A 208,318-nucleotide genomic window follows, 5' to 3' on the forward strand; every position below is an offset into this window, starting at 1 on the left:
TTTTGGAAAAGAATTACTTTTATTTTTAAAAATATTTATGTTAACAAGTAATGGTTTATTAATGTTATCTTTAAGTGAATTAATAATTTTAAATAACTGTTTTAATATCTTATATGGTACATATTGATCTTTATAGCTCATGCAGATCATATCTCTTTGGGGTCCTCAATTATTTTTAAGACTGTAAAGGGGTTCTGAGATGAAAAAGTTCAAGCACTGCTGAACTATGTTATTAGTGTTAATGATATAACTGCTCAACTTTGTTTCATTCTTGTTTTTGACCTATACCCATCACTAGATAAGAAAGAATGTTCCCAGGCCAGGCTCCCCTATTGTTTCCAGCTTATCTGTGGCAGCAGTAAGGAGGAAATCATCTTGAATCCCTTGTAGAATGAAACTGACATGAACAGAACAAGGGCTCTGTTGTCATGCTTGTAGATTAGCAAAATGAATACCTTTCAAAGCAGCTGAGCAGCAGGCAATGAGAACGAATCACAGAAATGTCCCTCTTACCCCCTTGCCCTTCTGTCACCTAACCTGACCCTGCTCTCCTGACTTAAGAAGGAGCTGAAGAAAAGTCCAAAGCCGAGGGGTGGGGGTGGGGGGGGGCAAACCCATGGTTTGTGATGCAAAGGGAACTCTGGGTAAGCAAGGTTCTCATTTGACAGTTGCTGCTAATAAGATTGGTATTAAAATAAACTATTAAGAAAGAAATTAAGGAATGGGAAAATGTGCACTTGTACATTTTAGGGGTCAATTCTTTTTCTTAAAAAATAGAAAGATGTATCTGCTTCATGTTGTTTAAGATTCGTGAGATTTAATTTTTTGCTAGCAAGTCAAAATCATTGAAGAGGAAATCATGTGTAAAACATTCTAAACTGCTCTGTTCTGCGCAGAGAACCTTTTTTTATGGGGAGACTATCCCCAACCTCCCAGCTTCCTTCAGGAATCAGGAATAGAAAAGAGGTAAAGTCTCCTTCAGAAAAATAGTTGGTATCTAAACAGATAATAAAACTGAAGTAAATAACTAAGTTATGAATATTAATGACATAGAAAAGACAAACCTAAGGCCTGGGCTCTAGAATGCTTATCTGAAGGAAATTTTCCAAAGTTTGGGTAGAGTTATATTCTTTTCTGTTTGTTTTTATATTTTGAGTGGAAGAAAAGGAACAAAGGAAGCTGGGAGGTTGGGGATAGTCTCCCCATAAAAAAAGGTTCTCTGAAGTCCTAAGCTATGATTCTCCTTCCTCTTCCTTCCTCTGTTCACCTACTCTCACCCCCTCAAATAATAACAACAATAATAGCTACCATGTATTGAGACCTTGAATGTGCAAGGTACTATTCTAAACATTTTTAATGTAGCAACTCGTTTAGTCACCACAACATATGAGGTGTGTACTCATTAATCCTCACTTTATAGATGAGTCAACTGAGGCACACAGGGGTAAAATTTTCCAAGGTCTTTTCACTTCTGAGCTTAAGAGTTCTAAATGGGGGTGGTTGGGAAGCATAGGCTTTGGTGGGGTGGATAATGGTTGCAGTTTACTATAAGAAAAATGTGCTATTTGAACCTTAGATTTTGTCCTTTTATGATAACTCTTTAGTACATTTTTTAAAATAACTATTGGAAAATTATTTAATGTTTATACTACTTAATGTTATACTACTTTTTGTTTAATCCTAAATAAAAAGGAAAGGAAATAACATCTCTATTTCCCTTTAGTGTACACATTTAAGAAGAACATAACTACTGATACTCAGCTGCCTCTTCTGTAAAATAGGGATAAAATACAACTACTTATTTTTTGGATTTTTTAAATTTTTCAATTATAGTTTACATTCAATATTATTTTGTATTAGTTTCAGGAGTGATTAGACAATCATATACTTTACAAAGTGTTCCTACCCATATTTTCAATACCCACCTGGCACTGTACATATTTATTACATTACTAGTGGCCCAGTGCATGAATTAGTGCACATTGAAAGGAAATTAATTAGAAAAAATATTTTAATATCACTATTCACCCTTTCTCTATAATAGAAGTGTCAACCAAATTCAAGATCGACAATGACAGATCAAAACACATATGTGTGATTGGCACCAGCGAGAGCTATGTATGATGTATATCATGCATGCGCAAGTCAAGTTAGCCTTTTATATATATAGAATAAACTTGCTTTCTGATGTAGCTAAACTTTTTCCAGCCCAGTGAAGCACCCCAACTTCTCTTTTAGGTAATTGTAAGCAACAAGACAGTAAATATCATCACAAAGCACATTATTATTGTAGATTATGCAGGGAAAACAAAGGGTAAAATGCTGAACTGCAGCAATGTTTGACTATACTCTGTGCAGTGAGAAAATCTAAGTCATTTTCAAGGTCCACCATTTCTTATTTCTTCTCATCAGGTCAAGTTTCTTTGTTTACTAAATCTCCATTTTTCCAGCTAATGAAAAGAAAATAAGATTTGACTGAGTCTCCTATCTACCTACTCCAGGATTTCTGAGAGGATCAAATGAGATGAGGCATAGGGAAACGCTTCGCAGACATTTGGTTAAAGTGTAAAATGTTTGCACCTGGCTATAAAGCAAGTTGTGTTCTTGGGCTGGAAAAAACTCTGAGGAGGCTAGTTGCTAGGGAGAGAGGAAGCTAGGTGTCACTACGTGATGTCATTACCCGATGCCCACAGCTACCATTTCGGGCTGGGCTGGGCTGTGGGCTGCATTTTGCGCCATGGGGTCTCGGCATAGTTGGCTATGATTTGGTGGGGTGTCACTCTGGTGTTTCACTTGAAGGAAGTCGAGTGTTACTTTGTTGGCACCCGGTCCACGGTGCTGTTTCTTTGTAAATGGCCAGTGTGTATCACGGAAGCTCCTGCATTGTGCACTATCATAGTGACTGTTCAGTGCACATGTGGTCAGTGCACATCATAGTGACTGTTCATGATTGGAGGGACGCTTAGAATATTATCCTTTCATATAAATATATGTTACTTTATCCTCCACTGAAGACCTAATATAAATGTGACAAATGCTTTTGACATTTTTATATAATTAAAAGACAATGTGAATAGCACTAAATTTCTCCCAGTAGATCACACGATTCTTTAAAAAATTACTGAAATTTTAGTTCAGCTCCAATTTCTTTTGCTATAAAAGAGCATTTAGGGTTTCAAGATGTCTAACTAAATGTGTCAAAATTAAACATGATTATTAGGACCAAGAGAGACAAAGTAAAAACTATCTGAACAGTGGCATTTTCTTCAGGCTAAAATACACTTTTTACATACTATACAGTCACAGAACTAGTATTTAAGTCAAAGTAGGATTAGTATTATCATATTGCATATACATCATTGTGCTTTTAGCAATTTTGAAAAGCATTTTTATATTCCCAGCTGAAATAGAGCACCTGAGAAATCATACCCATCTTGCTAAAACCAATGTAATTATGAGAGAAAAAACAAAATACAGCCCTTTGGCTGTCTTGTAATACTGAGATATTAAGCTGATGCAGTCTGCTGCTCTTAAGAAATATAGATTCTGCCCTTCCATTCTAGTCTGAAACAAAAATTGGTAGCATAAAATTGAGAAGTAAATGAACCAAGAAAGATTTCCATATTTTTTGCAATAGCCTTGCCCTGGAGAATAGTAGTTAGCTATAGAAAATGAGCAAATAAATAAAAAAAAGAAAATGAGCAAATCATAGGCTCTTAAAGACCATCTAGTATTACGTAGACCAAGTTGTGCAATTTATTTTTTGGAAAGCTGTAAGTTTGGCGATGGGGAAAAAAAGATACCTCAAAGTGGATAACGTCTTATCTTTTTTTTTCAATTTTACTTATTTTTTTAAATATATTTTATTGATTTTTTACAGAGAAGAAGAGAGAGGGATAGAGAGTTATAAACATCGATGAGAGAGAAACACCAATCAGCTGCCTCTTGCACACCCCCTACTGGGGACGTGCCTGCAACCAAGGTACATGTCCTTGACCGGAATCGAACCTGCGACCTTTCAGTCTGCAGGCCGATACTCTATCCACTGAGCCAAACCAATTTTACTTATTGATTGGTTTGAGAGAGAGGAAACAGATTTTTTTCCCTTCCACTTTTTTGTGTATTCATTGCTTTATTCTTATATGTGCCCTGGCCAGGGATGGAACCCACAAACTTGGGATATCAGGAGGATACGCTAACCAACTGAGCTACCTGGCCAAGTCCAGATAATGTCTTATTACACTTATTATGTCCCATTCCTCACCAGTCTGAGACTGCTCCAACAATGTCACACACTCTTTCCAGACTTGGAGATGGAAGCTAGCAAAACAAAGAAGCAGAGATAGTGGAGAATCCATTTTGGTGGTGGTGGCAACAGAGGTGGCAGCAATGGCAGTCATATCCGAATTCCAGGGCAGAGGTGCATGCATCCAGTGACCAGTGTCGCTGGTGTGATGACACAAGCCATGGCATTGAGTGTTCATTAGAAACAGCAGGAGTGTCACATTGTGGTGTGACTTTGGGCAGTTTGGGCTGTACAAGCGAATGTTTGAGCCAGGTTCAGCTTTCATGGATACACTTTGTAAGCTACCCAAAATCTTTTCATGAAACCTTTTTCCGCGTAAGTCATCCGGAGTTTGATTTATTCCTCCAAAGAAAGAGTCTTTCTTTGTATAGGTGGTCTCATCAAGGTGTGCTAGTCTGATGTATTCATGGCTGGCATTTCTTGACACCAGCCTTACAATCCAATTTCAGTAGCACCCTTTTCTTTCTTGTTTGCTATATAAATATCACCAAATTCTAAAAGTGCCATGCTGTGTCTTCATATACTGACCACCGAAAAGAAGGGTAGAAAAGTACGTGGGACCGGGCCTGAGAGGACTAGGAATATTAGGCATGGGTCTTGAATGGCCACTTGTAAGGCCACCTGAGATTCAAGAACAGCCACTATGGCGCTCAGGAGAGTGATCTATAGATTCCTATTGTGTTAAGCCACAGAGATGTTAGAGTTTATTGTTTATAGCAGCTAGCATTACCTTGATGCAAGTAGATTATGTTGTCTGCGATAGAACTGAAACAGAAACTATGGCAAATTTAGGATACTGGAGATAGTCCAGTAAGCTGGAGAACGGAAAGTAAGGGAACTCTGGCAATGGATCAGACTGGAGAGGGAGGCAAAGGTCAGATGAAGGGACAAAGGCTCACAGAGTTTGCTTTAGTAACTGCAAACTCCACCAACGTCAACCTCCAGAGAATCCAGTAAGAGAGGCACATAATATGTTCATTGTACCCACGGTGATTGTTTTCTCCTACACTACCAATTATACTTCTTGGCCAAAAAAAGTTAATAAAGGAGTCTTGGAAAAGTTGTTATAACTTCAGAGGAAAGCTCCAGAAACAAATGAGTAGGTGCTAGGTTCTTTGGAGTAAGGATGTATTATTTAATGTGAAGAAAAATACTAGTAAACCTTCAAGGAAACTTCTATGGTCTTGTGAGGCAATGGCTAAGCTAACACATATAAAAGGGTGCCATAGGGTTCCTTCCACATATTTATGGAAGGGCTATGAGAGGCAATAACGGGGTTTGCTAAACCCAGGCACTCCTGTGGGTACTCAACTGTGAAACTAGAAAAGGAAAGGGCTTAAAATAAGCTAGAGTTGGTTGTCAGGAACTTGGGAAATCTGCATAAATCAACACAGACTTATTTCTTTGTACTCTGAGAGGCATATAGGCATGGCTAATGAACAGGGGGGAAAAGCTAGTATACAGACAAATAAAAATTGTGTTGTTTGGAAGCTGTTACTTCTCATGGGTTCAACACAGATGCCTGGAGTTCTGACTTCCGATTACAATGAGTTATTGCATCATCATTTGGCAAACTCCAGGATCTTGTCCTTGTCTGTTTGAAAATAAGCCAGATGTCAACAGTAATTTACCAGTCAGGAATGAAGTGGGAGAAAACTAGTAAATGATGTCAAAATAACGGGAAAATTGAAAGAGAAATATAAAAAACGTTTTGCATAAGCTGAGAGAGGAATCTGCTGAAGTGGTGAAAATTCTATTTAAAGAGATCATTTGTAAAATACTAGCTATGTCTTTCCTGTTCCCAGAATTAGGTGCTTCCCAGATAGATCCACTAAGATATTTTTATCTTACTTTATTCCAATAAAACTGTATTATTGCATTCTCTCTGTTATCACAAGCAACATCCCACCACCATCAGTTCATTCACTGGTTTCCTTAATAGTATTCTGGCAAATCTCAGTGTATGGGCTGAACCATCAAGTCAAGCCTTTACATTCTATGAAATCCTCCCAAAATGTGTTCCATTGAACAGCATTCACTGAAAACTTATCAAGAGCCCTTGAGGAAAAAGACATTAGACATCCTGACGAAAATGGCAGCCACCCTCAAGATGCTAAGACCACCCTCTTAGTTTCCCTTTATGGCAGTTCACACTTGCATCAGGAGCAATTACACTCAGCAAAAGCCACTGTAAGGATTATCTCAGCAGACTCCATTTTATGTAGAAGTGTGATTGATCATCCCTACCTTCATATCTCCTGTGGCAACAAAAAATCTGGTCTCAACTTCAGGGAAAGGTTCAAATCTAGTCGATGCCTTTTTCAGAAGTGTAATTGGAATGATTGCTTGGGAAATTTTAAGTGAAAAGTGTTAGTGTTTGGATCACACTCACCCCTTTTAAGGCTTCTGAGGCAACCCAAAGTAGTAACACAACATGTATGTGTTGTCCCTTCATCCCCATCTTAACTTCCTGGTTGGGGTTCCCAAACTTCAGTACGAAGGAGCAGTTCTACTCAAAAGTATTCATTTGGCCCAAACAGCTGCTTCCCTCTTGACTACCAACTTTCAGATTGATCCTAAGTCAAACCATTTCTGTGCCTTCTTCATATCCTGTATACAGATGCTCTTAACACATCTCCTGTCCCTATATCCTCAGCCAATAGTGCCTCACACCTCTGTCACCAATACAATAGTCTGACACATTAGTTGGAGTTTGAGTGAATGCATGGATGTCGTGGTCTAAATAGATGAGGCTATAGACAGAGGGGACAGGATGAACAGAAGGCAAAGGTGCATGCGTGAATGTGGGATTAGCAGGGGCTTCTGTATGTCTAAGGAGAAGAGAGGGCAGGCGATGACAATGAGGGGTGCTGAGATTATGTCTAGAAGGCCTGAGCATGCTCTGTGAAGAATAAATATTATCTTGAAGTCAGTCAGTCATCCCTAAAAGATGTCAAGCAGGCAAGTGCCAAGTGTAGATTCATATTAAGAAAAATTACTCTGAAGGCTCTGTGGAGTAAAATCTTATCTTAAACCAAATAATAAATGTGAAAGCATTTGCAAGTGAAATATTTTGAGTCCTGGGATAAATTACCCTCAGAGTCTCTATTTATATAATTTAGTACCCTCCTCTCTTCCCTCCTCCAACTCAGTCTGGGGTCCCTGATGGCAGGAGGCAGCAGTGGATTTATTCCAGCAACATTTATTCAGTGCCTGCTATGTTCCAGGCACCAGGATGTTGTTGGAATGAATAATATACAACCCCTTCCCAGGTGAAACTTACTATGCAGTTTATAGAACTCAGCCCCCAGAACCATCCCCATGTTCCACCACAGGCCTAATTGCAGGATTTTGTAGGCTCTGATTATACTGACGAAAACAGGTGTGAGACCAGGAGGAAAGAGAAGATGAGGCCAATACCAGCTGGGGAGAATGTACATGACTGTGACAAATGAGGAAAAATGGAGAAAAGAAACAGAGGAAATGATGTGGCTGAATGTGCATACCGCACAAACCCACGAGCACTCTACATACCTGGTCTCATTTGGTTCCCCTCCACCATGCTGACAATGAGGCATTGTTATTCCAAGTGTAGCGCACACATTTGGGAAGTGGCAGAGCTGGAATTTGAACCCAGCGTAGTCCACCACAAAAGCACTTCCTGGTAACCACTATGGCTACTTTGAGATTCAAGCAGGCCTCTGTACCTGCATGGGAAAGCACCAGATGGGAATGTATGAAGAATGTGCTGACTGGAAAAGCTGAGGCAGGATTGAGGCAGTCAACTCCAGGAAAGAAGCATGGGGTGGGGATGGGTATGTTTTGCCACAGACTACCTTTTGCATTAAGATGACAACATATTCAAGTATGAATTATGCAACTGTCGTCCTGTAAGATATCAAAATTCCCAAGACAACACACAACACTGGAACCTAGTAGTCCTTACTAAAATCATGATTATTCCTTTTAATTTTGGTGTGCATTCTAGATTATTAATTCTATATTTCCTAACAAATTGTTGAAAAGTGGACATATGTAAATAATTTTGCATGGTTTTACATGAACAACACTTAAGGGTTTTGTTATCAAAAACAAAATATTTACTGCATTTGTGTCTCTTTTTCTTCTAAAATAAAACATAATAAAACTGGAGATATATTTATGATATGTTTTTTAAAAATTCAGTGACAGTTTAACCAATAGTATAAATAACTAAATGGTGCATCACCTTGAATGAAACAAGTGCATTTACTAGCTTTAACAATATAAAAATGATTTTTTTTCATAGATGATGCTAATTCTCTAAATGTAACACAGTGGTTTTGAGTTGTAATATTTTGTGTAACAGCTATGTTATAGCTAATATTAATTCTCTAAATATGACTCAACACACAATAGCTTTGAGTTTCAATATTCTTGGTAATGGTTGGTTTATGCCAAGAGAAGAAAGGTTATTATTTGATATAATCTCTGCATTATTTTTTACATACCATTTTTGATTAAATGTTCCTTTCCAATATCAGAACTGACCTTTTATAGAAATCTCTGCACCAGAGTACAAATTGATCTCATAAGGCAAAAGGATATTAAATAACATGGCCTGTCGGGAATGTACTATTATATTCAAGTCTAGCATTCTGCTGCTTGTGGATATTGCTACCTTCCTAAAGTTAAAATTAACATTCAGATATGAATCACTAAGCCCACTGACAGGAATCACGGATGGGTCAATGAAAACCTAGACATGTATCAATACTTATCTTGGCACACTACACATAAGTTGTGTCCCAAAAGAAGGTGAAAAAAATCAACCAGAGAACTTCAAACTTAATCTTTGGTTATACAATACATTCTTCTTTCTTATTAAAAAAAAATCATTTACTGATTTTTAGAGAGACAAGAAGGGAGAAGAGAGAAACATTGGTGTGAGAGCATAACATTGATCAGCTGCCTCCCACATGCCCCCTCTCAGAGATGAAGCCCACAACCCAGGCATGCGCCTTGACCAGGAACTGAACCAACAACCTTTCAGTGCAGTGCATGATGCCCAACCAACTGAGCCACATCAGCCAGGGCTAGCTATACATTTTTAATCCCTCCCTCCTACTCTCACCCTAAAGTAAATTTGCTTAAAAAACAGTCTCGGAACTGTGACTCAGTGGTTGAGCATCAACCTATAAACCAGGAGGTCATGGATCAATTCCTGATCAGGGCACATGCGTGGGTTATGGGCTCCAGCCCCTGGTGGGGTAGGGTGGAGTGTGTGGGAGGCAGCTGATCAGTGATTCTCATCACTGATGTTTCTATCACTCCTTTTCCCTTCCTCTCTGAAATCAATAAAAATATATTGTCTCTGTTCTTTTCTCCTGTCAGTATTTTCAGGCATTCATTTCTGATGTATTTCCCCAAGCTTTAGAATGTTTATAAGGCCCATTCCATTTTCTTTTTGCTCTAGGACGATAGAGAGGTATACTGACTAATAAAATCTGAGAAGCTCTGATATGAAAGATTGAGGAAAAATAATTCCCACATGGGCACCAAGGTGATAGGACCTTTCTGGAGGAAATATGGGAGGGGGGCCTTAGAGGTAGACCCCAAGGGATAAGAATACTGCAAAACATAGAAAATGAGAATATCTATAACTTTCCTGAAGAAAAAAATCTGAAAAGCCAAATTTAGATCTTATATTATAAATGTTTTTAGCTAAAAAGCAAGAATATTTTCTAGTTCTTTCTATTTCCTCCAGAGTGCCAAAGAGTAAAGGACAATATTGATAAAATATTTTTTAAAAGATAGTTCTGGGGACAAAGAAACTATAGATTCTTTAATAAATACAGATTGAGAAGAGCTGATGATGTCATGCTCATGGCTTTGCCTCGCCACTGACTCATCATGTAAATAGAGAATTTCTGTCATGCCTGTCCTTCCATCTTCGTGATGAAAAGTAAGCCCGGCGTGGCCTTTTATGTGATGGGGATGTTTTGATTCTGCAAATGAGCCCAGTCATCTTTGGACCTTCAAATGACTTTAGTCAGAAGGTCAGTCAGAGCTTGCTCTGAATTGCAAATATAAAGTATCCTTTCCTAGCCCACCCTTATCCACATTGACCTTCTATGTTACAGTGCTTTCTCTAGCCTGGTAAGTAGCAACTAATGTTCTTCAGAGGCATAGCTGGATCAATTTACAGGTTACTAAGCATTTTTGAGCTACGAATAGACTCAGAGTTCTGAAGGGCCATTGGCAATCTCTCTGTTCAAAGTGGGTCCACTGGTCAGAGGTACCGGCATCCACTTGGTGCTTGTTACACATGCAGTCTTGGCCCCTCCCCAGACCTAGTGGGTCAGAATCTGCATTTTGAGAAGATCCCCAGTGAATTCCCACACACATTAAAGTCTGAGACGCTCGGATGTGAAAGACAGGAAAAATAGTTCCCATTCGGGCACCACTGTGATGGAGCCCTTCTAGAGGGAATTTATGGGGCTCAGAGAGACCCCAAAATTCCTCATTTGCAGAAAAATTAAATAGGGGTCATGGCATTGAATTTTAAGAAAAAGCGGCCAGCCCTAGCCAGTTTAGGTCAGTGGATAGAGCATTGGTCCGCTGGAGGGTCCCAGCTTTGATTCTGGTCAAGGGGCACATATCTTGGTTGCTATTTCGATCCCCCATCCTGGTGGGGGTGCATGTGGGAGGCAACCAATAGGTGTGAGATGTTTATCTATCTGTGTCTCTCTCCCTCTCTCCAGCCTCTCTAAAAATCAATGGGGAAAATATCCCCAGTTGAGGATTAACAAAAATAAAAATAAAAAATAATTTAAAAGAAAAAGACGGCCCAGCCAGTGTGGCTTGGCGGTTGAGCATTGACCCAGGAACCAAGAGGTCACTGGTTCAATTCCTGGTTGTGGCATATGCCCAAGTTGTGGGCTCAATCCCCAGGAGGCAGCCAATTGATGTTTCTCTCTTGTCATTGTTTCTATCTCTCTATCCCTCTACCTTCCTCTGTTTCTAAAAATCAATAAAAACAATCCTGAATTGGCTCAGTGGAAAGAGCTGTTGGCCTGAGAACTAAAGGGTTCCGGGTTCGATTCCAGTCAAGGACACATGCCCTGGTTTTGGGCTCAATCCCCAGTGGAGGGTGTGTGAGAGGCACCCAATTGATGATTCTCCCTTATCATTGATGTTACTCTCTCCTTCTCCCTTCCTCTCTCTGTAAAAATCAATAGTAATAATAAAATAAAATAAAATAAAATAAAATAAAATAAAATAAAATAAAATAAAATAAAATAAAAAACACAAGGACAGAACTGGAGAACATTATGCTAAGCGAAATAAGCCAGTCGGAGAAAGAGAAATATCACATGATCTCACTCATATGTGGAATATAATGACCAACATGATTTGATGAACAAGAATAGATCCAGAGACAAATGGCAGGGAAGGGGAGTTAGAGAACAACCAAAGGACTTATATGCATGCATATTAGCATAACCAATGGACCCAGACACTGGGGCGGTAGGTGCTTGCCCAGGGTGGGAATGGCTGCAGGGGAGGAGGGGTCAAGCAGGGGAAAAGGAGACATATGTAAAACTTTAGACAATTAACTAATTAAAACATACCAACAAACAAAAAGAAAAGATAGTTACTGTGAAAGGGAGGGAACTGACTACACTTACACATGAACCTGCTTTTTCTCACTCCACAGCTCATGTTTTCCCCACCACCTTGGTTTGCCTTTCTGTGAAAGACAAGGAAGGCAGACCTATGCTGGGCAAATAGAGATGAACTGTGGTACCTAAGCATTAGGTTAGGGGTGTCGAACTCAATCAGAGAAGGGGCCAAAATCTAAAATCCAGCCTAAATCGTGGGCCGAATGGTTTACTGAACAGTCATAAACTGACAATGTCATAAACTGTCAGCGGAGTGCAGTGATGACAGCGCGGTGCGGGCCACATTGCAAGGCCTGGCGGGCTGGATTTGGCCCGCGGGCCTTGTGTTTGACACATGTGCATTAGGTCCCAGGGGTTGGAGCTGAGATGGCTACATCATCTACCTGCCAGATCACACCCTAATCCATTTGAATCACATACCCCAAAATAGCAGCCTAATATGAAAAACAATAAATAAAGTACTACTTTCTGGAACCAGGGTTTCTATAGCTGAATCCTTCTTCTTTCCTCCAGTATATACACGCTTCCTCACCAGGATCGAGCATCCTTGCCAAGAGGATAGCAGGGTCTGGGCTCAAGTGCCAGCTTCATCACTTATTGTGTGGCCATAGGCAAATGCTTTAGTCTAAGCCTCATTTTTCACATCTGTAAACCCACCCATAATCATAGCTCCTATCTCATGGAGTTATTGTGAGTGTTACATAGGTTAATACAAGTAAAGTTTTTCTAGCAATGCCTAGCACATAGTATAACAACTCAATAAGGAGCAGCTACTATTACTAGCATCATTATTATAATTGCTATTATTATTACTAGAGATCTGCTTCTGATTTAACATTAATTAGCACTCCCTAGGTAGAGTTGTTCAACCAGTTCCACATTCAAAGCATCACCAACTGTGTTTCCTCCAGTCTATAATTCTCCACCTCATCAGGAAATGGATTTTTATAAATCACTGTGACACACAGGACAAAAATCGACCTGTAGAGTGTCTATGCCAGAATACTTCCCTAACCTGCCAAAGCACTAAAGATCAGGGGACTCAAAGGGCTACACTTTTCTAGATAACCCCTCTCCTGTCTAAGTGTCCATAAACCACTCATTTTAATAACTAATTCTAAAATTTTGAGTCAATTCAAATTGCAGTTTGAGGTTAGAGTTTTGAGAAATTCAGACATCTTCTCTTATTTATCCAGTCTTTGAGCTTTCCTTTTCCCCACAGTTCCTCAGAATTACCAGCAGAGGCTTAACAATTTCATCTGCATTTGTCTGAATTCTTTCCAATTGTCATTTTCTGTGTCAGAAGGCCATTTGTATTAGCTGGTAGCTCTCTTATGATCTCTTCGCTTATCTCTGTCTTCAATTCCTCTTAACCAAATGTATTCTGACCTTTCTGCATTGCCAATCAACATAACCCACACAATCAAGCTATCCTGCCTGTATTCTTTGTGAGCCAAGGATAAATTGAAAAACCAGCCTCTAAAAGGGTCATCTTCTTTGGTCTAACCTCCATTCATTCAGGATTAAAATAATTCTGATAATAGTTTTACAGGCTTGTGTTTCTTCTTTTATAAAGAATATTGGATGGGAGTTTGGGCCTAAAGCTGAGGACAGAGAAGTGATACGTAGCCTCACATTCTAAAGAGAACCAACAATGATTGGGATCAATCACCCTACAGAATGGGCCCTACTGTCAACCATTATGCCTTGGAGGTAGGGGAAAGCACAATTCCCTCTGATCTCTATCATTTGAATGCTGGGGAAGGAATCACAGCAACCATGCATAGAAGAGCACAGCGTGATAAATGGGGTGCTCCATCACTTCCCTGTGGAGAACGGATGAGGCTGCCTTCTGTTCTATACCCCCCGAGTGCTAGTGAAGTGAGAGGGTGCCTGCAAGAACTGTGAGCTACAAAATCACAAAGACACACCAGTTCCCACAACATAGCTTTCAAAAAAAGGCGAACAATAGCAAGTGTTGGCAAGGATTGGACAAATTGGAACACTCATACACTGGTAAGGGAATGTAAAATGACACAGCCACTTTGGAAAACAGTCTGATAGGTTGTATTTTTGTTGTTGTTATTGTTTTTAATATATTTTATTGATTTTTTACAGAGAGGAAGAGAGAGGGACAGAGAGTTAGAAACATCGATGAGAGAGAATCATCGATCAGCTGCCTCCTGCACACCCCCCACTGGGGATGTGCCCGTAACCAAGGCACATACCCTGACCAGAATCGAACCCGGGACCTTTCAGTCTGCAGACTGACGCTCTATCCATTGAGCCAAACCGGTTTCGGCCAGTCTGACAGTTTAACCATACTTTTACCATATGACCCAGCCAGTTAACTCCTAGTATATACCCAAGAGAATTGAAGATATATGTCCACACAAAAGTTTTCTAGGGCTGGGAGGAGGGAGAGTAAGAGATTTAGGGGACATGATGGCTAAACAGTACAGGGTACCTTTCTAGGGTGATGAAAACATTATGGATTGATTGTGGTGATGGTTGCACAACTCTGGAGTTGTTTAAAGCCATTGAATTGTGCGCTTTCAATGGCTGAAATGTATCATATCTCAATGAAGCTGTTACTAAAGGAGGGGGAAGGTGAGAAGGGGTAGCATGGTCTGCTCCCCGCCCCCCCTCCCCCCCGTTTCCAGCTGGATTTTTGCTGAGGGGAGACATCTGTAGGCCTATCCCAGTGCACATATTAGAGCATTGTGAGGGAGTACTGGGGAATTTGGAGGCTTATGTGAACACAGAAACTGGTGCCTGCTTCTAGCCTGGAGATACAGAATGGGGTAGGACAAGGGGGATGCTGGAACAGTTGACCCTACAATGGCAGTGAAGAGGGCCAGCAGTGGCTATGCCTGGCCAGCACAGTTTGGCAAGGGAAGAGTGAGTATATTTTGACAGGTCAAGGTGACAATGAGGAAGAAGATATCTGGGCTTAAGCAACCATGCCAGCATCTGACTCAAGGAGGTGGCCCAGTAAACAAAGGGACTCTCAACAGAGAGATTTGGGGCATGCAAGCAAGTAGCTGAGGGAGAGGGAGGAAAAAAATGCTGAGCCATATCTTCTCTATCAGGAACCTATATAGTGGGAAGGCCCTCCAGCGTCCTCTAAGACAGCACTTCTCATCCTTTACCACACCCCCATGGATCACCTGGGAATGTTATTAAAATGCAGGTTCTGATTCAGTGAGTCTACATTTCTGCCTTCTGCTGGTATGTGGACCAACTTTGAGAGGCAAAGCTCCAAATCACTAGTTCTCAAACTCTTTGGTCTCCGGATTGTTCTGTACTCTCAAAGATTATTGAGATCTCAAATAGCTTTTGTATATGTGAGTTACAGCTATTGATATTTACTGTGTTCAAAATTACAATAAGAATTTTTATATTTATTGATTCATTAATAAAGCCCATTATATATTAGCATAAATAACTATACTTTCAAAATAAATATATGTAGTGAGTGACATTATTTTACATTTCTGCAAAAACTGACTTAACAGAAGACAACTGATGTATTCAATTTGTTGCAGTAGATTGGTTTTGTTGAAGAACATAAAGAATATCTGGATAAGGACACATATGTAACACCTTAATCAACAAAGAAATTAAAAAAAAAAAAGAATATCTGGCCCTGACCAGTTTGGCTCAGTGGATAGAGCGTCAGCCTATGGTTTGATTCTGTTCAAAAGCATGTACCTTGGTTGTAGGCACATCCCCAGTAGAAGGTGTGCAGCAGGCAGCTGATCTATGTTTCTCTCTCATTGATGTTTCTAACTTTATCCCTTTCCCTTTCTCTCTGTAATAAATCAATAAAATATATTTTTTAAAAGAATATGTGGCCTCATGCAGATAATAGTTGGAAAAATGAGGAATATTTTAATGACCTTTTTAGGTAATTATACTTTTCTTTGATACTATTCTAAAACTCCATGAGATAGTTTCTTAAAGGTTACTAGTTACAACATGAAATCTGAAACAATAACAGTGAACTTTTCATACTCTGTTAAACTAAAATTCATTGGTCTATTTTGTACTTTGAATGGATCTTTTACTCATACATGATTTTATAAAATTGTGCATCGATAATTTGGAAATGATTGTTCACTGCAAATGCTCTAAATGTTGACACATTACATTATACAACTTCAAAAAATCACATTTGTTAATACCACCACTGATTTTTACCACTCAGCTCACAAGAAAAGTTTATAAACACTGGGAAGCTTTCACGTGCTCAATGGTGGATACAAGTTTTCAAATATTTAATTTTTGCTTGAAAGCTCAAATTTTATCATTTGATAACAATTGCTGTCCATTGTTTTCCTTGAAGTGGGAGGCTTACTTCTGTAATTTGCAAGAAAAAGGCTGCCAGTACCTAAGTCTAGTAACCAGTTTGTAAGGAACTCTTTCAAATGAAAATGATGTCCCATGAAAATAAGTGGTAGTTCATCTTGCAACTCTAGAGTATTCAGCAGAAGTGCTTTAAGCATACTTCCCACTTATCACAGAATATTAATAAGACATGTACTCATAGGTCAAGACTTAATACAATTAGTCATTTTTACTGCTTTATTTACAACGTTCTTAATTAAAAATGGGTTTTCTTCTGTTTTGATTTGTCTTGTTACCAAAAGTGACAGCAATGATGAATACCATAACTATTAGTACAGTTTGGGGGCACTGCTTTGATTTTGCTAAGGTGCAGACAGTTTTATCCACCATTGATTTGCACTGTCATTGAAAATACCAATGCAGTGAAAAAGACAAATAATATCTCAGTATGAACATGAAAAGTTTTGATCTTGCATACCAAAGAAAGGGTCTCTGAGAACCAATGCCATAAGGAACTCACCATGTGCCTCATGAGAAAGTCAGCATTTGAAAGGCTGCTATTCCAGGGTGCAGAGCCTTGGCAGAGCACACCAAAGAAACCACAACAACCAAGAGAGAGCAACAATAGGTGCCCAGTCAGTAAAAAGGGACTTATCCCTTTTCCCCTTATCACCTCCCTCTAGCCAACATGCTTGGAGAACTAGGCCCTGGGACAGGGGAGGATATATGCTAGAGCTAAATCAGGCCACTCCAACACAGCTCACCCTTAGGCTTGGGCAAAGAGAAGAAATGAGGTTGAGATTGAAAATTTAAGTTGGGCCGAAACCAGTTTGGCTCAGTGGATAGAGCATCAGCCTATCGACTGAAAGGTCCCGGGTTCGATTCTGGTCAAGGGCATGTACCTTGGTTGCGGGTACATCCCCAGTGGAGGGTGTGCAAGAGGCAGCTGATCAATGATTCTCTCTCATCGATGTTTCTAACTCTCTATCCCTCTCTCTTTCTCTCTGTAAAAAATCAATAATATATATATATATATATATATATATATATATATATATATATATATATATTAAAGAAAATTTAAGCTGGATTGGACTTCTAAAAATCAAAAGTGACCAGAAAGTTTATAGAATCTGCCCAAGCTATTATTAAGAAAACTGGAAGGGCAATAAGACAGAGCACAGTTGGAAGCAGAGATTAGAGCTAAATAATACACTTTTATGTTTCTATCCCCACTGAGTTGAAACTCCTCATTAAACAGTTATGTCTAGTCCGCCTTCCATTTATAATGCATACATATTTGTGCTAATTGAAAAACTCCCTATGGTAATAGGCCATATTCCACTTTTTCCTTGTCAATATTGTATCATTCGTCGATTCAGCCAAGTTTGATTGAATGCCTACTGTGCCAGGCACTGTTCAAAGGCTTAGAAAAAATGCTTGGGAAACACCAATGAAAAAAAGAAGATGGATATTGTTGGTGGCGATTACATTTGTAATCGTTACTTTTTAAGGCTGGGATCTTGGAGCAACATATTAATAATAGGGTTTGGGACAGAGTGGGTAAATATGCTGAGTGGTCCATAAGACTGGTCCCAAGGAACATGGCCAGAAATCTATATCACAGTGTTCCAGGGGCTGTAGAGGTGGCTCCAACAATCAAGGTTATCTGATATGTAGTGGGCAGAAGCCCAATAGCAGAAGGCTCTGGGAAAAATTAATAAGAGTGGCATCATCTCAATTTCAGTGGCACCTATTGTAGAAGGACAACTGAAGTCCAACGAAGTCCAACTCCTTCAAAGAAGAGGGCCTAGTGATGAGTTGGAAGGGATAGAGTCTGAGTCAGATGAGCTGGGGTTCACTTGGGAACTTTTGCAGTACTAACAAAAACTAACTCACAACCCTGGCTGGAGTGGGTCCGTTGTTTGGATGTTGTTCATGCACCAAAAGGTTGCCAGTTCGATTCCTGGCCAAGACCCATGCTCAGGTTGTGGGCTCAATCTTTGGCAAGGAGCGTACAGATAAACCTTCCCTCTCCTTTTCTCTCTCACTCCCCAAGCAATAGTCATAAGTTTTGAGGGAAATACAAACACCCTAGAAAATGGTAGACAATAAAAAAAAGAATGCTAATAACCTTATGTTTAATTACCATAAAAGTCTCCAAGCAGAGCTTCTCAAAATGTTGTATGTTATGCCAGGTGCATTGAATCATTCTAGGGTACTTGTTAAAAAATGCAGATTACTGGGCTCAAGTCCAAACCAACTGTTCTAGTTTTAGTTCCCCTAGAAGCAGACCCAGAGACAAGGATTCAATTGCAGGAAGTTGATTTGGTTGGTGGTCCCAAACACTCTAGTAGGGGAGAGTGGGGTGGTGAGACAGGGAAGGAAAGGCAGCCAATAAAAGATGCACCCTTACACCAGTTACCATTGTGGGCAACTGGAGCTTAGTCCCACCAGGGAAATTTGGAAATAATATAGTACATGCATCTCAGAATGATGCTACTGAAGAGGAGAGGGAATTGAGGTCTGTGAACACCAACTCCCCTCAGTCATTAATTGATGCTGCACTTGTGTGGGATTCATTCCCTGACACTTCCAGCCTATGAAATCATAGCCCCTGGCAAAAAGGAGGAAGTGGTAGGAGTTGGGGGTTTGGTTTGGATATACCAAAATGATGAGAATTGGAGAAATATGGGCAGGGACTCACCATTATCTGCTATACCAACTACATTAACATGCCTGTGTGTGCAGCTGTAATCTGCATTTGGAGCAAGCTCCTCGCATTACAGTTGAAGAACATAGAGTATGAAGAAAATGTCGTACAAGTGGGATTCACCTTCTAACTTCCAAATGGTTTCTATGAATAAGAAGACATTTCTATCCCACCATCCCTTCCCCACTCCCCCCAAATTCCAGTTTTGGTAAGCCCTCCTTTTCTTATGATGAAATCATAAAACTTAAATCTGCCACTCGCCATTATAATAACTGGGCTGAATTTCCATTTTGTACCAGGAGAGCTATTTTAGACAAACCCTGTGAACTTAAATAGGGAAAGTGATTCATTGGCATGGAAGGTCTGTTTCATGTGGATGTCAGGATAGAGAAATCAGATGGTGCTAAATGTTCTCTTGGGTCAATACTTGATGACTTCATAGCTTTCACTAGCATCTTAATGGTTCAACATTTAACATGCAAGCCCAGGAACTTTTTGCCAGCTCTTTGTGAAGCGGGAGGCAGAGGGAGATGCTATTGAAAGGTTTTTTTCAGAAGGTTAGTTAATGCACTAGGGCATGGATTTCATTACATGGTCACATAACACTGAGTGGCAGAATATATAGCGGGCAATCTAAAAATAATTACTGCTCAGATGTCGGTTAAACAAGGGTTGGCCATGAGCCGGACTTTGGAAATATGAAGCCGGCGGCTGAGAAAGCAGGTTCTTGGGATCCCAAGCTTTGATAGGGCTGCAGATTGCGAAGAAATAAAGTCAAATACCTGCTACTGGAGTTCTTGCTCACTTTGCCTTTTCTTCATAATCAAAAGTTACCCCATGTCCATTGGAGTTGCAAAGTGCAAATAGAAGGATATCAGTCTTAGTTGCTACAGTCAGGAGCCTTCTCATGTATATAGATATCAATGTATCATTAATGTTCATCTTTGGTGGATGCCATGCTCTTTCTACAATACTGCCCTGCCTAGGAAAGTATAGGAATTGAACAGAGACCAAGGTGGGGGGGGGTGGGAAGAGAAATTAGCACAGGATATGGAGCTGAAGGTTCTCCTAAGAGAATCAGTAAGAAATGCTTGGGAAGGGCAGGGAAGTGAATACATGTAACTGAGGCAGGCATCCTGAGCTCCCACCCTTTGCCAAAGCACTCACCACACTGTCTCATCTTTGTCTCTTTTCTTACCTATTTCTTCTCCTTTCTGTCCCCATTGAGAGTTCCGTGAAGGCAGGGATAAGTTCTGCTCATTCTTGAATTCTCTCTGCCTAATATACAGGAAGCTCACACTGCATCTTGGTGAAGTATATAAATGAATAAAAAATGTTTTTTTAAAAAAAAAAACTTGTCATGCCAGAAAGTAAGGAAGTGCCAAAGGGAAGGAAGGAAGAAAGGAAGGAAGGAAGGAAGAAAGGAAGGAAAAATAAGAGCCAACTGAAAGAATTTCCAATGGACAAAGCTGGAACAGTTTGAACAAAAAAATAATGTTGGATTATAACTCAAAGTATAAAATAAATATTCATGAGTCATAATAACATAAGTGATTGAATAAATTAATAAATGAGGATGAAGAAGCAGATCTTCCATGTAGAAGAACTTAGAATAGAATCTAAATTTTATAGAAACTCCACCCTAAAGAAAGTAGATCATAACTTACCCACTCCTTAACTACGGGCAGTGCAGAGTGACTTCCTTCCAAAGAGGACACTGTGGAAAGAGGGAAAAAGAAGAGTAACCTTGGCATAGAAAGACCTGACAAACTCTACTTTATCCTGATGACCAAAGGTAACATCAAAAGTCAGCAACCACATTGATAGTACACTCCCTTAATGTTATGTGATGAAAATGGCACCAAATCTCTGTGGTGTTCCTCCCCAAAACTCAGAACCCCAGTCTAATCATGATAAAACATCAGACGAACCCCAGTAGAGGGGCAACCCACAAAATACCTGACCAGTTCTCCTCAAATCTGTCAGGGTCATCAAAAGCAAGTAAAGTCTGAGAAATTGTCACATCCACGAGGAGCCTAAGGAGATGTGACAACTAAATGTCTTGTGATACCCTGATGTGACCCTGGAAAGAAGGACATCAGGGGAAAACTAAGGACATATGAATAAATAATTGGCTTTAGTTAATAATAATGTATCCGCTTTGGTTCATGAATTATAACAAATTTATCTTGCTAAGGTCATAAGTTAATAATAGGGGAAATGTGTGCAAGGCAGTGGGGGAGGGGAGCTTTATGAGAACTATCTGCGCTGTCTGAACACTTTTTGTATCAATACAAAACTTCTAAAAAATAAAATCTATTGTGCACCTGAAACCTATATCAGTGTCACTCCAACAGATTCAATAAAAGGAGAGAGAGAAAAAAAGAAGAGAAAGATAATAGGATTTAACTCTGTGCTATAGGCCATGGGCAGACCTGCTACAGAAAACCTGTAGTAACCAGAAATGGAAAACGCCTGGGGCTCACAGCACAGGCACAGATAAGAGGCAGTGCCCCTGTGATGCTCCAGCAAGAATTTCAGGGACTGAACCTTGACTTTGGGCCTGAATGAGGGGGCTTGCTGAGTGTACTAGTAAGACTACTGCTTTTTTTGGTTGTAAAAGTTGTTTCTAAATGCAGACATAGCTAGCTTTTAAAAGGCAATGGAAGTGCTGAAACTGGTTTGGCTCAGTGGATAGAGCGTCAGCCTGCAGACTGAAAGGTCCCAGGTTCGAGTCTGGTCAAGGGCATGTACCTTGGTTGTGGGCACATCCCCAGTAGGGGGGTGTGCAGGAGGCAGCTGATTGGTGTTTCTCTCTCATTGATGTTTCTAACTCTTTATCCCTCTACCTTCCTCTCTGTAAAAAATCAATAAAAATATAAAAATAAAAAAAAATAAATGGCAATGGGGCTCTAGCTGGTTTGGCTCAGTGGATAGAGCATTGTCCTAAGGACTGAAGGTTCCCAGGTTTGATTCGGTCAAGGGCACATGCCGGGTTGTGGGCTCAACCCCCAGTGGGGGCTGTGCAAGAGGCAGCCGATCAATGATTCTCTCTCATCATTGATGTTTCTCTCTCTCTCTCCCTCTCCCTTTCTCTCTGAAATCAATAAAAAAATATATTTTTAAAAGAAAATGTTATATAAAAGGCAGTGGGCCCACAATTCTGGGCTCCTCTGGACTAGGGGACATCTCACTGTTTCCAGGCTGCCAAGATCACTAAGAAAAGCAAGCGAAGTGAAGGGGCATTGCATCTATTATACATCCCTGTATTCTTATCTCCTAAATATCATTTGCATGCTTTGGGAGAAACGGAAGTAAAAGTAGCCTTGAACTCAAGTTGTGGATCTTGCTCTTTTTTGCCACCCATCCCAGAATCTGGCCATGTCTCTGTGATCATGGATTAGTTTGGACCTGGGGTTTCCTCACCCAGTGACCATGGCTGTCTTCTTCCATTTTGAATATCTGGCCTGCCCAGTGTACCACCATCTATTGAGGGCTTTCTAGGTGCAGACATACTTTGCGTGTCGTTGCATTAATGCTACTGTTTATGTAGTCAGGGTTATCTTTGCCCACCTGGAGGCTAGAATTTGATGTTCTAGGAGTTAAGGACAGAGTTCATCTTTACACCTCTCCATTGGGTGGACAACAGGGTAGACAAGTAGTGATCACGAGAAACCCGAAGCCCCTGCTGTCCTCACAAAATTCCCAATCTAGCCCTAACTGGTTTGGCTCAATGGATAGAACATTGGCCTGTGGACTCAAGGGTCCCAGGTTCGATTCTGGTCAAGGGCATGTACCTTGGTTGTGGGCACATCCCCAATATGGGGTGTGCAGGGGGCAGCTGATCGATGATTCTCTCTCATCAATGTTTCTAACTATCCCTCTCCCTTCTTCTCTTTAAAAAAAAAAAATAATATATATATAGATTTTAATTTTTCCAATCTCTAGTTCTACTTCATTCTGCCCCACAACCCTAGGTAATTCCCAAATCAGTAAGATAGCCTCATGCAGTGATTAGCCTAACTATGGCCAAGAGTCAGACACTTCTTAAAACAGTTCAGTGTTGATGCTGACAGACACGCTCCACAGTGGGAACAGCACAGAAAACGCTGACGAATTGGTCATATCTCTTTGTTCCATTTGTTTTGATAGCAACTAACATTTCTGTCACAGGTTGCAGTGTTCAGACAAACCTGACCTCCCTTGCTTTTCAAGAAAATTGTCTGAGATAACCAGAAGTGCTGTTACTGTTTCCATCTTACTGAGAGGACATCTAGTCTCAGAGATACTAAGCAAGGACGTCTAGGCTCAGAGATATCAAGCAACTTGTAACAAATTGATGTGGTGAGAAAGGCAGTAAGGGTGCAGGGAACCTAGCAAATGGCTGCTCCCGGCACTAGGATGCCCTTCCTGATCCCCTTATAAGTTCTATCTATTGGATTTTTTTAAAACTCAAACTCTCAAAAGTCTACAAATTTGGGTTGTTGTTAAACATGAGACATTCAGAATTACTTGCACACTATCATATAGCTAAGAAGATCTCAGTAAATAAGAGTAAAGACCTAATAAGACAACAAAACTCCTGTTATTCACTGTCACAGTACATTCCTGAAGTGATACTCTCCCTGAGTGGCATCCTTCACACCTATAGCCATCTGATCTGTCTCCAACCCAGACTTCTCCTGAGCTCTAGATTCGTTTCTATAGCTGCTTGCTGGAAATGTCCACTTGGGTGCCCAGTAGACACCTCCAGGCCAACATATCCTAAGGTGAACTCAGTGTACATCACCCAACCGGCTTCTCAATATTTCCTCCCATTCAGGGGACTTGTGAATGCATTTAATAGCATGACAGTCCAGTCCACTGCACAAATGAGAAACGTCAGAGTGTTGTGACAGTCCTCCCCTTTCTCACCCTCACATGGCAAGTTTTCCCAATTATTTCTCCTAAATATGTCTCCAACCACTCTTTATCTCCTTATGTCTCTTAACCCTTTATGTTCTGCAATAGATTCCCCCATGATCTCCTCGCCTTAAGTCTCACCCTACCCCCTTAAACTCCTATCTGTCTGGCCAAGAAGCACCCCAAGATCTGGCCCTGCCTAGCTACCTACCATTTCAGCCTCATTACCCTCACTTTACCTCAAACAAATGTGTTTCAGCAAACTCGTGGTACATCCAGTCCACAAACAGGAATGCACCTTCTGCCTAGAATGCCTTGTCCCCACATTCAAGACTTAGTTCAACAACCATTGTCACTTCCTCTATGAAACATTCCACTCCCCAGTGAAAGTTGCTTACTGTCTCCTTTGTAACACTGTTGTAAACTTGAACTTGTTAATACTGTGGTCCTTCTCACAATTCTTTGCTTACATGCCTTCCCTCTACCACTTCTACCACCATGTTGGGAGAACAAAAACAAGGCCCTACTCATCCGTGCCCAGTGCCCAACACATACTGGACACTCCATAGATGTGCATTGAATGTATGATGAAATTCATGATCATGAATTTTAGAATCACTGAAGGAAACTTAGAGGGAATCTAGTCTATTCTAAACACTCATTTTACAGATAATATTATCAAGGCTCAGAAAGCATGTGACTTGCTGAGCTACATAACTACTTGGCAGCAGTGGTAATAAATAAAGTAAAATCTCTCCTCTCTTTCTATAATTCCTCAGTCTCTCAGACTCAAAGTAGAAAGGACACTGTGCCTGTCAGTATCTTTGTTTCCTTTCATAGGTAGTGGAAATTACTAATGCCTTCCTTCTCTATAGCACAGAAATTTTATTTAACTGTGGTTGAATGCTATCTCTAAAAATGCTTTGACTTCACAGAAGAAATACACCACAGCCAAGACTCAGCAGCCCACCACTTTGATTTCAACTTCTCAGTTTACTCTCACTTCCTCTATTGACTTTTCCTCCCATGCAGCCTGCAGGCCAGCAGAGGCTGGAGGAGAAAGAAATTTGCAATTTCCTTTTCCACTCCAACTCCACTTAAATGAGGAGAAAGATGTTGTAAATAAAGTAAGACAAATAGTCCTATGAGCAACGTTAATAATATTGCCATTGGGTCCTAGCTGGTTTGGCTCAGTGGATAGAGCGTTGGCCTATGGACCAAAGGGTCCCTAGTTTGATCCCTGGTTGGATTCCTGGTTCGATTCTGGCCAAGAGAACATGCTGGGGTTGCAGGCCCGATCCCCCAAAGGGGGTGTGCAGGAGGCAGCTAAATAATAATTCTCTCTCATCATTGATGTTTCCAACTCTCCATCTCCCTTCCTCTCTAAAATCAATAAAAATATATTTTTTAAAAATAATATTGCCATTGGTCAGAAATTTAGAATGAGAATAAAAGGGCTTCAAATCAGAAGTCTTGTACTGGGAATGCTTATGACACTACTCAGACACTCAACATCCATCCATATGTCTGTATATAAAATACCTAGGAGATATACTTTTTAAATCTTTATTGTTTAAAGTATTACATAGATCCTCCTTTCTGCCCCCCTGCCTTCCATTAACCTCTTCCAGCCTACTCCCATCCTCCCCTACCCCCCAGGCTCTCACCTCCCCATTGTCTGTGTCCACGACACAGTTCATTGGTTGATCTCTTCTCATGCACCCTCCCCTGCCTTTCCCCTGAAGTTCAGCAACTTGTTTATGCTTCTCTACCTAGGAGATATTTTTGCAACTTTGACATTCTTTTAAAAGGGGGAAGAAAGTTAATTTGAAAAATAGTATCATAGAAGACAAAGAACGACTGTGGAAGTGTTCCATATTAAAAGAGACTAAAGAGATATAACAATGAAGTGCAATGTCTGACCCTGTACTGGATTCTGTACTGGAGGGGGGAAATGCCATAAAGAGCATTATTGAATCAACTGAAAAAATTAGAATGAGAAAAAAATATTGATACAAATGTGTTGTATCAGTACGAAATTGACATTATATTGTGATTAGGTAAGAGATTATTTCTTTTCTTTAGGAAATACACACTAAAGTATTAAAAAGTAAAGGCTCAAGATGTAAGTTACTCTCAAATGCTTCAGAAAAACTGTGTGCATGTGTAGAAAGGATAATATAGATAGATACATAGGTAGGTAGATAATGGATGATAAAGAGCTAGATATGGAAATATAAAAGAAATGGGGTAAAATGTTTATAGTAAGTGAATCTCAATAAATCATTTACAGATGTTGTTTATAGTATTTTTATTTCTGCAACTTTTTCGTAAGTTTGAAATAATTTCCAAATAATAGTTATTTTAAATCATGTGAATAAGACTTTGCATATTTAAGTTCCATTTGTGATATCCCTAGCTACCTACCTATCTATCATCTATCTATTTTCAGTAACCATGCCCCTGACAGTATGTGAAAAGCAAATTAAAACTAGGAATAGGCATTATATTTTTCTTTAAATAGTTCATTTCTAGTTCAGAACGGAGAAGCCTAAACAATGAGAAGATGGAAATAATAACAAGCAGCAAGTGCTGGAGGCCAAAGGAGTAGCAGCAACAAAAGGAAAGGCAAACTGGGATTCCAGTTTTAGAGAGGAGACAGAATTTGAGTCAGGTCTCTGAGTGGGGGCCACTTCTGGAAAGGAAAACAAGAGAGGAAATGATACCCTAAGTGGAGGGTACAGGAGAGCCAAGGAGCAGAAGTGGGGAAATACACCCTATCATGGGTAGTATGATTTGAAAAGTTTCATGGGAGTGGGAGTGGCAAAGATCAGTAGGCTGGGGCTAACTGAGGATACCTGAAAATGCCAGATTAAGGAGTTTGGGCTTTATTCTAGAAGTCAGCAACCCTTTAGAAGTGGCTAACCTCTCTTCTGGACAATGCAGATAAAGCTGGGAGTGGGCGATGCCAACAATTACACAAAGATACCAAGAAGGTCTCCCTCATAGATCCCACCAATCAGAAATCTATTTGAAAACATAACTAATTTTGGGGAGCTAATTTGGTACTTATTGTTCACAATTGAGTGCACTTTAATCAAATAATTATATCTCTTGCCTTTAACACATGGCCATTTTGAGCTATGTTGTTAGCCACACTGAGGGAATGGAAATTTTTTAAGGAGGGTGGAGAGCAGTAATTTTGGAGATGTGAATGAGGGGAGACTGAGATGGCAGGTATATTAGTCAGAACAATTAATGCTTGCTGCTATAACAAAAATATCAGTGATTTAACATAGTAAAGTTCTATTTCTCATTCATATATTCAATCATGTTGAAGACATGAATGGTATAAATAGAATAGCTCTCCTTAATAGGTCCCCCCTAATTGGTGACTCAGGAATCCAGGCACCTCTATCTTGTGATGCTGCCATCTTAAACACATGGCCTCTGAAGTCACTATGGAAAGGAAAGATCAAAAGGATGATCACATCAGGAGTTTTGTGGCCAGATCTGGAGGTAATGTAGTAACTTCTGCCCATGGCTCAGAGCCTAATCACATGGGCCCAACCAGACTGTAAGAGCCACTGGAATATGTATTTGTTCCGTGTGCCCAGGAAGAGGAAATGAGATTGTAAGTTTTGGGTTTCCCTAAGAGCCAACTCTGAGACAAGGATATGAGACAAAGATAATAGTGTAGGTGAGAGGTGATCTCAGAACACCTAGGGAAAAGAGTAGGGAAGTGAGACAGAAAGAAGGAAGTCAATACAGAGTATATTAATGAGCATACTCTGGTACCTCAGGCTCAATCCAGCTGGGACCACTGGGAAACTATAAAACAAGCCCAGAGTATTCCATGTGAGAGATAAGAAAGCTGAGATAACCACCAACTTCCATCCTTTCTTGGTTGAGAGTGCTCTCTGGGAAGTTAATCTCTGGCATTTCTGACAAGCAGACAAACATGCTCCAGTAGCCAGAGAAAATCCTCAGGCAAAGAGTCCATGTGCTTGTGGATGAGCAGTGTGTACTAAGCAATGAGTGCTAAATGCATTTGAAAGGGATATCAAGAGCGTCTGCTACAGTGAGTACCCATCTGTAGCTTCTAGGCTCTCTGTGCTCCACACTTAACCCTGATCAAAACACTTCTGGGAGGTCCAAGGACGGCCTTTGGCCGTGGCTGTGGAGTGAGTCCTAGAAATTCATTTTCCACAAGCTCCTCCCCTGGGTCAAGGCAGACCATTTGGAAATACCTCTCATTCTCTACTCAAACTTCCTTCATCTCACTTCTCTTGCAACCTTCTAAGGAAACCACTCTCCAAAAGATCACCACTGGCCTCCCACTTCAAATCTCTTTTTCTTTTCAAGTCCTCTAAGTAGATTTATTGATAATGGCTTCCTGAAGGCATGTTTTGAGAAGGAGTCTATAGCTATATGTTCAATTAGCTATGTCTGCCATGTGTGTTGGCATGGAGAATGACGGCCTGAGTTTGGACATTAGTCAGCTCTGCTGTAGATCTGTTCCACATGTCCAGCTTATATGATCTTGGATAATCTCATCTATACCCAAGGCGTTAACTATCATTTCTCTATAGAGGCCACCTAAATATATATTTCTATTCATGACCTTCCTAAGAATTTCAAAACCCATATTTTCAACTCTTTGTAGGATATATTAACCTTGATATTTTTTATTACAATCTCATCAGCATTCCCCATGTCATATGATGGCCTCACCATCTTTCAAGACACCTTGGCTTAGAATCTCGGCAGCATCTTCATTTCCTTCATCTTTCCTCACCACCTTTCCCTATAATTTACCATTCTGTGCAACACATTGTATTGGAATTAGCTGTTTTACCTTCTGTCTGCCCCCAAAACACTGTGGATTCAGTGAACAAAATAACCAGATCTAACTCATCTTGCACCTTCAGCTTTCAGAGCTGTTTGTGGTAAAAATTACACACTAAGTGTCTGAGAGTTTACTATGATTTACATATATAAACAATGCGTGTAGTTTGTATGTATAAATTGAATGTATAAATTACATATACATACATATGTTTGTTTTCTTCCTTCTCTTTAACACTCCACACTTCCCACCCCACATCTCCAATTAATCGCCATGCTCTGTCCATACAGTTGTTCCATAAAGACATCTACCTATGCCAGCTCCATTTTTATCCTCGTTATTTGCTACAGGTTGAGTGCCCTGGAAAACAGACTTAGAGGTAAATATATGGGTCCAGGAAGTTTATTAGGAACAACATCTGTGGAGCAGGAAGGGCAGCAGTGTTGGACAGAGGGAGGAGCTGGGCTACAATACAGTCACAAGAAAATCCTCAGCTTTTAGGGAGCTCTAGAGCTGGGATGGCCATTCAGATAGTCTCCAAATCGGGGAAGGTGGGGCCTTTATAAACCACCCCCCCACCAATGACCAAGTATTGGGTGCAGTGGAAAGTATGCTTTGGGGCTAGCTAGCAAACTCTCTTCAAGTAAGGGCAAGGCCCAAAAGGAGACTCAGATAGATCCATCAGCCGCAAGCATTTCCTGCAACTGGGCTGATGAATACCTCAGTTCTGAAATGGGGATCTTGGAAGCATACCACAGCATCCGCTAGACTGCTGGCATCCTAGATGATACTCCCAGGACTTCTTGTTTCCCCTACTGCAGGCATTGCTAAATAGTCTCACTGCCCCCAACCTCTTTTTTCCAATACACCACCCAGACTAATTTTTCACAAACAAATATGTTCAAGATTTAACAACTTATTTCACAGCATGTACAAATCCATTTGGAGATGGGAGGAGGAATAATAGATATAGATGACATACATATAGATATAGATATAGATGATATAGATATAGATATAGATATAGATATAGATATAGATATAGATATAGATATAGATATAGATATAGATATAGATATAGATATAGATATAGATATAGATATAGATATAGATATAGATATAGATAGACTGAGTGGGCAGATTATTATGACTTCATTTTTTAAATATATTTTATTGATTTTTTACAGAGAGGAGAAGAGAGGGATAGAGAGCTAGAAACGTCGATGAGAGAGAAACATCGGCCAGCTGCCTCCTGCACACCCCCCCACCGGGGATGTGCCCGCAACCAATGTACATGCCCTTGACCGGAATCGAACCTGGGACCCTTCAGTCCGCAGACCGATGCTCTACCACTGAGCCAAACCGGCTTCGGCTATTATGACTTCTGAAAGTATGTACACTGAGTGGCCAGATTATTATTCGTTCAGAGATCTTAATAATCTGGCCACTCAGTGTATATCATATCTATAGGTAGAGATAGAGATAGAGATAGTGATAGAGATAGAGATAGAGATAGAGATAGAGATAGAGATAGAGATAGAGATAGAGACAGAGATAGAATATATATATATATATTAGAGGCCTGGTGCATAAATTCATGCATGGGTGGGGTCCAGCCAGCCTGGCCAGGGGGAGGGGACATGGGCTGTTGGACGGCCTGCCTGCTGGTTGAACTCCTGGTCGAGGGGACAATTTGCATATTAACCTTTTATTATATAGGATATACACTTAGTGGCCAGATTATTATGCATTCAGATATCATAATAATCTGGCCACTCAGTGTATATTTTCACATATATGCATAGAAAAGTATCTCTGGGAGAATCTATAGAGACAAAAAGTAGATTAGTAGTAGTCAGAGATTGGCAGGTAACTGCTAATGGATATGGGGGTTTATTTTTGAGGTAATGAAAATGTTCTGGAATTGGACAGTGGTGATGGTTGCAAAACCTTGTGAATATACTAAAACTCAATTAATTGTATGCTTTAAAATGGCGAGTTTCATGGTATGAGAATTATATTGATTTTTTAAATATCTTAGAGTTGACATATGAAAGTGATAGCAGTGATTATATCGGGTTTCTGTTCTTTGTGTTAAATTTGCTTTTTTATTTTTCTGTAAGTGAACACATTTTTTAATATTAATTTAAGAAAGATAACAATTCTACCTTCAAAATGACTCTTCTGCTTTACCACCTTTGAAACTTCATCCCTACAGGTAAAATAAAGGCCAAACTCCTTGAAAAATAGCCCAGGCCCTCTATGAGCAGGTCCCAGCTGCTTTGACAGATTCTATTTGTCACCCTCCCCCCATGACTGTCCACCCCTTATTTCAGGCACTTCAGGTTTCTCCATTTCATGAATGTGCCCTGGACTTTCTGCCTCAGAGGCCTTGTTCCCGACCACTCACACACATGCCCTTCTTTATCTCCTCTCCCACCCAGCCCTACCTGCAGAAATTTTTCCAGGGCCAGATCAAATATCACTTTCTCAAAGCTGTAATTAAAACATCTCTCGCTAGCTCTGCTAACACTTTGTTTGGAATTTGTTTTTATAGCATTTATTACATGCTGCCATTTTATATAATCAGTTCTGTGTTTCTCATTAGGAAAGTTCACCTTTGATTCCTCTACTGTTTACAACACATGGAATAGTCAGTAAAACTTGATCTTTGAATTTAAAATATTTTAAATGAAAATTTACATTTACTCACTTGCTCAGTATGGGTTGATATCAGATAGCATGATACGGCCAACATTTTTAAAAAATATTTTTATTGATTTCAGGGAGAAAGGGAGAGGGAGAGATAGAAACATCAATGATGAGAGAGAATCATTGATTGAGTGCCTCGTGCATACCACACACTGGGGATCAAGCCCGCATATGTCCTGACCTCCTGGTTCATAGGTTAAGGATCTACCATTGAGCCATGCCAGCCAGCCAATACCTCCACCTTTGTTCTATCTGCAGATTACTGTGGCTATTCCGGGTCTTTCGTGATTTCATATAAATGTTTGGACTATTTGTTCTAGTTTTGTGAGATATGCCATTGGCATTTTGATAGGAATTGCATTGAATCTGTAGATTGCTTTGGGTAGTATGGACATTTTAATGGTGTTAATTTTTCCTATCCATGAACACGGCATATGCTTCCACTTATTTGTATCTTCTTTAATAACTTCCTTTGGTGTCTTATAATTTTATGAGTATAGGTCTTTTACCTCCTTGGTTAAATTTATTTCTAGGTATTTTATTTTTTTAATCAATTGTAAATAGGATTGTTTTCTTAGTTTCCCTTTCTGATAGTTCATTATCTGTGTATAAAAATGCAGCAGGTTGAGTGTATTTTCCCCTCCCTTTTCAGCTCAAAGTTTATGTCATAAAACATCCAACTAAATAGAGGCAGCAGTGCTTTTTTGGTTTGAATTATTAGATATTGCTTCAGGTTCCCTTTCCTGTATATATAGACATCAAAGAAAGAATTATGGAGCGTGTGATTTCAGTCATAAATATCCCAACAGACTCTCAAAACAGGATTGTCAGTAACCAACTGAAAATTGATCTTGGACAGAAATTAGATGAAATCACCCACAATCTTAGGGTTTATTTATTTTATTTTGTATTAGAGAGAGAAGGATGCTCTTTCTACATCTGAAGTCTTTCCTGAAAGAGTGGCAATGCAAGAGATGTGTAAATTGTGAGTCATTAATGAAAAGGAACAGAGGAGCTGCCACTATTACCACGGTTGCCATGGCCATATCATATTAAATCAGGATAGAGGAGGTTACTGCATCAGCTTTTCAAACAGGGTGTCTCCTCATGAGACATCTCTGCCAGTGACATCAGCAGGAGCACCAAGTACAGAGTGTCCACTGGAGAGAACGTACAAAATATTCAAGATGATGATGGTTCTGTAAATCAAATAGCTCTGCTGTGCCCCACTCAATGCTATTTCTGTCCTGGGTGAAATGTGTGTGTTCTGAATTTGATTACTATCCTTCACGTCATTCACTCACACTGCAGTGTATGGATTCAGTGAGGAATTCCAATTAGGACCTGAAAATCCACTGCAGTGCTATTGAAGCATAATGCTTTCAAACAGATACAAAGCTATGGAGAGGAAGTGGGATGTGACAGCAACTCATTCCTAATTTTCTGTTTAGGGCGAAGGCACCGCGCAAAATGGTGATTCGGAAGCCAGGTTTCTGAGACAGTTCCAGATTGGAGTTCAGGCTCTGCCATTGCTCACTACAGGACTTCAGGTAAGTCTCTTATCCTCTTTAAGATTCGGTTTCTTTACCTGCAAAATGGGACTACTGTTGAAACACCCTCAAAGGTTTAACAGAGGGCGGGAGGCAATTCCTTTGTAAAACACTTTGCAAGATGCCTGGCGCAAAGTAAGTGCTCAATAAATGTGAGCTGTATACATTTTTAAACCTGAGGGGACTTAGGAAGTCATCCAATCCAAGCTCCTCATTCAGAAAATGAAAACTAGAGCCACAGAGTAGCTGTCACAGCTAGTGAGATATTCAGGGCTGATTGCTGTGCCTTTACAATATCCTCCTCTAACTTACCCTCTTCCATAAAGTGGAGCTTCCGTAAATAGTTGGGCGGGGGGGGGGGAGGGGGGAGGCAGGCTCTGGATAGCCACATCTCAGGCACAGGAAACTCTGAATGGTATGGGATTTTCTAATGTGGCACTCACTGCCTGCTCACTTAAATCTGCTGCAAGTGTCTCTGGGAAATAAAATATTGGCAGGTTCGTCCAACAGCTGCTCAGGCTAGAGACCACAGGCTTATTTTGGTCCATTTATGTTAACTCATCTGTCTTAAGCTCTTTGTTAGTGACTCACCACATACTGCTACCAAAAATATACACCAAAATCCAAGAATCATTCACATGAAGGGCAAACCTCTTCCTTAAAATACCACATTTCTGCCGTCTTGTTTTTATGAAGTTTTTGCTTCCTCCTACCTCCACATCACATTTTCTCCTCTCCTCCCTTCCTTCTTTATCTCTGATGGCCTGCAGTGGCATGGAAGCCTCATGGGGAGGCCAAGAGATTTCTAAAATGAACATCAGAAGACCTGGTTCTGGTAATTCTTTAGTTCTAAGAACCTAGCAAGTCACAACTGGTATGTGACTCAGTTTCCTTATCTGTGATATGGGAAGGTGGTATTGGCCCTATAGTTCTCATCAGCTCGAGTGTTAAGAACTTCCTCATTACTTTCTTTTTTTCAAGGATGCCATGCTTTGAAGGATTTTCATCTGCCATGTAAACTGCCTTTTAAAATAAAATAAATATTTCTATTAACTGTAGGTATGATCAACCTAATTAATATTAATATTAATAAACAACAATAAATAGAAAATTACAAATATTTTAAGGATCAAGTTGACTTACTTACTAAGATGTTGCTGTTCTAATTTGACCCCTTCCACCTCTCTTTTGTTTTTTTCTTCTCTTCCTCTTCTCCTGCTGGTCCTTGACCCTCACTAATTCCAGCTTCTTGTTTGGGTGAATTTTCTACTGTAAGTTTTGCAAACTCATTTGGAAAATTCTTCTCTAACCACTGTCTACATTTAGCAACATCAGGCATATATTCACAGTACTCTGTTGGTAATGAACACAGTAAAGGACCCGGAGTGGGTAATCTGCATCTAACTTGATATTGCTCCTGGAGTCTCCTTTGCAATCATGCCCCCCGGATTCAGAAATGTCAGCAGCCATCTCACAAACCCGGGCGGTCGTACTGCCGCCAACGCCTCCGCTCCCGCCACTACCGCCTTCTGAACCAACACATGTGACTCCTCTTCCCGGGCCAGGGCCACCCGAGAGCCAGTCTGCCCAGATGTTGCTGTTTTAAATATTTTGCCCAAGATTCTCACAGGAAAATATGCCATCTTTGTTAGACTTGGTGAAATATTAAAAATGGTTCATATACTATGTCATGTATCTAAGAATAGACAGACATAGGAAGGTACACACAAACTTCAAGATGATGCTAATTTCCAGGGAGGAGGAAGAGGAAAGAGATGGGAATAGAGTCTTCAAGTACATCTGTACTACTTCATTTATTAAGATCTTAAGCAAACACAGGGAATTGTTAATGTGTTAAATATGAGTGATAGAATAAAGGCTGTCTGTTATTAATATAATTCTTTATTTTATGTTTGAAACATTTCAAAATTAAATATGTTGAATTAAAAATAATATCATCAACTGAAACTCTTATGTATTACTGGTGGCAGTGTGAAATTATATAACCACCTTGAAATCTACACCTTCCATATAACCCAGCAATCTCCCTCCTAGGTATAGACCTAAGATAAATGAATACACATATTCACAAAAAGACATGTGCAAGAATGTTTATAAAAGCTTTATTCATAATAGCCAAAAATAGGAAGCAGCCCAATGCCTATCAAGAAGTAAACAGGTAAACAAATGGTGGTATAGGCATACAATGGAATACTTAACAATAAAAAGGAGATAATTACTTTTATCCCATTGTATGGATAAATCTCAAAAATCATACAGAGCAAAAGAAACCAGATAAAAAGAATACATACTATGGGGGGTAATAGGAGGATAAGGACACATATGTAATATTTTAATCAATAAAGAAATTTTTAAAAATATTACATACTGCATGCTTCTATTTACATGAAATAATAAATCAGGCAAAAATGAATCCATAGTGATAGAAATCAGAACAGTTATCTATCAGAAATTAAGTAGTTGCCTGTTGTGGGAGGAGATTGCCAGAAAAGAGATACAGAGAAAATTCTGGAATGAGTGTCATATTTGGAAGAAATACCTTCATTGGAGTAGTGACTACATGAGTGTTTGTACTTGCAACACCAAACTCTTAAAATTGTATATATAAGATCTGTGTATTTTTCTATACATACATTTTACCTAAAGTAAAAGAAAAATACCTGAAAACTTTAAACTCACATATTATCCTCATATAAACTCACATGGACTCCCAGGAGCTCTAGGGATTTGAGGGCAAGAATCAGCTCTGGATTAAGGATCTCTGCGTTCATTTTCCTCTATGCACAGTATAGGATTTTACTTTATTTATTGTTCTTCGCCTGTGTTACAAAAGAAGTCTCTCTTTGAGCATATCTTTCCAAGGCAATGTGTTGTAGTTAGAAAGAACACAGGCTTTAGAATTAGCTGGAGCCCTAGAATTGAGCCTCTGCTCTGAGGCTCACTAGCTATATGACTCTAGACAAGGCAGTGACCTCCCTGGGTAATTTTTTTTGTTTTTTACCTGTCTGCAGGAGAGTATGAAACCTACTTCCCAGGATTATTTGGAAGATTAAATTACATCACACGAGCAAAAGCATATTGCACATAACCAGGCTTGGCACAGATGCTCCATACATTCTGGTTTCCTTTTCTTCCTTCCTTTACTTTTTATACACCCTCCAGAGAACGGAAGTCTCATATCTACTTTATCATCACAGTTCAAATCCTGAGGATATAAGGAATATCCTTCTTGTCCCTTCTCAAGTGTGACAAGCAACTGTGTCACCCTTAGACCCTGGCTAACGGAGCCACGGTCTCAAGCCTCATGACTTCAGGGTTCCTGCTCAGTCCCTCCCTCAGCCACTCCCTTCCCTACAGGGCAGAATCAGTGAGGTCAAGGGGCTATGCCCATCAAGAGCCTATACCCCATCAAGACCACATCCTGGGAATCAGGACCCATGAATGTGCTGCCCAAATGGCCAATAGTGAATTCCAGGGCCAGCATGGGTCACTTCCCTGGTTCATTCATCTCTCTGAGAACAGACTCTGTCATGAGCGTGCACATCCCTGGTTGCAAGGAGCAATCAGAGGGCAGCTAATCGGGCTTGTGCAAGTTCCCTTGTGGTGATGGGAGAATCCTGGCATGGGAAGAGAACGGGGGTTTGACCTTTGCCTGAGATCAGAAGCCAGAAGCTTCTGTCTACCGCCAGGTTATGGTGCAGAACCCTGAGGAGTCCAAGAATTTTAAATCTGAATCTGACCTTCCAAGCCAACATTGAGGCATATTAGTCAAGTTTGGATGACAGGATATGTTTTATAACCTTTAACTTCTAGACATTAGAGCTCATGGACCTCCATTTGTTCTCTTGCCCTGGGCTTCACCAATGTTCGGGACAAGCCTGCCAAGCATATTCCTCTCTCTAGGCTTTCACACTTGCTTTTTTTAATGCCGAGGACATCCTTCCCCCAGATGTCTGCTTGGCTTCCTCCCTCATTTCCTTCATGTTCCCCCGCCCATCTCCCCTCTTCACTTCTCTAATCATCATGTTTAAAATAGCTCCTCAGCCCTCCTGCCTCTATGCCCTTGCTCTAATTTATTTTTATTACAATTTGATATTTTATTTGTTAAGGTTCTGACTCCTCCATTAGAGTATAAATTTCAAACCATCAAAATTGTTTCTGCCTTATTCCATACTGTATTCCTAAATGTAGTGCCAGGCACATAGGGAGGGCTTTGCAAGGTATTTGTCAAATTAATGCATAAATGAATTAATGACTGGATTTCAATTCCCATACCTTGTTCTCTGCTCTGGTTCAAATTATTTACATTAAGCCACGACCATACAAAAGAAAAAATTTTAATAGGCCAGCTCATTTGCATTTCAGATTTATTTCAGTTTTAATAAGCCATCTGAATACAACCTTCCAATCTTCCAATTTTCTTGCTCTATTTTTACCATTACGTCTGTTTTTACAAAGTCCTCTGGCCCCTTACCATCTTTTGCTTTGTCTTCATCTATCATCCTTCCCCTGTCTTCATCTCTTTTCCATTTTCTATCTAGAATTCATAACATTCATTTCAACCATTTATTTGCCAATAGCCTCAAGTTCCTTACCCTTTCCCCTGACCAAACCCTAACTCTGGAGAAATGAAGGAACTTTCCCATTTTCTACACGTTAGCTGAATCGAAGTATGATAAATTAACAGAGGTGGCAAAATGATCTAAAAATATAGTCATTTATTTCCTGGCCAAAACCCTTGCCTACCAGCTATTACACATTCTTTACATGGCTAAAATTAAATAAGCAAGTCTTCCATGGCATTTAATTAGCGATTTGGCAGAAAGCAAATGCTGCTCTACTTTCATTCGCAAATTTTAGTTTAGTTTAATTACATTCCGTACCCTTTTCCAACCCAAGATGGTTGGGTTCAAATCTCTGCCTAAGAAAATCTAAGGTAAATTTTACATCATTTCTGAAAAGCTTGAAACACACAATCAACACGTGTTCCCTCTTTTTTCCCCCCAGTTAGTGTGACATAACTTCCTTAGTACTATTTCGCAATCTCTTTGTAGAAATTCCAGATCTCTTTTCAAAAGAGAGTTAACAAAAAGAGCAGAATACAATATTGTATATCTACTGTGATTGCCACTATGTTTAAAGATATAAATGTGTATGGGCAAAGAATAGAAACGATACTAGTATCAGGAATTTTCTTTCTTTTCTCTGAACACTCGTAGATTTTATAAAATTGTTTTTACAGTCAAAAGTGAGGACTAGGTAGGGAAGAGGGAAAGAAAGACAATTTTACTGCAGAGAGAATATCATTGCAATATTCAAATTTATTTTGAGTTTCAAATCATCATTTGGTTCCATTAATACCTAGAAATGGCTATTTCTCTGACCTTTAAAAACTGTCCTAAGTAAATCAAAGCAGTCACAGCAGAACAATTATAACCCTCTGTTTTTAATGTCACATGCATCCTACTTATTACAAATGCCTTACCAGCCTTTTTTAATCCCAGAATTCAGAGAATTTGAGCTATTTTGCATGATCCCAGAGTCTGGATCAAGTTGCAAGAAAAAAAAATCAATATAAACCCTCAGGAAAAGACAACTATATTTTAAAGATTATAAATAATAAATGTATTGCTAAAATTACCTCATAATATATACATACTGTTTTTACAAGGACCAAAAACAAAAACAAAAAACAAACAAAAAAAACAGAAGCCCAGAGACTCTATTCTTACAGGGGGGAAAATGTCTCTAAAACTGGAGTAAATCTCTAAACTTAGAAAAATGAAGAAGGGCCCTACCATTCCCTTTAAGTCCTGGTTCACAAAAAAAAACACAACTTAGTGTTTCAGTAAACAAATGAGGTGAATAATCCATTTATGATAGGACTAATTCCATGCGGTTACTTTCTAATCAAGACAAAAGTAAACCCTAGACATAATCTTGCCAGTGGCTTCTCCATACATAACATTGTAAATCAATAATTGTGTTCATTTTCTTAGGAATACCTTAATTATCCCGCATTCTTGCATAGAAATGTGAGTAAAAACAAACAAAATTAAATAGAGAATATTCTAGCATTCCAGTAGATTTACTTTGGATATACTTTTTTTTTTTTTCCTTTTTTTTTTTTTAGCAATTCTAGTATTGTCATTTAAATGTTTTCAAATATACCTGCTTGTTTATCTTAAGTAATCCTTTTTGGGGATGGGAAGACTAAATTGGTACAGCTCATTATTACTGTGCTTTTTTCCCCCCACTGTGCTTTTTAATAAAGAATGATGGTAAACTATAAAGATTTTAGTTAAATAATCAATAGGCATATGCCTCTGCTAGCATTCAATTTGCTCCAAGAGCAAATGGTTTCTTGTTTCATTTATTTATTTTATTTGCTACCAAAATTTGTTTACAGGAATAATAAAAGAAGATTGAAATCAAAATTAAATGCATAGATCATAGAGCAACATTCTCAGAAGCAGGGGCAGCAATGTGCCTCCTCTTTAGCATGATGCTGCAATCGTTTATTACATGGGCCGTTTACACTGCATGTAAAGCGATGTTATTAAGCAATAAAGCATGAGCAGGGTAAAGGATGGTGGAATAATTCGCGCTTACATTTTGCATTGTTTGAGCTCAACACTAGGGACACCTCTGCTACTAAATGCGTGTTATTAAGCAACAATAAAGAGTCCTGGGAGATTTTTTTTGTGACTCTCGTTTTTAAATAACAGCCAAAGTAAAATGATCATTTCTAACAACTCAGAAATCCACTATCAATTTTTTATATGCATATCTTTCAAATAAAAAGGAAATGGCACTCGAGGGAAGGAAGCTAGTGCAGGGGGAATCCTGATGGTCATTCCTCAATGACGGGTGGCGTATCCCTAGGGCAGTGGGGTTGCATGTGGGCGAGCGCATTGCTTTTGGCTTCTTGCTACTTTTCGATTTCTATTTGTGGTGGTAATAAAAGGAGAATAAGCTAAAGTACTTCTGTCAGAATTCAGTTAAATTATTGAAAATAATATGTGGAACCTCACAGATGAGTTAGGGTAGAAAATAGGTCAAAGGCCAGTGTTTCAAGTGCAATATGATTAAGTTTCTTAAGCCATTGCTTCTTAATTTACCAGCAAGTCTCTTGAAAGGCACAGGGATATAAACTCTTTTGTCCCATTTTTTTATTAAGGTATTATACGTGTACATATCTTACTACTGCCCCCCTCATCCCGCTCCCATACAGACCCCCACCCTCCAGTGCTTTATAAACTCTTAAAACCCCCACCCACCATAGTCTGTGGGCTTGGTTCAGATCAGACTCCGTGTCTTCTGGGAAGGTTACTCCAGAAGCAGACCTGGAGACTAGGATTTGAGTGGTAATAAAAGGAGAATAAGGTTTATTCAGGAGGGTGATACTGAGAAGCAACAATGGGAATGTGTGAAAAGTAAGCCAGGAAGGGAAGGAAGTCATTCCAGGGTGAATTAATGAGTTCTTTACCCCTCTGGGCATGGGGCGCAATCCTACTGGGAAACTTTGCAAGATAGTGTAGAACATAAATCAGTTTCCTTTCCCTCCCCACTCCTTCAACCTTGCCCAAAGTAAAATAAATTGTAGTATTTAAATTCCAACCTCCATTCATCATTGGCTAATGGCTATTCCCAGGATTAACTGCCTGCTATTCTGACCAAGAGAAAGCCTTCAGGAGGAGAGTTACAGGTGTTTGCAGTAAGACACCAATAGGCTTGTACAAGAATGATGACATGGATAGTACCAGGACAGTCAGCTGCACTCTGCAAGCATGAAATTTCTCTCAAGGCTCATAATGTAATAGAAAAATTCACACTAACTTTACATTTAATTCCCTTATAATCTCCGAGTTAGAGTGATGCTATAGGAATATTAGCCATATTTATCCTGTGCCTTTAAGTATGGTGTTCCTAACATGCCTCTGAGAACCTAAAGCAAGCACATTCCAGTTTTGAGGAAATCAAGAGCAGAGAGAATCAGCTTCTGGCTACACCCATTTGGGTATTGAGGAGGAGCGGACAATCTCCACAAACTTCTCTGTACATGTTTCACTAGCGAGTATACTGAGCCAATGTCTCCCACTTTATTTCCCATTTCCCATGAAATTTTCTAATGCTTCATGGATCCCCATGGTGTCAGTTTAGCAAGCTTCCTTCTTAGTTGGTAACTCCTCATGAGAGCAATAACATGGATGGAGATGGAGAGCATTATGCTTAGTGAAATAAGCCAGGCAGAGAAAGATAAAAATATTGACAAATTATAAGTTGCTTCCTTTTGGGAGTATCTTCTCCTTTTTTATTATTTATATGAGTTAACCAAGTAGACCTAAATCAATGTTGCTCTAAAATTAAGAGACATTCTTGGTAGCAAGTATAACACCAATATCTCTAATCTTTCTCTCTCTCTCTCTCTCTCTCTCTCTCTCTCTCTCTCTCTCTCTCTCTCTCTCTCTTCTCTCTCTCTCTCTCTCTCTCTCTCTCTCTCTCTCTCTCTCTCTCTCTCTCTCACACACACACACACACACACACACACACACACACACACTTTTTCTCCGGTATGAGAGAGAATGCATTTATTAAAATGCTCTAAGAATAGCCTTTCCAGCGTGACTCAGTGGTTGAGTGTCAACCTATGAACCAAGAGGTCATGATTCCATTCCTGGTCAGGTTGCAGGCTCAATCCCCAGTGGGGTTCTTGCAGGAGGCAGATAATTGATGATTCTCTCTAACTAATAATATTTCAATATCTCTCTCCCTCTCCCTTCCTCTCTGAAATGAATAAACACAATTTTAAATGCTTTAAGAACATATCATTTAATACATACATAAAAAATAAAGAAAAAAATCAAACTGTGACTTCAATTGCCACTTTCTTAGCTACCATAGCAATGGAACCATTATTTTTATACCTGATCATGTAATTCTGAGGTAGCCTTGAGATAGACACTTTCTTTGCTAAATAGGAAGGAGTGCAAAAGGCTGTAGTATACTATGGTCCCATCTTTATATGCTGGAAAACAAATCAGTTTCACTAAAAAGAGATGTTGACAGGAAGCCAGGATGGCTGGTCAACAACCTTAATTGCTCTAACCACTCACCCTTTAGTTGAGACATTGTTAGCTGAAGCAGCCTCCACCTTGTTTGTCTGTGTAAGTTTCTGTTATTTCCTGCTTAATGTTTTCCCCAAAGCCTTAATAAAAGGGGATGGCAGGGCCAGAGCAGGAGTAGTTCTCCCACTAGAGTTGGACTACTGCCTGGCTCCCCATATTGCCAAGTTGAATTTCTTCAAGTCTCTTTTCATTTGTGTGCGGCCCTTCTCCAGAACCCGAACCCTGAATTGGAACTCTTTCCACGTTGGTCGTGAAAGAGATTCCTATATGTATATGTTTTCCATTTCTTTTACATTCTTACTAGTATTGTTCTAAGATTTCTGTATGATACTATAGGAAGGAGGGTAGAGAATATTTAATGGTTTTCAGCTGTAATACAATATTCTAAAACCAGATTATCCCCCACTTTTTACTGCCTTTTCCTAGAGTACTCCATTGTATCCACTGATGCTGTTCCCTAAGGATATAATGTTTTGAATTTGTTGTTCATTAAACAGGGAGGTTTATTGTCTCTTAGTAGCCTGCTGAGTTCTGTGGTGAGGTATCCTACGTGGAAAATTATAAGTTGCTTGAAATCATAATTTTAGTTAGACTCTTGTTCTGAATATTCTGAACCATTTTTCTAACTTGGCTTCAAGTCCTTAAAATTTCTGGGTGGGTGAAATAATAGCATCAATGCAACATAGAACCGAATGGAAGCTTAGATCATTAGTCTGACCCTCTTCTGATACAGAGAATGAAATAAGCTCAGAGAAAGGAAACAGTTTACCCAAATTGCCAGAACTAAGTAGATAGTATCATGGCTCCAGAACCCAGTATTCTAATTCCTGAACAAATGATCTTTGCTCTGCATGTAGAGAACATACATCTGAGCATAACCAACTTTAGGCAAAAAATGTTATATTAGTGAGTTTATCTTCTAAACCTCATCCCCTGGGCCTTGGGCTTTTCCATCTCTCTTGAGAAAACTTAAATCTCCCTTTCCCTATTCTCCTTCCTAACTCCTGTCAGAGGTTTCTTGCCCTGGGTTTTAAACTCAGGAGCTTCTCTTATGTGTTTTGGGTGGCATCTAATTAATTTAATCAAGTCGCATTATAGTGACTGTCATAAGACTTCCTGTTAAACTTTCAAATATGGATTCCCATCAGTATAAAGCCAAGTTCATGGGATGATTGAAGCCATAAATTAAATATTATCATTCATCTTTACAAACATTCGATTATATGAAGAAATCAATTGTGAAAAAGAGTGATGACATCTTTCCCCCATTAGATCCACTCTCCAGACTTCTCGACATCTGGAGGCTGACTTGTATAGACTGCATCACTAAGCTCCCTTATCTTCTGGCTTCCAGTTGGGTTTGAAGAATGGGGAGCATCAGAGGGCAGGAGGAACAAGAGGTGGGGGTATTGACTCCCTCAGCTCTGCCTCTACAGAATCTCTACAGGTTGGCTGCATCCCTCCCCTGGAGGCCACAGCTACTTTCAGACAGCCCAGGACATACAACTGAGTCCCAATAGTCACTCCCTCTCCTTGCTCCTCCAGGCCTAGAAGCGGTAACAACTTCTCAACGTTACTACTTCCGGGGAAATGCACTATTCCTTCCTCGTTTCCCTAAACCCTGCGGATGCTTTTGTAAGCAGTCTATATGTCAAACCCTCTTCAATTACCCAGTCTGAATGTGCCATATGTGTCCAGGTAAGACCCTGACAGTTAAACAGGACATTAAATAATTTGACTAATTTAAATATTTTTATACCATCACAAACATGGATGTGTTAAAGACCAGACTGCAGAATATAAATTCATTGTTCTCTGTGAAAAGGCATCTCTGTGGAAATTTTCAGGGAGTGCTGGCAAATATAATTATTCTTCCTTAAGGGAAGTTTTATGATAACCAGAAAGCAATTTGAACTTTTGCATTACCACTTCTTTTCTGGTCTTTGGCTCATAGTGAAAGAGGAAAAGGAAAGGGAAAAAATGGGGAAAAGTTATGGCAGGAATTCACCTTATAAAAATGTTTTCAAATTATGCCTTGGGCTCAGAATACTTACTTTCCTTTTCTAAAAAAAATATCTGCTATAAAAACATTTAAAATGTTTTCCTTTTTGCATTTCTACTCACAAATATAATTTTACAAAAAGGCATGAATGTAATCATATCATACATATTTGGATTTTTGGTGCACTCTTTTCTTCTTTTCCCATTCAGCTTCATTTCCCTCTCTGTATTTCTTGCCCCCATCTCCAGCATATATCCCCTTCCAAATAATCCATGATAGCAACTTAGTCTCAATACATATAACTCACATTTTATACACACACATCTACATATATACATTTAAGGGGTTATTTTGATCATTGTTTTAGAAAAGGGGGTTATTTTATACATACTTTTCTGAGTTTTGCTTTTCTCATTCAGAAATACCATTTGGGAATATCCAAGTAAACTAGAATAACTCATTCATTTTTTTTTAGTTGATTGTACAATATTCCATTGGATGGATATACCATAATTTATTCAACCATTATCTAATGATGAGCAATTACTTTGATAATCATCTTTTGCCACTAGAAGCAATGTGAAGTGTGTGTGTGCATGTGTGTGTGTGTGTGTGTGTGTGTGTGTGTGTGTGTGTGTTCACAATTGATGTTCTTAATTTCTAAGAGTTGGATACCCTGAAAAGGGATGACTAGGTCAAGTGGCATGGATATTTTTATTTTTAATAGGTACTGCCAGAATGTTTTGCAAAAAGCTGTAGTAGGTCAAATTTCATCCAGCAATGAATGAGAGTTCCCCTTTCCCTGTATTCAATCAGCAATGAGTTATAGATACTTTTAAATTTTATACCTGTTTCTTAACCAATATCTTATTGTTACTTCTTTAATTTGCTTTTCCCTTTGCTAAGAGAATCTTTTCAAGTGTTGTTAACCATCTGTATTTGCACTTGGGCCTGTTTTTTTCTATTGACATATATATGATCTATATATATAAAATCCCAGTGACCAGAAGGGCAGAACAACCAGAACAACCAGAACAACTGGTGGCTATAACATGGATTGCAGCAGCCAACCAGTGTGACTGGGGCCCTGATCAGCCCCTCCCCCTAGCCAGCCCTGCCCCCAGTCAGCCCCCAACACCCTTCCAGGTGGGCCGGCCAGACCCCACCCATGAACAAATTAGTGCACTGGGCCTCCAGTATGTGTAAAATAGGAATATAGAAAGCTTGGGACATATAACTACGATTTTTGGATACTTATCTTCAAATTGCCTATTCTTCAAAGAATATTGTTAAAACATATATCGTGTAAGTTGAACTGGATTTTTAAATGTTTTTCAGTTGTTCAATAAGAATATGTTCTCCTTTAAGAATATAGGTCAGTAAATTATTTCCAACAGTGATTTTTGAAATAATTGACTCTTTAAACTTCTTGCCCATTTTTACATTGAGTTTTTAAATTATTTTATAAATTGTGTATGTCTACTGTTGCTGATTTTCCCCAAATATCTTATTTTTCCATTAAAAGTTAGACATTTTTACAATTTTGTAAACTCAAATGTACTGGAACACAATTTTGCTTAAGAAGGTCTAACGCACCCCATCTGCTACATATAGTTTCCTAGATTTTCTAACAGGATGTTTATTATTTTATTTTTAAAGATTTAGTAGTTTAACCTATCTGAAATTTATTTGTTTGTACAATATATAAGGTCCAATTATATTTTCTTCCAGATGTACAGGCCAATTAATTCTACTCCATCTATTAAAAAGTCCATCTTTCTCCCACACTTGTCTCTTCTCTTCTTTCAGTGCTCCATTCTCTCCCACAAATTCTTCTTTCCCACATTTCTCTAGCTCCCATGATTCTCTGGTTTTTTGCACAGTACTTTGTCTCTTCCAAAATTCCTTAGGTTTCCCACAATTTTTTTTGTCACTCCTAAAACTTTCCCCCAATTCTTTGTCTCTCCCACAATTCTATGTCTCTCTCATAATTCTCTATTCTCAAAATTCCCTCTCACGTCATTCCTTGTTTCTCTTGCAATTCTCTATTCTCTCCCACAATTACTTGTAATTACTAAATTCTTATACATGTTGGAATATATTTTTGGTCTCTCTATATATTTCCATTAAACCATTTGTTTATTCTTATTCAATCACCATATTAATTGGGCCTTATAATATTTTCTCTCATCTGGCAAAACATTGCCCCTTCTATTCTGATTTAAAAACAAAACAAAATAATGCCTTGACTCTTCTCAGACATTTAGCCTTCCATCTTAGAAAGAAAGGATATTTTATTCAGTTTTTTAAAAACATACAAAAATTCACTTATTGGCATTCTAACTAGAATTAATTAATTGATATATTAATTTAAATCAAATCAAGTTTTTTATATTGTCTCCTCCAAGATTAGAAGTGTTTTTTCATTTGATCAGATCTTGTTTTATGACATTAAATTCAAATTTATAAGCTTTTTGTGGCAGTTCTGAATCTTTCTCCTTTTTTTAAATAAATTTTTATTCTGATTATTACAGATGTTCCTCTATTTCCCCCCATATCTCCCCTCCACAAGGTTCCCCCCCACACCCCATGTCCTTACACCCTGCCACTGTCCTCATCCATAGGTGTAAGATTTTTGTCCAGTCTCTTCCCGCATCCCTCACAACCCCTTCCCCTGAGATTTGTCAGTCCACTCCCTTTCTATGCTCCTGATTCTATTATATTCACCAGTTTATTCTGTTCATTAGATTTTTTTATTCACTTGATTTTGAGATTCACTTGTTGATAGATATGTATTTGTTGCCACTTTGTTGTTTATAGTTTTTATCTTTACCTTTTTCTTCTTATTCCTCTTCTTAAAGAATACCCTTCAGGATTTCATATAATACTGGTTTGGTGATGATGAACTCCATTAGCTTTTTCTTATCTGTGAAGCTCTTTATCTGACCTTCAATTCTGAATGATAGCTTTGCTGGGTAGAGTAATCTTGGTTGTAGGTTCTTGCTATTCATCACTTTGAATGTTTATTGCCACTCCCTTATGGCCTGCATAGTTTCTGTTGAGAAATCAGCTGACAATTGTATGGGTGCTCCCTTGTAGGTAATTAACCGTTTTTCTCTTCCTGCTTTTAATGTTCTCTCTTTGTCTTTTGCTCTTGGCATTTTAATTATGATGTATCTTGGTGTGGTCCTCTTTGGATTCCTTTTATTTGGGTTCTGTGCACTTCCTGGACTTGTAAGTCTATTTCTTTCACCAGGTGAGGGAAGTTTTCAGTCATTATTTCTTCAAGTAGGTTTTCAGTATCTTGCTCTCTCTCTTCTTCTGGCACCCCCATAATTCTGTTGTTGGTACGCTTGAAGTTGTCCCAGAGGCTTCTTACACTATCTTCAAATTTTGGGATTCCTTATTCTTTTTGCTTTCACCGTTGAGTGTTTTTTGCTTCTTTGTATTTCAAATCTTTGACTTGATTCTTGTGCTCCTTTAGTCTGCTGTTGGGTCTTGTCTTTGAATAATATTGTTTATTTCAGTCAGTGTATGTTTAATTTCTAGTTGGTCTTTTCATATCCTCGAGGGTCTCGCTAAATTTATCAGCCTTTTCTAGGAAATTCTTGAAAAACCTTATAACTTTGGTTTTGAACTCTATATCTAGTCTTTTGTTTTTCTCCATTTCTTTTGTTTGTGATCTGTTTCTTTGTCTCCACATTTTTGCTTCTTCCCTGAGTTGGTAGGGTAGCTTTGTGTGGTAGGTGTTCTATAAGGCCCATTGGCTTAGCCGCCCCAGTTATGTGAAGTGGACACTCTTGGTGCACCCCTTTGTAGACTGTGTGTACAGCCTTGTTGTAGTTAAGTCTTGATTGTTGTTGGTATCACTTGGAGGAATTGACCTCCAGGCCAGTTGGCTGTGAGGATCAGCTGTGTCTACACTGGGAGAACTTCTGTGATGGACACAGCCTTATGGGAAAAGACTTGAAAAATTGCACAACCCTCTGTGCTTAGCGTGGATGGGGTGGAGTCTCGGGGCTGAGCAGACAGTCTTGGCTTCCCGTCAGCCCTGCCCTATTATGCCCCTTATTCTCAGTGTCCCTCAGTAATCGCTGCAAGTACCTCTAAGAGTAAGCCACCCTCAAGTTTCGCCCATGCAAGACAGTCCATTTTCTCCCCCAATGAATCTGGATTCCCAGATTCTCGCCCAGAACTGGAGTTCAGTGTAGTCGGGAGCTTCCATTTTCTATCCACTAAGGAAAGCCAGCGGCACTCAGCAGTCAGTCCTCTCTTCGTGCACTCACATGCACGCCTTCAGACCTCTGCCTTTCAAGGCTCCCCTGAGTTTCTGCCTGACAGTCCAGATTCCCCCCATATAAGTCTGGGTCCCCAGGGTCTCACCCGGAATTGGGGTTCAGTGAAGTCAGGAGCTTTTGTCTCCTTCCTGCTAGAGAAAGCCAGCCAGGCACTTAGCCACCTATGCATGTGTCTCCATACTTCGGCCTTTTGCAGCTCCTCTGATTCTCTGTGTGCTTTCCTCTTTACTTCTAGTTGTAGAATTTCCATTCAGCCAGCTTTCCTGTGGTTCTGGATGATGTTCATTTTGTCTTATAGTTGTAGTTTTGAAATTGTTGTGTGAGGCAGCAGTTTAGGTGTTTACTTATGCCGCCATCTTGGTCTCTCCTCAGTACGTAAACTTTCTTAAAGCTTGTACAAAGTAAACACAATAAAACCCACAAATTCTAGGTTGTTAAAATCAAATTAGCAACTTTATCATGCCAGATAAGCACGTTTTATAGTCAATCTCCTGGCACTGTTTGACTGTTTTTCTAGTTATGTATTACCAGTTTACTCTAATGGGAGGTGCCAATCATGTTATATATGTGATATTTGATTAAGGTCTGGCAATGATAGTTTCAAGATTTATATTAGTAAAAATTGGAGCATGAGCTATTTCAGATTGAGAACCAAAAACTCAGCTAGATAAATATTTGCCTCTGTCCTTGATTATTCTTAATATATGTTATAGTTAAGGATTGTTCCCAATACCTGAGCTTACTTTTGGGAACTTCCACTACTCTCATGACCTCCTTATTCAACTTTTATTATAAAGTCCACAAAAAGTATATCTTGATAAACTTGGCATACACACCTGATAAAATAGGTAGTTTTCTATACTAACCTAGAATCACGTCTAAAGAATATTCAAGTTAGGGCAAAATATGTTGTATATGACTACACCAATTATGAAGCATTTTCTTATAATCCAGCTGCATTGACCCAATTTAGTGTCCTCACAAACAGAGACAAAATTCTGAGATTTTTCAAGCATATAGCTAAGGAATTAATAGATATGGAATATTTAAGTCAAATTGCTAAAAGATTATTTATGAGTGGTAATACCTATAATATTGTAACCAAAGTCAATGGGAAAATAGGAATCAGGTTACAAACTGTTTTGATAAATGTGTATCATTAACTAGAGTAGTAAAGAGATCTGAATTGAACTGGATTTTATACCTGGCTTTACCACCATTCTACTTGTGTGACCTGGTTATATGATTTAACCTCTTTAGTCATGAGCTGTCAAATGAGAGTGGTGACCTCCAACTTAGCCATCTTCCAGTTGTGACTCCTCATATCTTATTTCTATTTATCACTTACATTAGATTTAGGAGCAAATAACAAGGACCCAAAATAATTGCAGCTAAAACAGTGTAAAATTTTATTTCTCTCTAACATAAAAATTCAGAAGTAAGCAATCTAGGACAGTACTGCTTCACAAAGCCCTCAAGAACCCAAGCTCCTTACAACCCTAGGGTGTGGCCCTCATCCTTGTCCTCTAAAATAGTGGCTAGAGATCCAGTCATCATACTTGTGCTTTAGGCATCAAGGTGAAGAAAAGGAAAATAAAATAGGAAACAAAGAGTACACATTGACCATATTTTAAGGAAGATTCTTGGAAACTGCCATGCATCATTTCTGATAATATTCCATTGGCCTTACTGAGTTGCAAGGAAAACTGAGAGATGTATTTTTCATTTTGGGTGGCCATGTTCTCAATTACAGATGGGGAGAATGGTTACTGGGGAGCACCTTGCAGTATCAGTCACATATATCATCTTAAAAAGTCAACACTTTTAAAAGAGTAACAGGAAATCTCATTCAATACTTAGCGGTAGTGTTATCTATTTCCATAGGATTTAAGACCTTTCTATTTTAATTCATTTCAACAAAAATGTCATTGTTTCCTTTTGCCAGTCACTGTGCCAAGCTCTGGGGACACAAAAGTAAATAAGACAGGCTTATTCCCTGTTCTCATGGGGCTTACGTTAGAATGGGGAAGATCATAAATAAGTAATTATAAGTGTGAAAATTATTACATAAGCAAAAGAGCAGGGTGCTTTTATATTTTTGACAATTTACCCACCAATATTTCTAGACTGTGTGGACAAGGGAAGAACATTATATTTGTTACCCATATTTGTCACAAAGGCCAAAAGGGAGTTTTCTAGGACATTAATTAGTTCCTTGCTCCCTTATCCTCTGTCCTGCTCTTTATAGCATTCTATGTTAATTACGTAGACTTTTTTGCATTACTCTAAAAGCTTAACCACGGGGATAAAAAGATAGATAAAATTGAAACTGTGTGAAAGGGGGAAAATTCTCTCACACAATGTAACTTGAAGAGAGAAAAGATTATTCATCAAATGTTTTAGTGCAGATAACAATTACATCAGTGGTCTTGAATTATTTAATACTTTGTTCCACAGTGTCATTTATGAGCAATGTCTTTTGCAATTCAGGATTGGAAGTATCTTAACTTTACATTTCATTTACCCTGGTCACACAGTTTTCAATTACACATTGTCCATGTTGGCTATGCTTCAATTCCTCTTTTCAAGTTATTAAGACTCTTCTTTGTTGAACCTGAGCAAAATACAAAAGTAGAAAGACAGGAAAATAAGTAAACAATCACCCCCAAATAACCCACAATCTGAAACATTGATCTTAGTATACAAAAAGGCAATAAAGCAAGTAATAAGAGCTAAAAATTATCAGCAAACAAAAGTTTGTGAATATTGTGATGAAAAATATATTTAAAATATATTTAAAAGTATTTCTCTCTGAAGTGAAGGTGTTATGACATTAATGGACTTGGTGAATGAGTTCAGATGCTGAGTAGAAGAAGCTTGCAATAGTATCATGGAAAAGCATGTTTCATCAGAAAGGGCTGTGAGACTAAAAAGAGTAAGTAAAAGGGAGCCAATGAGGAAGATGAGATCATAAAAACAGTCTGTTTGAGGTTCAGGTCTGAGATTTGTATAAAGTGAAAACTTTTCCATTTAAGGGACTGGAATTATGCTGAAATGAATTTTGATAAAACTCCCCATTTAAACTTTATGAGTATGAGCCCATAATTGCTACCTATCCATTATATAGAATGTACCCACGAAATTCTGCTGGCTGAATTAGTCATAACCCAAGGGTATATTTTTAGAACATTTAGATATATTGGTTGCCTAAACATTTCAGGCAATGTTATTCACATGTACCACAATCAGAATACTTCAGTAGTTTTCTCCATTCCTAATTAAGCACTAAAACATTACAAACCACTTAAAACGTTTCATAAATAGATTTGGGTGAGTTGTGTTTTATTTATTCTAAAATAATTTGACAATAGCTTAACTAAGACAGTGCTGACACTGTTTTTAATGTTAAAGATACTCCCCTTCAATAGAAATAAATGTTGACTTGATTATTTATTTATTCACTCAACATTTATCAGCATTCCTCTGTGCAAAGCCCTGTAGTAGGACATGTGGGGAATATTCAGATAAATCAGACAAGGATTCTGCCCATTCTAATATCACAGTTAATTTGGGAGGCCAAAACACATACATAAATAGCTATAACATGAAATAGGAAGTGGTAAATGCTAAAAGAGATGTGAGCATAAAGTTCAAGAACAGTGAGAATATATTGCCATCAGAGATACAGGAAAGGCTTTGTGGAGAAAGAACATTGATACTGAATTCATTCTGTCTTTGAAAAAAAAAACCTACTGGAAAGGTCCTAGCCCTCAAAGAAGTTGCAGTGCAACAGGGAAGGCAGACAATGAGCAAGTAAAGATTTGAGAGTATAGTGCTACAGGGAAAGGAAATAGTTTGGTGAAACCAAGAAATAGGAATAGGGCAATGTGGGCAGAGTATAATGAGAAAAGGGGACAGTGATAGGAGATGAAGTCAAGGGGTATACAGGGTTCAAATCATATAAGACCCTGTAGGCCACAGTTTGGATTTTACTTTGGGAAGCCACTAAAGGGTTGAGCGGGAGGGTAGCATAATCTGGATTGCGTTTTTAAAATATCACTGTGGCTTCAGGATGGAGAAGAGATTCTAAAGAGATAAGAGTGGGAGCATACCTCTCACTCTGGAGGCAACTGGAAGATTTCAGGTGAGAGAGCGTGGTGACTAAAATTCTACTGATATCCAGGGGCCTAGAGAGAAGTGGATAGATTTGAAATCTATTGTGAAGAATAGAGCCGAAAGAACTTCCTAATGGGCTGCACATGGAATGTAAGGGGAGTAGAGGAATTAAACATGACCCTTGGCTTTTGACTTATGAATGGCAGTGACATTTAATGAAATTGAGAAGGTGTGCAGAGGAAGTGGGGCTGAGGGGAGAGATAAACAAGAATTCTAATTTGACCCTGTTAAGTTTGAGATATCTGTTGGACATCCAAATAGAGATATCAATAGACAGCTATATATACAAATCTGGAGCTCAGTGGAGACATTAGGGCTAAGGATATAGATTTGTGACTCATTAGCATATAGATATATTTAAAGCTACGGGCCTGGATAAGATCAATAGGGAGAAAGTGTTGATAGAATAAGACAGAGGCTGAGGACCAGATACTGGGGCACTTGAAAGATAGACAACATTTTGATAGGCAGAGATGAGAAGGGCATGTAACAGGAAAGAATAAAGTAAACAAAAGCTCAGAGAAACGAAAGTGTTTAGCAGAAGTGAGGAAGCATGAGTAAGCCATTTAGGGAGAGCCTATAATAGATATCAAGTGCTAGATTTGGTCCACAGACTTCACTGAAGAACTATGGAAGGCTTTTAATTTGTGAATCAGTTCTGCTCCTGGTAATATCAAGTGGCTTTTTTGTGACCATATTTCTCTATATAACAACTATAAACCCTGGATAAGATCTTTTTTTTAATCCTATCTTAAAACACTGGACAACAAACAAAAGCACACAGATACTGGAAGGGATCAACACGTGAAGAACAGTATCATCTCTTTGTGAGTTTCCCATATTTATTTTCCAGTTTTTGCCTGAAGGCAAGTCCCAGTCTTCACCAAATAGAGCAGTTAAACCTTCAGTATTATTAACTTGAAGAACCAGAGGACAAAGTTTAGAGTGAGGTAGGGAGATGGAAATCTCTGAATGAAGACAAACAGAAAGGAAGTACTTTACGTTCTGTATTTAAACGTTGCCTAAATCATGGCTGATCTTAGAAGTACATATGTGTAGGGCAGACTCCGAGAAGGCTAAGCAAGGTTAAAAGAATCTGAACCAAAATTTCAGCTGCTGCCCCCCATAGGGGGGACAGCCTGGAATTTGAGCTCAGCCAAGTTAACTGCCTGCAAAACCAAACATAAAGTTCCTTTGGAGAAACGGAACAGAATCCAGAATCTCCAAAATGTGTCATTTACAATATCCAGGATACAATCCAACACTATTAGTCATGTGAAGAAATAACAAAACATGACCCATACTCAAGAGAAAAAAAAGCAATCAGTTGAGAGAACCAATGGGGATGACCCAGATGTTGAAATAACAGACGTAAGGAAAATATGCTTGTAATGAATAAAGCTGAGGGGTGAGCTCATCATTCTGAATCTTAGGAGAAGGAATCTTAAATCAGTGTATAAGATTAACTTGAGGATGTAGAAGCCAGAGATAGTGGAACAGTGATGAAGTTTGATGAGTGAGTAGTGCTACAGATATAAAGAGATAAAATATGGCAAAAAGTTGCTTTGAAAAATGTCATCTGACTGACTATGGGAAGAACTGAAAGGAATCAGAGATTACATTGAACTTTCAAGTACGGTTTACTGAAAGAATGGTAGTACCACCAAAGTAATAGAAACATCAATAGAGGATATAAGGCTTAGCTATTTGATGACAAATTCAGCTTTCAAAATATTGAGTTTGAAGTGCTAACATGATATCACAATGGAGTATCCAACATGGAGCTCCAAATTCAAGATAGAGCTATGCAAAAAATCAAAGTCAGGGCTAGGGAGAGTGATTTTGAATCATTCGATATAGAAGTGATCATTCAAGTCCCTATGAAATTGGATTCAATTTCCAGGGAAGAATACATATAGTTAAATGAGAAATAATACATTAGTTAGCTATTGCTGCATAGCAAATCCAAAAATGTTTAAAAAACAATCATTTTGTAGCTCATAATTCTGCAGATTAGCAACGAACTGAGCACCTTCTCTCCTCTTTTAGGGACTGGGAAGACACCACACAGACTTACCCCTATTGCCCCCAGTCTCTCTCTCTCCCATCCCCTTCCACCTGGGCTGGGAAGAGAAAGGCAACTCCTAACAAACACTGGTACAACAGCTTCTTGGTGCCTAAGTTTCCCATCTGTAAAATGGGTACCCATAGCCATTGGTGGGATGCTTTAGAATGTCAAGCAGCAGAGGTGCAGAGCACAAGTCACACTAGAAACTGCTTTTTATATATTTTGTGCAAGGACCACTTTAGAAACATGTGTGTTTCCTCTAGTCAGTTTTAATGAGTGATAGTACTGCATCACATGCTACAGATTTCAGGGTGAGAATTTTCTAATAAATCTTTCTGACACTAAAAAAAACATTATATTGGTCTCTGATAGGCTCATTCATGTATCTGCATCAGCTTCCAGGTCAGTTTTGCTGACAATTGGTTGAAATGGATTCTGATAAAATGGGCTGTGTTGAAATGGATTTTGATATAACTTAGCATTCAAACATTATGAGCATGACTCCATAATTGCTATCTATCCATTAGACAGACTACATCTTTCAGGCCTCATCTGAGATGGCTGATTTCTGCTCCATATGCTCTCTCATCCTAATAATCTAACCTGGCTTTGTTCGCATGGGCTCCAAGAGAGCAAGCAGAAGTGTTCATGACCTGTTAAGGCTCAAACTTGGAACTAGTACCATATTGCTTCCATCTCATTCCATTGGCCAAAGCTAGTCACTGGGCTGTCCCAGATTCAAGTAGTAAGGATATACACTCCACACTTTCATGAGAGAAACTGCAAAATCACATCACAAAGGCACATGAATACAGATAGGGGAATAATTTATGGCCATTTTGCAATCTACCACAGAATCAAAGAACTTGGGATTTGCACACCCATGTTTCATAGAGGTATTCTTTACAATAACCAAGAGGTGGAAGCAATCCTAAGTGTCCATTAGCAGATGAATGGATAAACAAATTGTGGTATATACATGTAGTGGAATATTATTCAGCCTTAAAAAGGAAGGAAATCTATATATGCTACATGAGGATGGACCTTGAGGACATTATGCTAAGTGAAATACTAGTAAGTCAGTCACAAAAATATAAGTATGTTTCTGTTTGGATAGGTGTCTGAAATAGTGAAATTCATAGACACAGAAAGTTGAATGGTGGTGGCCGGAGAGGAGAGGGGAAATGTGAGCTGTAGTTTAATGGGTACAGATTTCAGTTTTGCAAGATGAAAAAGTTCTGGAGATCGATGGAACAATACCCTGTTTCCCCGAAAATAAGACAGTGTCTTATATTAATTTTTGCTTCCAAAGATGCGGTAGGTCTTATTTTCAGGGGCTGTTTTATTTTTCCATGAAGAAGAATATGGTACACATTTATTGTTAAATGAAAATAAAGGAAATTTATTACCTGTATACGGTACGGTAGTATGGTAGTTGTCAACACAAACCAGACAAACTGTGAATCCTACAGTATCAAGAATTTACTCATTTATTCAATGACAATCATGTCATCGTCTTCTGGAACATCATCATAACAATCCAATTCCTGAATTTCCTGGTGAATTTCTTGTGACTCCATTTCTTTCAGAATGAGTGGACCAAATCTCATGTTTAGCAATAGCATTCTGAGACAGAGTCTGGGGGGCCTTATTTTTTGGGGATTTCTTATATTTCACTCAGAAGGAAACCTGTAAGTAGGTCTTGTTTTCAGAGAATGTCTTATTTTCAGGGAAACACGGTAGTGTGAATGAATATACTTAACACTACTGACCTATACACTTTAAAATGCATTGTTATATGCTTATTATCACAATTAAAAATAAAAGATTTTTAAAGATAGAACTTTGAACTGTCTCTTTTTAAAAGATAGACCTTCTACCCATCTTTTGGGAAGAGGAGGGGGAAAAAGAACCAAGGGAAACACATTTTGCCCATTCCAGAACTAATGAAAAGCAATCTAGCAAGTGGGGCTTGAAAAATGGTTCTCTACTCTTCTGTCTTTAAGGATCACTGTCAGATAAAGGGTTTTAGAATTTAGCCTTTCTTCAGTAGAGGAAAGAGGAGAGCATCTGCCCACAGGTCTTCTTCTCTCCAGGATTCTAGAGGTCACATGATTTCTCCAATGATCCAAGCTTATAACATTACTAGAGATCCAGTGCATGAATTCATGCACAGTGGGGTCCCTTAGGTTGGCCTGTTGGGATCGGGCCCCAACTTGAGCCCCTAGCCTCGCAGCCCCGCAGCTCCACCTGGCACCCCGCTGTGGCCTGGCACTGCCCCCTCATCTGTTCCACCATCCCACCTGTGGGACGATGGATTGGGGCCATACCCCCTGTGCCTGGCTCCCTCAGTGCCTGGGAGCCAGGCAGCAGTCCCCCACTGCCACTGCTGGCCGCCTTCTGTGGGGCAATCTGCTCTCATTGAGGCCCACCAAGCTGGCAGAATCTCCACTGCCAGCCCACTGCCAACACCGCATCACCAACACCTGCCATGTTCCGTACCAACCCCTGGTGGTCAGTGCACATCATAATGAGTGGTTGAACTCCAGGTGGAACTCCGGATCAAACAGTTTGCACATTAGGCTTTTATTATACAGGATGAAAATTCCAACCCTAATCTTTTCTCATTAATGCCAGCTTCATCTCCTGATTTTGGACCTCAATTGTGGTATCTTGGTTTCACATTAGATTGATTATTTCCTATTAATGATACAGTCTGGCTCCAATCCTTCTCAGAACCACAACTCTATCTTGCTCCCAGAGAGCAGACATCCTTGCAAGAGTGATACATACCTAAAGTGATTTGAAAGTTCTGCTGCCCACAGGGACTTGCTTGCTGTGGGCTGTCCTTTTGCTGCCAGAGTAGGGAGCCTCCTGCCATCCCAGATGTCCACATTTGCCTAAGTTATGCCTTTACTCCTGCTTGCTCACCTCACTCATTACATTCATGTTGTCTTGTAGTCAGACCTAGATTACTTCTTCTCACCTGAAGCTGCTACAGGTGTTAAAGTCAGGGAAATGGACATCCAAGAGCCAAATGGGGTACCAGTATGCAATGAAATTTAACCACTAAATTTTCATTCATAATCAAATTTTCATGATTGTTTCAAAAATATACTTATAAATGGCTTGTTCAAATTGGGATCCAAACAAGGTCCATGCATTGCATCTGATTGTCTCTTTTAGCATTATAACATTATAATACTATAACAGGTTTATAACATTGCTAGAGACCCAGTGCATGAATTCACGCACTTTCCTTTTTATTCATTCCATCTACTCGTTGCAGAAACTGGGTCAACTAAACCTGAAGAACATATCATATTTACTATATTTGTCTATTTGTTTGTTTCTAGTGTCATTTAATCTCTTTCTCTAGCCCCCTTTTTGCCCAAAACAGAAGTTGGCGCTAGAGCAACACTGCTAACTAGAACCCTCTCTCATGGTGGGATGTTCGTAGCATGAAAATTTGAAACTTGAAATATGGTTAGTGGGACAAAATAACTAAATTTTTTATTTTACTTAATTTAAATTTTAATAGTCACATGTGACAAGAGCTATCATATTAATCAGTGTAGTTCTAAATGGCTTAATTGAATTTCACTTCAGGTTTTTGGAAAGAATCCTATATAATAAAAACCCAATATGCTAAGTGTCCAGTCATCCATTCAACCAATCAAAGTGTAATATGCTAATGATATGCTAAGGCTGCTCAACCACTCGCTATGATGTGCACTGACCATCAGGGGGGCAAACAGTCAACCAGTCAACCAGTTGCTATGATGTGCACTGACCACCAGGAGTAAGGTTAGCTTGCTGCTGGGATCCTGCCGATTGGGACTGAATGAAACAGGCCGGACATGCCCTGGAGCCCGACCTGGTCCCTCCCCGGCTGGCCAACCTCCCACATCCCTCCCTGGCCCTGATTGTGCACAGGTGGGGCCCTTTGGCCTGACCTGCACCCTCTCACAATTCAGGACCCCTCAGGGGATGTTGGAGAACTAGTTTTGGCCCAATCCCAGAGGCCAGGCCGAGGGACCCCACTGGTACACGAATTCGTGCACCGGCCTCTAGTATTTCATAAGGTAATACTTTATGCTTCTCATTGCATGACATAAAAGGCTTATAGTGTTTATCTTTTTAAATATATTTTTATTGATTTCAGAGAGAAAGAGAGAGGGGGAGAGAGATAGAAACATCAATGATGAGAATCATTGATTGGCTGCCTCCTGCACGCCCCCTACTGGTGATCAAACCTGCAACCTGGGCATGTGCCCTTGACCAGAATCGAACCCATAACCTTTCAGTTGGCAGGCCAATGCTCTATCCACTGAGCCAAACTGACTAGGGCATAAACGGCTTTTCGTGTTTAATTGTTTCAACCTTTTTTGTGTGTGAGTTCAGGTGGCAATAGACTAATCTCTCCAATTTCAAGTTCCCCATCCACTTTTCATCTAATAGCTTTATTAATATACAATTGTTGCCTGAATCAATTCGTTCATTGTGGTGCTTTTCTAATTATAACATTCCTTCTACATTTATAAGTCAGTATTTTTCTACAAAGAACTTGTATCAACATTTCTCATATGAGATACAGTTTATACAAGAAAGGCATGATAAATTCATAACTACTTATCATTAATTGCCATTAATGGCTGGAGAAAAGGTGGGCCTCTGGCATATATGCAACGGTGCTGGGATTTTATTCTAAGCTATGAAAATCCATTGTGGGTTTTAAGCAGAGGATGAACAACATGACATTTTCATTTTAAGAAGCACCGTTTGGCCATAATGTGGATAACAGGTGAAAGTTAAGAAGGTTCCAGTCAGTGAAAGAGAAATACCACATGATCTCACTCATTTATGGATAATAAAGAACATTATAACCAGAGAAGCATTGAACAGACTGTCAAATTACAGTGGGAAGGCTTGGGTGAGGGGGGGGGGAGGTAAGAGATCAACCAAAGGACTTGTATGCATGCATATAAGCATAAGTAATGGATGCAAGACACTGAGGGGTGAGGGAATGTATGAGAGTGGGGCGGGGGGTGGGGGGTTAATGGCCAGATATGAACACATGTAATACATTAATCAATTTTTAAAAAATTAAAAAAGAAGGTTCCAAATGGATCATAATACAGGCCAGAGATAGTGAGGGCCTGAACTCTAATGGGGTGATCGAGTAGGAGAGTTGACAGTGAAATATGGTAGTAATCATACTTGGGTAAAAACTACTGTTTGAATTTTAACCCTACTATTCTGACTTCAACCTTCACTTACTTGCTTTGTTCATCGCGCAATGGGCTTAGGGAGGATGAGTTCAAGTTCTGGGCAAGGTTACAGGCAGAACTTTCTTTTTCATTAAAGAGCCAGCCCTATGTACACTTAGTGGTTATCTCGATGCTGGCCTCGAAAACAATGCTGTTCTATCCAATTAAAAAAAAATGCACCTGGCATGGTACTGAGATTGTGGGCATATCTGGTCTCTGGCCTGCAAGGTCAGACAGCTAAGTTTCTCTTCGTCATTCTTCAAACGGGCTAAAGCAAACAAGAAAGCAACATTTTATCTAGGAAGAACAGCAAAAAAAATTCCAAACAATAATTTGTAGCAGAATGGGGGTTTTCCTTCTCAGAACCTTTAAAAATAACTACCTGCCCCTAAAGCCTCACAGTCGTTTGGAGTCCGCCTGTGTGCTGTGCTCTTGCGGCTGCCCTGGCCAGTTCAATAAATTCCTTGCCTGCTTTTTATTAATAAATTATCAGCCTCCGGTGGTCTTATTTTGAACCCAGGGTTCGACCCCACAACAACAGAACCTAATTTAGGGAGCAGAATCAACTGTCAAATAATGTAGAGAGTGGGGCAAAAGAGAGTATGGATGACAGGCTGACTCTAGATTTCTAACTTGGGGAACTAAGTAGATAATGCCTCAAACCACCTTGAGAAGTACAGGAAGAAAAGTTACTTTCTAAATGAAAAACTAAATTGGCCCAAACACAGACCTCCCAGACCAAAAAAAAAAAAAAGAAAAAAAGATTTAGGAGGCTATAGCATAATTTTGTTCACTTTAGTCTAATAAATAATGAGACTATACTATACTATACTATTCTGTTCTATTCTATACTGAAATTGCTCATATAGAATTGTTTCGATTCCAGAGATTTATAAGTAAAAAGCAGGGTTTATGTTTATAGCATTAAGACTTTCACCTGAAGATGTTAAATTCTAGGCTCTATTCCTATCCATTTTTAAAGAATTTCTAAATTCCTCTCTATCATTATTTTTCCCTATTGCTTACAGAGATGTATCTATTATTTTAGGAAATCCATAATAGTAGATACAATGGTTTCAGAAGTGAAAAAATGCTATGCAAGTGTATGAGCAAAAATCTTCTCAGTGGTTGTATTTGTTTGCTAGAGCTGCCATAATAAAGTACTACAAAGTTGAAGCTTAAAAAAAACAACAACAGACATTTATTGTTCACAATTCTAGGGAATAAAAGTCAAAAATCAAGGTGGCAGCAGGTCATGCTTCCTCTGAAATCTGTAAGAGAATCCTTCCTCGCCTCTTCCTAGCTCCTCGCCTCTTCCTAGCTTCTGGTGGTTTGCCAGCAATCCTTGGCATTCTTTGGCTTGTAGATCCATCATTCCAATCCTCTGTCTTTACATGGCATTCTCCCAGTGTCTGTCTTCACATGGCCATCTTCTTATAAGGTCACCAGTAGTATTGGATTAGGGGCCCACTCGGTTCAAGTATGACCTCATCTTAACTAATTATATCTCCAATGACCCTGTTTCCAATTAAGGTCACATTCTTAGGTACTGGATGTTAGGACTTCAACAGATTGCTATGGGAGTACATAATTCAACCCATAACAGTGGTCTAAAGACTCATTATGGACTATGGAAAATAAAGTTTTCATTTGAAAATTATCTCTTTTAGCATTCTTTCAAAGTCTTATATTGCTCTTTGGAGAAACTGAAACTCTCTTTTTCAAAATGATATTCACAGAATCTTGTTGTCTCCACAAAGGGGAAATAAAATAAAGAATAAGAAAGTAAAATGAGCCCAACCAGCATGGCTCAGTGGTTGAGCATTGACCTATAAACCAGGAGGTCACAATTAGATTCCTGACCAGGGCACACTCTCGGTTGCCAGCTAGATCTCCAGTGGGAGACCTGCAGGAGGCAGCCAATCAATGATTCTCTCTCACCATTGATGTTTCTCTCTCTGTCTCTCTCTGAAATCAATAAAAATATTTTTAAGGAAAGCGATATGACATGCAAATAAATTTAATAAAGACACTTTTCAGTACTTATTCAACTATATTTTATGATACATTTCCCAAACATTTTCCTGACATTTTTGAAAGAATTAATTATAGGGAAAAACATTCATTCTTTATCAGAATAAAACACAAACATTTGCTAATAAAACCTATTAGGGTGAAGCAAGAAAATGTATGTAAACCATTTAATAGTTTATAAGTACTCAATCGCTGTTAAATGCTATTAATATGTATTTAGTATTCTGAAGAGTACAACAATGATTAAAGAGGTTAACACATGTGAAATGCTTATAATAGAGCCTGACACATAGTATAGACTCAATAAATGACTAGGTGTTACTGTCAACACAGCCATCATTATATAAGAGGATAGTGTCCAAAACTGGCAATGCTCTTTCCATTTGGTTTATCCTTGCTTACATATGGACTCAACATTTGCATATAGATTTATTAGGTGGGGGTTCTTAAAATTTAATTCCATCTATAAAATCCATCCCTTATTTAACAGGCAATTTATAACTTATTTAAATTTGATTTTATTTCTTTTTAATAAAGGAATTCCTTAATGTTTATACCCCCAAAGTATTTATTTTACCTGTTACCATGAACATGACTTGAAAATAAGCCACTGAAATCCTAAGCGATGTGTCGTTTGTTGAAAATGTACTTCATTAACAAATATGCCATTTTAAATCTACAGCTAGTTTTTCTAGCAACAGACCTGATTTGACGCTGCGTCACTCCCACAATTTTTGTGATTATAGCTGCATATTTCCCAAGCATAGAGACTTGGGGTTCAGTTGGTGGTCAAGGAATGGAGTTCCACTTAATTCCATAGTTTTCCCAAAGTCGCTTCTCTAATTGAGGTCTGATTATGGGCTAGTCTTAAATGAAAGTCACTAAAAAGTCAGGATATTTTTTTGAAGTCTCTTTTCTAGTTACAGATTCAAATCTACACTCAAAAGCACAAATATAAACTTAAAAAATAAAGAATGTGACCACAATAACAGCCATGCTCTAAAACAACAGTTTCATAATGTTTGAGTGGTTTCTTTTTCAGAGTGATAAGTAGAAACTGGTGGTCCTTGGTTTTCTGCTTCAAAATGGTTTGTAACTGGAAAAAAAAAATTGAGAACCACTGCTCCAACCAACCAAACTAAATTGATAGTTATAAAATGGGGATGTTTATCCTGTGAAGAAATACTGTATACTGTGATTTTTAGTTAATCTTAAGGCAGCCGTTTTAATATCAGTTTGAAAAGGCAATTGGAATGTATTATCTCTCTCTTATGAATAAGTGTTTATAAACAGGCACATTTAGTGGATCTTTCCTGTTCTAGTAAAATGAAAACTAAAGAGAAACAGTAGCTTATTAAAGCTCTAAGAATGGCTTCTCAGTTCCTTGTCAGATCTCAAAGCCCCATAATTCTTTCCCTTCAAACAGCTCTGAAATAAAATGACACCTCTAAGGATTAAACATTTTGGAAAACAATAAAACATTAAAGCATGGCTGACACACACCTCCCCTCCATACTTCCCTGTTCCTCCCATGTTCTCAACATAGCTATGAGTCAGGTAATGTTAACTTTGAATCATACATTTGTTAGTTTCTCTTGTGTATTACTACACAAACTTTGATCATAGCCTGTGAGACAACTGACCTGTAATCATTTTCCTTTCAACATATGTGGTTTGAAAAACAGTAAGTTACCCTACATGCTCTCTTGTTGAATTCCACCGGAAGTTAGTTACTCAGTATCATTTTTGTGTGTGTGTAATACAAGAGTGCCCTAAATAAATGATTATACCATGAGAAAATGCTCAGACAACAAATGGAAAGAAACAACTTTCAAGAGTGAGGTATTTGAGTTGCATTACGTATGCAGGAATACTCCCTTTCTGAAGCTGATAACAATAGCTCCATTTATTGGGTGCTTCTATGTGGCAGGCACTGTGCTTAATGCTTTACAGACACTATCTCCATTTAATCCTCCCAACAATTCTCTGAGGTGGTTATTATCATCCTTATTTTCAGGAAAGGAAAACAAAGTTTATTCAGCAAATATTTGTTGAGCAACTACTCTGTGCCAGATCCTTCAAGTTAAAGCTTAGAGACCCAAAGGAACCTGGAGTTTGGACATAGGCCTGTCTCTGCTTTTATCATGACCCCATATTGCCTAACTGGGAAGAATGTTGAAGTAAACATGTTAAGTAAACATGTTAAGTATATGTATTGTGGAATGTCTTCCCTCTAGTTACTTATAGATTTTATTGGTATACTTCATCATCTATGACTCTAGAATTATTGAACTTTATATCTGGAGGGGAATCTAGAGTAGATCCTTAGATTTTCCAAAATTTGAATATTCTCAAATACAATAGATGTAGAAATTCGTTCTCGCCGAAACCGGTTTGGCTCAGTGGATAGAGCTTTGGCCTGCGGACTGAAAGGTCCCAGGTTCCATTCTGGTCAAGGGCATGTACCTTGGTTGTGGGTACATCCCCAGTAGGAGGTGTGCAAGAGGCAGCTGATAAATGATTCTCTCTCATCGATGTTTCTAACTCTCTATCCCTCTCTCTTCCTCTCTGTAAAAAATCAATAAAATATATATTTTTAAAGAAATCCCTGTTCTCTCTTCAGATATGTGTCAATCAAGAAAATAGTCTTAATTTTTATTTGGGAAATTTCCAAGAAAAAACAAAATTCAAACCCATGAAAGATACATCACCATGTATTTTGTTTCATTATTGTCTTACCTGAGATGAAATTTGAGCCTAAGCTTTATCTTTCTTTCTCTCTGGGGGGGGGGGGGAAGAGTTAAATAGTTTCCAGTGATTATTTTTTCTTTTTGTGTAAAAAATAACTATGCTTCAGATAGTGTAAAGGAAAGATCTTTTTCAGAGAGTTGATGATTACACTTTATGGGTTTTCTATAGTAGTGACAAGCCCATATGCAAAAGAGCTGTGAATTTTGGATGTATGTGAGGTAGATATTGTGCCATGAGCCATAGTTAGTCATCTTGGAACTTTTCCAGACTGATTTAACTCCATTTTTTGAACAAATGTTATTTTGTTAAGTAAATGTCCATTTAAACTTGTGTACAAAGGTTATAATTATAGCAGGAAATTGTTAGGGACAGAGGAGGTTAAATCAGGTTGTCTTGTCATACATCAGGGATGATTTCCTGGAAACCTAGTCCACATTTTCAAGTGAGGTTTACTGTTTCCTTTGCTGTCGTTTCAAGTAATAACTTTCCAATACTTTAGTTCTGACTGAGAAGTTTATGTGTGTGTTGGGGGGGGAGTGGGCAGAGGGGGGAGGTGGCATAGAATCAGTAGGTAACTGAATCAGCCCTTTCTGGTGGTTTTACACCCAGAAGTTCAAAAGACAGTGTAATGTGAGGATATCACATTATACCACTTGCAGGAATACATAAAAGGTTCAGTGTAAAAGGAGAGTTCTAAAGCAGTACTGTCCTATAGAACTATAACGCCAATCTTTAAAAGTGAGCCACATGTGTAAAGATACATGTTATAGTCGGCACATAAAAAGTTAAAAGAGCCCAGCCAGTGTGGCTCAGTGGTTGAGTATCACTGGTTCCATTCCAGGGTTTGGGGGGGTCCATCCCCAGTAGGGGGTGTGCAGGAATATTGCTCATGGATGTTCTAGCCAACCTTATTTTAAGTACTCAAGAGCCACCTGTGGCTAGTGGCTACCACATTAGCTTGCACAGGAGGATTTCTAGGGGCAACTAGTCATTGACTAACTACACTTCGAGTTTTTCTTTCTTGAACAAGAAAAAAAAAAAAAAGTAATCCTGCTCAGAGCAGTATCAGCTTCCATAGAAGTTCACATAACTCCTTTTGCTGCCACCTACAAGAACAATCCCCCAGCCTGGTTTGATTTCCCCAAACTCTCCCAGCCAGAGAATGGTTTCACCACTCTTGGGTTTAATTAAAAACAAAAACAAAACACACACACACACACACCAGTTAACTGTTTACCAAAAGAAAAAAAATCGCTTTCTTTTCTTCGGGGGCAAAAGGGGGCATAATAGTGTTTTGTTTTGTTTTCTAAATCAATTCACAAATACTTATCAAGTTGATCCTATGTGTAAGACAGCTAACTGTTCAAATGGTACTTTTTAGACCATTCTTTACAGTTTGTTTAATGCTTAATTCCTGCAACACTATTTACATCACTTTTGCAGGACAATTAACTTTGTCTTGAAAGTTATTCCTCCAGTTAAAGTAAAACAGATGAAGCCTCCTCTGAGGGGCCTTTGCCAAGGCGCGTGCCTGTGAAGGCTGCCGCAAGAGTCCAGCACAGACCCAGAGATGAGAAACATCCCGTGCAGATGCTCTAACCTCAGAAGCAAGGTAGAAGAGGGAGGGGGGAAGGGAGAGAGAGCAACCAAAGGACTTGTATGCATGCATATAAGCCTAACCAATGGACACAGACACGGGGGGGGGGGGTGAGGGCATGAACGGGAGCAGGTTGGGGGTGGGGGAAATGGGGGGATAGGGACACATATGTAATACCTTAATCAATAATAATAATAATAATAATAATAATAATAATAATAATAATAGTCTAACACCTGACTGGCCCAGCGCAAAACCTTGCTCTACCCGTAGGCTAGGTGTGGGGCTCTAATCTCATCCCCGCACCTGCGTTCACGAGCTAGGCTAGGGCTCCCCAAGTGTCTGGGACCCGGGACCATGAAAGGGAGCTGTTAAAAAGGCAGCGCAGCAGGGACGCGCTGCAGTCGCTGGGCGTGGGAGGCCCGGACGCCTGGGCGGAGGCCTCCCGGAATGAGGGCACCGGCCAGCCCGGAGAGCTCCCTTTATTTTGTTTCCTTCATTAGCCCGCGGCTGCCCTAGCTTTCCAAACAGCGCAGCGACTTTGATACCTTTCTGCCCCGGAGCTCGCCCTGGCCTCCTGCACAGCACGGGGCACTCAGGGTCGCATCCTTCCCTCCCCCCTCCCCGCTCCCTGCCCCCTTAGAGACCTACTCCCAATGGTCAGGCCTCTCCCCACACTCTCACCCCTCGTCCTCTGGGGCGCCAGCACCGTCTAGGGTTTGGGTTTCCTTCACCCAGGGCTTCCCTAGCTTGGGAAGGAGGAGTTAGGACGCCCCCCCTTCTCCTCCTCCTGCACCCCAAGGCCTGCCTGATTTTTAAACCTAATCTTTTATTTATGTAAAGTCAATAAAAGAGCAGGAACCCCGGGCTCCTGCCAACAAGATGTTTTATTATAATCCCCAATCTCTGCCGAGAGTTGCCGATAGCCTTAAGGAACCTGCTTGTTTTCCCCTTTGTGAAGATTTAGGCAGCAAGGAGTGTGTGTGTATGTGGGGGAGGGGATGGGGGGGATTAAGGGCTCTGCGGACTTGGGGGGTGACTCATGTAAGATGAATGAATTCCAAATATTAAAAATATAACAGAAGAGCGTTAATTTGGAGAGTCTTGGACCAAACTGAGAGCCTATCTCCCAGGGGGCGCCCAGCAAGAAGCCTTCAGATGTCCCCGTGGTGGGAAAAGGTGTGGGGGCCAGGTGAATGGCCAGCTTGTGACTCTGGAGAGGGCGGGTCCTGGCCATCATGGGATGTACCCATAGACTCGGTGTACCCACACGCCCCCACAGAGGAGACAGGCCGGATAGACACATCCACGCCCTTTCCCCTCCCCGGGGTCCTGGGCACCAGGCTGTGGCCCCTGTCCTCTCCCATCTCCCTCCACAGCTGCGCGGGGACCACTGTTCTCTCCATCCCCAAGGAGCCTCCGAACTGCTGGGACCCATGGCAGTGAAAGGCTCCCCGCCTTTTGCCCCTCCTGCCTTTTCACCTCTTCTTTCCTCCCCGCCTCTCGCCAACGCCCCCAGATCTCCGGGGCTCGCCCTTCCTGAAAGTAGGCGAGGCCGGGGAGCTGGGGCTGGGGCGAGGGAGGGGGGCGGAGCCAAGCCCGGCGGCCGTGGGCGTGTCCTCGAAGGCCCCGCCCTCCGCGTGCGCGCGCGGTGGCGGCGCCGGCGGAGCGCGGCTCTGAGAGACAGGTACCGCTTCGGCGCCATGTTGTGAGCGGAAGTGGGGGAGCGCGCGGCGGCGGCTATTCTGCCGGGAGCGGGCGCGGGAACAGGCGCGGGGGGCGGAGCCGCAGTCCCCGCGGCGGAAGGAGGAGAGGAAGAAAGGGGCGAGCCCCGGTGCCGGGCAGCAGCGCGAGGCTCTCGCTTGGCGCGCGGGCGTCTCCAGCCGGGCGCGCGGTGTTCGAGGGTCGGTGCGGACGCCGAGCCCTTTCAGGGGAGCCGCCGCCGCCGCTGCTGCCGTGGGGCTCGGGCGGCGACTGAGTCGGGCCGGCCGCGGGGCGGGTGGGGAGGGAGGAGGCGGTGAAGGCGGTGGGCCGGGGGGGAAGATGCCGCTGGCGCAGCTGGCGGACCCGTGGCAGAAGATGGCTGTGGAGAGCCCGTCCGACAGCGCTGAGGTGAGTGCCGCCGGGCGGCCGGGGCGGCGCGCCCCCTCCCTCCACCCCGCCAGCTGGCTCCCCTCCGGAGCCGGCCGCGCGGCCCCTTCTCCGGCCGCTCGCCGGTCCCCCCCGCTCTGGGATTCCGGTTCGGGGAGTTGGGGTTCGTCTGTTCGCCCTTCTCTGCCACCCGCCCTCGCTCGGGGGGCCGCGGGGTGGCGGCGCGTGGGGTTCGGAGTGGGCGCCGGGGCTTTGCGAGGAGCCGATTGCCAGCAACTTTGCGTGGGGGGAGCGGGAGGCGGAGCGGGGTCTTGCGAAGAGTTGGGAAGTTTGGCCCTGCGTGGTGGGGGGCTTCCGCGGACCCTGATGGCTTTGGGGGATGAATGAGGGGTATGGGCTGTGTTCCCCACGGAGCGGGGACTCTCCGGGTCCGGCCTGGGGACGGGGCTGCTGCGGGGAGACCGGCGCGCGGGGGCAGGAACCGCCCAGGCGCAAGAGACCTGGGGGGGGGGGGGTTCGGAGAAGGGGTGCGGGACAGCCGAGGGTTTTTGCGGGGTCCCCCCTCTGCCGCAGCCCTTTCTGCTGCCGCAAAGGAGAAAGTGGAAGCCTGAGGTCTCCCCCCCACCTCTCCCCAAGCCCCCGTTTCTGAGGTCGCTGAGCCCCGGGATCCCCGCTCCTGCGAGTTTCACTTGAGTTTCCTGCCCGCGGAAGAGAGAGGGTGAGATTCAAGGGGATCGGCGGGCGCCCCAAAAGGCTTTCTGGGTCTCCTCGCCCCTGGATCCGATGACCGTCCCTGACCGAGCCGCCACCCCCCCCCCACCCCCAATGCCAAAAACCAAATATAACCAAACAGGATCTCCCCAGACACACCGGAGCACCCCGCTTTTCGCAGCCGCTCCTGAGATCCCGGAACCAACTCGGGGTCCGCACACAAAAAATAAGCCGAGCGAGCCCCGTTCCAGGGCATCCTCGCTCCTCTCCGGAGCGGAAAATCAATTCCTGATGGTGGCGCTTCTGCGATTCTTCCTTCTTGACTTTTTTGCCGTCTTCTGTCCCCGCAGCGGACTTTGGGGGATCACAGGCTGGTAGGCTGCGGTGTGTGCGTGTGTAATAGTTCCTGTGTGACCCCATTTCTGGAAAGCATGACTGAACGCGGGGGTGGGATGGGGCAGGCTGGGATGAGTGGTGTACTTGGCGGCACTGCCCTGCCAGCCTCCGCAGTGTGAGCGGCGGATAGGGTTACCGGTTACGTCAGTGAGACCCAGGCTCAGTTTGATCTGAGATGCTGGACGCCGTGTTCGAGAATCGCGAAGGGGAAGGGGAAGGGGGATCCGTGCAAAGCGCTTTTCAGTTTGTTCCCTACTCACCTCTGCTGCCGTCTGAAGCGCCCTGCAGGTAGAGTTGTGATCGTGCTTCCGATTTTGCCACTTGGGTCGTATTTTTAAACCCTAAACGAAGCGCTGCTCTTTAACAGAAAAGAGGATATATGTTACCTATTTTTTTTTAAGGAAATCATGCTGTTAGGACTGGCAGAATGACGAGCATTTCATTTGAAATTATGTTAGCCAACTAATACTATAAGGCTTTTGATAAGAAAATCGAATCGAGAATGTTCAATCATCCTGTGAATGGGTAGTGTGAAAAATAAGATTCGGGGGCTCTTTTCCCTCAGAATTTTTTTTTTTTTTTTGTTAAATAAGATAGCTAAAAGGTTAATCAAATATGTTCTCAAAGTGCTGACCTTGTGGAAAGAAATTTAATTTGCTTTGAGCCTGAATTTTAGATGCAAACATTCACATTTGCAACTCATAATCAGTCCACGTTTCTGCTTGGTATGCATCCATGTATAAAAAAAAATCGCTTAAAATTCCACCTTATCCTTTTTCTGTATATCGTACATTTGGATAAGGAAGGCACAGAGCTGATATTTATTTAGGACTTAACTATATATCAGGCACTATGCTGCATACTATTTCATTTTATCCTTCCTATAACCCAGGAGAATGGATTTTATGGTCCCCATTGTTACAGATTAAGAAACTGAATCTCAGAAGTTAAGGGCACAAAGATTATAAATAGTAAATGGTAGAGCCATAATTCAAGGCCAGGTGGATCCAATTCATGTGCTTTGCTTTATATCAGAGCAGTTGCTTCAAATCCTTTGTGGAAAAATTCATGGTATAAATAAATAATCCTGTAGTTAGAGACCATGTATTTTTCAGAAACAATTATGGTATTACAGAGGTCTCATTTGTTAAAGCCTAGTTATTTCAGTTACTGTCATGGTTTCCAGAACCTGGCAGATAGGATCATAAAATTTGCCATTTTAAAAGAATTTTCTTGGTATTATAGCATAAGGTATGTTAAAACAGAGCCAGTGTTGCCTAGATTTATTAAAACTACCTTTTAACAAGTTGCCCTTAAATATGTTGTTGCCTTTGGTTAACACCTTCAAGTAAATTGCTTGTGATACAAATTTGAAAAGATTGAATCCAGTAAGGAAAAAGTTGAGAATTTTCATTCTGAAGTCTTATATTGGGCTCCTATTTTTCCATCTCCTCCCCAGTAAGTTCTTAGCAGAGAATAGTTGTATTTAACCAGACTAGGATAGTTGGTTGTTGTTGTTGTTTTTTAATAGTCATTTAACTTGAGTAAATAAATCAAATTTTTTTTCTCTCCAGGCTAAAAGATTTCAGGGTTGGTCGCTATAAGAATTTACAATTATAGTCTCATCCCTGGTAGAACTCTTGAAAGCAGAAACTTTTTCTCTGTATCCTCAGCACTTAACACAATTCCTGGCACAGACATATTATGAACCCAGTAGATGTCCACTGAATGAATTATGAAGGTCAGGAATAGAGTGGTGACCAATCTGATCTCTGTTATTATCATTTTTAATCTTACATTGAAATATGAACAATCTTCAACACCTGAGTACCTCACCAAAAGTACAGGCAGTTTCTTCTATCCTTTAAGACCTCACATAGGTCTCATGCTTAAAACAAAGCAAAAGCCTTGTAGTTGAACTCAAGCAGGGGCCAGAACATGATAGGCTAGAATAAGGCTGAATTTGTATTATCCTTGCCATTATTACAATAAGCCTGATCTAAAGTGATACTTTTTTTTTGTCAGTTTCAGTCAAGTAAGAATAAATGGTATTAAAGCTAAAGAGGAACAGTTTTCAAAAATAAAATTAAAGATGTTATTTTTCTTTATAGAAATGTGTTATATAAAAAGAGCCACCTTGAGTTCCTTTAAGTAACAAGTACCCATAATGCATAGAAAATTAGTAACTATATATTTTTCCTTATAAAAAATGAGATCCTTGTGTTGAAAACCATCTTCAGTGGTTATGCAGTCATTTTTAACCATAAAGATTATTTCGGATTCTGTAGTGTTTCTACTATATCAATATTCGATTTCTTATATTTCATCTGTACGGAAAAACGTTCTATTAAAGTATGATCATTGATTTTGCAAAAATATGTTTTATTAAGTTTCTTTCCTTTTCCTGTTCATTTTTACCACCTTTCAGGTTTTTTTCTTTCCCCCAAGTGAAGATCTGAGGAGAGGACAGGTATTGTTACATGTCAACTGTCAAGTAACTGTGACACATTACTGAACATGTTGTTTTCAATGATTATAATATAGGATGTCAGTCTTTGTTAAACTAAAATTTAGGAAAATTTGTTTTATTTTGGCAGCTTAATCCTATATGAATAGGTTTGACCCAAAATGTGAAAGTTTGGTGTATTTAAATTTTAAAATAAATAAACTTATCTAATTAAAGAAACAAGTATAGGCAGACTTTACCTTTTCTTTAGTACATTTATGGAAATCACAGCGAGTATTATTCTATTTCATATGAGAAGAGTGGCATAATTGGGACATATACTCTTGACCAAGGATATTGCATTCTAAATTATAGAATGATAAAACATAGCAGGTTAGTTATCAGAAGTCTGAATTGCAGAAAAATTGGTCTAAAGATTTTTTAAAAATTTATCATCCACTTAAAAATTGATACCATTGTGGCCATTGACAAAATTTGTCCTAAAGTTCCATGCTCAGGGACATGTGATCTGCCAGACTGGGAATGATGGGTGACATCAAGTGGCCCAATTTGCCAGTGCAGACTGTATGCTTTAAAAGATCACAGTGCACTACAGTGACATCCTGGTGGTCTCTTCTTGGTAACTCATGAGTGTGATTGTGCCCCGGTGTGCATGTGCTTTGGTAGATAAATTTTAAATCATTGGAATGTAGTTGTGCAAATACATGTTACATATCCTATTCCCCAATTCAGATAATAAAAAGACAAAACAAGCAACTGTATTTTAAATCTTGACATTAGATGCCCCTCCTTTTTGGAGTTGATGCAGTTTCCTGTATCATTTATCTGGAACATTGTCAGATCTCAGATAGACCCGTTTATCAATTTAATACAAAATAGAATAAAAATAAAGCTGAAACAACTGTACATCTCAATTGTTAAGTAAAATGTATCGCGTTAACAAAACCAACACAAATATACTGTATACATTTTATAAAACAGATTCAGGATAAAATGTATGCTTATAGAGCATAACTGTTATTTAATACATTTGGCCTACTTTAAATAAATACAATACATTAGTTCCTAGCAGTTAAGTATTTAAATTTTACTTATCTCCTTATAATTTGGAAGTGATTTTGTGGGATAATTTGGATGTATGGCAAAATGTTAAAGAACATAGTCATAAAGCGCTGGAGTCATAAAGACCTGGGTTTGAGTCCTGGCTCTGCCACTTTATAACTTTTAATCTTATGCAAGTTATTTAATGTCACTATGTTTCAACATCCTAGTCTGTAAAATAGGGATGAAAATATCTACCACATGGAATTGTGGTGAGAATTAAATGAAATTATAATATATGCAAAGCACTTATTTCAGTATGTGGTTTAGGTGTTTAATAAATAATAGCTATAATGAATCATCTCTTAACAGAACTGTCTGAAAAAGTTCTGTGTTCTTTTTTCAGAATCAAGCAGAACAATTAAAAATGATTTCTTTGGTTGATCTATTTAAACAGAGCCTTTATAATATCTGAATGTAATTGTAAGGGTAAGGTGAACAGAAATCTCTTGAATCTTGTTTTTTTGTATTGTTCCCCTCTTCCATATTGTCTTTAAATGGGGAAAACAAATAGACATTTTGAAAAATATGTGTGGAAGAAGGAAGAAAGGGAAATATGTTCACATTTTAATATTTCTCAAATTGGAGGGTGTATTATAATCCCTGTAGTGATACATAAGATAATAGTGTATCTTACACATGATTGTGTCTTATGATCAGTGAAATATGGCATATTCTGTATGTCAACCTCTTGAAGGAAGTGTGTCCCAGAAGAAATGGATAAAGTCAGTATATGGCATCAATAGGTAGGACTTTAACTTACTGTTTAAGACATACCAAAAGAAATGTGCTTTTTAATTTTAGGATCAGTTTTGCTATTTCATTTTTAGGGACAAAAATTGATATGGCACATCTCCCTTCCCATTATTCTAAACACATTTGTTTTGGTTTTTTGAATATGCCATCGGTAACTGGATTTTCCTGCCTAGAAGTATAACCCTTTGGATTTGTTCTGTTAGGTGGCATTGATACTTAAGGGACTTTAAATAGTACATACAATATTTTTAACTGAAAAGTCTCTGGAAATGTTAAAGGTATATCTGTACCCCAATAACCATCTCCCCCCTCCCAAAGAAACAAAGGAGCATGGCATAATGAAATAAATTTGGGGATTGTGGAGTTAAACAAGATTTGACCAATATCTTTACTGCAGAACTTAGAACTTTTAAGATGATAGCGTACCTGATGAATCCACAAAAAGGATACAGCCTCAGCATTTGAGGCTGGGTGTCAGAACCTTTTTTCTGAACCACCTATGAAGTCTCAAAGGACACAAATGCTTTGCAGAACACAGTTTTGGAAAGTCTAATAACTATAGTAACATAATCCAATATTGGCTGGAAATGAGCTGTTATGTTTAATTGACTGTATCAAAGCTTTTTTCTTTAACTGTCAAAAGAGTTTTTATTTTATTTTAAATTGAAATCTTTCCAAATTGTACAATAATTTTTCATCTTAATAGTGAACTAAAAACTTCATAATAATTTAAATAAAAGCTTAAAATAATGTAAACTTTTTTGCAATGTTCTGACAAGTAATGGCCATATTCTACTTTAATGTCAAACTAATTGCCCCTACTAAATGGACCCTACATTGACTTGCTCTGTAACTTACGTGTAATATTCCGTTTTTAAAAACTCTTTTATCATTTGCTACTTTATGCTGCTGTTAGTTTGCCTACTCCCATTTTTAAATTAATTGCTTCTAATTTACTGATAAGGAAGCTAAAGCCTAGAGAAGTTACCTTACTAGAATACAGATAGCTAGGGTTAATGATATTTTGATGCAGCCATTTTTTAAACTTTGGAATGTTATTTTATCTTTTAAAAAGATTTACACTTGCAGCTTACCAAACAATGTAAAATAGTGTCCTCACCCTTTTTCTGATCTCTGCCCATCATATATACATATTTGTGGGGCCAGAAGTAATTTGATGGGCATATTACCTACTAATGAACAGTGATTTTATGCTTCAACATACCATAATGAAATGGCTCCATTACTGATATTACCTACTCTGCATATTTTACCTTCCTATCTTGAAGGTGTCAGCTAGGAAGGAATGTGAATGAACCAAAGAAAAAGGAGCTAGAAGACTGAAAGTTAGCCTACTCCCCCATCTGGAGTCAGGTTTCCACATTGTATTTTAGGTTGTGTTTGTGTATATACCAGTGTGTGGGTGTGGGTGGGGGAGAGGGGTAATCATGAAATAGTGCTAGTTTCCTGAATATTAGATACCTTACACATATACGTAAATCCCAAAGTTCTTTTATATTTCCTGTCATTCTTCTCCTTTGCTAATATAAATAGGATTACAGCAGTACATAATTTAAATCAGATTCCCCATCTTGACAAATATATCTGTGGTCTCTTACATACTTAAAAAACAAATTATGCTTTGTTCACCGTGTAAATTGATTTTTATAATCTGACATATGATGATGATCTCATCTTCAAATTTGACCTGGTCATCTTGATTCCTGAGAGCTTGGCCTCTAATCCTTTGGTCCACAAAGCTTGTTATAGGAAACTTGGTTTAGTCATTTGATATGTGTTAGAAGCAGATGTGAAATGATAGCCTAAGCAAAAGATCATTTTGACATTAATAGACTGAAGTGCATCTCAAGTGCAGTGTTTTAGGAGTGAAGTCTTCACTTTAGAAATCTTGTAGAACCTGTACCTAAAACCACAGTTACCAGAATGTTACTTTGGTCATTCACATTTAGGGGTAGAAGTGTCTTTCTGAAAACCATATAAAATAATAGGAAAGATTCACTTTAAATTATTTTTAAAAACTTGTAAATTGGCATCGCTCAGCAGCCACTAGCTACCTGTGGCTATTGAGCACCAGAAAATGAGTTAGTATGACTAAGGAATAGAATTTTAAATTTAATTTTCATTAATTTACATTTAAATAGTCACCTGTGGCTATTGGCTACTACATTGAACAGCACAGTTCTAGATTATAGGATTAGTACAAATTGAACCCTTTTTTCCTATACTGGTGTTTTCCAACTCTACTTTCTGTTATTTATATAGTGAAATTAATAAGCTAAAATTTTTTCTAAATGAAAAATATATTCAATATACTTATTTAAATTATGTTTAATCAGCTTTGTTTTGTCTCTCCTACCTTGAAGGTTATGATAAACCCTGCTAGGTGGTATATGCCCCTCAAATCACCATTCTGCACTTTCTACAACTTCACTAATTTTATAGTGACATTTCTCATTCAAATGATAATACCAACACATTGGGGAAATTTAGCTATCAAAATTTGTTGCATTGTTCAGTATACTGTGCTGTATTAATACTGGGAAGGGGGACTGATACATCTTGTAGAATAAGAATTACTGAATACCACCTCTGACTAGACAGTTGTACCTATATACCAATTTGAATGAGGTAGACATAATTATCCCCAACTTACTGATGAGGAAACTATAGCCTAGAGAGGTTAAGTAACTTATTTATAGTTGCATAGCTAGTAAGTGGAGCAGACAGGATTCAGACCCAAGTCTCACAGATTGCAAATTCCATTGGCTTTCCTGCTTGAGTTTAGGTGAGTAGTTCAGTCTATGTGAAATCTCCTACAGAAGAGAGAGGTTTCAGGTCACTTGCATGAGTAGATGTTTTATGGGAATGTATCAGTAGAGTAGAAAAATAAAATTGTTATTCTTCAAATATACCATGGGTTAAATAGGCTTTTGTGAGCTGGCCTAAGAAGCGGCCTTTGTGACATTGTATATGGAAAAAATGTTTTGAGATTTCTAAACAGCTGTCTTATGATCATTTGAAACAAAACTATGGTATTTGGTATAAGGGGATTGCCTAGATGTTATTTATCAGCTCCATTCAGAAGTGCCTAGGTATGTGTTGAGTAACTGTGCTCTGTTTTTTCTTTTCTTTTTTCTCTTCTTTTTTTATGTTTTGTTTTCTTGGTGTTTTTTCGTATTTGTGCTCTGTTTTTTAACTACAGCATATTAAATCATTACCTCTCTATATTTGCCTCTTTTTTCAGAAAAATCTGTATGAAACTCCCTCAAAGTACCAGAAAACAGGATCTGGCTCAACCTGGAAAAGTTGCCAATTATCTTGCTACAGTCTAAGAAAAGAAAAGCTAAAGTCATTGGTGGTTTTTTGGGGGTGGGGAGGGAGTTAAACTTAGGTTAAATAACCCTAATCAATCTTTTTAAAAATTGAAATATGGTTTACATACCACAACATTCACCCTTGTAAGGTATACAATTCAGTGGTATTTAGTATATTCAAAAGGTTGGGCAGTCATCACCACTGTCTAATTCCAGAACATTTTTATTACTCCCAAAATAAATAATTAATGGTCATACTATTTCCTTCTTCCTCCAGTTCCTGGAAACCAATAATCTGCTTCTGTCTCTGTAGATTTGCCTATTCTGGACATTTAGTATTACTGGAATAATGTAATATGTGTCTTTTGTATCTGACATTATTCACTTAACATAGTGTTTTAAAAGTTCATTCATGTTATAGCATGTATCGATGATTCATCCCTTTTTATGGTTGAGTAACATTCCATTGTATGGATATACCACCTTTTGTTTATCTATTCATCAGTTGATGGACACATCGGTTTTGCCAAGATGGAGGAGCCCTACTCCTCCTACGTCCTTCCTTTACAGCTAAACACCTTAGATATGACACAACACACAAACACAGAAACAACCTGGAAGGTTAAAACAAGAAGGCAGACTGCCTACAACTTTTGGAACTCAAGGCATGGCACAAATAGTTCCCTGGGTTTTCTTATTTCCTCTCATATATCCTGCATTGGGTGCTGTAAAGGCCTCCAACCTAAAACCACCAAGAACAGACAAAATAGGCCCCAAGAAAAGCCTGTTCTCTAGCTAGATGACTGGGGAAATGGTAGTCTAACAATAGTAAACTTGTTTGTACTGTCCACCCTACATAGCTAAACATCAACAGAAAAACACCCTAGTCCAAGGAGGCAAGTGGCAGTGCTCAGATTCCTGCACACAGTGGTATTGGCTAGGTAGATCAGGAACCTAATCTCCCATTCCCTGCCTAACAAAAGCAGACAGCACTTTGATTCCCTCTGCTGGGTGTATGGCAGGGTGATCAGAGACCTGATCTTTCCTCCTCTCACCTTCTGTAAAGGAAGTGGCGCTTTCACTAAGGAAGTGTCAGCGGGGTTCAGCAGCTAGTTGAGCCTTCACCCCAACCTGGAAGCAGTGAGACTTACTAAGATAGTGTGAGATAGGGCTAGTCTCCACTAAGCCTTCCCCCCTACCCTATGTCCTTGAGAAACTGAGCCTCCATCCTCACCCAGCATCACCAAAGCAGAGCAAGGTGGTTGGAGGTGGACTACTTAACACTGCTTCCCCCCTCCCCTAATGTCAGTGGGGCCCACTGGGGAGCTGAGACTTTGCCCACATCTAGCATCTGCCAAGTGGAACAAAGTAGTGGATGGCAGGGATAGTTGACAGTCCACTTCCCCCTCTCCCCTCCCAAGTTTTCAGCTGGGCCCTTCAGGAAACTCAGCTTTCCACTCTACCTGGCAGCAACAAAGCAATGCCAGTTAGCCCTCTGCTTCCCTACCCCCTATTGTCAGTGTAGTCCATCAGGGAGCTGAGCTCATACCCCTAGACAGAGGCAATGAGGTGGTGCAGGTTGGTGCCCCACTTTCACTGGTACCAAGAGGAGAGCTGAACTTCCACCCATCTGCAAAAATGCAGTGTGACTCATTGCTCCACTTTTGCCAGGGTGAATGTTGGCGGAGCCCAGCAGGAAATTGAACAAACACACCCTGCCCTCACACTACATCTCAACTGATGGACAGCCTTCTAAAAAAGATTAAATAGGATCCAGTGTCTTGTAATCTCCAAAATATCCATTATACAATCGAAGATCACTTATACTAAGAAACTAGAAAATACAACACAAATGAGAAAATAGTCAATAGATACCAACACCAAGATGCTTCAGATGTTGTAATTATCTGACAAGGATTTTAAAGCAGCTATCATAAAAAATGCTTTAGTGAGCAATCACAAACACATTTGAAACAAATGAAGTGTTAGTCTTAGAAAAGAAATAAAAGGCATAAAGCAGAAAATGGAAATTTAGAACTGAAAAATACAGTAACTTAAAATGAATTTACATGAGATCAACAGAAGAATGGAGACGACAGGAATTAGTGAAAAATGAAGATAGAGCAATAGAAATTGCCTGCTCCTAACAACAGGAAAAAAACAGGGAGGGGGGATGAAGAGAGCCTCAGGAGCCTGGGGGACATTAATAAAAGATTTAACATGTCATCAGAGTCTCAAAAAGCAGAGAAAAATATGGACCTTAAGAAATAATGACTGTAATGTCCCAATGGCAAAAGATACAAGCCTACAGATTCAAAAAGCTGACCGAACCCAAACAATAAAAACCCAAAATAATTCACATGCAGACACATCATAATCCAACATTAGGAAATGAGAAGATGTTTAATGGGAATAAAGTTTCAATTTTACAAGATAAAAAAGTTCTGGAGATTGGTTGTATAATGTGAGTATTCTTAACATATTGAACTGTACACTAAAAATGCTTAAGGTAAATTTTATGTGCATTTACCACAATTAAAAAAATTTGCCGAAACCACTTTGGCTCAGTGGATAGAGCGTCGGTCTGCAGACTGAAAGGTCCCAGGTTCAATTCCGGTCAAGGACATGTACTTGGTTGAGGGCACATCCCCAGTAGGGGGTGTGCAGGAGGCAACTGGTCAATGTTTCTCTCTCATCGATGTTTCTAGCTCTCTATCCCTCTCCCTTCCTCTCTGTAAAAAAATCAATAAAATATATTTTTAAAAAATTTTTTTAAGCCAGACTTTAAAGTAAAGAGAAAGAAACTTGAAAGCAGTTAAAGAGAAATGAACTATCCTATATAATAAAAGCCTAATATGCCAAGTGTCTAATCGTCTGGTCAACCAATCAAAGTGTGATATGCTAATGATAAGGCTGCTCAACAGATTGATATGACATGCACTGACCACCAGAGGGTAGATGCTCTGACTGGTGGGTTAGTTTGCTGCTGGGGTCCAGCTGATCGGGACTGAGCGAGATGGGCCAGACATGTCCTGGAGTCTTCCTGCAGTCCCTCCCTGGCCCTGATCATGCACCCGTGGGGTTCCACTGCGTGGACTGCACCCTCTCGCAATCTGGGATTCCTTAGAGGATGTCGGAGAACTGGTTTTATTCTGATCCCACAGGCCAGGCCGAGGGACCCTACTGGTGCACGAATTTGTGCACCAGGCCTCTAGTCACTTATAAGGGAACAATTATTCAAATAACAGCAGGTCCCATGCTAGAAACTATAGAAGCCAGAGGAAATGGCACACTGTTTTTCAAGTACTGGAAGAAAAGAACTGTCAACTCAGAATTCTATCCCCAGTGAAAATATTCTTCAGGAATGAAGGTGCAATCAAAGCAACATCAGATGAAGCAAAGCTTAGAGAATTTGTGCCAGGCCCTGAAATGGCTATAGGTAGTCCAAGCAAAAGTATATGGTAAAAGAAGGATCTGGTAAAAGTATATGGTAAAAGAAGGAACATAAAAATAAAGAGATAAGAATTATATAAGTTCTACACAGTCTTTTCCAGAAAATAGAAGAGGAAAGACTTCATAACTCATTTTATTGCCCTGATCCCAAAACCTTAAGACATTACAGAAAACTACAGACCGGTATTCCTCAAAAAATATAGATCACATACTTATGTACAAAATATTAACAAAACATATCCAGCAACATATAAAAAATTATACACTCTGAACAAGTGGGTTTTATTTCAAGGATGTAAGACTGGTTCAGTATTCAAAAATAAATGTATTTAGTCCACTGTATTAAAAAGTTGAAGAAAAATCATATTGCAGAAATTCATTAAACTAAATTAAACATTTATTCATATTAAAAACTCAGAAAACTAAGAATAAAAGGGGACCTTTCTCAATTTCACAAAGAACATTTACAAAAATAATCTGCAACTAACATTAAACTTGATGGTGAAAGTGCTTAGCCTTTAATAGTGCTTTCTCTTTAATATCAGGAACAAGACAAAGATGTCCACTATCACTACTGCTATTCAACATAGTCCTGAAAATTCTTGCCAGCATAATAGGCAAGAAAATGAAATAATAAAAGACATACAGATTTGAAAGGAAGAAATAAAACTGTCCCTATTTTCTTTTTAAATATATTTTATTGATTTTTTTACAGAGAGGAAGAGAGAGGGATAGAGAGTTAGAAACATTGATGAGAAAGAATTGTTGATTAGCTACCTCTTGCACATCCCCTACTAGGGATGTGCCCGCAACCAAGGTACATGCCCTTGACCGGAATCGAACCTGGGATCCTTGAGTCCGCAGGCCGACACTCTATCCACTGAGCAAAAACAGTTAGGGCAAAGCTGTTCCTATTTTCAAGTGATAAGATGGTCTCCAATGAAAATCTTAAGAAATCTATATAAACCTTATAACTAGTAAGTGAATTCAGGAAAGTTGTAAGATACAAAATCAGCATAAAAGGGTAAATTCAATCTCTATATACTAGCAGTAAATGTGTGAAAACTGAAATGAAAAACAGTACCATTTGAAATTGCTAAAAAAAAAAAAAAAAACACACACACACACAAAAAAAACAGGTATAAATCTAAAAATATATAGAATTTGTATGCTGAAAACTAAAAAATGCTGATGAAAGAAATCAAAGATCTAAATAAATGAAGAGATATCCCATGTCCGTAGATTGGAAGACCCAATACAACATGTCAGTTCTCCTCAATTCCTTCTATAGGTTTAACACAAGCTTACTCTAAAAGTCATATGGAAAGGTAAAGGAACTAAAATATTGAAAAACAAGATCAGAGTAAAGTGGAAAGAATCACTCCACCCAATTTTAAAACTTCATAGCTTCAGAAATCAAAATGCTCTAGTATTGGTGAATGGATAAACACGTAGATCAATGGAACAGAATAGACTAGAGAACCCAGGAATAGACCCGTTACAAGTATAGCCAACTGATTTTTGTCAAAATATACAAAAGCAATTCAATTCAGGAAAGGTAGCTAGCCTTTTTAACTGGTGCTTGGAGCAATTATACGTCCATAGGTCAAACAGTGAACTTTGACCTAAACCTCACAACTTACACAAAAAATGTTTCAAATGGATTGTGGGTTTAAATACGAAATGTAAAACTAAAACTTACAATTTAGACATAGGGGGAAAATATTCAGGACAGTGGGGTAAGTGAAGAGTTCTTAGACCAGATACCAAAAGCACAATCCATAAAATGAAAATAGCTCTAGCCGTTTTTGTTCAGTGGATAGAGTGTCACCCAGTGCACCAAAGGGTACTGGGTTCAATTCTGGTCAGAGGCACGAACCTTGGTTGTAGGATCCTTCCTAGCCTGGGCCCTGGCTGGGGCTTATGCAGGAGGCAACCAATCAATGTGTTTCTCTGACATCGATGTTTCTGTCTTTTCCTCTCTCTTCCATTCCCCCTAAAAATCAATGGGAAAATACCCTCAGGAGAGGATTTAAAATAATAACAATACTAATAATTAATAAAGAAATTCGACTTAATAAAAATTCAAATCTTTATGAAAAATATCCAATTCAGGGGATGAAAACACAAGCTTCAGATTGGGTGAAAAATGTTTCAAACCTGTATCTGAGACAGGACTTGTATCTAGAATATATAAAGAACATTCGAAACTTAAATGGTAACAAAGATGACAGACATTTCACCAAAGGGAATATATGGATAGCAAATAAGCATATGAAAAGATATCAACATGGTTAGCTACCAGGAAATGAAAAAAGACAATGAGATATCATTACTTGCCTATTAGAGCAGCCAGAATAAAAAATAGTGACAATACCAAATGTTGAAGATGTGAGCAAACTGGTGATGGGAATGTAAAATGATACAGCTTTTCTGGAAAATAGTTTGTCCATTTCTTTAGAAAACTAAACATACTCTTATATGACCCAGCAGTCATCCTCCTGGGCATTTATCCCAGAGAAATGAAAATGTATGTCCACACAAAAGTCTGTACACAAATGTTCATAGCAGATCTATTTGTAATATCTAAAAGTTAAAAACCAAATGTCCTTCAATAGGTGAATAGCTAAACAGGCTGTAGTATATCCACACCATCCAACACTACCTAGCAATTAAAATGAAGTATTGATTTAAAAAAAAACTTGGATGAATCTCAAGGGAATTTATGCTGAGTGAAAGTTACATATTGTGATTGCATTAATATAACATTCTTGAGATGACAAAATTGTAGAAATGGAGACTAGGTTAGTGGTTACCAAGGTTAAGAGGGTGGTATAAAGGGATGTGGATCACGTTCTAAAGGGGCAAACATAGGACCTTGGTGGTGATGGATTGTTCAGAATTGTTACTGTGATCATAGATACCGGAACCTATACATATGGTAAAATGTATAGCATGCACACACACACACATGAGAACCTGTAAAACCAATGAAATCCGAATTGAATCTGGGCATTGTACCAGTATACATTTCATGTGTTTGACAGGGATTTATGTAAGATGAAACCACTGAGTTAGGGGTATATAGCATCTGTACTATTTTTGCAACTTCCTGTGAACCTATAATCATTTCTAATTAAAAAGTTTAAAAAGTCATAAAGCATTAGATAAAAGTCAAGGGTTCTCAATTAAAAATGTAGTAAAATAGAAATAAAATTATGTGTTTGTAATATTTAAAAAAAAAAGAGAGCCCATGGACATGGATAACAGTGTGGTGATGGAGGGGGTAGAGAGGGCGGTGAAGTGGAAAAGAACATAGAGGGAATAAATGGTGATGGAAAAAAATCAAATATATATCAGACCAATAGCCAGCATTATGCTTGATGGGGACATCCTATCTAATAAACAGGGAATATGCTAATTGACCATCACTCCATCACAAAGATGGCTCCACCCACAGCTGAGGCCAAGTTCCCTTAAGGAGCCTTAAGCAATCGGCAGGGACCTGATGCTACGCCCTCCCCTGCCCCTGTGGGGCTTGACAGGGGACCTCAGGCCATGTTCTCCACCCAGCAGGGCTTGATGGGACCTCAAGCCATGTTCCCCACCCAGCAGGGCTTGATGGGACCTCAGGCCATGTCCCCCACCCTGGTGTCGGGCTGGGGGACATCTGGCTGCACCCTCCACCCCAGTGCAGGCCAGGGGACATGAGGCTATGCCCTCCCCCGGCCCCATGGGGCTTGACGGGGGACCTCAAGGTGCTCTTCCCATCCTGGTGCTGGGCTAGGGGACCTCAGGCTGCTCCCCCTGCCCCAGTGCCAGGCAGGGGGACCTCAGGCTGTTCCCCCCACAGGTGGGGCTTAACATGGGACCTCAGGCCGCTCCCCCCACCTGAGGATCGTGCCAGGGGACCTGAGGCTGTGCCCCCCCTGCCTGACTGGGCTTGACGGGACCTCAAGGTGCACCCTTTGCCCTGGTCTTGGCCTCAAGGCATGCCCCCTTCCCTGGTCTGGGCTGGGGGACCTCAGGCCACACCACCCATCCTGGCACTGGGCCAGGGGACCTGAGTCTATGCCCCCTGCCTGGCAGGGCTTGACAAGGGTGGGACTGGCCAGGTCTGGATCTAGCCCAATTGGGGGAGGGGGGAGCTGGCCAGGTCTGGGTCTCACTTAATTTTGAGGTGCATGTTTTTGGGCGGGGACTTGACTCTGGGTCCCATGGTGAGCCCCAGACTCTAATAGGAGGAAGGTTTTCATATACATTTTACTAATTTTCTTTCATCTCTGACACTTCTATTATAGAGAAAGGGCAAATAGCAATATTAAATTATTTTCTCTAATTAATCTCCTTTTAATGTGCACGAATTTCGTGCACCAGGTCACTAGTATTATAGGAAGTCTCATTAAAACTATGCCTGCTTTTTTCACTTGGATTTTACATTCTAAAAGTTTGCTAGTGCAATTAGACAAAATCAAAGATAGTCAAAGGAAGGATAAAAGATTACTATTCATATCATCTAAGGAAACCACTAAAAAGGTTTGTTAAAACTAATGATAGTCTAAAGGTGATATTATACAAAATAGGTCCAGAAATCAATAAATAGCTTACCTAATTAGAAATGATAATGGGGGAAAATATCTCATTCAAAATAGTAGTAAAAATATTAAATGTCTGGAAATAAACCTTACAAGCAAAGGGCAGAAACTGAATGAAATTCAGGTGCATTAAAGAATAATTTGAATAAGTCAAGAGAGAAATTATGGTTCTTTAATAGAAAAAAATCAGTAAATAAATTACTTTCAATAGGATTTGAAGTTTTTTTTTCTTATTTTTTAAGAATTGAGGGTAACTTTTCCTTCTGTCTTGAATGTTACCAGATTTTTTGTTTTTTTAAATTTTCTTTTATTAAATTATAGCTTATCTGAACAGTTAATACTAATACTTTTAGTAAAGTGCTCTTACTAATAGTGTATATGCATAATATATGTGCAGCTAGAATTAATCATAGAGCTGTAATTAGAAACTATATTTCTGATTACTTTTTCAGAAATAAGTTTTGTTGCCAGATTGTGTGTTTATGCCTATGATAATTTTTAAACACATGCACTTTTTTTAATGAGTAAGCAGTTTGGATTTCTTTTCCTCAGTCAACTCCAAACTTGTCTAAAACATTTTATGTTAAGATACAGTTGAAGTATGGTGATTAACAAAGGTGAGGGGTGAGGAAGGAGGGATGAAGAGGGTAAAGGGAGGGATGAATGGTGATGGAAGGAGACTAGACATTGGGTGATGAGCATACAATGCCATATACAGATGATGTATTATGGAATTATACACCTGAAACAGTTATTAACCAATGTTACCTTAATACATTTAATTTTTTAAAGAGATACAGTTGGTACTTCATAAGAGTTTTGCTTGAATGTTAATCTCTGATATACTGTATATTTGAGCAAATCCCATACTGTCTCATTTCACTTATAAGCTATTATTGCTATCTTCTTTTTGTTAAAGATGTTTGTAAGACTGTGTTTAAGTTAATTATTTTAAGTGATTGTAAGTTAACAGTTATCAATAATGTATTGTGATTAGTTCAGCAAACATTTAAGCAGCACTTGTTTTACCGAGGAGGAAACAAGAGGTTCAGGTAATCTTGCCACAACCACATAGCTTGAACTTTGAAGCCTAGCATAACGGTTATGTCTGTTTTAGGTAGGAAGGCTTCTTTGAGTCTCTGGAAGCCAGAAGAAATTATTAACCTGTTCCTAAGACTCTTAAATTAGCCAACACAAGTAATGCATTAACCAGTTTTCTAGTACTCTGATTTTTAGTCCTAGAAATGGAAGTGGACCCGTTAGGGTAAGGGACTCATCAGAATCCCCTCAAATATTTGTATTTGTCATTTCCTGTGGCAAGATGAGCAGGAAGAAAGAGAAGCTAACACTTACTGGCATGGCTAAGCATAATGAACTTTACCACAACCTTCAGCATAACTAGCATCTAAATCTTGTGGATTGGAAAACTGAGACTCATGTTAAGTAACTTGCCCACAGTCACACCTATAATGAAGGATAAAGCCAGGTTTTGAAATCATATATCAGGCTCCAAAGCCCATGATCTTTCCAACACTGTGATTTCCCAGACTGTCTAATCACAGGAATCATCTAAGGTGCCTCTTTGAAAAAATGAAATACTGAGCCATGGGGCTTCTGGAACTTCTGATTCATTTTTGGTTTGGGGGTAAGCCAGGTAATGTATCATGAATGGGAATCTTAGGTGATTCTGATCATCAGGCAGGAATGAAAAATACTACAAACTCCACGAGTACTGAGAAATAGGGTCTGAAGATAGTAGGAAGGTAGGAATAAGGCTGTCTGGGAGTTGACAGAGGCATTTAAAAGTTGACATTTTAATAATTTTCGATGTTAGCAAAGTAAAGACAGTAAAATTGTATTGTGGAAATTATAAAATTGCTCTAAGTTCCTTAACCTGCACAGAAAAATTATGTTTTCTTTTTATTAGTATTTCCCTTTCATGTGACAACATTTGTGCAATCCTTTCTTTGGCGTTATTCTTGCTTACATGTGGGTACAAAGGCACCACTGAAGGATATAAGATAAAACTATTTTGGACACAGAAGAGAAAGAAGTAATTAGAAATAACATAAGAGCAGCTTTAAATACAGAATCAGTAATTTCCTCAGGTGTAAAAATATGACAAAATCTTAAATAACTCTAATCCTTAAAATCATAGGATTATAACATTTCCAAGCTGGAAGAGCTCTTAGGCATCTACATATTTTATGCATGAGGAAATCCACAACTCAGAGAGGCTTAAGGGCTTGCCCACAGTTAGGGACAGACTTTCAAATCCATCCTGGCCAAGGTTCAACCAAACTTACGGATTGCATATAAGTACCAGAAAATAGCGACTTTTCCAAGTTCATGCTGCTTTTTAGAAATAAATTTAGTGACACATCATGTTGACCGTATCTTCTCTACTTCATCTAATATTATAGTTTCTTTTTTAATTATCCTATTGAGAATATAAATATATTCAAAGGAATATCTTTTAGGAGATTATGCAGTTTGAAATATAATCATTGATCAATGATGTTAGGCAAATGAACCATTACCTCCTCAGAATAGTGTACTTAACCAATGGCCACTTTCAGAAAATGTGTTAAGGAAGAACTCTGGTCTTTTCCAGTTATTATAAAATTTTCTTTTATAAACAGAGAAAAATGAACATAACTAGATGCCTATATGTGAATTCTAACAGTAATATATGTCAGCATTTCTGTGTAGTAGTATGAGTTTTGGATTCAGACTTGTGTGCAGTTACCTTATCTACAAACTTAATAGTTCTGTGATCTTTAACAAGTTATTAAATCTCAAGCTAACTTTTTCCCTTTACTGTACATAATAACATACCTCTCATGGCTTGCTAATGATTAGTTGAGATTAAATGAGAGAATATGTGTAACATAACTAATACTATACTTTGAACAAAATAAGAATTGAATAAATGATAGATGTTATTAGTATTTCCTTGAGCCAGTATGTCTTTAGAAGAATATTTATTTCTGAATGAGGGCTTTAGTTTATTGCTTTATTCAGTTTTTATCATAACCAGAAGATATGATCTGTGCAATTTCTGCTTCTAAGAATTTTGGGTTTTATGGTCTAGAACACCATTAGTCTTTTTTTTTTTAATTTATCTTTATTGTTGATAGTATTACAGATGTCCCCTATATTTGTATGTTTTTTTGTCAGTGTCCATGAGCTATGCATATATGCATATAAGTTTTCTGGTTAATCTCCACCCACCTCCAAACTCAATTAGTCTTTATAATTTTTCATAGATACTTGAAAGTAACCTATATTTTTTATACATTATAAAATTCATTATCTACTTATTCTCATATAAATTACATCATATGCTTGGTCCTTATTTTGTGCATTATGCTAATTGAAATTAGTGTGCTAAAATTCCTGCTTCTATTTTGTTTCCATTTATTTTATGTTATAGTCCTCAAAATATATTTTATTCTTTGTTGTTAGGTTAGTCTGTGACTAAATGTTCAATACTATTTGCATTTATTATTTTAATGATATATTTGGGGGAAAACAACACATGCTAATTATAGAAAATTTGAAAAATAGAGAAGCAAACACAGAAGGAAATGAACATCTTTATTGTTACTATGAAAGACCATTACTAAAATTTGGGTTTGAATTTAGGCTCTGCTTATTAACCTTAGGCAGGATAGTAGGTTTTTTCATTTATCGTATTATTTATTGAGCACCTACAATCTGTTAGGCATTTTGCTAGGGATTGAGGACACAATGCTTAAAAAGATTAACATACCTATCTTGGCTTCATTTCATCAGTTGTAAATTAGTGATAATGCCTCAGAGTTGTCAGAAGCATCAAAGATGATCTATAGGACTTAGCACTTACCTGGTGCATAGTAATTCCTTAGTAAATGGTAGTGGTTATTATTACTACATACAGTATATTAAGTACTAATTATGAAGTTAGTCCAAATTAAATGACCTTTCTTATTGGCTTAAGGTTTTTGCCTCACAGATTATTTTGGGCCTTAATCTTACAAACACTTGCTTTCTTTTTCTTTGTTTTTCTTTTGTTATCAAGCATTTTAAACACATGCCACAGTATCACCGCCCCCTCTATGCACTCTTTCTTCCCCTCCCCGGCTCCAGTGGATTCTTTTGAGGCTAATCCTAGATACATCGTCAGATGTAAATATTTACATCTATATTTCTGAAAATATAAAGACTTTTAAAAACAACTAAGATATCATCATTCATAAAACATCAGTAATTCTGAATCCCATTAAATTTACAGTAAATTTAAATCCCATTAAATTTACGTTAATTTTAACTAGATACTTCACACTTTACATTTATTACATTATTTTGGAATGATCTCTTCATCTTATTTTAAGTTTTTTATTATGTTTGGGGGTTTTTATTTTTTAAAATATATTTTATTGATTTTTTACAGAGAGAAGAGAGAGGGATAGAGAGTTAGAAACATCGATGAGAGTCATCGATCAGCTGTCTCTTGCACACCCCCTACTGGAGATGTGCCTGCAACCAAGGTACATGCCCCTGACCGGAATCGAACCCGGGACCCTTCAGTCCGCAGGCTGACGCTCTATCCACTGAGCCAAACCGGTTTCAGCGGTTTTTATTTTTTTATATTTTTAAATATATCTTGCTGATTTTTTACAGAGAAGAAGGGAGGGGGATAGAGAGAAACATTGATGAGAGAGAAACATCAATCAACTGTCCCCCCTGCACATCCCCTACTGGGGATGTGCGGACAACCAAGACACATGCCTTTGACCTGAATCGGAATCAATCCGATCCAGGACCCTTCAGTCCCCAGTCCACTGACCAAACCTGTTAGGGCGGGTTTTATTTTTGCCATATGGATTGTTTGTTAAGGAGGTTATGAAATGGTGATGAAGGAGTTATGGAACTGGAAAGACCTGGGTTTGAATTTTGCTTCTGCTATTCACTAATTAACTTTGCTGAGCCTTTGTTTCCTCATCTGTAAAACAGGGATAATTATGCATACCTTGTGATCTCAGGGTTGAATGTAATGCCTGTGTAAAGTACTATTCACAGTCTGCCAGTTACTATCTTACAGTGATTTGGACTGCAATAAGTAAATAAAATTCTTGGTTATTGTATGGTCTTTAAAAACATTGAAAATTTTATATTTACTAGCTAATTACTAAAAATAGTGGTTTTTAAATATTCTTTTAGGACAGAAAATTTAGAATCTTTGTTTGTCCTTTCTTCCACTAACTCTTATTTTGAGTACACATTAATTTAACCTGAGATTATGGATTTTACCTTTAACTTTCTAAAAAGTTTTATGTTGTTTATATTCTTATATCATTTTTTTCCTTCATTTTGATCCTTTTTTTAAGTGGGCTTAACTATTCTATCCATTTATTTCTAGATATTAAGTTGGCACCCATATACATCACCATTTCTTTTTTACTTCAATATTCTTGAATTCTTATTTTGATTCTCTTTCAATAGTCTAGGACACACCTTTGAACAATTTATGAAAAAAGGTACTACCAGGATGGTGATATTTATAAGGCTTTGCAAACCTAAGAATAATTTCCTGTGGCATTTGTACATGAAAAACTAGGACAAGGTATAAAATTCTTAGATCATAATTTTTCCTTTTCAACTCTGTAAGTCATTACTTCATTGTCTTCTGGCATTTTATTGTTGCAGGGGAAAACTCTGAAGTCAATCTGGTTTTAGTTCCTTTGAAAATAACCTATTTTTCTCTGCTTGTATGCTTATAGGATTATATCTTTATCCTTGAAATTTAAAAACATTTGCCAGGACATGTCTTGGTGTTGATGATCTCTGTTGAACCTTCTCAGTCTCCAGTCTCAGGTATTTTTTTTTTTCGGAACTGGAAAGTTTTCTTATACTTTTGATTGATAAACTGCTCTGTTTTTTTCTTTAGGAACATTTGTTATTCATAGATTATTTCTATGTCTGTCCTCCATAGTTTTTAAATATTTTCTTTCATTTTCTTTTTCATGTACACAAGTTTGTCCTTCGTGGCATGGCGATTCTAATACTTGCTATTCACAATGCAGATTTAATTTTGGCTACCGTGTTTTCTTTTCTTCGTATCTCAACATACTCCTGTTTCATAAGCAGAATTCCCCTTAGGGGTACACTCTAAAAAACATGAGGTGGATTCAGGCCTAAAAAGTATCTATTTTCTCAGGCCAAAACCACAGGACCAGAAAGGAAAGAAAAAACTTCTTAAAATGAAGGAATAACCAGAGGTCATTCCTATCCTTGTCTAGAAAATAAAACAGTCTTGACTACTACCAGGTCTTTAGTTGCTGGAGGAATAGCAAAGCAGGTATAAGGGCACCTTATCTAGAATAAATGGATTTTTCTAATTACATTGATTGTTTTTATCTTTAAAAATAATATATATTAAATGCATATAATTTTTAAAATACAGTACAAAGAAGAAAATCCTATGACCCAGGTAACTACTGATAAAATTTTATATATACTTTGCCACTTACATGCACACATATTGGACCTTGAGAGCTTGTTTGGAGGTTCTAGCAGGGGAGCGCAGCTACTCGTATACCCTTGACCGAAGACCGGTCCTCTCCTCTTGGGGGAAAGTCGTCCTCTTCGACCGAGCGCGCAGCTTCGGGAGGGACGCACATGGATCGGTGAGGGAGGAGGGGGACACCCGCCTAGCCAGCCAGATCAGCCGAATCAACCCTGGCGATCAATGGGGTGACAGATGTCGCAGCCAGATCGCCCTCACATCCACATGCACACATATTGGGAGGGGGTGCAAAATTGGGGTCATAGTACATAGTTTTGTATCCCCTTTAATTTAATATATTGCAAACATATCTTTGCATCATTAATTTTTCTTTGAGGCCCTGATTTTAACCATTGCATAGTATTCCTACATATGAGTAGATGTATTATGATTTCTTTTACCAGTCCCCTGTTGGTCATTTAGATTGTTTTCTATTTTTCAGTATAATGAGTATGATGACTATCACTGTACATTAAGTCTTTATGCACATCTCTGATATTTCCTTAGGATAAATGAGGAGCTGATTCTTAATCCTGTCACATTGGTAAGGATTATATACCTTCCTTATTAAGAATATAAATGCTTGTTTCTTGTTGTTTCAATGTGATTGCATAGATTCTTTGGATTCTGAACAATTTGATCATATCTTAACTGAAGTTTGAGAGAGGTTTCTAATGCCTCATCCTCAGCACCTTCATGTATCTCCTGATATATACTTCGGGCAGGAGAACCATCACTGATATCATGAGTTTGGAAGGCAAATATACTTGAAGGTGGTTAAAAAAAAAAAAAGTGTGGTCCATGCTCATTGCTACTACCTGGATCTCCACTAGGTCTCTGGACCCTTTCTTTCCCTCTTCCCTCCATCTTATTTAAGGCTGTTGTTCTCTGTGAGGAATTCTTTTTCCCCAATGTTCATATGTAACATTTCATTTTTAGGTAGGAAAATGTCAGTACATGGTGTATGTCCTACTAAGTTAAAGTTAGCATGTACTGGGACAGATAATTTTTTAGTCCCAGTATATTTGTATATGATGATCTGCTAACTCAAAGCACTTTTTAAAATTTATTTTGTCTTTTCTTCAAAGGTGTCACACAGAAGCCTGGAAATGTACATTATTATAGCATGCCATTACCACAAAACAATCTGTTCAGTGGGGCTACCTAAAATGAATTTTTTAAAATAGTAAAATGTTTTTATTTTAAACATTTCCAAATTTTTCTTTAAATACTTGGGAACATTCTAGAAGTCCTAAAACCTTGATTTAGAATGACTGATTTGAATTGGTCAGCCTCTTTAATTTAAACCAGAAAGATGATCTTAAGTGGTAATTATATACCATAATATTAGAAGATATTTTGAAAATAATTCCTACTAGTGGGGGAAGGCACTGGGGGGATAAAGACACATATGTAATACCTTAATAAATAAAGAAAAAAATTATATAAAAAAGAAAATAATTCCTACTGAAACTCAAGCTGACAGTCTCCCTTATCTGATTTGTTCTGATGAGACCCATAGTGTATGCTATCTAATTTTTTACTTTTACACATTTCAGACTAACAGAGTAAAGCGTGATTAGAATTTTCTAACCATTTCCAGTATTTCACATAATATTTGCATATGTACAATCTGCCAAGCTTTGCAGTTTTTTTTGGCTGGAAGGCATTATGGTGGGATGAGAGAGGATAAATACATTTGCCTCTCTTATAAACTATTTTTTGTCTGCTCTCATTCTTTAGCCACATTGTATAAAAATATACCACGCATATGAAAGATCTCTTCCACCCTGCTTGATAGGAATTTGGCTGTACTAAGTGGTGAAACAGGTATCTTCAACACTCTCCTGTAGTTGTTCACTGAATTGCATTTAGAAGTTACCTATAGAAATGTTAAGTGTTTCACAGTCAATTGAGGCAAAAGGGACAGGAAGTAGCATTTTCTGAGTTTCTACTGTCCCTTGGTGAATCCTTTTAATTACAGCATTACAGTGAGGAAGATATTATATGCATCTTATAGATGAAGAAGCTGAGGCTCAAAATGTAAGTAACTTACCCAAGGTCAGATATCTATAGCAGTAAGTGAGAGGATGGGGTTTAAATATGGTACTAGCCAGATTCAGACAACCTGTTTTCTGTTTCTTTGAATTAGAGGAGTAAGTTTTCGAGCTTAATAGATGCTATTTCTTGAACTTTTGGAACTATAGGAATTGCAATATTGAGTCTGACTGATGGTCCATGTAACCTAATCTTTAACGAAGCCAAGAGTCATTTTTCAAAAAGGAAACTTCTTAGCCGCAGAACTAACTGTGCATTTATAACAGATAACATTTGAATACTTGTTTTGATGAAATGATACCAAACATTTGTTGAAGTAAAAATCCATTTTTGGTAGATCTTTGTAAAGATACTGCACTGCTTTTAGCCTCCATATTTTCTTGCTTAAAAATTAAATTGTTCAAAATTTTAATCTTTGCTGAACTCAGAAAAGAGGTAGATATTTTTTTCAAAAAATAGAGCATAAAATACCTTTAGATCATGTTTTACTCAATGTTTTTTTCTTGGATTGCTTTGTTAATTAGCTGGGTAATGAGTTAAGAAAAGAAAATATATTGTAAAATTTATGGATCACATGAAGCTGAAAATAGTAAAGAGGCTGATAGCCAGATTTGGAATCTAATCTATAGAAGCTAGCCATAGATCAGAACTGGAAAAAGATGAAACAAAAATTTAAAATCTAAGATTTTGTTCATGAGACTATGAGTAACAAGTACAAAATAGAGGTTACAGGACTTAGTTGTAATGTAAATAAAGACAACAAGTGGAGGAGAAAGGGGTCCTCATATAAGGTGACAGGAGAAGATTTATTTGACTTTGGGTAGTGGGCACACTGTGTAATATACAGATCTTGTAACATAGAAACCCACACCTGAAACCTGTATGTTCCATGTTGACCAATGTCACCCCAATCAATTTAATAAATAAAAAAAGATGAGGATTTAATCAACAGATAACTTAGTATGGCTCAGCATTGTGTTGTGCCATTCCCAAAATATTGCATGTATAAATTGCATTAATATTAAAGTTATTTAAGACAGTAGAGGGGATATGCCCTTTACATTGATCATATCAAGGTTGGAATGTTCACTGCATGCAATTCTGTATACCACTCTTTAAGAGGAATTGGTTGCATGCTCAGAAAGAAGATAGTCTGTGTAAAAGGAACTTGAGCTATCTAGAAAAGAACAGCCTTGGTGTGGTTTGTAGTTATAGCTATAGATTTGCTTCCTGTGACTTTGCAGATATAGTGCAAGCAAGTTAGCCATCATATATTAGTAATCCTCTTAAAGGGAATTGGTTGCTGAGGAAAGTTACTATATAATGAATTTTATCTAGCTGCCAAAGCTTTTTCTCAGGTGGTATAGTAGGCTGCCTGGTGAAGTAATACATTCTTGTCTTGATAGTGTTCAAATTTAGATGAGAATGGTATAGAAAGAACCAAAGCATATGATGTATATTTGGAACAGAAGACTTTTAAGATTCCCTACAAATGCTAAACTTCTTTTTATTCTAAGATCAAAGGGACTTTATGGAGTATTATTTTATCCTCAATAATCTACCTCACCTTAATAGTTATTTGCATTGATATATATAGCTCTATAGTTTTCTAAACTGCTTTCTTGTGAGTTAACTCAGTTTTGAGCCTAACAATGACCCATTGGGTAGACAGGGCAAGTATCCTCATTTTGAACAGATAAAGTAACAGGAGAAAATCTCAATTGCCCCCAAAAAAGCTTCTAAGTGGCAGACCTAGGACTCTACCCCTGGTCTACCAATTCCAAGTTTAATGTTTCTTCTGTACCAGTTTGCCTTAAAAGTAAGTTATAAGTTGTGATTCTTGCTTTGCATACATGAAAGTCACAAGGAGCAGATGGTACTCAAATTAAATTTCTGTGGAAAATGTAAGTATAGCTCTAGTTAGACTTGGGATCTAAAAGCCTAATATTAGAAGAGATGTTGAGCAGATTATTATAGAAAGAGAAACCTCTACAATTAATGAGAAAGTGTAGTTTGGGTTACTAGATGAATAATGATAACATTCACTAAGATAACAAACACAGGAGAAATATAATAGATTGGTGGGCCACAGAGGGGGTGATTGAATTGAATTTTGGATATAATTAAAATACTAGGTGCCAGGCACAGTGTTTAGGGTTTTATATCATTTATCTCATTTAGTCTTCAAAACACTCTGAAGATAAGACTTTTTAATCTTTACTTTCCAAATGAAGAAACAAAAGCTTAGATAGTTTAAATCATATCTGATCTAGGTTTCTGACTCCAAAGCCAGTCAGTGTTTTAGAGCTAGTTTTAAGTTTCACCTGGGATGCCCGAATAAAAATAATCAGTGTTCAGTAGAAATAAATGGTCATGGCTTTTAGTAGAAAGATGTCTCTTGGAGTTGAGTCTTTACCATAGAAATGGGCCTCTGAAAATGTCCTAGGAAAATAAAGATCTTATACCCGCCTTCCCTTTTCTGCATTTTGGCACCATTTCTGTGCTTTGTAACATTGTATAGGTATTTCCTAATATAGGAACATACTCTGTGTTTTAAAATGAAAGCTACCCTTTTTTATGGGTTAGTAGAATTGCGAGATCCTCTAGGATGGATCTCTAGGATGGAGGCCATGTTTGTTAACCTTTCTTCCAGCTTGGTGCCTAGAACATAGCAAGAATGAAATGAAATGGATGGATGGATGGATGGATGGATGGATGGATGGATAAATAGGGATGGGGAGAATAGAGAAAGGAGTTCAAATTCAGAGCAGCTGCCTCATGATGGGTATAGAGTAGTGAGTGGGTTACTTTTTATTTTCTAGTTGATAATGCTCCAAAGATGGTTAGCTTAGATTCTTGTCCATTTGCTCAATTAACAAGTGGCCAAGGGAATTTACGCCTTTTTCAGTGAGGGAACTGGAAAAGACACTATATGATCCTGACTCTGGTTTTGTTTTATTTTATTTTAAATTACACAAATTATACATATTCATTGTAGAAACATTAGGAAATTCAAACAAGCAAAAGCAAACAATTTAAATTGTCTAAAATTCTATCACCCAGAGATAGCCATTATTAACATTTTGATGTATATCCTTCCAGAGTTTTTCCCATAGAAATATATACATTGAAACATGTATATATTTATTTAAAATGGGATCATTACAATCATATTGTTTTGTAAACTGCTTTTTCACTTATTACATGTGACTGTCTTTTCATGTCAATAAATTTACATCTTTATCATTTTTAATGACTGCATAGTATGCCATAATGTGGATGTACCAAATATATTTAACTAGTTCTCTATTGTTAGGAATTTAGATTTCCAATTTGGAGTTCTTTTTGGAAAAAGTTATGGTGAGCATTCTTGTATGTACATCTTTGCACACTTGTCCATTGTTTAAAAAAAAAAAAAAGTCGAAATGATGGGCCGTTTTTAATACAGACTTATATTGCCTTCCTGAAAGGTTGAGCTGATTTACACTTTCTCTAGTAGTATATCCTGATTGTTTTTTCCCCCATAGTAGTGCTACCTGTTATTTCTTCTGTAAATCATTATCAATTTGAAAGGCAGAGGTATCTTTTGGTTAAATGCATTTCCTTGATTAGTATTAAGGCTGAACTCTTTTTTTCCCTTATTGCTCTTTTCTGTTGAGGTTCATCATTTTTTCTTACAGGTTTGTAAAACAAAGCTCTTTATGAATTGAGGATACCAAACCTTTGTCATATGTTGCTTTTATTTTTTTGTAATTAATTTGTCTTTTAACTTTTTTGTGTCTAGTAGAATTTTTTATGGACTCAAATGTCAATTTTTTCTTCTTACTTTCACCCTACTTACCACATAAGTATTAATCACCTGTATTTTCTTCTAATTCTCCTATAGTTTTCTTTTTGACATATATTTTTAAAATTTATTTTTATTGTTGAAAGTATTACAGATGTTCCATTTTTCCCCATTGACCCCTTCCACCCTGACCCATCCCCCCCCAGACCTTCACCACACTGTTGTCTGTGTCCATGGGTTAGGCGTTTATGCATATAAGTTCTTTAGTTAATCTCTTCCCACCCAACTAGCCACCCCCACCTTCCCTCAAAGATTTGACAGCACTTTTGAATTTTTTAACATTTAAATGTTTAATCTATTTGGAATCTATTTTGATATAGAGATCTAGCTTAATTTTGCCCTGAAATAATTAATCAGTTGACCTGATTAATTATCAATGGAGATGGAACTTAGAATGTTTTTACCATAGAAAGTGTTGTAAATGAAGTTTGATAAGGTTTGAATAGGATCATTTTTAATGCATTTAACTATTAAAATAAATTCAAGAGCTCACCTAGAAAGGTAATTATCATTTATTATATCATTTCCATTGAAAAATGTTTTCATAGTTTAAAATAAACAATTTACATGTTAACTTTTGAAGCACAGCCCTGTTGCAAATTGGCAACTGCTTACTTATATAATTGTTTTGTACTTTATTAGAACCCTTTAGGGGTAAAAATATTTCTATGTGATTTTGTTATTTCTTCCTTCATTTAATTTTAACTGTTGTAAGATCTGCTTTGGTAACTTTCTACTTGCTGTGCTTTTCACAGAATGGACAGCAAATTATGGATGAACCTATGGGAGAGGAAGAGATTAATCCACAAACTGTAAGTAAAATATTATATAATAAGGGATATAGATAAATCAAGTACATAAATTTTAAGTGTTTATACTTTTAAACTGAGCAAAATAATGGATTTTATAGTATTATAAAATTGTTGATGCTTTCACAAGAATTTAAAAAAAATTCATTCTTGAATATGCCAGTGACATTTAGAAACTGATAAAAACTGATTTTAAAAGAATGAAAAAAAATTGTTTTCATATTGTTCAAAGTTTTCATTAGTACCTTAAAGCTTATTTTTTAATTAAATCATAGATTTATTGGAGAGTAGTAAATAGATTGTCTTTCCATGCAAGATATCCATTGTTAGCAGCTCAATTATTATTTTCTTCTTGTTCTGTACATAAGACAATTATTGCTATTTATAAAATACATATATTCTGTAACTCATTTTCATTTAATAGTAATATCTTAAACATCTTTTATGACAAAAATGTAGATCTGTATATTTTAAATGGTTGCATAACGCTGTTTTATGCATGTCTTATACTAATGTAATTTACTCTATTTATTTTGGGGAACTTGTGTTTCAGTAAAATATCTATAATAATAAAAGGATGATATGCTAAATAGATCGGACATCCTTCCAGATGAAGCCAGGGCTGGGAGGGAAGTCTGGGTCTCAGGTGCCTGCCAGCAGCCCGAGGGAAGCCCAGGTCCCGGGTGCCAGAGGGAAGACAGTGCTGGCAGCCAGGGAAAGGAAGACCTACTCTTGCACAGATTTCGTGCATCAGGCCTCTAGTCTATATATAAAAGGCTAATATGCTAAGTGTCTGTCTGGGTAATGACATCATGTTGCAATGCCCAGCTTCCTCTCCCTAGCGACTAGCCTCCTTAGAGTTAAGTTTATTCAGCCAGGAACATGACTTGCTTTATAGCCCAGTGGAAACATTTTACACTGTAACCAAATGTCTGTGAAGCATTTTCCCATACCTCATCTCACTTGATCCTCACAGAAGTCCTAGAGTAGGTGAATAGGAGACGCTGTGAAATCCTATTTTTTCATTAGTCAAAACGAGATTTTTAGAAAGCTTAGAAACTTGACTTGATGAAAAGAAGTAAGAAATGGTGGACCTTGAAAATGACTTCAGGTTTCTCACTGTGTAGAATATAGTCAAACACTGCAACAGTTAAATATTTTACCCTTTGTTCTTCCTGCATGACTGACAATAATAATCTGCTTCATGTTGATATTTACTGCTGTGTTTCTGACAATTACCTGAAAGAAGTTGGGGTGTTTCACTGGGCTGGAAAAAGTTTAGCTAAATTAGAAAGCAGGTCTAATTAGGCAAATTCATTCTATATCTATAAAAGGCTAACTTGACTTGCACATCCATGATACATATAAAGCTCTCACTGGCACCAGTTGCATACATGTGTTTCAATTTGCCATTGTCGATTGTGAATTTGGTTGACACTTCTATTATAGAGAAAGGTTGAATAGTGATATTAAAATATTTTTTCTAATTTCCTTTCATTGTGCACAAATTCATGCACCAGGCTACTAGTAGTCTTAGAAAAGAATGAGCTGGAACAAAGGGTATGAACATTTAAATCTCAGTAGACACTGCTAAATTGCCCATCAAACAAAAACTTAATTTCATATTGAATAGGGTATGGTCAAGCAGGATATTCAACATTGCATATTATCAGAAGTTATTTTTAATTTGGGCCACTCTAAATTAATAATACTTTCTCATTCAATTTGCATCTCATTTGATTATTAGTGAAGTTGAGTATCCACACATTATTGGCTTTTGTATTTTTATGTTGGTCCAGTTTTCTTTGGGGTTACTTGTCTCCTTATGATCTATATTATTTTTGTATATATTCTGGATATTAATTCCATGTTTATAACATTTCTTACAAATATTTTCTCCCTGTTTTTTAAGATTGATTATGCTGTCCGTTATTGCATATGTACAGAAGTTTTCATTTTTGAGGAATCAGATCTGGCTACTGGGTTTCATTTTTGGTTAGAAAATCCTTTCTTGCACCAAGGTTATAAACATATCCTCTTACATCTTCATCTACCACTTTTATGGTTTTATTTTTTGCATTTAGCTCTGTGATCTACTTGGAATTTTAGTTCCTACTGTGACGTAGAAATTTAACCTTTTTAAATAAATAGCCTATTGTCCTAATCTCTACTTATTGAATACATAAAATACATTCAGCTGGCTGATGTAGCTCAGTGGTTGAGTGTGGACCTATGAACCAGGAGGTCATGGTTCTCTTCCTGGTCAGGGCATATGCCCGGGTTGTGGGCTTGATTCCCAGTTGGGGGAGTGCATGTGGCTACCAGTCGATGATTCTCTCACATCATTGATGATTCTCTCTTTCTCTCTCCCTTCTTCTCTCTGGAATAAAAACATACTTTAAAAAAATATTCATCCCCACTCATTTAAGATCCTCCTTTTATCATGTATAAAATTGCCACATACCCAATTGTATCAGTTTCCTAAGGTTACCCTAATAAAGTACCACAAGCTAAGTGGTGTAGAACACATCACTCCAACCTCTACCTCCATTGTCACATGGCATGCTCCCTGTGTGTTTCTGTATCCAAATTTTACTCTTCTTATAAAGATACCAGTCTATTGGTTTAGGGCTCATCCTACTCCAGTTTGACCTCATCTTAATATTATTATATCTGCAAAGACCCTATTTTCAAGTAAGATTACATTCACAGGTACAGGGTATTAGAACTTGAACATACCTTTTAAACAGTTTTTTAAATTTTATTTTTCTTTTTATAAATATATTTTTATTGATTTCAGAGATGAAGGGAGAGAGAGATAGAAACATTAGTGATGAGATAGAATCGTTGATTGGCTGCCTCATGCACACCCCACACTAGGAATTGAGCCTGCATTCTGGGCATTTGTCCTGACCATAAATCCAACCTTGACTTCCTGGTCCATAGGTCAGTGCTCTACCAGAGAGTCATGTTGGCTAGGCTTCTTTTTCAATTATACTTGACATACGTACTATATTATATTAGTTTCAGTATTCAGCATAGTGATTAGACATTTATATACCCCTTACAAAGTGATAACCCCAATAAGTCTAGTACCCACGTGGCACCATGTAAAGTATAGCATGAGGAATATTGAACATACCTTTTGGAGGACAGAATTCAACCTCTGAAGATTTTGACTTCACATACAGTTTCAGTTACTCTACTGTTATTGTGTGTCTTTTTTAATATGGCAAGGCAAGCCTTCCACCTTCTTACTTTTCAAAGTTGTAATCTTATACATCTTCCAGATGAATTTTACAGTCAATTATCAATTACTCCTGAAAAATTTAGTGGAATTTTTAACAAAATTACACTTAATTTACAGATTAACTTAATGAAAATTATTTTAATAATGAGTCTTCACATCCAAGGACTTTCATTTATTTTGATATTCTTTTATAACCTTTGTCAAAATTTTATGGTTCTTGCATATAGTTTTGCCTATTTCTTATTAAGATAATTCTAGGTATTTTGTAGGTTTTGTTATATTGTAAGAGGGATGTCTTCTCTGCTGTGTCTTTAAATAAAGTCCAAACTCTGCAGTGTGACCTATCAGGTCCTGCATAATAAGGCCTTGCATACTTCTTTATATTCTCCCCAAACACACACTGAAAGTCTACCCTCTACTGAAAGTCTAATTACTCAAATGTATCAGGTTCTCTTTTGCTCCCAGGCCTTCAGATGTGATATTCCCTCTCCCAGAATTTTTTTCCCTTACCGCCCCCTTCCAGTTAATTCCTGATCATCCTTCAGATCCACGTTTAGAGATCTCTTCAACTGAGACATCTTCCTGATACAACTATCACTTCCATTTTCACCCTGAGTTCAGTGTTTTTCCTTTGTGCCTCTACAGCAGTCCACATGTCCTAAATAGCAGCACCAGTGGTTTTATTGCTTATTTGTTTGTTTATATTCCCTACTAAACTGTGAGCTGCATGAGGCAGTTACCATATCTGATATATTCCTTGTTTTATATCCAGCACCCCAATAAGTGTTTTTTAATTAAATGAATGCATGAATTATGCTTTGGCTAGAACAGGACTCTGTCCTGGGGTCTAGTGCCCATGGCTGCCTTCACATTTGGCCACATTTCTATAACTCCCAAAGCATTTGAGGCATTTTACTTCATTAGTCCATAGTATACATTTATTGGCATTTAAGCAAGCGTAAAAACAATCAGTAGATGTTAATATTGATTTTTCTACCACCAGCTACCTTTTTTTCTTTATGTAACAACTAGAGGCACAGTGCATGACATTCGTACACTGTGAGGAGGCAGTCCCTCACCCTGGCCGCCTCTGGGACCAGGCCTAAGCCAGCAGTTGGACATCCCCCAATGGGTCCTTAGCACTGCAAAGGAGGTGGGAGAGGCTTGTGCTTCACATCCATGAGCCCGGCTTGTGGCTGAACAGCACTCCGCCTGTGGGAGTGCACTGACCACCAGGGGGCAGCTCCTGCATTGAGCATCTGCCTCCGTGGTGGTCAGTGTGCGTCATAGTGACCTGTCGTTCTGCTGTTCAGTCTATTTGCATATTAGCCTTTTATTATATAAGATTCTTTTAGAAAGCAAACATTCAAATTTTTTATTCTCTTTAGCCTAAAATCAAAGCAGTTTTCCATTGCAATATTATATGGCTCCTTCTTTCCCTATAAGTACTCACAGTGTTAGTAACACTTACCTGTGGAAGAAACTGCATTCTAGAGATAAGGTGAAAAGGCATAGAACTGAGATATTACCAGCAGTGTGGGTGAACTGCTGGTGATATCTTAGTTGAGCAGATCATTCCAGATTATAGGAATTAAGTTTAAGTTTAACATAAAAGCCTAATATTTAATATTTCTTTAATGGCATGAAATCCAAAATATTGTCAAAATATGTTAGCTTTATACTTTTAAATTATATTTGCCTTTAATGTACAATTTAAAGTTTTTATTTGGCAGTTACTGATAATTTAAATAGTGAAAATTTAGATGTCATATTAGTTATCTATTTCTTGCATAACAAATTACCCCAAATTTCATAGCTTGAAACAACATGCACTTAGTATCTCACAGTTTCTGTGGGCCAGGAATCTGTGTACAGCTTAACTGGGTTCTTTGGGTCAGAGTCTCACAGACTGCAGTCAAGCAGTTGGCCAGGGCTAGAATCTTATCTGAAACTTAATGTGGAGAAGGATGTACTTCCGAGTTAACATGTTTGTTGGCCCAAATCCCTGGTCTATAAGGAATATGAGGTAATAATTGTATGTGTGGAATTTGTCAACTGGTAGGCTTTCTAGTAGGTTGAACGGCTCCTTTTCATGGGCTAGAATGCATAGTGTAATGATTACCCAGTTTTGACCATGACGAGATCATAGAATGGATGGAAGATAACAAGAGAGAAGAAACCTGTGTCTTTAATGACCTAATAATCTAGCAACACCTCTTCACTCTAACCTATCCTGTTACCTATGGAGTGCTCCATGAGAGGAAAATAGGCACTTATCCTGTTTGAATCATTGCATTTGGAGGTTTTTTTGTTACAGCAGCTTAGTCTGTAACTACAGCTAATCGTTCAGTAACCAGGTAGTTAATAAATGTCTATTGGGTGCCAAGAACTCTATTAGGTTGCTGGAGACACAAAAGCATATAAGGGAAACTTTTAGTTTTCAAATGGAAAGATAAAGCTGCTTTAGTCCTCTTCTCCTCTGAGAAATTATCACCCAAAACAATAAGAATAAGAAACAGAAATGTGGTCTTTGAAATTAAAAGACTTTCTTATTGAATCAAGATATGTAATTATGAAAAGAAGATAAAAGAATCCTGACAAGAGGAAGTTATAGGACCTAAATACTTTTAGAGGAGTATATCAGCAGGAAGCAAGCCTTATTCAGGGACCCAAAGCTCCACATGAGCTTAAGAATGAGGTTACCAAGTACTATGGAAAGTGAAGATATAGCACGCAGCTGAAAACAGAGATTGGTTGAATGTCTATATAAAGGGCTTATACTCTCTCCTCTCCCTGGAAAAGACAAAAGGTATTTCATAGGGGAAAAAATGAACCAGAGAGACTCCAGACTTGGGAAACCCCAGGCACAGTAGGAAATGGGGTGAGCCACTGGGCTGGAAATAGGGAGATCAAGTAAAAGTCTACTAAGCTGCCCCTCATGTTATCCCTTGAACATGTCCCCTGGTTTCTGTTTGCAGTTGAGCCATTCTATTTTGGCTGCATTCTCCCCTTCTTTGCCCCTCCTCTCTTCCTCTCTTCCCTTTATTCTTTGCCCTGCAATCTGACTCCTTCCCACATCCTAGATCTACTTCTCTTCTATCTTTGTAATTTTAATTCTGTTTTCCTTCTGGCTTCCTCAAGGCATGATCCTTTCTTGTCTTTAAGCACCTGACATAAAAAAAAAACAAACTTCTATTTCCTCCACGTATCTTATAAAATATAAGAAAATTTGCCATTCAATTGGTTTATATTGGAATATAATGGATAGTCATCACCTTTTCCCATCTCCCTCCCCAGGAATGTTTGCATATTAATCTATATTTATATCTAATTAGTTGAATTTCTCAAGCTCTAGCCATGTCTTGTTCTTTTCCTGCTGGAGAGTTTGTTATTTTTATCTTTTACTTTGGTGGGGCAGAAGGTAGAGTGCTGTATAGCAACTCAAGCCAAGATACCTTCCTGGACTCCAGAATTTTTCATCCTTTATTAGCTGGCCAGAGGACTCCATGCTCTGCATGATCCATGCTGAAGAAATAGGGAATCTTTTTTTTTTTTTTTTTTTAAATATATTTTATTGAATTTTTACAGAGAGAGGAAGGGAGAGGGATAGAGAGCTAGAAACGTCAATGAAGTGAGAATCATTGACCAGTTGCCTCCTGCACACCCTCTACCGGGGATGTGCCCGCAACCAATGTACATGCCCTTGACCGGAATCGAACCCAGGACTTTCAGTCCGCAAGCCGATGCTCTATCCATTGAGCCAAACCGGTTTCGGCAAGAAATAGGGAATCTTGACTGTTTAGGTCTCCAGAGTCATCTAAGAATCATTAAAGCAGTTTCTTGCTTAGTGAGAAATAATTCTCTTAATGGTTCTTCTAGTACCAGGTGAAGATGCTTCTGGGGCTTGAGAGTTAAAGGAGATAAATAAATAGTTGGCACAAAGTAAGAACCCAGCAAGTGTTACTTTTCCTGTCCTCTTCCTTCCAGCTGCTGAGCCTGCTCTCTCAGACTGTCACCCAGGATAAGGTAGAGCCCGTAGGAATAGGGTGGTATCTAGTGATTTTGTGGCTGACAGTAGGCCTAGCTTCAGACAAAATCGTGAAATGATTGGGCTTTCTCTTAATTTGGTCCGTTGATCTTTCTGTTCCCCTTATTATTCTATCTAATGACCATGCATATATTAATTATTCATAATATCAACTTTGTAAATATTTTATTACTGTAGCCCTAAACGCTATACATATCAACTCAGTCTTTGTAGCTCTTATATTAAGTCACATGCATGATTGTCAAAGGGTGGAGAAAGCTTGTTAAAAGTAGTAGTGATAAAAATGGTTTAAAAGGGTAAAGTGAATTCTAGGAATATATCCCAAGAAACTAGAAACACCAATCAGAAAGGATATATGCACCCCTATGTTCATAACAGCACAATCTACAATAGCCAGAATTTGGAAACAGCCTAGGTGCCCGTCAGCAGATGATTGGATCCAAAAACCATGGTACATCTACACAATGGAATACTATGTTGCCATAAAAAAGAAGGAATTCTCATCATTTGCAGCAACCTGGATGGAATTGGAGAACATCATGCTGAGTGAAATAAGCCAATCAATGAAAGAGAAACACCACATGACCTCACTCATTTGTGGATGATAAAAAACATTATAAACTGATGAACCAAGAGACAGATATAGAGACAGTAAAGCAACAGGCAGACTGTCAAATTACAGTGGGGAGGGAAGGAAGATCTGGGGGAGATAATAGATCAACCAAAGGACTTGTGTACATGCATATAAGTACAACCAATGGACATAAAACTCTGGGGAGGGAGGGTATGTATGGGAGGGAGGGAGGGGGGCAAAAAAAATCAATAAAATATATTAAAAAAATAAAAAATAAAAATAAAAGGGTAAAGTGAAGATAGATTAGAGAATACTTTAAATGCCAGATTAAGGAGCAGCACCCGTCTGAAGGACACAGGCAGGAATACACCAGCAGTGCCCTGTTCAAGTCCTCTGAAGTCATGATGGGTCTTTAGCAGTAGTTTCTCCCAACCTCCACGCATGCCGTTTCTCCAGCTACTGTTTATACAATACAGTAACCCTAAGGCTGCAGTGATGTATATGACGGCCTTCACAACATCCAGGGAATTTCACCAGTTCCCAGTTGTTCGCTGGTTTCCTCCATGTCCTTGAAGGTTCCCTCAAGCTGCCTTAAAACTTGCATTTGAAGATCCAAAATAATACTCATAACCATGAGTCCAGTATGTACTTGCATACCTCTTGCAGTCATCATGATGCAAACACAAAATAAACTACAGAAAGCAAGCCCTAGCAGAGCTGACAATAAACCATAAAGAACCCCCTCGACATAGGAAGTACAATAGTGCATTCATTGGCAGGGGACATTTGTGGGGTTGTACATTAATGGCACTTATTGACTAATTATGTACAGTAGTGATTTTCAACCTTTTTCATCTTATGGCACACATAGACTAATTCCTATAATTCTACAGCATGCCACAAAATATATTTTTTGCTCATCTGACAAAAAAGGTACAATTTTGATTCATTCATACTGTGCTGCTATTATTGTGTTGGTGGTTGTCATTTTTTTAATCTGACAATCTAAGGGAAAAGAGGTCAGTACCCCTGACTAAGTAGTCAAGTATTGTGTGTGTTAAAAATTCTTGCAGCATACAAGTGTACCTCTTGCAGCACACCAGTTGAAAATCACTAGTATAAAGTATTGTCTGTTGTTCTAATGCTCATTGTGTGAGAGTATATTTTGGCACTTAAAGCATGGGAAAAATATACTCTAGTTGAATTAAGTATATGCCACTAAGGACAATATTTCTGATATAAGTAGCATTATAATTAGCACTGTATAGTAGCATTAAATGGAGTATGTGTATAATAGGTAGAATTTCCAAGCATGCAAATTTTCCTTTTGCTACATATTTGGCTATCTTTCAGGGTTATTATTTCACTTCCTAGTGAAGGAAAGGGTTCCTTCATACCTAGAAGCTTTTTAAAAAATCTCCCCCCTTTTTTATCATGGCTTGCCTAACTCAGATGGTGCCTCTGATCCAAAATTGCTTCTTTTCTGCTCTAGTCTTTTTTATCACAGTGCCCCCCCCCTTTTTTTTTTCAGTTCGAGTGATCTAATCCATATTGGAAAGGGAGCAAACTTATTTGATTGTTTTGTGCCAGTATGAATGTTTTACTGAGTCAACCTGAAATACTGGCATATTGAAAGTTACAACCCCTTTACCTAAACTTGTCTTCTCATTTAAACCATTTTATACAGACATGACTTAGTAAAAAGAACACCCGGCTAAGCAGAAGAAAAAAAATGTCGTGATAGGGAAATGAGAAATGCCATCTAGGGTGTATTGCTGCTTCCTGCAAGACTTCACCTGGGATGTTGGGCTGTTGCCCCCTTATCCTCTCTCGATGTTCACAGCGAGATTTCCCTTGAGACAGGGCCTTAGAAGCAACCTTTCTCAGTACTGTCAGAAGCCACTGCCAGTTTGTTCAAGTTGATGATCACGAAATGTTTTTCCCATCTCTGATTTAAAACCTTAGAACCTTATCATTTTTTTAACATTATCTACTGATGGCTGTGTGCTAGAGTATTTCTCCTGTACTTAAGTGTATATCCTTTAGTGTCTCAAAAATTGAATGATCCATACAAAAAAAAAAAATCATCCTAAGGAATTCGTTAGTAACATGTTAGTTTTAAGTTTTTATCATAGGTTTTAGTTTTTCTCCAGAAGGGCTCAACTGTCACAGAGACATGAAGATGGTTGATAATTGGGTTTGACAAATGTATGGTGTAGAACAATGTTCAGAAATTTGGCCGTGGACCCTCTACTGACCTGTCTTGCTTCAGGGTCTTATCAAAAAAATTTAGTAGCTGCTGATTTCTGACCCAATTCAGCCACTGGACATACATATATACACGCTCTTTTCCCACATAAAAGTATGTGGCTACACTACCACCAACGTCACAATCCTTCCCACTTCCAAACTGTGTGAACTTGGTAGCAGGCTCCTTAGCTTCTCTCTAAGCCTCAGTTTCTTCATCTGCAGTATGGATAATAGTACTCACCTCATTGTAGTGAGAATTAAATTAACTGAAATAATTTCATATAAAGCATGGTGCTTAGGACATAGTAGTATCTTAAATGATATTGTTAGAATTATACTTGAAAGAATAAATTAATAAATGAGAATTCAAATAAAGGAACTAAGGATTCAGTGAAAGTAGCTAGAGAAAGAACTACAAACCTATAAAAAACAAGAGGAAGGAATTCAATATAAATTCCAAAATCAGTGAATTAAAAAACAGGGGAAAAAAAACACAAATGCACAGCATTAGGAAAGCAAAACAGGGTATAACCACATAAAGAAAGGAGATTAAAACATCACAACAACTAAAATATTTACAGATGAAATAATATAATGTTAGGAATTTGCTTCAAAATAATTAAATATGGGAGTTGGGGGGAAGTATGAAACAGGATTGGACATAATTTTTTCTTTGTTAAAAGCTAAGTGCTGCCCTAACTGGTTTGGCTTAGTGGATAGAGCGTTGGCCTGCAGATTCAAGGGTCCCAGGTTTGATTCCAGTCAAGGGCATGTACCTTGGTTGCATGGACTCAGTAGGGGGTGTGCAGGAGGCAGCTGATCAATGTTTCTCTCTCAACAGTGTTTCCAATTCTCTATCCCTCTCCCTTTCTCTCTATAGAAAATCAATAAAATATATATTTTTTTAAAAAGCTAAGTGCTGGGTACAAAAGAATTTGTTTTACCATTCTGCCTATTTTTAGATACGCTTGAAATTTTCCTTAACTAATTTAAAATAGAATACTATGCATGCCTCTATACTATTATATTAAAGTCTTGCTGAAATATGTGGTTTTAAAGGAAAATCTAAATGATATCATTTAGGAAGGGATAGAAAACCTGAGGATACCAATAGCATGAGAGAAATTTAAGTTATTAAAGAATGAGCCCTCTCTCCACAACTACAAAGCCAGGCCTCAGTGTTTTGGTAGGAGAAATCTTTCAAATTTTCAAGAAATAGATTATTCCTGTTGTCTTTCAATTGTCTCAAAACATAGAGAAATTTTTATTTACCTTCTAGTTTGTTTTATAAAGTTAGCATAGGTCTAAAAATGAAAATTGACACAGAAAACTGCTAATTTATGACTATAGATATAAAAATTACAAATCAAATACAGATCTATATTAAAACAATGGATTTTCCAAGAAATACAAATGTATTAGGACATCTATAGATCTGTTATTAAATCAGTAGATCAAAGGAGAAATACTGACCATATTAATAGATAATAAAAGACATTTTGTAAAAATTGCATACTCATTCCTCTTTTAGTAAAAAGGAAATAGTCTGACTTTAAGATGATAAAACATGTCTGAAATAAAATATTGACAGCATATTTGAATGATTTAGCCAGTATATTCCCAAGGTAGTATGAGACTATAAGAAATTTGGGCTTTGTTCTGTGATGCAAGGCCACTGCAGAATTCGAGTTAAGAGCACGATCTAGTCTGATTTCTGTTTTAAGATTATTCTGGGTGCTGTGAAGAGAAGGGATTGCACAGGGAAATTGGAAAGCAGGAAAACCAGTTAGATGGCACTAGATGATGAAGATTTGTACTGAGAGTAGCAGAGGAACTAGAAATAGATTTGAGGTTAATTTCAAAGATAAAATAAGTAAAATTTGTTGACAGATCAAACATGAAAGGAAGGGAAATAGATAAAGGAGTCAAAAAGATCTTCAGATTTTTTAGATTGGTAATGTTGCCATTGCCTAAAATTGGGAAGATTAGCTTCTCATTACACTTGAAACAAAATCCTAATCCAAACTTTTTGATAGTCTATAAAGCCTTCATATGGTCCCATCCTACCTCCCCGTCTCCTTCTTTTTCTGCGGTGTTCACACTCTAGTCACTGAGGTCTTTTGCATCTGCAGCTTTTTCTGTTTGAGGGCTCTGGACCAAACTTTGTCAGGAAACTTTGTCTAGAAACTAGACAGTAAATATTTTACTGGCTTTGTAGGCCATATGGTCTCTGTAACAACTATTGAAGTCAGCGGTAGGGCAAAAACAGCAGGAGCTCATGTGTAAACAGAGATGGGCATGACCAGGTTTGGTCTCTTCCTGGCCAGGCCTGGCTGTCAGTTTGCCCCTACCTGAGATCTTGGTGTGATTCCCTCATTTTTTTGGTTCTTCCTGCAGAACGACTTGGCAAATAAGTTAGGATAAAAAAATCTTAATGCTGCAAACTCTGCTTGTTAGAAATGCAACTTCACTTTTAGAAATTATTTCTAAATGCCTGTCAATGTGCCCGAAGGATGAGGACATCCCTGTGGTATAGAAGATCAAATACCCAACCACAGGGGATTTGTATAGTAGAATCCTCTGCAGTCATGAATAATGCATTGAAGGTTATTTAATAATAGAGAACAGGGATCAGCAAAGTAAACCTAAAACCTGTCACCTGTTTATATAAATGAAGTTTTATTGGAACACAGCCTCACCCAATCCTTTTACCACTGCAGTGGCAGAGTTGACAGAGACCATATGGCCTGCAAAGCTGCAAACATTTACTGTCTGGCCCTTTACTGAAAAAGAAGTGATAATAGATGTAGTATGGTCTAAATGTGTGCATGTGTGTGTATACAGAAAAAGAAAGGGGAAATGCACCAAAATAGTGATTTTTATTTTCTTGGTTTTTTTCCCCTTTTGTGTATCTTTATTTTTAGTTTTAATAATGGACATGCATAATTTTTGTAATAAAAGTTACTCTTTAAATAAAAAGGTAGAGGAAACCAGTAAGATTTACAAAGGAAGAAAAAACTAGCTGAAATTTTTATTATAATAAGTTAAATGTAAAAGAAAGTTGAGTTAGAGGCAGGAAAGGAATGAATAATAATACATAGTTTCATGCACACAACCCTGCAGGTAATGTCCAATTCAGACTTCAGCATATGCTACTTATTCAGGCAGCCATTATTTGAGTTCCTACTACGTGCTATTTGCTATGGGGATACAAAGGCAAGTATAATGCCTGTTCTGAAGATTAATCGGGTAGGGGCAATAGGATGTGCTTAAATAGTAATAAATGCCTTAAGCAATGTACCAAAGGGCTTTAAGAGCTTTCATTCTTGTTAGGTGATAGTTAACACCCAAATAAAGCAGTTGCTCAGTCTTGAGTTGTAACAGGATTCTAAGGGATTCCAATCATGTGAGCTAATCTTTTAACTTTGTTTATGGTGCCTTTTGTTCTTTGGGTTTTTTTTTAAACTTTATTGTTGAGAGTATTACAATGTCCTCCTTTTTCCCCCCAGTCCCCCCTTCCCCTAGTTCCTGCCCTTCCCCTGGTTCACCACCCTATTGTCTGTGTCCATGGGTAATGCATATATGCATATGTTATTTGATTAATCTCTTCCAAGCCTCCCTCCCCATTTCCTCCTGAGATTCCTCAGTCTGTTTCATGTTTACATGCCTCTGGTTCTATTTTACTCATCAGTTTATTTTGTTAATTAGATTCATTGTTCATTTATTTTGATTTTTAGATTTAATTGTTGCTAGATAAGCATTTATTGCCATTTTATTGTTCATATGTTTTATCTTTTATTTCTTCTTCTTCCTAAAGAAGACCCTTTAATATTACATGTAATACTGGTTTAGTGGTGATGAACTCCTTTAGCTTTTCCTTGTCTGGAAAGCTCTTTATCTGACCTTCAATTCAAAATGATAGCTTTGCTAGGTAGAGTAATCTTGGTTGTAGGTCTTTGCTTTTCATATGGTGCCTTTTGATGTAGAGTGTTTTTTTTAGTTTTATAATCAAATATATATCAATATTTTCCTTTATGGCTTCTGTATTTTCCAAATAGGTAGCCAAATGTCCGAACTTTATCCTCAGATATAGTGTAATATTTATTCTTTTTTGTCACTGTTTATCTTTTATATATATCACCTTTATTTTTTAGACTTGCTTTAAGTTCACAGTAAAATTGGCTCTCTTTCAGTGATTAAAACCAATGAAAAGTAGAGGTCTCTGTTCTCCTTATAATGTCTGTAAATGTCTACTCACACCCAATCTTCTTGGTGAATATACAGCATTTAATTTATTTTTTTCTATCACATTTATCCCCTCTGTGCCCTCTTCCACCTCTACTCCTGCCCCCCACCCCCCAAATCATTGCACTATTGTCCATGTCCATGAGTTTTTTGTTTTGTTTTTTTTTGCTCAATTCCTCCACCCCAAAATCCCCCACTACCACCACCAGAGCTGTCTGCCTCCTCTCTATCTATGAGTCTCTCTCTATTTAATATGCCACATTTTTTTATTTGGCTATCTATGTAGATTGCCCTTGCATTATGCAATAACAGAAACGTCCTTCTTTTTAGTAACAAGTTGTAGCTTTATTAATTTACGTTGGTGGATGAGTACCATCGTTTACTGTCCTGTTGGTTACTTTTGTTTTCCTATGATTTGGTGAGTGGCTTGACATAATATAATATTTAACTTCACACGATCATTTAACCAAAGAATTATTCTTTTTGAAAATAAGTCAGTGAACCCTGGCCCATATGGCTCAATTGGTTGGAGCATCATCCTAAACCTCAAAAGAACATAAACTGTGCACCTATGGATGAGGACAATGGGGGGTGGGGAAAGGGCAGAGGGTGTGGTGGGAACCTGATGGAGGGGAGCAATGGAGGGGGGGGGAAATGAACATTTGTAATAATATGAACAATATAGATTTATTTAAAATAGGGGTGTCGAACTCAATCAGAGAAGGGGCCAAAATCTAAAATCCAGCCTAAATCGCGGGCCGAATGGTTTACTGAACAGTCATAAACTGACAATGTCATAAACTGACAGCGGAGTGCAGTGATGACAGTGCGGTGCGGGCCACATTGCAAGGCCTGGCGGGCTGGATTTGGCCCGCGGGCCTTGTGTTTGACACATGTGATTTAAAATAAAAAAGGTGTCATGGGTTTGATCCCGGTTAGGGCACATCCCTAGGTCTCGGGTTTGGTCCCAATTGGGGCACATATGAGAGACAACCAATGTATCTCTCTCTCCATCTCCCTCTTCCTCTATCTAAAATCAATAAACATTAAAAAAATAAGGCAGTGAATAAAGTCTATTTTTTCTAAAGCATTATATAGCAGCACTATGCTATTTTAATTAAGGTGTCATTTCAATTCAGGGAGACATTTCAGATTTTGGTATCTGAAATATTGCTTCATTTTAAAAAGCACAATGCACAGCAAAATGTAACTAGTTAACTTGGGCATCAAAAATCATTAAAGTCAATTTAGATGAATCCTTTAAATTCCAAAAAGATTATTTGGATGCTTCTGTTCTTAAGTATTACTTGAACAAAGTTGATGACTAATCCATACAGAGGCACTTCTGTTTTGTTTCGTACATCTTCATCTGTTGTACAGTAACCATGATGTTTGCCTCTTCTTGACATTTCTAGCCTCACTGCCCTTTTGCCGCATTGTAAGGAGCCTTAAGTAATTCCTTTTGGAAAAGGGGAGGGTTTGTGTTCTGATGGAAAACTTTCTAAATGCTAAAAAATTTAGGTATGCATTTTTAATCAAGAGGGCGTATAATTTCTCAGGCAGAATTCAAAGTTTTATTTTGGATATTTATTTGATTCTAATGTATTTAGTTACAAAGGATAATTTTTTTTTTTACTTGAGCAAAAATTTTTATTCTTCATCTTACATTAGGTCATTTATAGAACATTTAGAAAATCTGATAGAGCAGGGACATTTATAGAACATTGCCATAAAAATGTGATATAACAGGAAGGGAGCCTTTCGTGTGGTACCTGTAGCACTAAGCTCCATCATCAAATATGTGTCCATCTCGACTATAGTTTCTTCATCCAGAGAGCCAGCTCAATGTTCTTGGGTTTTTTAGAAGCCCTTCAGGTTTTGAAAATTTAGTGATTTTATTAAATTTGTATTGGCAATGTAGATTAATGTTTGAGGGTTTTGTTGGTTACACATAGATTAAATATTTGATCAGTCTTACATTTTATCAAAGCTCTCCATGCTTCTGTCCTTTGGTTTTGTTTAAATGCTGCTATCTTAATACTGTTCTGAATATTGGCATACTTTAAAAACTATTTTCCAAAGCAAAAATATCTTAGATGAACTTCTAGAAGCTGTTAGAGGATGCAGTAAAACCTTGTCTGGTCGCTTCACCCCTCCTTTTTCAGGATGGCTTCTTTAGTAAGTGTTCTGTTTGCTCAGTAATAACCTAGGGAGTTGGACTTTTAATTTTGTTTTTATCAACAGGAATGTGAGTTTTAGCTATGGGCCTTGAAATATTTAACCTGGTTGATAATTGATGTTCATAACCAATGTAAATTTAAATGTAATTTACTTGCACTTAAGACAGGAAGAATTTATCCTTACATCACAAAATTTTTTTTTGTTTTTTGTTTTTGTTTTTTTTGCATGCGGTCATTTTCTTCCCATAGTTATGAAACCCTTCCTCAATGACAGGGAACACCCAAGACCTATTATATATATAACCTTAAAATAGTCTTGAGACTATCCTTTGGATTGTGTCCATGAACATTACAAAGGGTTAAGTTTCACGTATACATCAAAGACATTATTTTAATAGTGCTGACTAGTTTCCGTTGCTTTTAGAGTCCTATACTTAAGAAATACTGGCATTTCTCAGGATTCAGAAATAAAATAATGTTCATTTCACTGGCTGTGAAAATTCACTGGATTGCTGGGAACCAGGTTTAAAAAACTTTTCAACAGGATTTTGCTATCAGCAAATCTGTTTTGGTTTCCTGTTCTGGCCTCTCTACCTATCAGCTATTAGTGCCCTTGCCATTTGTTTCTCCTTTCTTTTACCACAGGAAAATTGTCAGGCCTCTTTTTCTGGCATTTCAGGACCCGCCTGACAGGAAATTTTCTAATTGCCGGAACAGCTAGTAGGAGAAAACTTTGCAGGGGCTTGGCCTTCCCTTTCTAACTTAAGTTTATGGTCAGGAATTCTTGTCTCACCATCATGGTCTCATAGCCATGTTTAAATTTCTGTCTTTTCGTGTTCGCTCCATACAGGTAAGCTTTATTCAACTTCACTAAAGACTAAAATGTTTTAATTGGTGCTAAGTATAATTATACTAATTAAACAATTACTTCATATGTTCTTTTAAGAAGCTTTTCAAAATTCAAAACCACTTCTTATAGAACTTTTAAAGGGTTATATTTCCGTTTATTAAAAGTAAGCCATTTGTGAGTTTTATACATTTCAAATCTGTATGTTTTGTAAACTTATTTTTACATTGGCCTTTTAGAGTTGGAGTAACTTTTATCCTCTAATGTTTGTAATTTGTTATAGTAAAACCGATGACTATAACTCTAAATATTGAATCAGGCATGAACAAAATTACGGACTTACTAAGATTTAAGAGATTATTATAAGCAATATTTTTGGGGTAGGAAAATATACTAAACAGTCAAGAACTTAAAATCAGATTTTTGTTGAAATTGGTTCCTTTTAAAATTTGAGGGGTTTTTTTTATCAACTATGTTGAAGTAACTTTAAGCAAGTAATTTTATCTAACTTAGAATAGGCACTGTTTTCAAAGCGTTACTTTGTTAAAAGGTGCTTAGTGAGTGGTAATTTGCACTATATTTAATCTAAAATCCTGCCAGATATTTTGCTGTGAGAATTGTGCTATCCTGCTGTTCTGTAAAGAGAATTAATTCAATTTGTTGATTGGGATTCTCAATTGGGAGAAAACTGTGCTTTTTGTGGCAGTGATTAAGAATGTTACTCTGGAAAACCAGCAATGCTGTTTTCTCAAACATGGAAACAAGAAGCTGGCTTGGAAGAATCTTTTAAGACTTTGGCTAAATGAAAAATGCTGTGCGTATTTATCATCCATTACAAGTCAATTAAATTGGGTTTAGTTAAATTGTAATCTAGAATAAATTAAAATGTGGTTTATCACCATGGCTTGGATAACCAGCTTAATTATGTGTTACAGCCAACTAATATTTATGTATCTTGATCACCTAGAAAATTAGCATATCTTTTTAAAATGAAGTACTACATTATGATACGATAGGTATTTGTATAGAGAGTTGGTACTTTAATTTTGAATTACTTTTAAGAAGTAAATAAAGTATACATTTTTCATTTTAAAGTGTTTATGTTAAGCCAAAAAATGGTTACATATCCATGGTTAGAAAATATTTATTGGCTTTTACCAAGGACTGTTTAAATATTTTACTTCAAATTTCAACAATATTTTCTGACATTCAAAACAATTTAGAAAATACAAATGCCTTAAGAACACACTTCCTGACTCAAGGGAGGGGAGGAAAAAGGAAATTCTGTATACAAGGCAGGGCATAATGCCAAATGTTGAATCATTCTTTAAAATCAATTAATTTCACCCACTTTGTTTTCTTCATATTAGCATGTTCCATCATTAGATTTTCTATAATTTGAATAGCATTGATTTGTTTCTTTTCTTTAATCTTTTTTTATATTTTAAGAACAAAATTGTTTTTTTCTCTCTCAACATGAAAAAAATTTTTAAGTTAATTGTTTTTCCATTAAAGGGTGGACCTTAAAGATCATTTAAAAGGGAACTTACAGACCTTTTATTGGTCCTAGGAAACAAACGAGGTGGCTTTCTGTGTAACTAGAAGAATACCAAAAGATTTGCCTGTCCGTGAATTTTATTCTGCCATTTTTCTGTGATGTCTAAAATTACATTCTTCACAGAATTCCTAAAATTATGTATTTTTAACTGAGTTGATTGTTATCTGTTAGGGGCCATGTCTCAGCAGGTATCTATGCAGTAATAAATCTTTGAAACCCTAGGTAAATTTCTAAAGGGCAGATACTCTTCTTTATTTTAGTATTTCTAACAGCTAACATAGTTCTTGGACTGTAATCTGAATTGCCTTCTAACAAGGTATGGGCATAAGATAATGCCATAGATCAGAAACATTTTCATTGGGACCAGGCAATCAAAAAGAAGCAAAAGTATGAGAGCCACTTGAGTCTTAATCCCCTCAGGCCTGTTTTTGTCGTCCTCTCCTTCATGTGCTCTCTATTCCAGAGACACTTATCTCCATGTGTGTTCCCACACTGGCCCTTGCACCATCTTGTCCCTTTGCCTAAAATGTTCTTTCCCTAAGTGGTTGACTCCTCACCCCCTTCAAGTCTTTGCTCCAATAGTAACTGTTTAGTAAAGCCTGCCCTGGTGCCTTTATTTAACATAACAACCCCTCCTTACCATCCTTGCACTTCTGGTCCCTGTTATCCAACATAATATATTTTTTCTATCCTATATATCATGTTCTAACATGAATAATGATAATTTATTATGATATTTCTCCCACAAAAGGGAGAGATTTTAGTTTGTTTTTGTTTGTTTGTTTTTTTTAATTTGTTGTATAGCTCAGGCACCTAGAAGAATGTTTGGCATATATTAGGTACTCAATAAATAAATGTTTAAATGGGTAGATTCTAATACATAGCTTAAGGGTATTGAACACAGTCTTGGAGTGGCAAATGTTGAAAGTGATGGGATTATAGACAAGTGATACATATTTATGATATAAACCAGCTGCTAGCCTCACAATATTGCCTACAGTTAGACTTTTACTTATCAAATAAACACTTTTTAAATATAAAAGTATGTAATTTATTATAATTTTTAAATACATAAAATAACTTTTTATGGTAATGAATGGGCAGGTATGCATGTATCATTTATTTGAATTTTTTTAATTTATTGGGGTGACATTGGTCAACATGTATCACTTAAAATATAGTTGTGCTAGAGAATGTAAAAATATGTGAACCTTACAGGGTAATTATAACTTAATATCTTTGCTCAATTTCATTGATAAAATTCTTTTTCCATGAAAGTATAGTGGTTTCACTGAGTACTTACAGGCAAAAACACAATTTTACAAACTGTCAGACTGTAGTTCTGGATTTTCATGTTACAGGTTTATGTCAGTAACAGGTAATTTAGTAAGATAAGTTTGTCATATGCAAATGTCAGTCTGCCCTTGGGTTATCAATGCCTTCAGAAATTGGATATTTCTTTCTGCATCCATGTCCTTGGATTACAGGTATGAGCTAGTGGACCATCACATTGTTGCTTTTCTGCCTGTTGTGCAAGATTGCCCAAGCATTAGTTATATGTCCCAGTTAAACCTCAGGCTCATTTCTAAAATACTTCTGGTTTAAAAAAAAGTAAATATAAAATACAATACTTATGGTTCCATAACTTGGAAAAATCTATGACATTAAGCACAACCTGGTCATCAAGATACCAACCAAGGATATTTTGCCTATTATGCTACTTTTACTTCACATATACAAAAATGTAGATAGAATATAGTTTGTTGATGTGCTTAGTAAAAATTGAACTTGGAAGGAACAGAAACATGTATTGAGGATAAAACAGTGACATGTTTTATGGAACTTGAGCTATAGGCATTGATCTTTTTTCTCTACTCCCAAGAACATTTTTTGTCCTCTCTGAGCCCCAATTTAGAAAAGGATTTTTAAGATTTCAGTTTGTATCCTCAAAGAGATTGGAATGATTGCATTCACTTGGAGGGGGGATGGTAGGAAGTGGAGGAAGGTGCTGTTTAAAAAAAAAAAGAAACATTAAGAAAATGAGTACTTGAAAATTTATTTAAAGATAACATTTCCCAGAATAAAAAGTTCAGTATAAGGGTAAGAAAATAAAATCTCAGAAAAAATAGAGACAGATAATAGGAGAAAAAAGATAAGTGACATAAAGGGTTCAATTCTAAACATACAATTTCCAACTAATAAAGGGGCTGCAAAAAGGGAAACCCTGGATAGTAGGAAATTATCGAAGAAATGTTAGAGTTCCCCAGAGGTAAGGAATTCAGGTCTTTAGATTATAAAGGTTCACCAGCAAACATCAAGCATTCTGAAAGAAAGAAGACCATATTTATCTCACTAGTGTGGCATTTCAGAAATATAAGGACAGAGAAAAATCTTCAAGTTCCTGGAAAGAGCAACCAGGTCACCTACCAAAATCTATATATCAGGCTAGTATCACCCATCTCAGCAGCAGCCCTGGTTGCTAGAAGGCAATAAACCAATGGTGTTGACATTCTGAGGCAAGGTTGTTTTTGTTCTAGAATTTGGTACCAAGCCAAACTATTTTGTGAAGACAAAATAAAGACATTTTCAGATGTTCAAGGTTCAGAAAATTTTCTCCCACATCACCTTTCTTAGGAAGTTACAAGGGAGTAATCCAAGAAAGAGAAAGACATGCAAACTAAAAATAGTGGATTCAACCAGGAAAGAGATATCCCGAGATAATAGCTGTGCAGCAAGAGCTAGAAAACAACCCATCCTGCTGGGAGGGCCTGAGAGGGCTCTCAGGAGAATGAAAAGTATGGTTAAGGGTTAAGAAAAGATTAAGAATAATGATCAAATTAACATCTCCCTCCCCACAAGAATGACTTGGGGCTGTTAGAAACAGGAAAAATAGAAAACTACAAGAAATCTGTGGAAATCAAAGTTAAAGTGTATCATGAATTTAAGTATTTGAAGAAGTGTTATTTTTAAGTCCCCTTGGATTATTGTTCTGGAAGTCACTGTTATAGGTCCATATAAAAGGAAATTTAATATACTTCCTAGCCTGTGTTCGACCAATATATTGTCATATAAATATGGGTGCTGTTGTATAACTTTCAGTTTTTAGAATCAGGCTATAGAGAGAGCATGAAGGATTTGGTTGTGGTTACCGGAGAGAATGTTGATTGTCTTAATATTACTAAAAATGTAAAAATACAGCTAGCAGCAAGGGGGGGGGGAGTGTTCCAGAGAATGATGGCCACTATTAGCTTTCTTTTACAAAGTAAAGAATTAGGATTCTATCAAAAAACGGATAGAAAAGACAAGAGGTTTATATAAAAGTAATATAATTGTCAAACAGCAAGGAGGAAGATAATGGAAGGAAGGGGCATAATATAAATTGCTCCTTCATCTTTCTTATTTTAAAATTAGGAGGCCTTGTCTTAAAGTTAAATTAAGAAATAATGTAACTATTTTTTTTAAAAGCTACATTTGGAGATTAGAAGAGACTTTTTATCATAAGCTATTCTGTCACTGGTTTGTCACATGCATGTGTGTATAATTTGATTTAAAAAAAAATAGGGAACAGAAAATAACCCAGGTTGGCAGGCTGCATGTAAGGGAATGCTGGGAATAATACCAGAAGAGAAGGTTGAGGCCATATTGTAGGGGGCCTCAAATGCCAAAGTGAAGCAGTGCATTTAACTAGAGAAAATTTGGTGGAGTTTTTGAGCAGTGTGGTCATATGTCTACTTTCAGAAAATGAATTTGTCAGGAGGATGAATTTTATTGGCAGTGGCAGAAAGGGGCATGTTGAGTAACCAATCTAATTTCAGTTTTCTACAGGAAAGATGATAAAGGATAAGACCTGGATGATATTGGAAATAGGAAAAAAATGAAAAGTCTCCCCACTACCATGCTTGATACATTGTATGTGTTTTAGTATATGTTTATTGAATGAATGAATCAAAGGGAGACTGTTTTTAGTAACTTTTTTGACAGAAGAAAGGAAGGGTAGACATCAAAGATGAAATCTCTCTTGAATAGTAACTGCTATTTCTTTTGAGATCCATAGCCTGATCATAGCTCACACTCTGAGAGTAAGGCTTGATCCTGTAAGCCTATGACAAAATACAAACTTTTCTATTTCGGTGATCCTTTCCTGCCTGTGTTGCATCTTTATTTGTGACAGACAATTGTAGGTATTTGCTGTGAAATATAAGATGATAAAATATTACAGCCTAATAAGTCACACCCCATTTACCCAATAAAGAAAAGTGGTAAAACATAGAGAACATGACATAGTATAGTTCTTCACAGGCTCATGATTTAAGGATATAAATGGCCATTAGATTCCTGTTTGAACAAATCGTTTTTCTTCCATAGGAAGCTAACTGGCACATGCTAGAATCCAATCCATGAACTTGGTTTCTAGACTAATCTACTAGTCTTCAAAGTGCAAAGTGACAGTACTTTGGGGTGCAGAAAATAAAAAAGAAAACTTTTTATAGTTCTATTTCCAAGTGTAATGTATATAATTTAATAATAAAAAAAGTATTAGTACACACATATAATTTATAAGCCAATAAGTGTACAAATATTGGGTGTATGCTAAATTGTTATTACTAATAAGGGTGTGCTACCAAAAGTTCAGAGACTACTTCTCCAACCAGTTCAGTCAGCTAAGTGACCCAAGGATACATACCAGTAACAAAGACGAGGGGAATGCATTTGTTCCTTTCGCTGATCTTGGATGGGGAACCACCAAGAGCCTCTGACAGCCTCAGTGTGGTTGTAATGCTAAGAGCTTTGCTTTAGAAGTCATTAGAGGTCAGAAGTTCTGGAATTGAGCCCTAAATCTGTCAGTTACTGGCTTGTAATCTTTACTTAATCTTTTTAAACTTCAGATTGTACAGTATTCAAACCCTTTTTTGCTTTTTAAAAATCTGTCAGTTTTCTAGTGGTGAATCGAGTGAGTCTGTAGAGAATTGTGAAATGTTTTTGCTTGCTCTGGGGAGTACTCCACTGTGTTATCACTTTTCTCTAACACTGATATGTAGTCAGAGATTTGTCGTGAAGCATAAATGTGAGATAAAAGGTGAAAAAGCACCCTAGCCAGTTTGGCTCAGTGGATAGAGTGTCAGTCTGCGGACTGAAGGGTCCTGGGTTTGATTCTGGTCAAGGGCACATGCCCGGATTGTGGGCTCGATCCCCAGGAGGTGGCATGCAGGGGGCAGCCGATCCATGATTTTCTCTTCATTGATGTTTCTATCTCTTTCTCACCCCCTCTTCCTTCCTCTCTGAAATCAACATACATATATACATACATACATACATACATACATATATAATGAAAAAGCATCTAACCTGGGCTTGATACATGGTAGGTACTTTTAATAAACATTTGCTGGATTTTAATCTAAATCTTAATTAATTGCACATATACATTGGGGTTGTTTGTGGGATTTTTTTTTTAATGTTTTTAAACTTGCTTTCCTCTTTCCTAATGTAGCTATGAGCAGCTATCACTCTCAGACCCTTATACACTGGTCTCATTGGGAGATAAGTGCCCAGGAAAGGGGGTCGAATCATAGTCAGCTGATGCTAGATTCTCCTCTAATGCCTACTGCACATGATTGTTGTGAGAATGAAAGGAAATAATGCATGTGGAATGACAAAGGACTACACCCTATTAGGGGATTGTTTTATTATTGTTGCCAAAGTTTTGAGAGATTTTAAAGTGATTAAGCTACCTAAGTAGTAGGACAGTCTACAAAATACAGCTTCTGACTTACAGAGTAAAATGGTGGGCCTGGATTCCTTTTTAGTCCTCTTACAGGAGCTTATTTTCTCTTCTCTTTTCTCCCCTCCCCTCCCCTCCCCTCCCCACCCCTCCCCTCCCCTCCCCTCCCCTTCTTCTCTCTCTTATAATCCTCACTTGACATTTTTCCATTGATTTTCAGAGACAATGGAAGGGAGAGGGAAAGACAGAGAGGAAAACATCAGTGTGAGGGAGACATTGATTGGTTGCCTCCCGCATGTGCCCCAGCCCTGGTGGAGCCTGCAACCGAGGTATGTGCCTTTGACCAGAATCTAACCAGTGACCCTCAGTCCTCAGGGTCTGTCCACTGAGCCAAACCAGCTAGAGAGAGCTTATTTTCATTTTACTGCTCATTTCAAAAGCTACCACATTAAGATACCCTGCTATATCTTTTTAAGAAATCTTTGTAATTCTCTATATTTCCAACATTCTGTGAGTGTCTCAGGAAATGTTGATTGATCTCAAACATTTATATGGAATATGGTAGTAATAAAATAATTGTTTATGTTTGTATAACACATTTATATTCTGCTAATAGTTGATATGCACTACAAAAATATTATTATAGGCAAAAAGAAAAGAAAAAATATGGTAGGCTGGTATTTGTCCCTGACATTTAACTTGAAAGTAATATTTGCTTGGCATACTAGTATGTTTTCTGTTTATTTGGTAGATCAGTAAAGGTGGTTTGTGTATGTTAATTTGAGGATTTCTAATATGATTTGCTAAAGTTATATTTCTTGATTTATGCCTAGAAGAAGTAGCTCTGACTGTTTTTTCCCTTTATATTTGCATCAACAGGAAGAAGGCAGTATCAAAGAAATTGCAATCACACATCATGTAAAGGAAGGACATGAAAAGGCAGATCCTTCCCAATTTGAACTTTTAAAAGTATTAGGGCAGGGATCATTTGGAAAGGTAAGTCAAGAGTATGTGCTTTTTAAAAAGCTGCTTTTTGGAATTCATGTATATTTCATATGGATGGGGAATAGAAATATTTTATGAAATACTACTGATCTCCCTACAAACATTATTTTCTCTGGGTTTTTACATTTATGACTATCAATAAGTGTGGGAAAGTTAATAAAGTCATTCAAAAATACATTGGAAAGTTTCATAAATTGGCAGTATTCACTTCATATTTACTTTATCTTCAAGACCATATGGCCTCTCTAACTGCACTTCTTGAGTGATTAAAAATCCTAAAATATTCCCTGGATACACTGGCCTCTTTGAATCCTTACATAGAGTTGAAAGGTAATCTTGCAGTGCATCTGTCTTTCCTTCACAGTCTCCCTAATACCAGCGGGAAGTGAATGAGTACTCCCAAGGAACTGGTGTGAGGGTTACCACTTGAAAGTTTGGAATTGGGGGCACTTATAGTTTATCTTTAAAATGAATGCAAGCATTGCACTCTATCAATGATCTCCGTGTTTGTTTTTAATATTGAAACTATTTCCAAGTCTGGCAGGTGTGGCTCATGAACCAAGAGGTCAAGTTTGATTCTGAGTCAGGGCACATGCCCAGGTTGCAGGCTTGATCCCCAGTGTGAGGTGTTCCGGAGGCAGCCGATCAATCTCTCATCAATGATGTTTCCATTTCTCTCACCCTCTCCTTTCCTCTCTCTGAAATCAATTAAAAAATATTTCCCAAAACCACTAACTAAAAATTGTTGCAGCAGATGTAACATCTTTATGAGTTTTCTTCCAGTATTCCTTGTCCCCTTACCACACACCTCACAAGTACTTCCCGCACTCCCAAGTTGAGAAGTTCAGTATTATAATTACTGCTACTTGATCTCTCTAGTCCCTTTCTCAGCAAGAGGAAAATTCTGAGGTTGCATTCAATTTCACAGTGCAGGGCTTCCTTCCCACCGCTCTGTTTGGAAACATTTGAAGATATACTTTGCACGCTTCAAAACAACATCAGTTTAAGCTCTCCTGTATATTTTTATGGGACTAGTTAGCAATACTTGGTTAACATAGATAATTTGTTACAGCCGTTAACATCTTTCAAATCCAAAGTGATGCTTTTAATCCAAATATAGTTTAGCCAGCAGAACATAATAGTAGTGAGTTTAGGCTACTTACTTGTGTGTGCTTAACCTCCAGGGGCCCCTTTTTTGCTTCTAGTCAGTCATTTAGTTTGAAGTTCCTCAGAGTTCCCGTTCTCAGCTGCCTTCTCACTCTATTCACTACTAATTTCTCTATGCTCCCTATCTTAATTATAGCCAATATACAGCTGATGTAACAGATTTGTATCTCCAATCCTAGTCCTCCCTTCCCTTCCCACACCTCCCCCCACTACCAATCTTATCCATCAGCAAGTCCCGTGGATTTAGAAAAGATTCCTCAAATCATGCCTGTCCTCTCCTCCACTGCCACTCCTCCAGTCCATGCACCACTATTTCTCCCTGGACTTTTGAAAGTCCTCCTAATTTGGGCTATAGTCCCCTGTTTTGCCCTCTCAACATTATATTCCTTATCTTCACAGCATTTACCAGAATTATAGCTTTTCATTTTAATTATTTGTTTATTGGCTATCTCCCCCAATAGACTATATATTCTATGAGTGCAGAGGCCATGCTTTGTACCATGTTTCAGCATTGAAATGGAAGCACAGTAGCTAGCATATAATTCTATAAAAGGAATTAATGAGTAAATAATAGTCCTGACCTCATAGGGCCATAGTAAGAATTAAATGATATAAGGCCAAATATTATATATAACATCTGCTATGAAATTGTATTATGCAATGTATATAGATAAACCCAAATAGAGGGATTTATTTCTATACATTAAGATTTTCAGGGAACATATTATTTAGTTAAGTTTCCTGGAGTTAGCGTGCTTCTCCCTTTATTTCTTTAAATACCTTACTATAAATAGCAAACATAAAAAAAAAACCAAGTCTCCTTCCTTACTCACCCTAAAAAGCCAGTCCAAGCCAAGGAAGCAGGGATGACCTGTCAGCCTAGAATAGCTTCATGGAGGAGTTCGAAAGGTCAGAAATGCTCTGGTGGGGGAAGATCTGTGGCATCTGGGACTGCTGCTCCTGCGTGTTTGATGGTGACAGGCCAAAGGGACTGGAGTAAGAGGCACTGAGCAGGAGCACAGAACTGGGTGGCTGGCTTGGTTCTTGTCTCAATGCCTTCACTGTAACACTAGACAAATTATTTAACCACTCTAATCCCTAGCTTGGGCAGCTGTAAAACAGGAATTGCTTAGTAGGTCTACCTCCCCCAAATTGTCATGATGAGGTATTAAAAATTCTTGTAAAGAAGGTTCTTTATATAAATTAAGAAGTGCTATAAAGTGTTAAGAATGTGCTTTCAGCCCTACGAACCAGGAGGTCATGGTTAGATTCCTGGTCAAGGAACATGCCAGGGTTGCGGGCTTGATCCCCAGTTGGAGGCATACAAGAGTCAGCTGACCAGCGATTCTCTCTCATCATTGATGTTTCTATCGCCCTTTCCCTTCTCTGAAATCACTGAAAATATTAAAAAAAAAAAAAAAAGAAGAAGAAGAAGAAGAAAAGAAAAAAGAATGTGCTTTCAAAGAAGTGTGAAAAAAGTTTGGAATCCACCAAAAGAATTTTTCTTGTAAAATGGCACTAAGAAGCTGGGTTAGGGAATCTTAAGACTGAATAAATATCAGATAAATCCTAATAACCTCCACCTAATTAGAATTTATGTTCAAAAATATTAATTTGTGATAACCTTTAATATTTGGATATCATTCCATCTGTAGGAACTTCTCTGATTAAGAATGCTTTTCTGCCAAAACTGGTTTGGCTCAGTGGATACAGAGTCGGCCTGAGGACTGAAAGGTCCCGGGTTCGATTCCAGTCAAGGGCATGTACATTGGTTGCAGGTACATTCCCAGTGGGGGTTATACAGGAGGCAGCTGATCAGTGGTTCTCTCTCACTGATGTTTCTAGCTCTCTGTCCCTCTCTCTTCCTCTCTGTGAAAAATCAATAAAATATACTTTTTTAAAAAGAATGCTTTTCTTTCCCTACATTGACTCACTGCTAAGTGGCTGGAAGGGGCGAAAGGGGGTAGTTTGGGGAGAGAACACACTCTGCATCAGGGTTTCTGTGCAAATTTTGGTATTCTTCAATTCAGATGAAGTCATTGCCCATTACCTTTGGCACAGTTTCTCAGCGTGAGGAACTCTGCTTTGCCCTAGAATCAGCTGAATCTTTGTGCGTGTGTGCGCTAATACCCTAGAGTGCTAATGCAGAGAATTGAGAGCTGACCCTAAATTCTTTATTGTAATTGTCTCTTCTTCCTATCTGTGGCAGCGTAATACACTGCTAGAAAAGAATGAATAGTAGAAAAAATTCAAATTCAGATCCATTTGCATGTCTGTTTAAAGGTTTGATGGAAAAAATCTTGAAACTAATGGTCAAAATTAGTAGAAGAGCTTTAGTGATAGTTTTGTATTATACATGTTATAGCGTAACCATGAACTATTTAGAGCAAGTGTGATTGGTTTTATATAAATCCCACACTACATGTAGAAAGGAGCTAAACATATTTGGAAAATAAAAATGCTCAATAACATACCTAGGAATTGTGGTTCTTCATATTTAGATATATGTGATCATTCATTTTTAAAAGGTAAGTGCTTACTAAGTTACATTTATATGTTACATGCTCTGGGATTTAACAACAAAAGAAATATCAGAATCTTTCTAATAATAAATGACACAGCAAGATTCTTATTTTAACAATGGTATAGCTTGTGAAACTTTGTAAAATTTATTTTCTCTTATTTAAATACAGGTTTTCTTAGTCAAAAAAATCTCAGGCTCTGATGCTAGACAGCTTTATGCCATGAAAGTATTGAAGAAGGCCACTTTGAAAGGTAAGTACTGCTACTATTTGTAATGTTCATGTAATATAAACAAACTAAAAGGTCTCAATAGCCATCATGTGACTCCTAGGCCACTTATATTCTCAATCTGTTCCTGTTACCATATTTAAATTTAAACTTTCTTTCAGTAAATTTTTTCTGTTGGGCTAGGAATCATCTGACTAGTGAGAATGGGAGTTGCCATGTTATAGAAGAAGTATTATAAATTCTCTTGGGCTTTAGACAAGTAGAAGTTTATAAGATTAAAACTGGATTTCATGCATCTTAAAATTGATATAATTTTAATGTTTTGAAAACTTACTATTTTACTGGATGCAAAATAGATTTTATTCTAAGGACATCTGATCTCTAAGTTTTTATTCCAAGTCACTAATTTTGGGAAAAAATGTAATGTAGAATTTGACACTCATAATTAAATAGTCATTTAGAAGAAGTTGTATATAGATATTTAAATGCTTAAGACTTTCTTTTATTTAGTATATTAGTTATTTTACCACAAAAATCTCTAGTTTTATGTATTGATTTCTAACATCATTTTTTTTCTCTTCAATTTGTCTGTCATTTCTAAAACTTTTAAAATATTCTGGAGGAACATAGGTGATAACCATTGATTATTCTTCCCAATGAGTCACCTACCCTGGGCATTATCATTGGTCCAAGAAATTTCACCTTCCTCTATAAACATTGTCCTTTGCTTTCTTTCTCTTGCTCCCTTCTTGAATGTATTTTGTTTGTTTCTTACCTAGTCTCTACCCCCTGCCTTACTACTTAACTTGGTTAATTCTAGGAACAAGAAGTTAAATTATATTCTCAGTGCCCTATTTGATATCGCTACTTTTATAACTTTGTACTCATGTTATAAAACTGCATAGATGGAACTTGTATAAGTATTCATTCACAAAATTAATAGTAATATTTTGTTTTCACATATCTAACAGGATTTGTATTGTATATATGTAAAAGAAACTATGAGACTCTGAGAAACCTAAAAGATACTAGCAAAAGAAATAAATGCCAATTCCTTTTAGAGAAAGCTAATTGGTGTTATGAGTCTCAATATTCCTCTTGCCATCTAGTTAGCTTCATATCCTTAGTATTCCAGTTGCATTTTTCCTTGAAATACTCAAAATTTCATTTGAAAAGCACACATCTCAAAAAGTAGTCTAAAAAAGATGACAAAGTAACAATCTTATAAGATTGAAGCTTATTTAAAAGTTATAATTCAGTGTGTTATTGGAATGGAATAATACAGACATATAAATTAGTAGGACAAAAGGCCTTAGCCGGTTTGCCCAGTGGATAGAACTCTGGCTCATGGACTGAAGGGTCATGGGTTTGATTTCGTCAAAGGCATCTACCTTGGTTGCAGGCTTGATCCCCACCCCTGGTCAGGGCTCGTGGGGGAGGCAACCAATCAATGTGTCTCTCTTACACTGATGTTTCTCTCTGTCTCTCCCCCTCCCTTCCACTCTAAAAAATCAATGGAAAAAATATCCTCAGGTGAGTATCAACAACAACAAAAAATAGTACAAAAGTATTTATGTTAAATTTTAATGTGTTTTTTTTCAAAAATGTTGAATATCCAATTATTGATTCCCAGAAACAATGACTTTCACCTCTTTAGCTGCCATTTACCTCCACATTCAAAACTCTTTTATTGCAGTTTTTTTATTTTTTTCATTTGGAGACATAACCTATTGGCATCCTGATATGGAAGATTAGGATTTAGTTTTCCTATACTTCTCCCCTCACACAATTTCCCTCTTCATGTTTTGTTTTCATTATTGTAGATTTATAAAAAAATTTTCGGAGCCAAATGATGTACTGGAGTCACATTTCCTTCACATCTTTACTGTGTTAGATCTCCTTTTCTAAATTCTGTATCTGCCTGTTTCTCAGTTTACTTTCTAATTTTAGTGGAACACATCTTCTAGTAGCTACCTCAGAAAGGGTGAATGGATGGTAAATGTTTTTGTGACCTTACATGTCTGAAATGCCTTTATTCTACCCCCCTCGCTTAATCTATAATTTGGCTGGGTGTAAAGTTCTAGGTCAGAAATAATTTTCCCTCAGATATTTGAAGGCATTGTTTCCATTGTTTTCTAGTTTCCTGTTTCGTAATTATGAAGTTTACTAGAGGCCTGGTGCACAGATTCGTGCACGGGTGGGGTCCCTCTGGGTGGCCTGCAGGGATTGGGAAACCCACAGTCCAACACTGCCTGCAGCTCCTACCTGCCGCTCCCATTCATCCTGGTTCCATTGTGCCTGTTGTGGGTTCACACCAAATCAGTGATGATAGGGAAAGGCTCGTGCACCCTCCCCAGGGGAGTGGCCTGCAGCATAGGGCTGAAACCAGCTCTCTGACATCCCCTGAGGGGCTCCAGGTTGCAAGAGGGCACAGGCCAGGCTGAGGGATCCCACCGGTGCACTATCGGGCCAGGGAGGGACTGTGGGAGGGCTCCAGGGTGTGTCCGGCCCATCTCGCTCAGTACCCATCTGCAGGATCCAGCAGCAAGCTGACCTACCAGTTGCAGCATCTGCCCCCTGGTGGTCAGTGCACGTCATAGTGAGCAGTTGAACATCCTTAGCATATTACGCTTTGATTGGTTGTTAGGTTGTTCTGCCATTTGGTTTATTTGCATATTACCCTTTTATTATATAGTATTACCATTCTGATTTTTAGTCCTTTGTATGTACACTGCTTTTCCTCTTTGGAACTCTTTTTTTTTTTAATATATTTTATTGATTTTGTACAGAGAAGAAGGGAGAGAGATAGAGAGTTAGAAACATCGATGAGAGAGAGTCATCAATCAGCTGCCTCTTGCACACCCCCTACTGGTGATATGCCCGCAACCAAGGTACATGCCCTTGACCAGAATCGAACCCGGGACCCTTCAGTCCCCAAGCCGACGCTCTATTCATTGAGCCAAACCGGTCTCGGCCTTTGGAACTCTTTAGAATCAATTTGCTCCTTATCCCTGGTGTACAGAAATTTGTATAGTAGTACTTCTTGTGGGTTTTTAAAATTCATCATACTAAATATGGGATGCCTCTTTTAATTTAGAATCTCATTTCTTCAGTTTTAGGAAAGTATTCTAATCCTATTGATTTTTGCTTGTTTCTATCATATTTTTAATTTTCTAGATTTTTTCTTGTTCTCTAATGTTTTGTAAAACATTTCATTATGGTGTCAAACATTTACAGAAAGAAACAGAAGAATATAAAGAACATCATATTCCCTACTTTCTGCTTCAATATTTCTCAACTCAAAATATTTTAAAGCAAATCCCAAACATTGTATAATTTCTTCCATAAATATTTTAGTATGTATCTCTAAAAGACAAAGACTCTTAAAATAATACTATAACTCTATCATATACCTAAAAATTAATGTACAGATATCCAGTGTTCAAATTTCCAGTAGTCTTTGTTATTATAATTCATTTTTCTTTTTGCAATTTGCTTGAATTGGTATCTATGTAAGGTCTGTATTTTGCAATTGGTTTATATCTCTAAGTCTTTTAATCTATGAGCTCTTGTCTCCATTTCTTTTTGTGTGTTTTTTTTCATTGTACTGTACTTGATAATACTGCTTCCTTCCCCTCTACCTCTTTGAAAGCTTTTTGTTTCATGGATGCCATATGGTCTTCGATCTCTTGGTGGATATAAATTATAAGGTTGAATTTTGTTTAAATTTTCTTCTGTTCTTTACATTGTCTTTTACTTTATTCCTTTTTTCTGTTTATTCTAATACGTTCTCATATGAAAGCCTTTTTCCTCAAATGCCTGGGGATCCTTTGCTATCTTTTCCTTGCTTAAGAGTGAGATAGCAAAAAGCTAATTGAAAAGATTTCTATGGCAAGAATTTGCTTATTACTCATTGACTTCCTTCCCTTAGGCTTATATTTTAGCTTCCTCTGATCTGCTGTGTGAGTTACCACTTACACATTTTCTGCTACTGCTTCCTCTCCTGTTCTCTGTCCTTGTGAGTTTGTGCCTAATTTTTCCCTTATTGTAATCTCAATGACGTTTTGGATTAAGTAGAAAATAAAACATCCATTTTTTTAAAATATATTTTTTAATTGATTTTTTACAGAGAGGAAGGGAGAGAGATAGAGAGCTAGAAATGTTGATGAGAGAGAATCATCGACAAGCTGCCTCTTGCACACCCCCTCCTGGGGATGTGCCCAAAACCAATGTACATGCCCCTGACCGGAATCGAACCTGGGACCTTTCAGTCCGCAGACCAACGCTCTACCGCTGAGCCAAACAGGTTTCGGCAAAACACCCATGTTTTATCAGAAGTCTTTTTCCATTCTAAAATTCCTATTAATACAAATAAATGGGGTCAAGTAAAAATCAATAGCATTAGGTTGAGCTTGTGGGGATTTTTCATCCTAATAAAGTAGTAATTGGGCCTGAAAGGTTTTTGTAAACCATTGTTTAAACTATTTCTTAATATATCACCCTAAAACATAAATAGCACTTCTTGTTCACTCTCATGTTTAAGTCAAGAGGCGTTTAAAAACTAATAACTTGAGAAAAATTATTTCAGAGGAATGTAGTTGTTTTGCCAGCAACAAGACAGTATTAACAAATTCCATATTAAGATTTAGAGTTTAACCAATATAAAACATACTTTATCTTCATTTAAAAAAAACAGCTTTATTGACTTGAAACTAATACAAAATAATACCAATTGTAAACTGTAATTGAGAAAATTTAAAAATAAAAATAAATTAACTTAAAATTAAAAACATTTAAAAAAGAAAATAGCTTTATTGAAATTTAGCTGACATATAATAAACACATACAACATGCCTTGTTATAAACCAGTATTTCATAACCAAAATTCCTGATTATAGGGTGATTTATATTTGTCACTAGGTCTTTACCTAAGTAAAAGAAACAAAATTATAATTATTACACAGTCCTACCTCAGACAAAATGAAAGAATTCTTTGGTGAGTGAATCTCACTGCACGTTTTCAACTAGACAGTTTCATCAGGAAGCTATCTCAAGATAATTGTAACAGAAAGAAATCTTGTTCTAGCTTCTCATATTATAGAGAAAGTAGCAGGAAGTTTCTGAGTAGTGAAAGGATTTGGCCAAGGTAAACCGACTGGATATTAGCATGGCCACTAAACTATAGTTTTTGACCCCCAGGTAATTATTCTTTTCATCATGGTAGAATAGTAGAAGAGGAATATAAATATATTGATGGATAGTTTTATTGATTACTGAACAGAGGAGTGATTTCTAAGTGATAAGTTTTGTAAGGTTTGTATAATTTTTTTAAGGAGGTAGAAATTTGGAATCCAGCATTAATGTTGTATGGGTAGCAATGGGAAAGGGGCAGACAGAGACACAGTTATCAGCAGCCCTAGGTGATGAACCTCATTCACATAAATAATAGAAGGGGCCTGTTGGATATAAGACACCAGAGTTGTAGTGATAGGACAAGATAATGAAATCAGAGGTTGGTATTGAATTTGATACACTAGCTGGACAAGTCATTGAAAAAGAGCTACATAGACATTGAGAGCAATCAATTTCTACTCCTGATTTGACCATTTTCAGTCACTGGCACCAAAATCCCCCAGTTGGAAGTGGAAAACTAGTAGACTGGGAAATAGGATTTTTTAAAGCTTCTTTGTTTATTTTTCTCAGAGGTCTTATTTCTGTGTTTTAAATATCTGTGGTCACCTTAAATTGAAAGGAAAACCAACTCATCTTTCTCTCTGACCCCATCCAAAAAGATTCTCTTTACCATACTTTTTATTTAAACTTTGGCACAACCATTCAGTCACTCTGGCTTAAAAAATAGAAGTTATCTATGATTTATCCTTATTATGCAACAGAAAAAAATTAAAACTTTAATGAATGATCATTTTCACCTCTTAAATTCATTGAGCTACCAACCCAAGTATACTATTGTATTATAATCATTTATTTACTTGTCAGTCATTCCCACCAGATTATTTTTAAACATTATTTGTATTTGCTTCACAGTGCCTGGCATATAGAATTGCTCAGGAAAATGTTTGGTTGGTAAAAGAGAACTACCTATAGGGTCAAACATAAATTCTTCCTGGCATTTCAAATTGTCCATAATCTGTATCCTCTCTACTTCCCCTCCCCACTTTCTACACTGTTTTGGTTCCTTCCTTTTCATCATGTATGCCTTTGTGTTCCTGCTAGGGTTACTATCCATACCTGGACTTTTCTTCTTGAGGCCCAGTCCTTCCCACCCACCTAAATGCCATTCTAAAAGTCCCTAACCCTACCTTTTCCCTCAAGCCTTCCTATATAAGCAATACTGATCTTTTCCTTCTCTGAATTCCTATACTATTATTGCTAGTAATAAATCATTTTACTTCTTTATCATATCTATGGTGTTATGTGTGTTAAGAGATCTTAATTAAAGATCTCTTTTATACCAGAATCTGGGGTGTACAAACCTCATCTCAAACGGTCATACAGCCCCCCAAGGGTATAGAGGTATTATCCCCATTTTATCAATAAAAGGTAACTGAGGCCCAGAGAGTTTAAGTAACTAACTTGCTCAAGATTACACAATCTGAGTCCAGATCTTTCTAACTCTAAAATGTCTTTGCTCTACCATAGTATTTCCTCTCTTCCTATTTCTCCCCCCTCAAAATAGGTCTTTTGGTCTATATCCACTCTTCCCCATGCCTGCCACAAGTTCTAGAATCTAGATACTTAATGAATGTTTGTTGAATTGAGTTGATAGGGTTGATAGGGGTATTGGAACCTATTCCCTTTTTTTATGTTTTAACTAGTGTCCCAGTGCACAGATTCATTCATATTGAAAGGAAATTAATTAGAAGAAATATTTTAATATTGCTATTCATGTCTTACTAATGAAAAGAAAATAGGATTATACTGAGTCCTATCTCCCTACTCCAGGACTACTGTGAGGATCAAATGAGATGAGGCACAGGAAAACGCTTCACAAACATTTGGTTAAACTGTAAAATGTTTGCACCTGGCTGTAAAGCAAGTCGGGTTCCTGGGCTGAAGAAACTCCAAGGATGCTAGTCACTAGGGAGAGGAAGCCCGGTGTTGCTACATGATGTCATTACCCAGCACCCACAGCCACCATTTCCAGGCTGGGCTGTTCTGTGGGCTGCATTTTGCACCATGGGGTCTCAGCAACATCGGCTGCAATTTGGTGGGGTGTCGCTCCAGGGTGGTGGCGGGGCCTGTGTCCCACTTGGGGGAAGCTGAGTATTGGTTTGTCGGTGCCAGGTCCGTGGTGTCATTTATTTTTAAATGACCAGTGCACGTCATGGCAGCTCCTGCATTGAGCGTCTGCCCCCTGTTGGTCAGTGTGCATCTAGCTACCAGTCAGACAGATGGACACTTAGCCTTTTATATATATTTCATTGAGATGCCTTGTTCTTTAAACGTTGCTTTGTTTTGGTCATTTTTTAAATAATTTTAATTAAAATACTTACAAATTTAATGTTAACGCCAATTATCAAATATGTTTTCTGTATTTATTTTTAACCCTAAGCATAGATTTTATAAGTATATACAATTTCTTCTGGTTATATAATTTGGTAAAAATATAGTTATTAGTTAAAAATTCAAGAGTAAGATATATAAAATGTGATTTACTTTTTTATACATACAAGTAAAATTTTATTTAAAATAAGCACCAAAAACATTTTATTTTAAAGCTTGTCTCTGAAAGCTATTGTAATGTAGCCATATATGCAATATTTTATAGTTCGAGACCGTGTTCGGACAAAAATGGAGCGTGATATCTTGGTAGAAGTTAATCATCCTTTTATTGTCAAGTTGCATTATGGTAAGTTATAAACCACCTCCCACCTCACTTCTTCACCTCAATCCCCACTTCCTTAGGACATTCAGAAACACTAATGTGTATAAATATTTATTTGTGTATATTTATGTGTTTAGCAGATATATATAGAAAGTAAGAAACTTTTATCACATTTAACTTTTATGTTCCTTTTAAACATTATAGTGTCTGAGTGGGTAGTCATAGGAACAGGTAATAATAATAATTTTTATTATATTAGTAATAATGTATTAGCCAAACTTAAAAATAAGAAAGATCTCTAATGTCTTGAAACTGTTATCACCTCTCTTTCCCCCAAAGACATGTGTGTTTTTTCTCAGTGGGTAAATGTATGGTGATTCCTACTATATGTAGTTAAAGCTAACCAACCCACATTTTTTTTCTGTAGTCAAGTGAGAAGGTTTTTGTATTTTGTTTCATGTTAAGTAAGTCTTTTTCTTTGGGGAATGTTTCTTATTGATCACATGTTCTAAAACTATTGTATTTCTCAGAGACTGTAGCCTGAAGAAAACCTAACAAATGTTCTAGTCTAGTGGTTTCATAAAAAGAAACACTACATTTAACTTTTCTACATGGAAGCTAAGGGAAATTAGTGGGTATCTTCCAAATAAAAATCACTTTAGATCTATGATATAATTATTAATTTGCTACAAATAATAATTTATGAATGAGTTTGCCTAATATAAGCCTAAGAAAAGAAACTATGGTGAATTAAACAAAAATTTTCTCTCTTCATTCAGCTTTTCAAACTGAAGGGAAGTTGTATCTTATTTTGGATTTTCTCAGGGGAGGAGATTTGTTTACACGCTTATCCAAAGAGGTACGATTAATGTTTATTTTTAATCTATAATCACCCTGTTTCAACTAAAGCTTTGTAATATTTCAATATTATGTTTACTATATTTTCTCTAGTGGTACAAGATTCTTACATTGAAGAATCAGAGCCAAAAAAGTTATTTTTTTTACCTTTTGAATTTATTCTGAAAGTAGAACTTTAAATTGATTAGTTACCATGGTCTTTCATGCTTCTTTTAGTTACAGTTTTCTTAGAAGCAGTATATATCAACAAAATATCCTTAAAGTATTGGTAGTGGAAATTTAGCCTGCATTTTAAAGATCACTTTTCATTTCTAAGATATTACTGTGGTGGGCAACAATTGCATATTCTTAATATAGTTGTTACTTAACAAAATGCAGAATTGTTTCTCCCACAGTGCATATTTAGCATTTAGTAAGGAATTAGTTGACTGATAATTTTGCAAATTTCATATATAAATTGTGGGTAAAATTACATGTAATAGCAAAGTTATAATTTTTTAATACTTAAACTCTGGGATGGAACTTTAAATGAAAATTACAGACAGAAAATAAAGACAGAAAATTTATTTTTATTTTAGGTGATGTTCACAGAAGAAGATGTCAAATTCTACTTGGCTGAGCTTGCACTTGCTTTAGACCATCTACATAGCCTGGGAATAATCTATAGAGACCTAAAACCAGAAAAGTAAGGAATCTTTCTACTATGTTGAATACAATGTAATACTGTTTAGGAGGTAATAAAAGGTAAAATTACTTCATAGAACTATCACAGCATTGCATTAGAGTCCATGTGCTTCACATTTCTGCTAACACTATGTATTCTCATACTTTTACTTTTTTAATACATTTTTATTGATTTTTAGAGAGAGAGGAAGAAGGATAGAGAGAAACAACGATTAGCTGCCTCCTACAGGCCTCCTCCGGGGGATCAAGCCAGCCACCTGGGCATGTGCCCTGACAGATAATGGAACTGGTGACTTCTTGGTTCATGGATCAGCACTCAACCAGGAAGTCATACTGGCCGGCTTAAATATATGTTAATCAGAATTTCTGCTAATATTATCTTGCTTTCATTTGCCTTCTTTGATTTGTAATGAGGTTGAAATCTGTATTCATATGTTTGTATTTTTGTGTGATTTTTCTGTTCGTGGCTTTTGCCCATTTTTCTTTTGGAATGTTACTTTTGCTCATTGATTTGTAAGAAACCTTTACAAATTAAGAATTTAACCATTTGACATACAGGGTGGAGCAAAAGTAGGTTTACAGTTGTTCGTATGGGAAAAAATATAATAATAAACAAGAATACAAGAATAAACTTGGTGTTTCACGTACTCACAACTGTAACCCTGCTTAGGCCCCACTCTGTATTGCAAATACTTTTTTTCTGGTTTTTTTATTTTATTTGTGTTATTTTTTTTAATATATTTTATTGATTTTTTTACAGAGAGGAAGGAAGAGAGATAGAGAGTTAGAAATATCCATGAAAGAGAAACATCAACTGCCTCTTGCACACCCCCTACTGGGGATGTGCCCGCAACCAAGGTACATGCCCTTGACCAGAATCGAACCTGGGACCTTTCAGTCTTCAGGCTGACGCTCTATCCACTGAGCCAAACCTGCTTTGGCTATTTGTGTTATTTTAACCTACACAAGTATTTTTTCCTCAGATATATCAGTCTTTTTTTGTGTGATTTATTCTTTGACTTTTATTCTTAGGAAGGCTTTTCCAATCCCATGAGCAGATTTTTCCCCCCTAATTTTATGGTTTCTGTTTTTACTTTTAACTCCATCTAGAAGAGTTTTGGTATGATGTATGGGATAGAGTTAATGCTTTCCTCCAAATACTGTTTATTGAAAATGTTCTCCTCTATATGATTTCAGATTTTAAGTGTGAATTGAGTAAATTTCCCATTGCTTTTATAACAGTAGTCATCAGGAGGCTAATATTTAAGTTGTACGCTCTTCTGATTTTTAATTTGTGTTTATCACTTTTAGTAAGAAAGTTTTTTCCTCTTTTTAAGGAAATAAACAAGAACTTTGCTCTATCAGAAATTCTTTAAAAAAAAACTTTATTGAGATGTAATTCAGATAGCATACAATTCATCCACTTAAAGTATACAATTCAATGGTTTTTAGTATATTCAGAGTTTTACAACCATCATCTTTATCAAGAACTTAGATATAACTTACATTACAATGTTACATGCACAATTTGCATAATTACAACAGGAAACAGAGGAAATGCTCCTTTGGAATCCTTTTAAGTCATCATTAAGAAATTTTTGCACTTGCACATTTTATGTTTGGTTTTTCATATATTTTGTTTTGAGATGTTTCATATAATTCTATTTTTATTCCCCACATAATTACTGGGTTTTTCTCATCATTTTCTCAATTTCTATCATTATATAAAATATAATTCCTGGTAAGAGTAATATAATCCTTAGAAGAAAAAGTTACTATAAACATAAGATTAAACACTCATAATAAAAATGTTAGTGTTTTTGCCCATTTGGTGTAGCACAGTGGTTAGGTGTCAACCTATTAACCAGGAGCTCAGGGTTCCATTTCCGGTCAGGTCACATGCCAGGGTTGTGGGCTTGATCCCCAATAGAGGGTATGCAGGAGGCAGCTGATCACTAATTTTTTTTTTCATCATTGATGTTTCTATCTCTTTCTCCCTCTCCTTTCCTCTCTCTGAAATCAATAAAAACATGTGCTTTTTAAAAAAGGTAATAGATGTACATGGTTACTTAAAAGAATGCTTTAGAAAGGTATAGGTCAGTGGTCGGCAAACTCATTAGACAACAGAGCCAAACATCAACAGTACAACGATTGAAATTTATTTTGAGAGCCAAATTTTTAAAACTTAAACTTTTTCTAACGCCACTTCTTCAAAATAGACTCACCTAGGCCGTGGTATTTTGTGGAAGAGCCACACTCAAGGGGCGAAAGAGTCGCATGTGGCTCTCGAGCCGCAGTTAGCCAACCACTGGTATAGGTAATACCCTTTTAACCGTGTTTTCTTTTTTTCCCTCTCAATATCAAGAATTATTTTAGAGTTTGTTTTGTTTTGAAAACTGTCTTTCATGTATTTGTTAGAAGGGAGAATGGCCGAAACCGGTTTGGCTCAGTGATAGAGCGTGGGTCTGCGGACTGAAGGGTCCCAGGTTCGATTCCGGTTAAGGGCATGTACCTGGGTTGTGGGCACATCCCCAGTAGGGGGTGTGCAGGAGGCAGCTGGTCGATGTTTCTCTCTCATCGACGTTTCTAGCTCTCTATATCTCTCCCTTCCTCTCTGTAAAAAATCAATAATATATATTTTTTTAAAAAAGGGAGAATGATTTCTACCATACCTAATAATTCCTTTATATTCCTTAAATGTATTGGTCTGCTTCATAATCAAGTATAATAAAGGTTAGTATTTTTTCCTAATAAGTCCCTTATTAGGAAGAGACTTGAAAAGTATTCCTTACTGAATTACTCTCAGTGATAAACTTTATTGCAATCATAGTTGAATTGATGATGTAGGAAGATTGGTAGTATTTTTTACAGTAAAATTTCATTATAACAATTTGGCTTGAACTTCTTTTAGTTAAAAGTAAAAGTAAGGAAATGTCTACATTATGAAATAGCTTTCATTATAAGTTAAACAGCTTATTACTTGACCTTTCAAGCCATATACTAAAATACCTATCCAGAAATACAGTTGGCTTACAGTTTAGTATTTAATTAATGATGTTACTCTCCACTCATGTATTTGCTAAAGCTAGAAACTTGAGCATCTTCTCCATTTGTTTTTTATCAAAACCCATATCTAAGAGCTCACTAAATACCCCTTATTTTTCCCTCTAAATTTTTTTCTAAAATTGTAAATCTGTTCATTTTTACCCTCTACACATGTAAACCTTTTATGGTTTTCAATGCCCTTGAAAAGAAGCCCAAACTATTAAAAATGCCTTATTGGCCCTTTGTAGACTGGCCCAGTTCTTTCAACATGCATTTTTTTAAATTGATTTCAGAGAGTAAGGGAGATGTAGAGACAGATAGAAACATCAATGATGAGAAAGAATCATTGATCGGCAGCCTCCTGCATGCCTCACACTGGGGATCAAGCCCGCAACCCAGTCATGTGCCCTTGACCGGAATCGAACCCGGGACCCTTCAGTCCGCAAGCCAACACTCTATTCACTGAACCAAACCAGCTTGAGCTGCATTTCTTATTTGTCTGTGCTCTGCCAGGCACTGAGCTACTAGATGAATAAGGTTAGACCTTCTAGAAGATAAAACACTGGAGAATGTATACAGTGAAGGCATGAGTCTGTGGAAACCAGGAAGTGTGAGGGAGGTGTGTTAAGGAGAAGATTGTGTTGCTTGTGTCAGAGAGAAAAAAAAACTAGGGAAGAATGACTGAGTCAGATGCCTTAAAAATGACAACTCTAGCACATTCAACTTGAATATGTAGACCCTCTGTCTACTGTGCAAGTACTGGGGACTTCAGTTAGGTCACCTCTGCAGAATGGCATTAGAAAGAGCAACTTAGAAGAACATATAGGATTTGTTTCTTTTTCTGTTAGTTTTCTAGTGCTCCTGGCTCACTAATACAAGTTTATAAAGCTTAATCTTTGGAATTTGTTAGTCATGTGTCAAAAACAAAACAAAACATTTTTCCTCCTTTACCTTCCTATTCACTGTCTAAAGCACTATTTTAGAGTGAGTGTGTGATTGGATGCTTAACAAAGTAATTTAGTTTTAGTATCTGTAAATCTCTAGTGGTTTGAAAAGATTTTTCTGACTTTGTTTCTTTTTCCCCCCAGCATACTTCTTGATGAAGAAGGTCACATCAAATTAACAGGTAAAAGTCCTCATTTTATTAAAATATTTTCTCTACTCTCTATATAAATTTCCTTTAAGGTTGATCATGGTATTGGATTAGAATCTTTTAATAATTTAAATATTGGAACTCTAAGTTTAAACTTTACATATACAAATTATTGTAGGATATTTATTAATTCTATATTTATTTTGGCAGATTTTGGCCTAAGTAAAGAGTCTATTGACCATGAGAAGAAGGCATATTCTTTTTGTGGAACTGTGGAATATATGGCTCCAGAAGTAGTTAATCGTCGAGGTCATACTCAGAGTGCAGACTGGTGGTCTTTTGGTGTGTTAATGGTGAGGTTTGGAATGTCTTTTCTTTTTAGAAGTTTAGTAATGAAGAGAGTAGAAATATAAATCATATGTTTTATTCTATAGCAATTTTAGAAGACTTGGTTATAATTAAGATGATACTTTCTTACCTTATGGCCTTGAGATTTTATACTATTGACTAATACCTCTGATTATTCTGCCTTTTTGCAGTTTGAGATGCTCACTGGTACACTACCTTTCCAAGGAAAAGATCGAAAAGAAACAATGACTATGATCCTTAAGTAAGTACTCCCTACTTTATGTTTTGATGAGATTTAAAAGTAAATATTTCACTTAGCCAGCATGGCTCAGTAATTGAGTGTTGACCTATGAACCAAGAGGTCACCGTTCAAGTCCCTGTTAGGGCACATGCCCGGGTTGTGGGCTCAATCCCCATTGTGAGGCGTGTACTAGGCAGCTCATCAATGATTCTCTTTCATCATTGATGTTTTAGTCTCTCTCTCCCTCTCCTTTACTGTCTGAAATCAATAAGATTTTTGAGTGTTGGCTGTAGTGTAAAATATAACTAAGAAATTCTTCAATATTACGACATTAGTATTATGTGGTTTAAATACAAATAAACTCCATTTAGAGTACTCCTATTGTCTTTCTGTTAATGAAGTATTAAAAGCTTTACATTTGAGATTTGGAATATGACAAGGATGCCCGTTATTTCACTTCTGTTCACATTGTCCTGGAACTACTAACAAGAACAGCAAGACAAGCAAAAGAAGTTTTAAGATTTTTTTTAAAATATATTTTATTGATTTTTTACAGAGAGGAAGAGAGAGGGATAGAGAGTTAGAAACATCGATGAGAGAGAAACATAGATCAGCTGCCTCTTGCACATCCCCTACTGGGAATGTGCCCGCAACAAGGGTACATGCCCTTAACCGGAACCGAACCCAGGACCTTTCAGTCCACAGGCTGACGCTCTATCCATTGAGCCAAACCGATTTCAGCAGAAGTTTTAAGATTTTTTTTAAAGGTTTAAGGTTTAAGGAAGAAATATAATTGTCATTATTTAGATAACACATGATCATGCCCATAGAAAATACAATCTTTATATAAAGTCTTGGAATTAATGAGTTTAGCAAAGTTCCTGGATAAAAAGTCAGTAAAATCTATTTCATGTCTTTATACCAGCAACAAAGAATGCTGTTTATAATCCTATATAATAAAAGGCTAATATGCAAATTGACCGAATGGTAGAATAACCAGTCAATATGATGCTCACTGACCACCAGGAGTCAGATGCTCAATGCAGAAGCTGCTCCCTGGTGGTCAGTGCACTCTCACAGGGGAGCACTACTCAGTCAGAAGTCGAGCTCACCAACCAGCTCATGGCTGGGGAGTGCAGTGGCAGTGACAGTGGCAGGAGCCTCCTCCGCCCCCACCAAGATAGGCCAGAAGCCCCTCCCTCTGGCCAGCCCCACCCCGATCACACACCACACCCCAATAGGGGCGGGGCTGGCTCGCCAACCTCATATAGCACCTCCCCCTGACTGTCCCTGCCCCCTATGGGCTTCCATCACCCTGATCAGCCTACAGTCCCTCCCCCTGGCTGGCCCTGCCTCAGATAGGCCCCCCCAACCCCGATCAGGGGCAGGGCTGGCTGATAACCACCCATGACCCCTCCCCCAGGCTAATGGTCCCAGTCAGCTCCCGCACCCCATAGGAGGGTGGGGTCCAGCCAGTCAACCTCCTACAGCCTTTCCCCCACCGTAGATCCATCCCCAACCCCAATTGGGGGTGGGGCCCACCAGCCAATTGCCCATGGCCCGGCCCTGATTGGACCCAATTGGGGCCAGGCCAGCTGGACCCCACCCGTGCACAAATTCATGTACTGGGCCTCCAGTTATATGATAATGTCAAATACCTGGGGATTAATCTAGCAAAAGTTATATAAAAACTCTGCAGAAAACTAGGGCATTTTATTTTAAAAAATTTAAAAGACCATAATAACATGGAAGGTTGTACTATATTCGTATTATAACAGAGCCGTGTTATAAAAATGTGAGTTCTATAGCTCAATGTTATCCGAAGAAACATAATTTGAGCGACATGAATAATTTTCAATTTTCTAGTAGCAGCATTAAAAAAGTAAGAAAATTAAAATTGTTTTTTATATAGCAATGCACTGTATAACAATGTTTCAGTCAATGATGGACCTCATATATGATGATGGTCCCATAAGATTATAATGGAGCTGAAAATTTCTATTGCTTAGTGACATCATAGCCACTGTATTGTGGTTGTGACTCATCACTCAGGTGTTTGTGGTGATGCTGGTGTAAACAACCCTACTGCGCTGCTTGCCAATCATATAAAAGTAGAGCACATATAATTATATACACTGTGTTTACATTGGGTTATAATTGCCTACAATATTCAGTAGAGTAACATGCTATACAGGTGTGTACACTTGGAGCAATAGGCTATACCAGTGGTTGGCAAACTGCGGCTTGCAAACCACATGCGGTTCTTTGGCCCCTTGAATGTACCGCAATCAGATTGATGGCGTATTTTGCAAAGGCCAGCTTAGGAGTACCCTAATTAAGTTAATAACAATGCACCTACCTATATAGTTTAAGTTTAAAAAATTTGGCTCTCAAAAGAAATTTCAGTCGTACTGTTGATATGTGGCTCTGTTGACTAATGAGTTTGCTGACCACTGGGCTATACTATAGATCCTAAGTATGTCGAAAGCTATACTACATATACCTAGGTTTGTGTAAGTGTAGTCTGTGGTGGCTGCACAATGCCAAAATCACTAATGACAGTTTTCAAAAACACAGTTTTTGAAATGACTAATATATTTTATTTGATCCAGTATATCAGTACATTAACATTTCAACATGTAATCAACATTTAAAATGATTAATGATGTATGTATTTTTTCATAGTTATTTGAAACTCGATTTGCATTTTACATTTACAATTGGGCCCGCCACATCTCAAGTGTTCACTGTCTGTCTGTGGCTAGTGGCTACCATATTGGACAGTATAACTATAGCTTAAATGCAAATCAAATTTAGGTCCTAACAAGTTTTTTGTGTGGAACTTGATTCTAATAAGGTAATACAAAGGACCAAAAATAACTAACACACTCTGAAGAAGTTCAAGATAGGAAGACTTGCTTTACCAAGTGTCAAGTTTTACTGTAACTATAATTAGAAAATATGCCATTGACACAAGTATAGAAAATAGACTTATGCAGTAGAATATAGAACCCAGTAACAAACCTATACATATATGAACACTTGATTTGCAACCATTGAAAGAGCAGTAGAAAAAGAACAGCATTTTAAAAATAAATCATACTGGAAAAATTGGTGTTCGAGTAAAAAAATAAATAATATAACCCCTATCTCACACCAAACACAAAAATCATTTCCAAGTATATTACATACCTATATGTATATGTGTGTATATGTGTATCCATACATACTTGCTTATGTAAAAAGGCAAAAAATATTCTAGAAGCGTATGGAAGAATATTTTCATGATCTTAGGGGTAGGAAGAGTAGTCTTCAAACACAAAAAGCACTAGTTATAAAAGAAAAGATTGGTATATGATTACTACATTAAAATCAATAACTTTTTCTCATCAAAAGATTCCATTGTGAAAGATTAGAGAAGAAAATTGTGACACACATAACCAACAAAGGGCTTATGTCCAGAATATATCAAGAGCTCCAGTCAATTAATAAGAAAAAGACAGCCTAATAGAAACATGGGTACAGAACATAGGGACTTCATTGGCCAATAAACTTCTAAAAAGATGCTTACCCTCATTAATCAGAAAATGCAAGTTAAAGCCACAACAAGCTACAACCACATACCCACCAGAATGACTAACAGTAAGAAGGCTAACAGTACAAAGTACTGACAGGATATGGAGCAGTGGTAACTTTTATGCATAGCTGGAATGAATGTAAATATTTTTATAACCACTTTGGAAAGCGGTATTATCTTCTGAGATCATATATCTTCATCCAATAATTCCACTTTTAGGCATGTACTAGTTTATGTGCATCAAGGTATTTGCACATCAAAAACAATTACAAAGATGTTCATAACACCATTATTTGTCATAGTCAAAAAATGGAAACTGGATCAATCATTAACTGTAGAATGGATTAATAATTATGGTATCTATACTAATAAAAAGGTAATATGCTAATTAGACCAGATGTCTTCCAAAGGACCTTCCAGGTGTCCTTCCTGGCAAAGCAGGGCCCAGGCGAAGCTTGGGGTCTCAGGTGCCTGTGGCTGGCCAGAGGAGGGAAGCCTGGGTATCGGTGTGGGGCTGAGGCAGAGGCAGTTAGGTGTGATCAGGCTAGCAGGGGAGCAGTTAGGGGCAATCAGGCAGGCAGATGGAGGGGTTAGAGGCGATTAGGCAGGCAAGCAGTTAGGAGCCAGCAGTCCTAGATTGTGAGAGGGATGTCCCTCAAGGGGTCCTGGATTTGAGAGGTGCAGGCTGGGCTAAGGGACTCCCGCCCTGTGCACAAATTTTGTGCACCAGGCCTCTAGTATACATACCATATAATGGAATACAGCAGGGGTTGACATACTATCTGTAAATATTTTAGGTTTTTCAGGCCAGACACACTCTCTGGCACATATTCCTAATGTTTATTTTTTGTTTCCAATACTTAAAACATGTAAAAAAAACCAAAAAAAAAAAACCATTTCTAGCTTGAAAGCCATATAAAAACAGGCTGAGGCCTTTAGCCCATTGGTGTAATGTACCATATAGCAAAGAAAATGAACAAACCACAGTTATATGCAACAACTTGGATAAATCTTATAAGAATGTTAAGCAAAGGCAGTTCAGACACAAAAGAATGAATGCTATTATGAAGTTTTAAAAACAGACAAACTAAAGCCTAGATTCTAGGGTCTACATTTAGATCAGAAGAGCCTGAGGCAAAATAAGGAAAGTGGTTTCATTGGATGAGGGTTTCTGGCAATGTTACATTTCTTAGTCAGATGACTATTCACTTTGTGGTAAATCATTGAGCTGTGTATTCTGGGTTGGATTGTTTTGTACTTTGTGTTTTTCTTCACAATAAAAAAGGGTTTTAAAATGTTTGCTGTATAAATGTTCACTGAACCTTCATCACTCCCATCTACGCTGGCCCTTTTCTTTAAGCTAACACACACACTCTAGTGTTGGAAAAGAGAAACAACTTTTTAATAACCTGCCTTGCCTTCCAAGTTTCTGCACCATCTTCCTGCGTCGTTTCAACACAAGCCTCTTTCAAGAGTGGTCTTTCTTTTAGCATTTTTGAGCTGCTTTTATTCTGTCATTCCTTCCCACCACTCTATTGAAACTTCTCTCACTATTGTCATGAGTGATCTAGTTGCTTAATCCAGTGGCAGATTATTAGAAAGGTAACTTTTTACCATGTGTTCACACAATTCATTCAGCAGATGACTGAGGTCTTTCTACAGATTAATTTAGGATGCAGTGTGAACAAGACTGACAAGATCTTCTGTGGTGAGAGTTTGCATTCTACTGCGGCAGATAGGAATTAATATTTAAACAAATAAATGTAATAATTTAAGATATTAATATGAGGAATAGGGATAATAAACCAGGGTACTCTTGAAGTGTGTGGGCAAGGGCAGGAGCCATTTTACTGGTAGATGGGACAGTTAAGGAAGGTCTGAGAAATCTTTGACATTATTGGCCACTCCCTCCCCTCTTAGTTTTTCCTGCTTGCATTGGCTTCTCCTATCTCTAACCATTCCTCTTTTGGTCTCTTGCTTGACCATTCTTTCTCTGCTTGCCTTTCTCTTTTTAATTATGAAATGTTCAAACATAAATTTGCAAAATAGAATAATACAGTGAGTACACATATATCAGTCACCCAGATTCAACAGTCATCAAGATTTTGTGACATTTGTTTCAAGTATCCTTTTTTCCTAATTTACTGAAATATTTTAAGCATTCCAATCATGTCATTTCTCACCTACTTCAGTTTGCATCACTAAAAAGTATGGATGTTTTCTTACATAACCACATCTAACAAAAGTAGTAATAATGCTTGGGTATCATCTAATACCAGTGTTTAACCAGATTTTTCAGATAGTCTCCAAAACGGTGTTTTTATAGTCCCAAATTAAGTCTGCTCATTTCATTTGGTTGTATTTCTTAAGCTTCTGTTCATCTAGAACAGTGTTTTTCAACCTTTTTTGGGCAAAGGCACACTTGTTTCATGAAAAAAATCACGAGGCACACCACCATTAGAAAATGTTAAAAAATTTAACTCTGTGCCTACATTGACTATATATAAAGTAATTCTCTTGAATAGGAATCAAATAAACACAAAGAAAGTATTTTATAATTACTTTATTATGAAATATTAAGTAAACAAAATAGTGAAAAATTATAAAATTCTTGTCTTGTCTGCACCTACGGCACACCAGGGGAACAGCGGTTGAAAAACGCTGATCTAGAATGTTCTACTCCTGCCCCCTCCTTCCCCCCTGGCACTTACTTGTAGGAACCAAGTCAGTCAGTTTAGAATTCTTTTTTCTAATTTTATCTTGTGAAAAGATAAGACCACTCTCAATGTCTGAAACAAAAAGCATAAAGCTGGTTGTATTCTTACTATAGTAAGGGAAGGCAATGCTGGTTCAGTAGAGTCTCTCCAAGGAAAGCAGACCACTGTTCCTTTATATGGTTTTGGGGAAGGGTGGATCTCAAGACAGCAGCTTTTCAGGGCCTTAAGTGGATTGACATCATCTGTAAGAATGTGGTTACTTGGGTGGGACTATTGTTGATCAGCTGATTCAGGTGTGGTTAGTGGAGGCAGCCCATTCTTGTTTAGCTAATTTTCGCAGAAAGCCATTGGTTGTTTGCAAAAACAACAATTATGCACACCTGGGCAAGTTGTCTTTCATCAATTGAATAGGTTTAAATCAGTTCTGGTGGCTCTCTTGCTACCATAGTAACATAACAATTAAGTCTTTTTGTAGGAGCATGCAAATATCTTTCTTCTCCTTGTGATACCATTTAACTTGTTTCTTTATCCTGTTTTCTGGTTAAACTTTTTTGGCAAGATTATTTCCTAGCTTGTGCTTTTGCATCACATCAAGAGGCTTACAACATCTGGTTGTTCCACTTTAAACGATTACATAGTTCCCGTGGATACAACTGATTCCTTTCTTGTAAAGTTCCCTGTCAGGCTCTCGTCTGTAGGTTTCATCTATTGATAATCATTACTTGAAACAATTACTTTACTAGAGATTCAAAATAGTGGTTTTCTATTACTTTTATTCTTTATTAGTTGTGTGGTTGTGTTTTGGGGTGGTTTTTTTTTTGTTTGTTTTTTTGTTTTTTTTTGTTTTGTTTTGTTTTTGAAACAGTGAACTTTTCCTCTTGAACTAGGGCTATTTAATTACCTTTAAATAAGGCTCAAAGAAGAAAGGCAAAGTAAATTTCTAGTTATTTTCAATTGTGAGAGCCCTAATCACTTTCATTGGGGGTTGTGTCCAATGACTTGGGTTTTTATGTTAGTTTTGCCTTTTTCCCTATAATGAACTTGTGGGATTTAATAATCAGTGTGATTCAGCCAATTACATTCGTTATCTTTGATGCCCAGATTGTCCTTATTCTGATCACTTTTAAATGTTCTTGTTACCTAGGGTTTCATCTCTAATATGCTTTTTGCCCCTCTGTGTGCTCACTTTCCTTATAACTACTTTCAGCATTTTAATTACTCCTAAATCACACTTTCTTACCTTAATTACAAGACACCAGACCTATATTTTAATTTATTTCCTTGCCTAGTTCTCCCAAAATATATGACATGCAGGACTTAACGTTTTTATCTCTATTTGCTGTACTTTTCCTCTTGTAGTCCCAATTAGTATCATTTCCATGCAGCCAGAAACCTGGAAATCATTTTTTATTCCTTTCTTGCATATGCAGGTATTCAGCAAATTTGCTGTCAGGAATATTCTTGTGTCTTAGCCTTTCCTTTGCATTGAACTGCTTACAGTTTTCAGACCAAGGTGATGTCCCACCCGCACTATTGGGCCAAAGCTCCTAAATAGAATGTCTATTACCGACCAGGCTTCCCACTCCAGATAACTTTATAGTACCCTTGGAGTTACCTTCTTGAAAATGAATCTGGTCATGTTAGTCCATTGTTTAAAGACCACTGTTGTATCCCTATTACCTAAACAGAAATGTTTCCCCAGATTTGTTCAACAAAACCCTAACTCAAGATGTTAATGCATATTCTCTGAGAGTTGTTAGAAACAAATGTTTAGAAAAATACTGATTTTTTTTTTTTACTCTAGATGTCTCAGCCTTTTATATGTAATGTATTAAATTCTATGGTTTCAGCAGGGGGGTATAATAGATAGCATTCTACAAACTCATTGGATCATGAAAATGTTTTGTTAACTATCTAGAGAGATTAATGCTATTTAATAAAATGTTGGAGAAACACTAGCTAAATGAATAAATTCTCAACCTTTAAATTGCATTGAAGACCTTTCACAATTTCTTATGCTAAATTCGATATTCCCTATTGTTCCCTTAGCATTCTCTCCATATGTCCTTCTGGATTTGTCTCTTAAAAATACCAGGATTATCTATATCCATCTTCCCTACTACCCATTGGAGGCTGTTTTTATCTCTATACCTTCAGCACTAAGCAATAGCACATAGTAGCTCATAGTAGCTGAATAATAAGTGTATCTATTTCTGAAATAGAAATTTCTCTGCTAGCCATTTTCTCCAACTGTTACTATTTTCATACTTATAGAATCATTGGTTTCCATAATTTGTAGGTTGGATAAAAGAATAAAATTATATATTAGAGTTGAAACAGACCTTCAAGCTCATCCAGACCAGTGGTTTTCAGACTGTGTGCTACAAACTCAGATATTCCACAGACCCCTTTCCCACCAGCTCCTCTTCCCTGCATAGCTGTTAAAGGGAATGAGAGAGAAAAATAAACATCAGAAGCACGTGTTCATTTAGCAGTTTTAAATATTGGATTTCTTAAATTCCTTTTGAAAAGGGGTTTCAAGGGTACAGTTTGAAAACCAGTAATCTAATGTCCCATCTGCTTGTTCCTGAAGAAGCAGTAACTGGCCCAAGGGGATTGGCTTGCCCAAGGTCACAAAGTTCTTAGAAAAGAGCCAGAACTAGGACTCAGATGATCTTACTCTCACAATTGTGCTTTTTGTAAAATTCTGAAAAATGAAAAGTTCATTGGGGCATTATGGAATAAAATTATTATGTGTTCACACCAAAACTTTATACACAAATGTTCTTAACAACTTTATTTGTAGTAGCCCAAAACTGGACACAATCCAGATATGCTTTAACAGGTAAATAAACAAAATGTGGTACATCCATGCTATGGAATACTATTACTTAGCAATAAAAAGGAATGAACTCTCAATATACACAATAACTTAGATACATCTGAAGGAAATTCATGCTGAGTAAAAAAAAAAAAAGCTTATCTACTATATGATCTCATTTACATAACATTCTTAAAATGACAAAATTATAGAAATGAAGAAGGGTACACATGATCTCTCTATTGTTTCTTACAACTGAGTATGAATCCACAATTATCTTAAGATAAAAATTTTAATTTTAAAAATAAAATATAAATACCTAAAAAAATTAAAATGTTATTATGTGGATTTATTATTTAGAGCTAAACTTGGGATGCCACAGTTTTTGAGTCCTGAAGCCCAGAGTCTTTTACGAATGCTTTTCAAACGAAATCCTGCAAACAGATTAGGTAAATTTTTTCTTTTTATTCTTTTGTGTGTTTGTTGGTATTTGGTTTGGGGGGAAGGGGGCTGATATTTTTGTTGTTGTGGGATTATGAACTATTAGGACAAATATTGAAAGTGAAGACTAAATAAATAATATATATTCCTCCTTGAAATAAAATTACCATTTAATCAAAACTGGTTAATTGTTGATAGGTGCAGGACCAGATGGAGTGGAAGAAATTAAAAGACATTTATTTTTCTCAACAATAGATTGGAATGTAAGTATAGAATGAAAAACTTACTTGAATTTTTTTTTTTTATAATTAACACATGTCTAAGTCTCTCTTTTTTTCCTTCAGAAACTATACAGAAGAGAAATTCATCCACCTTTTAAACCCGCAACTGGCAGGCCTGAAGATACATTCTATTTTGATCCTGAATTTACTGCAAAAACTCCCAAAGGTAAGAAGGAAACATGAAAACCCAAATATAAGACATTATATTTTTAATTTGTTTAGAATATGTTTTTATTGATTTTTAGAGAGAGGGTTAGGGAGAGGATAGAGAGATAGAAACATTGATGAGAGAGAAACATCATTGATTGGCTACCTCCTGAAAACCTCCTACTGGGGATTGAGCCAGCAATCCAAACATGTGCAGTAACCAAAGTTGAACTGGCAACCGCCTGGTGCATGAGTCAATGCTCAACCACTGAGCCACACTGGCGGGCAATAATCTTTTTCTTGTTCAATCAGGAAAACTTTTCCAGTTTAATTTTTATGCTATCTTCATGTTTCCCATTCACACCCCAGCCCTGACACAATCTATAATAATAAAAACGTAATATGCTAATTAGACCGAATGTCCTTCCCCACGACCTACCGGATAAAACCAGGGCTATGAGGGAAGCCCAGGTCCCATGTGCCAGAGGGAAGTCGGTGCCAGCAGCAAGGGAAGGAAGGCCTACTCTTGCATGAATTCCGTGCATCAGGCCTCTAGAAACTAAATAATTAGGAAATTCTTTACAGCATTTCAAAGCAGTTAAGATCCTTGTGAAATCTTGTAGCAAATTATATTGTGCCTTAAATTTTGATTCTATTTATATGGAAAAACTATTTGTGTGTTTATTTATTTATAGCTATTTTTACATGAAATATTCTTTAGTATAAATAGTTCTCTTTAAAATTCTAATATTAGCCCTAACCGCGTTGGCTCAGTGGATAGAGCTTCGGCCTCCAGACTGAAGGATCCCGGGTTCGATTCAAGTCAAGGGCATGTACCTTGGTTGTGAGCACATTCCCAGTGGAGAGTGTGCAGGAGGCAGCTAATTGATGTTTCTCTCTCATTGATGTTTCTAACTTTCTATCCTTCTTCCTTCCTCTCTGTAGAAAAATCAAAAAATTATATATTTTTAAAAATAAAATAAAATTCTAATATTAAGTTATAGTCTGGAAGTACTTGTAAAGTTCAAATCCCAAACATAAGTTAAACTTTACATGAAGATTGATAACTTCAAAATGAATCATATCCTGAATCATGCTTTATTATCAAAATAATCTTTGAAATGATCATCTATATTTAATTAATTAGCTTATGTTTATATATAATGATGTGTTTTGTTCTCTAATACTCTCTAATTTAGTTGTACTGGACCCGAGGTTTATCATTGACAAGTAAATAAATAGAAAGTGTACTTACATATATTTTCTATAGAATATTACTATATCACTCAAACCTTGCTATAAAGCTTTCCAGACAAAATCTTCACAACCTGCATTGAGCATTGATGGGTTTTTATTCATTTTACAAGACAGTGTTAGAAATTTGGATTAATGCATGAACAAAATTTTAGCAAATACATGGATAGTGATATGCATAGAGTTGATATGTAGTCTTCTTTTACTTTGCTTTCTCAATACAATTTGTCCTGGTAGAGGAAAAATCTCAGAATAGAGCAATTCTATATTGGATTCTGCCCAGATAGGTTCTTTTAGCAAATTCTTCAGTATAATAATTGGTTTAAAATTCACTAAATAATATATATTGCTGAGAATATCAAGCTGATGTTCAAAAAGACCTTTATACAGAGTTGATGTTTAAGTATATTTGCCTATTTATTTTTTGCTTGCCCTTAGCCTTTAAAGTATGTTTATAAATATTAGTATGTCTAATTGTGTTTATATTTATGTCTTTAAAATGAACATTAGCTATACTGTAAAAGCATTTTTCTACTTTTATTAATGCCAGTAGATTCCAATAAATAATTTGAATAACAATACATTGTTGTGTCATAAATATATTTTAAGAATTGCATACCATGATTATCCTAGAAATTACTTTTGATCCTTAAATATATATAATAATTTTTAACTTGTAGTTTAGATTTTTAGATTCTAACATTATGTATTGAGGCCACTGAACTAAATTCTTTTCTCCTAAATTATCTGTAGGTCACCCTTGTATCCCCCTCCTAATCAGAAGCCATAGCATTGGTAGGTTACCATTTAGGGCTGCACCATCCAATATGGTAGCCAATAGCCACATGTGGTTATTTAAACTTAAGTTAATTAAAATTAAAATTTTTGTTTACCAGTCATACTAACCACATTTCAGATGCTGAGTAGCTGCATTTGGCTAGTGGCTACCATTTTGGTCAGCACAGATAAAGAAAATGTTCATCACAGCTATGGGACAGTGCTAATTTAGAATAGCATTTTAGCCCAGTAATTCATCGATTTATTATATTCTTAAATGAATTAGCTATTTTCTGGACTCTGTAGGAATATGGTATTAGAGTTATGGCAATAAGCCATCAGGGTAGATCTGGTACAGTGCCTCCTTGGGTTATCCTGAAAGTACTAGGTGCCTGAGAAAAAGTGAAAGGTTATAATGTGGACAGTTCTTCCTTTAATTGTCTTTCAAAATAATCACCTTCTTGGTAATTTATTATTCTTTTCAGATTCACCTGGCATTCCACCTAGTGCTAATGCACATCAGCTTTTTCGGGGGTTTAGTTTTGTTGCTATTACCTCAGATGACGAAAGCCAAGCTATGCAGACAGTTGGTGTGCATTCAATTGTTCAGGTGAGTAAATGTGTAAGTAGTTTTAAGTTTGAAATGTAAGATGTAGTTCATTGTATGAATGATTAGCTTAGATTTTATCTGCTGACTTAGGTGAGCAGCTTAAAATACATTTTATATATCATTGATGTTATTCTTAGAAGTTTCTTTCGTATGCCTTTGAAAAGGTTGCACGCACCAGAATCCTGAATACTTGTCTGACTTGGGATAATGAGATAGGATTAGAATTCTAAGAGAGTTGAGATAAATATCACCATCTTGTCTCTCCCCTGTCCTGTGCCTCAAAATGTTTATCAGGCCTAGTTTGTTTCAACCTCTGCCTCTATCAGGTCAGCTATGATTCCCTGATTCCCTGGTCCCCTGATTACCTTAGAAGAAGGGTCAGCAGACTTTTTCTGTAAAGGGCCACATGATAAATACGTGAGGCTTTGTAGGCTATATGATCTCTATTGCAACTACTTAGCTCTGCCATTGCAGCACAAAAGCAGCCATTGACAATACAAAAATGAATGTGCATCTCTGTGTTCCAATAAAACTTTATTTAGAAAAACTAATAGTGAACCAGATTTGGCCTCAGGCCATAGTTTGCCAACCTCTGTCATAGAAACATTTAAGAAATAAAAATGAACTTAAATCTTAAGTCTGCTAAGTTTTGTGTCCTTGTTCTTATGGAGCCCCATTGTCATTATGCAGAAATGGTTATGGGTGTACTGTCTTAGGGTGCCTCCTCTCATTATCCCACATGATTATCAGAGCTGGAGAAAAATCTAAAAACCACAGTAGCAGGTTTCTAGATATGTAGGTGTGTTTGTAACAGGAGACTGAACTATTATTAAATGTTACTAGAGTACACAAGTACAAAACATTAGATTTATTTCTTCTCATTCTAGTATCATGGAAAAATAAATTTAATTCATCTTCCTAATCACAGAGGGAATTAGTGCTTGAATTTGCTTGATAATTAAGTTGCTTTTGCTCTAAAGTTTATTTTATGAGTCAATCATGTTGCTTTCTCCACTACCTAGAAAACCAGTTTAAATAGTGTTTGTTTTTTTAACAAAGTTCATGTTAAAATAGTCTGTCTCTTTTACTGTGACAACCCTGTGGTGTATGGCAAGTTTTAAAGAGATAATTTCTGTACCTAACATAGAAATTACAAACATAATCTATAGAATTCAACTTTTAACTTATATGAAGCTCATAGGCATGGGGGTGGGAGGATCTATCACTGTAGCCCAGGGCAGCAGAACTTCCTTCAGTGTGTTTATGGGACCAGTAATTTACTGTTCATCATCCTCCATGTTATTAGTCCTTAGCCCATGGATGGCTTCTCTAGCACAAGTTGTATTAAAGCTATGACTTGAGGGTGGAGAAAGGAAGGTATGGCTACAGATAGTCCAAATGATGATAATAAGTATCACCTTCAAATAACGTTATTTAATCCTCACCATTATCCTCTGAGAAAACACAAGTTCAAGATTACCCAACCTACAAGTGGTACATCTGAGACAAAAATACAGATGTTCAATCCAGGTGTCAAACTTCTCCCTATTTGCAAAGGTATTTGGTGCTCAGTCACAGGCAAGGCTGTCAGCCTGTCAAGTAGTTCTGCATATTCTGTTGTACATATTTAATTTATGAATCTAACTTAAGCTTTTTTAAAAGGCCTATTTCATGCTGCACGTTTTATTGTAAACACTTCTAAAATATACAGTTGTGGAAGAATAAATGATGTAAAGATTGGTTTTTATTTTTATTAATATTCATTTATAGTTAACATCAATAATTCATGTTGAGTAATATATCCCCTTGTTATGAAATGTACCAAAGTCAGTATAGAACTCTTTGTCAATTTATAATTGTGTTTGTAGCAGTTGCACAGGAATAGTATTCAGTTTACTGATGGATATGAAGTGAAAGAAGATATTGGAGTTGGCTCCTACTCCGTTTGCAAGAGATGTATACATAAAGCCACAAACATGGAGTTTGCAGTAAAGGTTAGTATTTTTAGATTTAAAATGCAACGTTAATAGTTTTTATTCATGCATGTCAGTACCAGTACCAGTAAAACATTATGTTCTTCTTCTTTGGTAAACATGCCTTTTGTTATAAAAAGATAAAGTTACTTCAAATATCTGGCTAGTGATTACCAGAGAACCATCCATTACAGTGGATTCCCCTGTGAGCTAAAAAGGTAAGGTAGCGTACATCCAGTTTGCTTGGGGCAGTATTGGTTTACACTGACCTGATTTTTTTGTAGCACCCCTTTTGCTTTCAGAAGCCTCCCATTTTATAGTCAAGGTGTCAGGGTATTATTCAAGATTTTATACCAAATGTATGTTTACATTTTTCTAGCAACAGTGTTCATACCTTTCTTCACATTTAAAAGGATCTGTGAACAAATATATATAAAAGGCTAATATGCAAGTGTCCCCTCGGGAGTTTGACCAGAAAACTGGTTCAATCACTCGCTATGATATTCGCTGACAGCCAGGGGGCAGCATGGAACGAAGGAAAGCCCTGGTCAGCAGCAGGCAGCCGGAAAGCCTGATTGGCCCTGATAGCCAGCCAGGCCTATGGAGCCTACCCGTGCACGAATTTCATGCACCAGGCCTCTAGTAAAAGAATAACCACTAACATTAAATTTATTATTAGCTATTTTAATTTCTTCAGGTGTTCTAAGGCAGCAAGATTTTTCCAAGTCAAAACCAGGACACATGGCTCTATGATAAAGTTTGAGTTGCAAACCTTTAGTTGAAAGTGAACAAATATCAATCAAGTCTCTGCCTTTTCACTTATTGGAATGGTAGCCTTTGCTCTCCCATTGCAAGCAATTCAAGTAATGTCTAAAGCTTTCGACTTACCTGCAAGTTTAGAAATAGTCTTTAAGTATGGGCAGCTCCTGTTTAGTCAGTGGAAGAGTGACATTAATTGGGATTATTTCCATCCACCCATCTATTTATCTAAATATATAGTACTAGATGCCTGGTCCATGACATTCGTTCACTGGAGGTGTGTGTAGCGTGGGGGGGTCTCTCTCAGCCCAGCCTGCACCCCTCTCACAGTCAGGGACCCCTTTGGGGATGTCCGCCTGCCACAGAGAAGGGAGAGGCTCTCACCACCGCCTCTGAGCTTGTCAGCAGTGAGCGAGGTGCAAGACTTCTGGCTGAGAGGAGCTCCCCCTGTGGAAGCGCACTGACCATGAGGGGGCAGCTCCTACGTTGAGCATCTGCTCCCTGGTGGTCAGTGTGCATCATTGCAACTGGTTGTTCTGCCATTCAGTCAATTTGTATATTAACCTTTTATTACATAAGATGATTTCATATGTAAAAATGAAAATGAATGTTTTATGTCACTAGAGGCCCAATGCATTAAATTTATGCAAGGGGTTCGGCCCCTGCCGCTGCATTGGCAGCCTCAGCCCTCAGCCACCAGGGCCTCTGCCACCTCTGCCTTGCCTCAGACCCTGCCCACCCGCCTCAGCTTCGTCTGGAAGGACATCTGGAAGGACGATCAGTCTAATTAGCATATTACACTTTTATTGTTATAAACTAGTGGCCCAGTGTATGAAATTCGTGCACGGGGAAGGGGGGATGTCACTCAGCCTGGCCTGCACCCTCTCCAATCTGGAATTCCTCTGGGGATGTCCTACTGTCTTGCCCCAACTGTTCCCCCTTGCCAGCCTTATCCCTGTGGGATTGGGCCTAAACTGGCAGTCGGGACATTCCTCTTGCAATCTGGGTCTGCTGGCTTCTAACTGCTCACCTGCCTGCCTGCTTTATTGCCACTAACCACTCTACCTTCCGGCCTGCATGTCCTCCAACTGCCCCATTGCTGGCCTTCACACCTCCAACTCCCCCCCCCTCCGCCATCCTGCTTGCCCCCCAACTGTCCTCTGCCAGGCTGATCACCCCAACTGCCCTCCCCTCCTGGCCTGACCACCCCTAACTGCCTCTGCCTCAGCCCCGCCACCATGGCTTTGTCCAGAAGGATATCCAAAAAGGTCTCCCAGCCTAATGAACATATTACCCTTTTATTAGTATAGATAGAGGCCTGGTGCACAGGTGGAGGCCGGCTGGTCTGTCCTGAAGGGAGTCCCGGATCAAGGTGGGGGTCCCCTTGGTGGATGGGGCCAGCCTGGGCAAGGGGCTGAGGGCCATTTGCAGGCTGGCCATGCCCCCATCAGGTTGAGGGTCCCCGCTGGGGGGACGTGGCCAGCCTGGGTGAGGGGCTGAGGTCCTTTTGGGGGTGGTTTGCAGGCCAGCCAAGCCCCCTGCTTTGTCCAGAAGGTCTCCAGAAGGTCTCCCAGTCTAATTAGCAAATTACTCTTTTATTAGTGTAGATAGCAATTATCTGAGAAGACATATACACACAAAAATTATTTACTATTCTAAACTTATATCTAATTGCTTTTAAAAAACATCATTGTATATAAGGCTTTTTGTCAGCTATAAAGATAAACCAGAAATACATTTTAATTTGCTTGTATACTCATTGCTCACAATGAAATTTGGGGCACATAGAAATTACTTACATGAAAAAAGATACAGTGAATAATGTACTTTGTAGACAGTTTAAGAATGTACCTTGCCTCCATAAACACATCAGAAAAAAGCAAAAATGTCCTGATGCCCTCTTTGAATTACAGAAATTAGTAGCTGTATACCAAAACCTTGAGATTATCTTGAAACTATTTGTGGATTATTGTAGCTTAAATTAGAATCATAAAACCAATCCCAGCACAACTTGATTCTAGTGAAATTACTGTAAAGCTAAGATCCACAAGCATAAGTATGGATTTAATGTGAGCTGGGCTCAGATTCGAAGATCAGAATGTTGCCAAAAATAACACTTCCGATGTATTTTGGTTCTCAGAAGACTAACCCTAGGACATATCCCTTGAATTAGCATGTCTATTCCATATACTTTTCCTCTTAATCATCCATTTGCCTAATTCCACACTATTATTTACAATCAATTGCAGTGGACATCTATATGTCTGTCTTCCCTGTTTTCCAACCACAGAACCATTTTGCAACTAAGTCCATTTCAAATAGCATATTTAGCTCATGTTGAGAGTTGCAAGCTACGTTGCTAGAGCATTTGGGTGTTTATTGCATACATTAATTACTTTGCAGTTTTAAAATTGAAAATAAGTTGGGTGTGAAGAGAGCAGAGCGCTTGAAGAGTGGCTCCTCTGTGTATAACACATCCAAAAGCAACTGGGCTTCCTCTCTACAGGTGGCAGGATACTATGGCCTTCCCGTAATATTACACCCTATACATGAAAAAAAAGAAAGAGAATAAGGTCACAAAATTTATTTCCAACTGCCTTTTGGATGAAATGAAAGCAAACCTTATTTAGCAATATTACTTTACATTAAAACATTAAGAGAAGTATTTTTAAGAAGCAGCCAACATAAAAGGGTTGGAAAGCTACATTAGTATTTTAAAGGGCTTTATTATAATAATTAAACTTGATTCTAGCCAAGTAAAATTTTAGGTGTGGTTTTCTGCTTAGCTTTCTGCCTAGCTTCAAAAATAATCTTGCTCTACTGAACCGTTAATTAATTTTTATAAGTAGCTTACAACTAATGGGATATTTCATTGAAGCATTTTATTAAAGGAAGGAAAGTAAATTAGTAAATTGAATACACAGATGCTAGTAGTGCTGATATATATATGTCTCTGTGTCCCCAAAAAATGTATGTACACTTTGAATAATTATAAAAGCGGTGTTTGTACTTCAACTTCAGTTTTAAACTTCCAGTAGCATTTTGGGATACAATTCCTTTGTTCAAAACTTAGTCTGGCTGAAAAGAAAGAAACATCAACTGAGCTATCAGCTGTTAAAGTGTGTATACATGTTTTGGGGGCACCTTGTATATATTGCTATCTGTGTTGACAGACTTAGACGTTGACTGAGTTTCCCAAAGTTTAAGATGTTTAAGGATGAAAGAAAAAGGTTAACTGTGTTCTTGGTATCTTTTCTTGAAGCTTTTGAGTTTTAGTAAGTCCTAGCTTACTGCACACTTAAACTGGAGAGACCTAGTGAAAATGTGATTCTGGGCATAGAGTTTACAGTTTTGTCATCTACATCCAAGACTGGGTTTTGAATTTTGATTAGACAATCTGGCCAGATATTTGAGTAAAACTGGTATATATATATATACATATATATATATGTGTGTGTATATATATATATATATATGTGTATATATATATGTATATATATGGCGTTTACATATGATGCTACCCATTGTCTGTAGCTATAAATACTTAAGGTTTATAACTGTAGAGTTCATGAGATTTTGTAATTATTATTTGCCTCTTAGATTATTGATAAAAGCAAGAGAGACCCAACAGAGGAAATAGAAATTCTTCTTCGTTATGGACAGCATCCAAACATTATTACTCTAAAGGATGTAAGTAGTTTCTTTAATGTAGAAATTTGAATCAGTTGTCTAACTTGAATCTGGATTATTTACAGAAATCATGTGGTAGATAAATAACTGAATATAGTAAACAAAAACAGATTGCAACACAACATATATAACATAATTTTAGTTATTAAGAAAAATACATTTATATAGTTAATGTTTCTACTTTTGTGATAAAGAGAAAAGTTTTATTGACATTATTGGTTTTAATATTTGCATTAACTATAACATTTGAGTATTCATTAATGTTCAAGATTGACTAGTATCACACACTCCATGGATTCCCCAAACTGTCTTTCACAGTACTGCCAGGGAGAACTGCACTCATATCTAACCATGTTACTTTCCTGCCTACAGTTCATACCCTTCATCACCTCTGGTCCCTGCCTTCCTCCATCCATAGTAGTTTGCACACTTCCTCACACTCTCTATGCTCCAGCCATGCTGCAGCATATCCAAATTTTTGAACATACCTCATTTTCTCGTGCTGCCCTGTCATTGAATTTATGGTTCCCTCAGTTGAAAACACCATCTTCTTCCTTTACTTGGCTTTGCTAAAGCATTACTTCCCCCAGGAAGCCTGCCCTGACCATTACCACCCCCAGGACAAATGAAGCATCCCTTCCCTGCTACCAATGACTTTTTTAATTGATTTCAGACAGGAAGGGAGAAGGAGAGAAAGATAGAAACATCAATGATGAGCCGAAACCGGTTTGGCTCAGTGGTAGGGCATTGGTCTGTGGACTGAAAGGTCCCAGGTTCGATTCCGGTCAGGGGCATGTACCTTGGTTGTGGGCACATCCCCGGTAGGGGGTGTGTAAGAGGCAGCTGGTCGATGTTTCTCTCTCATCGACGTTTCTAGCTCTCTATCTCTCTCTCCCTTCCTCTCTGTAAAAAATCAATAAAATATATATTTTTAAAAAAAGAAACATCAATGATGAAAGAGAATCATTTTCCAGCTGCCTCCTGCATGCCCCCTACTATTGTAGTACTAGAGATCAAGCCCACAACCTGGGCATGTTTCCCTAACCAGAATCGAACCCAGAACCCCTCAGTCTACAGGCTAATGCTCTATCCACTGAGCAAAACCAGCTATGGCCCTATTACCTATGACTTTTATCATAACAGAGCTCGTGACAAAGGATGTGAATTCCCCCAGGCAGCATTAAGTCCTCTCTTGCTGATGGTAGTCATATAGGCTCAAAGGCCATATCTGATGCTGTAGACCAGATGTCATGTGGCCAGCTGAGCCAGAGGACTTCTGAGGAACCTTTCACCTTTCACCCGTGAGATTTTGTGAATTCCGAACTTTACCCTCCCTTCTCCTTCCAAACCAAAATTCCAATTTCCTCGGAATAATTTTTCACTGCTCATTACAGGGGTCTTTAAACTACGGCCCGCGGGCCACATGCAGCCCCCAGGGGAGTCTGATCCTGCCCGCCAGGTTTTTTGGGCAGTGAGCGCAGCCAAGGTGTTACAGTAGGAATTAGTAGTTCATATAGTCCGGCCCTCCAGCTCTCTGAGGGACCGTGATCTGGCCCCCACTTTAAAAAGTTTGAGGACCCCTGTGAGGAATGTTAACTTAGTTCCATTAAAATGTGAAGCTGTTTGCCCTGGCTGGTGTTTTTCAGTGGTTAGAGTGGCAGCCTGCACACCGAAGGATCATGGGTTTGATTCCTGATCAAGGGCAGGTCCCTGGGTTGCAGGTTTGCTCCCTGTCCTCTGGTCAAAAAAGTATAGGTAGGTAGGTAGGTAGATAGATAGATGATAAATAACATGTGAAGCTGTTTAACCTAAGTGACTTTTTAATTACTCTAACCTCTAATCCAACCAAGTAAATTAAAAAGGAAGTATAAAAGATACTTTCGCTCATCTTTGCTTTGGAAACTCCCTAAGCTGTCATTTTTTTTTAATCTTCACCCCCAAGGATATTTTTTTTATTGATTTGTTTTTTAGAGACAGAGAGAAGAGGTGCAGAAAGAAAGATCAGTGTGAGAGAGAAACATCTATCAGTTGCTACCCATATGAGCCCAGAACAGGGATGGAACCCGCAACCTAAATATGTGCCCTGACCAGGATACAAACCCGCAACCTTTTGACATGCAGGATGGTGCTCCAACTGAGCCACCCAGCCAGGATGTTGTCATTACTTTTACATCTTTGCTCCTTCCCTCATTTCAAATTCCAAAGTCTCTAAAATTTCCCCTCTTTTATTACAGCATCTGCAACATTTTTAAAATTCTTATATCTACATCTAGTTCTCCCTCCTGGAATAAAAACTTTGAGGGCAGGTACTTTGTTTTATTTTTTCCATATTTAGGGCCCCAGTACCTGGTACCTCTTTTGAGACTTAAATAAAGGTATGCAGTAACACTATGGTGAAGGGGAAATAAAAGGGGCTGAAGTTTAATAAAGAGGTTATTTCAATTCAGGATTGCTTGGAATATAAATCCAAAATTATAGAGAGCATTCAGTTTCTCCATCAGGAGTAAAATTGTGTGCTTCTGGGTAGTTGGCTGGAATTTCTCTTTGCTATGCAATCTTCCTACTAAATTTTCAATTTAACCCAAACCAGAATAATTCATTGTACTGTGTATATAAATATAGAATGTGTGCACTTGCAGAAGTTCCAGGAAAATCACGGGAGTATGTCTTTGTAGCAATCCCTGCCCTCACCAGGAGATAGAAAGATCAAGAGGAACAAACCCTAAGTGCAAAAATTCAGTGCCCCTTTGTATACAATGTCCATAGTTACTTTTATTTCCATGAATTAAGTTTCATAGAAGGAAATTACAAGTTATTTTTCTGACATTCAATCTCATCAATTCCTATTTTAATAGTCTACTTGTATAAAACTTTACAAAATTTTATATCTTCCATTGGTTGTGATAAGTAAAAATTTCCTTGAACATAAGGTAAGTTATAATTTTTCTTTAATATGCAAAACTTTGTTCTGAGCACATGTAAAGCTTCAAATAATTTTTTTTACATTTTGGTGTTGAATTTTATAGGTATATGATGATGGAAAATACGTGTATGTAGTGACAGAACTTATGAAAGGGGGTGAATTGCTGGATAAAATTCTTAGACAGAAATTTTTCTCTGAACGAGAGGCCAGCGCTGTCCTGTTTACTATAACCAAAACTGTGGAATATCTTCATGCTCAAGGGGTAAGTCTTTTTAACATCTTAAGTGCATAAGTATTATATATATATATATATATATGTGTGTGTGTGTGTGTGTGTGTGTGTGTGTGTGTGTATGCACATATATGTATACACATATAAGTACACATTAATATCTTTTTCCTTTATGTTTGAGCTAAAATTACAAAGGTAGAAGTTACTTTATCCATGTAATGGAAAATAACGACTATTAATTATCCTACTATTTTCCCCATTAAGCTTGAAGTGATACTTTGAAATCCTAGCTTGTTTATATTAAATTCTTACACATCCAAACAAAATGTGGATAAGATCTTCTAAACTAGAAGATATAGCATCATTTTGCTAGACCACTCTGTATTCTTGAGAACTGGGCCCATTTCCCGTTTGGAAATAGAACCAAAGAATTGTGTATTCAAATGGATGAGGCCAAATAGTCACCTGGCATCTGGCAGGTAGATGCTGTCCTCATTCCTTCCTGCAGGTTGTCAGTAAATAGGATAAAAGTAATGTTTATAAAGGAAAGAAAATTGATTGGGGGAGAGGAGAAAATGAAGGGAGAAAGAGGAAAAGAACAGGAGAGGTGAAGAGGAATGAGAGCAAGAAAAAAAATAAGAGATTACTTTTAAGGAGTTTATTTTCTTTTCTTAATATATTTTTTACGGATTTCAGAGAGGGAAAGAGAGATAGAAACATCAATGATGAGAGAAGAATCATCCATCAGCTGCCCCTTACATACACTCCTATCAGGGATTGAGCCTTCAACCCGGGCATGTGCCCTGACCAGGAATTGAAGCTGTGACCTCCTGGTTCATACGTCAACCACCAAGCCACATGGAGGAGTTCATGTTCACTACTTATTCTCATTGTGTTTGTCTTTGCCCCCGAGAAGTGAACACTTGGACTGTTTTTGATTTAATACTAGAACCTCTTGACTTCTGACTGGTCAAAAGTCACCTAATACTGTAGCCATAAATTAGTAAAATTCAATGTTCCTTGAGAATTTATGACTTTTCAGTCATCTAAGTCTTCTAAGTTTTCTTCTCAGTGCCTTGGTGGTAAGAAGTTATTAAAATGATCTGGAGAAATCATGTTCAGGATGTTAGGAACTAAAACTGAAGTCATTGATCAGAATGTAGACTTGGAATTTGATGATGGAAGAAACACATAAGTCTAAATAGGAGTGTCAGAGAGGCTTATGAAAAAAGAAGTGTACAAGTAGGTGATTAAAGGAGGAAAATAATACAAAACTCTAAAGGAGTGTGTGTGTGTGTGTGTGTGTGTGTGTGTGTGTCAGACATTGTTGCATGGATAGCAAATAGGGAATACATAAAGACTGAATTTTTTTTTCCTTTTTACTCCTAAACCCTATGCCTGATCCATGGAGCATGTTAGCACAAGTTTGTTGTGTACAACCATTGTACATGCTGTTCCCTCTACTTAGAATGCTGTTCTACCACAGGCAGAAGTGGTTAGGGGCAATCAGGAAGACACTCTTCTGCTTGTTTGTTCTGTTCTAAAGAACTTAAACCAGATGTCACATTCTCTAGAGATCTTCCCTGACCTCCCTAGTTATGCCCCATCTCTCACCTATTTATTCTCTGCCTCCCCACTACCGTGTAAGCTCCTAGCATGTAAAGGCAAGAATGTATGGGTCTTCTTCACCATAATATGTGCAACTCCTTATATAATGCCCCGACACATTATAGGCTCTCAATAAATGTTTGTTTCATGAATGAATAACCTGGAGACAGATATTATTGCTATTTCCATTTCTCCTTAACCCACTTACTCAATTGGAAAAAGAGGGGGAGATAAATACTACTCTTTCTTTCTTCTCTCTTTGCTCTAGTTCTGTGTTAGAGTTACACTTACATTATCAGCATTTTATAAAGATGGGATAATTTAAAGGTCAGCACTCATTATCTTGTTAAGTGTAGTCCCTGATAGTTTTGAATAAAAAATTTTCTATAATGGAAATGTATTGTAAATGTACCTCTTTATTTTGTATTTCATTTAGGTGGTTCACAGAGACTTAAAACCTAGCAACATTCTTTATGTGGATGAATCTGGCAATCCAGAATCTATTCGAATTTGTGATTTTGGCTTTGCCAAACAGCTAAGAGCAGAAAACGGTCTTCTCATGACACCTTGTTATACTGCAAATTTTGTTGCACCAGAGGTAATTATGAAATAGTTTGCTTACAGTATTTTAGTATATTTAAAAACTCATTTTCTGTATTTAATATAGAATAATTAATAGCTGTTTAATTGAAGACTTACCCAACAAATAATTAGAATAAAATAGTAATCCTTTTTCTTCTGTTGATAGTCTATTGTATCATCAGTCTGCTACCTATAATCCTTCTTCCTGCCCTGACTTGTGTTTTTCTGTATCCGTAGCTATCTGTTATCACTTTTGTGCCTATTGGTGCATGGAACTAAATAGAAACTCACTTATTTTACACCTTTCCTAATAGATTTCTAATTCCCTGGTTTTGTCACTATCTTCTGCATCTCCAAGGCTAAAACATCATACATGGTCTCATCTTGTCCTTAGCTACAAAACTGGTTACCATTTCTTAACCCCTGAAACCAGTTTAGGGTTCTTCTATCCACAGAAATGCCACCCTAACCCCTGCTTCCCTCACCACCCCTCAGGTCACTGCCTCAGCCTCGGTGCACATTGCTCCCTCTTGTCATTCTGCGATCATTCCACGAGAGCTGCAAAGCTACTGAATTCTTCTTCAAGCACTGCTTTGATCAAGCTGCTGCTTTTCTTAAGAAATTGCAGTTCCCCATTGCAGTAAATCTAAAATCCACTGTTTTGCCCTCAAAATGTCCTATCTTTATCACTGCATTAAAACAAAAAAAGTAACCATGTACAAGATAATAGAAAATAATAGTAGATCTTAATATAAGGCTTATGTGCCAGGCACATATATTAACTGATTTCATCCTCACCACATGTAGTTCCATTCTCATTATAACTGTGAGGTGAGTACTGTTTTCAGCATTTTACAGGAAGCCAGGTGCACAGCGAGAAGGTTATGTAATTTGCTGGAGGTCAGGTTTACATTTGAGCCCAGGCTGTCTGGCTGCAAAGTCTGTGCTTTTGCCATGCAGTGATATTACATATTGGTGTCCAAGCAAGGCCACTTAATCTAGCCATCTTGTTTTTCTTTGTATTTCCTACTGCTTGCAAGCAATCTTCTTCTAGAAATCACCCTGTAGCTGTTATTTATACCTGGGCTTATTGGAATATTTTTTGCTTCAAAACCTACCTCCAAATTCATCTTTAGAATATTGTCCATGATTAAACTCTCCTTAGACTTTATCTTTTAATTCTTTGTCTCCTGTTCTCCATTTTGTCATCCAAGTTAAAACTTTGGAATCTTCCGTAAAGCCTCCTTATCATTTTTCTCCATCCAGTCTGTTACCAAATCCTTTCTATTTTGTTTTCTAAATATTTCAGGCCTTTTTCCCTTACTCTATATACCCAGTCTCTAATAGTGCAATTCCTCACAGCCTTTCACTTAGTTGGCTACAAATTGCTTTCTTTCGGGTCGCCTTGTCCCCAGTCTTTTTTCTTGCCAGCATTTCCTCTGTAACTTGAGTTGTTTCTGGTATACACATCTCCTTATTTTCCTGTTTAATGCTTCAATGACATCTGATTGCCTACAGAAAAAAATCTAAATTCCTTAGCAACCTGTGTATAAAATCCCTTCAGTCTCTCTACTATTCCCTACCTGGAGATCTGGCCATAGAGAACTGTTGCTAACTATACTCTGCTCTCTTGCCTCTGCCTTTTGAGTGTCCTCTATCCTCCCCCACCTCTTCTTTTTGCCTCCTGAATTCTTACTTACAGGCACAGTACAAGCAGGCTGCCCCCTAGCCTTTCTTCTTTCCTCATATCAACAATGAATTGTTTCCTCATCTTGATACCCATAGCATTTTAGACATATTTGTATGATATTTATTATGTTGAATTGTTAACTACATAACAGGGTCGGGCAAAAGTAGGTTATAGTTGTGAGTACATGCAACAGAGTTTATTTTGTATTATTATTTATTAATTATAGTATTATTTGCCATACGAACAAATATAAGCCTACTTTTGCCCCAGCCTGTATGTTTATTTGCCTGCCAGATTCTAATTTTCTTAAGTCAGAGTTGTTTTGGATTGTCACAGTTTGTGACTGATTATAGTTGGTGATTATTAAATGCTTGAGTGAACCAAATTATTTTTATATATATTACACACTTATATATATATAATATATATACACATACACATACACACACACACATACATATACATATCTTTTAACCTTTGTTGTAATATATTTTTATGGGTTTGTTATTTTCTAATAATACTGTCTTGTGTGTACTAGTATATATACACACACAGTTTCACACTATATCATTTGTGCTGTTACATGTGATCTTAAAAGTACTGATTTTTTTAACCATTTCTATAGCCCCATACAACATATATATTCATTTAAATAAGAAACTTCCCTTCATAGTTCTCCATGTGCCAAGGCAGCATTCAATAAATGTTCATTTAACTCCTATTCTATATCTATACATATATATAAGTCAAGTGACCGGAACAATGGAACAACTGGAACAACTTTCCATGCCCTTCCCCCCCATTGAGGCAGGCCGGCCTGACCCCACCTGTGCACGGATTCATGCACTGGGCCTCTAGTATGTATATGAATTGTTAGTAGTAGAAGGTTCTAGAATAGGATTAATATATTGTCTTGTTTGTTAATTATGTTCTATTGAGGTTTTTTTTTAATTTACTGATTTTAGAGGAGAGAGGGAGGAAGAGAGAGGGATTGAGGGAGAGCAAGTGAGAGAGAAAAGAGAAACATGGATTTGTTGTTGTCCTTATTTATGCATTCATATGCTGTCTCTTGTATGTGCCCTAACCAGAGATTGAACCCCAAAACTTGCTCTAACCAACTGAGCTACCCAGCCAGGGGGCTTTTCTTACATGAATTGATTTAGGAGATATATTCCCATCCCCATAACCTATCTAAATCTATATAATAAAGAGTGGTGTTTAATACTAATTTTTACTTTTTCGAGGTTTTGAAACGACAAGGCTATGATGCTGCTTGTGATATATGGAGTCTTGGTGTCCTCCTCTATACAATGCTTACTGGGTAAGTATATATTATATATTATAGGCATTTATTAATCAATACTTTGTTTATATTATCTTTATTTTTTAACCTTAGTTGTAATATATTTTTATGGTTTTGTCATTTTCTAATAATATAATCTTGTATGTACTATATATACCACATTTACAGCTATATCATTACTAATTTTCTATAATGTACTATTTATTAATGACTTTGAGGTCTTAAATTGATTTTTCCATACCTTTTTCCACTCTTGTTATATCATAAACATGCCCTGTTTTAAACATTTTATTCTATAATGTGTCATATCTTAAAGTATTTATGTTTTTTATATCAAGTCTAATGAATATTTCATAATATACCTTAATCTGGTGCTTTGTGGAGCAAGTATTACATTAATTGAATTACTCAGAGTACTTTTGGCCACTGCAAATAAATATAAAGATTATCATCCAAAAGAGAAATTTTATTAATTAGCATTTTAATTTTTCTTATAAATTAGTTACACTCCATTTGCAAATGGCCCTGACGATACACCAGAGGAAATACTGGCACGCATCGGCAGCGGAAAATTCTCACTCAGTGGTGGTTACTGGAATTCTGTTTCAGATACAGCAAAGGTAAGTTTTCATAATTCTTGGTGAGAATAAATAATATCAATTAGAAACTTGTTTATAAAGTAGTATTTTTAAGTGATGTTACCAAATAACTTGAACTCAGAAATGGACTACTTATTTTGTTTCTTTCCCAAAAGGCATTGTTTTGGCTTTGTTATCTATACATCTAAAGTTACTTCTTGCTGAGGAACATGATAAATAATAATAGTAGTAGTCTTCATGATTTATGTATCTACTCTGTACTTCATGCTGCACTTCAGCTAAATAGCCATTTAATCCTCTTAACAACCCTGTAAAATAGGTGGTAGTATCCCCATTTCACAGAAGGAAACCAAGGCCTAGAATTGTAGTGTGAACTTGTCCATAGTTAGATACATGGGGGCGCTTCAAAGTAAATAGCTGATTCCAAAGCCCTCACCCCTAGAATAAACTACCATGTTTTAGTTTTGGTTTATGTTATAGAGAATGGGATCTTATCTTTTTCACAATGAACAATAGTATAGTTTTACAGTGCTCGCTGGAAATCCATTTGAAAAGCTTTTCTCAATGGAAGATATTCTATCCCCTGAATAACACTGACTTGGTTTCCACCTCTTCTCTAGTTTCACTCTATTCATTGAAAATTCTCTTTTTTTTCACTTCAAAATAAAAACATAGAGGAGACAAAGAAGATAAATACTAGTAAAAGTGTTTTGCTGGTTTTTCTTAGAGGTGGGACTTGAGTTGATTTGGTTTTATAACTGCATTTAAAAATGAAATGTTAACCTTTTCCTTTTTAACAATAAAATTCCTTAAATCAGAAAATTTCATTTTTCTGGGTACTTGTTTCTTTTTTAATACATGTGTTCAACATCTACAGTGTGCTTAATAAGGTAGGCTCCAGAGATAAAAGATATGACTCAGAATTCCTGTTCTCAAGGAGTTCACAGTCTAGTTGGGAAACAGCCAACTAGTGTCACAAGTGCTGTTACAATGGTACTAGAGGCCTGGTGCACAAAATTCATGCACAGGGGTGGGGTGGTCCCTCAGCCTAGCCTGCACCCTCTCACAATTCAGGACCACTGGCTCCTAACCACTCGCCTGCCTGCCTCATCCTCTCTAACCACCTCTGTCTCGGCCTCCGCCACCACGGTTTCATCCGGAAAGACGTTCAGAAGATCGTTCAACTGTCCAGTCTAATTAGCATATTACGCTTTTATTATTATAGATTACATATAAGGTTTTGCAGTATTTGGGGTGATGAATGATGAGAAAACCAGATCAGTTGTAGTAGGATTTGAGTCAAATGGAAGACAAACTTAGGAGACAGAATAGTTTCTTGTATATTGGACATAAGAAGCAACAGAGGAGCAGATATCAAGTGTGCAGTCCACATTTCCACCTCAGGAAATAAACAGTTGGTGGCGTCCTTCACCAAGATGTGGAATACAAAGGAAGTAGTTTTCAGAGGAGTGATGATTGCAGATCTGTACATTATAATTTGAAATGCTTTTGTGATGTATAATTAAGAGATATATGTCCACTAGGCTAGCGGTGATCTGTGAGCTCTGAAAGGTTGGCAACCGCTGCACTAGGCAACTGGATATCTGGATGTAGATTTTACCAGAGAAGTCTGGGATGGGCATTGAGTTTAGGGGTTGTCATCATCTGTAGTAGCTAAGCCATGAGCATGAATGAGCTTATCTGAGCAGAGGGATAAGAGAGCCATGGAAAGAATTCATTTAAAGAAAGAGCTTAGGAGGAGGAGCTATTGAAGGTAGTGGTAAAAGTGATTCTAAGTGACTTGTCCAAAAGTGCACTGGTTAACACACACATCTGAGTAAAATTATAAGAGTTGTGTTGTGCTTCTGTGCAGTTTTGCAACCTTTTCTTCATTTAAAGCACACTTGCCCTCATTCAGAATTTGGAAAAGGAGATCCCTAGTTATTTTGCTTTTTATGTAAAATTCCATTCATTTATTCCTGTTCTTAGCTGTTAATGATAACTAAAAGTAAGAAACTATAAATATCTACTAGCAGAGTACTTGAAATAGTATCTCCCCAATTCCCAATATCCAGGTTCTGTCAGTTCTCTCAACTATCTCAAGTCCACCTATATTTCTCCATCTTTTATATCCACTCACCAAAGCTATTATCTCTCACCTGTCTCAAATTGGAGTCTCCAGGCTTGCCCCTTCCAATCCATTTTCCTCCACACTTAGTGAGTGTAATCACTCTGAAGTACAAACCTGACTACATCACTCCTTTGTTTTAAATGATTCATTGCCTCCAGAAAAAGTCCAAATTTGCTACTATGGCTTATAAGGACCTGCACAATCTGGTCCTATCTTACCTCTCTCACTTTATCTGCTGCCATGTTTTCCTTTACGATATGTGCTGTAGCCACATCACATTCTTTTCAGTTCCTTAATGTGACGTGTTCTCTCCCACCTGAAGGCTTTCCCTCACACACACTTAGTTCTACCTCCTGAAACACTGTTTCTCCCTTCCTTCTCTAATCCAGTGCCTGCCTATCCTTCAGATCTCACATTTCTCTAAGGGAGTTACTTCAAAGCCACCTGCCTTGTTCAGGTCAGATCTCTCTGTGTGTCCTCCAGCTGCACCTCACATTTATTCATCCCATCAAAGCACTTACTCTTTGCTTTGTTATTGATTCCCTCTCCGGGCTAAAAGCTTGTTGAGGTCACAGTTCCTTTCTGTCTTGTTCACTGTTACATACCCAACGCCTAGCAGAATGCCTGGCCTTTGATGGAACCTCAATATACGATATATATTTTGAATGAAAATGAAACAAGTCCTGGCCGGTGTGGATCAGTTGGTTGAACTTAGTACCATGCACCCCGAGGTCGCTGGTTCAATTCCCAGCCAGGGCACTTACCTGAATTGCAGGTTTGATCCCCAGTGGGAGGGCGGGGGGGGGGGTGCAATAGACAGTTTTTCCTCTCTAAAAAAAAACATACTTTTTTTAAAAAAATAAAATTAAACAAGTAGTGCATGGCTTTTATAATAAATCACAATTGTGTTCTTTAGGAGAGTATAAAACTATATAGCAATTATATGGATCTGTGTTTCAAACATAGGAAAGCATTTGGCTGGATAGAAAGCATTTGTCTCTGGAAGAGTAGGATTCTGGGTATTTATGTACTTTTGCTTCTCTGTATTTTGTATTTTTCTATAATGCCCATGAGTTGCTTTAAAAGTAAGAAAAAATATAATTCTGTAATCTTAGGAGAGGCATTTAGAACTCTAATTAAATTAATGTTATTGAATAGTTCTGCTTTTAGGTATTACCAACAGTACACAAAAAGTCTTATGGAGCTAAAAAATCACTTAGAAATAAACCTACCAAAATGTAGAAACCTCAGAATATCTAAGGGGAAAAAGGAGCCAAAAAACAGAAGATACGTAAAATATGGTAATTCACCCTTTATAATGCACTAAAATTATTGTCACTCAGAGGAGAGATTTAGGTTTTTGCTTAAAAAAAAAAAATACAGCCCTAGCTGGTTTGGTTCAGTGGATAGAGCATCGACCTGTGGACTGAAGGGCCTCGGGTTCATTTCTACTCAAGGGTTCATGCCTGGATTGAAGGCTCGATCCCCAGTAGGGGGCATGCAGGAGGCAGCTGATCAATGATTCTCTTTCATCATTGTTTCTCTCTCTCTCTTCATCTCTGAAATCAATAAAAATATATTATAAATAAATAAACAAAACACAAATTGTCGTGTTGACCAAATAATTGTTGTTGTTGTTTTTTTAATTGATTTTTCACAGAGAGGAAGAGAGAGGGATAGAGAGTTAGAAACATCGATGAGAGAGAATCATCGATCAGCTGCCTCTTGCACACCCCCTACTGGGGATGTGCCCGCAACCAAGGTACATGCCCTTGACCGGAATCAAACCCGGGACCTTTCAGTCCACAGGCGGACGCTCTATCCACTGAGCCAAACTGGTCCCGGCCAAATAATTGTTTTTGATACTGGACACTAAACAGGTCTGAAGCCACCTGTCAGTACTTGAACCAAATTAAGCAGAGACAGGGCTGAAATCATATATGAGCGTTTATTCTAATACTGCCGACAGTATGGGCAGAGCAGCAGGTCATCCTAAAAATTCTGATCTGCCTTTTTCTGCCAGCTGGCTGGTTATATAGGGAAGAGGAGGATAGCTACTGCAGTCTGGCCTTCAGGAGCTCCAAGTCTGATAACAAGGTGGCTAATCTATGAAGTTAAAAACAGCTCAGCCCCTTCCTGGGACCAGAGAATAGTCAAATTCCTAAGAAAGCACCCAGAGGGGGCCAGGGTCTGGGCACAGCAACTAAGTCAAAGCACTTTCTATTCTTGGTCTGCTTTTTGAATGTTGGTGGGTTTTTTTGCAGCATATCCTCCAGTTTCCCAAGGTCTGTAAGAAAACCTTTTATCTATAGTTAGTAAGATAAATAATCATTAAGCAACTGTGGTCCTATTCTTATTACATGCCCTTCCCCCTATCTTTTTGAGCCCAAAAGGTCTACCTACTACCAGGAAAAAATATTGTCATAGTTAGGAAAAATGCTCAACAGTATCTAGTGCTATAAAAGAAAATCAGACAAAAAGGTTTAAGCTTCCATTATTATTATTATTATTATTATTATTATTATTATTATTATTATAGGACCTGGTGTCAAAGATGCTTCATGTGGACCCTCATCAGAGATTGACTGCTGCCCTTGTGCTCAGACACCCTTGGATAGTCCACTGGGACCAACTGCCGCAATACCAACTGAACAGACAGGACGCACCTCATCTGGTCAAGGTGAGCAACCCCATCCAGGCCCTGTTTTCCACATGTCCTCTCAGAGAGACTGAGATGCCCTCTCCATGGCGCAGCACCTGCACCGGTCACTGCCCCTCAGCCTGCGTTCAGTTCTCCTGTGGGATTCTCTTACAGTGGGTGATTTAGAAAAGAAAAAGTCAAGCTGTGCCGAAGTGTTGTAATAAATCTAGTTTAAGAAAGACCTCTATCCTCTGGCCAGTTTGGCTCGGTATATAGAGCGTCGGCCTGCGGACTCAAGGGTCCCGGGTTCAATTCCGGTCAAGGGCATGCACCTTGGTTTCGGGCACATACCCAGTGGGGAGTGTGCAGGAGGCAGCTGATCAATGTTTCCAACTCTCTATCCTCTCCTTCTCGGTAAAAAATCAATAAAATATATATATTTTTTTTAAAGAAAGACCTCTACATTTCTGAATTTATCTATCAGCTAAGATTACGGATTTCCTATTTTCTTTATACTTTCCTCTCTTATGCACAACCCAAAGCAAACTACAAGTTCCAAAAGAGCACGCTTTACTGCCTCTGAGAATAAAGATTGCAAAGGGGAAAAAATTGAACAGTGCTGAGAAAAGTGAGGACTGCTTGCTATGAACCCATCCCTGTCTTCTCATCCATTATTTCAGCCTCCAACATTGGCTTCTTCCATTTCAGTTAAATCATGGGGTTTGGCCAGTGTGGTTATTTTTATGATAAGGCTAATAAAATCTGTGTTTGCTAGTGAAGAAATTATCTGGCAGAAAATGTTCATTTCATGCTCTGTGTACATGACTACCCATTGTCATTTCTGTTTTGATATTTCTTTCCTGTTTTCAGGGTGCCATGGCAGCTACCTATTCTGCTTTAAACCGTAATCAGTCACCAGTTTTGGAACCAGTAGGCCGCTCTACTCTTGCTCAGCGAAGAGGTATTAAAAAAATCACCTCCACAGCCCTGTGAAATGACCTCAGTGAAATATTTGGTACCATGGTGTAAGCTGATAGCACAAGTTCTGGCGACAGGTAGCACATATCTGAGAGACACCTGCAAGCACACACTGTCCCAGCTGGTACCCATAATGCTGCTGCTCCTGCTGCTGCTCCCGCTTTCATCTCTTCTCGCTTTACATGATTGTTAGCAAGTTAGATTTTCCTGGAGCTTCGGATGAAATGGAAATGGAAACATGATGAAGATATATTCACTGAATCAATAAAAAGAATGAACATATGAATACCACCTAAAAAATACACTGAATAAAGTACTCTACACCATATAGCATTATTTTTATAGAAAATATTTCATGTCCCTTAAATATTCTTTGTTAGTTATAGGGATGGACAGTTTCTGTTAAGCACTTAGCTTAAACAATCCGTTTATATTAGCACTGTATCCCTTGTGCCATCCAACATTTTGTATGTTTTTGTAAACAGTTCATATACAGTACATTTCTGTACTGCTTTCTTTAATGTATACATGCCTTGTTTAACTTGGAATCTATTATTATTAATCAATCGACTATTAAATCTGGTTAAATAGTTCACCTGGATTAACAGTATTGTTGGACAGCGCTTAAAATAGCCAGATTGTAGAACAGCTGTTGAATGTAATACTTCCAAAATGTACATATCTTTCCCCACGTCTGTTTCACTGGTTCGTTCGTTTGTTTGTTACTTAAAGTCGGGTGCTCTGTTAGACTAACCTGTAGAACTGTTACAGTAGAGAAAGTTTTATGTCTGTGGCATGACATCAAGAATACACCTATGAAATTAGTTCATATACTTTGCAATTCTTTAGTGTTCTTTTTTTTAACTAAGGAAGTAGTTGTTGCACTTTTAATCTTAAATAGAGTCCATACTTAAAATTGGCATATAATTTAGAATTTTGCCAATATACATCAAAGGCCTGTGGTGGAGAAATTGGCCAAGGAAATTTTAGCAACAGGTCATTCAAGTCCCATTGGATATTTCATGTTTAAATAGATCAAACTGCAGACTTTAGCATATGAATAACAAGATACCTGTTCTTGTATACCTGTGAGAAAAGTATGCTTCTTTGGAAAAACAGTAAATTATAATGAGTTCTATCCCATTACAATGCTTTATATTAAATACTAATATGAGTGTAATAAAAGCCACAGGCCTCTATATGAAATTGGATTAAAACTTGCTTATTCTAGGGAAGAAAACATTCTTGATCAAACAATATCTGTTCTAACCTGAAATCATAGCTAAAGTAGGTTAAGTGAATATCTAGCACTGAGTGTTTTCTGAATTTCTCCTGATGATTTATAGCCGTATAGTACTTCCTTTAACTTCAGATATAATCACTTTTCATAGTGGTCACTGAGTCTGTTTAGATTACAGTATTATCTACATCTAATGTAGTAGTTTCCATAATTTTATTTGATTAAAGAAATTTCTGTATCCATTATGACCTGTATCTTTGCCAAGTTACCTAGCATACATCAATATGTAATATTAAAAACATACAAGCAAGGAAAAATTAATTTAACTTACCTCATCAAGAATGTGCCCAAACAGATCTTACTTCGTCATGTATTAAATCATTTACGTCAGAAATCTTTTTCCTGCCAGAAACTTTAAATCTTTCACGTGAGAGTACAAAGCCAAGAAAGCGTGGCTTGTCTGTCTTGGAAGCACTTGTTCCTTAATTTCTCCTGAATGCAATTAAAGAGAAAGGAAAAATCTATAACATTCCTTTTGCCCAAGCGACACAAAATGATTATTGCATAGAAATCAAATGTAAGTTTATCTTCTAAAAACAAATGTGTAAGAGAAGGGATTTCGAAGATACAGATGGAGAAAAATTTTTTAAATTCTTGAATATATGGATGCTTTTCATTTCCTGGGGGGGGGGGGGGAAGCTTTTTTTTCTTTCTTTCTTTCTATTCAGTGTTTTAAACACCGGTCATCCCAAAGTCTTGTAGCTTTTAAAATGTTAATGTAAATCTGGGTATATATTCCCAGAATTTCTTACACTGATGCTATTCCATAATTGCTTAGGTGTATTTTCCCATTGTAGTCTTTTAGAATCAGAAGTAAATGTGTAAATCCTTATAAGTCATCTAGTCCAACTTTCTTGTATTGCATGTAAAGAACCTGTGACCCAAAGCAAAGACTAGAACCCTTAACTTCCCATGTAGTTTTTCCCCCCATAACACCATGCTGCCTTCCCTTCAGATTATCAGCCAACCAGAAGCTGAGTTACTTAAAAACTACATATTTCTTAGGGCACTCCTCTACTGGTATATGAACGCCAAGTTTATTGCTTTGAAAGATAATTGCCTTCTTTGCCTAGTCCAACTGCCAGTTCTGTTGGAGAAAAGCAAAGTTATATGTTCTCAAAACAAGGCTTTCAGTTCATGAGCATAATTTATTGTATCTGTGGTTCTGGTGTCTGTATTGCCTTTGATTCACAGCAGACAAACTTGGCCAACAGTGTGCTCTAAATGTAGTGCTTGTGCTGGGCTAACCTTTCCATCAATTTCTTCACCTCCGTTTCCTCCAGCCCCATATAGTCGTGGTAGTGAGGCCTTTATCAGTTAGTGTTGCTGCTTCCCAGGCTTCTCCCAGGAGGTGTTAGTTCAGTCTTAAAGATACTTCATGTGAAAGAAAGAACTAAACTATCAGGCTACTTTCACAAACCTCCTCTTAGCTTATAATTAAAAATACTATCCTAAATGGTAGATTGCATTTAGCATTTCCAAGCTCATACTGGAAAATACAGATTATACTACCGTGTGTTTTGTATCTTCCCTTGCAAGTGATGATATTAAACTAAGGTAAGTTTTTTGTCCTTTTAATTTTTTATATAAATTATTTCCGCTCCCTCTAATTTATAGAGTTGATGTCTTCTTTTAAGTACAATAGAACCTTGTGTGTAACAGATTTGATATGGATTCATTTATTCATAAGCAACCCCAAAAATCCAAAGGTGGAGTCATTTTGACAAGGCAGAGTCGAGATACTGTGAAGCTGACAGGTGGGAAAAGTCAACTTAGCGAGAGTCTGGAGAGGGTGTGGTGTGTGTATGGCGAAAGATTCCCCATATCCCGTGTGGTGGGCTGCAAAGAGCAGGTTTGGGTCAACCATTTCCCATCTGTTTTTAAGAAGTGGTAGGGGTCAGGGGACATCATGGGAGATGGGGTTGGCCTGTTAGCTGTGCCCTGCACCCTCATCCCAGGAAAGAAAGAGGTAGAGAAGTGCAAAGGCTTCATGAATGACAGAATAGTTTGGGTAGGAAAGGGGCCGGGATAGGTCCAGCCTGAGGTGAGAACAGAGAAACATTCAAGATTTGGGTGCCTTGGTACAGATAGGCTGAATCGCCATGGAAGCCAGCAATACAATACACATCTCAACACGACTTTGACATTCTCTATTTTCTGACTTTTCTTATAAATGTCCTAAAATTTTTCAGTTTTCTTTTTTATAGAGAAAATGCTCTCTTAATGATGGTATCAAGCACTTGAGGTTTATGAAGACATTAGGACAGATATCTCAGGAATGTAAAGGGTCAGAGAAGGTCTGTTTTCTCTGATAAACAAATCGGATGGGTTTCATGGCTGACCCTTGGTGCTTAAACCAGGAGGTTCCAATCTAGTTTTAGAGTTCTGTCCCTCCGAAAGGTCCGACTCGATGTGACTAACGAACTGGATGTATACTTTGAGCCTTATTTAATTCACAAAGAGGTTGACTTGCCTCTGTATTTTTATTTCAACAAATGAAAATAGCCCTCTTTTCACCTCCAGATTGCTTACATATTGCTGGTCTCCCCAAGTGACCATTGGTGGGGACCAATTAATGAAGGAATGAAATTCACTTTCTTGGGACTGTGGTATTCTGCAGAGCCAAGCTTAACCACTTTTTCTAGTGAAGAATCTACAGAGTGATAATACCTAAGTATGGATGGCCAAGAAGAATTTATACCTACAGTGTGCATTATGTATTTTTGACACTGCTGTATTCTGTGTGATCGAGTGACTTGTAACTGGTTCCAATGTGAGTGTTCTCAAAGAATCCTAGTAATTAAGTTGACTTAGTTTTCTTAAGCCTTGTGTTACTCTTAGTCTCACATTTACCACTTTGACTCCAGTCTTTTAACTGTTCATAACAGGGCATACCAAGGGTTGGGATAAGAGCCTACTTCCTACCTCTTAAGGCACTTCCCTCATTTTTTCCATGTAACCTTGAAGTGCATGATAAGCTGTTTAAATGTCCACGACTTCTCCCAGAGCAACTAGCAAAGTATATGACATTGAATAGAGATTAGTGGAAAGGAAAGTTTAGAAACTAAGTTCAGAGGTGCAAACCTCAAGAAAACCTCTTTAGAGCACATACCATTTGAGTACCATATATGTAAATGTATGTGAGAAGAGAGTTACTATAATAGTCTTCTAAGTAGATTAGTTCATTATCTAATGGAAGTGGAAATCTTTACTCCTATTATCACTGTAGTACTGAATGAACTGTATACTGAGTTTTTCAAACAAGTATTTAAAGTAGAACTTAAATACCAAGCAAGGGCATAAGGATAAAGGTTTGGGTTTGTGTTCCTCTTAAGTGTAGTGTTCCATCTAAAGCTTTGTGTTGTTTTTTTTTAATCGAAAAATGCTTCAAGGTATTGCCATTTCTTAGCATCCTTAATAATTATGGGTGATGAGTTTTTAATTCTTAAATTTATGTATGTGTATTAGGTTTATCTTAAATGTTACCCTACGCAGAAGGGAAAGTATACACCTAAGGGATGTAATTATTTTGCATTTTGGGGTGGGAATGGGGTGGGCATCTACTTAGATAGTTTTTAAAAAAATCACAAGTATTTTTCTACTATTATATATCATCTTACTTTCTACTAGTTTCTCTCTAGTAAGGCATGCCAGAAGCCCAAGGTACCATATCATGAGTTCATATGTATTGTACCTTTTATTGGTGGTTAAATCGTATCAGATGCTTGGCACTGCTGCCGTAATTATGAAATGCTTGTAAAGGATTAAATATCACTGAATAAATTGTTTTACTTAGGAGTCTAATCTGGGGAAGTTTTCAAATCATACTATTAATGTGTAATCTAAGCTCTTTCAGATGTATCCATGAATAATCCTGGAACAATATTGCTTGTATTCCTGTCACAGAACAGGTTTTGTAATCTTTAAAAGAAATGAAAATTTATATAATAAAGTTTCAAATAAATGCATGTATGTTCCTTTATCAGGTTATTGCAATTACATGATTAATCCTTCATGTTATCAAATTATTCTATCCAAGGTATGAATTTATCAAATTGGATTGGTAAAACTTAAAACAGGAATGTCTCTGAGTTAATAAGAAGTACGAACTAATTTTTCTATGCAAAGTTTTCGTTAGCCTAAAGAGTTTGTCACCATTTATGGCTTGTCTCAGTTTCGGTCCTTACAAGGGTATTTCTTGGATCACATGATCTCACACATCTAGAGGAAATAATGAACAACATAAACGGATGAACAAAAACAGACCCAGAGAAAGAGAAGCAGTGATCAGACTGTCAAACCTCAGAGGAAAGGTAGGGGAGGGTGGGGGTAAGGGGGAGAGATCAACCAAAGGTCTTGTGCGCATGCATATGGGCCTAACCAGTGGTCACGGGCAACAGGGGGGTGGGGGCATACGTGGGGAGGGGTTTGGGATGGGAATAGGGGGATGAAGACAATTATGTGATACTATAATCAAGAAAATGAAAAAAAGTTGCACTGCAAAAAATGTCAAATCAGACTTGCATCAGTCATAGATCTTACCCAATACCAAACTTGATTAATCATTCAAAGGAAACAGGGTAATATCCAGGCACAGATGAGATTCTTTTCTTAGAGAAGTCCAAGATTATCAGATTTAATTCCAAAACAACCTTTTTCTCCATAATGGCACATTTTATATTGATTTAGAATTAAAGAACAAGTTTTCTTCTGTGTGATGCATGTGGAGACGTTTAAACAATGGGAGTCATTTGGTTTTGCAACACCTCCTTTTTATGCCTCATAAATTACACAATTTAAATGATGAGTCCTCATTTTCCATCCAACCGTGCCTCATAACTCCATAAATTACAACTTTTACAAGAAGCTCTCTCTATAGACCAAGTGTATCTTGCTAAAAGCATTTTAGAGATAAGGACTTTTAGTTTTCCTTCTATTAAATGTAATTACCGCATTTAAAAGGAAATTTGAGATCATTGGACTGCTGGTAGAGAGGGAATGGGTTATAGGCCTGCAGTTATCCCTTTCCTTCTCAGTAGACATTTGTAGTAGTTTTATATTATGATAGCATATTAATTTGCTAGGGCTGCCATAACAAAATGCCACAGACTGGCAGAAATTTATTTTGTCACACTTCTGGAGCCTCGTTCAAGATCAAGGGTCTAGCACCCTAACTCCAAACAATGTCAGAATCTGAGGTGTTAGGGGTTAGGGATTCAACATGAATTTGGGGAGTGCACAATTCAGCCCATAACACTGAATTTAGGTCTTCCCTCCCTCCCTTTTTTCCTTCCTGAGCACCTACTGTACTATGTGCCAGACATTCTGCTAAGTTCTGGTAATGGTAAAGCAACAGATGTGGTTTACAGTGAGGTAGGGAAGACATTTATAAGGTGAAAACGCCATGCAGATATTATGCTTTGGTAATGGGGATGGCAGGAAAGCATTGCCCATTCTTTCAGCCTCCCAACCTGTTAGTCGGCTGAAAGATCCCTTAATCAATAAAGAAATAAAAAATAAATAAAAATCACTGTAAACATCTTTAAAAAAATTAAAATTTAAATAAAAAAAAACATGTGAGATTACAGTTGATGAGTCAGCTGCTCAAACCTGAGAGGCTGGTTTGTCTCAAAGCAGCACAAGTCTGTTGTCAGCCAGCAGGTGGCGCTACCTGAACCAGCCCTTGACTAGAAGCCTGGCCTCTCCCATCTCCCTGACTCCGCCTCCTCCATGCGCATGGCCCCGCCCCCTACGTATTCCGCGCACACTCCCCGAACGCGCTGCTTTAACGGTAGGGGCGGGGTCAGACGGCCACGCCTGCGCAATAGAGACAGGGGGCGGGCCCAGGCGGCGTTGGAGGCGGAGAAAAGCAACGCAAGCTGATGCGACGCCATTTGCTGCCGGCCGTGCGTGTGTAAAGCTGATCTCAGAAGAGCTCGGTCTCGGGACTCGTCCACGCACGCTACCGGCCTCTCGCGCCCGCTTGGTACCGCGGGGCTCCACGCGTCACCCCCCGCGCCCCTCGGAGAAATCGCCGCCGCCGCCGCCGCCCGAGTAAGAGTCCGAGTCGCCGCGCGGCCTCTGCTCCCGCCATGCCCAAGAATAAAGGTAACGCAGCCGGACCCCAGGACCACGACTCCCCTCTGCCGGCTCTCCCGGCTCTCCTTGCGGCTTCCGGGCTAGCCCGGGCCGCAGTGACCTTCCTCTCCGCCCGGCCTGCGGATGCCTGGGCCATCGGGACGCCGGCCCGGGCTGGGGAGAGGAGCTGGGAAGTTACTCCTGCCTCCTTCCACTTTGGTCACATTGGGGTGGAGCCGACGCCATTTTTGTAGGGCCTCCTGCGGGAGAATGTGGGCTTTGGCTCCTGATTGGCGCCACAGTGACCTCGGCGTGGTGGGGGTCCACGGGGTGACCTCCCCTGGGGCGGCGTGGGGTTCGCCAATGGGCGCTTTGGGCCGCCGGCAAGGGGAGTTAACGCCTGGACGCAGTTCTTAACTTTTAGAAGGTGATGCTTGCTTTAGTGACCATCAGGTACCTCTACATGGGCTTCTTTATGGACAGAAGTTGGATATAGTTGAGACTACTCCTCTCTTGTAAACAGTGGATGCAATTTTGAGGTTCATCTCTAGAGATAATACCCGTCCCCATCCCTTTACGGAGTTTAACACCCCCCCCCCCCCCAATACTCGTTCCATATTTAGCCAAGTTTTCTAGTTTTGTTTCAGATTTATATATATATATATATATATATATATATATGTGTGTGTGTGTGTGTGTGTGTGTGTAGTGTGTATATATACATACATACATATATGTATATATGTGTATATATACATACACACATGTATATATATAGTGTATAGTGCTGGAAGTAAAGACCTTTAAGTTCCCTCCATTCTGAAATTAAACATTCACAAGTTACCAGACTTGAGGATGAGTTTGTTTGGAATTTCCAAAAGGAAAAGCCCAGTCTAGGTAAAAGCAGAACAGTCCTAAAGAAAATCTCTCTTTTTTAGACTTACGAGTGTTTCTCCTTTTTGAGCATCCTTCTAATTTCTCAAAGGAAGCTGTTCAAGTAGAAACTGGGAACACTGTATTTCTGACAAGAGGAGCTTAGTTCAAAACCCAAAAGAAGTTTCCTTCGGTTATTCATCCGGAGACCCCCTGCCCTGACCTGGCCTAATTCTGTTTTTTTCTACTGGCTACAGCTTTTCCACCTCCTTTCCTCTGTAGCTGTCCCCTCTCCTTTCATCCCTGGGAATACTTGGTTGCAGTTTCTGCAGGGCAAGCTACCTGATTGCCCTTAAAATCTACCTTGTAGGTCCTTTTTTTAAAATATATTTTTTATTGATTTTGTACAGAGAGGAAGGGAGAGAGAGAGAGAGAGTTAGAAACATCGATGAGAGAGAGTCATTGATCAGCTGCCTCTTGCACAACTCCCACTGGGGATGTGCCTGGACCGGAATCGAACCCGGGACCCTTCAGTCCCCAAGCCGACACTATCCATTGAGCCAAACCGGTTTCGGCTGTAGGTCCTTTTTGAAGCAAGGATTTTACTGCTAGTAATTCTTGGAAAGATTGGGTGAGAAAATAGGGCTTTTTAAAAGTCACAGTTTTCTTGCAACCTATATAATCCTTTATTCCCTATGAGATGGTAACTGGATCGCTTTAATGGGTATCTTATTCTCACTTATTTCTAGCATGAGATTTCCAGTTCCTTCACTAGACTGTAAGCTGTGAAGGGCAGTAATAGCATCTGTCTTGATAACATTGGATAGCTACCACTTGACACATAGTAGATGCTCAATAAATACTTGTTGGATTGAGTCACCTCCCTTCTGTTGAGTCCACCCTTAGGTGGATAATAGGTTACCCTTTAGTTCCAAGGATACGACTTCTGCATTCAATCACATCCAGTTCACTTTAAAGTTCAGTCCATTACATGGGAATAAGAGAGAGGGGGTTGGTCAGGGTATGGCTAATTCTGGTAAATTGACAAGTGATGAATCACTTTTATAAGTAACATTTCGGGCATACAAAAATTATAGATAATGCAATGGACACCTGGGAATCCATCACACCTAACTGGAGGATTATAACACATTCAGTTAAAGCCCTCTGTGTCTTAAGGGAAAGGGCTCCCACACTCTTGAGGGCCTTACTACCTTTCATTTTAAAATTACCACTCCTTTAGGAATATGTGGAATACATATATATATATATATATATATATATATATATATATGTGTGTGTGTGTGTGTGTGTGTGTGTGTTGATTTTTTACAGAGAGAAAGGGAGAGGGATAGAGAGCTAGAAACATCGATGAGAGAATCAACAATCAGCTGCCTCTTGCACACCCTCTACTGCAGTGTTTCCCAACCTTCTCTCATGATGAGAATCACCTGGTGGAGTTGTTAAAACACAGATTCCTGAATCCCAACTAAGAAGTGCTAAACTAGAATTTTTGAGAACATATAGGTAAAATTGCATACCTAACTTAGTGCTCTGTATATAACATCTGTGTTAGAGCACTAGTTAAGTATACAATTTTACCTATATGTTCCCAAAAATTCTAGTTTAGCACTTCTTAGTTGGGATTCAGGAATCTGTGTTTTAACAACTCCACCAGGTGATTCTCATCATGAGAGAAGGTTGGGAAACACTGCTCTACTGGGGATGTTCCCACAACCAAGGTACATGCCCTTGACCAGAATTGAACCTGGGACCCTTGAGTCCGCAGGCCAACGCTCTATCCACTGAGCAAAACCGGTTTCGGCTTATGTGGACTACTCTTGACTGATTTATCCAAAGACTTGCCAGCTCGAGTATATAACTCCGCAAACAAATAAGTATGATTCTTGTCCTAATGGAGCATTCCCTTTAGTTCGAAGATCTGGTGTGATTAGTGGCTTGAAGCAAAAGGCACTTTTCTCTCCCGAGGGAATTAGTTTTGGTGTGCCCTAAGAAGGCCCCAGATACTGAATTCTCAGGACTCTCGGTGGGTCAGGAAACGTAGAGGCCCACCTAACCATTGCCCAGAGCGCTGTGTGATTGTACCCAGGACAGGGTAAGCACATGTGATGATGCAGGAAATTAAGTGTGTCCGTCTGTGGAGTGGCCAAGTGCACACTCCTTATTCCGTTTGGGTTATGAACCTTTTGCTGCTTCCACACACTTCGCATATGTCCCTTAATCTCACCACCACTTATAGCCATTCTTGGAAGTGACTGCCAATGTTGTTTAGGGTCTGAAATGGGACAAAATGCTGTGTAGAGATACCCGGATGTCGGGGGCTAATGTTAAGTGAGTCACTTCTTTGAGCTTAGGCAAACTCACTGGTAAACTGGAGATAAAGGACTTATTTATTACCTCATACGGTGATTGTGACAAGTAGGTGGTTGCCTAGTGTCTGGTGACTGACATCTGAACTCTCAGGGCGCGTGATGTAGCCTCGGATAAGTCACTTAACCTTTCGAGGTCCATTCATTATCTTGCGAAATAAAGACAAAATAATACTTATAGGCATAGGCTTGTTATGGGCGATATACTAGAACAGGGAGTCGTCTACTTGAAGCATAAGGGGATGGAAGTATTGAGAGAGAGGTTGGTGTCGTGTTTATAGGTTGAGAGACTTATATTCTGTAAGGTAGTTATGTTATCACTAACTGAAACAAGGATGTTGAGTAAGGACCAGCTTTGTAAAAGAAAGTAAATGGGGTTTTGAATAAAATTGAGCTTGAGGGGGCAGTAACCCATTTACTATAGAAATGGACTAAGGCCAATAGAAATAGGAGATAAACGCTCAGTTGAAATAGGGGGCTGGGATGTAAAATTATTAACATTGAAGTGGGAGGTGAGAGAAAGATAAATTTCCCTAGAAAGTGGGTGAGCAGAAGGAATTTGAACTGAATGAAGCTCCAAAGGGATAGGCATAATAGAGAGGGGGGCACTGATAAAAGGTCAAGAATAGTACAAATGATCCTTCAAAAGTTGGGAAAATGAGAATTGAGAAATGATCAGCGCCGGTCTGTGGACTGAAAGATCCCAGGTTCGATTCCGGTCAAGGACATGTACCTTGGTTGTGGGCACATCCCCGGTGGGAGGTGTGCAAGAGGCAGCTGATCGATGTCTCTCTCTCATCGACGTTTCTAGCTCTCTATCTCTCTCCCTTCCTCTCTGTAAAAAATCAATAAAATATATTTTTAAAAAAGAGAGAGAGAGAGAAATGATCAGCAGTGTCATTACTTAAAGTATGAAAAACAAGGGGCCATGGAGAGTGACAGATTTTTAAGGGCACCAGTAGATAGTGTGGTGTCCTAAATGAAGGTATTTGGGTCTTCAGTTCTCACTCCCACATTTTACAGGGGCTGAAAGCTCGTGTATCTTTTATTCCCGCCTCCCTCTACATCTGGCCATAATGCTCATGTTTCCATCTCAGAAATAATTCCTCTATCGTTCCTCAGAATAATATTCCACCCTATGGTTGTGTCACAGTTGATCCATTTATCTACCAAAGAACATCTTGGTTATTTCCATGTTCCTTTCCTCTTCATGACTAAGCACAGCCTGCCTCATTGTACCTCTAATAAGGGCGGTGACCTTCTGACCAGTTTTCCCAGCCGAGGATCGTGTCACACCTCTGCTTTTTGTTGAAGTATTTTTTTTAATTCGTTTTTTGAATAGTAAATATATTCAAATTTCAAAATATAAAAAGTGAAATCTCTTCCTAAATGTGTGCCATTGCCATCTAGTTCTCTTTCTCACCGGTATTGTTAACTTTTTTGTATATGCCCTCCCAAAGATATTTTATGTGTATATAAAGGCAGATGTGAATATGATTTTATATCTCGATGGCGATTTTATCCTCCTCTTCACCGAACTATATTTGTTTTTAAACTTATACTAGGACGAATTTTGAATATATGCCAAAGTTGACTAGTATAATGAACCTTCATGTACTCATGTCCTAGCCCCAGGCACCACCAATTCCTGGCTAAAACCTTGCACCATCCACACCAAATCAAGACCCAGAGATGGGCTACCCATTGCCATTGGTTGATATATGTCTTTTAAGTCTCTTCATGGGTAGGTTCCCCATCCATGCATGTTTTCTTTTTCATAATGTATCTATTGAAGAAAACAGATTGTCTTAGGATGCAAATCCCCCCACAGTTTGGATTCTGTTGATTACGCCCCTGTTGTTGTTTTAATGGACTTCATTTTTTAGAGCAGTTTTATATTTCCAGAAGAATAAGCAGGAAGTACAAAGTTCCCATATACTTTCTTTCTCCACACCAGGTTTCCTCTATAAACATCTGTGAGCCAGTCTGGATGCATTATTAACTCAGGTCCATAGCTTATAGGTTCATCATGCAGTACATTGTATGGGTTTTGACTCATGTACAGTGACATGTGTCCACCATTACAGTAAAGATTTCTCTGTGTCTTTGGAGAACTCGGTAGTTATTTTTAATGCTGAACTAGAGGCTCAATGCACGAAATTCATGTAAGAGTAGTCCCACATGTCGTCCCCTCTTCAACACCCCCCCCCCCAACACACACACACACACACACACACACACACACTGACTTCCCTCTGGTACCCTGGACACAGGCTTCCCTCCCAGCCCCTGCTTGTTGGGTTTAATTAGCATTAGTGCTTTCATTGTTATAGATAATATTCCATTGTACCAGTTTATTTGTTCACCTTAGTTGCTTTCAAGGACAGGCAGTTAGCACCTTGCTTTTTAACTTCAAAATCAGCGTATCCCATTCCAGTAGCTATAACTAACTTTACCTTTTTTGTTTTGTTTTCTTGCATTATCTTTTCTTTTTGTACTCATACCTTTCATTGGGGAGGGGGGAAGGGTCAGGTAAAAGAGAGACAAGGCAAAAAGTACTCCAAAAGGGAATTTCCAAGAAGGGGGGGGGGGGGGTGAGAATATGTATGTGTTTAATATAATTGGAGATTGTAAAATTTAATGATTGTGTGACTAAATTTGAATTTTTTAAGTGAGTGATTTTTTTAACTGTTCTGTATGCCTCAATTTCATTTTGTTTAGTTTTTCCCTACTGTTTTGCAGATAATGTATTTTTCTTTCCTTAAAACCATTAGGTAAAGGAGGTAAAAACAGACGTAGGGGTAAGAATGAAAATGAATCTGAAAAAAGAGAATTGGTGTTCAAGGAAGATGGGCAAGGTAAGTGTTTTTTATAAGTTAACATCCTTTTAGTAATCATTTTGTTTTTCAAATATGGGATTTCAGTTTCTAAACATAAAACAGAATTAAGCCTCAAAAGTGATGGTTGACAATTCTATAATTTAGTGGGCTTTTTTTAATAGTAAGTGGTACTACATAGTATGTGCAGTGGACCATGGATACTTGAGGGATGCATCTGAAGCCTTTCCTTCTCTTCTCCAGTGCCATTAGCATATCCTGTATAATAAAAGGCTAATATGCTAATCGACCAAATAGCAGAACAACCGGTTGCTAAGATGCACACTGACCAAAAGGGGATAGATACTCAATGCAGGAGCTGCCCCCTGGTGGTCAGTGTGCTCCCACAGGGCGGGCAGCACTCAGCAAGAAGCCAGGCTCACCGCTGGCTAGAGGGCGGTGGCGGGATCCTCTTCTGCCTCCATTGCAGGCGGGCAGTAAGGAGCGAGGGGCCCCAAGACTGTGGGCTGTGAAAGGGCACAGGCCAGGCTGAGGGATCCCCCCAGTGCACGAAATTTTATGCACCAAGCCTCTAGTAATTGCATTAAAAAAATAATAAAATGAAGTTGAATGACCTTTTCTAACCGATTAACACTTTGTGCCAGCTCAAGATATATTATACTAGTTTCTTATATTTTTATTTTGAGTACTTTCAAACCTTCAGAGAAGTTGCAGTATTAATACAATGAACTTTTCTTAAATTGTTCTGTGTGTGTGTTTGTTTCTGGAACCATGTGAAAGTTAGTTGCAGACATAATACTTTTCCCTTACGGTACTGCTTCTTCCTGTGCCTCTTAAGAACAGGTATATTTTCTTACATAACCACAACAGAACATTTGGATTACTTAATTTTAGTATGTTACGTATCTAGTTTATGTTCCGTAATCAAAATTTTCCAGTTACCCCAATAATTTGCAGCACTTTTTAACAAAGAAATTATTTTGATAGTTTTTTTATAGAACTTCGGTGATTTGTTCACACCGTATAAAAAATGAAACACATTTTCTGGCTAAGAAAGCTTTTTTTCCTTAGCCTTAGTCATTCTAGCCCCGATTTGAAGTTGACTTGATTTTGACCACCACTACGTTTACTTTTTCATATCATATACCCCCCCCCCTTGGAAGAGAGGCTGCCATTTATTTTTTTTTAATTTTTATTGATTTCAAAGAGGGAGAGAAAGATAAAAACACCAATGATAGAGAATCATTATTCAGCTGCCTCCTGCATGCCCTGTATTGGGGATCGAGCCCACAATCCAAGTATGTGCCCTGACCAGCAATCGAACCATGACCTCCTGGTTCATAGGTTGATGCTCAACCACTGAGCCACTCTGGCCTGGTGAAAGGCTGACTTTGACCATCATGTTGTAGTGCTAGGTTCACTACCGTGTTGCCCCGAAAATAAGGCATCCCCTGAAAATAAGACCTAGCGCAACTTTGGGAGAAAAAATTAATATAAGACACTGTCTTATTTTCGGGGAAACAGGGTATGTAATCTGGGTAACTTCCACTTGTCAACCCCACAATTAATTTTTCAGTTACATCACTGTATTTACCAATCCTATACAATAAAAAGGTAATATGCAAATTGACCCTTATGCCCTCACACAAGATGGCCGCCCCCATGTGGTAATTGTGGATGATCAGTCCGACAAGGAGGGAAGTTAGGGGTGACCAGGCCAGCAGGGGATGACAGTTGTGGGGAGCAGGCTGGCAGGGCAGGGCAGTTGAGGGTGACCAGGCCACCAGGGGAGGGTAGTTGGGGGCAATAGGGCCGGCAGGGGAGTGGTTAGGGGTGGTCAGGCTGGCAGGCAGACGAGCAGTTGGGAGCTAGCAGTCCCAGATTGTGACAGGGATGTCTGACTGCCATTTTAGGCCTGATGTCTGTGGGCCCAATGAATCGTAATGTAAATATCTGTGTTTTCTGATGGTCTTAGGCTCTACAGCAGCATTTCTCAACCTGTGGGTCGCAACGCGGTTGAACCGCTAGCAAGACCATCGGAAAACACAGATATTTGCATTATGATTCATAACAATAGCAAAATTACAGTTATGAAGTAGCAAAGGAAATAATTTTATTGGGGGTCACCACCACATGAGAAACTATATTAAAGGGTCGCAGCATTAGAAAGCTTGAGAACCACTGCTCTAAAGGTCTAAGGGAAAGGAGACCCAAAATTGGCAAAGGCTTCGAGAGATTGAGAAGAGGGATAGTGTGTACATTTGGGACAAGCCGCCTTGCTCTCCAAAAGTAAAGCAGTCATGAAGAAACCTTTCTGATAGCAGAGATGAGTCTTGGGCTCTGCCATTAACTACCTTGGGGGTTGTCACTCCCTGTCATTTCTTTTACTGCATGTATTTATTCCCAACTAGTACCACCTCTGTTCTAGTGAGTGTGTGTGTGTGTGTGTGTGTGTGTGTGTGTGAAATTACGAATTGATTCGATCATCCGCACACCAGGTGGCTGAGACTGGATGGCCCCAAGCCTGTTCTAGTCACTTTTTTTTTTTTAATATATTTGATTTTTTTATAGAGAGGAAGGGAGAGAGATAGAGAGCTAGAAACATCAATGAGAGAGAAACATCGACCAGCTGCCTCTTGCACACCCCCTACCGGGGATGTGCCCGCAACCAATGTACATGCCCCTGACTGGAATCGAACCCGGGACCTTTCAGTCCGCAGACCAATGCTCTACCACTGAGCCAAACCGGTTTCCGCTCTAGTCACTTTTATGTGGACTTCCAAATTGTTTTTATGAAAAGCTGAACAATATCTTATGCCTTTTTCTTTTCCCTCCCCCAGAATATGCTCAGGTAATCAAAATGTTGGGAAACGGACGCTTAGAAGCAATGTGTTTTGATGGTGTAAAGAGATTGTGTCACATCAGAGGGAAATTGAGGAAAAAGGTAGGTGTGGAGATTTGTTTTCTTTAATACAAAATTATGGTTAAGGGGAGGGGTGGAAATATGCCTACAGTTTTTCTGGGCCAAAGGCCTCATTTTTATGTTACCAAAAGAGTTCAGGAGAGCAATGATTTGCAGATTCTATTTAAAGACTCAACTTGTATCACCTATGTTGTATTCCTGCCAGAAATGTTTAACCTGAATCTAATTATGAGGAAATAATCGACAAATCCAAATTGAGGGACTCCACAAAACAAATCAGGAAAGCGAAAAAAAAGGCAGGGGTGCTATTAAGTGTCCAGTAATGTTCACTTTCCTGAATTGTGAGGTAGAATGGGCTGCCTTGGAAAGTAAAGACTAATGTTCTATCACAGTAGGTGTTGGGGCAGATTTATTAGTTAAAAGTTCCTCCAACTCTGGTTTTATGATTATTTTTAAGTTTTGTTTGTTAATTCTTCTGTTACCAAACTAAAAGGTTGGGGAAGGAGGCAGATGAAGCAACTTATCTAATTTTCTATTCTTACATGCAAAGGCTAGATAGCTAATCACTTAGATAGTTCACTAGGAGTGGGGGGTTCCTTTTTAAATGAATGGTCATTCTTCTAGAATGAATAAACTACCAGGTAGTTAGATAAGAGGTTTTTTAACATTCCAAATTACCGAAAAGTTGAAACAGGCACAGCTGCTTGCTCTAATTTGTATTTTGTTTTTCCTTTTTTTAAATGTAGTTACTTCAACCACTGTTGGGTGAATAGCATTTTAAGGGAATGCTGATTCAATGTTGCTCTTGATTCTTTATTTGTATTTCTCTTATAGGTTTGGATCAATACCTCCGACATAATATTAGTTGGTCTACGAGACTACCAGGTAAAAAAAATAAATAACATTTTTATGCACTTGCCAGATTTTGATGATCCATGCGCGTTAGGAACATAAGTCATAACCGTATTTTAGCGGTTCTGGCCCAGTAAGCCCCTCACCATTTGATCAGCAAGCATTTCATAAGGCATTGTGCTAGGTAACCCGAGATTGTGCTTCCCAAATGCCAGTCTGTGGGGTTGCGTTTTCACTGTAGAAGAAATGCAGGCCATGTAAATTTTTCATGAAGCTAAATGGTTCTTCTTCCTTTTTTGATATTTAAATTATTATTATTTTATTTATTTATTTATTTATTTCCTTTTTAGCCCAGGCCAGAGTTTCTTCTAAGTAGTTAGAATGTTGGCTTATGGACCGAAGGGTCACACATTTGATTCCAAGTCAAGGGCATGTACCTGGGCTGCAGGTACAATTTCCAGCCCTGGTCAATGTGCATGCAGGTCAATGTGCATTGATTTTTAGTGATTCTAAAAATCAATGGAAAATATATCCTCATGTGAGGATTAACAAAACAAAAAAAAAGTTTCCCTTTTGGAATGAGATAGTGAATAGTAGTTAGTGTTCTTAGTTGGCAAAATAAAAATGTAATCTTACGTTGGTCCTCCCACCTTTTTCGTTGTTGTTGTTAATCCTCACACGAGGGTATTTTTTCCACTGGTTTTTAGAGAGAGTGGGCGGGAGGGGGGCGGGGGGAAAGAAACATCAATGTGAGAGACACACATCGGTTGGTTACTTCTCCATGTACCCCCATGAGCCGGGGAATCTTGACCAGGAATTGAACCTGAGACCCTTCAGTGTGCAGGCCGATGCTCTACCACTGAACCACACGGCCAGGGCCCCACCCCAGTTTTAACTATACATCTTAAATTCAAAATCTGGAAAGAGTTACTCATGCGGCTACAGCTGAATGATTCATGCTGCCATCCCACAAGATGTGAACAGCCTGGTAATGGGAATAAGAAAAGCACACAGTTAATTACAGTATAAACCATGCTATACGTGTGTACTCTAAATTTAGATCAGCACTTAGGTGAGAAGATTAGAGTTTGCCCTCATTATCTCAACCTGGAGACACTGTGGGTCTGTGAAATCTATTTGGTTCTACCTGTTGGAACTTAACCCACTGTGTGTTAAATCACATTGTGGTAAAATGTTTTTATTTTAAAAAATACATGTATATATTCCAGAATAAAGAATTAAAATCTTTGCTTTAAATCAGTGGTTCTCAACCCTGGATGATTTTTTTTTCTTTTTTCTTTTTTTTTAATGTCCCGGGGCCATTTGGCAGTGTCTGGAGACATTTCTGGTTGTCACACCTGAGGGGAGGGGACAGTGCTGCTGGCATCTAGTGGGTAGAAACCAGAGGTGCTGTGAAACATCCCATAATGCACAGGACAGACCCTGTAACAGAGTTATCCAGCAAGCTGCTTTAAATTCATACCACTTTAATGTCCGTTCTCTTCTTTTGATCTCAAAAATAACCCCAGAAGTAGGGATAATAGTTTCCTGTTTGAAGATAGGAAGCCAAGGTGCCAAAAGATACAACATTCTGACTAGAAAGTAGCAGCCAAGACCAACTTTTCTGATTTTTCATTTCCCATGATCCTTCTCGGCCCCTGCCATTTCAAGGGTGGCCCAGGGACCAGTAGCATCACTACTTTTGGGAACTTGTTAGAAATGTAGAAATGCTTGGACCCCTACCCCTACCCCAAGCCTCCTAAATCAGAATATGCGTGCTAACAAGATTCCCCCTGGGCTTCTGTACACATTACAGTTATGTAAGGTGCAAAGATAAATTCATAGCTTCACATCAACTAACCTATCTTCAGGAAGTGTGAAAGCTCCACAGGAGATTCTGATCACTTCTACCCTAAGAACCACTGGTACATGGAAAGTGTATTAATTTCCTTAGGTCATTATACCAATCTCAACTTTTGGAGTGTTTGTTTAATAACGCTATAAATTATGGTTCCAGGGAATTTTCGTATTTCAAAAGACTTCTAATCAAATCATTGCTTAGGGATAGCATGACTTGACCAAAGATTCTGATTGCAAATAAATGTTTTCAAATTTGTTTAGGTAGTTGCCCAGAAGAGGGTAATGTTAAATAATCCACAAGATTAGGTCTGCACAGTTCTGCTCTTATTAAAGTGAGATCTCTGAAGATCTTCCCTAAGTTTGTTGATCATCATTTATGCATGCCAGCTTCATACTTGGTAAACCCAAGGATGCTTTTCAGAGGATAGGAGAAAACCTAAATATTTTGCCATAATCCGTTATTTTTCTCTTTTCAAGGATAATAAAGCTGACGTAATTTTAAAATACAATGCTGATGAAGCGAGAAGTCTGAAGGCATATGGCGAGCTTCCGGAGCATGGTAATGTCTCAGTTACTATATTAACCTGTCATGTGCTATTACCTGGTCAGATCAAGGGAAGGGATTTGGGTAGATTTTTGTGGATTTTGCATACTTTTGTGCTTACATGATTTAAGTCTGGACTACCTATACTTCATAATACTAGATACCTTAAGAAAATAACTGAGGTTCTGTTTCTAATAAATATACTTGTGGTGAGGAGTTATATACTTTATAAGCCCTGGATTTCTGCATTATACCAAAGGAAACATTTTGTTGAGTGTTTTAAAAGTCATTTTTCAATGAGACTGTTAGTGTTTGTCTAACTTTAAATGTGAAGCAAGGGTAGTAATTAGGCACTATTGTTGATTTTTATTAAAAAGGCAGTCTTCAATTTATTGTACCTAGTATCACAAAATCACACAGGGTTTTTTAAGCCAACATTCTTTATTTCCTCCCCCAGTATAAAAAAATTATGCGTTCTTAATGCGGAAAACTTAATTAAAACAAAAATAAGTCCCTCACAGTCTTAATCAAAAGGGAAATGTACTTTATATACTATTTTGTAAGCCTGCATTTTACAATAATTTTGTATTATATCTTATATTTTGATGTATCTCCAAACCATTAGAATAATCACACATTTCTTAATTTTTGAACAGAATACTGTAGACCATGAAAATCCTGCTGAGATGAATTACTTGGCATTTCCAATCTAGGAAATGCTAATATATCTGGGAAGGGCTAGCTTTTTCTGGTTCATTTTCATTGCTTAGGGATAGCATGATTTGACCAAAGATTCTGATTGAGAGTCTGATGATCGCTGAGTTATTAGGTTGTGCTCAAACCTTTTTTAAAGCACAGCTGGGAGTTGTGATAGTTTCAGAATTTGTGTCATTAGATCCTGCCTCATTAAAAATGCCTTTTTAAACTAGAGAAAATTATAACAAGTACATTCCATCTTAGTTACTTTGTTGGAGGTTTTGTTTTATCAAATACTATTCTGTATAATAGCATAGTTAAGTCAAAGTTGAGGTGTTGCTAATCAGAAAACTCATTTAATTATATTAAAAGTTTGAGTTGTAAGAGTCTCCTTTTACAATATATTTCAACATTTGATATCAGACCGCTTTTAGTGGGCAATTATTCGTTTTAATAACATCTTGGTTATGTTATATGAGTACATTCATTTATTGTTTCTTTAGCTAAAATCAATGAAACGGATACATTTGGTCCTGGAGATGATGATGAAATCCAGTTTGATGACATTGGGGATGACGACGAAGACATTGATGATGTAAGTAGATGAGCCTTGTTTTTTTCAATGTTTGTGAGTTATCCACAGAGAAACCAGCTTCTTCCCCCCACTTCCTCTAAGCTAAGAATGTTGAACACTTACATAAGGGTATATTTTGAGACCTGTCCATGAATTAAAGTATTCAGTAGACAACTAATCAAACTGTTTATACATTGAGAATTCATCTATTTTCAACATTTCTTCTGAGAAAGATCAATATTTGCTTTGGTGATAAAGAGAGGAGGGGTGGACTGGCTGAAAGAGGGTGAAGGGATTAGCCAAAGAACATATATGTATAAGCCCTAGACACAGACAATGGTGTGGTGATGGCCAGAGGGAAGAGGAGCAGGGAAGGTAGAAGTGGGCAAAGTTTAAAAAAATAAAAAAACAAGCCCAAAAAAAGAATGTCTAAAAGAATTTTAGTTGTAAGAAATATATATATTTTTTTCCCAATATATTTTATTGATTTTTTTTTTTTTTTATAGAGAGGAAGGGAGAGAGGGAGAAACATCAATGAGAAACATCGATCAGCTGCCTCCTTAACACCTTTCACTGGGGATGTGCCCGCAATCAAGGCACATGCCCTTGACCGGAATCTAACCTGGGACCTTTCAGTCCACAGGCTGACACTCTATCCACTGAGCCAAACCAGTTAGGGCAATAAATATAATATCGTACAAAAAAAAACCATGTCTTCTCAATTGAAATACTGGTATGTTAAAAGGAGAATCTGGTGTGAACCAGCTTAACGATAAGCATTGAAATTACAACATACATTAAAAGCTTTGATAAAATCAAGCCCTTTTGCCACCATATGATGTTATCTGCTGGATATGCACTATTGGCAATCTCTTGGTTTAGAGTTAGTGTGTTCATTTTGAGGAAAAAGCATTGTTTTTCCTAACTAAAGTAAAGTAGTGATGCTCATAAGAGTAAATGCCTCATTGCCCTTCTGGTCAAACTTAATTTGGGGCAATATAAATTTATTTAATAATTACTCAAATCTGGTTTGGGCTCTTCTTTTCAAGGCCCTTTAAATAAAAATGTAGTTCAGAAACCACCTGTGAATATATAATTCTAAAAATAATACTAATGTTTGATTTGCTTTAAAGATAAAATTTTCATATGCCTAGAGCATTTGTTCCTGACCAAGATTGTACAACAGAATTACCAGAGTTTTTCAAAAATAGAAAGACTGGTCTTGGGAAAATCTGAGTTAGGCATCACTGAGATTCTACAATGAATATTTTCCTATACCTGATTTATCACGTATATATGAATCTTTATTCATCAGTCCATCTTATATTTGATGCATCTTCAGACCATTAGATGCATTTATGAATTTTTTAATATATGGTACTATTGTACTAATGCTTTATTAACTTTAAAGCATACCCACCCTAAAATAGAAAATGAAAAAGGATAAGGAATAAATATAAATATATCATTATTTTGTTTGTTTGTTTCACTCCTTTTGGAGACCCTGAGCTAGAGTACTCTTGTGACTAAACTGTTAGAGATACCTTGACAGATTTATCTATTATATTCTGTGACAAGAACCTGCTATGGTTGTAGTGTAAGGGGTGACCCAAACATTTGGACAGCTAAGCTAGGGTGGAAGGCCTCTTCGGAAATTAAGAACCTAACCAGAAAACACGCCTGAATAGCAAGAGGTGATACAGAGTGATAGATTGAGAATCTAGACAGGAGAAAGGTTTTCTAAGAAAGAAAAAAAATCTGAATTTCTGCCAGTGCTTCCTCAGGACTGGGCCCAGGAGGCTGGCAGGGGAAAGATAATCCAAACAGTGGTGATTAAGAGGCTTGGTGTTGAGCATTTGTAAGGGTGGCTTTGTCTATCACCTGAGAACCTTCTTCCCCAAGACATTTCTGTAGATAATTTATAAGTATTCAATCTTACATCCAGGTTGACTAGAAATAGGAGAATTTGGTCAGTATCACACTTGTTCCTTTCTTTAAAAAATAATGCTCTGTTCCCACCCCCAAAATAAACTCGCTAGCACAGAAGGAAAGAGACACTACACTTTATTAAGAATATTCAGTATGGCCGAAACCGGTTTTGCTCAGTGGATAGAGCTTTGGCCTGCGGACAAAAAGGTGGTCCCAGGTTTGATTCCGGTCAAGGGCATGTACCCTGGTTGCGGGCACATCCCCAGTAGGGGTTGTGCAAGAGGCAGCTGGTCGATATTTCTCATCGATGTTTTTAACTCTCTATCCCTTTTTCTTCCTCTCTGTAAAAAAATCAATAAAATATATATATTTTTTAAAAAGAATATTCAGTATGACATGTAGGAGGTTGTAAAGATTTACCGGCAGCAGACCAGAATTGAGAAAAGCATGGGGTACAGGATTTCCTCTTCAGATCGGATTTGTTTCCCAGACAGCCTAAGGTGTCCCTTACATGGTAGGCTGCTGCGATAGAAGAATCTGTTTTTCATTTGATCTGACGATCTTTTTTTCTTTCAGATCTAACTTGACCTCCACATTCTGCATTCCAACTTCTCTGAGGACTGTGCAACCATTTGGATTTCGGCTAAGGTTTATAAAAGAAGATTAAAAATTCCATTAGTTTGAATGCAGTTGGGTTAAAGCACACTGATTTGTTTCTAAGGTGTTTCTTTAAAAACCGGTAGTGCTGAATTAAGTGAAATATTAAGCTCACTTTGTTCTTTGGGTATAACGGAACTTATGGGTAAAAGAGTACAGCTACTATTTTTGAAAAGGGGGAGAAAAAAACCTTTCCTATTTCGACCACTTCCAGTAAATAAATGGATGCTTTGAATACACCATTTGCCCTATACTTCCCAATTATAAGTAAGCCCTAGTTTTTACTGGCCTGTTGACTGTACAGTGGCTTTCTATATATTCCAGTTACCGACAAGTATCCTTGAGGTTTTGAACAAATTTAAGGGAAGCAGAAACCTGCATTTGAAATCAGAAATTATTTGGTTCGTTTTTCATATTTAAGTAGCATGTGGCTATTTTTATACTAATTTTGCTATTGCATACATTCTTTTCATGACCTTATTTTGTAACGATAAACATCAGCAAGAAAGCATTTCTAACATGCAGATATTAGAACCTGGGCTTTAATAGCAATTTGAATTTGTAAAGTTAGTAGTTGCAGAAATTGAACACTAGGTGGCACCCAGTTAACATTGGAAATACTGATGTGGTTGTAAATTTTTTTACACTTGCTGTGCATACGAAATATCCCAACCAATATTTTTTTGATCATGTGCATGTATGTTGAATATTTTTCCAGAACTAAAAGATTATTGTCATTTTATTTCAGAAGTCATATGTGCAAGCTACAGTTTTGAATGACTTACACACATGACTTGTGTATAAATGAAAATTTAATTTCATAACAACTTGTACAAATTAAGCCCTTTTCAAACGATCCCTAAGCCAGGGGAAGAGGTAGGAATAACAGCTTAATGAAAAGATAGTCTCCCATCTCTGAATGGAAGAGCTACAGTGGAGAATATAATAAAAACAATGTCATGCTGCACGGTGTATTATACACTTTGTGTTTAGGGTATATTTTATTGTGTGTACAGATTTTTTTTTTTTTTTTTTTTTTTGCTTGTATGTTATTGGGACTTCAGATTCATCCTTTCTCATTCAGTTTTTCATGGCAACTAGTAAAATGAAATTGAAGGCTGGACTAGTTAGACCTCACTAGCTACGCTGAATTCTTTGTGCAACTTTAAAAGGAGAGATCCACCATGTAGCATGTGATGCTTTTATTCTGCTGGTCTCCAGAGAACTTTGCTGCGATAAAAGTAATGTAAAGGGGAAGAAACCTTCACATGACTTGCAAAAAAAAAACCAAGTCTCTCATCAGTGTGCAAACTCTTGAATCAAAATCTGTGGATCTATAAAACATTGTGAAATGAAAGAATAGAAATTTTGAATGGACAGTTGTGGTTTGTGTTTCTTATTTGGCGTTCTCGAATACTTGCCTAGTTAGACTGCATCTGAGCCCATGGGCTACTTTTTAATATTTAAAAGGAACCAGCCTCTTAAGAATTGTCAGTAGTGAGTGTCTATCTCAGTAATCTAAACCTCCTAAGATATTTAGGCTTTTGTACATAAAGGTGTTTTGCTAAATTTGTGCTATATGGGAGGTGGGCAAAAGTAGGTTTACAGTTTATATGGGAAATAATAATAATGCAAGAATGAACTGTTTCATGTACTTACAACTGTAAACTACTTTGCCCACCCTGTATAGATCCTTCCACGTTATTTTACCAAGAATGTTTTAACTCTGTGTCTGTGATACAGTTCATAGTAGGGATGGTGTATCTCAAGTTTTTCTACTTACATCCTCAAATAAATATGATATATCTAAAGATTCTTTAAAAATTACAACGATGGCCCAAATCATGCATTTGCTAGTGATTTTTTTTTTTTTCTTTCTTGCCTTGGAAGTAACAACTCAATGTAGTGTTGCGTCCTTGAAAATCTGAAATCATAATACCCATAATTGAAATAATTGGTCTGAAATTGTAGATTATATCAACACTACTCGGAATTATTTTGTTAGTAATTTATCTTTCACGTGGAAATGAATTGTCCCATCAATATATTTCTAATTGGGCTGAAATTGTAGCTTATGTCAACACTACTCAGAATTATTTTATTAGTAACTTATCTTTCATGTGGAAATGAATTGTCCCATTGATATATTTCAACTGAGCAATGGAAGTGGTCCTTAAGAAAAGGTTTTTTTTGTTGTTTGGTTATACTCTGATTTGTAAAGTACAATGCTATAAAGTGTGCTCTGAAAGAAAATAAAATGTTTGAAATCCAGATTATAGTCTTACTGTTAAGAGGTGTAATAGTTACTACTAACAAACTTGATAGGCTTGCATTTTTCATGTAGTGTTTATTCCACTTCCAGTTAGAGTATAAATATGCTGTATTACTTCAGTGGCTAAGTAACCAGACCAAGTATTTGTGTGAAAAAGAGTTGCTAAGATTTATTTGTTGAATCTTGAACCTCCAGCCTCTTAAAGAGAAACCCCCTCTTAAGGAGCCCGGAAACTATGCATGATGAAAATTCTTGCATTTTATTAAGGAATGCCCATCGGTTTACTCAACACATCATGGCTTCATGGCTGTACATTTAGTTGCTTACAAAACTCTTTGTGACTTGTTGTTAAACTTAGTCTCACATATCATGTAAATAATAAATTATAGGATGTTGAGTAACATCTTTAAATTGCTGTCTGTATTGACTAAAGAGCAACCGAGTAAAAGCATGTTTCAAATAAAACCTAGGCGGATTTATACTTTATTTGTATTATGTACAAATTTAACAGCATTCAGTATTCAGTGTGGCTTGACTGTTAAAGTATCAGAATGCAAGTGAGGTTCTTTATGTTACCTGCCTGTCCTAAAGATGAAAAAGATTTGTATCAGTATGAGGTATTAAGATTTTTATCCTGCTTTGCAAGGGGAAGTTTCCTTTATTCTGTTTGGACTCCGTGAACTTTCACACTACCTGAAACTACCATCATTTTTATCCTTTTTTTTTTTTTTCCATCCTATTCAGAAAAGTATACAATCAATTGTCTTACTATAAGAGTGTATTGGACTATGTCCTCTCTCCTCCCCAGCTGCCAGGTGCCTAGAGGCAGCGTGAGGGAGAGGGAAGAGCGTGGGCCCTGGAGTCAGACAGCCTGTGTCCCAAACCCCGCTCTCCCTTTCCCTGCAGGTGACCACAGGCACCTTCAGCTTGTCTCCGCTTCAGGCTCCTCACCTGTAAGACGGGGGTGACAAGAACAGTACCTGCAGAGTCACAGAATTGCTGGGGATTAATTTGTGTGTCCAGACATATAACGAACTTAGAGCTGTGTACACTGCTTTTCATCCAATATCTAGGATTGTGTGAGAGAGAATATGTGTGTCTTTCATATTCTCCATTTACCACTTCTTTTACTTATAGTCTTTTTAGTCTTGGGTTCCTGTAATGAAAGAAGCATGTAGGTAGAATATATATTTGTATATTCATGTTGACACTTTAAAATCATTGCTACCACCTGGCCTGGGTGCTTCAGTGGTGGAACATCGGCCCATGAACCAAGAGATCACCGTTGGATTCCTGGTCGGCGCCTATGCCCGGACTGCTGACTTAATCTTCAGTAGGGACTGTGCAGGAGGCAGCTGATCAGTGTTTCTCTCTCATTGATGAGCTATTCCTCTCAAATCAATAAAAACATTTAAAATAATTGCTGCCATTCTTATTTAATTTATTGTAAGACTAACAGATGGAAGCCTCCAAATTGCTTGATGATGTTTTGCAAAATACCAACTGCTCTATTTCTTGAGAGAAAGTTTATAGTAATAGTGATAGCTCTGGTTATGTTTTTTTTTAAGTCTTCAGTGAGTCCTTTTACATCCTTTTATAGATTCATGAAATCTAATTAGTATTGACTGATTTGGAGGGTTTTTTTTCCATGTGGAATTATGTAAAAAAAAAATCAGATGCAAAGTAATGCAATTGGAAAATAAAATGAGATCATTTGCAACACTGCAATCGATTCAAGATTTGTGACATTTTTAACTAAAACTTATTTGTGATTCTTTTATGAGATTTTTATTTTTAAAAAATTGTATGTAATATATTAGGGAAAATGTGTTTTTTATTTGTTTCTGCTTATTTGATTTGGTTGAATCCATTCAGTGAGAATTCATATACCGAGTTGTATTTTCTGTGTGAGTGAATTGGTTACACACCTGTGCCGAAGGTGACATTTTCTAATGTCAAATCAATTGTCCAGAATGACCTTAAATTTTCAAAATTATATTCAACGGACCTTATTTTGCACTATGCAAAAGTATATACGTGAAATAGATAGTTATTAACTTGCTCATTTTTAAAAAGCCAGTCTTTTCTGTGCCAGTCCCAGCTTGATATATAATGGCAGATCAGAAAGTGGGGACAGAATCTAAGTGAAATCCTCTTGCTGATTTGATCCACTGGAGTGGAGTGTCAAGTCTAGAATTGGTTGGATTTTTTGCAAACTTGATACAGTTCGGTACATAGTTTATGATATTAAATCTTAGAAATCGAAGAATAATTAGAATTTTTTTATAAAGGTTATCAAAAGCAAACAAACGATTTTTTTAAATATTTCATGTGACAAAACGGGAAGTGTTACATACATCGCTTCTCATCCTGGGAAGTACGGTTGTCTCAAGGAAAAACGTGTGTGACTATTTCTATTGCAAACTAAACTAGCCACTGCTGCTCACGGAACACCACTTTTACTTGAATTGACTGGTTTTTCAAACTTGGTTTGAAGAAAACATTTTCTCACAAGCGAATAAATTAGAACTTTGGAAACTAGTGCCTGCTACCATTAGCTTGACAGCCTCAGTGAAGACTTCTGAAAAGAAAAGTGATGGTGTTAGCGAATGTGACTTTAAATATTGTAGAATGAAATGTGTTGACATTTGGAAGTTCATGGATTAGCCATTTTCTCAACGATCAAGGGGGTTTAATTATAATAGTATGAAAAGATGATTGATTCAGGGTTAGGTCCCACATTGCAAGTAAACTATGAAATTATCATTTGTTAAGATTGGATGTAATATGGAAGAACATACACAGATCTGAAAAGGCTATTCAAATATTTTTCTCCCAACCACATACCTCTGAGGCCAGATTTTCTTCATATGCTTTAACCAAAATAATATACTGCAACACGTGGAAAACAAAAGCAGATAGGTGATTGTCTTCTGTTAAGACAGTAAAGAGATTTGCAAATCTGTGAAACAGTGCCACTCTTCTCAAATTTGTTCACTAAAAGTTTTATGAAGTTTTTTTTTTTTTTAGATTTTCTGACACATCCCTATTTCAGAGATACAGCACACAAGTGAACTAGTCATTGCGAGGACCACTGACAGTGTTGCCAATACTACAATCATACTTTCAAGTAAAAACTACACTTTTGGAAAACTTAGCACCCACTACCCTGTTTCCCCGAAAATAAGACTGTCTTATATTAATTTTTCTCCCAAAGTTGCGCTAGGTCTTATTTTCAAGGGATGTCTTATCTTTCCATGCGCTAGGTCTTATTTTCGGAGGATGTCTTCTTTTCGGGGAAACACGGTATTAACATAAAAGTTGCTTGGGAGTTTCAATTTTCGGTGTAACGTAGAGGTTGGTGAACTTTCTAAAGGACCAGACAGTATATATCAATATTTTAGGTTTTGTAGGCCATGTCTGTTACAACGCCATTCTGCCATTGTACCGCAAAAGCAGCTGTGGACAACATGTAAGCAAGTGCGTGTGGTCATATTCCAATAACAGAAGTAGGTGGCAGGCTTCATTTGCCCACAGGCCTATTTCCAACCCCTGCTGTGAAGGTGTTCTGAGACAAAACATTTAGAACTACTGCACTACACTAACGACTAGATACAGATCGAACAAAATAAACTGATGAATAAAATGGGTCCAGGCCTGATGGGTTTGGCTCAGTGGATGAAGCGTCGGCCTGCGGATTGAAAGGTCCCAGGTTCGATTCCATTCAGGGGCATGTACATTGGTTGAGAGCACATCCCCGGTGGGGGGTGTGTAGGGGGCAGCTGATCGATGTTTCTAACTCTATCCCTCTCTCTTCCTCTCTGTAAAAAAATCAATAAAAAATATATATTTTTTTAAGAATTATGTAGAATACTGTAAACTGGACATCAACAGAAAAAGACAAAAAGTCCAATAGAAAATTTGGCAAGTTTGAATAGGCAATTTTCAGAAAAGTAAACCAGAATGAATGACTAACATTTTTTTTATATAGATTTTTGTATACATTTGCAATGAATAGATGTTGAAAGCAATTCCAAGCAAGGAAAAACAAACAGAATCATAACTATTGTGCAATACCATTTATATAAATTAAAGCCATGCATATCTTCACAATATATGATTGAAAAATACAGCTAGAAAACAGGAAGTGTTTATTATTGGAAAGGACGGAGTGGAATAGAAAGTAAAAAGAAGAAAAAATAGAATAAAGCTAAAGAAGTACGTATGCTACTCTGACTTGTCAGCAAGCCATGAATGAGCTCAAGAATTGGATGAATTAGCCCTAGCTGGGGTTCTCAGTGGTTACAACTTCAGCCCAGCCGAAACCGGTTTGGCTCAGTGGTAGAGCATCCATCTGTCTGCGGACTGAAAGGTCCCAGGTTCTATTCCGGTCAAGGGCATGTACATTGGTTGCGGGCACATCCCCGGTAGGGGGTGTGCAAGAGGCAGCTGGTTGATGTTTCTCTCTCATCGATGTTTCTAGCTCTCTATCTCCCTTCCTCTCTGTAAAAAGTCAATAAAATATAAAAAAGAACTTCAGCCCACAAACTGAAGGATCATGGATTCCACTCAGGTCAAGGGCATGTACTTCTCCCTGGCCCGGATGGGAGGCAACCCAATCAATGTGTCTCTCTCTCAACAATGTTTCTCTTGTCTCTCCCCCGCCCTTTTACTCTCTCTAAAATTAATGGAAAAAATATCCTTGGGTGAAGATTAAAATACCCTTGGGTGAAGATGAGCCCTAGCCAGTTTGGTTCAGTGGATAGAGCGTCGGCCTGCAGACTGAAGGGTCCCAGGTTGTATTCTGGTCAAGGGCATGTACCTTGGTTGCAGGCACATCCCCAATAGAGGGTGTGCGGGAGGCAGCTGATTGATGTCTCTCTCTCATTGATGTTTCTGACTATTCCTCTCCCTCTCTATAAAAAAAATCAATAAAATATAGTTTTAAATAAATAAATAAGAGAACTAGATGAATGATAAACTGGTATCAAAAATCTGTAAGAACCCAGCTGGCATGGTTCAGTGGTTGAATGTCAACCTATGAACCAGGAGGTCACGGTTCAATTCCCAGTCAGGGCACATGCTTGGGTTGGGCTTGATCCCTATTGTGGGGCGTGCAGGAGGCAGCTGATCAATGATTCTCTCTTATCACTGGTGTTTTTATCTCTCTCTCCCTCTCCCTTCCTCTCTGAAACCAATAAAAACACATTTTTAAAAAATCTATAAGAGCCCTAGCTGGTTTAGCTAAATGGATAGAGCATCAGCCTGTGGAATGAAGGGTCCTGGGTTTGATTCTGGTCAAGGGCATAAGCCCGGATTGTGGAGTCCATCCCTAGTAGGGGGTGTGCAGGAGGCAGCCAATCTCTCTCATCATTGATGTTTCTCTCTCTCGTTCCCTCTCCCTCTCTGAAATCAATAATATGTGTATATATATTAAACAATGTCCACAGGCCAACGCTTTATCCACTGAGCCAAACCAGTTAGGGCTTAATTCGACTTTTTATTTTTATTTCTATTTATTTTTAAATATATTTTATTGATTTTTTTACAGAGAGGAAGAGAGAGGGACAGAGAGTTAAAAACATCCATGAGAAAGAATCATCGATCAGCTGCCTCTTGCACACTCCCCACTGGGGATGTGCCCACAACCAAGGTACATGCCCTTGACCGGAATCGAACCTGGGACCTTTCAGTTCGCAGACCGACGCTCCATCAGCTTTTTAATCATGTGCTCTTCTCTCCCCTAATTGTGGGCCTTAGACCCTCAGAGGGCTGGTTCCGGTCCAACAGAGAAAGGCGCAGCCTGGGACCCCACTGCAGCGGATCAGCACTTGGCAGCTGCATCTGGGCAAACACCTGGGGGCTTGAGCTGGCTCTCCCCAGATGCCTTTTTCAATATGTATGATTTTGACAAGATCAATGTTCATGACGTGTAAAACGATGTCCAGGGGAAGGACACCCCCAACCCCTCCACACTTCCTCCACCCTGCTCCGGACACACTACCCGTTTCACAGTTTCTCATGGGTCTTTCCAGAGATTTCTCAAATGCGTGTTCTTTGCACTCCAGGAAAAAAGGAACCATTGAGTAGCTCTGGGTGCAATCAGCCAAGGAGGGGAGGGGGCATGGTTGGAGGGCGCAAATCCCTCAAACTGCGTGCCATCGCCCTTCCTTGAAGGTCATCCTGGCCCGCGTATGGGAGTCCCGCCCTGAGGGGCCGCTCGCCTGGCTGGGGTGAGAACTGGAACCCAATGGTGCTTGCTGGGAGGCCCACCGCGTCCGCACACGTTGGCCCTGGCCCCAGGGGCGCCTGCCTGTCGCCCTGCCAGGAACCCTTTCCAGAGCCACAGCCTAGTGTGTGTGAGCCCTGGGAAGACGCGTGTGCACGATGCGTGAGCACAGAAGCGTGCATACATGGTGTGTGCGCGCTTTGTTCACACGCGGCGTGAGAAACTGTATGCCGCTTTGCGTGTGCATTGCAGGGAGAGGTGTGTTTACAGTGTTACACGGGTGGTGTGCGCCCCCCGT

At 38.0% G+C, this 208,318-nt stretch overlaps 2 protein-coding genes and 1 long non-coding RNA gene across 5 annotated transcripts; all 3 read left to right on the top strand.

Moving 5' to 3' along the window:
* The first annotated feature begins 68,092 nt into the window (after positions 1-68,092).
* RPS6KA3 (ribosomal protein S6 kinase A3) lies at positions 68,093-177,934 on the top strand. 3 transcript variants are annotated; one of them, XM_084869566.1, is made up of 23 exons: positions 91,063-91,155; positions 92,354-92,390; positions 98,507-98,563; positions 124,114-124,230; positions 128,100-128,181; positions 135,947-136,027; positions 136,783-136,862; positions 137,440-137,546; positions 141,679-141,716; positions 141,894-142,036; positions 142,223-142,293; positions 151,748-151,836; positions 152,027-152,091; positions 152,173-152,275; positions 154,773-154,897; positions 156,766-156,891; positions 161,230-161,319; positions 164,346-164,504; positions 166,519-166,680; positions 169,599-169,675; positions 170,160-170,277; positions 174,927-175,067; positions 175,899-177,934. In XM_084869566.1, the coding sequence occupies exons 3-23, from the start codon at positions 98,522-98,524 to the stop codon at positions 176,019-176,021; spliced, it is 2,139 nt and encodes a 712-aa protein (XP_084725692.1). In that variant the 5' UTR covers positions 91,063-91,155; positions 92,354-92,390; positions 98,507-98,521; the 3' UTR covers positions 176,022-177,934. The 3 variants fall into 3 exon arrangements, with proteins under 3 accessions (XP_084725690.1, XP_084725692.1, XP_084725691.1); XM_084869564.1 differs by lacking the exons at positions 91,063-91,155; positions 92,354-92,390 and adding an exon at positions 68,093-68,503; XM_084869565.1 differs by lacking the exons at positions 91,063-91,155; positions 92,354-92,390 and adding an exon at positions 97,241-97,264.
* Positions 69,640-77,262, top strand: LOC311614718. The gene is made up of 3 exons (XR_014793704.1): positions 69,640-69,877; positions 72,018-72,059; positions 77,179-77,262. It is a non-coding gene; the product is annotated as an uncharacterized lncRNA (long non-coding RNA).
* Positions 177,935-183,145: 5,211 nt separating the features above from the next.
* EIF1AX (eukaryotic translation initiation factor 1A X-linked) lies at positions 183,146-203,211 on the top strand. Its single transcript, XM_084870057.1, has 7 exons — positions 183,146-183,414; positions 189,422-189,505; positions 192,325-192,428; positions 193,242-193,292; positions 195,597-195,678; positions 196,863-196,954; positions 199,439-203,211. Exons 1-7 carry the CDS (start codon positions 183,399-183,401, stop codon positions 199,442-199,444), a joined length of 435 nt encoding a protein of 144 aa, XP_084726183.1. The 5' UTR covers positions 183,146-183,398; the 3' UTR covers positions 199,445-203,211.
* Positions 203,212-208,318: the final 5,107 nt, after the last annotated feature.

Source organism: Pipistrellus hanaki, assembly GCF_964339955.1.
Source record: "Pipistrellus hanaki genome assembly, chromosome: X".
NCBI classification, from domain to species: Eukaryota; Metazoa; Chordata; class Mammalia; order Chiroptera; family Vespertilionidae; genus Pipistrellus; species Pipistrellus hanaki.

Coding starts and splice junctions, on each gene's coding strand:
- RPS6KA3 (XM_084869564.1), top strand. CDS start 68,435: ATGCCGCTGGCGCAGCTGGCGGACCCGTGGCAGAAGATGGCTGTGGAG. Junction 142,037..142,222: donor GGTCTTTTGGTGTGTTAATG/GTGAGGTTTGGA, acceptor GCCTTTTTGCAG/TTTGAGATGCTCACTGGTAC. Junction 154,898..156,765: donor GTGTGCATTCAATTGTTCAG/GTGAGTAAATGT, acceptor TTGTGTTTGTAG/CAGTTGCACAGGAATAGTAT.
- EIF1AX (XM_084870057.1), top strand. Junction 189,506..192,324: donor GTTCAAGGAAGATGGGCAAG/GTAAGTGTTTTT, acceptor TCCCTCCCCCAG/AATATGCTCAGGTAATCAAA. Junction 193,293..195,596: donor TTGGTCTACGAGACTACCAG/GTAAAAAAAATA, acceptor TCTCTTTTCAAG/GATAATAAAGCTGACGTAAT.